This window comes from Aedes aegypti, chromosome 3, assembly GCF_002204515.2.
Source record: "Aedes aegypti strain LVP_AGWG chromosome 3, AaegL5.0 Primary Assembly, whole genome shotgun sequence".
NCBI lineage: Eukaryota > Metazoa > Arthropoda > Insecta > Diptera > Culicidae > Aedes > Aedes aegypti.
The window spans coordinates 109,997,540-110,278,442 of NC_035109.1; the positions used below are offsets into that span (position 1 = coordinate 109,997,540).

The 280,903-nt window shown below is 38.6% G+C and overlaps 5 protein-coding genes across 6 annotated transcripts; 3 read left to right on the top strand and 2 right to left on the bottom strand.

Annotated features, from left to right (window-relative positions):
• Positions 1 to 1,502: 1,502 nt before the first annotated feature.
• LOC5564860 (ATP-dependent RNA helicase bel) lies at positions 1,503 to 33,960 on the bottom strand. The gene is made up of 3 exons (XM_001649162.2): positions 33,316 to 33,960; positions 9,919 to 12,133; positions 1,503 to 2,672 (listed from the first exon to the last, which is right to left on the bottom strand). The coding sequence occupies exons 1-3, from the start codon at positions 33,358 to 33,360 to the stop codon at positions 2,542 to 2,544; spliced, it is 2,391 nt and encodes a 796-aa protein (XP_001649212.2). The 5' UTR covers positions 33,361 to 33,960; the 3' UTR covers positions 1,503 to 2,541.
• An 8,193-nt stretch (positions 33,961 to 42,153) lies between these two features.
• Positions 42,154 to 44,830, top strand: LOC5564879 (RAB6A-GEF complex partner protein 2). Its single transcript, XM_001649160.2, has 3 exons — positions 42,154 to 42,393; positions 42,456 to 42,688; positions 43,903 to 44,830. The coding sequence occupies exons 1-3, from the start codon at positions 42,266 to 42,268 to the stop codon at positions 44,760 to 44,762; spliced, it is 1,221 nt and encodes a 406-aa protein (XP_001649210.1). The 5' UTR covers positions 42,154 to 42,265; the 3' UTR covers positions 44,763 to 44,830.
• A 38,562-nt stretch (positions 44,831 to 83,392) lies between these two features.
• On the bottom strand, positions 83,393 to 84,489 carry LOC5564891 (RRP15-like protein). Of its 2 annotated transcripts, none has more exons than XM_001649159.2 (2): positions 84,328 to 84,489; positions 83,393 to 84,260 (listed from the first exon to the last, which is right to left on the bottom strand). In XM_001649159.2, the coding sequence occupies exons 1-2, from the start codon at positions 84,362 to 84,364 to the stop codon at positions 83,407 to 83,409; spliced, it is 891 nt and encodes a 296-aa protein (XP_001649209.1). In that variant the 5' UTR covers positions 84,365 to 84,489; the 3' UTR covers positions 83,393 to 83,406. The 2 variants fall into 2 exon arrangements, with proteins under 2 accessions (XP_001649209.1, XP_021707499.1); XM_021851807.1 differs by having other exon boundaries at positions 84,319 to 84,488.
• Positions 84,490 to 87,009: 2,520 nt separating this feature from the next.
• On the top strand, positions 87,010 to 107,753 carry LOC5564872 (ribosome production factor 2 homolog). The gene is made up of 3 exons (XM_001649158.2): positions 87,010 to 87,181; positions 87,243 to 87,458; positions 106,890 to 107,753. The coding sequence occupies exons 1-3, from the start codon at positions 87,162 to 87,164 to the stop codon at positions 107,656 to 107,658; spliced, it is 1,005 nt and encodes a 334-aa protein (XP_001649208.2). The 5' UTR covers positions 87,010 to 87,161; the 3' UTR covers positions 107,659 to 107,753.
• Positions 107,754 to 110,702: 2,949 nt separating this feature from the next.
• On the top strand, positions 110,703 to 241,784 carry LOC5564884 (ribosomal protein S6 kinase 2 beta). Its single transcript, XM_001649156.2, is given in 11 exon segments — positions 110,703 to 111,346; positions 116,039 to 116,344; positions 165,832 to 165,875; positions 223,050 to 223,466; positions 226,035 to 226,343; positions 226,543 to 226,599; positions 226,601 to 226,705; positions 226,769 to 227,091; positions 227,152 to 227,440; positions 238,517 to 239,092; positions 239,151 to 241,784. Coding segments are annotated over 10 exon segments (2,520 nt in total). The 5' UTR covers positions 110,703 to 111,346; positions 116,039 to 116,304; the 3' UTR covers positions 239,511 to 241,784.
• The last annotated feature ends 39,119 nt before the right edge of the window (positions 241,785 to 280,903 follow it).

The window sequence follows — 280,903 nt, forward strand, 5'->3', positions numbered from 1 at the left end:
CTGCGTTGAGCAGGCTTAGCGTGTAGCGCTTGTTAGTTGGGTTTATTCTACGAGTGGCGTGAGGTGACAATTTTCGGTGTCGTATAGCGAGGTGACAATTCTCGACTCGAGTGAAGTGACTCGCCGTGTAAATCAAATGGAGAGTCACTTCACTCGAGTCGAGAATTGTCACCTCGCTATACGACGCCGACAATTGTCACCTCACGCCAGTCGTAGAATAAGCCCAAGTATCTTATGGCTTGCTCAGCAAGGCCTACTTCTTCACCCCCTCTCGATTGTGGAGTCCAATGGTTCGGCGTAGATTTTTCAAATCTTGCAATGTCCAACGCTTTTGTAAAAATATCTACTAATTGCCTGTCTGTGCAAACCGGTTCCACCCGAATGCGTCCGGCAGCAAAGGCGGCCACAGTTTGTTTCTTGCTTGACCAGCAACGTAGTCAGTGCCGCCTCTGACCACAGGTTCTTCGGAGCTTTTGAATCGTTGAGCATTGATCTTACCTTTTCCACCAAAGTTCGGTTGAACCGTTCAGCTACTCCATTTTGTTGAGGGGAATAAGCTACTGTGGGTTGTACCTGAATGCCTCGCTTATATTAGTAGCTCCTTTGTTCGTTGGAAAAGAATTCACGGCCTTGGTCCACGGTAAACTTGCATATTCTTGTCTGCCATTGAGTTGGAGCCATTGCTTACTCCTTAAAACATTGTAGCCATTACTACTCCTTAAAACATCGGTATACCTCAGACCTGCGCTTGATTGGATAGATTACAGCGAAATGTGTCCAGTCATCCATGAACGACATGAAGTACCGCGATCCGTCCCGGGCCGGGGGATCAATAGGGCCACACAAGCAGGCTGTGCATAGAATGACGCACATCGGTGCCAATCGAACATGTTAGTTAGAGAGTTGGGTTTATTCTACGAGTGGCGTGAGGTGAGAATTGTCGGTGTCGTATAGCGAGGTGGCAATTCTCGACTCGAGTGAAGTGACTTGCCATGTAAATCAAATGCAGCGTCACTTCACTCGAGCCGAGAATTGTCACCTTGCTATACGACACCGACAATTCTCATTTCACGCCACTCGTAGAATAAACCCAAATGGCTTTGCAAGACGCTGTTGGGCTCAATTCAACTGGATCACGATCACCAATACCACTATCAGGATGAGCTAAAAAGGGCTCACCAGCAACGTTTCCGAAAAAAAGGTCCTCTTGTGCCCTTTTCAAATGTTTGTCCAGACATGATATATTTCTTTTCATCGATCCTTCCTTCCGTGAATAAAGAAAACAAGATGCAAATCATGTTTTACACTAGAACGCAAGATTGCATTGCTGTCTAGCGTTCTGAGTTAAAAATGTTCAACCACCTTTATTCATAAAAGCGAGGATCGATTGAGAGATCGATCATGCTACTAACGCCATTCATTCTAGAACTTATTATTGAGAAACATGGTAGGGGAAGGTGGGGTTTGTTTCGAAGAATTCTCCTGTAAATAAAACAGAACGATTTTTCTTGTTTACCTTCTGCATAGAATTGTCTATTTTTGACCTTTGTTGCTGCTATTTCTGTTGTGTTATCCTGTCAGCATAGTAGTTTTACTCTATTAATGAAAATAGTACTGGGAAAAGTGCAACAGTTGTGTGTTTTGTTTTATATCAAATGTTCATGGTTTCCAAATTTAGTTCTGTGCTTGACGATGTTATACCAATTCTACCTTTTTTTATACTTCCTAATTCTGATGTTTACAGACAGTCCTTTTCGTTCTGCACTATATCACTTCTTGTTCGTTTTAATAGTACTTTGTGTATTTATCACCGCGCGTCCCAAATTCACTTCACAGTTCTCTAGTTCGTGTGTGTGTTAGTTAACCCGTTCAGAATAGTGTCAACGGTTTGGAAGAAGCGATTGGCAGAATTTCCGCGAAGGTAACCCTTGTTTAGATTTTTTTTTGCCCAACGGATGTTTAACTTTTCTCAATGGTTCTGTTGATGTAAGATCTTGATTTTGTTTTCTCTGTATATATTTGTATTATGTTGGTGAATAATGTTTTCCTGATATTCCAATTGTAATGTTTGCTTGCAAGTATGTTCAGTTTTGTTTATCTTTTTCCAAGCGAGCCAGTTGTAAGATTTTTGTTGTTGTTGTTTTTAAAACGTGTCTGTTGGTTAATTAGATCAATATAAATAATATGCTTTACTAACTTTATATTTGCCCTTATGCAAATTGTTTAAAGGGCGAGTGCCTTTCTTCGTTTATCTTCTATTCCATTAAGCCGGCTGCATAGACTGAAAAGAAATATGTTTTTTTGTTTGTTTGACGGATGACATTTTCTCTACTCTCTGACTGGTTGTCTGATAATAAACTATTTCTTTTCTTTTTTTGCTTTTGCATTTTTGTAACGATAATTTAGTGTGGGTTCATTTGTATCTGCTGTGTACTATGTGTGTTATAGATGTTGTGTTTGTGTATTCTTTTATCTTTCAAGTTATTTCCATAAGCCTGTTGGAAATTGAATTCCCGGTTCTCCAACGCGGAAATTGTTGCTTTACTCGTTCCACCAATCGCTGGCGGCACCGCTGTTGCTGTTGCTGTAGCTGCCACCATAACTACCACCGCCTCCGCCGCCGCCGCCGCCACCACCGCCTCCATTGCGATAGTAGCTTCCTTCGTCACGACCTAAAATTGAAGAAACAATTTCGATACTTAGAATATGACTTCCATCTAAACTATTACTGTCGGCAAATACCTTATTCAGGTATATTGAGGGTAATTTGGCAAAAAGCTATTTGGCATAACATTGTTTCGTCAAAAACAGAACATATTCTAATCATATTAGATGACCATTATACCAAATGGCCATTTTCCAAATATTGACATTATATCCCCACTGGGAGAGGACTTGTTTGTCGGTTGAATATTCGCAAACACTTCCAAAATATTTAAGTAAGAGCTTTCTTCGCTTGTTATCTTTTTTTTTTTTTTTGTATGGTATTCAGTTGGAGCTGCCTGACAGCTTAACTTGTCAAGGCTGAACCCTCGGTCTGGCTTTTGCCAAGTTTCCCGTCTACCAGGACCAATACTCAGACGGACTAGGCAATGGCGCCCACATGAACACTGTTTTTTTATTAGTATTGTGACGTGGTAGTTTTTGAAAAGTAGGGGGACATGGGGCAAGAAGGACACCCGGGGCAAGAGTGCCACCTCTAATTTCACGTAGTTCAAATCAATTTTTTTTATGTTTAACGCAGGATAAGTATAAATTGAGTACTAATTGAGGGTTGTGTAAATATTACAGTTTAAAATGTTTAGTACAAAAATTAGAAAAATGTCTTTAACTCAGCAACGTAAAATATGCGAAATATTATAAGAATGTAAGACTGAAAAACAAGGTTTGACTCCCAATAAATACAAAACATATTGATTTTTCCGCACAGTATTGATGATTTTCAATTGTTTAATATAGCTGTGAGGAATTTTTTTCCGAAAAAGTCCTTTTGACATTAAATTTTACATATATAATAACAGTATGTCTTATGGGGCAAGAGGGACACCGCAATTTTCTCATATAAAATCAAATGACCTTTTATTTTTCTTGTTTAATATTGCATTCAATCAACGTTTTCTACTAAATAAAATCAAAATAAACCATCTTGGACATTCAAAATAGTTTCTGAAATTTTTACTATTATTGTTACAGTCAAAAAAGTTGAAAACTAAATTAATTTCGTAAAATTACTTTTTAACTATAAGTCAACTTTTATACCTCAGTTTTTAGCTTTACTTACTCTACAATTTATCCTTTAGGCGGGGAAATAATACTATACAAAATTTGTGGCATTTTGCTCTGGTGGTCTTCTTGCCCCATACGAGTGGCACTCTTGCCCCGTGCCTCGTTTAAAAACCTCATAAGAAGGGACATCTTCAAAAATCTCAAATCATCATGTGTTTCTTATATTTTTGAAATCTATCGATAACATCATTTAGAACAAGAGCTGAGCTTGCCCCTACACTGGAATAATCTTCAAAAATTGTGCTAATCAACCATGATTTGAACCTATATATCTTAAGGTGTCCTTCTTGCCCCCAGCCCCCCTACCCATATTCCCTTGCTTCTGAGAAAAGGAAGCATTATGAAAATCAGCAGCTCCATTAGAATTTGTTTGAAATAGTAGTGCATTACTAATACTGTCTAGTCGAAATGGTTTTGAATAATTTGTCATTCAAGTGCTATTCTGATTACTATTGTCTTTTACGTAAGATTAGAGTCTTAAATGTCAAGTGTCGTCAAGTCTTAACAAAATTAGGCTGTTTAGTAGTAGTTCTAGTTAATTTCATTTTTTGTTGTTAAAAATATTTATTGGTCATTACGTTCATATATCCTTAAAGAAAAAAGTCGCTTTCCTTGTCTGTTCAACAATTTTTCGAAACTAGCAAGTGTACCCTAATGATCGATCTCAGCGTCTTACTTTCCATAGTCATTTTTATAGTGAATATTGAAGAGTAAAGTTACCTTAGGCTTCTATTACAGTCTCCTACAAGATTCACTTTTCGGTGGCAAATGCAATGCTTCACAACGCCTACTTTCTACTTGTAAATTTTGCGAAAATGAAGCTGGAATTAGATTTATTTATACCGCTGTTACAAAAGAGGTATTTCTTATTATGGCAATGTAAAAACCATATTAAAATAAGATTGTCGCCACTCATTTCTACTCAGTGAATCTACTAGTCATTTTCCTAAGAGTTCTTAAGTATTCCCTACGTCGTATATGATAACGATGTATCTAGCTAGCTAATAGTAAGAGTGGCTACGGATCATTCTGGTTAGCAAAAGGCAAACTGAACGTCACCAATAGTATTAATGTCCACTTCGAATAAATTAATTATTTGAAATGGGCATCAATTCTATCAATGACGCAGAATGTCCGTTGGATCACATCCGAGATATTATTGCGTCTATGCCATATGAATTATGACGCGGCTTTAAGCAAAAAATGCCAAAATGTGATACCACCACTACAGGTTACGCCTTTGGTTTCCATCATATGGGCTAATGGATTATGCCCTCCCATCGCGGCAAGGTCGCATAACCAAGGGGAGGGCTTTCTTTGCTTGTTATCACTCCATAATTTATATTTTTAGGAAATATAAATTGGCAGTTTTAGAATAATTTTTGTAAAAGCAAAATGCCATTTTTGCAAAATCAGGCATTGCAGAATTCGTTCTCACTTGATTTTGAATAACGATTGAAGCAAGCGAAGATCCCATGTGTAGCGGTCCATGATCGGCAATGTATCGCAAGTTGTAACAACTTTGATAAATAAGAGCAGCGAACGAGAGCCCCGAAAGAGAGAGAGAGCGATTGTAAAATAATTTTATTGCAATAACAAGAGTGCTCCGCGCGTTTGGGGCTTCTTTAGAGGGGTTTTATCATGCACTAACAGGGTGTCTACTCATTTACAGAATTGTAATTCCTCAATATTTCCAGATTTATTTCAGATTAAAAAAAAATCCATTTTTAAGAAATGGCGAATGATTAAATTTTGGTGATTAAGAATTTATTTTCAAGCATAGGTAGTTTGGCTTCAAAACAATTAAAATATTTTAAAAATATTGTTTTATCTGTTTGTCCTAAATGTGTAAACAACATACGAAAAAATAGTGAAATTTGGCGATTTTGTTTATAAAATGATCTGAAAGTCTTTAATCGTCAAACTCAGACCTGAATAAATATTTTATTTGATCCTAAAGAAAAAAATAACATTTCACATAAAATGGGATTCAGATTTATGGACATTCAGAGAGGTACCCAAAATATTTGTATGGATGGCGCTTTTTTATTATTTTTCCTAAATAAGGGGTGCTGCCACTGATGTTCTTGGAAATAAAAACTTCAGAGAATCCTTCCCTGAAAAAGAAAAACAAAAATGAACCAAAAAGAGATCAAGGAACCACGACATGAGAGTTTGATTCCTTAAACAGACATTTCTCCAAGAATTTTTATAATACTTTTTTTTAATTCCTCGTGACATTGTAATACTTGTATTACTACTCCTTGTACTGTAAATTCATTTCACATATCACTCCAAAGACCTCGTCAAGAGTTTGTTTTGTGATTTTTACGAGCATTTTTATGTAATTCTTATAAGAATCATTTAGATACCATCAAAAAATCAACCTGGATTTTTCTAAGAGAAACCACCGTCCTGCAGCGACCACGGCTGTTTTTCCTAATGCTATTGGTTGGTTCTTTCTGCTGCGTGCACTAGACTAGCGAGCTCGATTTTGCGCACTGGGTCATCTACTCCTAATACCATTAGGGCGGTTGGGGGACCACTTAGCATCCATGTACGGACTTCAAATTATTACCTGATTTTTTTCTTAGCAAAACGAGCACTTTACAATGACGAACTTATAACATTTCGCATTTTCGAAAAATCAGGGACAGCCTACTGAACACTCTATAGTAGGTTTCAGGTGCCCTGGGGGAACTGGCCAATTAGGAACATATCTGGAGCCATATCAATATGGGCATCAAACTTCAATATTTTCAAAGGTTTATGCTTCTGGAAACATTTTCAGCACCACCGGCTGCCGTGACTACTCTATAGTAGGTTCCAGATGCCCCGGTGGATGTGTCCAATTTAAAACTTGGCCGGAAACACATCAATATGGGTATAAAACATCAAGATTTTTGAAGGTGATGTTTCTGGCAGTATTTACAGAGCACCTTATGTCTATGACCACTGTATAACATAGTATAGTAGGTTCCAGGTGCTCTGGTGGAAGTGGCCAATAAGGAACATACCTGGAACCATATCAGTAGGGGTATCACACTTCAAGATTTTCGTATATGATGCTCCCGGGAGCATGTGGCCAATTCGGAAGCATCACCTTCTAAAATCTTGATATTTGATACCCATATTGATGTAATTCAGGGCATGTTTTAAATTGGCCACATTTTTCGGGGCATCTAGAACCAACTATAGAGTGGCCATGGTAGCCGATGGCGCTGAAAATGCTTCCAGAAGCATCATCTTTGAAAATATTGATGTTTGATACCCATATTGATATGGTTCCAGATATGTTCCAAATTGGCCACTTCCCCCAGGGCACCTGGAACCTACTATAGAGTGTTCAATGCATCTAATGATTCTGAAAATGCTGCTGAAAGCATCATTTTGAAGATTGATGCCACATGCACATAGCTCCGAATAATATTTACATGATTGGTAATAATAACATGACCGACCATATTTTCCGGAACCAGTTTTACGGAGATTTTCAACGAATCTTAATGCGTCCGGCGACATTCAACATCCTATTAGTTCTAGTTTTGAGGAAAATTGTAAACATCTATACAACTTCACACCGAACAAAAATACCAGCGACATAAAAAATGCCATTTGGACATGACCTCGGAAAAACCGGAATATTGCCGGTGGTCAGTGGCCAATATCCATTGTCAAGCAAGTTCCTAAAACTAGACTAAATTTGACGTCGAAGTTATAAGCATTTGAATTTAGGCAATATTTTGCCTATCCCCTGTACATTGGAGGAATAGCTTCAGGGTATCTTCAGCAAAGTTGTAGATTTCGACGAGATGAACTACCGTGATGCTACCATATTTCGCGCATGCTCCTAATTTCGCTCACTGACATTTTACCCATATTTGTTGAAATTTATTGGGCTATATAATTGCATGTTATGTAACCATGGCTGAAGTAGGATTATTAAAATACTAACTAACAAAAATTTCTTACGCAGAACAAGTTCAAAATGTCAGTGAGCGAAATTAGGAGCGCGCGCAAAATATGGGTACCTTACGGTAGTTAGCTGAAGACAGTTTTTGTGTAGGGCTAGCATATTTTGAGATAAACAGTTTTGAATTTTTCGTCGAAAATGCAACTTTAGCTAAATCGTTATTACATTCCAACTCGGGATTGGAAAAATCATTTAAAAATATATGTCAAAATTCAAGTTATGTCTAATGTTCTGTGAAAATTTCATTCGAATCGGTCTATAAATAACTGAGATCTAGCTTATCAAAGTTGGTCATTTTATTTGGAAAATCGAAAAAGTTGCAAATGTTTTGTCAAATACTGTACATGTTGAGGAATAAAAAATCGCCAAAACTGACGAAAGCTCGTTATTAGAAACTGACTATGTCAATCCTATCATTTGCACCTCAAAGGTTCTCACCGACATCTCAAATCCACATTGAAATATTAGAATATGTATTAAAATCCTTGGAAAAACAAGATTTGTACAAAAAAAAGGATCTTAGTGGCATTAATTTCTAAAGATTCTAACCAAAACTTTTGGAATTAAACCAGATTTTTTTTTATAAAAAATATTTGTATGGCGAAATGCATCCAACGAATTATTTCTCAAAATTGAGATCTTCGTAGACGCGCGCTGAACGAATACAAAATGTTTACCGTAGCTACGCGTAGTTCGAGCAAAAATTTAAGTACAGTTTACTTTCGTTCGTAGCACTAAACCTGTAGCCCACTTAGTGAAAGACTTTCACTATCTTTCAAATATTGAATAAGAGAAAGCACACCTAAAGGTAGTGCAACGAACGAAATTTGACTGTATTCTACTGGAATCTAAGCCTAGGATTTTTTGAATCGCAATGGTTGCAATAATCTCAAGAAATTCTGAATAATTATTATTTATTTATCTTTATTAGAGAGATTGTCAGCCAGAGGCTGGTTCATCTTTGCAAGGTTCTGAATAAGGCTACATTGTAAATTGTACACTTCAGGATAATTATCAGAACTTCAAATCTGAAAGTCTTCATAGAAGAGCTGGTGTTCCTCAAGGGCGGAACGTCATTTGGCATAAATTAATTTGGCATAACGGCCGTTTGACATACAAGTCATTTGGCATAATTGAGGTTTGGATCTTTTGAACACAAGCTGTTTTTTTAAGAAGCACTATGTCGATCTTCTAATTTTCTTTATTTTATGCCAAACGTCCATTATGCCAAATGACAATAATGCGAAATAACCTTTAATGGCATAAATCTTGCCAAATAACTCCTCCTGAAGGCAGCATTTTGAGAACTGAATTACCTATGTCATCCGCAAACATCCCTGAGGAAACTCAGGTAAGTCAGATGTGATATCGTATAATATTGATCCTAAAGGCAGCATTGAGAACAACAGCTCTTTACACGTAGACTTTCAGATTTGGAGTTCTGATAATTAACCTGAAGTGTACGATTTGACAGATAGGTAAGTAGGTAAGTGAAGTATTCTAACAATGTATGTTGGAAAATTAAAGTTTTTAATTTTACAATCAAGCCTTCATGCTAAACACTTTTCTATGTCTAGAAGAGCAAAACCAGTAGAATAGCCTTCAGATTTGTTGTAACGAATCAAATTTGTTGCACGTAAAAGTTGGTGAGTGGTCAAATGTCCATGTCGGAATCCGAACTGTTCATTGGCAGACATTGAATTTTCGTGGATGTGGACCACCATTCTGTTCAAAATGTTTACTGATGGAGGAAAGCAAACTCATTGGACGATAGATAGAAGCTTCTGCAGAATTTTTGTCCGGTTTCAAAATTGAAACAGCCTTGGCATTTTTCCATTTGTCAGGAAAATATGTCAACTGAAAACATTTGTTAAAGTTGTTAACTAAGAATGATAAGTTATTTTTTCTTGATGAGGATGTGAAAACTTCCACCATCACCAGGGCTTTCATTATGTGTGTGTGTTTTTTTCCAAAACGTTCTCTTGATTGAGAATGCTTTCGAAATTCTGAGTAACCCCTGATTTTCTTAAAAAATCCTAAATTAAAATTGTGCGCGCTTTGGAACTGCACTGACACTATCGAAAAGTTGAAATCTATTGCGACTCAAACATATTCAGGTAATATTAAAACTGTTGACAATTAGCATGAATTTTACTCACCATAGCCGCCACCACCTCCGCCATAACCACCGCTTCGGCCGCCGCCACCTCCGCTTCGCTGATCGCGGGTATTGCCACGGCTACTTTGTTGACGGTAATCCCTGGAACCGAACGTAGAGCTGGATCCTCCATAACGCTGATTGCGGCCGCCACCTCCACGTCCACGGCTTCCCCACGAGCGATCACTGGTCATATCTTCCAGGAATGACGGAATCTCCTGCTGGGTTTCCTGTAGCAGTCTAACTAATCCATTGGCCACATTGCGGTTTTTATCGTTGAAGAAGCTGGTAGCAATACCCAGGTTACCCATACGTCCGGTACGACCAATACGGTGCACGTACTCTTCGATTTCGGCTGGCAAATCAAAGTTGATAACATGTTTGACGTTCGGTATATCCAAGCCACGGGCTGCCACTGCCGTTGCAACCAGAACCGGGCATCGTCCAGAGCGGAAACACTTGAGTGCGTCTTCTCGTTCCTTCTGGGTACGATCACCATGAATGCTGGTGACAGGGTGGTTGTAGTGATAAAGAAATTCTTCCAACGAATCAGCGGATTTCTTGGTTTCCACGAAGATAAGCGTTAGACAGTCTTTCTCGTCGCCTTCGTTCTGTGCTTTGATGTTCGATAGTAGATCTAGCAAGTGTGAGCGCTTGTCGTTTTCATCAACCCAGAAGATCGACTGAGTGATGTTGACAGAAGTGGATCCAACACGACCAACGGCCAAAAAGATGTAGTTGTGAAGGAAATCGCTAGCTAGCTCCTGGATCGCTTTCGGGAACGTGGCTGAGAACATCAAAGTTTGGCGTTCTCCGGTCGGTGGCATTTTGCTTTCTTCAACGATACGACGAATTTGTGGCTCGAATCCCATGTCCAGCATACGATCGGCCTCATCAAGAACAAGGAAACGAATATTGTCGAGTCCAACTTTACCACGCATGATCATATCTTCCAAGCGACCCGGCGTAGCAACGACCAGATGACAGCCACGATCAAGCTCACGCATTTGCTCCTGAGTATTGTTTCCACCATAGAGTACGCAAGGACGCATGCGGGAGCGATAGCAGAATTTCTTAGATTCTTCAAATATTTGGGTGGCCAACTCACGAGTTGGTGCCAACACCAAACCAAGTGGGAATTGCTTGCGTCGATTGGATGGACGAGTCGGTGCAGGAGCAACTCCATGCTTGTACATCTGATTCAAAATGGGAACCAAGAATGCGGCTGTCTTGCCAGATCCTGTCTGAGCACAAGCCATCAGATCGCGTCCAGACATAATAATAGGGATAGCGTACTTCTGGACCGGTGTCGGTACATCGTAGCGCGCTAATTTAACATTGTTGTCGATGATCTCTGTCAGCTCAATGTCATCGAAGGTGTTAATATGCTGTGGTACGGAATCACCCGTCGCCTCCACGGGAATATCTTCGTACTTGCTGAAATTGATACCGGTGTTACCGTGTTTGAAGAGCTCACTTTCCAAACGCTCATCACGCTCGGTAAGCTGCGTGTAGTCGATGTCTCCTCTGGGGCGGTCGTTCCAGCGTCCCCCCATACCCGGTCCGCGATCGTCTCTTCCACCGCGATAGCCTCCGTAGCCACCTCCACCGTATCCTCCTCTGTTTTCTCCATTGGATGGTGGTTCTTGCCATCTGTCGTTCTGCGGCGGACGATTATCCATTGGCCGATCGCGGAAATCTCCTGGGCGGCCACCACGTGCATTGTTATTCCAATTACCACCGCCTCTCGGTTGCTCGCCACGATCGACAAATTGATCATTAACTGGTTCAGCGCCATTTTGCTGAAATTCTGCAGTCGGTTGTTGTTGCTGTTGCAAATCTTGTTCTGGGGCACGGTCTGGTGGGGGTCCACGGTTGTAACCTCCACCACCACCGCCAAAACCTCGGTTATAGTTGTCCTGGTAGCGTCCACCGCCGCCACCACCACCACGACCACGGTTGAAGTCACGGTTACCGTAGTAATCTCCGCGGTCACGGTTGCCGTATCTTGATCCTCCGGAATAATCGTCGCCACCACGGCCGCCACGGTCGTAGCCACCACCTCCACGGCCGGATTGATTATCGTTCTCAGGACCGCCGCCGCCACCACCACCACGGCCACTTCTCAGCTGAGGTGGAACGTAACGAGCAGACGAAGATTTCAAATTACCCGAATCTTGCACGCACTGCGATTGCTGCAAGTCCAGACCAGCAAACTAGAGAGAGAAAGAGATACGAGAAAAACGATTAGTTATTGAACAAGCTAATTGAATATGATTCTGCATTTGTTTTTTCAGCTTATGGACGGATTCAATTATTTGTTAATTGTTAGTCAACCTGTTGCAAGTTTTTCCCCCGTGACACAATCTGTTTCAACTTTTTCATACATCCACTGAATTGTAGTAAAAAGGATCTAGGAGAATCATCAAATAAATTGTAGAAGAAAATAAAACTCTTAAAACAATCTTCCTTTACATTTCATAATATACCTTCTTCTCCTTCTTCAAGGGTGTCTACTCATTTACAAAACGGAATTCCCTGATATTTCCAGGTTTTCCCAGGGTTTAAACAATAATTCCTGGTTTAAGAAATTCTTCAAAATACATAAATGATTGACGAATATTTAATTTGAGGCTAAGTAGCCCGTCATTCATTTTGACTTTTCAGCTTGCATTTCAAAATGATAAAACTCAGTTTTGATAGTTTATATTGACTTGAAAATGTATCACTGTACGCACTAACATGCATAGAGTATGCTGATACTTTTTCAGCTGTATCAGTGCAAAATCAACTGATTTTCTTTGTTTAGAAATCGTGAGATGAATAAGCAACAATCATCAACGTCACGAACATATTTCAATGACGGCCTACTTCGCCTTAAGATGACTAAAATTAATTTCCAAAGATAGGCATATTTGAAAAAAAAAATTACCGCAAATTTCGAAGTATTTTTCAGTTCGAAACGTGTGAACAACATAGGAAAAAAATCCAATATATTGGTGATTTTTATTTAATTTCCACGAAAAAGGGAATGATTAACAAATTATTTGAAAGTACGTAGGACGGGTAGCGACTGATCGGCTTGAAAATAAGAATTAAAGAATTTTTTTCGCAGGAAAAAAAAACAATTATGAACCAGACCTTTTTATAAAATTATTTCTAAAACATTTTTTTGTGATTCCTCGTGACATTACAAGTATTACTGCTCGTTTTACTGTAGATTTCATACAGATATTACTCCAAAGATCTCTTTAGGAGTTTATTCTGATTTTTTTCACGAACTTTTTAAGTAATCCTTCAAAAAAATCGTTTTAAACACCTTGAATTCAATCTGGAATTTTTCACCAGAAATTACTACGGAGATTCCATCAAGAATTCCTCCAAAGGTCGTTTCAAACATTTTTCAATGAATGCTCAAAATAAATATTCCATTTATTTCCTTAGGACTTCCTCCAACATTCTCGTTTAGAACAACTTCAAAATATCAAAATTTCGTAAGAAATTCCTACATTTTTTTTAATAACTCAAGGAAAGAATTTATCTAGTAATTCATACAGGAATGTCTCTAGGGAAATTACAAGAAAAAAATTCAAATTGTTTTGGAGAAATTGTTAAAAAATATCGAAAGAATATCCTAGAGTAATCTCAGATGAAGCTTGTGTGAGTTAAAAGTATGCCTTGATGAATTTATACAAGGATCTCTAAAAGAACTTCTATATAGTTGATAAAATTCTTCCTAGATTTTTTTTTGATAAATTGCTTAGATAACTGGAATTAAATTACAATCTCTGAACAATGTCCTACAGGACGTTTTGAAGAAATTCTTTGATGAAATCCGGTATCATCGGAGTAATAACTGTAATAACTGATGTGGAACCTTGAATAAAGTATTGAAGAATACATATAGATTTGGACATCTTAGGAGTCATCCAAAAATGACGTCCATCATTTTGGGTTTGGGGGTCTACGCAAGTGTGACAGTTGGCATTATTCTACGAGTGGCGTGAGAGGAAAATTGTCGGTCTCGTATAGCGAGGTGACAATTCTCGACTCGAGTGAAGTGACTCGTTGTGCAAATCAAATGAAGGGTCACTTCACTCGAATCGAGTTTTGTCACCTCGCTATACGAGACCGACAATTTTCACCTCACGCCACTCGTAGAATAAACCCAAGTGTAGGGGGATTAGGGGCATAATGAACATACGGGGCGAAATGGACACCCCCTCAATATCTGAGAATATGTATTAGAGTAGTTCAAAAAATCGTTTTTGCTCCACACCGCTTATTCGATTCAATATCAAATTCTGCGTGTCCTCCCAAAATTTGAGCTCATTCGGATGAGAATTGAGACTGCACAAGCCCTTATAAGTTTATATGGGAATTACTATGGGAAAAGCAAGCAAATCATGCAATTACAGAGACGTACGATTTGAAAACGGTCTTCGGCAAAGTTGTAGCTAATAAATGTATCTTACATTATCAATGCAGCTCTAGTCCCCAAGAGCACATGGGCAAACGCTATGACCGATTGAATGATTTGCTTGCTTTTCCCATAGTAATTCCCATATAAACTTTGAAGGGCTTGTGCAGTCTCAATTTTCATCCGAATGAGCTCACGTAGAAATCTTTAAATAAATCGGTAGGAAAATCTCTAAAAGAAATCCTCAAATCAGGATATAACCACACTCTGAATATTTTTTTAGAGTAATCCCTGGGAAATTACAGGAAGTACCTAGTTGCGTTGAAAAAATCCCACTAAGCATCACTTGAAAAATTACTGGACAGTTTCCTGTATTAGAACTGGTGGGGAATCTCAAGCAGAATTTGTTGAGGGATGCCCGGAAGGGTTCATGAAAGTATTCCAAAAGTAATCTCTGGAGAAATAAAAAAAAATCCCGCAGCTTTTGCTTGAGAAATCTGAGAAAAAATTCCTGTAGTATCAGTGCTATTATCGGGTCTCTGAAAGTTTTTTCCTCCAGGATACTCTGCAAGGATAAAGAGGGAAATCTCGAAAACTTATTCATACAGATTCAAGTAAAAAAGTGTACAAACTTACTTTATCGATCCGACTTGTTCCGCAGACGAAAATCTACACATTTCGCTCTGAACCAACTCGACTTTTCACTTTTAGAACGTTTTATTTCCAGATTTACAAAACGACGAAAGTAAGATTTTCAACTTTCGCAACTCAACCACTACTTTCGCCGCCCCGATGTATGGAGAGACAAAGTGACTTAACCACGAATCAAAACAAAACACTACTTGAGTCGATTTTACACTGGTAGAAAAACTTCGCAAGTAACTGAATAAAACGGCTTATCATTTTGTCATAAAATTCTTGTGTAAAATAATAGGAACTCCATAGTTTTCGAACGGGAGCTCATTGTATGCAAAATTTAAGCAATGTATACGTCGAAAAATGTTAAAAAGGTGATTCATTTTAAAACAGTTTTAGAAGACAGGATGTGATTCTTCTGAATTAATTTTCTCAAAACCGTTTGGAAGTTACTTAAGTCGATTTGAAAAAGTAATCGAGAAACAGTGACTTTGAAGACCAGGAGACCTTTCCAGGGTGTCCATTCAAAATCAATTTTTCGGTTCCCGGATTTTTTTCGGATGACTGAATGATCCTTCGACTTGATATTTTCGTTTTTGTTTCATACAAAATGGTCAAAGATGGAAGACTTGATCTAATGTATTATTTTTAATTAAAATTATAAACACTGTGAGTTCAAAACGGTTTGAATTTCGAAAGAGTTTTGGAGAAAAATATGTGAGCTCTTTGTTGAAATATCTAAAAGACCGTCCACCCCTTTTATGGGATGTTCAGAGATTTTTTCTCTTTGTATCTTAATTTAGACTATATTTTCATAATTCAACCCATTATTATCTTACAATGCATTGCAATTATACGTTAGATATGGCCCATGGCCGATTCTTGGAAAAATTCTTGATCTGATGAAACTTTTATTGGATCCAAGGAGAGATCTATTTAACTGGAAACATTTCTCGCATACTCTGAGATAACGCCCTAAAAACCATTGGTAATCACGTGTGTAGCTCGTTGTTTCTGAGCAAATGAAAGAATAAGCATCCAAACCAACATCACGGGCAGGTAGATAATGACCCTTTCTTCCCCATAGCGTTGTTAAATAACATGAAAATCCATTCAAATGCTCAGAAACAACGAGCTACACACATGATTACCAATGGCTTTTAGGGCGAGATCAGAAGTTATGCGAGATTTTATTGATCTCTTACGAAGATGTCTACATGTTTGACATAAATCCAAAACCAAGCAATCTGTCAAAAATTTGACAAAGAATCTAATGAAGAACTGAACAAAAAGGACATCGCTTTTTATTTATCCACCAAAGATCTTGCCATGAATTCATAAATAATTTTTTAAGCAATTTGTTGGGATTGATTGGAAGAATTCACTGTAAATTTGCAGAAATCCATGTAAAATCTCGTTATGGACCTCATAAGAATTTTATCATACAGCTAAACTAGTACATATTGTAAGTTCAATCATTCATTAGAAAATTCAAGTCGTCGAAGTTGGATTTTTCTCGGTATCCATGCAAGATACCCCACTTCGGAAAAAGGGCGCATTAGTGCGCATCCAGATGCGAATCGATAGCACCACTTCCGCAGTAAGGTTTCTCGCATGGAATCTGAGAAAAATCCAAATTTGGTCATGAACTGTTTCTAACTGTTAAGCGCGTCGACTAGAGTCCACCTAGAATCAGAATCAACAATAACTTCAGAAATCCGCAAACGGGATTCTTAATGAATTTGAAGTCATCTTCAGCAGATCTCCCAAGAAATGTTACAAATATTTTTTAGGCTCAGCATTTTGTCAACCTTTACACATGTATTGAGATTTTCAAGCAAACTCAGCTAAGGAACTCTTCTAGAATATACTAAAAATCTAATCATAAAATTTTTAGTGTCAGAAAGAATTTTCAAAAAACTGGTCAATCATAGCCTCCATTTCCGTTAGGATTACCGTAATCCGGGGTATCATTGATCAGCGGGGTAACATTGATCGGAATGACTCATCTCGTTAAAAGTTCGTATCATCATTTATTGATGGAACATTTCCAAATTACGAATGGTGCTTCTCTTTCTTATATTCATAAGCAAATGTAAGTGAGGATTTTTGCAAAAATTGCTTTTACATTATGCGTAAATTTGTCAACTTTTCGAAACAATGATTTCAATGGGTAAGGATGACAATACCGGAAATTCATGTCTCACATAACTTCTGCAAACGATATGAGCAAGGAAAATGCGGTTCTTGCTAAAAATGGCATCGCCGAAAACGATTCCGTTGTCCAAACTTTCATAAGTATGCTCAATTAGGCAACATTAACGAATTACTGTAAAGAATATAGAATTCCCTTAGGAAATTGCCTACCTTTAGGCGTATTCCGTGGTTCGAAGTGTTTTTAATTTTAAAATAACTCAAAAAGTAAATGACTTGTAAGTGTTTGGCCTTCATATTCGGCTTCGGGAGCCATGATTTAAGTAAGTAACGATATTTTCAATATTACCGAACGTTGTTTACATAGGTGATCAATGTTACCCCATATCAGCTAAATCAAAAAATCACTTAAAACATTTTTTTAAACATGCTTAAATCTTTCATAAAACAAAATGCAGTATATAGTCACGAGCTATGAGTGACAGTACTTGTTTTAAAAATATAAAATTGGCAACATTTGCATTTTCAAACGAAATATTTAAGAAATATTCAAAAAAATGATCAATGTTACCCCGGATTACGGTACAGCAAAGATTCCATCAAAAGTTTGTCGTGAATCTGAATGGAAATTTAACAAGCGCATCACCAAGAATCCTGTCAAGAAGCACAAAACAAGCTATCTCTACCAACTCACCAAAAGATACGATCACCATCATGATACGAAGAACGAATTGACATACATGCACCTTTTGGAAAAAAAAATCTAGTTTCACTAAAGAGCTTGAAATTGAAACAAACCGCTATACATATGTTTGAAAATACATAATGTCCCGGTATGTTCTCCAAATTCCCAAGCCTGTTTGCAACTTGCTGAAGTTATCGACATTTTTGTTCAAATTGTATGATTTCCAACACCACACATCTTTGTTGAAGAAATTTTACGTTACATCGACATCGACAAGAGGGGACATCGAGTTATGGAAATTTGAAGGGACTCAAAAATCCATCGAGTTAAAACATATCGAGTTGTGAAAAATCGACTGTACTTCTAATATCGTTATTGATAGGAAAATCGTTTCTCCTTCATATGTCCCATGTCCCCAGTGCAGAGCGCCGTATAACCCAATCACCTCTACGAATACAAATATAACGCTCGACCGAGATAAAACCAACAGCACCTTAAAATTGGGTGAATAACCTTTGACTCATCTACTCATCCGCTTTCGTTCCCAGGCGTTCTTCTTGCAAACGAGCGACCCGTCTCGGATTTTTGGTCTCTCCCTCACAAAAAGCAATCTGATGCAACGGTGCACGGTAAGCAAACAAAAAACAACGGAAAGCTTGCACTCGTCTCGATACAGTCACAGTGGTTAGGAAATTTCCTTCGAGCATACCCTACCTGTGAAGTACATTCGAGCGAATCTAAATAGGGCTATTGACTGACTAGCTACACTGAAACGGAACCTATGAGGGACACACAGTTTTCTTATGGAATAGCGACATAAGAAGTGTATTGTCTTTCGATTCGAGAATCTTAGAAATATTCACAACAAACTTATAAATACCCAAAAGAGACTGACAATTTCATATGAACATAAATGAATTACAAGTATCGATCTTAATGACAACGTTAGCTAGCGATAGATTCAAAGGCGTGCTTATGACGAAGATTAGTAATACTTCTGAAAATGCGTCGCCCTTCTATATAAAACAATAATTACATACGAATAAAAGCCATAAGAAATAGCTAATTAGACATACAAGAAAAACTTCCATCGATCATTGTGTTCATAATTTGAATGGGTCTCATATCGTAAAATACTTCAATGAAGATTCAGAGATATCGATTATGGAATTCTTTAGGATTATTATGTATTTACAGAATTGTCCTTTTAATTTGAGAAGAAAGAAATAACTACCGAAAAGCTAAACATTACATATAATTTGCAATTGGATTAGATGGACAAATTGATGTGAAGATTTGCGAAAAAGTTACACGTCTTCTCAGTGAGAATCGAACTCACGACTCCCCGATCTCTAGTTGGGGCGCGTTAACCACTACGCCATGAGAGGACTCATGAACGCAGAAGTTAACCTGAATTCGATTTCAGCTCAATAATCACGTGGTCCTCTTTCGCGAAGTGCACCTCTTTCGGAAGAATTAGATGCCCATCCAAACACAACGCTTTCTATATATATCCAATGCCTAGCCCGAGAGCGCATTGTTTTTTAGATATAGGAATAGCACACTACACTAGCCAGCAACTGCGCTGGCTGAGGTTTCTATTGTGTGGGCTTCCAATGGGTCGCGACGTTCTCAAACGACCGGTTACGGAACATGAGTCCGTTGCTCGATAAATACTTGTTTTAATTATGAATCGTGGTTTACGGCCAACCAGCCGAGTGGAAGTTTAACAACTACCGAAAAGCTAAACATTACATATAATTTGCAATTGGATTAGATGGACAAATTGATGTGAAGATTTGCGAAAAAGTTACACGTCTTCTCAGTGAGAATCGAACTCACGACTCCCCGATCTCTAGTTGGGGCGCGTTAACCACTACGCCATGAGAGGACTCATGAACGCAGAAGTTAACCTGAATTCGATTTCAGCTCAATAATCACGTGGTCCTCTTTCGCGAAGTGCACCTCTTTCGGAAGAATTAGATGCCCATCCAAACACAACGCTTTCTATATATATCCAATGCCTAGCCCGAGAGCGCATTGTTTTTTAGATATAGGAATAGCACACTACACTAGCCAGCAACTGCGCTGGCTGAGGTTTCTATTGTGTGGGCTTCCAATGGGTCGCGACGTTCTCAAACGACCGGTTACGGAACATGAGTCCGTTGCTCGATAAATACTTGTTTTAATTATGAATCGTGGTTTACGGCCAACCAGCCGAGTGGAAGTTTAACAACTACCGAAAAGCTAAACATTACATATAATTTGCAATTGGATTAGATGGACAAATGGAGCAACGGACTCATGTTCCGTAACCGGTCGTTTGAGAACGTCGCGACCCATTGGAAGCCCACACAATAGAAACCTCAGCCAGCGCAGTTGCTGGCTAGTGTAGTGTGCTATTCCTATATCTAAAAAACAATGCGCTCTCGGGCTAGGCATTGGATATATATAGAAAGCGTTGTGTTTGGATGGGCATCTAATTCTTCCGAAAGAGGTGCACTTCGCGAAAGAGGACCACGTGATTATTGAGCTGAAATCGAATTCAGGTTAACTTCTGCGTTCATGAGTCCTCTCATGGCGTAGTGGTTAACGCGCCCCAACTAGAGATCGGGGAGTCGTGAGTTCGATTCTCACTGAGAAGACGTGTAACTTTTTCGCAAATCTTCACATCAATTTGTCCATCTAATCCAATTGCAAATTATATGTAATGTTTAGCTTTTCGGTAGTTGTTAAACTTCCACTCGGCTGGTTGGCCGTAAACCACGATTCATAATTAAAACAAGTAAGAAAGAAATGTTTCTAGTTTATAAGATCTCTAATGACAATAAAACACGCTACAATCGTGCTCCTATGGGATTCATACGTCATTTTCGACTCAGTGTAGTCCTCATGGTTGAAGCCTTGAGAGCGACGGAACGGAATTGTAAGCTACAGTCACGAGGAGCGAGTAAAACGATGACGATCGACAACGACGACATCAAACTGGCTGACCTAAGCATATTTCGCATCAGCTTGAAACGTGCAATCGCGCAGCGACCGTCCATCGAATACGACTTAAAGCTTGAAACCGGCTTGGCTTCATAACGTATGAACATCGAGTCAAGTCTAGTAGTCACCACCACCGGTCGATGAGTAAGACATTCGCTTTTTGCACTTGACCGCGAACGAACGCCTTCGTCTGAGAGCGATTCAATATATGCGTTTTAATTTTAAAGCGATACATGGTTATCGAATACTACTTGTAGAGGTTACTACAACGTAGTCATTCAGTTTGTGCCTCGGAGATAACGTTTCATGGCGAAACGACAAAATAATAAGAAATTTCTCCGAGAAAATTTGCGTGCAATGATCATTCATACGCCGTACGTGTCTATCTAGACTCGGTGTATCTGCCTACCTATTATCATTCATTATCATGTGTAATTCGTTCCTATTCCTTTTGTTGGATCGCGTTACAATTTTCGCGCGGAATCGCTCATACACATCATTACCAAGGGAAAGTTTATTCGTGGGTTTTCTTTGTTACGCTGGTTAAAAATTGCAAATTAAATTGATACCATATGGCAGAATATTAAACCTGTGTAGACCCGTAACACAATGGAGAATCATTTTTTTATGGGATTGATGGTTTTTGATAATGTTTCTACTACGTCGGTGGTATACATAGTTCTACTTCCTCTTGAATCACGCAATCAGATCGTGACGGAATGGTTTAAACTTGAGTTTTGTCGTTCTGCTTTTGCTTTGTTCATTGTTAGTAAGCTAGTAAGCTGCATCAACACCATCAGAAAGTCAATCTTTAATGTTCAGTGTTGCCAAGAGCTTAGTTTACTCACTCAGTAAAGGCTATGAATATACCAAGGCTGGACAGTGTTATAAGCACAAAGTATGATGATCTACCATTTACTACTCCGTTATTGATCTGTAAAATCAAAATTGCACAAGGAGCTAATAATATAGACAGAGCTTGGAAGTAGCTAACATTCTCAATGTAATGTTAGAAAGTTCCAAAACCTTCAAAAATTAAAATTTGACGACTTGTAGGGTTTCAAGGCTAGTAATGGACCCCTTAGTAGCTGAAATTCATTCTAGACGCTTTTCCGCAATGATATCTCAGACGCATATACGTTTTGTGGAGTCTAACAACAAATTCAATGTCTTTACTTCATAGTACGTCTATGAAACATACAAAATCATTCGATTTTTCCAGCGAAATATGCATTTGAAAAACTGTTGTCCGAATGCCTATTATGGACCCTCCCGGGGTTCATAATAGGATTGTTTACAAATTTGACGTTGCGTATTATGGACCCTCCATTTGATTTCTATGTAACCCAGCTCGCCTCCGACGAGCCTATTATGGACCCACCTGGAAATGCGTATTATGGACCCTCTTGTGTGGTGTCATTTACAAAACTGTTCAAATATCTGTATTTTTGCGTCTCAAACCAAATATTTTGCCTGAAACTTCTGACTAACAATGCAATCGAAGTTCCCCCGGTGGATTTTCATAGGAATGAAGTTATTTTGAGTGTTAATTTTATGTTTTTCTGTAGGGGATCCATAATACGCAAAGGGTCCATAACCGGCATCGACTCCCTACATCTTGTGAGAATTTACCGTCAAGTCAACAGTCACCGTGCACATAGGGTGCAGAACCACTTGGGCACTTCCATGATTCACTTTGGCATGGGGGATTTTTCTCGGCCGAATCGTCTGAAACTTTGCAATACGAAGCGCTTCAGTAAGACGCACATTGTGGCCCAATATGAGCTCTGTAGCTTTCAGGGGGATCACAGTAAGCTGTGCGCGTGAGAGGATGCGTTTTTGAATTCGCTCTACGTTTTGTTTCGGTTTTGTGTTTTTCTCGATTCGGCTGATGAAGCTACGAAAAGTCTGATGGTGCTATGCCACCCGGTAAGTGTTTTAAGTAAAATAACTGTGGAAAATTATAGTGGAGGATGTTGTAGTAAAATTTTTAAAATGTGAGTGTTGGAATTGCGATTACACCCGATATGCAGTGTTTTGTGTTGAGTGTTCCATTTTTTAAGGTCGAGTTTTCGCGATAGCGGCAGCAATTTGGCGGATAATGCGCCAATTGTATTAAAGTGTATTGGAAAAGTAAATCTTTGGAGACTATTTTGTTTAAAACGGTTGGCATTTAGTTAAAATGTGTGCGCATCTAACTTGTGGTCTTGCGATGACAATTAATATACAAGAAAAATGAAAATAAGAAAATCTCAATAAGCACCCGGGAGCTTTTTCCATGGTGAAAGCAACGCCAAAGCCGCCTTGGATAAGTTTGAACTGAAACAAAAAAGCGAATCTAGAAAACGGTAAAAGCCCAATGGACGGAACGAGTATATAGTTCGAAATTGAAGACCACAGAACTTTGGTGAGAAATTTCCATTTTTATATTGTCTATTATAAAATTATAAATATATATTGAATATGAAACTAAATACGTGCCAAAATCAAAGCTTCAACTTTGATTGAGGAAGTATTAACGCATTTCTGATATCCGTCTGATATCAGGAATGCCTTAATGCGCACACTTAATTCAGAATGCCGAATCTCGGCCAATTTTAACCGAGATCCGCACAGCCGAGCAGTGTTGTGAAAAACTCAATTTCTCACAACTCACGCTTAAGATTTTTCATGCGTGAGTTGTCAATCATGCAACTCAGCAGTCAAAAAATCATGGATGAGTTGGCTCACCTTTTTAACTCATTGTCTCGTATTTCCACAGTTTACTCACACACGGCAATAATTTCTTGTTAGTCTGATAAAATTATGCTAATCCTTTCTAACGTGAACAACAACATTCGGGTTTCACGAGTTTTTGCCGACTGAATCATATTTAACGGTTTGAGTTGATTGAGTTGATTTTGCATCAAAATCTCAAGCGTGAGATTTTCGAAGCAGATCTCTAATGAGTTTGCTCTCACGGGAGAACGTATTGATTGAGATTTTGAGTGTGAGTCTATCTACACTGCAATCGAGTAGAGATTCAGTTTCTTTCATAAAAGCACAGTGGGCGATGGATTGTACAAACACACACAATATGAGCTCTGTAGCTTTTTTTTCCTCATCTGTAGAGCCTTTTCACCACTGCTTCTATTATTTAGGAATATTGTGGTATGACCCATATTTTATTTGGTGCTCATCAAATATCCTTTCACAATTGAGATGTGATAGACATTGGTTGATGTGTCACACTGTCCCAACTGGGCACAACTCGTTTTATAAAGTCTATTACCCTATTAAGACCTGAGACGAGACTCGCGAAGACGGTCTTCTTTTTCTGTGATTGCTTAGTTTTTTTCTTATTCCACTTTGTGTTTATACCAATTATGCGCATGCTGTTCAAACCCTCACATGTACCTCTCAGCAAAAAAATGATTGAGTTTGCATCACATCGAATCATAAATAGCCGTTTGAGCGAAATTTCATGCCAGCAAACGTAGCAGACATTAGAAATAATTAATCTTCTGCTTAGATTCATCAGCAACTTTGGAAAAAACTGCTCCGCCGACTGAGGTTTTTAATAACAGTTTACTTTGAACACAATACTTTTCACTTTTTCAGCCATAAAAACGGTGGGCTGCATTTGACGTATCGTGAGAGGGGAATCTGGGCTGCATATGACGTTGATATTTTTCCTCTTCGCGAGTCTCTCTCAGATTAGGACTACCTTGCCAAATTTCAAAGGGCTCTAATAACCCTTTTCCAAATGTTAACACTCTTTGATTAAGCAATGCTCCGCAGTTGCAGAGTAAATGCTCAGCAGTTTCGTTTTCAGCTTGACAAAAACGACATTCAGAGGATTGTATTTTTCCTATATTTTTAAGATGATACCTACTTGGGCAGTGACCGGTCATCAGGCTAGTTATTACCCTAAGATTTCCTTTATTAAGATTCAGTATAGCCCGGGCTTTAGCTAGACTGGGTTTTATGAATCTTTTCGCTTGCTTGGATGTATCCGTAACGTTCCAATTGGATTCTACCATGGACATTTCCCAATTTTTCAGTTTCATCCTGAGAGTGCACTCAGGAACACCACAAAACGGTTCAGGGCCGACAAAGCTCGAAGCTGCACCCTGTCTTGCTAGATTGTCGGCGATTTCATTCCCTTCAATTCCGCAATGGCCGGGCACCCAGTACAATGTAACTTCGTTCCTACTGGCCAATTGCTTCAGAGAAAGAATGCATTCCCACACTAACTTTGATCTAGGGGTACCGGGGGCAGAATGGACACCCCCTGTATCTTTGCATATGCGAATAATTTTATACTAAGTAGATGAAAAAACCGAATTTAGTACTATACCATTTAATTCCACTAGAGTTTGTATCCTTTGACAGATACGCGTATTTCGACCTCAACTGTAAGGCCGTCTTCAGTGTCGTGTACTAGACTCGACTTGAAGAAAACCATCGTATGCACACATTATATATTAACACTAGGTATAACCGTATTTCCCTACCCATTATTATTTTTTAACTTAAAATTTATGAGCTTTAGGTACATTCCATCCCTCTTTTGTTGAAACTTTAAATGCTGAAAGGTACATCACGGGAACGATTAGTAGGTACCAAGTTGAATAGCCATGTATTGCCGTTGCCGTTGTCTCTGTTGAGTAGCGTCGTAGGTACCTGTTTGCAAATTTCCAGACTCTCCGCCACATCCAGTTTCCAAGGAGAAGAAACATTTCTCAAAATTTTGATATCGGCCGTCGTAATTGTATGTCCTTCTGAAAAGATATGTTCTGCCACCTTAGATTTGAAATCGTATGTCATCCCCTTGTCTATCGTCTTCTGAGCTTTTCCTATTTCCGCTAAGTGTTCCTTGAATCTAACCTCGAGAGACCGCTTTGTTTGACCAACGTAGACCTTATTGCAGTGGGAACAGCTGATTTTGTAAACACCAGCCTTGTTTAGTGTGTTTACCGGATCCTTGGTAGAGCCTAACGAAGTTCTAAGTTGGTTGTCTCTGCTGGAAAATACCAAATCGATTCCGAAATTCCTTAGCTTTGGGCGGAGCTGTCTGCTGATGTGTACGTCGTATGGGATGGAGACTCTCTTCATGGGTTCGGTGATAGGGGTTAGTGTCGTCAAAGCATTCCGAATTCGCTGTCTTTCCTTTTTGTCGATGATAGCTTTTATCGTCCTTTCCTTGTATCCGTTGATCCTTGCCGTCTCGTAGATATATTCCAGTTCCTTGGTCTTTCCGTGTTCGCTGAGGGGTAGAGTCTGCATCCTGTGGATCATGTGGTGAAACGCTGCCATCTTATGCTGGAACGAATATATCTACGAGACGGCAAGGATCAACGGATACAAGGAAAGGACGATAAAAGCTATCATCGACAAAAAGGAAAGACAGCGAATTCGGAATGCTTTGACGACACTAACCCCTATCACCGAACCCATGAAGAGAGTCTCCATCCCATACGACGTACACATCAGCAGACAGCTCCGCCCAAAGCTAAGGAATTTCGGAATCGATTTGGTATTTTCCAGCAGAGACAACCAACTTAGAACTTCGTTAGGCTCTACCAAGGATCCGGTAAACACACTAAACAAGGCTGGTGTTTACAAAATCAGCTGTTCCCACTGCAATAAGGTCTACGTTGGTCAAACAAAGCGGTCTCTCGAGGTTAGATTCAAGGAACACTTAGCGGAAATAGGAAAAGCTCAGAAGACGATAGACAAGGGGATGACATACGATTTCAAATCTAAGGTGGCAGAACATATCTTTTCAGAAGGACATACAATTACGACGGCCGATATCAAAATTTTGAGAAATGTTTCTTCTCCTTGGAAACTGGATGTGGCGGAGAGTCTGGAAATTTGCAAACAGGTACCTACGACGCTACTCAACAGAGCCAACGGCAACGGCAATACATGGCTATTCAACTTGGTACCTACTAATCGTTCCCGTGATGTACCTTTCAGCATTTAAAGTTTCAACAAAAGAGGGATGGAATGTACCTAAAGCTCATAAATTTTAAGTTAAAAAATAATAATGGGTAGGGAAATACGGTTATACCTAGTGTTAATATATAATGTGTGCATACGATGGTTTTCTTCAAGTCGAGTCTAGTACACGACACTGAAGACGGCCTTACAGTTGAGGTCGAAATACGCGTATCTGTCAAAGGATACAAACTCTAGTGGAATTAAATGGTATAGTACTAAATTCGGTTTTTCATCTACTTATAGGTATTCTACTAAACAGCTCGAAGATTTATTATCAATTTTATACTTTCGATGCAAACAATATTTCAGTTGCCTGTCGAAAGAGTAAGTTGTCCACTAAAATTTCAGGAAAATTATTTTAAACATTGATTTTTTTTTTATTTTTTTTTTTTGTATGGTATTCAGTTGGAGCTGCCTGACAGCTTAACTTGTCAAGGCTGAACCCTCGGTCTGGCTTTTGCCAAGTTTCCCCTCTACCATGACCAATACTCAGACGGACTAGGCAATGGCGCCCACATGAACACTGTTTTTTATTAGTATTGTGACGTGGTAGTTTTTGAGAAGTACCCATATTCCCTTGCTTCTGAGAAAAGGAAGCATTGTGAAAATCAGCAGCTGCATCAGAATTTGTTTGAAATAGTAGTGTAGTAGTGTCATTACTAATACTGTCTAGTTGAAATGGTTTTGAATAATTTGTCATTCAAGTGCTATTCTGATTACTCCTGTCTTTTACGTAAGATTAGAGTCTTAAATGTCAATTGTCGTCAAGTCTTAACAAAATTAGGCTGTTTAGTAAGAGTTCTAGGTAATTTAATTTTTTGTTGTTAAAAGTATTTATTGGTCATTACGTTCATATATCCTTAAAGAAAAATAGTCGCTTTCCTTGTCTGTTCAACAATTTTTCGAAACTAACAAGTGTACCCTAATGATCGATCTCAGCGTCTTACTTTCCATAGTCATTTTATAGTGAATATTTAAGAGTAAAGTTACCTTAGGCTTCTATTACAGTCTCCTACAAGATTCACTTTTCGGTGGCAAATGCAATGCTTCACAACGCCTACTTTCTACTTGTAAATTTCGCGAAAATGAAGCTGGAATTAGATTATTTATACCGCTGTAACAAAAGAGGTATTTCTTATTATGGCCATGTAAAAACCATAAAATAAGATTGTCGCCACTTATTTCTACTCAGTGAATCTATTAGTCATTTTCCTAAGAGTTCCTAAGTATTCTCTACGTCGTATATGATAACGATGTATCTAGCTAGCTAATAGTAAGAGTGGCTACGGATCATTCTGGTTAGCAAAAGGCAAACTGAACGTCACCAATAGTATTAATGTCCACTTCGAATAGATTAATTATTTGAAATGGGCATCAATTCTATCAATGACGCAGAATGTCCGTTGGATCACATCCGAGATATTATTGCGTCTATGCCATATGAATTATGACGCGGCTTTAAGCAAAAAATGCCAAAATGTGATACCCCCACTACAGGTTACGCCTTTGGTTTCCATCATATGGGCTAATGGATTATGCCCTCCCATCGCGACAAGGTCGCATAACCAAGGGGAGGGCATTATTTTAAACATTGATTTTAAACCAAAAAATGGAGCATGATTTTATTGGGTTTTAAAATTATAACATTCACACCTCACCAAATAAGGTTTCAGAGGCAAATGACTGCAAGCTGACCAAAAATGTAGCTCTTGACTGAATCTTCAATTATTTATGCTAGATTCAAAAATAAAGCAGATTTTTTCTGCTACTTTGAGACACTGAAAAACTTATATGAAAATTTCCTATACTGTTGGGGCAATATGGACACCGAGTGACAAAGTAGAGCTGACACTTTAAAGAAAAAGAAAAGTAACTTCATACACAAAACTATCCACAAATATTTAGCGTGCAATGCAATGATTATGATTCGAAACCACAAATCGGTTGAAAATCGTCAGTTCTGTATTAAAACTAATCTGAAGGCAATATTGAAAGCATCACTACGAAAAATGTCGTAAATTGGTTTTAATCCTGTTTTCAGTGGCACAGTGATCTATCACTATGGTTTCCTGAATGTTTCCTTCATTTTTCGAGGTTTGGGAATGATCGTGGGACAATTTTCCTATAAACGTTTAGGTGTTCATACTGCCCCATGGGGGTGTCCACTTTGCCCCGCTAGCTTGATGGTGACTACCAAATATAAGCTTTTTTTTAAACCATTTTTGCAAACAAAATATTTTTTTCAAAATTTTGCAACGATGTATAACAAATGCTTGAGAACTCTAAAAAGCATACTGAACATGAAAAACTGTATAATATTCGTGTCTTTACAGTCAAAATAGGAAAATTCCTTAGGGTGTCCATACTGCCCCGTGTTCCCCTACATGTGAATGCCTTTAGAGCATTCAAAGCTGCTTGACTGTCCGAGAAAATACAGATCTTTGCAAATCTACAGTTTCTTTTGAGACAAACATTTGTACAGTCGATGGCTTGTATTTCAGCTTGGAACACAGTGGGGCTGCGCCCCATAGCGATTACCTTGCTGATACCAGGGCCGAAAACTCCAGCTCCGGTATTGTCGCCCATCTTTGACCCGTCGGTATAAAATACAATAGAACCTGCACGTAAACTTGGCCCACCAGAATCCCAAGTATAGCGGCTTGGTTTAACCACTTTGAAGGGAACATCATAGTTGGTCTTCGTTATCATCCAATCTTCTATTGTTTTGTTATCTGTTAGTATTTTATCATAACGAATAAACTGCAAGGCATTTTTTGCAGCTTGCAGTTTAATGAATTGATGCAAAGGCAGTATATTAAGCTCTGTAGCTTTCAAAAAACCTCACTGCCGAGGTGAATCAAAAGTGCCAAGAATAGGATCCGGCTCTCTATGTATATGCCTACATAATATTCACATGATTTTTACAAATTATTGGTCTGTTATTAACATATGGTAAAACTGATTAAGGTGAAGATACATCGAAGCCAAACTCCGACTTTTCAAGAGCACAAATCTGGAGAACCAGATAACCGTTTGTGCTGAAAATTTAACGCACTGGGTCAATCGCAGGTCGTGAATAGTGAGAAACCATTAACGCCTAGAGATTCAGCAAGCATCGCATCTTCGGTAACGCCTTTTTTTTATCTGCGTGAATTATAACCAGCAAGGAAAATAGTAGCAAAGGCCATTACAACAGGACAACGCAGCAGGGCAGACCAGGACGAGACGAGGATCGTAATAGTACTTGAGGAGAAACCAGTGTTCTACATCAAGGAGGATAAGGACAATGTCATCACGGACAAGACGGAGCATAGAGATGAAAAAAAAGGGTAAACGTAGGCCCCTGCCGACATTTGAGAGTGGATCCACTACCCTTAAGGACAAAACTCTGAAGGACAAGACGCATTGGCTAGGCTCGTTTGAAAGAGGCTAACCCCATTCTTCCACGAATCAAAGGACTTTCGAAAATTCACAAACCAGGAAAAGATATGCGAGAAATCATTTCGGAAGACGGATCCCCCACACTAAACTGGCGAAATGGTTTGTCAAAGAATGCCAAAGTATGCGGAATCTTTTCCCCACTATATTAGTTTAAAATTCCCAGTTCTCTCAGAAACTATCAGAACCAGTAAACATCGAGAATGATGAGATGATGATTTCTTTCGAAGTAAGGGCCGTTTTCCCCAGCGTTAAAGAAAAGGATTCCCTAAATCTTCTCGACAACAAGGACGGATGCTATGACTGACAAAGACACCGCGACGAAACAAAGCCGTAAAAAGTCGACTAGGAGCTTGATTGACGGTAGTTGAGTGTCGTTAGTCGCGCTGAGCTGAGACAGCGACGAAAACTTTTTATTGTTCGTCATCGTCACTGATAGTCTGGCGACTAATAACATCTCTGGCCATCAATGCATCAATGTCGTCTACGTTGGTGAAACAAAGCGCTCCACGATAATAAAAAATCTCAAAAATAATTAAATTTCACACGAATATTGAACAACGTTTAGAACGGTCGATATTTGGAGGTTATCAAAATCAATCATTGTAATTTAGAATGAATTTTTTTAGAAATTGGCTGGAAAATTCGACAATGTATATTTTTTATTTTCAAAAATGGCTTGTTCTTCGAAAGCGTCATCAATCAGAAGCCTGATGGAAGAAATCAAGTTATTTTTGGAGCACCAATTTTACAGATAGGGAGACTTACGGCTTCAGCACCATTCGACTATTATCGGCAATCAAATTTCAAACGCCAAATACACAGTAATTTTCTATCAAAACACACTAATGAAAATATTCAGATGATAATTCGCTCTGTCAGCTTCCCGCTGACGAGATTTCCGAGACGGAATAAACAATATTACTAAAGATGTCCCCAATTCAAATGAACAAGCCTCAAAATGCGACTGATTTGGAGCTGCCGAACAGATTCGCCTGCAGCGCTTATGGGAAAGTTGTCGAAGAGAATGAAGCTGCCGACAATAGTCACACTGACAAGAGATGTTCGCAGCGTTGTAAAAGCGTTTCCAGAGAGATTTCAACAAGTCTGTCGGTGTGAATCGATAGATGATTGAGCAGCGCATGAATGTAAACAAACAAACACGTAATTTGGCTGCTGATGTCCGAGAAAATTACAAAAGAAGCGCGACATCGGCTTAGACTGCCGAGAATACGTAAGTTCCCTATAATAAAATTATTTTCCCCGATATTTTTAGATTTTTTTTTTTAATTTGAAGTTTACTGTAATGAGTAGAATTTTTTGGATTAAAGTACGTCCTGAAAGTACTAATATAGTATTAATATGAAAAACAAGTTACGCTTCCAAAGTGTCATTAACAAGGAGGGAATGTATACCGAAAGAGTTTCAGATTGATGTTAATAAAATGTAGGTTTGATTCCAAAATTACCTTTTTTACTTCAAATACTCCAAATAAAGCATAGTTTCAACACTTCGCATTGCAAAATACGGTTTTGGACACTGAAATTCGATTTAAATTGCAAAACCGTGCATAAGTCCTCCATAACACTGCGGAACACGTTTTTGTCTCTAGCATCAAAATACCGCTATTCACTTAATTAAGGGTTGCTGAGTCGATTGCCGTTTTCAGAAATATCATAGCACGTCCAGTTTTTGAGATATTGACTGTTGAAAATGCAAAAAATGACTATTTCAGCCAACTTGCATGCAAGTTTCCCAGCTTGTAAGGTAATATATTGGCTTAATTTGCCACTGAATTCAAACTTTATGTGTATAACAATACTTATCATTAAAGTTTGTATTATTTTCGATACGGAAAAGTTATTTTTTGATGGTTTAGAGAATTGTTGTATTTTGCCGTATAGAAGAAACGAAGAATTTTGTATGGAGACTGCAAGCATGTTGAAAAAATCGGTTTAATCGAAATTTAATCGCGCAATTTAAATCAAATTATGTCTGAAATGGAAGTTCAAGTTCTATTTTGCATGTGTGGTGGATTAGATTACAAAAAAGTATGATAAATTGTACTTTAAATTTCATGTAAACATTAATAAAAGCAGTGCTTTGTACAACTTTGGCGACCTGTAGCTAAAAATTGTGACGTGTTGGAACATTTCTAAGAACGGCAACAGATTCAGCAGCCCCAAATCTACTAGAGACACATAATTTGGTTCTTGAGACACGCAAACATGTCATTTTTGTTACGCTGTGTAATAGGACGGATACCTTACCACTGTTGCAAAATGATTTTCCGTACAACATATAAATCTGAACTGCACAAAGTACAACAGCCCGAAGGTTGAGATTTTAAATTTTTATTAAAATTTGAATGTTTCAATAGACTTTTCCTGAGAAGTAGTTCAAATTTATTACATTTTTTTTTTACATAATACGCAACATCGAGTGGAGAAAACCTCGACTCATAGATATGTTGACATATGAAGAGCGCGTTTTATGGAAATTTAAACTCTTAAGGGACCGAAAATTCCATCGAGCTATAAAAAGTGTTGTGGAGAGTCGACTGTGTGTTGAAATATATGTAATGTTTGAAATGCTGTGAAAATCACATTCAAATCGGTCTAAAAATAACTCAGATCTAACCCTCCAAAATTGTCTATGGAGAATCAAAACAGTTGTCAAAGTACTGTTCAATACTGTACATGCATACTTTTGATAAGAAAAGTAATCAACCAAAGACGAAATTTCACCTTTGTTTCAAGAGTAAATGTGTAGGACGTAGGTGTATTCGCCCTTCTATACAATACTGTCAAAATTTGTACCAAAGAGATGAAAACTAGAGCATGGCGAAGACAAGTGCATTCACCCTATAATATACAACAGTTACATCCGGAAGACAACCGCCGCTAAAAAGAACAGACTAGCAGCACTGGCCCGTATCCAGTTGGAAGAAGCGGAAGGCACAAAGGCGAAAAAATCGGGTTAGAATTGTGCAACTTTCTCCCACTACATTGAAACGCGCTGGCGTTACAGGAATACAAAGCATCTTACGAATGATTTAAAATTGCGATCATTGCAATGAAACTTACCTGCTGCTCTAGACCTGTACCATTTTGGTTAATAGCATTACTCATATTACTACCAGCGTTCGTATGGTTTTTTGTCTTCTGCGTTCCTGCGATGCTAAGATGAAACGTGCCAAAAAACCGATTGGGAACCACACTTAGGGAGTCTTTTATTCTAGTGTTCTACACTTTGTGAGTATCGCGCTCTGGCAAGGGGGCACAGGGGGACACTCCGCTTTACGGCGAATCTTCCTCCTATCGATTGTGACCGTAATGAACTTGCAGGGCTTGGGATTTCACCACTCGCACACAACGATAACTCTCTTTTTCGCTTCGCTTGTTCTTCTTCTTCTTATTCTCAGCTGTCCTGGTATTGCTCTTCTTCTTCTTTCTTCCAACACTCCACGCACTAGAAAAAAGGCGAACGAAGGTATAGTCTCTCAATTTCACGATCTTTAATCCCCAATTTTGGGCACTTTTAACCGCTTTCGGTTACTACAAATATCACACGCGCAATGCGCAGCACTTCCGCCACAAACTGCTGGCCTTCCTACTTCCAGGCAAAACGGTTTTAACGCGAATTTGTACCTCAAAAGAATTCAATGACGAATTCGTCCAACTTATGCACTGTTCGGAGTTTTCTCCAAAGGGAATGGGTTGCACAGGGTCGGCTGTAGGAAATTTGTTGGCCGCCCACCAAATCGTTGATGTTGGCAGCGCGTCACATTTCACACACGCAATTTCAGCCGCCGACCACGCCATGAAATATTTCACACCGGCGTAAGGGCATCTCCACAGCACGCTAAGATCAGTTCACCCAAAAGCAAATACGTTATTGTCGCACCGCCACCAAACCGGATCGCGACAGTGAGACTCGCGACGCGCCTCAACTCGCCGCATTTTGAAATCAGTTTTTTAGTATGGCGCTGCATTCTTACGATTTTTATGAACACAGCGCACTATTCGCATATTAGCTGCGACGCACGGGGCCCGAGAAAACAATAAATAATTATAAATAAATGTTGGTCTTGATTTCTACCGGATAATACTTATATTGCAGGTTATCTGTGTTGCAGGTTTCGTTCACAAATTTTATAATGCTAAAAAATAAATGTTAATTTTTCGTCACACGCTACCAATAAATGCATGAATAGATGCTCTCGAAATGTAGAATTTCGTTTTCTGGTCTACGTTGATTGCAAGGCAGTGACGATCCGGATCCATGACCTTTCGCCATCGATGAGTCGAATGAGTCACTTCACCATCGCTGATCAATACAGTACCAGCATAACGGTCTAACTGACAAATGTAAACAAACTGAGTTTTATTCACCTAACAGTTTATTTGATAATTTACAATTATGTATTGTGTATTCAGATTAACTTTAGACCGAAGTTCTTAATAATAGAAATGAAATATCACCAACAAAAGTTCGCCGAAGTGCGGCGTCGGCATTCTAACAAAGTGCTACGCCGACAACGGGTTTATTCACTAATTTCATAACACTGAAAAGTGCCATTTTTGATACCCACCCACCCCCTTGTAATACTTTTTATACCACACGCAGCGAACTGGACTATCGAATTTCATACATTTTATGTGTTGGAGCGATTATTGCAATATGAACGCTTTATGTATCGTTTTAGCATCACTGCACATCAAGGCGTCGATAGGCGCGTGGTGTACGCTCGGGCCTATCGATCGCAAGGTTCTTGGTTCGATTCCAGCTTGCCGCGTAAACGTTTTTTTGTTTTCAAATTCTGGTTTCATAAGGCAAATTTATGAATTTCAATCCAATTTCTTGTGGCGAATTTGCATAAGGGGTTCCTATGTTTATCGATAGTCCATTTGTCTGAGTGCACTATTTTACAAATAATGTATGAACTGTAACATCTGAATTTCACACACCCACCCCCTTCAGCATTATGAAAATTAATGAATGGGCCCAAAGGCTTTTCTTATGCGTGCGCGAAGCACAAAATTATAATTCCGACGCCGTACTTCACCGAAGTTTTAACTGCTGAACTTCTAATTGTCACCAGAATTGTCAATAATGCACAGCTGTTCCTTAAAAATAACGTTTTTAACAAGTTAGTGAGAAAAACCTAAAGGCGAATTTGATATTCTCTGTAGATACGAACTCTGATGTCAATTTCGTCCATCTTCCACCCCCCTCCCGGGCGCATTTGAGATTGAGTGTGGCAGCAGGGCGCATTTAAAACTGAGTGTGTAGAAGGGCGATAGTGATGAAGGTTCATGTGAAAGAGCGTAACAAAACAGCGAAGCTGATAAAAATCAAACCAGAAGGACGAGGTCAAAAGGCGCAATCGCTGCCGTTAAACTGGAGGAGACGAAAAACCGAGGGGCGCAAAAATTCTAAATTTTAATTAATGGCGCATGATGCATGTTTATTTATTTTAAAATGTTTTTCATAATATGAAAATAAATCAAATGGTTTGTTACAAAAGCAATATTGTAATGGATGGTACAAAAATGCGATATACTATTAAATCGATCGGAAACATAATGTAGAATTGAAATTATATCTGCTGAACTTCAAACCGATTTAACTGAGAATGCATTAGTGTTCACATTCGCCCTAATTCTGACTCTGTATTGAGGGTGTTTGGGACTAAGGCTTCTACATTCACCCTGAATTACAACCCTGAACGAATGGAATCGATACATTTTTCAAACCAACACTACAACCCCCTTCTACCATCCAAGACAGCCCCGAAGAAACATGAGAGAGTCGTTCATTTGAATGGGGAGAGAGAGATGGTGATCGATTACGTCATCACTTACGATGATAGGATGCTGGACAGCATATTTTAGATGTTAAGATTGTATCAAATTTAGTGTCTATCAAGACTCCATGACAAACGGTTGTGCTTAAATGTTAAATATTAGAATTGTATAAATATATGTAAATTGTTCTTCCAATAAAGTGTAATGAATAAGGTCAATAAATGTAGTTAAGTGTTATGTGTGTGCTACTGTTTACTATCTGGATGGATGAAGGAAGATTTCCTACAAGGAATTGGAAACCCCATGGTGGCCACTACACCAAACAACCTCCCCCCTCCCCTTTGGAAAGGATTCTTCCGTGGGCATGAACTCCAAAATACGTGTTGGGGCTCGGGCGAAGGGAGCTCCCCGACATAATGGTCCTTCGAACCGGATGCCTTCGGAAGAACGGACGGATTTGGATCCCGAGGCAGGACATGGAGATCTGCATTGTTCAAGGCAATCGAATGGGAATCAGTATGGCGCTTCTGTGGATGGGAACGCCATCGTACATCTTTGGAAGGAGGAACAATCAACGGCGATGCCATTGTCCCAAGGCAACAAAGGATCTTCAGATCAAGAAGTTGTTCTCTCGATCGACCATAGTGGAACCAGCTGTATGTAGAATCAATCGGAATCGAGATCTTCAATTCAAGGCTGGATGGTACATTGACAATACTGAGCCAGCGCGGAATCCCTTTGCCCAGGTAATTTATTTCATATGCTCAGTATATGTCTATGCCGAAGCACGACAGGCACGTTGCTAACACTTGATTTTCGATATTTTCAATGGTATTCCATACGGCATGGCAATCTATTGGTGCGGATCCATTACCATTCCAACTATGGTCTGTGGCACGGACTAAGCGGAGAGACTTCCCAATCAACATGCGACGTCATCGAGTTTAATCCATCGCGGTATTGCGGTAATCCAATGGACATGGCCTTGTATCGTTCAACCACATATTGTTCATGGAGGAAGGTCATCAACCTACAACAAGGAAGGAATTTATCAGCAATTTAAGGCACTACATCCCCGGAAAATCGGAACAACATCATCATATGCTATGACGATCCAACATCAGTCGACCCAACAAATGGAGAACAACCAATTCATATCTCAACTCTACAGTCCACAAGAAATGAGCTCGGTAAATAGCACTTCTAAAAGGTATCCATGAAGTAAACGTTCATCGCCGGAAAATCAACTGGTTCTGGAACGGAAGGTAACATCGGCTACGTTCTGTTACTTGTTTTTTTCGAGAACAGAATATTGGAGAACACGGAACACTGAACAGGCAACAAACCAGATTACCCAGGTAAATATACAAGTTCAGTGTATGTCCGCCAAAGCGAATAATATTCATCTCACTAACACCAAATTTCAAGGTTTTCAAACTGGACAACAATTTTCGTTGGAGCAACATATGATGGAGTATGTGTACAGCAGATCATCCTGGTATTGCTTGCCAAACCAAACACCCAACGTCGTCGATCCATGAACTACAATGATTATAAAAACCACACGATCGGATAACAACTATACCAATTGCAAAACGCACTATAGATGTCTTGGACATTGGATATGTAGAGGTTGCAGTGAGAACTGTTTTCTCAGGTCAGTAAGCACACAGGTATATGTCGATATGTCGGCCGAAGCATGGGCTTCGCTACTGCACACTTTAATCCCATTCAAACCTCTTCGTCACAACAACACATACCAAACTTATACCCCGATAACACGGATCGACATCTGGGTCGATACATACATGAGCTGAGAAGATCACTTTTGGCAAAACATCACTCCACTACTGGTTGGAATCGTATTTTGTTGTCTCGGTAAGTGCTGCAAGTATATGCCCTGCCGAAGCCATCTCCTCTGGATACTGCAAGAAAAATTCTCTTCCTCTTCATCCCCCACAATCTATTTTTAAAACTGGAGACACGCGATCACCTATGATGAGGAGTACACTACCGATTGCACGTGACACGGCTACACCTATTACACACGGGTCGAGAGCAGAACTACATCCAATATTCTGTCGGCAATAGTATTTGCATAACAACATTGGATTTCAGGGTATCCCAATTTGGATCGCTCAGTCTGTATGTATACAACTGGACGATGGTCAACACGGGGTCAACTGTTTGCGTAGGTCAGTACACATGAGTATGTGTCTGCCGAAGCTTGGGTCATGACGGTATACTACAACGAACTATTTCTCTTCTCTTACGCAATTGCTACAACGCATGGGTATGGAGCAACAACGCTGTGGGAGCCGAGGACCTGGGATCGAATCCCATCCCCGACATAGTCACTTATGACGTAAAAAGTTATAGAGACGACTTCCTTCGGAAGGGAAGTAAAGCCGTTGGTCCCGAGATGAACTAGCCCAGGGCTAAAAATCTCGTTAATAAAGTCAAACCAACCAACCAACGCTGTGGATCATCCACGTCACTACTAATAAGTTTGGCGATAATCAACACCAGGAAGGGTTTGTTGGCTAGGCATGTCAACAAGAAGCGATATGTGGAGCTACGGATGGTGAAAGCGAATGAATGGTCGTTGCGCTTATATTTGCCATCAGTATGGATGAAAGTTCGAGGTCATCATTTCTTTCGGAGTCCTTTCGTTGCATGGAGCAATGAAGATCGGCTTTCAACGGTGGTTGTTGTCATCACGGACGATACAGCAATCAACATCCAATTAGCGATTGCATTGACATGGGTCATCGATTGCTATCAAAGGTTTATGAGTGAAGGCACTCATAATTTTCCGGGACGGTGTTCCCAAATTTCCAAAGGCAGGTGTGATTTTCGAACGAAATCGAAAGGCGATAAGGAGTTCGAAATCACTTTTCCATCTTCTAACTGGATGAAGATCGGAACCTCAATTCCAATCCCAAGGCGCTGATAGGTCAGTTCCTGCCAACACCAAGATCAAATGGTTGGAACACTGTTTGATTACGGACGAGGACGTTTTTCCACAATTTCAGCACGGATAGCTGTACACGCTAAGAAAATAAAATACTGGATAAGTTAAATACCATTCTAAAACCATATTTGGTCTATTCACTCATTAGAATGAATATAAAAGCAATATGCATTGCTAGTATAAACGCTCATTATATTTGAGCATGCTTATATCAAGAATAATCCTTCTGGCTGATAAAGATGAAAAAAACTATGAATTTGATAAAAAACTGTTTTCATATCATTTTGGAAATATGAAAACAAAATAACAAACATGAAAGTGAAAGAAAACGATAATTTTATTCATAATTATGATGTAAAGCACCTCTTGCTGACACGAACATTTAATTATTACACATTGAACTATGCCAGTGAAGGCGTTAAGGACGACCCAACTTGTTCCACTCGTCTACTCTTGCTCAATAAAGTAGTTCGGTAGTTCCGCACCATTCTTATTATCTGCCTAATTCTGCCAGGCAAAATCCTGTCGAAACGTTTCCGCTGGTGGTGTCCATCGTTGCACTCCAGATCCAATGGCCGGAACTTTTGGGTAGAATTCTGAATGAACAAAAATGTTTCCTAATGATGCAATTACGGAGCCGCTGAATCAAAGAACTTACCTATAGCAACACATGCTAGTTCCATATGAACAATTTATTATACTTTTCACTTTTTTAAGGGAAACAATTATTAATTTAGTAACGCACGATCACCTGGCTTGAGGACAAGCGAAAACAAAATGTCTGAATCGAATTGGGTGATGTCGGTTATTTCATTAGGTCCCCAGACTAAAATTAGCCGCATAATACGCATTGAAAATAATATATTATCAAAATGTTTACAAATGCATAAAAGATATTACTGCAAAGCATATCCTTTATTCGTTACAATGAATAAAGATGTGTAAAGATTATAAAGTAATATATATTACACTAATTAGCATTTTCCATTTTATCCGTGTAGATCGGCGTCTTCCACGGAAAAGTAGATCGTCAAGGGGCGATTTACGGTATCGGCAACCCAACTGGTTCAAGGAAATGATCACTTGGATATCCAGCAACAACAACAAACCGACTGGCAAAGGAAGGCATAACGACTGAACTTAACATATGCAAACATCTGCAGATTATTTCGGATTCACAATGACTGGACTAGTATAGAAATCGGAGAGAAACAAACCACCACTTGCGTATCAATATCTCTCGATGGTGGGTGAAAAGATACGTGCTATGGAACGACGGTTACTTCTACGATCGTACTCAATAGATAGAGAGTCCTCTTAGTCGTTAACAAGGCATACACAATACACATTTACTCTCCCCTCCCCCACTTCCCATCCTACGAAGAGGGTTTTGTTTCATATTTTCAGAAACGCACGGCATTTCAGGGTAGGTGAGGATGTTTGGGACTAAGGCTTCTACACTCACCCTGAATTACAACCCTGCACTGAAATGAATTTTATTGTAGAAACAACTGAATCCATGGTAAAATTAAGAACTGCACCAACGATTTTCAACCGACTACATTAATCTGTTAACTCTACCATAACATAGTCAACAAGAAAATATATTCTGTTTATTTAACCAGAGTTGTAGCACAGACAAACAGACGTCACACTTAGAACAAATCTGGATCAAAATCATAGTCACGAGGACATGTACGCCCAATGCTAAAATCGGTGTTTTTGGCCGACACGCCAACAGATGGCGGTAGTGTGTAAACGTCAAACACGAACAAAAATGATGCGAGCGCTGCGGGTGGCGGATTGGCCACCTAACATATTTTTAAATTGACCGTTAAAAAGGTGGTCGATGGACAATGATGAGAGTGTGACGTCTGTTTGTCTGTGGTTGTAGTATTTATGACTAGAAACATTCTAGATTTGACAAGTTTGGCATTGTAATTTTCACCATACTGTGTTGTACGGTGGGTGTCACGGATTGAAATACAATGCTTTGTAGTCGCGGCTACTATGGACATAGTCACATTTACTACACGACTCTGTGATTTTTACCAGATTATAGTAAACTTAACAGATCTTTGTAGTCGGTTGAAAATCGTTGGTGCAGTTCTTAATTCTACCATGGATTCGGTAGATTATACAACAGAATTTATTTGCGTGTGAACGAATGGAATGGGTACATTTTTCAAACCAACACTACAACCCCCTTCTACCACCCAAGACAGCCCCGAAGCAACATAAGAGAGTCGTTCATTTGAATGGGGAGAGAGAGATGGTGATCGATTACGTCATCACTTACGATGATAGGATGCTGGACAGCATATTTTAGATGTTAAGATTGTATCAAATTTAGTGTCTATCAAGACTCCATGACAAACGGTTGTGCTTAAATGTTAAATATTAGAATTGTATAAATATATGTAAATTGTTCTTCCAACAAAGTGTAATGAATAAGGTCAATAAATGTAGTTAAGTGTTATGTGTGTGTTACTGTTTACTATCTGGATGGATGAAGGAAGATTTCCTACAAGGAATTGGAAACCCCATGGTGGCCACTACACCAAACAACCTCCCCCCCTCCCGTTTGGAAAGGATTCTTCCGTGGGCATGACCTCCAAAATACGTGTTGGGGCTCGGGCGAAGGGAGCTCCCCGACAGAGGGTTTATTCACAAATTTCATAACGCCAAAAATGGTTATTTTGGACACCCACCCACCCCCTCGTAACGCATTTTGCATGGATAATTTTCAAATTTTGTATGAGCTGTAACATTTTAAGGACATCCACCCACCCCCTTAAGCGTTATGAAATTTGTGAATGGGCCCTGATATGTTTGTAGTACATCCCACCGAGCTTTCTGGTACATTTGACAGACACCTTTTTCGTCAATCTGATTTCGCTTAAGTTAACCCCCAAAAATGGTAGCTTCTACCGCATAATTTTTCGCGTGTTCCAACCAGCGAATCCCCGCTGTACACCTCCTCTGTTGGATTCAACCACAACACGATTGAATCATTTCAACGCAAAATTATTTTGCGTTAAAACAGCTCCAGGTTTGAGTAGATCCCTGTTTCCGTGTAGGTAGTCATCAGTGATATCATCAGAGCTTGATGATGACATGTTTCAATCAGTAATAATCATTGAATCGACGCGTCATCATAACAAAACACTGTTTTCATACTTCCTAGCTAAAAATATGTAATTTTAGTAGATTTCTTCAAATTTAATTTTCTTTTGAATGCACCGGTAAATAATGATAGAAATTACTGCCCGGTTGATACGTGATCAAAGTGCAGTTTTCCTGTGCGGAGAAACCGTGGAATGTTTGATAACGTTCACCAATCCTTCGCTACCCGAGCATAGAATTAGCCAGAGTAACAGGTAAGTGACCATAATAGATTATCAAGATTGAGCAATAATCTAATCATGTCTACTTGTTTCAGTGATATCCTGGAAAATTTGGCATGGGCCACCGTACAGATCCATTGTTATTGCAATTCTACAGTCCAGGATCGTGGAGGCTCCGGAACGGAAGCGTCGAGTGCCATGAGCAAGAATGTCATCGGTTCCACATCGCTGAATGCTAGCAACCAGCTAAAAGGGGAAGTGCTCAAGTCCACGGATCCCAAGATTCTGTTTTGCGATCTGCGGTTGTCTCCGGGGGAATCCAGACAATGTAAGTGGTGGTTTCATACATACAAGGAACCACATCATTATCGAACTTGTATAAACCTATATTTTTTTTTTCACAGGGTTTTATTTTATGGAAACTCTTGGCCTAAAATATTCTATCGGTGGAAACTTGAAAAAATCGTGTTTGCAGGGCTGGTAGAAGGTCTTTTTTCGAGACTTGGTCTATATTTTAAGCAAGTCTCTAAAAAGTCTATTTTATTGGAAGATCTTTTCTTTTTTGAGCAAAATGGTCTCTAAAGTCTTTTTTTTACTTTTTATCGAATTTTGTATCAGATTCCGAGTATCAAGAATTTTTCTGGTGAGATATATCCTGGAATACTTTGAAATTCCTCTAGGGATTTCTCATAAACGCGTCTAGGAAATCGTTCAGAAACTTCTCCAGATTTTTTTTTAATATTCAAAAGTTTCTTTGAGGAACCCAATGCAAGTACCTACACTAGTTTCCACAGGAATTACTCTTATTTTTTCCCAGATACTATTCCAGGACTTCCACCAGTTATTCTAGCAGATCTTTCAAAGAATTCTCTAGTTCTTGCAAGAAAATCTTCTAGCTATTGGTCTCTAATGTCATTATTTCCGTCAAGTTGTTTCAAGAAAATTCTCAAGCTTATGTCTAGAGTTTTTGAAAAAAAAAAATCGGCTAGAAATTTTTCCCGGAAACCTTACAACAACTCCTCAACTCCAATTACGAATTCGCCAACAGTTTCTTTCAGAAATTGCTTCAAAATTCCTCTAGGTGTTATTTCAAGAAAAATATTAAGAGCTCTACCAGGAATTCCTCAATTATTTCGACCAGGATTCATCATTAGGTTCCTGACCATAACCATGACTTCCTCAGGAATTAGCAAGTTCCTTTGAAGAGTTCGTCAGGAACTTTTACAAAGATATCTGTAAAGATTGCTAACAAATTGTAAAAATCTTCAAAATTCTTAAGATAAATTCTAGCAGTACTTTGAGACATTTCGCAAAAAAATGGAAGACTTACTAAAGGAATCTTGAGTGGAGTCTCTGGAGTAATTTCTGATGGTATCCTTAGACAAATTTCTGTTTGAAATCTTTAAAAAATCCTGAACCATAAACTAAAACTCCGTGAAGAAAAATAGTACATATATGTATCCAAGTACGATAATGTGGAGGTTCCATGTACGCGTTAGCTTGTTGCACTGACCAACTGATGATATAACTCTGTCGTTTCAGTTATGTTCCGCGAAACATTATCCATGAATACCCCCCCAACGTATCGTGGAGTTATGGTAAAGTATTACTATAAAATAACGGTGGCCACACAACGTGTTGGGACCACTGTACAAGCTTTGCACATCCCGATTCGAGTGCTTCCCCTGCCACCGATCAATTGTAGCGACGAGACGATAACCTTAAACGATGAATCCAATGAGGACCTGGCGCCAAATAATCCTTTTATCGAAAAGAAAAAAGCTCCCTCGAAGATAGAATACGCATTGCACTATCTTCAGAACATCACCGCGCGGAGGAGACCCAACTTCTATTTGATTTCGAATAAAAGAGGTAAGGTGGGTCGGTTCTGTTTGTTTAAACCAATCTACAAACTCGGGGAAGACATTGTCGGAACGTTGGACTTTAGCTGTGGAACCGTGAAATGTGCGCAATTATCGGTTACTTTGCAATGCGAGGAAATCATCAAAACGAAAACTACAAAGGCACCAGAGCAGTCCGCCGCTCCGGGTCAAGAGAAGGACAATGCTTCCCTCTCGGTTGGGCGCATTACGAACTATACGAAGCACCACGAGGTATGCCTGGGACTGCTGCAAACGCAAATGATATTGCCCATTCCGCTGCACGTTACCCCGACTTTCGAGACGGACCTGGTGGATGTGAGGTGGCGTCTGCATTTTCAGTTCGTTACCAGCACCAACGACGAGCTGAACATGGAAGTCGACAAGGAAACTCTGGAGTGGCAAGCGCCAACGGATATTTCCATCGAAACTATGATATGGAACCTGCCGGTTACGCTGTATCCCACGGCTCCAGTGCAGATTCCGCAAGCCAGCGGAACATTTACGTTGAACATTAAATAGTTTCTGAAGTAAAATAATCGAATTGTATGTTACGTTGATCTTAATAAATTAAAAATATTAACAATATACGGAGAAAGATGTTTTGTATGTAATATGTATTCTTCGAGAATTTTATTCAGTTATGTAGAAGTCTCGCCTCGGAGAGAGGATTAGAAGCAGAATGTCAAAATGCCATAGCCTTACAGTAAAAGTTACATTGGAGTTTAATTTTTTTTTATTGTGAGGTCCAACAGTGTTAAGGTTCCTAGGGTATTTCAACATGGAAATTATAGGAGAAACGCAAGAAACCTCACTAAAAATAAAAAAAGGATGTAGCATTGATCTTTCTGACGGAATATATAATCTGTTCCTGATTAAACACTATTGTGATCATTGCGGGAACATGGTCTCCCGATATCGGTTACGGTAGATCCTCAACGCGATACTTCTAGAACACCATGCACTTATATAATTCAATGGCTCAAAATTTACGTTCCAACAAATCTGACGGTTATTCTATTGGTCTTGCTCTTCTAGACATAGAAAAAGCATTCGACAGTGTTTGGCATGAAGGTTTGGTCGTAAAATTTAAAAAACTTTAATTTGTTTTACCAAATTAGGATGATAGTGTTGTCAAATAACACAGAACACCTAAATATAAGAAATGAATGTAATGTTTAAAATTATTGTTGCTGCCAGCACTGTCCTGCAGTGTGACCGTGACTGAACCGCTACAGGAGATGAAAGGTAGTCAGAGACGTCAGTGGTCTGCGAATGTCTATCATTATCATTCCGTCCATTCTGTAGACAAAGAAGGCTTTATTGAATAGTGCGTGAGTCTTGAGATACCGCCATGCGGGGTGACATTGGGCCTAGGGGGTGACTTTGACCGCCCTTTTCGATGCATCTCATGGCTAATGTGGGTGTCAAAAAACCAACCCATGACCATTCAGTGGCTATTTATAACGTATTCTTGCAACATGCTACATTGTTTTTAATATTCGGGTTTTAGTTTGCTGTAAAAATCTTGGCCCAAAGTCACCCTTATGGACCAATGTCACCCCGCACGACGGTATTGAATTTGTTATATTTTATTGAATTTCTCTAAATACTTTTAGTTTGAACTAAATGTCATATCTATATTTGAACTTAAATTAACTTATCCTAAGTGTATCACAGTTAGAGATTATCACAGTTAGTTTGCTATCACAGTAAGTTGTACTTAATCTAAAAGGAAACAATTTCTAACCTAAAGCTAAATACAGATTGTACCGTGAACACGAGGGAAACGAACATTGAAAACACATATATTAGGCTCCAAGACCGATAATTGTGAGTATGACAATTTGTTGCAAAACCTAAACCTAATAAGAAATAAAATTTCAGCTTAAAGCTGTCGTCACACCCAAATTCCTGGAGTTTTGTGAGCTGCTATTAGAAATCGGCAAGAGTCCCTTTGTTCTCTGAACAAATCTTTAAGAATTATCGTTATGTCGAACCCGGATCATTCAGCCAACACCTCAAACCCAGCAACACCGGCCAATGAACAAACCACTAGCTGCGAGTGTTGTGATCGTCCGGAGACGATCGATGATTGCGTTCAATGCGATCAATGTAATGGATGGTGGCATATGACGTGTGCAGAAGTGACAGCATCGGTAGCAGATCGATCGTGGACCTGCAGTCACTGTTTACCGTTGAGTGTTTCTTCGCGAACGACAACATCTAGCGTTAAAGCGGCACGTTTGGCTTTGAAAAAGCAGCAGCTATAAGAACAACAAGCGATGGAGCAACGTCATCTGGCCGAAAAATACAAGCTTCTCCAGGAGGAGCTGAACGAGATGGATGAGACCGGTAGCAACAGAAGCAGGATCAGTCGGCGAACGAGTTTGGACAGGGTGAAACAGTGGCAGCAGAAATGTGCTGAGCAGTCTGAAGGCGCGCAGGGTCTACCGCCGGTGAACCAATCGGTGAACCTTGCAGCAGTTCCTCAGGCATCACTAAACGACTCGAGAGACGGCAGTTCGATGCAACAGGTTCCATCAAAATCCAACGTTTCAGCGGTACCTCCAGCGGATCCGAACCAAACACAGCAATCAGATGTTCACACATGCAAGCTAGTTTCGGTAGGCTTGACTCAGGGATACAGTGAGCATAAGCCTCCGTTGAGTTCGACGGTGAAGGCATGTAGTCTTCCGAAGTTCAACCACGCAAAGAGAGATCAACAGCAGTACACCGGCGCAATCTCTAAGGCTATTCCGAACCAACAACATTTAGCCAACGCTGTAGGTAAATCCCATTCCCAAGAACACCCCGTAGCACAACAAGGTAAGCCACTTCGTGATCCTTTTATCATTCCACCCCAATCATCAAAATATGATAACTCCCTCCAACAAATTGTAAAACAATTCGAAAGTCTGGCACCATCAGCTACGGCTTCCTCTTTCCATACAAACATGCTTCCATTTGGAACGAATACTCTTTCACTACCAGAAACGAGTGTTGGCATTGCGCCACCGGTAAATCCGAATCAGAGTTCCATATCAGCCTTTCCAGCAGTGGGACTATCGAATGTTGGCCCTTCGCCACATGCAAATCCAACCTTGTATTCTGGACCAGTCCCTTCAGTTCCGGGACTACAGAATGTTGGCTCTTTGCCTCAACCAAATCCGGTTACATCTTTCGGAATATTTCCCCCACCGTCGGGACTACCGATTATTGATCAGTTTACTCCCTCCCCCTCGCAGTTAGCCGCGCGTCAAGTTATGTCACGCGATTTACCGCCGTTTTCTGGCGATCCTGCTGATTGGCCTATATTCATCAGCAGCTTTATGAACAGTTCGCTAGCATGTGGCTACAACAGTGCTGAAAATTTAGCGCGACTTCAACGCTGTTTGAAAGGCCCCGCGTATGAATCAGTCAAAAGCCGGTTATTACTTCCCGATTCAGTGCCCCAAGTGATTGATACTCTTCGTTTGCTGTACGGTAGACCTGAATTGTTAATCAACGCCTTACTACAGAAAGTGCGCAGTGTTTCAGCACCGAAAGCAGAGAAGTTGGAGACCATCATCGACTTTGGCATGGCAGTACGTAGCTTGTGCGATCATCTGGAGGCTGCTGGTCAGCGTGAACATCTTTCCAACCCAACGTTGTTGATGGAGCTAGTGGAGAAACTGCCTGCACATACCAAAATGCAGTGGGCGGATTATATGCAGCAGCACCCGGTGGTCAATCTCCAGGTGTTCGGTGATTTCATGCTTGGAGTTATCACGGCAATTGAAGCAGAAAGCGGCAATTAACGCCCACACCAGTGAAACAGATCCCGTCCGTGAGCCAGTACGAGAAAAGGAGCGAGTGTGTGTTTGCTGCAAGAAGGTAGGTCACCGAGTAGCAGAATGTTCCATCTTCAAGTCATATCCTGTCGACAACCGTTGGAAGTTTGCGCAGAACAATGGACTGTGCCGGAGTTGCTTAAACGCGCATGGTAGAAGAAGTTGCAGGAATGCAACGCAGTGCGTCTTCGAAGGTTGCCAATACCGACATCATCCGTTGTTGCATTCGAATAGATCCGCTTCTGGTGCACGGTCGTCGCAACAATTGTCAACCGTGCAGAATCACATTCACCGACAGTACAAGCCGGTGCTTCTGTTCTGCATTGTACCGGTCATTATATTTGGGCCTCAAGCAACTGTCGAAACATTCGCCTTCTTGGACGACGGTTCAGACCTTTCGCTCATCGAGAACAGTTTGGTGGAGCAATTGGGAGTTGATGGATGGAGGAAGCCGTTATGTCTAAAATGGACAGGGAACGTCACCAGAGTTGAATCGGATTCAAAGCACGTACGGATACTGATCAAGGGAGCGAGCAGCCAGCAAGAATTCTCTCTGAACGACGTCCGTACCGTGGAAGAACTCACTTTACCAGAACAAAGTCTAGACTACGGTGAACTGTCGCAACGCTACCGTTATCTCAAAGGTTTGTCGGTAGTCAGTTATACCAAAGCAGTACCTCGTCTGTTGATAGGCGTCAACAACGCAAGTCTCACTGTCCCACTCCAAGTGAGAGAAGGCAAGAAAGATGAACCTATTGCAGTAAAAACTAGACTAGGATGGTGCATATTTGGCGGTCATGGTAAGAAGGCATCACATTCGCTGAACTACCACGCCTGCGAATGCTCAAGTGACCAGGAGCTGCATAACGCAGTAAAAGAATACTTCGCAATAGAAGATGCAGGAGTGAAGCCACCAGTTGTGCTGGAATCGGAAGAGGATAAGCGGGCTAGGAGAATCCTGGAACAGACGACTGTTCGCATTGGCGAGCGGTTTGAAACGGGTCTACTGTGGAAGTACGACGTCATCGAATTTCCGGACAGTTACATCATGGCGGTAAAAAAGCTGGAGTGCTTAGAACGCAAGATGGTACGAGATCCAGAGTTGGCGGCTAATCTGAAGAACCAAATATCAGAGTATCAGCTGAAAGAATATGCACATCGAGCGACACGGGAAGAGTTAGCGCAAGCAGATCCGAAGCGCGTGTGGTATCTGCCGTTGGGCGTAGTAACGAATCCACGGAAACCGGGCAAAGTGCGGCTCATATGGGACGCAGCTGCTAAAGTGGATGGAATATCCTTGAACTCCATGCTGCTCAAGGGTCCGGACCAACTAACTTCGCTTCCTGCAGTTCTATCACGTTTTCGTCAGTTCAAGGTGGGCGTATCTGCAGACATTAGAGAAATGTTCCACCAGCTACGGATCCGTGAGTCCGATCGACATTCTCAACGTTTCCTATTCCGTAGCGATCCGATGAAACCGATAGAAACCTATCTAATGGATGTGGCAACCTTTGGATCCACGTGTTCACCTGCATCGGCTCAATATGTGAAAAACAAAAAAGCCGAAGAATTTTCCGAGCTTTTTCCGCGAGCTGTCGAAGGAATCCTGGAAAACCACTACGTGGATGATTACCTTGATAGTTTTGTAAATGAAGAGGAGGCTGAACGGGTGTCAAGCGAAATCCGATCAATACACCAAAGCGGAGGGTTTCAACTCAGGAACTGGCTGTCGAAAAGTGCCGTAGTCCTGCGTGGGCTCAATGAGGTGGACCCTAGGGCCAGTAAAAATCTATGTTGGAACATAAACTATAGTAGTGATCGGGTTCTGGGCATGCTATGGCAGATTGCTGATGACGAGCTCAGATTTTCAATGAAGCTGAAAGAAGAGGTTCAACAAGTTATAGACAGCGGAAAACGGCCCACAAAGCGACAAATGTTAAGATGCTTAATGGGGATTTATGATCCCCTGGGTCTTCTAGGCGTTTTCATAGTCCACGGTAAAATACTTCTTCAGGATGTTTGGCGAACTGGTTTACAGTGGGACGAGACGGTGCCAGACGAAATTTTCGAGCGTTGGATAAGGTGGACCAGCCTGTTTCCCAAGATCGGAGACCTGCGGATCCCTCGATGCTATTTTAAAGCAGCAACTGATAAAATGTACGAGCGACTACAATTGCATGTCTTCGTTGATGCAAGTGAGGCCGCATTTTCCGCTGTGGCGTACTTCAGGGTTGTAGCCTACACGCTGCTCAGTGGAGGAATTTCGCCTAGATGCACTTATGCTAGGCTAGGATAATATTACTACCATTTACGGTAATTATGTTAACAGGGTCGCTTATGCTGTCAGTCGGTTACACTCACACTACCACAATTATGTTCACCGAGTGGGATCGCTGGGAGAAATAAAAAACGATGTTACGCTGGAAAGATGAACCACAGACTTCTCACGGAAGGGTTGCTCAAAAACCACACTATCTGCCCTTCAGAACGGTCCAATCAAGGCGAGGCCTGGGGGACTTATTAATGTACACGAAAAGCCGAAACTAACCAAAAGAGGTGCAAATTACCCAAATCAGGGATAACTAGGAAAGAACTATGCCACTGATTCAAATTTTAACAACATGCCTGATTTTATTCCTAACATTGGCTTAATATTGAAGTGACGTCACTCTCTTAACTCTAGCTAGCGGTACTTGCGGTTTAACACTTTTTGCAGTGGTTTATAAAGGTGGCGGCGGGTTGACATGCGGTGGAAGTGGCAGATGGCAATGGTGGTGGCGGCTGGACGATGGTGACAAATGGTGGTTCAACAATGGCGGTGGCTAATTCGTCCTGAACAGGACACGGTTCCCTTATGTAGAGCTTTGTCGTCTTCCAAGGCTGGGATACAATTTCTGTCCGTTTGTCGTAAATCGAGATTTCTTGGCGTTTCCCGATCCTTCAGTCCTCGGATGTCGCACAGGTGGCTCTGGGGAAAATATGGGCTTACCAGCAATCGTCCTGGATAAGTCACTTGAACAGAGAAACCAAAAAGGCCCGCTGGACGGACCTTTTTATAATGGTTGTTGGCACACGATTGTTTCCTATTCTTTTTTGGTTTTTACAATAGGTTTACAACGTACTAATAACTGGTGATACTAGATTTAAGGCGATTTTAACTACTTTTAGTTTTTTGCTTTTAAGTTTTATCTTTAAATTTTAAGGACACGTCGCGCACTTCTGACTCCTTGAAAGGTCACGGACAGAAAAGCAGAATTAGATTTAGGCCAAGCTCAGAAACGTTAAATATGTGAGAAATGGGCACGAAGTTTGCCGAACATTTGTTAAATTGCCCTCCGTGGGTTACCTTTCGTGCCGTTATACATTGTGTCTTGCATACAAGTTTAAGATTCAAACCGCTGCAAATGAACTAAATTGGGCAGGTGAGTGACTGTCAGACAACATGAGTGTTTGAGTTCTTTTAATTAGGACAGGGTCGAATGGTACTTTTGGTAAGAACTCATAAAGGACAAATTAGGAAAAGGAAAGCATACTTGTGGTGGAGCTACAAGCATACATTATGGGACCAACGGTTACATTACCCCACACTCCCTCTTCTTAAAATGGATGAAATTCATTTTAGAAGTTGGTATTGGGGACACTACAGAGATTACACGTCTTTTCCGTTTTCAATTTCGAAATATTTATCGTGAATAAATAATCGAATTGTGAGGAAATTAATCTGGCTACACTGCTGAGCCTCTGAGTTACTCTTTCCACTGAATGGAAGAAAGTGAGAGGTCATTTACCAACACACGTACATTACAACTGTCAAACTCATCATTTACAACATCAGCAACATAAAGTAAACAGAAACTTAAAGTGAAACATAATTCGGAATAGTTAAGTGATTAAATCTAATCTGTAGGTGAAATTGAATCGTGAAAGAATGCTGGCAGTTTCATCGTTTATCTTGGAGGTGGACCTACGCGCGCTAGTCTCGGCAGTTCCGTTTTCCTTGGCCGGTGTTATTTACATTGATCGGTGTTGGATACTGCCTTCCAAGTTTATTGACGAAGCTGTATACACTATGGAGAGGTAAGTTATTGAGCAAGAACGTGAGCTGACTAAATTTCGTGGTTGTTTGACCTAATTATGTTTGTTTACATTCGCAAGGTGCACCGAATTGCGAACGTCGCGACGGGTCAACATAACTTTATGCTGCGCAGCTGTTTTCGGGAATCGAAACGATAAGTATTCGTTTAAATTGAATCGGACAACGTTTTTTTTTTTGAAATTTTCTTTCGTTTTAGGAATCATCGGGCTTGATGTCGGCAGCTGAGAAAATTCCCAGGGATTTGCCTTGTTCGTTCGCCAGCTCGTAGGACGACGTTCCTATGCGAGCCATTACCGTGCATGGGAGGTACATCGGACCGAGTTTCGCGTTGTAGAAGTCGATCGCGGACGATTGTTGGAAATTCCGTTTCAGGACCTTCTGTCCAACCGCGTACGATTGCGTTGAAGCCTTATTCCTGAGATTGTAGATGTTCGCGTTCTTTTCGTAGTTTTTTCGAAGATTTTTGTAAACGATATTGTGGATTAAACGATCGATTTCTAATTTCCTGCCTACCCTTTCCTCATCCGAGACCTCATCCACATCCCTGTCCATTCTATGCTCATCCCCTTTTCCTATAATTTCGTGACCGAAAAGAATTCTATAAGGACTGAAGCCTGTGGAACCGTGTGGTGTACTATTAAGAGCGAATTCGATTTCAGAAACCCTCGAATCCCACATTTTCTGATCTGTACGAACGTACGTACGGATGCACGCGTTTATCGTTCGGTTAAGTCGTTCGACTGGATTCGACTGACTATGATGTCGCGAATTTCTCCAGTGCTTGATACCATATTTGTCGAGAAGTGCTTTAAAGTCCTTGGACAAGAAGGTAGTAGCGTTATCACTGATTAGGTATTCCGGAGTGGAGTATCGTCTGAACCAGTTTTGTTCTAATATCTGGCAGACTTGTGGAGCTGATATTTTGCGTAGCGGAAATAGAAGACAGAATTTTGAAAATATATCCATTATGACTAGTAGGTGTGCGTTGCCGGTCTTGCTTCGAGGCAAGGATTGGATGAAATCCAAGGCAATTAGTTGAAACGGTTTGGTGGTTATTCTTTGTCTACCCATTTCGGGGTGTTGTGCGCGATTTGATGGTTTGCTCTGCTTGCAAATCGTGCATTTTTGGATGTGAGAGCGTACATCTTTGGTCAACTGAGGCCAATAATATTTCCTTTTGACCTTGGCTATGGTTTTATCGACTCCTAAGTGGAGAGCATCGTCATGCTCTTCCACCAAAACTTTTTCTCGCATATCGGAGGGGAGGCATAACTTCCACTCGAAGCGATAATCGAGGAGGTCGTTTGAGGTGGCTACAAACTTCTTAAGTACTCCATTATCAATACGAAAGTCTTTAAATCTTTCGGGTTCAGTTTGAACCTTCTGCATCATGTTGCTATACCACTCTTGACTTGTCGGTGAAGCAGACAGCTCTTCAACAGACCTCGATAGAGCATCAGGCACCACGTTGTCAACGCCTCGGCGGTGCTTGATGATCATATCGTGTCTTTGTAGCTCTATGCTCCATCGACACAGTCGAGATGAAGTACGCCAAGTACTGCGAAGAATGTAGGTGAGGGCAGATGCGTCAGTATACACTGTAAATTTAGAACCTTCTATATAACACCGAAATTTTTCGATGGATTTTAGCACAGCAAGGGCCTCTTTTTCGGTGGCGAAATAGCGTTGTTGTGCCCCTGTTAATTTTTGAGAAAAGTACGAAATGGGTTTATCTACTCCATCATGTGATTGAGTTAATACGCCGGCGATCGCAGAGTCGCTCGCGTCGCAATGAATGCAGAAAGATTTGCTAAAATCTGGGTTCGTTAGGATTGGGGCACTGATCAGTAACTCCTTCACTTTGATGAACGCCTTTTCAGCTGGATCACTCCAGCGTACCGATTTTGGCTTATCTTTCAGGAGGTCAGTTAAGGGTCGTACTAAATCACTATAGCCGGATATAAACCGTCTATAGTAATTGCACATTCCTAAAAAACGTCGCAAGGCCTTGAGGGAGTTTGGACGTTCAAAATTGACAATCGCCTCCACTCGGTTAGGGTTCGGCCGGAGTCCTTGCGTACTCAGAATATATCCGAGGTACGGGACTTCCAAAACACAGAATCTGGATTTATCGATATTTATGGACAAGTTAGCTTGCCCTAGACGCCTTGCCACTTCTCGGAGTAACTTCATATGTTCTTCGAATGTGTCGCTGATGATGATGATATCATCTAAATAGATAAAAACTTTTGGTTCTAGTTCTCCTCCACCAAGGACACGGTCCATTAGTCTGGATAGGGTTGCCGGACTGTTAACCAGTCCGAAAGGCATCCTCGTGAAGTGGAAAAGCCCACGGCCGAGTACCGAAAATGCGGTGTATTTCTTTGATTTTGGGTGTAAAGGAACCTGTAGAAAGGCTTTTGAAAGATCGATGGTGGATATATATTTACACGGACCTAACCGGCTAAGAATCCGGTCGGCATGTGGCAACGGATATGAATCACGGACTGTCCGCTCATTAAGTAGCCGTGCATCGAGACATAATCGCACCGAATCATCTGGTTTGTCGACTGGCACTAATCGTAGTGCCCAGTCACTATACGAGCGTTCTATTATTCCTGCTTCTAGCATCTTATCGAGCTCCTTATTTATCTGTTCTTGTCTTTTAGGTGAAGTGGGGAATGGATTTATACGAACGGCTGATTTCTTCCTGGCCTCTTCAGATAACTCTATTCGGTGGCAAATGAGAGGAGTAGTATCTAGCTTTCCTTCTTCGGCCACTTTAAATTGAGCTTTCACAGACTCTAATTCTGAGAGTTGTTCTAGGGTCAAGTCTGGAGTTGGTGGTTGTACTTCAAGTTCTTCTACCGTATTTGAGGAAACTGAAGGCACAATTTGAAAGGCTTTCCAAAAATCAGTACCTAAGATAAGCTTTCTTTTTAACTCCGGTACTACCAAAGTCTCAATCAGTTTCGTTTCGCCATTGAACGTCATGGGGAGGTTTACACATCCCTGGACGCTGAGTTTTTGGCCACTAGCCGTCACAAGATCGACTTTAGTGGGTAAAAGCTTGAGTTTACTGGCGTCTATGATTTTATGCGATTCGGCTCCAAGTATACTACGGTGTGCACCGCTGTCGAGTAGGCCTGTGATTGGTATTTCGAAAATTTTTATTTGCACGAAGGGCCGCTCATCATTCTGTAATTGGATGAACAACTCTTCAAGCTCTTTAGGTTCATGGTCGTAATCATTATTCTCAAACGGGTGGAACCCATAATGAGGTAAAGCATTACTGAGGTCCTTCGTGTTAAGGGGATTTCTATGCCTTTCCTGACGAGCCCACCCCTGCTGGCCGTCTATTGTGCGTTTTTTGCACAAAAAGGACAATTATTAGTGTCGTAGTTTAAGAAACCACACTTTCGACAAAATTTGTGTTTTGGCCCCTCGCAATCAGCTGCGTGATGACCAGGTAATCTACAATTGAAGCAAGTGCCTGGGGCGGGTACTTTATACTTTTCAACCAGGACCTGCAAACCTTTGTCGCTCGTTTGGGGTTTTGATGTTGGCGGTTTCGCGGTTTCTTCGGTTTTCTTCTTAGTGGGTTCTTCATCTGAGCGTTCGGGTTTTGATCGGTAAAATTGACGAGATTTGAATTTTTTATTCGAATCTTCAGCCGGAGGGTTTTGCCTGGGTTTTTGGCCGAAGCTCACCTCGTTCACTTGCGCACGGTTTCGCGACCCATTCGTTTCTTGCGTATTCGCGTTAAATTTAAACCAAAACGTTGCGTCTAATTGACGACCGAATTTCTTGAGGTCCGCGAGGTTATCAATGTTCGACGCGATCGCGTGAGCCTTATAATCGGCGCGAAGATTCCTGAAGACAATTTCAAATTTCTTCTTTTCCGTCATGGGTCTAGTTAGGGAATTGAAGATTCGTTGCATTTCTGCAAGGAAATCAGAAAAACGTTCTTTTGGTCCTTGTTTGCGTGATATTGCGCGCGTTTCATTTACGTGATCGTGGTCAGGGCTGAGAAATTCGCGTTTCAATTCCGATAAGAGTTCTTTCCACGTGGAAAAATCCTCGTTCTCAATGCCCGACATGAACCAGACTTTAGCCTGATCCTTAAACAAATATATCGCGGAACGAAACAATTCTTTATCAGATACTTTTTCGGACTTCGCGTAGAATTGCACCTCTTTAATGAAGCGCATGAGGTTTTGTCCGTTATCTTTACCATCGTATTTCAGATTCCACTCAGATACCGGTCTGCGTTTTTGGGAATACCGGCTATGACGACGCGAACGCGCTGAGGGAACCACCGAGTTATTCGAACTATCTGATTCCACACTGGAAACAGAATCGGAGGTTTCGCGTTGTGGAACTTTGTTCCTACTCGAAATCGGTTCTAAGGAAAATTTACTGATAAGCCGTTCTGATCTGACCTGAGAGCTACCACCGGAATGTACCGGGGAGATCAGGAGACTTTTCGACCCGCGATTTAACGAGTTCAATCCCGACTGAACGTTAGTAGTTTTCCGTAAAGATTTTAGTGAACGACGACCGGAAGGATTTGCAGGTTCCCTTTGCTGACTACCTCCTATTGCTTCATCTAGCAAATTATCATTTTTATTAGCATTTGCTTCTTCGCGTAACTGATTTACGGATCCTACATTGGTGTTCGACGGAATGAGGTTCAAATCGGAAAGGGTCTGGACAATTTGTTGAATTACTTGCTCTTGAATTACTTCATTTGGACCTATGGATGGAAAGTGCGTGTTCATCGTTTCTCTAATAGTGCAAATTAGTTCATCGAGGTCTCGAAGATCTTCTTCTTTATCTGCAATTTGCTGTACTCTTCTTGTTCTCTCGAAATAGTGTACTAAGCGCGTTTTTAAACTCTCGCGAATTCCTTCGAACCGTGTTTTGTTTTCCAAAAAATTCCTAATTTGAGAAAGATTTTCATCTATCTCTTTGATTTCGGCCTCGACGGATTTGAAACATCTGATAAAGTCTAAATCTGCTAGACTTTTCTCTCTTTCTTCTTTTAACCGGTCGCGTAATCTTCTCTGAATCGCGGCACGTGTTTCGGTAGGTTCGAATTGTACTGCTCTAATAGTTAGTTCATGCTCAATCTCCGATCTCTCTAAGTGATGAATAAGTAAGTTTTTATACAGGTGACTAAATTCTAAATCCATGATTATAGTTTTTAAATTTGAATACTAGGTAATAACAATCGTTGTTTAACGACAAAATTTGAATAAACTAGTTGATTTGCTATCGTGGGTAAACGACAAATTGAATTTGAAAAACTAATTGATGTACTATCATTTGTTCACGACAAAATTTGAAAATCCTAAAGCAACTACTATCGTTTGGAGAACGATGTAAATTTGAAAAAAACTAGATTTTTTTTTCTCTCCCTCCACGGGATTGAAGTTGTGAATCACGTGTAACACACTGTAATGTAGAATTTGCTGGGCGCCAAAATGTAGCCTACACGCTGCTCAGTGGAGGAATTTCGCCTAGATGCACTTATGCTAGGCTAGGATAATATTACTACCATTTACGGTAATTATGTTAACAGGGTCGCTTATGCTGTCAGTCGGTTACACTCACACTACCACAATTATGTTCACCGAGTGGGATCGCTGGGAGAAATAAAAAACGATGTTACGCTGGAAAGATGAACCACAGACTTCTCACGGAAGGGTTGCTCAAAAACCACACTATCTGCCCTTCAGAACGGTCCAATCAAGGCGAGGCCTGGGGGACTTATTAATGTACACGAAAAGCCGAAACTAACCAAAAGAGGTGCAAATTACCCAAATCAGGGATAACTAGGAAAGAACTATGCCACTGATTCAAATTTTAACAACATGCCTGATTTTATTCCTAACATTGGCTTAATATTGAAGTGACGTCACTCTCTTAACTCTAGCTAGCGGTACTTGCGGTTTAACACTTTTTGCAGTGGTTTATAAAGGTGGCGGCGGGTTGACATGCGGTGGAAGTGGCAGATGGCAATGGTGGTGGCGGCTGGACGATGGTGACAAATGGTGGTTCAACAATGGCGGTGGCTAATTCGTCCTGAACAGGACACGGTTCCCTTATGTAGAGCTTTGTCGTCTTCCAAGGCTGGGATACAATTTCTGTCCGTTTGTCGTAAATCGAGATTTCTTGGCGTTTCCCGATCCTTCAGTCCTCGGATGTCGCACAGGTGGCTCTGGGGAAAATATGGGCTTACCAGCAATCGTCCTGGATAAGTCACTTGAACAGAGAAACCAAAAAGGCCCGCTGGACGGACCTTTTTATAATGGTTGTTGGCACACGATTGTTTCCTATTCTTTTTTGGTTTTTACAATAGGTTTACAACGTACTAATAACTGGTGATACTAGATTTAAGGCGATTTTAACTACTTTTAGTTTTTTGCTTTTAAGTTTTATCTTTAAATTTTAAGGACACGTCGCGCACTTCTGACTCCTTGAAAGGTCACGGACAGAAAAGCAGAATTAGATTTAGGCCAAGCTCAGAAACGTTAAATATGTGAGAAATGGGCACGAAGTTTGCCGAACATTTGTTAAATTGCCCTCCGTGGGTTACCTTTCGTGCCGTTATACATTGTGTCTTGCATACAAGTTTAAGATTCAAACCGCTGCAAATGAACTAAATTGGGCAGGTGAGTGACTGTCAGACAACATGAGTGTTTGAGTTCTTTTAATTAGGACAGGGTCGAATGGTACTTTTGGTAAGAACTCATAAAGGACAAATTAGGAAAAGGAAAGCATACTTGTGGTGGAGCTACAAGCATACATTATGGGACCAACGGTTACAGGGTAACTAATAAGGAAAGTTACTCGGAATGCACTTTAGTTGCCACAAAAACAAAAGTTGCACCACTTAAGCCACTTTCAATTCCTCGTTTAGAATTGCAAGCCGCAGTTCTAGGCAGCCGTTTGATGTCCTTCGTTCAGGAGAGTCACAGTATCGAAGTGAAGCAGCGATACCTATGGAGCGATTCAGCAACAGTATTAGCCTGGTTGCGAGTGGCTATTCTTGCTACAAACAGTATGTAGCTTGCCGGATAGGAGAGCTACTGTTCACGACAGAGGTAGCAGAATGGCGATGGGTGCCTAGCAAACTCAACCCAGCAGACGCAGCGACGAAGTGGGTTAAAAATGCTTGTCCTGATGTAACAGATGTATGGTTCAAGGGACCGAATTTCCTTAAAGAACCCGAGGAGAACTGGCCAAAGCAAGTACGACTTGCAAATCATCCAGAAGAGGAATTACGACCATGTTTTGTTATCCAAGAATCAGTTATTCCGGAGTGTGTGGTGGATTTTACGCGCTACTCAAAGTGGCGACGACTGCTAGGTACAGTAGCGTATGTGCATCGTTTCATCGATAACTGTAAGCGTAGACAGAAAAAGGAAAATTTGCAGCGCCTACATACAACTCAGGAGGAGCTGAAGAAAGCGAAAAATACTTTGATGCGAATCGTGCAGTGGCAGGAGTACCCAGATGAGATGACTCTATTTTCGAAAGGATTACGTGAGCTGCCCAAAACAAGTACCTTGTACCAGCTGACGCCAACAATGGACGAGTATGGAGTACTGCGCGTCGATGGAAGAATCGGGCGGCACCGCACGTTACGTTCGATGCTAAGTTTCCGGTGATCCTTTCTAGGAAACATCTGGTAACGAAACTTCTGGTGGACGATTTCCATAGAGCCTTCCGTCACGGGAACTCCGAGACAGTTGTGAACGAGATTCGCCAGTATTATCACATCTTTCAATTAAGAACGGTAGTGAAACAAACGCCACCGCATGCCAATGGTGCAAGATGCTGAAAGCGGCTTCTAAAGTTCCAAGAATGGCATCGCTACCGGTAACACGTTTGTCGGCGTTTGTTTGACCATTTACGTACACCGGAATTGATTTCTTCGGTCCGCTGCTGGTAAAAGTGGGAAGAAGTTCTGCCAAACGTTGGATCTGTCTATTTACATGTCTGACTACCCGGGTCGTTCATGTGGAGGTTGCCTATAGCTTATCCACGCCTTCCTGCGTCAAGTGCGTCCGCCGTTTTGTCTGCCGCCGAGGAGCACCGGCAGAGATCTATACCGATAACGGTACAAATTTCCTAGGTGCCGAGCGTCTATTGCGAGAACAACTTAAGACGCTACACAGTGATTTGGCAGCGACTTTCACCAACGCAGATACCAAGTGGAGCTTCATTCCACCAGGAGCGCCTCACATGGGTGGTGCTTGGGAAAGGATGGTGCGGTCAATTAAGTCGGCCATGGAAACGGCCTACAACAGCGATAGGAAACTCGACGATGAAGGACTGGAGACATTGGTGGTCGAAGCCGAAGGAATAGTTAATAGCAGACCGCTCACCTACCTGCCTGTGGACGCCGAAGAAGGAGAATCTCTCACACCAAATCACTTTCTTCTCGGAAGCTCTAGAGGTGTCCGCCAGCCTGCATTGCCGTTCAACGACCCTGCTACAGCGGTGAAGAACTCCTGGAACTTAATTCAACACCAGTTGGACATTTTCTGGAAGCGATGGATTCGAGAGTATCTCCCGATGTTAACGAAGCGTATGAAGTGATTCGTAGAAGTTAGGCCTGTAGCCGTTGGAGACCTGGTACTCATTGTGGACGAATCCCGGAGGAACGGATGGACTCGTGGACGAGTTCAGGAAGTTATGACTGCCGGAGACGGAAGAGTTCGACAAGCTATCATTCAGACTGCGAGGGGGATGTTACGTAGACCGGTATCGAAGCTGGCCGTGTTGGAGGTAGAGTCAGGTGGTAAAACTGGGACCGATGGCCAGTGTTACGGGGGGGAGGATGTTGCTGCCAGCACTGTCCTGCAGTGTGACCGTGACTGAACCACTACAGGAGATGAAAGGTAGTCAGAGACGTCAGTGGTCTGCGAAAGTCTATCATTATCATTCCGTCCATTCTGTAGACAAAGAAGGCTTTATTGAATAGACCGTGAGTCTTGAGATATTGAATTTGTTATATTTTATTGAATTTCTCTAAATACCATGCCCCACACAGTTACGGATCACCCACAGTGACGGATCACTTTGACGTTCAACAACGGATAACACGTTCAAAACATAAACTTTGACGTAAAACATATTTTTCCCATGTTATACTATTAGTCTTCTAGCATTTGTAAAGTTAAGCACAACATTCAACCGCTTAATAACGGTGTATTTGACAAATGTTTAGTTGGTACCACACAGCTATCATTATATGGTCGTTTTCTGTAAGAAGTGCCGTCAGCATTCATAAGCTCCCACAAGTGGTAAAATTCATATGTTATAGCATAAAACATGCTCGTTCGCTTCAATTTAGAGTGAATTCATCTTTAGAAAACAGTTTTCTTGATTGTTGATTCTATATACCGAATATTAGCACTCCTAACTAGTGATCCATAATATGGACCAAGAAATGATTGTTTACCACGGTCATGGATCACTACCAAAGAAATGTAGATTTCTACCATTTTAAGCATTGGATTCGACATTTTCAGACAATAGCACTAAGGATAAAACTAATACAACATCAAGGTTGGTAAATTTCATCCCAAGCAGCACATATTGTTACAAGTAGCTTACAGCAACGGCTACTTAACATATTCAAAAGTTACAATATGATACATTTGCAACATGGAAAAATACTGCTATGTAACCGAAAAAGCGCAAAAAGTCGAGCCTTATGTAACTTGTTTGTTCGTTACATAAGAAGTTTACGAGCAACTGCTATGTAATTTATTGATTACGCATGGGTTTTCCTGCGACAAAATAAATGAAACTGCGTTGAAGTTGTTGTTACTTTCTGACATTTTTGGAACCGAACAACCATTTTAGAATTGAATGTCAATAAAAGTAATACGTATGATTTTCGAACGCGTTATTATTCACAAGTACATATTAAATTTTACATGCCGATTGGAATTTGTGGTGAAATCAATCATTTAACTTGCTCAAAATTGACGCGCTCATAAAATAGGTGATAATTTTATATTGAATAACGCATGCTACCTGGATTGTTGAGATATTATTCCATTAGAACTGACACAAAAAATGGAAATTGGCACTGTTACCCAAATCAGCAGTGTTTTTGATTTTAATTTAATTGTTTGTGAAGATTGTGATTCCAAAATCACGTTGTTTCGTGTCCCGCAGTTGGATTTTCTGGGTTGCCTATCATAAATCGCCATATTATTTCATCTTGCTGCAGAAACACTTCCGAATAACTGTTTGAGGACAGCCAATCTAAAATGATGAAAACTATTGAAAAGCTGTTAGAGAGGCTGCAAATTGTAAATTCAACAATTTTAATTAATCACTGGAAAAATATCAATGAAAACAATAACTAGTCATAAAATAGTGAAGTTCTTATATTCAAAATTCCCAATACGTATGAAATTTTTTTACATGTAGTGTTGACCACTGTCAGCAAGTTACTCGTTAGTTACACATTAGTTACCCTGAAAGCTTATGTTATTTTGAAACTGATGTGTAACTATACTGAAACTGTCAATAAATTACACAGCTGTCAAAAGGGGAATGGGTATTAAAATGAACACCTAAACGACATCGTCTTGCTTATAATGGGAAAAAACGATGAATTTGCGATAAATCATCAAATAATGTGCAAAAATCCCCTATGCCAATTGTCTGGAACCTTACAAAAGTATGAACATTAAATGCTCCGTCCAATTCCGTCGATTTCTCTTCATAGGTCCTCTATTCTGTGAATAAAGGTGACAATATGCGGGTTTGTTAACAATTTTTCACTACAAGACGCTAGGAAGTAATGCAATCTGCGTCCTGAGGTGAAACAACGAATTGAATTTAGAAATTGATCAATTTATGCCAATATTAGAGACTGAAGGTAATATGCCCATGATAACAGTTCAGTTTATTTTTATCCGTGTTTCATTGCGTTTCGGCTTAAGTAATAAAGTGATTTAGTGAGGAAATCAGTTAAGTGTTTTTTAAAAAGCCCGAACCGCCAGCAAACCCAGCAAACCCAGGATCAGTTGAGTCAGTCGTCGGGTGTAGACGCATTTTTAAGCGCTCCGTAGTTATTTTAAATTAATTTTTTTTGCTGTTTACAAACATCGCGCGCGACCGGTAAAAATGCAGTGTAGTGTTAAATCATGCAACATCAGTGACGATCGCTTCCTATGGAAGTGCGAGTTCTGCTGTAAAAATTACCACGCGGCATGCATTGGTGTGCAACGCCATCAGGAGAGTTTTATTTTATCATTTATGGTACCTCTCTGCGGCGATTGCCAGCATCATTTGAAAAAACGGAATTGACACCCGCAAAGTGCTCCATCAACAGCAGCAGCTAATCGATTCAATTAGGGCACAAACTGACGCCAATCTTCGAGTAGCCGCCGATCTAAAAAAGCTCAGTGCAATGGAGGATTTATTTGACCAAATTGAGCTTCAACTAAAGGAATCGGTGCTGAGTATTAACAACAGCACATCGTCGATGCGTCTCAAATGCTGTGTCGGCATTTATCGCGTGTGGCTGAAAAAAAACTCAACAATAAAAACTGATACGCCCAACAGTGATTTACTCGCAATAAAAAATCATTTGACCGGCTTTTAGACATATCTATGAAATCTTCAAAACAGCACATTGAAGATTTTGTTGAAACGTTGACTACAGATCTAACCGGCGAACTAAAAAAGATCTGTTCTGAGTCCAGTCACTGAGCAGTCTAACCATTGAGATGGCTGCTCATTGCAACGATCATAATGCCAGTCAGCCACACATGACAACGGATGCGATAGTTGAAATGCAATCGATCGGCAATGAAATTTTGAGTGAAGTTAAAGTTTTAATCGATACTGTTAACTCACCACAACCAACATTGGCGCTGTTCGATTCGTGGAAGATGAGTCACCCCCTAGCCTTTTAGATGAGTTGGCTGATCAAGGAATCGAAAACTTTGAACCCAGGCAGAAATTCGAATGGCACTGCAGGTTGGCGTCTGCTAGGAACAAAAAAGGTTTGGCGCTCTGATTGGACAGAATATGACAATCGTCAGCAGTGTCGTGCATCACAGCAAAAACCTAAGGAAAAGGCCCAAAAACGGAAGAAAGCGAATAAACACAGAGGCCATAACAACAGTACCAATCGAAAAACAAACACCATTTTTTCAAAAACTCCCTCCAAGCACACCAGAAGTAAAAATGAACGCGAAATAATACCTCACAAAAATGGTTCAACTACAACGATAGCAACATGAAGCGCAGAAAGCAATGGAGCGGTTTCTACTGGTCTTCCCTCGGATAAGGATTTACTCGCAGCAGCAAAGCTGACTTTTTCCAAGCCTCCAGTTAAGCAATGTGGGATCAAATTTCAGAGAGGCGAAATTTTGATCCGTATCCTGTCGATGATGCATTCCCTTCGTGCTCAACCTCTAGTTCCAACTGGTTGTTTGGTCCTGCCTTAAGAAACTCCTTTTCGCAGCATTGTTCCTCGTGCTCCTGTGAAAAAACGTGTTTTCGATCAACTTGACGCAGTCTTCAGGACGTAGACCCTGACGATCCAATCGTGGCTGATGAACAACCAGTTGGTAATATTTTTAAATAATGACAATGTATCTAATGATAGATCTGAACTTTCAAATATTGTTATGCAAAGGGATGTGTTACCATCAACTTCTTCAGAAGCAAATGCTACCGAAATTTAGTATATTGCCAAAATTTTAATCGCATGAAGAGTGCATCTAAAATGAACGAAATTTATAAAAAGAATTCTAACTTCATCCTTCTCAGTTGTTATGGGCACTGAAACTAGTTGGAATGAAAAAATTAAAAGTGAAGAAGTTTTTGGTAATAGTTTTAATGTATCAGAGACGACCGAGATTTGGTCCTTACCCAAAGAATGTCTGGTGGTGGAGTTCTCATCGCAATATCTACTAAATTCAATTCAGAATTAATAATTTCATCAAACATAAAGAATTTGAACATGTGTGGGTGAAAGCACACATCGCCGGAGAAACACATATATTTGCTTCTGTGTATTTTCCGCCAGACCAAGCTTGCAAATCATCATATGAAATTTTTCTTTCAAACTGCTGAAGAAATCGTATCCCAGTTATCTCCAGAATTCAAAGTGCATATCTATGGCGACTTTAATCAGCGTAATGCTGATTTTATTCGTGATTCCGAAAAACGAAAAGCATTCTGCTTCCGGTTGTCGGTGAAAACGAATCATTACAATTTATTTTTTGAAAAAGCTGCATTTTTAGGTTTAAATCAAATAAATCATGTGAAAAACCGGCAAACTGTTATTTGGACTTCTTATTCTCAAACATTATGGAAGATTTCTGTGTGAATGAATCTGTTTCTCCACTATGGAAAAATGAAAGCATTTCACACAGCTATTGAGTACTCAATTTTTGTTCACAATAATCACAATTCTGGACAACTGTGACTTTGAGAATTTCTTTGATTATAAAAACGCCAATTATGACGGAATTAAACGAAAATTAAATAGAATAGATTGGCAATCCGTTTTGAAAAACCAAGGAGATTTAGAAAGTGCAGTGACGGATTTTTATTCAATTTTGTCGGAAATTATTCAGATGGAAGTTCCTCTATTGCGAAGACGTCGTAGAAATGGGTCGAAAAACCCTGTTTGGATTAATAAGCAAATAACTAATTTAAAAAATCGTAAGCAAAAGGCTCATAAAATTTACAGGCAACAAAAATCTCGAGAAAGTTTAGAAAATTATTTGTATATTGTCAACCAACTTAATCAAGCCATATCCGCTGCACTTGAAGAGTACAACACAAAAATAGAAAATGATTTAAAATCTTGCCCTAGGAATTTCTTCAATTATGCTAAATCGAAGATGAAGTCCAACAATTTTCCATCTAAAATGACATTGGATGATAGAGCAGCAGATAATCCAGATGGTATGTGCAATCTTTTGCTACTTTTTTCCAAGAGACTTTTACTAACTTTTCGGATAAAGATCGTGACTTTGAATATTTTACTAGTTTTCCTGATTTCACAAGCGATATCGGTGTAAGTCAAATACTGGTACAGGACATTTTAACAGGACTGAAGAATTTAGATTCCACAAAGGATCAGGGCCAGATGGAATCCCACCTATTTTACTGAAAAACTTAGCTAATGAATTTACAGCACCATTATTTTGGCTATTCAACATGTCACTTGAAATGAGCAGATTTCCAAAAGAATGGAAAAGATCGTATCTCATACCCATTTACAAGTCTGGTAGAAAATCTGATGTTCGAAATTATCGTGGAATTGCTATTATTTCATCCATTCCGAAACTATTTGAATCAATTATAAATAAAAAATGTGTTCAGCCAAATAAAACATAGAATAACGAATACACAACATGGTTTCTATAAAGGTCGTTCTACTACAACAAACCTTCTGGAATTTGTAAATTACACTTTGAATGCAATGGATAGAGTAACCACGTCGAATCACTTTACACCGATTTTAGTAAGGCATTTGACAGACTAGACATTCCTATGTTGATTTTCAAGCTCAATAAAATGGGAATTGCGATGAGACTCCTCAACTGGATTGAATCTTATTTAACAGATCGCCAACAAATAGTTAGATTTGAGGGAAAAATGTCTAAACCTGTTCACGTTACATCAGGAGTTCCCCAGGGTTCGCATTTAGGTCCATTGTTATTTATATTATTTGTTAACGATATTTCATATGTGCTTAAACATCTTAAAATTCTGATTTATGCCGACGATATGAAACTTTATATGGAAATCAATAGCAACAAAAGATAGCGACATATATCTGAATGAAATAAGTATATTTGATAAATGGTGTAGCAAAAGCTTACTTCAATTAAACGTCAAAAAATGTAATTTAATCACATATAGCAGAAAACGGAATACACCACAGATTACTGTCTCTTTAGGAAATCAAATTGTTCAAAAGTGCGATAAGATTAGAGATTTAGGTGTCATATTAGATTCTAAACTTACCTTTACTGATCATTATAATACGATTATCCATAAAGCAACCAATATGTTGAGCTTTATTAAGCGTTTTAGCTACAATTTTCGGGATCCATATACGATTAAAACCTTGTACATTGCTTATGTAAGATCAGTTCTAGAATATTGTAGTATTGTGTGGTCTCCGCATATAAAACACATGGTGATAGAATTGAATCAGTACAGAAGCAATTTCTTTTATATGCCTTACGCAAATTAGGCTGGACAACGTTTCCACTGCCATCATACGAGGCTCGATGCATGGCTTATCGATATTCAAACTTTAAATGAGCGTCGCGAAATAGCCATGATTTCATTTGTCAATGATATTGTATCGCAGCGTATTGATTCCACCCAATCTTTTTATCATGTTTGAATTTCTACACGCCCGCTAGACAGTTAAGAAATCGGAATTTGTTTGCATCAAATAATCAATCGAACTAAACTATGCAAAATTAGGCCCAATGAATCGAATGATGTCGCTTTATAATCAGCATTGCACAGGAAATTGATCTGACCATGTCGCGAACAAAGCTAAGACAATATTTTAATTCCTTAAGATATAATACAACATAGAATTAAGTAACGTGTTAGTCTACTATTGATTGACGAAAAAAAAAAAATAAATAGATAAGGAAATAGCGATTTAGATGAGAAAAACATGCTATTTCATTATAATCGGATATACAAATAAGTCCTCTATCAAATAGTAGAAACAACATCCATCCATTTGAGTATTTCTAGGTTAATAAATCAATCAAAAAAATGCGTGCTTATGGGTCATCCATAAACCACGTAGTCCATACAAATTGTATTTTTGTGTATAGACAAATGACTACTAGGGGGAAGGTGGGTCTAAAATTGGGAAAAAACCGCGTTTTTAATGGTAGCCCCTTGTGCATTTCTGTGCTGTCACTTCAATAGGGCCTAAGTAACATGAGTGATTTTTCTTTATCGATTCTTCATATATAATGCATACCTACAGGCGTTTGTTCTGATGTTATTGTTCAATAATAGATACATGCTGATGCGAAAAAAATACATTTGTAAGGTTCTAATTTAGAGGGTCTGTAGCCTTGAGGTTACGCTTCCGCTTCATAAGCGAAAGGTCATGGGTTCGATTCCCAGCCCCTCTACAAAAAACCCCGTCCAGCCACCAGAAGACGCCTCACGGAGCACATCCATCCTCCGTCAGTATCAGATGGTGACTGAGACAAAACTGACCCTCTTCGCAGGCAGCTAGCCTCACTAATAGCAGAGCTCTCTCCTACCTGCTCGGTGTTGAGAGTAAAAGAGTAGGAGAGAGTGAAATAAGATGTAAATATAGATAAGTTGAAAATAGATCTGTATCGATAAAGCAGCTACAGATCTAAAAAAAAAAAAAGAAAAAAGGTTCTAATTTGCGCGTTCTTAAGCGTGACATTACGTTTGGTAGAATTTGAATTCAACAGCTGTTTTGGTGTTATGAAATAGGGTTTGAGGGTTTTGCCCTACGAGTTTAGGTCCTTCGATAAGTTTTTCAAGGACAAATTTTACATATTTATTGCATGTAATACAAACTATGACAGTGAATAAGTGGACCCTGTCGGAGTTGGAATCCCAGAACAAATTTCAACAAAGAAGACAGCCACTGACTGCCGTCGTCTAAAAAGTAATTAAGCATAACAAACTCAATCATTTACGGGATTGACTGTTTAACGAGAAACTTGCGACGATCGACGCGCCACAATGATTCGTGGACGGAGGGTATTAGAACTAAGTTGGAGATGCTGATTTCGAAATTTTTGAAGTAAACATCACCTCCAAACACTAGCGATTATGCGGTGGAATGTTAACGTTTGATTGCGAATTGTCTAGAGGACCCAAACACTTTAACGTTTAAGAAATCCGATTTCGATGATTACGACATCGAAACTTCAACAGCCATTTTTCTGTTCAAAACTGAAAATGTGTTCACTGTGTTTCGGGGTGGAGAATAAAATACAGTGAACACATGAATATATTCATGATTTGAACGAAAAAACTGCTTTTGAAAAATATCGAGTTGATGACGGATCCCCTCAAACGAGTTCTCGTCATTTTGTGTCATCGGCTCAAAGTTTGGCGTTCCCCACAAAAGTAGAAAAGAGAACATTACAAATGTAACTCGATGTTCTGTGATATGTCTACTTGCATAAATTGTCCTTTATTTATTAATTTGTTTATTATTTATAACTAGTTCTATCGCACAACATCAGAGATGTTAATCATCGCAGCGACACGAATTAAGACTAAGACAGCTAAATTTTCACATACTTTCATCGTCATTAAAATATTAAGGAAATGTTCATTTCATGTTGGTGGTAATATACACAAGTAAAACAAACATTTTTGATTTTTTTTATCACAGTCCTAAAAATATATCTATGAATGATTATAATCCCTTCGAAACAGTTCTAAAGTTTCTGCTTTGACATCATATCATTACGATATTCACCTCATTGAAAAACCTCAACATCTCCGTGCCTAAAATTACATCAGTTTTAATTTCTGAACGTGGTTCTGACTTCAATTTATCTCCGTATTAACAAAACCACTCTTATTTATGCTCTAAATCATCCGTGTGTAATAAAAATTATTGAAATTTGTTGTTCATGCGTAACAAGTTCGGTGTTCATTTTACCATCCTGTTCATATTTTCACCCCTTCCCCTATGACAAATGGTAAACAAACTTCATGCTGTTACACACATGTGACTTAGCAATCTGTATGTAACCTAGCGTGTTATTTGTTTCTTTGCAACCACAGATTCAATTTCAATGTAACTTATTAATTTTTGACAGCTCTAGGTTAAGTTACATGCAAGTAAAAATGCAAACACCTATGTAATGTAAACAAAGCGTATGTTACAATGTAATAGTTTAGTAACCAATAATTAATAAGATATGCTACAAACTATCTGAAATGCAACGGCAATGTAATTTGTTTTATTTTTCTAAAATATTGCATTTGTTACCAGTGCTACTTGGGATTGTTTAGTAGACAAAAATGGTGGAATACTTGATGTGGAGCGAAAACAGTTCATGCCTCAGTTACTACAATGCAGTATATCACAAAAAAGGACATTTTACCCTTGTTTCCAGCTCTAACAATGCTATTTTTGGCAGTAATATGTGACACATTGTTAACTTTCACCAAATCATGCAATACAGATGCATTGAGTTTAAAATCTCTTGATTTTGCGCACTGATCCGTAATATGTCACAATTTGATCCATAATATGAAAATTGATCCATAATATGGTTTTCAGAAACCGATGCCATTTTTTAATTTTTATGCAATCCTATGTAAATATTACACTCAAAACAGTTTGCTAACCGAAATTCCAATTCGAAACTATTCAATTCGTGCTTTTCAATTACAATTTTACTTTTTTCCATGTCGTTTTATTGAATTTTATAGTTTGGACTCCACACTATTTGATCCATAACTGTGGGGTCATGGTACTTTAGTTTGAACTAAATGTCATATCTATATTTGAACTTAAATTAACTTATCCTAAGTGTATCACAGTTAGAGATTATCACAGTTAGTTTGCTATCACAGTAAGTTGTACTTAATCTAAAAGGAAACAATTTCTAACCTAAAGCTAAATACAGATTGTACCGTGAACACGAGGGAAACGAACATTGAAAACACATATATTAGGCTCCAAGACCGATAATTGTGAGTATGACAATTTGTTGCAAAAACCTAAACCTAATAAGAAATAAAATTTCAGCTTAAAGCTGTCGTCACACCCTAATTCCTGGAAGTTTTGTGAGCTGCTATTAGAAATCGGCAAGAGCCCCTTTGTTCTCTGAACAATGATACTTATGCAGAAATTAAAAAAAAAGCTTTAATTTCCCAAACATACATTGTTTAGTATAATTGAAAGTTATCTGTCAAATCATACACTTCAGGTTAATTATCAGAACTCCAGGTCTGAAAGACTTCCCGTAAGAGCTGGTGTTACTCAAGGTAGCATTTTGGGACCAATATTATACAATATTTTCACATCTGACTACCTGAGTTACCTCAGGTTGTCAAAAATCCTTGTTTGCGGATGACACAGACCTGTGCGACAAAGGACGAAGTCTGCGTGTCATCTGTTGTCGATTGCAAAAAAGTTTGGATATTTTTCTTCATACTTTGCAAAAATGGAAGATTTCTCCTAATGCTTCCAAAACTCAACTAATAATATTCCCACATAAACCAAAAGCTCTTTATTTGAAACTTTCAAGTAGACATGTTGTCACGATGAGAGGGGTTCTAATAAATTGGTCAGATGAAGTTAAGTATCTAGGGCTCATGCTAGAATCTAACTTTCAAAAATCACATTGAGGGCATTCAAGCCAAATGTAACAAATATGTCTCTATCCCTTATTAATAGAATATCAAAACTTTGTCTTAAGAACAAGCTTTTGATATTCAAACAAATTTTCGGGCCAGCCATGTTGTATGCTGTACCAATGGACTAGCTGTTGTAATACCGAGAAAGCTCTTCATTTTTTTCAGTTTTTTTTATTGGGTTTTCAGCTGCTTGACAGCTTCTTTATCTGTACTGGACCTCGTAGTGCAAATTTTTACCTCTTACGTTTGGCCAATATTTAGACGGAATAGTCTATGTTGCCCGCTTTAACACTATTTTGTTTCAATATTGTGCAGAAGTTGTTTTATGAAATTGTTTTTGCTTCAGTTTCTCTCCCGTTGTCATGTTTGTATAGTCAGCCTTTAGTCCCGAGCAATTTGGAATCTTGTTTACGCATGGAGCAGCGACATGACAATATATGTTGTTAATGAATGCACTTCTTGGAAATAACATACAGGGCTATGTTGTAGTCTATGTTGACAAATTGTAGCACAGATGTCATCTTCAAGCATCGTTTGACCATAATAGACAGAAAATGTTAATTATATATCAAACTAGTGGTTCCGGCCTGGGAGGGAGGCACAGATACTACACACAAAATATACAACAACGTATGTTTGAACTGCAAGATAACTCCAGCTTGCCAACAACAATCAAGGCAGGCTTGGGGAAAATCTCTAGTTTTCTTTTGTTGTGTACTTTCGATCTTTCCTGACAAACATGGAAAAAGGGCCACAGTTTTCTATGCACTAAATATTGTCGCACCACCACCAAACCGGATCGCGCCAGTGAGACTCGCGATGCGCCTCAACTCGCGCGATTTTGTAATCAGTTTTTTTGTGTGGCGCTGCATTCTTACGATTTTTATGAACACAGCGCACTATTCACATATTAGCTGCGACGCACGGGGCCCGAGAAAACAATAATTATAAATAAATGTTGGTCTTGATTTCTACCGGATACATAATATTCATTTTCATTGGAAAAAGTAAAACTATGCTTTTTTCAATGCTTTATATTCAATCAGATTTAAATGTGCTCACGTGACATTACTTGCATTATGTGCATCATTCGATTTTTGTCACTTAATCAAATGCGAAAATGTGTTTTAATCAGTTACGTGCTTTTTCCATGTTAGTCCAATGTTTCGAGATCTGGGCTCCACAGTGACATTTCGTGACAAGCGGAATCTTGGCTCACTATGACGTTACAGAAATTTTGTATTGGTTTCTCCCTCCCAGGTTCCGGCAAACTTCGTCTTGCCATCAAGTAGGCTGTTGAAAACCGCTATGAATCGTCCCAGACAAAATGACAGTTCCGTTCATTTATCGTTTTTTCCGACTTTCCCGGTGAATATCCTGGAACTTTTAAAACATTACAAACACGTCGAAACCCTTGACGAACAAAATGGAGAAAGAATCATCCAAATCCGTTGACCCATTTGTAAGCCATTTCGTGACATACAAACACCATTCCATTTTTTATTTAATATATAAGAAGAAGATAGAAGATAGATAATATCAAAACGATAGCCATTTGATGGAAGATCCATTTTCCCGAATGGACGTTATTGAAGTGAAATACATGAAATGTGCTTCCATCTATACGTGAAACAAGAACTATCTGAAGTGCCTTGTCATTTTTCGGGCCTTGTACGTCAACCATTCTCTAGTATTTTAGTCATTTATGCTCTGAATTAATCTGAAACGAGGTCAATGATATAACTATACGAATCAATTCCAAATTTTGAGTCAAGTGTTTGGTTTTAAAAAGTCTTATCTTCCGAAAGTCACGCTGGAATGCTAATGAGGAGAGATAACTGTCTATGTTGACAACTTGTAGTACCGAGTCCAAGTTTAAAGATAATAAATATGAGAAGAAGTACACTCAAAAAAATCCAAACGTCATTGCTACGCTGAAAAATCACGTAGATCATTCCAAATTTCATTTTGCCTCCACTTCACCTGACTAAGATAAAGATCACTAAGCCATTCATAACCATCAAATAGTGAATCGGTAATTGTTACTGAGGTTACCTATCGCACTTACGTGAAAATTCACGTAGGTGCCTAAGTTCATTTTGACATCTACATATTGTACGTACATTCGGTGTTGAGCGCAAATCCTAAGATGGCGCCCGCTTGATTTTTGCAGAACTTCAGAAGCTGCTGAACTGTAACCCTGTGTTAGATTGATTTTAAGGTAAATATGCTTTGAATACCAAAGAATCCCTGCATTACTTCATATTTTACACCTGATTTATAACCTCTATCAATTATAGCACGCGAAGGCTGCAACAAAACAGAACAAACTCACAACATTTGGGAAACAAGATTCACATTGCTCAGATTGAATATAAAAATATCACAATCTTTAAGTTTGTTTATATTTTCCAATTGGGAATTAGTTTTCTTTCAAAGCCTATTAGAAATAAGATTGGTCTTTATTACCGTTAAATTTAATACAAAACCATCTAGATCATATTGAAACGCTTCGTAAAGGCTACCGGAAAATCCACGTAGCTCTTACGTGTAGCGCCGGTGGAATGGACAAGTTTAAAAGTTCATGCGTTCATTCTGGCTACCTATGATTAACGTAAGAGCTACGTGAAAAGTGCGATGGAAAAAAACCACGTATGTTTTCACGTAACAATGACGTTTGGATTATTTTGAGTGTATGAAATCGAAATCTCGCGTTCAGTATCATAAGGGCGTAACTGCAGTGATCGATATCTCTTCGTCGATTTTCTCTTTAGCTAATCTCTCGGCCGAGCGACTGTTTTCAACTACTATTTTTGATTCAGTAGAAAGTACTCATCGCCCTTCGTCATGTTGCAGAGTGAAATATTACGAAAATCGATTGAATTTTGTGTACTGTTGCAAAGAGAAAATTGACGAAGAGATATCGATCACTGCAGATACGCCTGTATGATACTAAACGCGAGAAATGTACTGTAAAGGTTAACTTTCTAAGGGATTCCTTCAAGAATTTCGTTCAAGATATCTGCGAGTATACAAACCTGGATTGTTTTCTAAGAATAACTCCAGAGATTCCACCAGGAATTCCTTCGGAGACTCTTTCAGAAATTTCTTCAACAGCTCCTATGTACTCCAGTAATTTATTCAGTGATTCATCCATAGATTTCCCTTGAATTTCTTCCAAATTTTTGTTCGATTCGTCAAAAAATCAATGAGATCTAGAGCTACCGTGGAAAAGACAGGATTAAAGTAATCTCTGATGAAACTTCTGTAAATATTGCTAATGCACTCCTGGACCCGTAAGAAAGTCTTGGAGGATTTCTTAGCTAGGATAATTATTGAAAATATACAAACGATTTTCAAAAGGAGTTCCTAGAAAAACATCAGACGGTTTCCCTGAAATAATTTGTGCCAAATTCGGAGATATTACCGGAATAATTATTGAAGTATTTGCTTCACTTTACAAGTTGCTCGATATGTTATGAAGATGTGCAGAAATGTTACCGGGATTAAATTTTTGGAGGAACTTCATGAGGACTTCCTGGTCAAATTTACTGAGGAATGCTTGATATATTTTCTGGGATAATCACTGCAGGATTTTCTGGGAGAAACCGTAATTGAATTCTTAAAGCAATCAATACAAAAGTGGCTTGAAGAATTCTTGAAAATTTTCGTAGGAGCTCCTGAATAAATCCTGGCTTTGACTTTTCTTAGAAAACTCCTGCAAAAATCATAGGAAGATCTCCTATACACTATACGAATAGTTAAAAGATCAGTGGAGGAAATTCTGGGATAGTCCCTGTTAAAATTTGCAGAGTAGTCCCTGTGGAAATTACTGGTAGTAGCGTTCAATGCTGAAGGATTTACTAGATAAATTTCTCTGAGCATCCTTTAAAAAATCGCTGGATTCGCTGTTTGGAGCGATCGAAACATCCATCGAGATTCATAGTATTTTTTTTTCAATCCTAGTAATTTCTTCATAGATACCTCAAGGTAGTTCTTAGAAGTTCTACAAGGTGTCCCTATATTATCGGAACAACAAAATATGGGGAAAATTATCTTTCGTTGTTCATAAACCTTTTTCAATTTGTCTATACCTATGTTCACAAAAAATAGCACACTAAATAGTTTCAAAATGCTTCGTAAAATTTTTCAGGGACATTATTCCTGAATGTCGCTAGCCATTCTAGAGATATGTTTTCCCTCAATTCCAAAGCATATGAATCCAATGAAGGGCATTTGTCAAACGTCATCCAGCTCGAAAAACAATGTTCGTTAAGACTGCTTAACACATATGGCCTAGTTTTACAAATATTTTTTTTTATCTAGGAGTTAAAAAAATCTTCTAAAGACTGGCCTGTTGTGTGTATTGTTCATGCACATGCCAGTATACAGATTTGGCGCTGTGTGGGATTCACTTGAGTGCCTACCCACTAAAAAAAACTCTCCTAGGATCCCTTTCACCTGACTTCCCCTCCGGCACCACCTTGAAGTATTACTTCGAAGGAGAGATGTTATGTGCTGTTTGCACCGCTTCGTTACTTTTCGGCATATTTTTGCCATGCTGAGCCCTTTGGCTCCTGTTAGTAGTTAGTAACTCATTTTCGCCATTTAGCGACCCATATCAAGACATTTGCCCATCATGCTAAGCCCTTTGGCTCCTGTTTGTAGCTAGTTACGCTCTCATTACCGCCATTTAGCGACCCGTATTAAAACACCCGTGCCAGAAACTCCCTGACGAAGGAAGTTCTCTCGGTGCTGGACGCGTGCCATTTAGCACTCCAGGTTCTCGCGCACTACTCGGATAGTCCCCGGCGGTGAATCTACCCTACCCCGACGAAGAGTTCCCCGGAGGTGGAAGTTCTTCCGGTACCGATACTGCCCGGATAGGTGCCGAGGTCGGTCCTGCGATTCCGGTTGGCGGATGACTTCCGGTTCACAGATGCCCTGACGACCAATTTCCGGTGCTTTTCCACGATCTACTCGGTCTTGTCCCCGACGGTGGATCAAGCCTACCTACCGATTGGGTGCCGAGGTCGGTTCGGCGATTCCGGGTGGAGACTGACTTACGGTTCACCGGCGCCTCAACGACCCAGAACCAGTACTACGTCGCGTTCTACTCGGTCTAGTCCCCGGCGTGGATCTAGCCTACTCCGGTCGCGCCGCGTGCGCCATTTAGCGCTCCATCATCTCGCGCTCTACTCGAATGGTCCCCGACGGTGGATCCATCCTACTCCGACAGAAAGTTCCCCGACGTAGGAAGATCCCCCGAAACCGACCGGGAGCCATTTAGCTCTCCAACATTTGTGCGCGGCTCGGGCAGTATACGACCGGGCTACGAAACCCGACCCGAGTTGTTGCCGCGTGCACTTGCTTGTTCCTCCCTCCACTTCCGCTGAAGCAATGACATTATTTTCGTCACCGCCATGTTCACCGCGTTCCACAACACCTCATCGCTACACATTCTATCCACTATGTTGTCTACGGTTACGTCAGCACCACAGACCGCTGTCATTTCGCTACGTTCCGCAGCAAAACGTGGACACTCGAAAATGACGTGTTCCGGCGACTCCTCTACGACTGGGCACAAAGCGCAGAGCGGCGACTCTGCGTGGCCGAACCTGTGCAGATATTTCTTGAAGCAACTGTGACCTGACAAGAACTGCGTCAAGTGGAAGTTGACTTCTCCATGGGATCTGCTCACCCATTTCGCCAGATTTGGAATAAGGCGATAAGTCCACCTTCCCTTCTCAGCGGTATCCCACTCGCGTTGCCATTTCACCATCGTGTCGGCTCGGGCAATCTTCCGGGCTCCTCTGGTACTACTAGCTTCGTAGCACTCCATATCCTCTTCCAAAACGTAGCCGATAGGGGTCATTCCGGCAATCACGTATACTGCCTCCGAAGATATGGTTCGGTAGGCACTCGCTACCCGCATGGCCATCAGCCTATACGTGCTGCTAAGCTTGACTCGGTTTCTCTTCGTCTTCATTGCGGTTCCCCACGCTGGGCTAGCGTACCTCAGGATTGACGTAGCCACGCTAGACAATAGCCTCCGCTTACTGCTGCAAATCGCTGAGTTATTCGGCATGATCCTGGACAGCGCCGTGGCTGCCCTCGCTGCTTTCTCGCACGCGTAATCGACATGGCAGTTGAAGTTCAGCCGATCGTCGATCATTACGCCGAGGTGTTTTAGCTCCCGCTTTGAGGCTATGGTGTGTTCTCCCACTGTAATCTCAGCCTTCTGCACCACTTTTCGGTTGCTGATAAGCAACAGCTCCGTTTTTTGGTGGGATATCACCAGTTTCTTCTCGTACATCCAGTTTTCGACTGCGTCCACTGCTTCTGTAGCGAGAACCTCCACCCTTTCCAGTGAGTCACCAATGACCACAAGCGTGATGTCGTCTGCAAATCCAACGATTTTGACGCCTGTTGGCAGCCTAAGCGTCAGCACTCCGTCGTACATAGCATTCCACAACGTTGGACCCAGGATAGAGCCCTGTGGAACTCCCGCATTTACCGACCTCGTCTTCTGTCCTTCGCTAGTGCTGTAGCTCAAGACCCGGTTTTCGAAGTAGCTTCCTAGTATCTTGCACAGATAATCCGGAACCTTCATTTTATGTAACGCCACAGCAATGGCTTCCCAGCTTGCACTGTTAAAGGCGTTTCTCACATCTATCGTCACGACAGCACAGTAACGGTTACCTCTTCGTTTTTTTGTCCTTGCTTTGTCGGCTGTGTCAATCACTGTTTTGATGGCATCTACCGTTGACCTTCCTTTCCGGAATCCAAACTGCCACTCCGACAGTCCACGCTCTCCCCCAGTGAACGCCATCAGTCTATTGAGGATGATCCTCTCCATCAGCTTTCCGAGTGTGTCGAGCAAACATATCGGCCGAAACGAGCCTGGTTCACCGGGGGGCTTACCCGGTTTCGGTAGCAGAACCAGTTTTTACAAATATTTGTAATCAGAAATGTGTCACACTCACTGCTTAAGGGTATTATCAAGTAGTTATGATCAATTTGTTCAGTTCAATTACAATTTGGACACTCTTACTAAATTTGTCGTTCAGAAAATATTTTGAAGATTTCAACCAGAAATTTATGTTAATATACCTTCACGGCGAGATGGATCTACATAGGTCCGAACCGTGTCCAAATCGGACGACACAGCAAATAAAAAAAATACCTTCAGGAATAATGTTGATAAATTTCTCAGAGAAATCTCCAATGACCTCGAATCTAGGAATTCTTCCGAAGATGTCTCCAAAGAATCGTTAGATAAATTATTCACAAATTATTGGAGCAATTCCTAAAAATTAAAAATAAAGAAATTCCTGAAATAATAATAAAATAATCTCTGATGAATCCTCTGTAGAAATTCCTGATGAACTCTTGCAAGGATCTCTTGAGAAAGACTTGGGAGGATTTCCTAACTAAGACAACTATTAGGAAATAATCCATCGAATTCCTCCTGCAGTCCCTTAAGTAGTTTGCGTGGAAATGACAGGAGGTATTACTGACATAACTGTTGTAGTATTAGCTGATGTGAACAGTTAAACTACTTTTGTGGAATCTATGATGAATTGACTTCAGATATTACTAGATAAAGCCTGATTTGCTGCTGAAAAGGAATCGCTGAAGAAATATCTCGCCGATTCCTTGCAGAAATTTTGAACTGACATTTATTTTCAACTGCGTACTGCGATCAGAAAAAAGTGCTTTCTTCATCGTTTACTTGCAGGAATTACCCATGCATTAAGATAGGTCGAGAAATTACTTGCCAGCAGCGAATCAGGCTTAAATGTTTGAAAGAACTGCAAAAGTATTTCCTGAATGAAATGCTGGAAAAAAATCCCTGGTTAAATTTATTGAGAAATTCATGGAACACGGAGACTGGATTTAGCTTAAGTTTAAGTTGTTTCAACGCAATTCCGTAGTTGAGCCCAATTACTAAATTTTGGCTAAATTTCTAAGATCCCGGCTAGGTAGTTTGCCTTTAATTCCATTAGAAAAATATGAAAAATATACTCAATTTTGGGTTGCTTTAACACAAAATTGAGTTCTTTCAGTCCAAACATAAGAGAAATTGCATTCACCAAGTTCGGGCCAAAGTACCCAAATTGAGTAGCTGGTGCTCTCTCTATTTTTGACAACATTCGTGAGGAAGAAAGAGAATGCCGAGATATTTTGGGTTGAAAGTATAATTCGTATACTTAATTGTAGATAACAAATTTTATTCATAAAGAGTTCCTAACAGATGTCTTCCGTTTTTGTTCGGATTTGCCACTGTAGCTAACATGAAAAATGGATGATGCTAGGTTTCGGTTCGGTAGATTTTAGAGACCTGTAGGTGAATTCCGGCGAACAATTTCTTCAAAGAGAAGAAATTTTCTTCCATTACTCACCAGCTAGAAAATTTGCTTTTCTAGGGAGAAAATACGCGCCAGAATTCGCCCACTGGTCTCCTGCTATTGAAAATGAAGACTTGCACTGAGGTAAAAAAACTTAATAATTTCTTAAGGAATAATTATGATTTGGCGCCACAACGATTATTGTTGAAATTTTTAAGCTTTACTTATGATTTTGGTGAAGAATTTCAGTAATAAATTTCATAAGTCAATCAATGAAATTCGGTAATAAACGCAATGATAATATTTTAATTCGAATAATCAATCGGTAATATTGTTCGCCTTTTATTTCAGGCGTGTTCAAAAATTGACATGTTTTGATAACATGTGATCTACTTTCGAATAACTTGTAGTCAACATCGAAAGTGGAGCAGTTCTTTTTAGCGATTGCTATGATAATTATTTCAAGTAATTGTTGTTAAAGAACTCAAAGCTCTCACTTATGAAACTTATGATTCCATTTTCGAAATGTTTAAGCGTGCAATTAGGGGCCCAGATAGCCGTAGCGGTAAACGCGCAGCTATTCAGCAAGACCAAGCTGAGGGTCGTGGGTTCGAATCCCACCGGTCGAGGATCTTTTCGGGTTGGAAATTTTCTCGGCTTCCCAGGGCATAGAGTATCTTCGTACCTGCCACACGATATACGCATGCAAAAATGGTCATTGGCACAGTAAGCTCTCAGTTAATAACTGTGGAAGTGCTCATAAGAACACTAAGCTGAGAAGCAGGCTTTGTCCCAGTGGGGACGTAACGCCAGAAAGAAGAAGAAGAAGAAGAAGCGTGCAATGAAACCATAATTTGGTTGCTTCAAACCTAAGTATTTTTGCCTCAGTGTGCACTAGCATAGTGATCATTAGTGTGGGACAAAATTTAGATTCTCGCTCCAGTCCACTTTTTGGATTGCATTTAGGTCCCATAACAACTGTGCAAAATTTCAGCTCGATCGGAGAAACTATATTTTAGCGCCAGCCGTTCAAAGTTTGTATGGGATTTACAGGGATTTACTATGGGAAAACTTACCTTTACAAAGAAAAATCGCCAGAGATCGTCCATTGCCCTCTATAAAAATTCTGAACATAGATCTCGATAGTTATTTTTACGATAAGAATATTGCCGTAGACCGCGAAGCAATCCGACACTTGTGAAAAAAGTTATTCAATGAAAACCTATTGACAAAGCGACGTTGATTAACACGTAAAGGAATAATAAAATCGCGCGAAATTTCCATATAGTCTATGCTTAATAACTTTTTTCACAAGCATCGGATTGCTCTTCGGCAATGTTGTTCATCATAGAAATACCTATCGAAATCTGAGTTTATAATTTTTATAGAGGGCAATTTTAATATAGGGCGATCTCTGGCGATTTTTCTTTGTAAAAGTAAGTTTTCCCATAGTAAATCCCATACAAACTTTGAACGGCTGGCGCTAAAATATAGTTTCTCCGATCGAGCTGAAATATTGCACAGTTGTTATGGGACCTAAATGCAATCCAAAAAGTGGAATGGAACGAGAATCTAAATGTTTCATATATCCGTGTCCCAGGCTAGTGATCATGTCTCTGAAAAGAGACGCACACTCAAAAAAATTCAAACGTCATTGCTACGTGAAAAATCACGTAAACCATTCCAAATTCATTTTACCTCCACTTTCCCTGACTAAGATAAAGATCACTAAACCATTCATAACCACCAAACTCGGTAATGTATACTGAGGTTACCTATCGCACTTACGTGGAATTCTCGTAGGTGCCTAAGTTCATTTTGACATCTGCATAGTGTACGTACATTCGGTGTTGAGCTCAAATCCTAAGATGGCGCCCGCTTGATTTTTGAAGCACTTCAGAAGCTGCTGCTGCTTTAAACACGGTGTAAGATTGATTTCAAGGTGAATATGCTTTGAATACCGAAGAATCCCTGCATTACTTCATATTTTATACCTGATTTATAATCTCTATCAATTATAATTATAGCACGCGAAGGCAAGACAGACCAAACTAACAAAATTGGGGAAACAGGATTCAAAATGCTCAGATTGACAATAAAAATATCACAATATTTTAAGTTTGTTTACATTTTCCAATTGGGAATAAGTTTTCTTCCAAAGCCTATTGAAAATAAGATTGGTCTTTATTACAGATAAATTTAATGCAAAGCCATCTAGGTCCTATTGAAACGCTTCGTAAAGGCTACCGGAAAATCCACGTAGCTCTTACGTTTAGCGACGGTGGAATGGACGAACTTCCAAAGTTCATGCGTTCATTCTGGGCTACCTATGATTTACGTAAGAGCTACGTGAAAAGTGCGATGGAAAAAATCACGTATGTTTTCACGTAACAATGACGTTTGGATTATTTTGAGTGCACTAAATAGGATGCGGTTTGCTATAAACTACACTCAAAATAATCCACACGTCAGTGCTACTTGAAAACATACGTGGTTTTTCCATCGCACTTTCACGTAGCACTTACGTGGATCTAAGGTAGCACCGAATGAACACATGAACTGATGAACTTCATACGTTCCATCGAAGTTTCACGTAACAGCTACGAGCTTTTTGATGATTATAATATAAGTATGATTATAATATAAGTAATGATCACCACGGCATATATTATATGCCGTGGTGATCATTACTTTATTCAGGTAAAGTCAGGGTCAGGCGTTGCAGAATTCGCTCTCATTTGAGAATGAAGCACGATCAAAGCAAGCAAAGAAAAACATCCTATCTGTTGCGGTCCACGATCGTCATTGTATCGCAAGGTGTAACAAGTCTGATAAATGGAAGCAGCGAGCGAGAGCGCCAACGAGAGAGCGATGATAAAATCCATTTTTCTCGGTTGTTTACCGTTGGGGATAGGTGTTTTTCTTTACTGGCACGATAAACAATCCACGAACTTCCGATAACAACAGTGTCCCCCAGGCTTGGAGCATGTTTAGAGGGGTTTTATCATGCACTACTATCCCCCCAATCTGATCAAACTTGTAGCAGTATACGATAAACAGTCTCTCATAATGTGCAGCATGTTATGATAGTTACAGAGAGCGATACGTGAGAGATTCTCTCAATTTTCTCAGGATTCAATCCCTGGTCAGGGTAAAATGAATTTGGACTGGCCTACATGATTTTCCACGTAACAATGAAGTTTGGATTATTTTGAGTGTACTGTAGAATATGATATTATAATGCTAGATTAATAACCTTCCAGATGTCGAGCGACTGACCGTCACCAGAATCACCACGCTAATGATGTGTATGAATAGTGAGGTTTCTCCACCTGTGTTGTACAAAATACAACAGCGCGACCATTGAAGTGTTGAATTTGGTTGATTGCAATTCCTTAATAGAGAAATACATGCTGCATTTAGGTGAAAGTTCGGCATACACAGATAAGTCACGGCGAGCTCATTTATACAATTTAATCCGAATCAGAACTTTCGTCCATGGGATCCCCAACGTTTTCGTCCTTATCACTGTCCTCCTTATCCCACCCTGATTTCTTCCCAGTGAGAAAATCCGCTCTCAACGCTCCCCACGTCGACTTTGGCTCGTCATCGTCGGATTCGTCCTCGGATTTGATTTCATCCTTGACCTCTTCCTTCTTGACCAAATTGTCCACCAGTTCCGACTTTGCCCGGGGTCCACTCATCAGGACGTTCAAAAATTCCTTCTTACTCAGGTTCTTCAGCACTTTGTCCCGTTTGTACTCCAGTTTTCCGGCTTCGTCTAGCTTTTTGCTCACGTCCCGTTGCTGTTGTCGGACGGCGTTGAAAAGCTGCACAGTTCCCCGGGTGGCAATCTTCTTCAGCGCCCGTTCCCTTTCATACTGTCCAATCGAGGGTTTGATCCGCAAACCAAGGATGTCCTTTTGTCGTTCCTTTTTGAGCAGCGCTTTCTGGCGCAGCAACTCTTTAGCCATTTCCAGATCATCCGGCTTTTCATCCTTCTGATCTCCCGCTTCTGCCGGCTTCTTCTGTTCGCCTACCACTTCAAATTTGTAAGTTGGTTTTGCTTCCTGGCGCCTCTTTTCCAGATCGACTTCCTTTACCGCTTTGGACAGAATCTGTGCATCATCCGACTTCCTTATGTATTTTGCCAGCGTTAGTGCCCACTTTGATGGCCCCTTTTCCTCCTCTGCCTCTCCATCGGAATCCGCTTGCATCTGGTCATCGTCGGACATCGGAAACTCCTCGTCGGACATGTGCTGGTCATCTGCCACTTCATGATCCGACTGATCACTGGCACTGTCGGTGTCCGGTTCCGGATGTGATGCTGAAATGATGAATGTTGTAAGTTTTACTGCTTGTATCTTGGAAACCAAACATTTAACTAGTTTTACTTTGCATTTTTTTAGAGGTTTTCACTTTAGCAGTCATTTTTAAAACTTATTTAAATATTTTATACGAGAAATTTGTAAATCAAACGCACTTTTTATAGAAATTTCATGAACACACGTGCGAACAGCGCGAAATGTTTTGAAATGCTCTAATCAGCAAACAATAAACGTGCTTCGCTTCCTTCGTGCGATGATTGTTTTAATGATAGATGTGAAGTTAGCCTTCGTGACTTCCGTGAATTTAGCCAACTTTGAATCATTCTTTGCACAAAGAAAAATTTTGAGTTAAATTTTCCCAAAATTAAATATTTCTCGCTCAATAGCAAAACTGAAAAGGCAATAAGATGGCTCTTTTTCAGTGGTATATAAATATTGTGTATCCCTTCATAATCACTCAGATTTCTTATAGGAATAGACTCATAGCGAAAGCAATGCGCAAGTTCGATTTGGAATCACTAAACTCATACAGTCTGTACTAATCAAAGGGGCACTGCACAAAAATATTCATCTGTCTGTTACTATGACTAAACATTTATAAACAAGGCCAGTAAGAGTCAAAGTCTCATTTAAAATCGAAAAAATGCATCGCTCCATAATAAAAATGACCAAGATATCCTCATCATCACTGTCACACAATTTAGTGACTCCATTACATCGTTGTGCATCGTCTCGTCGGCCTCGTCGGCTCGCTTCGTTTTATTTTGTTTGCTCGTAAACAAAAACAATGATTTTTCCAGGATCAGTTTTAGATTTCAGTTTCGGGGGGTCCCAAAATGTTTAATGAAATCTGGTTTTTATTTAATAACAAGAGCATGTTACTGCAATTACTTTAGCAATTTTTTCTGCTCAAATAACGGTTATATCATGTTTAACTTTAATTTAAAAATTGGGTCCATAAATGAACCTTGTCACTTTTGATCATGTTTGACGTTCGCTTAGTCGACAAAAACACCACAGGGGTTTTAGTTTTAACACTGGGGTTGTTCCTATCCTATGACAAAATCTATAGAAACAGGAAAACAAGTTTTTTTTGGACTGAAACCAACGGTAAACATTGAAAAATTGAGTAAACATGTATTTTTGGCCTAAACTTATGCGCTTGACACTAAAAAGAGAGGGCTCTAGGACCCTATTGGGTCCTAATGAAATCTTGGTTTTATTTAATGACACGAAAGAGCATGTAACTGCAACTATTTTAGCAATTTTTCCTGCTCTTATAACGGTTACTTCATATTTAAACTTTAATTTAAAAATTTGGTCCATAAACGAACCTTGACACTTTTGATCATGTTTGACGTTCGCTTATTCGACAAAAACACCACAAGGCTTTTAGTTTTAACACCACAACGTGGAGACAAAATTCATAGGAGAAAAAGGGTTCGAATAAAAATCGGAGAAAAATAAATTGTAGGGTGCCGCGAGTTTTTCATTGTTTTTCAATAGTTAGGGGCTTCAAAACATATGGGTTCCTTGGGAAAGTTTATTCAGTAAATTGGCAGAAAGCATATAAGCCATTAAAAAAAATCACGGAAATGGTCTATTCCTTTTCTTGTCAGTAGCAAACTAGCCTTAACAAGAAATTATAGTCATGTGTGAGTAAACTGTGGAAATACGAGACAACGAGTCAAAAAGGTGAGCCATCCATGATTTTTTGACTGCTGAGTTGCGTGATTGACAACCCAGATAGCCGTAGCGGTAAACGCGCAGCTATTCAGCATGACCAAGCTGAGGGTCGTGGGTTCGAATCCCACCGGTCGAGGATCTTTTCGGGTTGGAAATTTTCTCGACTTCCCAGGGCATAGAGTATCTTCGTACCTGCCACACGATATACACATGCAAAAATGGTCATTGGCATAGTAAGCTCTCAGTGAATAACTGTGGAAGTGTTCTTATGAGCAGGCTCTGTCCCAGTGGGGACGTAACGCCAGAAAGAAGAAGAAGATTGACAACTCACGCATGAAAAATCTCAAGCGTGAGTTATGAGAAATTGAGTTTTTCACAACACTGATGTTGGGTCGGTGCATCTCTCCCTGTTTTTGACAACATTGTTGTGGCGACAGAGGCGAACAGCCCAAAACTGAACTAAATGCAGTTTACTCAAATAGGGTTCTAAAATGTTTAATGAAATCTTGTTTTTATTTAATAACACGAAAAACCATGTTACTGCAACTACTTTAGCAATTTTTCCCGCTCATATAACGGCTATATCATATTTAAACTTCAATTTGAATATTGGGTCCATACATGAACCTTGACTCTTAAGATCATGTTTGACGTTCGCTTATTCGACAAAAACACCATTTCGGAAGGGACACGGAAAACAAAATACACCCAAAAATTTGAGTTTAAGCCAAGGGGTGTGACAAAATCTAAAAAAAACATAAAAAAAATTGTGGGCTCAAATAAACGAAAAAACATAAAAAAAATTGAGTAAATATGTATTTTTGGCCTAAACTTAAGCGTTTGGCACTAATATTGGAACAGGTCTTTAGGACCCTATTTAACTTATTTTTAAGGTAATCTGATTTCTTCGTGTTTGAAAAATTTCATGTCGGTGTTAATTCGCGGAACGGTGTAATCTGTTTTTTTTTTCAACGGTTGGCAACTTCAAGGGTATGTGCCATGGCTAAACTAAAATCCCGTCTGTCATCGAATATGTTTCGAAGTTTTGACAGCTTCTCACAGCAGACCAATCCAGTGCGAGAGAAAACGTTCAAAACAACGTGTTTCGGTGTCGAGTGCGATTCGTGATTTTTTTTTGGTGATACAAATTTCATAAATTATTAAAATTACTGAGGGAGTTTTAGTACCTCTTCATTAGGAATATTTGCCCAACGATGGCATCTACAAGAATAAAGTGAGTGTAGTAAAATTTAAGTTTATATTAGCACCTTAAATGATTCATTTCTTACCTGTAGGAAACCAACCACGCGTCGTGGGAAACGATTCCTGGACGAACGGGAACCCAAAACGATAGAGAATCCCAAGAAAACCTTGATCATGGAAGGGCGAAAGTGTTCCAACGAAATTCGGCAGGCGCTGAAGGATTTCAATCTGCTGAAGAAGCCACTGGTGAGACTGATGAGAAGGAACAACGACGTCACTATGTTTGAGGATTCGACACCACTGGAACAGTAAGTACCTACACTAGGGTGTCCCAGGAAAGAATCAATGTCTGAAAAATCAAGGTGCTCAACTAGAGCATGAAAGATATGCTTATTTATAGCATTTATGTACACTGAGGAAACGGAACGTATGAGGTACATAAGATTTTCTTATGAAATAACGACATAAGAAGTATTTTTCGAGAATCTTATTAAATTCCATTGCAGACTTATGAAACAATACCAGGGTGTCGATTACCTGGAAAAACCTGGAAAGTCAGGTAATGTCAGGGAATTCAATTTTAGACCTGGAAAGTCAGGGAATTTCACTAGAGGTCAGGGAAAAATATAAATACTACAGCATCAAACAAGTTGATTGTCTGCAAAGTTACTGATTAGGCCAACTCAGCAATAATAATCATGATGTTTACCTTTAATACGATTAATGGAAACAAAATTGGTAATCACTCTTTCAAAATAGTAGTACACCATTGAGAAATCGCTTTCTTGAAAAAAAAATTTCTGGAATGAAAAGCATCAACAATGCCCTTCGAAGTTGGCGTAGATTGTTCCAAAGATATTTAGTTCTAAATTTTCCTAAATCCACTCATTGCCTAGTTCCGCTTATTTTGCTCGAAATCTTGAGGAAAAATTGAGTTCACTCCATCGTATCATGTCAAACATTACAAGTTTGCTCAAAATATCGTAGTAAAACTGGTAAAACGATAAATAGAGAAAAAAAATGAAGGTCCTTATTTTCAAAAGCACGAAGCTGCTGGACAGGATTTTTCCAGAATTTTAATCAGGTTATTTCTAAAAATAAAGTGCTCTTATACTGATATTTTTCCATTTTGAAATTTCTGAAAATTGCGTGAATTAGAGTTCGAGCGTTATTTCAGGATTTTTATCAGGAGCTTAATTACAAGTATGTCCAGTTTGTTTTTCATAGATTGTACTTGAAAAAATTCTCCTGAAATTTGGAAAATTTCTTTGGGAAGCTGAATTTTCTGGAATTTGGTTTGAAGTAATCTGCTCGATTATCCATTGGCAGTATGTGAGATTACTTGGAGATACTCATTGAAAAATCTTGAAAGAGTTCCTCCGAGCATTGCTAGAGGCTCGACAAATTCAAGGGGAACATCAGGGAACTTATTATTAGCGCGTTATTCAATATCAAAATGCATTCCATTGAAAATATATTGATGAATTCGAGAAAAAAAAAATCATATCGGAATACTTAAATATCAGCTGAAATAAATAACCTGTAACCAGGGATGGGGTGCGACTCAAATCTCTTTCGGTGCTACACGCGCTGCTGCGAGATAGCACCCAAAATTCGAAAGAGACGTGCAGGAGTATTTTTCTCTGGACTGCACCCTGGCTGTGCTGACACGCAATGTGCTTTGGGATGCATGGTATCGAGTTGTCTCATTTTCACTCTTTGCGTTTCGTACACGCGTAAACAAATTCACTTGAATTCATTTCATTAATATGTGACTGTCACAACTCTTAAACACGTTGAACATAATTCGTCACCACCTTATGTTTCTGACTTTACCAAATATGTCAAGATCCACAACAATAAGTTTTTGCAAAGCACTTATTAAGCTTATCCGCTTTCAAAGCATACTTTGTTGAAAATATTCTAGAGTGGATTATGTGCTATCACGAAAGAGACTGAAAGAGTAGAGATTGTGCTTTGCTTTGTCTCGCACAAAAACAAATAGTCTCCTGCGCCTTGCTCGCAAAGAATGGGAGACGCACAATCAATTTCTGAGTGGCACGCATGTTTTTGGCACTGCACTGAGTTTTCAGACATTCCCTGCCTGTAACGAATCATTTTGAAAAGTTATTGGAAGTATTCTATGAAAAAAATGAATACATTTTGCAAAAAAAAATCTTTGTGATTACTGAAAAAAAATCATAATGAACATATTGAGCGAATGCGTATTTTAAGTCCATAAAAAGGTAATAATTTTCGATTACTCTCGGCTAGTTTTCAAGTTTTATATAAGTACGACGTGTTGCATTCATTCATAGTGATGATAATCACATCAAATGTCAGAAAAAAAGAAATAGAAAATTAGGTCGGACAACATGAACACTTTCGTGAAATTTAGTGAATACAATATTCTTAATGACTGATAGTCGTTCTTTTATGTTAAAAGGCTCTTCCTTAATCACAATAGCAAGAAAAAGCTTCTCTGGATTCGTTACTTTGAACAAAAAATAGATTTTTCCACCGCCCTGTCTTAATTTACTCATTTGAAGCTGAGAAAAAGTTAAAGCCAACTTTAAATGGACAATTGAAGCAAAACATAAACTTGTATACCGGCAAAAAATTCATAAAGAATACGGATTGCATACACTGTAAACATTTTTGATGAAATATGTATATTTTCAAAGGATAAGGTCCATCTTGCCCCATAAGCTCATCATGGCCCTAATCCTCCTATATTTGAAGGAAAAAGTTAAGGAGTTTCTGAAAGAAATATTAGAAAAGTTCCTGAAGAAGTATTGAAGGAATACTTGAAAAAATACGATTGAGAATTAAAAACAGGAATTTCTGAGAAATATCTGTTGAATTCCTTGGAGCGATTCTCTAAGAAAGTTCTTTGTCAATGGCTGGAATTTTTCTGAAAACAGAAATAGTCAACATTCAGGTTGAATGTAATAGTCGTTTATGCCAGAAACTTGTGAAATCATATATGAGTTAGCTGAGTATCCGAGTACATCCTTTTTTACAACTTTAAATGCATATTTTGCGCTTGAAGGTTTCAAATGGGTATGGTCAATAGATGATAGTATTTTCTGAAGTTGTACTCAGCTCTTTCAGGTTTATTCATACGAATTATCAAGTTTGAAATGTAAATACACAAGTGCTCATTTTTTTCATATCATTTTGAATAAACGCTCAAGAAAGTTATCTGACAGGTGTATTTAAGTAAAGTAAAAGCTTTTGCTCAGTTTATTCATACGATATGAAACATACCAAACCAACAAATCAGCATGGTCTGGAATTTTTCTGGAAATTGACTGGAAGTTCAGGGAAAATCAGGGAAATTTATTTTCAAAATTGAGTCGACACCCTGAATACTCATTACATAGATAGATATAATTTCATACGAAACTCTTTGGTTATCATACGCATTGATCATTGGCTTTCATAAGACAATCTAATGGAGTACGATTTTCTTAACAATTTCATACAAAAATCTTATGAATTACGTGGAGCGATGATAGTAACATAATATTCACGATAGAGATTCATAAGCACGCGTATGACAATTATTATTAACACTTGTGACAAACAATCGACTTCCTATCGAAAAACACGTAAGAATTTCATACGATTTTCTTATGGAATAAAGACATAAGAAGCATCTAATGAGACTCATAAGAAAAACTTTTGAACTTCCATCGATCATTGCGTTCATAATATAAATGGGTATAATATCATAAGATACTCTTATGAAGGATCATAGATATCAATTATGGAATTCTTTTTGATCATTATGTATTTAGAGAATCGACAAGAATTTCTTGTGAATATCGGACGTTTTGTTTTTCATAAGACTCTTATGAAAGAGAGAAAACCAGTCAAGAAATCAAGAAATCAATTCACAAGCGTTCTCTTATGAAATTCGTACGTAATTTCTGGCACAGTGTATAACAACACAACTTTCTTAAAAATCCTTTCGAGGCTCTGCCGGATCGATTTATGAAAAATGATCATTTTTGATGAAATTTGTTATATTTTTAAGATATTTTTAAAGCCTACTAGGTACAGTTGACTCTCCACATCTCGATGTTCTTCACCTCGATGTTCACTCTTCCTATGTCTATAATTTGTACGGTCCCTTCATTCTGCATACATTTTCACTCTCAATATTTAAATATCCTCCTTATCTCGATATCTCCCTACGTCGATAGGTTTTTTATTCCCCATTTTCTCTCGATGCTTGTTACAACTTGCGAAACATTGCCGATCATGGAGCGATAGAGATGAAATGTGCATCTTCGCTTGTTTCGTGCTCCCAAATCAAATTCTGAAATGCCTTCCAGGGGTGGCTGGTTCGCTGGAAATTATTGTCTTTTTTCCGGGAAGTTTTATTATATTCATCCTCATTATTATTTACGGCGGATACAACTTTCTATCGAATCCTACGAGTCGGGTTCGGGCTTGGTGCGAATGGATCATTGAAGGTAGTTTTTGTCAGTGCTCATCGCATCAAAACAAAGGCGCCACTGTATATGGGATTTAACATTGTGACAGCATTGCTGTTCTGTCAAACACACAAGGCTACGGTGGCGCTATCTATGCTTTCCATTGCGGCCGTTTTGGTTATTTTGATGATCCATTGTGAAAAGAGTAACAACCTGAAAGCTTCCCTATGCATCAGAAACGATGAATTTATCATCGTTTAGAACACGGGGTTTTCCTGCAAATAATTTCGGGTTTCGGGTCGGGTTCGGGTTTGAACAGAGACATTTTTCGGGTTCGGGTCGGGTTCGGGTTTGGAAAAACTGAAACCCGACCATCTCTAGTATCTCGTGTATACAAAAACACGTTCCTATAATGAATGCTTAAACATTGTTAGACAATAATACTTAACCAATAGTTATATCAGTGGTTATTGCTTAACGTCAATTCCACCTATTCATGAATTTCAACAACAAATATGCAATTTCAATCATTTACTGTTTGCTGTATAGTCGGGGTTCTGCTGAACCGCATCAAGCGCAATTTTATTTCAATCAAGTTGTTTATATCAGAAGACTTAAAAAATAATCTGTCTTCCATAGAAATATCGAGTAATTTGATCAGTCCTTCGTTATCTTAGATCACAAAATATTCTCTGGCAGGACATGTACCGTAAAGTGCCCAAATTCAGCGCATTGCCTTATTCCGCGCATTTCATACAACATTATTTATATATGAAAAAACACATTAAAATTACCGCAACTACGATTTAGAATAAGTTTGAATCACAAATAAAAGCAAATAATGATTGTTTTTCTCAAATTTTGAAAAATTATTCATTCATTCGTGAACTGTAAAGGCCAATCGAAATCGAACGGATCTTGTAAATCATACAAAGATTCGCAAATTCCATAATAGTTTTGCACTTAAATCGACTTAAGGTGGCCAAACTGCCTCAAATTACCCTTTACGAAATTAACACGTGGGGGAACTGGAGGTAAAATGAACACAATAAACAATTTTTATGTTTTCTTGCTTATGAAGCTATCAGATTATTATTCAATTGCTCAGAATTGAAAAGGATGTTTATGCAATGTAACAAGTTGAAAAATTGTGATGAAAATAGAATTTTATTACCATTTTTATAATTTTGGAAATTCGAAACATGTGGGTAAAATGAACATGTAACGGGGGTAATATGAACATTTACTTGGGGGTAATATGAACATATAATGGGGGTGAAATGAAAACCACTTAAATTGAATTAATTGCGGCATGATTCTCAGCATGTGGTACATGATCAATGCATAGCTCACACATTCCGTAATCGATGGAACGTTTAGCCGCGACCATTTGGCTGTCAATGTCTGTCTTTATATTTCCTCCGAAAAACTCGCGGCATCTGAAAAAAAAAATCCGGTAGTAATCGTCCAGCCAATGTGTTCATATTACCCCCATCTCGAGTGGTTTATTTTACTCCCAAAAAAACAACATATTCAAATCACTTGTTCTAATAATTTAGAAGATAAAAATACTTGTAATTTCCATCTACTTATCATTAACACTTTAAAGATATGATGTACTACGCATTTCAATAGATTTTTCATGATTTTAATCATAAAAACCTCAAATTCCACGAGTGAAAATTTGCATAATATGAGAAAACTTATTTTTTTTATTATTATCTTTATTAAGGAGATTTTCAGCCCTATGGCTGGTTCATCTCCGTACGAGAGAGCGTCATAGTGAGTGGCTCCCCTGGGCTAACTATAAATCACATTAGTATTACATAGTTGGTTTTAATTTGAAGACAAAGCTTTAAAAGTTGATTAATTTAAATGTTCTAGTGTGATGTTGAAATACAATTTTCCTTTCTCATTGTCAGGTTTCGATGCGAGGTCCAGTTGATTGGAGAGAGATGATTATCAGATTTGGTGGTACAGATCGATGTGTTTTAGGTAATTCATCAGTCGAATTATGCAATCGGAGTCGTTATTGAGCGCGGAGCGAATGCTTTCAGCAATGTGATGCTCGTGCCGCTAGGTATTGCGGGCAGTTTATGAGAAAGTGTTCTACAGTGTTTGGAACATTACATGCAGAACAGATTTTTCTAAAGGGTCCGTCAGACCCCATGTTATGCGAAACTTTGGTGTGCCCAGTTCTCAATCTAGAGAGGATCCTCTGGTCGAGATGCTTTTTTGGGTCTTCCCAGCGTGATATATCGTTTTTAATTTTTCGCAGGAAAGGTGTTCGCATATTGTGCCAACTCACTGCCCAAGAACTTCTTAAAGATGAGGAGATCCATCGTCTTATATCATGTCCAGGAACCTTTCTTGTGTAAAACGTAGCGCTTCTACCAGATGCTGCAAGCCGGTCTGCTTCCACATTTCCACGTATTCCACAGTGGCCAGGAATCCATATAAATACCGTTTCAGGAGGTGCTTGCATTTGGATTGCCTGAATCCAAGGATGTCGTGCTACATCGGATGATAAGGCTGTGACGACACTGGCTGAATCAGTCAGTATGGCAATTGGATTTGGTGATGGGATAGTGCAAGCGATTAGGACAGCCGCGGCTTCCGCGGAGAAAATAGAACATGGATCAGGAAGACGATAGAAACGGCTGTTCTCATGGTCGGTAATACCCATGCCTACTTTGTCCTGTACTTTGGAACCGTCCGTGTAGCGGTGTGTATAGTTTTGATATTTACTACCAAGAAGCTCAGCTACACTAGTCGTCACCGCCTGGGAGTTTGCACCAGCTCTAAAACGAGTTTTTATTGACATTTCCACCTTGAGACGTGGCGAATTCCAACTCCTGGCTCCATTCCAATGAGTTTCCGCCACTGGAGGGAGCACTTTGTTGGCGTGTACTTGGAGGAGTCGGTTCGCCTCATCAAGGAGAAGAACTCCACCACTGCATGGTGTCGTCTTTTCTAGAAAACTTACTGCCCGTTTGCATACCGTCTCCGTAACTAAGCGTTCGAAAGGAAGCCTGCCGCTTTCTACGCACGCGGCATCAGCAGGTGTGGACGGCAACAACCCGGAAATGATACGGATTGATTGGTGATACACAGGGGCAAGCGTGGTTGTTAGTGCATCTGTTGATAAACATGTTAGTTCAATTCCGTAGAGGAGTCTGCTGTCTAGAATTGCACTGGCTACCCGAAGACGTACATCACGATTAGCCATTTTGTGGCGCTTGGATAAAATTCGTAGGAGGTTCAACCGAGTTTTACAGCTCTGTTTCACTTTCTTAAAGTGATCGTGGAAAGTCAGATGGCGATCTATGTTAATTCCTAGAACCCTCACTGATTTTTTCAAAGGGATTTTTTTTTTTTTTTTCTGATGGTCCCATTGGGCCGTATTTGGTCCCACCTCCACCCCATACGCTTCGTTTGTAGTTGGGAGGCTTATTGGACGAGTTATCATAGTGATATTTGGTTTTTAATTCATGTTTCTTCATTTTCTTTTTAACTTTCATTCTTGCTCCCGCGTATGTCCATCATCATGATTCATATCAATCCATCTTTGACAAATCTTATACACATTCTCTTGAATGAATAAATGCTGTTTGCCTGCTTTACTTCGGTAGGTAGTCGGTTGAAGAGTTGGAATCCTTTGAAAAAGAGACAGTTTTGAGTTCCAGTTTTCTTAAAGTTCGGTAGTCGTAGATCCGATGCTGCTCTTGTGTTATAATTATGTATATCCGTTCCATATTGAATATTTTCTGTCAAGTACGTTGGTAGTAATTGATTCTTAATTTTGAATACGAATTCTAATGTTCTTACAATGATCCTCTCCTCGACATTCATCCACTCACGCATCACTCATCGACACTCACGCATAGTAGCTGAAGAAGTTGTACGATGACACCCTAGTATAAGTCGCATAGACTTGTTCTGTATTTTCTGCATTCGACGTTTTTGTCTTCTGTTGGCAAGGAACAGCACAGACGGACAGTATTCAAAATGTGACGCCACGATTGCTTTATATAGCATGATTTTTGATCCGACATCTAAAAATGAATTAATTCTGCAAATAACACCTAGCTTTTGTGCAGCTTTTCTTATTGTGTAGTCCACGTGATCATTGAATGAAAGCTTATCGTCAAGAATTACTCCTAAGTATTTTAAGTTATCCACTCTTTCTATTTCTTGTCCATCGATATGTAGCGGTTGAATATTTCCTTCCTTAATTTTGTTAGTTATGACTAAATATTTTGTTTTCTTAACGTTGAGCAAAAGCTTTTTAGATTTCAGCCAATTGCTTACTCTGAGCAGTTCTGCTTCAAGTGCATTATACGCCTCAACAAAATCATTAGCGATGATGAATATTACTGTGTCATCAGCAAACATGTTTACTTCACCGTTCGTCATAATCTCCTTAATATCATTCATATAAATAATAAATAACAAGGGTCCTAATACACTTCCTTGAGGAACTCCCAACTCCACATCAATGGCTGCTGATTCTCTTCCATCATACAAGGTTGTTTGCTGTCTGCCGGTCAAATAGCTTTCGAACCATTTCAAGACTGAATCTCTCACGCCAATCTTGAACAATACCCCTAACAATTTAGTCCTATCAATAGTTTCAAATGCTCGCTTTAAGTCTATAAACACTGCTAGGATTACTTTTTTGCTTTCAATTGCTCGTTTCCACTTCAATAATAATAAATTGAGTGCTGTTTCACACGAGTGATTTCTTCTGAAACCAGATTGTTCATTAATCAAAATGTTTTTATTCTCTAGGAACTCGCATAGCTGTTCTTTTACGACTAACTCTAGCACTTTTTCGTATAGTGGCAACATGTTGATAGGCCTACGATCTTCTGGTCTCTTTGATTGAGCCACTTTTGGTAAAGGCACAACCAAAGATTTTTTCCAAGATGAAGGAAATTCTCCCCGCATCAACGACTTATTTATAACACATAAAATACATTCTTTATTGTTTGAAATCCATCCCAAAAGACTTTTGTGCTTAGATTATTAACACCTCCGCAAACCTTTAACCCATTTACTACTTTTTCCAAATTGGTCATGCTTATTTCATGAAATACGTTCCACTCTACAACTCCAATTTGGGGCAACTCAACGTTTCCTTCAACTATTGGTACATCTGGAATACTGTTATGGATATCTTTGATGCTCTCAACGAAAAATTCATTCAATTTGTTTGATTTCACTGTTACGTCGATTTCATCGCTGGCGTTTTCAAATTCTACTCCTGGATCACGATTTCTGATAGGTTTCATCATCTTTTTCAAAACTTTCCATACTTTTTTAGAGTCACCTTGACATTCCTGTAAGTCTTTGCTTATGTATTCAGCTTTCGTTTTACGGATTTCTATAACGTACTTATTTCTCAATCTTTGATACAATATCCAGTCTGTGGCGTCACCTGTCCTTCTAAATATGGCATATGCCCTGTCCCTTGATTCCTTCATTCTATGTAGCTTTCCATTGTACCAATTACAATTACATCATATATTTCAATCTCTTTATCTATTATCATTTCATTCACTGCAGACTCCAAAGAACATCCCAGAAGTGCTGCACTTTCGTCAGTTGAATCAAGCAAATTGAAATCACGCAATTTGTGTTGCAGTTTGCTACAAAATTTTTCCTTGGAATATTGTCTCCAGCTTTTAACGCTAATTTTTGTCGACTGTCTTAGCTGGTCCGTTATGTTGAATTTGAGTCCAATTGTTTCATGGTCAGATAATTTGTCATCTATCAATTCAATAGCAGTTATTCTATCATCATTCGTGAATGCCAGGTCAATCATAGTACTACTTCTAATACTTACTCTAGTGGGGAATTGTATAATTTGTCTCAATGACACAGAATCCATTACATTTTTTAGCTCACGTCTGTCACCTACCTTCATCCAGTTAATATTAAAATCTCCAATTATCAAGTTTGTTCTTTCGTCGTCAAATACGTTCGGCAGCCACGAGTCTTCAAGATGCTGTAGAAATGCGGCATCACTTGCATTCGGTGAGTGATATACTGCACCATAAATCCCAGAAAAATTTCCAGTCGATACATCAATCGCGAGAAACCAATTACCGGCAACTGACTCGTTTGAAATCACTTTTAGTTTGACTCCAGATCTCACAAACATAGTTACTCCCCCAGTGTGCCGTGATGTTGATAGACAATTTATCATAGAATATCCTTGCACTTCTAATTGATTAATATCATGATCACCTGTCAGATGCGTTTCTGTTAATATAGTCACTACGGGTCTTCGTCTTTTCAACAATAACCTTATCTCTTCAATGTGTTTGCATATCGCTACATTCGCATACAACACCTGTACCGATGATTGCTATACACTATAGTCAATCATTTGCCTTTTGCGCTCCTTCATTCTCATATACAGCGGACAACGCTCACTCCACGCACAATGATTAGAATCCGCATCTTTGTCACCATTCAATTTTGATCTCTCGCAGTTAATGCACTTCACCTCAGAAGAATTGCACTCTCTTATCAAATGTTCACCAGCACAACGTGGACAAGCTTCTTTTCTCGCCGTACATTTTACAGATTTATGATTAAATCCACAGCATTTGTAACATTGAACAACATCTAAGGCGTCTACCACTTGGCATCGCTCCCACCCACACATAATTTTCTTTTGTTTCAGGACCTTGTGAAAAGTGATCGCATCAACCTCAATAATTGCATCAAAGTTATCATTATTTTCTTTATCTTTTGCAACAATACTTTTTACCTTGAAATGCTTCACGTTTTCCATAACTTCATTATTTTCGATCAACGTTGTTTTGAGTCTTCGTTCATTTCTTCATTGATCCCCACTATCTTCAATGTTGGTTTTAAAGTATCGCTCATTTCGACTTCACAGTGATCACACAATTCTTTTTCTATCGTCTCCTTTAACTTCAACATCGTGGAGTGATCCTGTACATCTACAAGAATACTACCATCTTTCCGTGTATAAATATCTTTGACCCTAAAGTTTGATGGCTTGACTTTCTTGCTAAGCAACTTTTTTGTTTCACTCGCATTTTTACCAGTTTTCGGTTTGATTACTATTCTTGAGTTTGGTTTCTTTGGTGATACAGCATGAATAGCTTTATTATTATTTTCTTCATTTTTGGAATTCAACGTCTTGGGAGTATCTTTCGATAATACCACAGGCTTACTAGTTTTCACAACGTCAGCAAAAGAATAATTAATATTGTTATTCACCACAGTACCGTTTACTGGCGGATTATTTCTATTTTCCATCCTTCCATTTTCCCGCTTAGCCTTACTTGTCGACCGCAAATTATACCGGACAGGATCACAAGTAGGAGTTACAGGAATTTTCCCGCTTTCGACTAATTCTTCTCTAACAATTTTGCGCACCCTAACATCAAAGCCTTCAACAAAATCGAGTACTCTCTGTAGTTTCGCTACACCATGCAACACTTCATTCATTTTAGTTTGCATCTCTTCTGTATCATCAAACTCGTGCAACGCAATACACGTATCACATGCGTATACAGCATTCTTCATCTTCCGAAGTACGTCTAGCTCTAGGGATTGGCAGGCCATTTGCTGAAACTATTGAACGGATTGGACGGTGAGACGCTTTACACAGATGCATAATGGCACTTTTATCGGTCGATATTACAAAGCCCGACTTAGTTGCCCATTTGGCCACTGCGTTCACGGATGCCTGTAGTTTTCGGCGGAGGGCCTTTTCAGTTGATCCTACAGCGATGAGCATAATGTCGTCCGCATAGACGAAAATGTAAATTTCCTTTGGGAGGCTCGTGAATATATCATTCATCGCCACCAAGAAGATGGTGACGGCTATAACTGAGCCTTGTGGCACGCCAGTTTGTTCCGAAAAGTGTTTGGAACGATGATTTCCAATACAAACTTGAAAAGTTCTATTCTGGAGAAAATTTCGCAGGAAATGCAAAATGTGACCTGATAGACCCCATTTGTTGAGCTGTTGAATGACTCCAGGTGTCCAGGCGCGGTTGTATGCTTTCGCCAAATCTAATGCGGCGAGTTCGACGTGATGAGCTTTAGTTTTGGCGTCGCTTAGAACTTGCGCCAGAGTAGCAAAGTACGTACCTGTGCCGTGGCCGGAACGAAAGGCGTGCTGCCTGTGATCGAGGAGTTCATTGGATTCTAGGAAGTGGGTTAGTCGCCGGTTTACCATTCTCTCCATTACCTTGCTGATACAACATGTTAAGGAGATCGGACGAAAATCTTCAGGTGCAGAGGTAGAAGATCCATTTTTCGGAAGGGGGATCACCAAGCTACTCTTCCATTCTTGTGGTAGTGTGTTTCCTGACCACTCCTTATTTAGCAGTCGAAGGAGGGTAACTTTTCCTCTAGGTGTAAGGTTTTTTAGCATGGGGTAGCCTATCTCGTCCGCACCTGCGGATTTACCTTTACATTTGGCTAAAGCCATTTCGAGCTCAATTAAACGGAAAGGTTCGTTAATGGGTAGGCCTGCAGTGTCATCAGGAATTTGTATTCTATCGAGATCGTCTACGGTGGCTTGATTTTGTCGAATGCTGACAGGGATGCAAAATAATAGCCTAGTGCATCAGCGATGATACCAGGATCTCTGGTAATAACCCCCTCATGGCGGATAGCCATGCCGCGGGTTTTGCACTTTCCACTGAGAGCATTAACTTTTCCCCATATCTCAGATGAAGATTGATTGGAATTTATTCCATCTAAGAAATTTTCCCAACTCTGATCTTTCGCGTCTCGAATAACCTGTCGACATTCATTCCGTTTGATTTTATATAACGAAATGGCTGACTCTTTGTCAGGGTGATCTACAGGCAGACGCTTCGCAGCTCGTAACGCCTTTCTCCTTGCTTTTGTTGCTTGTTTTGTCTCCGGGGACCACCAGGGCAAAGCTTTGCGGCCGGGTTTTGCGCTAGTCCTTGGAATACATGTTGTGGCAGCCTAATAAATAGCTTGTATGAAGTCTTGAAGATTGTTATGTTCGGAGATGCAGAGATATTCGTCGATTGCTGTTTGGAAGGAGGTCCAATCCGCTTGATCGTATATCCATCGAGGGCGGCGCGTTGTCTCCGGAGGTAATTGGCAAAGTGAGATAGTGATTGGATGGTGATCGCTGCCGAGCGGGTCGTCGCCAATACTCCAGAGTAATCGACTGACTATGCTAGGGCTTGCTAGCGATACATCAACAGCGGACTCGTGTTGACCCTTAGTGAACGTGATGGAGCCATCGTTGAGTATTACCAGGTCCCTAGCTTCTGTGAGCTCAAGTAAGGTTTCCCCTCGCTTGTCTGATCTAGGGCTTCCCCATGCAGCATGATGACCGTTGATATCGCCGAGAATCAGTTTTGGGCCTTGTATAGATCCCAAAACTTGTGAAAAGGCATTTTTCAAATTTGGTATTTTGCCGCATGGCAGATAAACACTAACCACCGTTACTGGAAACGGATCATTAAGCGTAACGGCAACGATGGGAAGGATTGTATCTAATTGTATTGTAGAGAACTGAATGGATTCTAGTACTCCAATGGCAACTGAGTGGTAAACATTTGAATTCCTTTTGTATGTCCAACGGTAGCGACCGCCAAGCGATCGGTTCATTTTATCCACGGTGGTACGGTGAACTTCTTGGATAGCCAGGATAACTGGTGGGTTGCTTTGTATAAGGCATTCTAGGTCGCTGATGTTATTATGGAATCCGTTCATATTCCATTGTAAAACGAAAGAGGTCCGTTTGGAAGCGTTGATGGTGGCCATGCTGTTTGGAGATCCACTATTTGTCGAAGTTGTCGTTCTGTTCCTTCTTGGTGATGATGTAGTTGATGATGAGCTAATCATTTTGGCAGACGGAGTTTCGGAAGATGGGGAGGACACAGGGTTATCTTGGGTTACTGCTGCTCCAACGTTGTCCTTTAACGGGGACGAGTACGAATACCCTTGTGCGTCCCGTTGACAAAAGATGTTGAGGTTGATGTAGTCTTGACTCCCACGTTGTCCACAGGGGGATAGGCATTTCTGCCCTTGTGCGTCCCTCTTCCGGAACTTCCAGGATGACGAAGGTTGTCCGCCGGTTCCGGTGGTGGTGTGGCTTCCGCACCGACGGGGCCTCGACTGTCCTGAAAGATAACCGGGGAACACGTTGGCATGTCGCTGCATTTACGGTTATCGGCCTTGTTAACTTCGATACATCTTTGTTCGGGTTTGGTGGTATTTAGCGTTGAAATGGTACCAGTAGGCTCCTCTCTTGTGTTTAGCGCGCTATTATGGACAGAATTACAATCGATGATTGGGATTAGAGACTTGCTGTACTCAATTATACTGCATGTTGTATGAGGAGCACTGGTTGGTTGAAGCGTGTTTTAATCATTCTGACATGCCCTCGTCACCACCCAATGGGGAGACGTTGGCATAGAAATCGCTATCAGGAGTAGTTATTTTTGTTTTTGGCCGATCGAAGGAGTCATCGGAATCAGTCGTAGAGTGATCTCTCTTTGGTGTTCTCTCCGAAATTTGACGAGGTGGTATTGGGCTGGTGTCGCTTTCATACATCAGGGTCGGCTGCCATTCTTTTTCTTCTGCTTCTTTTCTTTTTTTTGGGAGAGTTGTTGCTTCGTTTTTTCTGCAGTCTGGATTCGATCTTGTGTTGACGGTATTTCGCTAGATGAAAGAGCATCCTTGGAATCAGCCAGTTGATTTTTCCGATTGAAAATGGTTCGGAGCACGTTCACTTCTCGCTCTTTGTGGCTGAGCTGCTCTTCCAAATGGGTAACCTTAGAAACTAGTTCCTCAATGGTGCCGTGTTTTCGAACCAATCCCATGCGCGAATTGTTCTGCAGATCCGATTCAAGTGCCTGGATGCGATCATCTTTTCTCTTCATTTCGCTGGTCAGCAAGTCTACCTTTTGCAGTAGATCCGCAATCATGCTACTGTTGTCGGTGCTTAGGCTAGATTCGAGAGTCACGATTCTTCTATCCTTCTTTTCCATCTCCTGCTGGAGCTGGTCCACCTTTGAGGATAACTCAGCGATTTGCTGATCCTTTCCGGCTGTAGTTACATTTGAAAAACTACTTTGCCCGTGTGCCTGTTCGTATCGTCTCCTCGCTTGCGGGTATGATATACCAAGATCAACTCGGATCCTTTGGATATCATTTTCTTTGCAGTATACCGGGCATTTACGGCTTGACAAAGAGTGGCTGTGCCTGTCACAACGTTTGCAAAAAACTTCAGCTGTGCAGCGGGTTTCTTTATCGATGACGTGGTCCTTAGAGCATGTTCCACAAGTTGGACGTGTTTGTTGGCAACGCTTACTGGTGTGCCCGAAATTCCAGCAATTATAGCACAACATTGGTGCTGGATAGTACGGTCGGGTTTTGCACCGTATCCAACCGAAATCCACGTTTGGGGGGATCACCGTTCCACTGATCGTAAGAACCATTGTTGACGTGTTTTCGACTTTGTCTCCGTTTCGTCTGGTGATACGGCGAATGTTGCGAACTCCCTGGTCAGCTAGGCCTTCTTCAATCGTTTTATCGTCAAGGCCGGCAACCAACTGGCAATTTACGACGCAACGGCAGACATTGAGGGTCGGGTGTTCAATAATTTTGATTCCGGTTCCGTCAGATAGCGAAGTCAGTCTCAGGAGCTTTGAGATCTGATTTTTGCTACGAATTTTCAAAGCGTAGGTTATGCCATCTTTCCCTTCCGGGAAAGCACCGTCAATTTTAGCACCCACACATTTCTCCACCGATGAGCGTAATAGAAAAGGGTCATTCGGTAATCTTCCGCTAGTTGCTTCCATGCGCAGAACCTGGATTGCTCCATATGTGCCTTCGGGATCCATGTAATTCGGCAGTCGTGCTCCAGCAAAGTCGCCATCGAAAAAATTGGATGAACCTCCTCCAGGGTCCCCGAAGGAGGGAAATTCATCCGGTGCCAACGCCATGGTTGGCCACCCGGGGGTTGTTTTTATGAAAACAGCCTCAGCTCTGAGCTTCTTGTTGGCACCGCAGGCAACAGATCAGTGTAGCTCCACTATACGGTATCGCGCACTCACTACGAAAACACTGTCAGATTTTGTGGGCGATGTCCCTTTAAAAATCGCTCGTGTCGCGTCCGAAAGACGCGGTTGTCTGACCACGGGGAAAAACTTTTAGTTCGGTATCCGGATGGTCGTGAAATTGGCTCCGAAATAGGCCGCGATAATGAAAAACTTGATAAAAATCGAAAACAATTGTTATTTGGATATAAACAATCCCGCGTGTTGCAAAAACGTCTGTTCGTCTCAACAACGAGCTGTCAACTGATATGAGAAAACGAAGAAGCGTACTTTGTTTTTTATTTAATTTTCCAGCTTTTGGCAGTTCAAGATCGCGCTAAAGTGGCCAAAATAGCTCCTTAGTCTGAAGATTACGGATGGTGCTATGTTTTCCTTAACTGCGCTGAATTACGGCACTTGACGGTACATTTCATCTCGGGTCACTAATTGGACACTGTTAGTCACATGTGAGATACAAGATTTTAAAATTAGTCGTCCGCGATCAACCAGTACCAGTTTAAGAATTTAAAGTAAAATATCTCGAAATAAAGTTTTTGGCGCTTGGTGCGACCCCGACCATATGACCTAAGTATACAAAATTAGGGTAATAGATCATATAAAACGTGAGGTTACGAGTCGCCACTGGGAGATATGATAATTCATTTATTGAAACGTTCTGTTGGAACGCATGGAATCATTTTCTGAGGCTTCGTCTACAAATTACGTAACGCTCTAAGGGGAGGGGGAAGCGTTATGGCTCATACAAAAAAATGAAATTTTCCATACAAAAAGCGATACGGATTGAAGGGGGAGGGGTTTGTTCACAAAATTCCAATAGAGGCGTTACGTAATAAATGGACGCTGCCGAATTGCTTATGAACAATATTCATCTAATTCGGTTAGTTTCAATTTCATCAATAATCAATTGTGTTCTGGAGTTATTGTTCATTTGAAAGGAAGGGTTTAATTTTACAGAAATGTTGGTACAAATTTAGTGCCAACAACCAAAAATCTCGATTTATTCCACAGATTTGTAAAGACATGCTTCAAGTAACTCGTTTTGTACCTCTACTTCAAAATATTCAATGCATTTTTGCCAGTAAGCTCCTAATAAACCGGAATTTAGCTAAAAATTCTATTGCGAGTTTTTTTTTCCAGAGTTCATGCATTTGATAAACTAGTATTTTTTCCACGACGGAAATCGGAAATGTGAAATAATAATCTATACCAAGCTAATAATCGTCTCTTAAAAAATGAGGAGTGAAATCGCTAAATTTCAAATTTAAGGCGATTGGTAAACGTTTTCAACCAGAATGTGTTATTCTGTGCAATCATTGTTCTCTATAACAGCTTACTTTTTTTCCTAATACACGTACACCCTCTTAATTAGACAATGATTTCTTAATTTTTCGACGATGTCCGGTACTGGGGGGGTCTCCTCCTAACATATAAGGTACAGTGGGGGAAGTGTATCAGTGGGGTAAGTGGATCATTTGTCAATATAAAACCTAAACACTTGGATATGTTGAATGTTTTCGCACCATTGCTACGTTTTAGGTTATATTCTTACGCCCACACTGATACTATTGCAAAACTGGTACTACACGTACACCAACACAAGCAAACTTGTTCGCTGTAAAAAGTAATTAATTTGAAAATTGTTTTCCATCAATCAAAAATCCATTGTATCTCTGTCTAAAATCAAATTCTATTATTTTTTTCGACACATGGTGAGCATTTCAGTTCTAATTGAATGAATCACAATGAAAAATATGTCATTTTTATGAATAAATACAAATATATTGGACATGGTACACTTACCCCTACTTTTTAGTGGGGTGGGGTAAGTGGATCAAGAATAATTATCATTTATTGGCAGACTGCTTAGAAGACTTTTAATAAGCTTCAATACCCGCAAATGTTGTTTTCCTTTATTTTGTTCCATTCCCAGCTTGAATTTGTTAAATTGGCCGTAGAAAATTTGAATTAATCCACCTAAAAGTTTTTTTAACCTTTCTGGTATAAAAAAATATAAAAAGAATAATAATTTCAAAATTCACACGAAACTTTTCGTGGTTTATCTAAGCTGAGTTGTAAAAGAGCAAAATATACTAATTTTCCAATCGAAAGCATAGTCTCATACATGATTTGACCATATAAATTGTTCTAGACAGATGATACACATATATTCATAAATAAAACAGAAGGATTTCAGTTTGTTATTCAAAAGTGACTGTAACTAATATTTTTAAACCAAGAGTGCTTTTTGAAAATATCGTTAGGAATAATCCTACAATACTTCTGTATAACTTATGCGTATAAATGGATGAATTTTCTCCAAACTTTTCTTTGTTTTTGTTTTGTTTTTTTTGTTCTAATTAGTATGAACTAGTATATACATACTTTTTATTATATTTTGATTAAATAAAGATACTTTTTAATTTTAAAGTAATAAAATGTAACATTACTAGCACTACTAACAAGTGCGAGGGTAATATCATTCTTAATAAACATAATCATACTACATTTGTTTCGAAAACAGATTTTTTTTAATGGTGATCCACTTACCCCACCATGGTGCAGCAAGTGGATAATTTGGCGCAAATTTTTAAGTCTCTCATTCTCAAAACATAACAATCAGAAAAATCAAAATAAATGACGATTTGAAGTATAATAGTCCCTTATTTGTTATCCACAGAAAAAAGTTTGAGTTAAACTATTCACGTTAGCTGTACATAACAATGAAGTTAACTATTGATTTTTCTGTATCCACTTACCCCACGGTACCTTATCTAAATTTTATCACTTTGAAATTGCAAGCTGCAGAGTCTTCAAAAACAAATGTCGGGCTACTTAGCCTTGAAAGAATTGAATATTTCTATGAACTAATATTGCAAAATTATCCAATAATGCACATAGAAAGATTTTTGATAAATATTATAAAATATAAATTTTGTAATATTAAGTTACTTCGAAATATCAGCACAAAACCGAGGCGAATGACTCAGTAGCTAAAATCTCTCTAATGAATAAGTTTAGGTTTTAAACGATTTTTTAGAAAGTTTTTTTGCTCTACCAAAATACTATACCTACATAAGCATATTTTTCATTCTAGGGTTGAGCTCCTTGATTTTATTTTCTAGGACACCATTAAGTACACATTCGGCAGGGTATGTTAACGAAGAAGCTAATTTCCTGTTTAAATTTCTAGATTGGCCAAATCGAACGATTGTCACCTTTTCATGTTTGGTTCGTCATCCAAGAAGCGCCCGAATAATCTCATTTTGGGACGAATCTACGACGAGCAGATACTGGATATGGTCGAACTTGGTATCTCTAACTTCAAAGGTCTGCAGGATTTCAAAACCGAGAAGATCTCTGCCTTCGTGAAACCGGTTATAGTGTTCAACGGCTATAAATGGAAACTGACGGAAGAGCTGCGACGTCTCCGGAGCCTATTGCTGGACATGTTCCACATCGACAATGTTTCCACTATGCGACTGCAAGGCATTGAACACGTGATCAGTTTCACGATCACCGAAGATTTGTCCATTCTGATGCGTTCGTACCGAATTCAGTTGAAAAAGAGCGGCCAGAGGACTCCCCGCATCGAGCTGCAAGAGATGGGACCGTCGATGGATTTCTCGATAAGGCGGACGAAGATCGCTTCGGAAGATCTGTTCAAAACGGCCATGAAGCAGCCGGCCATATTGAAGGTCGCCAAACGGAAGAACGTATCGCGGGATGAGTTCGGTAACGTGCACGGTCGGGTACACGTTGGCAAGCAGGATATCAACGCGATACAGACGAGAAAGATGAAGGGTCTGAAGAAGACGGCCGAGGAAAAGAAAGCAGGGCGTGCCAAAAAGAAGCGTCAATCGGCGGGAAGTTCGGCTGGAGAGGGCTCGGAACAGGAATACGACAACGAGGGTATGGATGAGACCGGAGAGGGCTCCGGAATGGACGTCGACAGCGATTAGTGGATCGAGATGTTGACAGAATGAAGTGAGCTTGCAGAGATAAGCTTCAATCTTAGCGTAAGTTAGGTAAGAAATATTAAAAATTTACTATTTCATTTAAATTTCTTTCAATCCTCGAAAGAAACATTCCTGTAGATATTTAGATCTGAATGTCTAATGCTACTGACGATGAAAAAAAAAATACTTAGGTCAGTGATATGTCCCACCTAGGAAAACTCCTTCAAGGTACCGTAATCCGGGGTCAACTTTATTCGTTTTATTTTATAAATTTGCTGACAAACATGCAGGCAATCAACTTGGATAATTTTGTTGGACAAATTACTCTCAAGCCGATTTCAGCTGAATAAACTGTTATTCAGCTACTAATGTTACTTGAGATTGTATGAAAGCTGTTCGAGAGGCGTTTCCATGCATTCAGATTGAAATGAATATCATCATCTAACGAATTGCTGAAATGCTCCAGCAATTACCGTGAATTGGGGTAACATCCTGATAGCAGTTTTCTTTCTAAAGACGTGGTCACATTGGTCCCAAAGCCATATCAATACAGTACCAGAACAACGGCCCAACTGACAAATGTGAACAAATCGAGTTTTATTCACCTAACAGTTTATTTGATAAACAACAATCATATAATGCACAACTGTTTCTTAAAAAAAAACGTTTTTCACGAAATAAGTGAGAAAAACATAAAGGCGCATTTGATATTCTCTTTCGATACGAACTATGATGTCAATTTCGCCTACCTTCCCCCCTGCGGTAACCGGGCGCATTTAAAACTGAGTGTGCAGAAGGTCGATAGTGAAGATGGTTCGTGTGAAAGAGCGTAGCAAAACGGCGAAGCTGATGATAGTCAAACCAGAAGGATGAGGTAGAAAGGCGCAATCGCTGCTGTCAAACTGAAGGAGACGAAAAACCGAGGGGCGCAACAATCCTCAATTTTGATGAATGGCGCATGATGCTTTTTTATTTATTTTAACATGTTGTTCATAATATGAAAATAAATCAAATGGTTTGTTACAAAAGTAATATTGTAATGCATCATACAAAAATGCATAATGCGATTAAATCGATCGGAAACATAATATAGAATTGAAATTATATCCGCTGAACTTCAAACCGATATTACTGACAACGTATTAGTGTTCACATTCGCCCTAATTCTGACTCTGTATTGATATCTAGGAAGACAAAAATGATTGCGCCTAAACCGTCAATTTTAGATATATGGTGTCTTCGGTAAAGTTTCTCCATATTTTTCAGACATTTTTTTCAGAGATGTGAAATTAGGGTGGCCCACATGGTTTACGAGATCAGCACATAAACTTTTTTGCTGATGCATTTAGGACTACACAATGTTCTACAATGTTTTAGAACAACCGATTTGGAGCAACTTTGCCGAAGAACCCAAATTTCTATCTCTTATGGTTCGCGAGTTATGATTTTTTTTTAACAAAAAAGTTAGGGTGGTACTGAAAAATGAGTTTTTTCTTGATAACTTTTTATACCATAATTTCTCGCAAAAACTTTGTTACGAGCACTTTTAGAACTTTTCATTGCGCAACTTTTTGCCGAAGAGCTATCTCGAATATTTTTCAAGTTATAGATAATTTTCGGTTAAAAACATATTTTTTTCAAAATTTTGTCAATCTTTTCAAACAAAAAACGTCCTCACAGTTTTTTTTTCACCATAAACAGATAAAGAAATAATCTTTCTAATGCCGACAAAAGATTGAAAATCCGTTTGCGCCTTTCGGAGATATCTGCATTTGAAAACAACAATTTTTTCGAAGAAAATTTCTGATAACTCTGTAACCATAAGAGATAGAATAGTAGTTTCTTCGGCAAAAAGTTGCGCAATGAAAAGTTCTAAAAGTGCTCGGAACAAAGTTGTTGGGAGAAATTATGGTATAAAAAGTTATCAAGAAAAACTTTTTTGTTAAAAAAAAATCATAACTCGCGAACCATAAGAGATAGAAATTTGGGTTCTTCGGCAAAGTTGCTCCAAATCGGTTGTTCTAAAACATTGTAGAACATTGTGTAGTCCTAAATGCGTCAGCAAAAACGTTTATGTGCTGATCTCGTAAACCATGTGGGCCACCCTAATTTCACATCTCTGAAAAAAATGTCTGAAAAATATGGAGAAACTTTGCCCAAGACACCATATATCTAAAATTGACGGTTTAGGCGCAATCATTTTTGTCTTTCTAGATATGGCTTTGGGACCAATGTGCATTGTAGTCTAAGCTAAGCTTAGCTAAATAAAGATTTCATACAGTGTATACAGTGTTGACCAGACTCATTTCCCCGAAATTCGAATTGTGAATCCATGAACTGTTATAACTGTGCGTTGTATTCCTGAGATGGAGGGGGAGGTGGTTGGGCTTGAGTGTTGCACATGGGATCCGACAGTTTCGATCTCGGTGGGCCGCAATTCAAGTTTCGGTGAAATGATTCGCACTCACTCACTCACTCATTTCATTTCACCGAAACTTGAATTGTGGCTCTCTGGGATCAAAATTGATCGATTTTGTGTGCAGTACTCAAGCTTAACCAACTGCTTTTCTATCTTAGGAGGATAGAGCATGGTTGTAGTAGTTCGTGGCTTCGTAGTTCGGAAAGTGTTATTTTCGGGGAAATGAGTCTGAACAACACTGAGTGTATAACATTGTAATGAAATATGCATATTCTCAGATAAAAAGGGGTTTGTCCATTTCGCCCCGTATGTCCATTATGCCTCTAATCTCCAACAGCGCGACAGCCCGAAGGTTAGAATCGTATCCTGGACCTCCAACGCGTGTCCCATCAGTTGAACAGACAACTTACCAGTGGATAACTCATGACCCATATCATCACCAATCATTCAATGATCGCAGTTTGACAACGTTGATCGATGATGACAGCGAACTTGACACTTGCAACTTGGAGCGAACACACGCACACCAATTCGACGAAAGCTGCGGAGAGGTTGGTTGTTGTTTTGTTGCGCAAAGGAAATTTGAGCGCGGGCGGGTGGCAAAGTGCAGTGGGGGACGTATATTCCGACGGGTGCGCGGACGAATGTATCTTTTATTGTACTCACGGACAGTGGCGACAGCGGCGGTGGTATCAGTTGCTTAGGGTGCGGTACGCGTTCGAGAGTCATCATCAGCAGCTTCTAGATATAATATATGCGAGGCCAGGCAAGCCAAGAAGAGTTTCGCTAGTCGAACAATCATCGGTGAACCACCAATCAGTCCAGCAGGACAAACAGGAAAGTGCTGTGCATTTTTTCGCATTTTTAGTGGAGGAACGAATCCGGGGACAAAGTCTAATCGCGTTTGTGTTTCTCTATTAGTTAAAGAAGGTGTTTTTTCCTGATGCGCTGAATATCGCCCAACGGAGCGGAAAAAGCTAATATTTTAATTACCAATTAGCACACGGTGTTGAACATTGCGCGGGGAGCGATTCCTCCTGTCGTCCGGTTTTCCGTGGAGTTAGTTTGGTTTAGTGAGTGGAAGAAGCTAACTAGAAGTTTGGTGAGGTGAAGTGCTGGAGCTGCCATGATTTAGCATCTGGTTTCAAGTGCACCGAGCAGCAGTGAAAATCCTTGGGTTGGCTGGGATTTGCAGAGGGAGGATAATATGGTCGCGCGATAGAGGAAACTGATTCATTGTGATACAGTGATTCAAATTCGTATTCGCACAGTGTAGGTATACTGTCTTCACAAAAAGTTGGTCAATACTTTCAAATGATGTGTCGAGTTTGTAATACTTTATGAATATTGAAGGTCATATGTTAAATCTATTGATCAACAATCATAAACTGTTTTCATTTACTTTTAAATTTGGCATAATAGGAACGTATGGAAATTGTGTCCAAAATTGATTCAATACAATACAATGAACACCTTTCGAAATTCAAACATACAACATCTAAAAGTAAACTTTAATACTCTCTATGATTGTTCAAATCCTCTATAACTTGGCTCAGATGTATTAGAGTACATTTGCAGGGCTGGTAGCTGTTTAGAGGCTTTGTGTCTATTTTATTACAAGTCTCCAAAAAATCTCTATTCCTAATGGCAGGACTCTAAAGTCTCTTTTTAACAACAACCGAAAAACTAAACATTACATATATTTTGCAATTAGATTAAATGGACAAGTTGATGTGAAATTTGCGAAAAAGTTACACGTCTCCTCGGTGAGAATCGAACTCACCACTCTCTGTGTAGTTCGATTCTCATAGAGTGTTTGTCCGTTCAATCCAATTGCAAAATATATGCAATGTTTAGTTTTTCGGTAGTTGTTAAACTTGCACTCGGCTGGTTAGCCTTAAAACCACGATCATAATTAATTAAACAAGTCTCTTTTTATCCAAAATCCTTTCTGAAGTCACTATTTGTCTTGTCCTTGCAGTGAAATCTGATTCGAAATTCCTAACGATTAATTGCGACTGACTTGAAAATTTTCCAAAATGCTATTCCCTTTTTTTGAAGAAAATCGGTCAAGGTTTTTTCAGGAACCCCTACAAGAATATCTCCAGAAGTTGGTACGCCGATTTTTCAGTTATTTTTACAGCCATTTTCATTTGAATTGTTTCGTGAATTAAGCTTCGGTTTATCTCAGGAATTGCTCAAAAATTCTTCCAGCTATCATTCCTGAAAATCTTCAAAGAACTCTTTAAACCAGTGATTTGTCTTTAACACGCTCCAGTGGCGCAACCAAGGGTCCAAAACCACCCCTCTAGACTCGAAAAAATATTTAAATATTTTATATTTTTGAATTTCAACACTACACATCGACATCATACAACTACAAAGTAGTAAAGTTTGATTCGTATGAACATTGTGAATGTCAGTGGTTTTAATTGGTATATTTTACTGAATACGTGAATTAACGTTTTAAACTCATGCGTAAACCTTTGAGGCCATTGAGAACATTACGATAGGTAATAGATTTCTGAGATTTTTCAGCCATTATTGCACAATAGAGCGAAAAATTGTTACCTTGTCAACTATCACTCCGTAACAAGTTGGCGGCGCGCAATCTTATTTTAGTATTTTCATCGGAAAAAAAGTTGTGCAAAATAATTTTCTGTACCACTTCTAAGTTGTTCCGTCTGACAGTTTTAAACTGCAATAAAAAAAGTTTTAGAATTAATTCGACATATACCTAAAAATAATTAATGTTAAACACCGTAAATTTTCTAATCACGTGGGGCAAGTGAAAAGTTTCCCATTAGAGATTGAATTTGTGTTTTCTCTTTTGATAGCTATAAGCACAGAGAAACAGACGTAACACTTAGAACAAATCGTGATAAAAAACATAGTCGCGAAAACATGTACGCCCAATGCTAAAACCACTGTAGTTGGCCGATTGACCAACAGGTGGCGGTAGTGTACAAACGTCAAACACGAACAAAAACGACGCGAGCGCTGCGGGTGGTCGATTGGCCACCTACCTATATTCGAATCGATCGTTAAAAAGTTGGTCGATGGACAGCGATGAGAGTGTGACGTCTGTTTGTCTGTGCTATAAGTATACAAGGTTCGCAGTTATAGGGTGCCGGTGCCATTAGTGGACTACTTAAGCTATAAAAAATCAAAACAAAATAACGAAAAGCCCTAACAAAGGTATTTTGGCGTCAGCAGAAAGATTTTAACCTATACTATATGAGAAAAATATGAAAAGAGTGATACAACTATTTTTTTAACATAAAATCGCTGGAGCCACTATTGGTACACGTGTTCCAGTAGTTGCGCTATTGCTCCAGTAGTAGACGTTCGGGAATGATACAAGGAATTTTAAACAAAATGGTATATTTTTGCACAGGTTTAACATTTTTCCCTCGGAACAGCAACTAATATCTTTCAAATGAACCATAAAGATTTAACATTTTTCCCTCGGAACAGCAACTAATATCTTTCGAATGAACCATAAAGATCATCATGGCCAAATCATGGAAATTCTCTAAGAAAAGGTTGCCAAATATTACGATATTAATATGTTTACTTTGGACAGCCGATCAAAAGGAAGACGTTGATTGAAAAGTTCCAATATAAGAGAACGCACGGAAATCTCGTAGAATGTCTATATAAAGCTAGTTCAAAACATAAAAAATGGGGTATATGTGTATCCACATAAAAAAGTTTTTATATACTTTATTGAAGGATTCTATTTGATTTCTCCTGAAGAATTATCCGACGTCATATCCATTTTTCTTAAAAACGGTGGTAATTCTACAGAGCAGAAATGCAATTGCTGTCCCATTATGTAAGAACTAACATTGGGAATGTTGCAGTTATAATGTTGTCGAATCGACAACAGAAAAAAATTCAAGTAATAAGAAGAAAATTTTCTTTGTTTACATGTTACTTATGTTATTGTTCATTGGGACGCCCTTACAAATGTTAAAGGTAATAGAAATAGTGAATATAACTGTTAGTTTTTGAATTTATTGTTCAAAACGATAAACTTTTCACTTGCTCCACCTGTGGAGCAAGTGAAAAGTAAGGAGACGTTTTTCAAAAACTTTTTCTGTACTTTTTTTTATCAATTTCAGCATACTGCTTATATTTGGTGGGAGTCAAGCTAAAAAATATACACGACCTCATTTGTTTTAATTTAAAGTATCTAGAATTTGAAGAATCCCAACTATGTGAAATCCATTACACACTTGCCCCACGGTACCTTATCTTTATTAAAGAGATGTTTAGCTCTGGGCTAATTCAATTCGGGACCAACGGCTTAACTTCCCTTCCCTTACTGAAATTTTCAGTAACTATCTCGGAGATCGGATTCGATCCCAGGTCCTCGGCGTGAGAGGCGTGTGTTTTTACCATTACACCAGGTCCGTCCCCTGTGTTTTTTATTCTTAAACTTTTTAGGCAGTCTGATAAAAACAAAATCATCTGGTAACTACCTGGGAGGGAGGCATCGATGCTACACACGAAATATAGAACAAAGTTTGTTTGAACTGCAAGATAACTCCAGCTTGCCAACAACAATCAAGGCAGGCTTGGGAAAAATCGCTAGTTTTCTTTTGTTGTGTACTTTCGATCGTTTTTGACAAACATGGAAAAAGGGCCACAGTTTTCTATGCACCAAATATTAATTTTCATTGGAAAAAGTAAAACTATGCGTTCTTCAATACTTTATATTCAATCAGTTGAAAGGTGCTCACGTGACATTACTTGCATTATGTGCATGAATTGATTTTCATTAAATTTTTGTCACTTATGAAAAAAATCCACGTGCTCGGCTGGGATTTGAACCCAGGACTCTTGTATGCTAGACGAGCGCTTTACCAACTAAGCTACCGAGCCACTTGGTGACCCAATAACTGAGTTGGTTACAAGTTTAGAATTCAAATCCCTACAGACCACGCGGACCCCTTTCACTTGAGTGAGAACGACACGTTGATAGCCTTCCTTAGTGGTCAGAGTCGATGTTAGCGCCACGATAGGTCCTGATGTCGATAATGCCGCAGAAGTGCCGTCCATCGATCAAAACGTGGTCGATTTGTGATTCCGTCTGCTGCGGTGATCACCAGGTGTACCGATAACGAGAGGCTGTGCTGAAAGTAGGTGCTACGAATGGCCATTAGCCTGGGACACGGTTATATGAAACATTTAGATTCTCGATCCAGTCCACTTTTTGGATTGCATTTAGGTCCCATAACCACTGTGCAAAATTTCAGCTCGATCGGTGAAACTATAGTTTTAGCGCCAGCCGTTGAAAGTGTGTATGGAATTTATTATGGGAAAACCTACTTTTGCAATGAAAAATCGCCAGAGGTCGCCCATTGTCCTCTATAAAAACTCTGAACACGGATCTCTATAGGTATTTCTACGATGAACAACATTGCCGAAGACCGCAAAGCAATCCGAAGCTTGTGAAAAAAGTTATTAAGCATAGACTATGGAAATTTTGCCTGATTTTGTTATTATTGTTATTCTTTTACGTGATAATCAACGTCGCCTTGCCAATAGGTTTTCATTGAATAATTTTGTGTTACTCTATGCCATTTCCATTACGAAAAGATCCTGGACCGATCGGGAATCGAACCCACATACCTTCAGCATGGCTTTGCTTGGTAGCCGAGGACTTTACCACTAGGCTAAGGAAGGCCCCTCATAGAGAGTATTAAAATGAAGTTTTGATTGTTGTATATTTGATTTTAATAGGTGTTCCAATATGGAATGGCGTCAATTAAAGACGAAAATTTTATACTTTTGTATTGTTATAAAGATTCACGTAAATGGAAACAATTCATGATTGTCGAACACGTAACACCTTTAATATTAAAGTATTTTAAAATCAATATATCATTTGATAGTTTTTTACCAGCTTGATCTGAAAACAGTGCCCTGTACGATTATTAATTTGAATCATTGTAGGTGTTATAGTTAAAAGTGCATAACTTGACGGAATACAAGGATTTGCTGAAGAAACGATCCCCTCAGTACCACCAATTTCCGGTCAATTTTGTGTGATTAAGTGTCTACATTTCCCGACGTGTGCCGTTCGTTCGATGAATTGCAGCGCTGGAGCAGATTGTGTCCGTGCAGCAGTGCTACCGTCAGTGTCCTCCTACCGCCAGCCGCTTCAGTAACATTAGAGTGTCCCAGCAGTCGAGAATGCCATTGGCCAACTCGGTGGACCCATGGAGAGAGAAAGTCCCACACAATATCGGCGGTATCGAGGTATGTATGTGTTTTGTTTTTCGTCTTCTGTGGGATGAATAATCTCTTTTGATTGTCCGATAGTTATCCAATAGACGTTTATCTTAATGTATTCCTATTTATTTTTCTGTTAAGTAACTATTTGCGTGTCAAAATTTAACAACTATTTTCTCGACATAATTATGCGTTTGCATTTGTGCTTTGGTTGTTTGCTGCCCCTTTTCGCCATACAAATAAAACTGATAACTATTCTTTTACTTGCCCATATGTAGTAGTTCTCTCTCGAAATAAATGTGTGAATTAGCCTTCTAAGTCAGTCAAACAAAATACAAACAAATTTGTTTAAACTTAAAAGCAAAAATGAAATTATTACTGTCAATTACTATTGACGAGCTATTACTCATGTAAAAACTATGATCATCGGATGCCTGACGAACCTGCAGTTTATAGAAGAAATCTGAGCCTGTCTACAACATATATTGTCAGTGGTCTTGTAAAAATTGTGACACGGACTCTACATTGTCAAAAATTGTCAATATTCCGTGAACTATGTGAATACCCCTCTAAGGCCGTTGCTAATGCATGTGAAAACCAATAAGAGGTTGCCACTGTCGTAAACATTGGTTTTCCGAACATATCATGAGTAAGACAGCATCTAGAATGCCGAACTAAGTAACGAAAAGAAAAAACGAAAGCAAATGCCCGTGAAATTAGTGTCGTTTAGGCTATTCCGAGCTGCACCAGAACGACGTAATGGTCTCTAATCATGGTGGAAAATAATCCTGTATGCTTCATAAAGCACATGAAAGAAGAGAAAACACACTAGGAACTGCCCAATCATTATGTAAGAACGCTGGAAACCTCAATGTCGTGCTACACTTGTTCCATACCCGCAGAGCCTAGTTATAGCCAGAGTTCGATAGAATGTCGTTCGCGCGCGCGATAGTAGAAGAGCTTGTCGTCAGCAGAATAGTTCCGTTATGTAACTGATTTGCACAGGCAGTAAATGTACTGCACGTGCTTCGCATTTATTTGTACGAAGGTTGTTTCAACTCTCGCAGTCCGATGTCCTGCTCGATTCCATAAAATCTGGAAATGAAAAGAAACGGTTAATCAGAACAAGTCGTTGCTGACCAAGTAGGACGCTTTTGATTGAAATCGCTTACAGTGGGTGGAAACTGATATACAGTCAACTGTGTATAATAAGACATTGAAGGAACTTCCGAGTTAGGGACATGTCGCGTTATATAACGCAAAATCAGTGCAACCATCGAGCAGTGCGCATCGTACCTTCGTGCTGTGCGTACACGAATTCTCTCTGCTCTTGGAAGTTTTCTTAAAAACTACCTAAAGCAATAAAACAGTACTTTTCAGTGCTACAAAAACAGTACTTTTCAGTGCTAAAATTAAAAACGGTACTTTTCAGTGCTACTAAAACAGTACTTTTCAGTACTATTTTTTCTACTATTGATCCCTTTACGATCCTTGTTTGGACCCGTGCCTTCGATTTTTCGTTGGACCCGTTGGCGAAAGCTAGCGGTGGTAATCCTTCTTGGACACCGTCTTGGGAAAAAAACCTTTCGAAGGTCACGTCTTCTTTCGTTTATTAATTAAACATGGTATCAACAACTAACAAAAGGAAGGGTGAATCTCTGAATTCACTACTTCCTTCCAAAAAAGTGGGTTTTAAAACTGTCACTACACGTGGCAAGAATGGAAGAAAGGACGTTTCCCCGGAATGCGAACTTTCTTCCAAGGGTGAAATGAATAATTGTATCGAAATGAGCAATCAGTTCGATGCTCTAGACAAATTTTCCGAACACCAAATCGAAGCAGCCTCTAGCCCAGGCTCTTTGATTCAAGTGAGGAAGCAAAGAGTGCCGCCTATCGTGGTCAGTTGTTCCGAATTTGGGGGATTTAGGCAGGAGATCTTGAACTCCATTAGGGGAATCAAGGTTTCCTTCCAAATCGCAAAGAAAGGAGACTGTCGCGTTTTGCCGGAAACTCTTAAAGATCGTGAGCTTCTTCTCAAACATCTTGAAGAGAAGAAGCACAAATTTTTTACTTATGACGACAAAACTGAACGTTTGTTCAAAGTTGTCTTGAAAGGTCTCTCAAGTGACTATAAATCACCTGAATAGATCAAAAATGGAATAAATGATTTACTTGGATTTTCCCCAGTCCAAGTAATCATTATGAAAAAGAGAACCCAATCTGGCATTGTTCGGAAAGGGCTTTCTCAAGAATTTTATTTAGTTCACTTTAACAAAAAAGAACTAAATAATATTAAAGCTTTAGAAAAAGCAAAACTTTTGTTTGATGACCGTGTGACATGGGAACATTTCCAGAAACCTGGAGGAAATTACCAGAACCCCACTCAGTGCCGTCGATGCCAAAAGTGGGGTCATGGTACAAAAAATTGTCGCATGGATGCTAAATGCATGATTTGCGGAGGTTCTTCTCACGCCAAAGACGTCTGTCCAGTGAAGGAAGATACCACCAAATTCATATGTTGTAATTGCGGGGCTAACCATAAGTCCAATTTTTGGAATTGTCCTTCACGCAAAAAGGTCATTGAGGCTCGTGCCAGGCAGATGAAAGATAATATCCGTTACGATAACGGTCGTTTCCGGAATTTGCCTGGTAGAGTATCGAACAATGCTCATTTTTCAGTTAACGATCGCTTGATCATGAATCATACCCATCAGGAAGATCATAATCATGCTCATTCACAAACTAATTTTATTCCGTCGGGTAGCCGTTCGAATCTTTCTATTTCGAATGTATCTACCCACGGAAAATCCTTTGCCGATATCGTAGCAGGAAATTCGAACTCCTCCCCTGTTCGATCCATGGGTACACATTCTACTTGTTTCAAATCAAATGGAAAAAACCCTACCACCATAGGTAACTCCGCTTCTTCGTCTACCGGAAATTCCAATGGGAAATCACATGACATGTCTGCCTCTGATTTTAATTTTCTAACTGAACAATTGAATCTAATGATTGATGCAATGTTCAAAGCCACCACTATGACTGAAGCAGTCCAAGTAGGTGTAAAATTTACAAATCAAATTGTTATTGGATTACGTTTTTCTAATGGATCCAAATAATAATTTAAATATTTTAAATTGGAATGCTCGTTCTCTGAATGGTAAAGAGGACGAGCTGTTTAATTTTCTTACGGCTAATAACGTGCATATAGCAGTTATTACCGAAACGTATTTAAAACCTGGATCTAAACTCAAAAGAGATCCTAACTTTTTTGTTTATCGTAATTGTGGGGGTGGGAATGCCAAATTCTTTAGAGCAAACACAGGGTTGTAGTGTACTGCTTAAAGCTACAAATAAATTTTATTGTAAGGTAGAATCTCTTTATGTAAATCTATTGTCACTTACATATTTTGGTGATAACCTCCGAAACGTTCGATTCGTTTCGTCGACTGCTGATGATACTTGCTTCCTACAAATGTTTATTACTTGTAATATTTCTTTTTAGGATCATTTTCTATTACTTACTGCGTGTAGCCAAACTCTAGCCAAAGATTAAACTGTGATCTAGTATTAAGTTGAATTTAGGTTCTAAGTAAACGATATCGAGATCAATAGAAATAGGAATTTAGTTAAGTATTATTTCACAATTCTGCATAAAGGTTTTACTCACTAGGTTTAAGAACACTAACTGCATGAATTCAACACTAGATTAACTTGATAATTTAAGATTTGCTTAAGAAATTTTAGTTCACACTGACTGAAAATAACTTGATTGTTCTATTCAATTTATTTAGCATGATATGCAAAATCACTTATCGATCTGACAGTCCACGTCATCGACCGTTGACATAACTCCTCTTCTTTCATCTACGGCGTCGCTGCAACGAGGGGTTTGCCGTCACATTCCCCCTTCCGTAAATCCTGGAACATCCGAGGATCCGTTACCAGGTTTTGCTTCATCTAAGACGTCCAAAACTGCTAGATTCACCGCCGCTCGTCGATGAACTCCTGAAGATGTTTTCACCATTGCTTGACGAACTCTGCCATCTTTGCCTTTCAAGACTTCTACAATTCTCCCGCGCACCCATTGACTTCTCGACGGACCTCCAATAACCATCACCAAATCTCCTACTTCAAGGTCCTTAACATTTTCAAACCACTTTGATCGTCTGGTGATGATTGGAATGTATTCCTTAATCCATCTCGTCCAAAAGCTGTCCGTAATGGATTGCGCTAATTTCCAGCTACTGCGAAGATTCCCAATAAACTTTAAAGGTTCCATCGGCATCATTTTTGATCCATTAGAACTGCCCAATAAAAAATGATTGGGCGTTAAAGATTCCTGATCTGCAGAGTCTAAAGGAATGTAGGTGAGAGGACGACAATTGATCATCGCTTCAACCTCGCACAGAATGGTCTCCAAAGTCTCGTCATCCGGTTTCCGTGGCGCTTCTAAAATTGTTCCAGCTGCTACTTTTACAGAACGCACCAGGCGTTCCCAAACACCGCCCATGTGTGGTGTTGCGGGAGGAATGAATCTCCACTTTGTATGCGCACTGGTAAATGTAGTAGAGAGTTTATTACCAATTTCTTCTTGCAATTCCCTGCTGGCACCCTGAAAACAGGTCGCGTTGTCTGTATAGAATTCTGCTGGTGAACCGCGTCTTGCCACAAATCGTCGTACTGCCATAACGCAAGACTCAGTTGAAAGACTATGCACGACCTCGAGGTGTATAGCCCTTATTGCCAGGCAGGTAAATAGAGCAACCCTTTAAGTTTGTGGGGTTGTCCACTTCGGTCATGTGGAAGTTTATCACTGCTTGGGAAGAGCCAGCATCTGGTTTGCTGCCATAAATACCCCAACCTAGTCGGCATTTTGCAGCAATCGGTTCTCCTTGCCGTCCTTGACGGATTTTTAATGGAACACCCAACTGCAGATTATCCAGTCCAATCAAAAGTTGGGGTTGGATCCGTGCATGATCTTCTATCGGAAGACCACGCAGATGAGGGAATTTTTTTGCCAATTCTTGGTATCTCATGGACTGAGAAGGTAGGGACAGACTACTTACGGTATGAGCACCGACCAACTGATGCTTTGTCTTCCCTTTTTTCCCGGAGATCTCCAAGTGCACCTTTTGAGATTTTGCTTCCCTTCGGGTCACGTTTCCAGTCCATTTCAATGTTAACGGTTCATTCTCGCCATTTACGCCCAATTGACTTGCAACGCTCGCATCGAGAAAGGTGAGCTCCGACCCCTCATCAATGAAAGCAAATACCATGACTGATTGCTCTTTATAATGCAGTACAACGGGTAGCACGCGGAAGAAAGTATACGTACCTTCAGAAGACATGGAGACATTAGAAGAAACATTGACTGAGTGCGATGGCGCAGATGGAACTGGACAGTGGAGCAATGTATGGTGCTTATTGCGACAATCTTGAACACCACATCCTTGCCAGGATTTACATGGCCATTTCCCATGATTATTCAAGCATGTTCTGCAAAGTCCTTTGTGTTGTATGGTTTTCCATCGCTCGTCCACATTCATCGCCTTGAACTTGAGACAGTCGCAGACTCTATGACCCTCACAGTCGCAAACTACACAAATCTTACCAGTTTTCCTACTGTTAGTCGAAAATTTGGAGGAAGAACTAGTTTGTATTGCAGACCCTATTGAATGTGCTTGAATATGGGCCTTTTCTCTAGGTTTATATCGTTCATTTTTAAAACCACCGCTAGCGACCGGTAAGTCGAACGTAACTTCACTTGCTGCGCTGACTAATTGGGACATAAATTTACCAAATGTCCGCAGTGTGGGCATGGGGTAATGTTTCTTGTATATTCCCCAGTCTAGCCTGAGAGGACCTGGTAGTTTTTCAACCAATTGTTGTATTAGAATAGGATTGGTTAAATGGCTTTCCTGATGCGCTGCCTCCAGGTGGTCTACTAAGTTTTGTACTGCTAATCCAAACTCCATTACCGATTCTAGACGGTCGTGCCTTGGAGCCGCAACTTGCTGAACCTTTCGTAGCAAAGATCGAATCAGTAACTCTGGACGACCATATAAAGTGCGTAGCGTTTCGATTACCGAGGGAACACTGGACGGTAGCAATAGGCGACTGCGTACTGCCTCTAGTGCAGGTCCTTTCAGGCACCTTTGTAATCGGATTAAATTTTCAGCATCAGAATACCCGCAGGTGATTGTTGTTTGTTCGAAGCAGCAGATAAATATGGGCCAATCTTCGGGATTGCCACAGAACGTAGGTAACTCTTTACCCATCACTTGACGAGCTGCTATGTGTTCGGCTCCAAGCACTGTCGGCGTGTTGTTTTCGACCATTCGTCCTATTGGTTCCTCTGTCGCCATGGCACGATACCTAGATGGAATCCAAGGATTGTCGTGCAATGCGTGTTGATAGTTGAGATCTCTCTGCACTGGATTTGGAGGCGAAAAACGAGTAGAACCGTTTGGATTCGTTTGATAAACATGGTGAACGACAGGATTTTTAACTCCCATTCGCGAGGTAACCTGAGGATTGACTGCATCTACGGGGCCAGTAGGAATGCCAGTAGGGCTTGGATTGACGACTTCCTTATGTCGCCCTTGATTGTCCTCGCCACATTCCAAGGGTCTTCCAGTAAGTTGCAGATCCGCAAGCCACGATGAGACATTATCCTGAACGTCGACCTCGGATGCACATTTGCTGCCAGCGTTGCTTTCTGCGATTTGCCGTAAGAGTGCTTTCCTTTTCGTCAAAGAATCCTGCCGAATCTGCTGCTGCTCTTCTTGAATCTTCCGTTCTTCCGCTAACTGCAGCTGTCGTAACTCGGCTTCTTCTTCCAACAACTTTCTCTTTTCCTCTAACTGACGCTTCCTTTCCTCAATCTCCTTCTTCTTCATTTTCTCCTTTTCCTTCATTTCCTCTTCTTTCGCCAGACGTTCCTCTTCTACTATTTTCAGCTCCGCCTCCAGAACAGCAACCCGTTCAGAAACACGAGAGCCAGCCTGGCTTCCAACCGGAGTTTTCAGCTTTGTTTTACTCCGCGTGGTCATTACGCTACGGGAATCCGAGTGTTTGGGTCGATTTTCGCGTCCTGCCGTTCCTTTATGTAGCTGACCTGATGTTTCTCCTGTACACTCCTTACAAACGTACGATTGATCTCTTACGTTTCCATCAACATTTGCGCAACCAAAATGCTCCCATTCGTGGCATTTGTCGCAAGCTACCATTTGGTCTTCCGCTGAATTCGGTCGGGTACATCGCTTGCAATTGTGGCCATCTATCGAGTCGCGAAGATCTTCCATTTCGGAACCCACGTACAAAATATCTTTAAGTTTGTGGGGGTGGGAATGCCAAATTCTTTAGAGCAAACACAGGGTTGTAGTGTACTGCTTAAAGCTACAAATAAATTTTATTGTAAGGTAGAATCTCTTTATGTAAATCTATTGTCACTTACATATTTTGGTGATAACCTCCGAAACGTTCGATTCGTTTCGTCGACTGCTGATGATACTTGCTTCCTACAAATGTTTATTACTTGTAATATTTCTTTTTAGGATCATTTTCTATTACTTACTGCGTGTAGCCAAACTCTAGCCAAAGATTAAACTGTGATCTAGTATTAAGTTGAATTTAGGTTCTAAGTAAACGATATCGAGATCAATAGAAATAGGAATTTAGTTAAGTATTATTTCACAATTCTGCATAAAGGTTTTACTCACTAGGTTTAAGAACACTAACTGCATGAATTCAACACTAGATTAACTTGATAATTTAAGATTTGCTTAAGAAATTTTAGTTCACACTGACTGAAAATAACTTGATTGTTCTATTCAATTTATTTAGCATGATATGCAAAATCACTTATCGATCTGACAGTCCACGTCATCGACCGTTGACATAACTCCTCTTCTTTCATCTACGGCGTCGCTGCAACGAGGGGTTTGCCGTCACAGTAATGATCGACTTGATGGGGCATGTGGGGGAGTTGCAATCATCATTCATAGGCGTATAAAACATCAACTGTTTTCATCATTTGAAACTAAAGTTTTTGAAACTTTAGGTGTTTCTGTTGAAACACAGTTTGGTAAATATACTTTCATAGCTGCCTATTTGCCTTTTCAATGCTCTGGGCAGCAAGTTAATTTGCTCCAAACTGACTTGCGTAAATTGACTCGCAATAAGTCAAAATTTTTTGTCATTGGTGACTTTAATGCCAAACATCGGTCATGGAATAATTCTCAAAGTAATTCCAACGGCAGAATTTTATTTGATGAGTGCTCTTCAGGATATTTCTCAATTCAATACCCTGATAGCCCTACATGTTTTTCCTCTTCTAGAAATCCATCTACGATTGATTTGGTCTTAACCGACTCTAGTCATCTTTGTAGCCAACTGATTACTCATGCTGATTTTGATTCTGATCATGTCCCTGTTACATTTCAAATATCCCAAGAAGCGATTCTCAATCCTATCAGCTCCACTTTCAATTATTTACGAGCCGACTGGAATATATATAAAACGTATGTTGACTCCAATCTTGATGTTAACATTTCTGGTGGTGTGTGGCGATCGTATAGCTTGTTTCGTTTTCGTAATGCTGTGATTTGTTTTTCGTGAATTCTATACTGTTATGCCAACGTTTTAATACCGCATTATGAAAATTTGATCGCGTCTTGTGATATTCCATCAGATGCAGCATAAAGCAGCCCAGTGAGACAACGAATCGAAATTTGCAATCAATTTCTATATACCTACGACGCCCTTAACAAGTCGGACAACAGGAGTCCATTGTTTATTGCTTCTTCAGTCGTATAGTCGAACCACACATCTCTGAAGTTGGATACTCGCAACGCGCTGCCAGGGTTTACCATACCGCATAATCATGGATTATTGCTACGCCTGCAAGAATGAAATTCGAGTCGAGGATATTGTTGTGTGCTGCGAAGGCTTCTGTGAAAATCAACACAATTTTCACGCCAAGTGTGTTGGTTTAACTTATGATGAGGGCTGCGCCTGTTTACACAGCAACATATTTTGGATGTGTGATTCGTGTCGGCATGCCATTGAAAACGGTCGTTTCAGGAAGCCTGCTAATGCTGTTGGAAACGAACCTGCAACTGCATTGGAAACGAGCAAGCTGGCAACGAAAGATGAAGTCGAATTTTTGAAAACGGAGGTACAAAAAATCAGCAAAATTGTATCACAATTGAATTCAATCTCACCTGTTTCGTTTACTACGTCGGATGGATCAAATTGTAATCTACATGCCACGAACTCTTCATCGGCTTCTTCTTCACCATTGACTTCAACAAAAATCAATGCAGTGCGTTCACTCAACGAGCAACCTCCCAATACCAAGGAAAATTTGCAACTTTACGTTTCAAACATAGCCAATGACGTCACCGAAAACGAAATAGATTCCATGGTGCGCGAGGTACTAGGAGCCGATAAAGTTTTGAATGTCAAACGCTTAGTATCTCCGTGGAAAAGCATTTCTCCAATGGATTACGTGTCTTTCAAAGTCGTTGTCCATGCACAATATCGTGAATCAGCCTTCATTGCATCGAACTGGCCCACTGGTGTACGTTGTCGTGAGTTTAGAGATCGTTGTAACTCAGTATGGAGACCAAACCGAACAATGCAGCAATGATTTTGAGTTCTACAATATGTGTTTATGTTATAATTTGTGAAATTCTTGTTATATGTACATTGTTCAATTTTAGTAAAAGTAGTCTGTGCGACCCAGTCGAAGACGGTATAAATAAATCAATATTTCTTTAGAAACTAAACTTGATATTGACAATGCTCTTGAAACTTTAACACATTCCATTGTTGAAGCCCGGAGCATTGCAATTCCAAAATGTGAAGTAAAATTTGAATCCGTTATTATAGACGATGATCTTAAACTCTTGATCCGTCTTAGAAACGTGAGGAGAAGGCAATTTCAACGCACTCGCGATCCTGTTATGAAAATTATATGGCAGGATTTGCAGAAAGAAATCAAGAAACGTTTTGCTCAATTAAGAAACAAAAATTTTGAAAATAAAATTTCTCAATTGGACCCTGGCTCTAAGCCCTTTTGGAAATTATCGAAAATCTTGAAAAAACCTCAGAAGCCAATACCGGCATTGAAAGAGGAAAACAAATTATTACTAACTAATTGCGAAAAAGCTCAAAAACTTGCTATGCAGTTTGAAAGTGCGCACAATTTTAATTTAGGACTTACTAGTCCAATTGAAAATGAAGTTTACTCAGGAGTTCGAAAATATTCTCAATCAAGAGAACGTTTTCGAAAATGCCTGGGAGACTGATTTGGAAGAAGTGAGAACTATTATTAAAAAAATCAAAAACATGAAAGCTCCTGGCGATGATGGAATTTTCTACATCCTCATCAAAAAACTTCCAGAAAGTAGCTTATCATTTTTAGTTGATATATTTAACAAATGTTTTCAATTAGCATATTTTCCTGACAAATGGAAAAATGCTAAGGTTGTTCCAATTTTAAAACCAGACAAAAATCCTGCAGAAGCTTCTAGCTATCGTCCAATCAGTTTGCTTTCCTCCATCAGTAAACTTTTTGAAAAGGTTATTTTGAACAGAATGATGGCCCACATCAACGAAAATTCAATTTTTGCCAATGAACAGTTCGGATTCCGCCATGGACATTCGACCACTCATCAACTTTTACGTGTAACAAATTTGATCCGTTCCAACAAATCTGAAGGCTATTCTACTGGTCTTGCTCTTCTAGACATAGAAAAAGCATTCGACAGTGTTTGGCATGAAGGTTTGATTGTAAAATTAAAAAACTTTAATTTTCCAACATACATTGTTAGAATAATTCAAAGTTATCTGTCAAATCGTACACTTCAGGTTAATTATCAAAACTCCAGATCTGAAAGACTTCCTGTAAGAGCTGGTGTTCCTCAAGGCAGCATTTTGGGACCAATATTATACAATATTTTCACATCTGACTTACCTGAGTTACCTCAGGGATGTCAAAAATCTTTATTTGCGGATGACACAGGCCTCTCCGCCAAAGGACGAAGCCTGCGTGTCATCTGTAGTCGATTGCAAAAAAGTTTGGATATTTTTTCTTCATACTTGCAAAAATGGAAGATTTCTCCTAATGCTTCCAAAACTCAACTAATAATATTCCCACATAAACCAAAAGCTCTTTATTTGAAACCTTCAAGTAGACATTTTGTCACGATGAGAGGGGTTCCAATAAATTGGTCAGATGAAGTTAAGTATCTAGGGCTCATGCTAGATAAGAATTTAACTTTCAAAAATCACATTGAGGGCATTCAAGCCAAATGTAATAAATATGTAAAATGTCTCTATCCCATTATTAATAGAAAATCAAAACTTTGTCTTAAGAACAAGCTGTTGATATTCAAACAAATTTTCAGGCCAGCCATGTTGTATGCTGTACCAATATGGACTAGCTGTTGTAATACCAGAAAGAAAGCTCTGCAGAGAATTCAAAATAAAATTTTGAAAATGATTCTGAGGCTTCCTCCCTGGTATAGTACCAATGAGTTACATAGAATATCCAATGTTGAAACATTGGAACAAATGTCAAATACAATCATTAACAATTTCAGGCAAAAATCGTTACAATCTTCTATTGCCACGATTAATGCGTTATATGTTTAGGTTAAGTATATTAAAAACTTTTTTTTTTCTCTTATAAGCAGGTGAAAAAAACTGAACTGCTACAGCAAATGAAATGTAATATGTTGTTAACAAAATGTTAATTAAATCTTAAATTTGTTTTACCAAATTAGGATGATAGTGTTGTCAAATAACACAGAACACCTAGATATAAGAAATGAATGTAATGTTTAGAATGATACTAATAAAGAAATTAAAAAAAAAAAAAAAAGTGCAACCATCGAAGTAGTTTTGAAAATCAACTGGATATTAAGATACGGAACAGCTAGTTATGAAGAGTTGACTGCACTTCCGATAAGATTCGTGTTATCTTGATACGGATGGCGAAACGATTGTGAGAGTAGTACTTATGTCAATTGCATACAATGAAGCTGCGAGAAATCGCCATGAGGTTCTTGAAAGCTAATCAATCAACAAACCTCGGATAAGTATTCAAATAGACTTATCTCTGAAAAGTAAACAAACTTGGTTTGTCGATTCGTCGTGTTCCGCAGACAAATTTCTACGCATTCCACTCTGACCGAAAAGCTTCCCTTCAAAGGTTTAATTTGTAGATATACATAATGACGTAAGTAAGATTTTCAATTTTCGAAACATAATCACTACTAACGCCGCTCCGTTCAATCAAAACACGAATCAAAACAAAAAACTACCTGCGTCGATCTTACACTACTGGTACAAAAACGTCGTAAGTAATTGAAGAAAACGGTGTATCTCCTTTTGTCATCAATTTTTCGTGGGAAAATAATAGAAAATCACAATGTTAGCTTTGAGTTAATGTATGCATAGCAATGCACACGATGGAAAACAATAATAGAGAGAATTTATTTTAAAACATTGTTAGAAGAATGGTTTCGATTCTTCACAATTAATTTTCTCAAACCGAAAGTTTTTTACGTCGGTTTGAAAAAGTAATCGAGAATTAACAAATTTCCAGAACAAAACCTTTCATTTTGTTTCATGTGATGGAAGTTAAACCGAAAATGACAATTTTCGCGTCAAAAACAACATAGCCACAGCTTTTGATTTTTTGGATTGTTGAAGTGAATACCTACTTCATTTAAAAGTGATTGAATGAACGTTTAAATGTTGTTCATTTGTGTTTGGAAATTTATTGAGGATTATAGTTCTCGAAATTGTTACTGTTATTTCTTCAGTAATTTATAAATATTTTTTTCAAGAGTTGTGGGGATTATTTCAGGAACTCCTCGTTATATTCCTCCATAAATGTTATCAACATACACACATTCTGACAGGTGTGATGAATCTTTGCAAATATTTCAGTAAAAAATATGTCAGGCTGTCTCGATTAGCTATTTCCGATTTTAGATAATAAAAAGCTCAAAATTTGGGCGTAAAATCTAACTAAAAATCGAACTTGTGACGCAGTCGATTTTTTGAACCACGCTCATACGTATAACATGATAAAATACAAAATTAGGAAATAAGGCGACTCATGCTTCAGTTGGATTAATATGGGAGCATACAACAACATTACAGAACAGAGGTCAATTTCATTCGTTAGACGTCATTAACATGCTCCACCTACACTTTCCAGCATGTTGGTTGGCATGACCAGTTACCTTAATTGTCTATCACGAACCCCGACCAAAAGAAGATGATGTTCATCCGTTAGTTTATTGCTATTTCGTGAGGAACACTTTCGTATTGTCACGGGAGGGCGATGATTCACTTTTGGAAACATTTGTTAGCGAGCCGCTACGATATTGCTCCGACTGACCAAAAGCAGACGCACATACATTACATTCTCGATATCGTGCGAGAGAGCGAATGGCACAAGCTGTAACTTTTTAATTAAAATCAAACATGCTTGTTTGGAATTACATTTGTTACAACCACATCATGTGTGTAATGATGTACAGTCAACCATGCAGTCAACTCTCTACAACTGCATGCCTCATAACTCACTATTGGGTAGTAAAACCATAGAAAAAGTTGGTTTACATACATGGCCAACTCAACGGTCCGTTAAACCGCAGTGGAACTGTTTTTTTTTTATTTCTTTATTAGTATAATTCCAAACATTACATTCATTATTTCTTATATTTAGGTGTTCTGTGTTATTAGACAACACTATCATCCTAATTTGATAAAACAAATCTAAGATTTTATTAACATTTTGTTAACAACATATTACATTTCATTTGCCGTACCAGTTCAGATTTTTTACAGGTGAGTTGATTTCACCTGCTTATAAGAGAAAAAAAATGACGTTTTTAATTTACTTAACCTAACTTAACCTAAACATATAACGCATTAATCGTGGCAATAGAAGATTGTAACGATTTTTGCCAGAAAATATTAATGATTTTGTTTGACATTTGTTCCATTGTTTCAACATTGGATATTCTATGTAACTACCACTATATACCATACCGATACTATACCAGGATGGAAGATTCAGAATCATTTTCAAAATTTTATTTTGAATTCTCTGCAGAGCTTTCTTTCTGGTATTACAACAGCTAGTCCATATTGGTACAGCATACAACATGGCTGGCCTGAAAATTTGTTTGAATATAAAAAGCTTGTTCTTAAGACAAAGTTTTGATATTCTATTAATAAGGGGATAGAGACATTTTACATATTTGTTACATTTGGCTTGAATGCCCTCAATGTGATTTTTGAAAGTTAAATTCTTATCTAGCATGAGCCCTAGATACTTAACTTCAACTGACCAATTTATTGGAACCCCTCTCATCCTGACAACATGCCTACTTGAAGGTTTCAAATAAAGAGCTTTTGGTTTATGTGGGAATATTATTAGTTGAGTTTTGGAAGCATTAGGAGAAATCTTCCATTTTTGCAAGTATGAAGAAAAAAAATCCAAACCTTTTTGCAATCGACTACAGATGACACGCAGACTTCGTCCTTTGGCGGAGAGGCCTGTGTCATCCGCAAACAAGGATTTTTGACATCCCTGATGTAACTCAGGTAAGTCAGATGTGAAAGTATTGTATAATATTGGTCCCAAAATGCTGCCTTGAGGAACACCAGCTCTTACAGCAGGGCTGCCCAACGTACGGCCCGCGACCTCATTTTGTGCGGCCCGCGGAGGGTTCCAAGATTCTTCTCATATTTGGCCCGTTGACTATTCTACAAACCTCAAGTTACAACATACTAGGACTATTTAGTTTTCAATTCAGTTTCAACCTAATATTTTAGCTAGGTAATTATTTAAATTGTTTTGTTTGATTTAGTTTATATATTTTATTTTATGCATGATTCAAACTCTAAATCTCAAATTCTGGGAATGTATTTACCATGATTTTCTTTGACATAAAAACATATGTAGGGGAAAAGCACCAATTTTCGACCTAGCACTAATTTTCGACCCATTCATACGATTTTGGCCTACTTTGTATGGAAATCCGAAAATTGGCACAGATTTCTTTTGAGTTGAAAATTAGTGCTTTTCCCCTAGCTTGTACAAAACTTATGGGCAAAAGGCTAAATTTTCATACATGATTGCACTGATTCATAGGCTAATATTCTCACAGAATCCTGGCGTAATTCACGCAGAATCCTTGAAAAGTATCATAAACAATACGGGCTTTTATCGAAACCTTGAACAGGATTTTAATAAGAATTCTGGATTCGACTTTGATGGAAAACATTGCCAAGATTCTCACAGAAATTCCACCAGGATTACAACAACATCTAGCCAGGATTTTCAAAGAATTCAATAAATAATTTTCTAAAATTCTGGGCTAGATTACTATATAACTCTATGTAACTTTTGTTTAAAAACTTAAGCGAATTTGTAATACAATTTTGAGCAGGTTTCTTTTGAATTACTGTTTACCACTCTCAAAGATTTCAAGCTTTCTAAATGATTATTGGTCATTTTCGGCGCTATGAAATTTGCGAATGAACCCTAGGTCGGATTCTGATAGAATTAAAAGTATGATTTTTATAAAATCCTGGGCATTTTCACACAAGATCCAAAATTCTAGATTATTCAAAATATTCTGAACTGGATTATTATTTAATTTTGAAAGGAATGCCTACAATATTCTGCAGAATTCTTAGCATAAATTATCTGTTTTTCGATTACTTAAAATAAAATTTACTTTATTCACAGATGTTTGTCAGATTGATTTTATGAATTTCATTTGATGACTTTTGTCAGATTTCATGCTAATATTTGGGCGTTTAAAAATGTGGCCCGCGACACGAAATTGTTGATTTGGCCCGCGGTTGGGCAGGTCTGTCTTACAGGAAGTCTTTCAGATCTGGAGTTCTGATAATTAACCTGAAGTGTACCATTTGACAGATAACTTTGAATTATTCTAACAATGTATGTTGGAAAATTAAAGTTTTTTAATTTTACAAACAAACCTTCATGCCAAACACTGTCGAATGCTTTTTCTATGTCTAGAAGAGCAAGACCAGTAGAATAGCCTTCAGATTTGTTGGAACGGATCAAATTTGTTACACGTAAAAGTTGATGAGTGGTCGGATGTCCATGGCGGAATCCGAACTATTCATTGGCAAAAATTGAATTTTCGTTGCTGTGGGCCATCATTCTGTTCAAAATAACCTTTTCAAAAAGTTTACTGATGGAGGAAAGCAAACTGATTGGACGATAGCTAGAAGCTTCTGCAGGATTTTTGTCTGGTTTTAAAATTGGAACAACCTTAGCATTTTTCCATTTGTCAGCAAAATATGCTAATTGAAAACATTTGAATTTTGAATATATCAACTAAAAATGATAAGCTACTGATTGAGAATATTTTCGAAGTCCTGAGTAACTTGATTTTCAATTGGACTAGTAAGTCCTAAATTAAAATTGTGCGCGCTTTCAAACTGCATAGCAAGTTTTTGAGCTTTTTCGCAATTAGTTAGTAATAATTTGTTTTCCTCTTTCAATGCCAGTATTGGCTTCTGAGGTTTTTTCAAAATTTTAGATAATTTCCAAAGGGCTTAGAGCCAGGGTCCAATGCAGAACTCTTATTTTCAAATTTTTTGTTTCTTAATTGTGCAAAACATTTCATGATTTCTTTCTGCAAATCCTGCCATATAATTTTCATAGCAGGATCGCGAGTGCGTTGAAATTGCCTTCTCCTCACGTTTTTAAGAGGGATCAAGAGCTTAAGATCATCGTCTATAATCACGGATTCAAATTTTACTTCACATTTTGGAATTGCAATGCCCTGGCTTCAACAATGGAATTTGTTAAAGTTTCAAAAGCATTGTCAATATCAAGTTTTGTTTCTAAAGAAATGTTAACATCGAGATGACTATCAGTATATGTTTCATATATATATTCCAGTCCGCTCGAAAATAATTGAAAGTGGAGCTGATAAGATTGAGAATCACTTCATGGGATATTTTAAATGTAACAGCGACATGATCAGAATCAAAATCTGCATGAGTAATTGATTGACTACAAAGATGACTATATAGAGTCAGTTAAGACCAAATCAATCGTAGATGGATTTCTAGAAGAGGAAAAACATGTAGGACTATCAGGGAATTGAATTGAGAAATATCCTGAAGAGCACTCTTCAAATAAAATTCTGCCGTTGGAATTACTTTGAGAATTATTCCATGACCGATGTTTGTTATTAAAGTCGCCAATGACAAAAAAATTTGACTTATTGCGAGTCAATTTTCGCAAATCAGTTTGGAGCAAATTAGCTTGCTGTCCAGAGCATTGAAAAGGCACATAGGCAGCTATGAAAGTACCAAGCTGGGTTTCAACAGAAACACTTAAAGTTTCAAAAACTTTAGTTTCAAATGACGAAAATAGTTTATGTTTTATACGCCTATGAATGATGATTGCAACTCCACCACATGCCCGATCAAGTCGATCATTACGATAAACAAAAAAGTTAGGATCTCTTTTGAGTTTAGTTCCAGGTTTCAAATACGTTTCAGTAATAACTGCTATATGCACGTTATTAGCTGTAAGAAAATTAAACAGCTCGTCCTCTTTACCATTCAGAGAACGAGAATTCCAATTAAAAATATTCAAATTAATATTTGGATCCATTAGAAAAACGTAATCCATTGTTATTGGATGATTTGTAAATTTTACATCAACTTGGACTGCTTCAGTCATAGTGGTAGCTTTGAACATTGCATCAATCATTAGATTCAATTGTTCAGTTAGAAAATTAAAATAAGAGGCAGACTTATCACTTGAAGTGGGTACATCTGATGATTTCCCATTAGAATTTTCGGTAGACGAAGAAGCGGAGTAGAAGTTACCTGTGGCGGTAGGGTTTTTTCCATTTGATTTGAAACAAGTAGAATGGGTAGTACCCATTGGGTACTCATAGTACGAACAGGGGAGGAGTTCAAATTACCTGCTACGATATCGGCAAAGGATTTACCGTGGATAGATACATTCGAATTCGAAAGATTCGAACGGCTACCCGACGGATTGAAATTAGTTTGTGAATGAGCATGATTATGATCTTCCTGATGGGTATGATTCCTAATCAAGCGATCGTTAACTGAAAAATGAGCATTGTTCAATACTATAGCAGGCAAATTCCGGAAACGACCGTTACGTAACGGATATTATCTTTCATCTGCCTGGCACGAGCCTCAACGATTCTCTTGCGTGAAGGGCAATTCCAAAAAATTGACTTATGATTAGCTCCGCAATTAGAGCATATAAAATTGGTGGTATCTTCCTTCACTGGACAGACGTCCTTGGCGTGAGAAGAACCTCCGCAAATCATGCATTTAGCATCCATGCGACAATTTGTTGTACCATGACCCCACTTTTGGCACCGACGGCACTGAGTGGGGTTCTGGTAATTTCCTCCAAGTTTCTGGAAATGTTCCCATGTCACACGGACATCGAACAAGCTAAAGCTTTAATATTATTTAGTTCTTTTTTGTTAAAGTGAACTAAATAATATTCTTGAGAAAGCCCTTTCCGAACAATGCCAGATTGGGTTCTATTTTTCATAATTATTACTTGGACTGGGGAAAATCCAAGTAAATAATTAATTCCATTTTTGATCTCATCAGGTGACTTATAGTCACTTGAGAGACCTTTCAAGACAACTTTGAACAAACGTTCAGTTTTGTCGTCATAAGTAAAACATTTGTGCTTCTTCTCTTCAAGATGTTTGAGAAGAAGTTCGTGATCTTTAAGAGTTTCCGGCAAAACGCAACAGTTTTCTTTCTTTGCGATTTGGAAGGACACCTTGCTTCCCCTAATGGAGTTCAAGATCTCCTGCCTAAATCCCCCAAATTCGGAACAACTGACCACGATAGGCGGCACTCTTTGCTTCCTCACTTGAATCAAAGAGCCTGGGCTAGAGGCTGCTTCGATTTGGTGTTCGGATAATTTGTCTAGAGCATCGAACTGATTGCTCATTTCGATACAATTATTCATTTCACCCTTGGAAGAAAGTTCGCATTCCGGAGACACGTCCTTTCTTCCATTCTTGTCACGTTTAGTGACAGTTTTAAATCCCACTCTTTTGGAAGGAAGTTGTGAATTCAGAGATTCACCCTTACTTTTGTTTGTTGTTGCAACCATGTTTAGTGAATAAGAAGACGACCTTCGAGAGGTTTTTTTCCCAAGACGGTGTCCAAGAAGGATTACCAACGGGTCAACGAAAAATTGAAGGCACGGGTCCAAACAAGGATCGTAAAGGCATCAATAGTAGAAAAAATAGTACTGAAAAGTACTGTTTATGTAGCACTGAAAAGTACTGTTCTATTGCTTTAGGTAGTTTTTAAGAAAACTTCCAAGAGCAGAGAGAATTCGTGTACGCACAGCACGAAGGTACGATGCGCACTAAACCGCAGTAGAACTGATTTTATGATCTGTAACACGATATCTTCCTAACTTTTTGACGACTTCGATATTGAGTTTTCTTTAGTATACATTATTCGGTGCTGAATCAAAAGTGAAGGGCCGTGCATAAACCACATCGTTGGTTTTTCGCTCATTTTATACCTATTTCCCCCCATGTCGTAACCCTTTTACTAAAACTAACTATAAACTGGTCGTGGTTCTAGATTTCACATCACTTCTTTTTTTCTTATCATACTTACCATAGCAAACACTATTCAGAAGCGCGATGTCTTTTTCACGCTCCAGTTCCGGTCATTCGCTAAGCCAGTGGTTCCTAACCTTTGATGTTGCTGCACCTTTGAGAATCCACACACGTTCCACTGCCCATTAGAGGGATGCAAAATTCGAAGTTTTGGCTCCACTATGCGATGCCAATTATGGTAAATATCATCCTCCCAAAGTTATTTGATTTGATTTGAAAGAAATTTGACTGTGCACACGCCACTTAAGGTGACGATGAATCGAAGCCAAACTTCAAGTTTTCAAGAGCACAAATCTGTAGAACCAAACACCCATTTGAGCTGAAAACTTAATCGATTGGTCACCACCAAATAGTGACCAATCGATTAAGTTTTCAGTTTAAACGGATGTTTGGTTCTCCACATTTGTGCTCTTGAAATTTTGAGTTTCATCTTCACCGTAAAGTTTATATGGAAATTACTATGGGAAAGGCTAACCCTTTAACTTCAGCCAGACAACTCTTCATTATACACTAAAAAAATTGCATGAACTTAAGTAAAATGTTACCAGCTACAACTTTGCTGAAGACCACATTTTGTTAGAACCTCTGAAATTAATTTTGATAGAACCTAGAAAAAGATTTCGCTTTAGAAGAGTTTGTTTGCTTCTTCGTATTACAAAAGATTGGCCTTTTCCACAGTAATTTCCATATAATGTAAATTTTCAAACCACATAAAGAAAAATAATTGAAATTACATAACTCTACGATTGCTCGGGCACGGAACAAAATTAAAAATCTTCAAAACTATGTAACTTTGTTACTATACATGAACAAATATCAATTGGCTCAGGAAAACTTTAGGAAAATCAAATCTTGCAGTACTGATTTATGAAAATTTTATTGAAACACAGGTATTGGGTTTTTCTTGAGATTTAATTTTTATTTCTGGGACTAACAAATGATCTGTTTTATTGTCATAGGAGGCAAGCACCATATCCCTCCTTGGGTTGTGCTACTTTTACCCGAATGTCAGTTCTCCGAATGTCGTTCCCCAAATGCCAGTTCCCCGAATGCCAGTTCCTCGAATACTCCGTTTACTTACCCGGTTCTTTCGAGTTACACCGTCTTCAGCATTTTTGGCAATATTTGTTGAGTCAAGAATGATCAAATATCTCCTTCTTTTGATTGCTGATTGTTCTTTCTAGTTCTACATCCTGTTACTGAAGACTATTCGTAAACCGTTTCGAACTGCATACCTTTTTGGGGAAACGGGTCATTCGGGGGAATGGCTTTCGGGGAAACGGGTCATTCGAAGAACTGTTATTCGGGGAAACGACATTCGGGGAAACGATATTCGGGAAAACGACACTAGGGAAAAAGAACTACTAAACAGCTCGTCCTCTTTACCATTCAAAGAACGAACATTCAAATTCAAAGTATTTAAAAAAAAATTGGAATAGAGAAACATAATCCAATAACAATTTTATTAGTACATATTACACCAGCATGGACTGCTTCAACCATAGTGGTGGTTTTGAACATTTCATCAATCATTTGATTCAGTTGTTCAGTTAAAAAAAATAAAATCAGAAGGAGACATGCTACTAAAAGTAGGTACATTTTCTGATTGGGATTTTCCGTTGATGAAGAGACGGAATAGAAGCTACCTGCGGCGGCAGAGGTATTACCATTTGATTTGAAACAATTAAAACGGTTACCCGTAGAAAAAACAATTTCAAGTGGAGGAACTGAAATTTTCTGCGACAATATTAGCATAGAAGTTTCATGAAGTAAATCCATTCAAAATTGATGAAAGAAAAATAGCTTGTGAATAAGCATTATTACTTGATATGTATGATTATTAAGTATGCGATCTTTAAATGAAAAATAAGAATTGTTGGAGATTCTACCTGGGGAAGTCCGGCTACGAAAAAAAATGACGATCATCTGCCGGTTACGAGCCTCAACGATTCTTTGCGTGAAGGGCATTCCCAAAAGTTAGTTAGTTTGCGCATACAAACTTTTTGGTATCTTCCTTCATATGATAGACGTCTTTAGTGTGAGAAAAACCTCCGCAAATTATGCATTTAGTATCCAAATCCATAATGCAACTAATTAGAACTATACCAGGGAGGGAGCTTCAGAATCATTTTCAAAATTTTATGTTGAATCCTGTTTATGTTGAATGCAGAGTTTTTCCAGATAGTCCATATTGGCACAGCATACAACATGACTGGCCTGAAAATTTGCTTGAATATCAAAAGCTTGTTCTTCAGACAAAGTTTTGGTTTTTTATTAATAAGATGTCTCTTTACATATTTGTTACATTTTGCTTGAATGCCCTCAATGTGATTTTTAAAAGTTAAATTCTTATTTAGCATGAGCCCTAGATATTTAACTTCATCTGACCAATTTATCGGAACCCCGCTCATCGTGACAACATGTCTATCTGAAGGTTCCAAATAAAGCGCTCTTGGTTTATGTGGGAATATTAGAAGTTGAGTTTTGTAAGCATTAGCAAATTTTTTTTATTTTAACAAGTATGAAGAAAAAATATCCAAACTATTTTGCATTCTACAACAGATGACATGTAGGCTTCGTCCTTTGGCGAAGAGGCCTGTGTCATCTGCAAACATTTTTGACATCCCTGAGGTAACTCAACTTTGTAGAGATATTACAATTAAAAAAGTATTTACTAGGTGACGTTAAACTTTTTGGGTCTGTGGACCACCAGTTGGAAAACGCTGCACTAGACGATATGCTCCTATCCAACCACAACCATAATCGTCATTTTTTTCGCGCGAAAAACTTCCAGCTTTCCGCCATCTACCTATAGCGATGCAGACCATCGAGTTGGTGACATTTGCCTGCCTGGACAAACCATATGTTGATTGCTGAAAGCGTCTGTTATTGGCATGTTGTGCTGCTGCTGCTAAGCACAGTCACTGTGCCGTTGTAATGGCCGAGCCGTTTTTTTCCATAACGCCGTTCCGACAAAATGAACAAAACCGCGAAAATCTGGAGACACACAGCGTTCACCGCGTTGAGCTCCGTGGAAGCAGAGAGGAGGCGTAGATATCATCGATTTTCCCACCCCTTTGGAGCTCTTCTGTGCGGTACCCATCTACCCATCTAGTTCCGTCTGTGTAGGGTGAAGTGGTTCAGAATGCCACTTTAGGAGATTTGTGTCGCTTTCTGCAATCAAATTCACATCTTCTTTGCCTCTCCGCTTAGTATTCTATGGACACTTCCACAATTATTAACTGAGAACTTTCTTCGCCTAAGATTTCATTTTCGCATTTGTATATTGTGTGACAGGTACAATGATACTCTCCGCCCAGGGAAGTCGTGGAAATTTCCATTACGAAAAAAGGGAAAAGTTCATTTCTTTGGGAATCATAGGAAAATCTATGAGTTCATTTCCAAGGCATGTAGCAGAAACTTTTAGGTAAACATTGTTTGGCAAAGAAGGGCCTATTCACAAATTTCATAACGCTGAAGGGGGTGGGTAGGTGTCCCCTTGATGTTACGGTGCATACACAATTTGTGGAATGTTCATACAAAAAGCGTTACGAGGGGGTGGGTGGGTGTCAAAAATGGACATTTTCAGCGTTATGAAATATGTGAATGAACCCAAATACAAATTGAATTCATCTAAGATTTCATCAATCAGTCGCGCATTTTACCCCATCGATGCATATTGGGCCACGTTCCCCTAGGTAGACCTGTGTTTTAGTCGTTTCCCAAGCGTGAGCGAGAAAAACTTCGACCCACGCGAGACTGACGATGACGAGGAAGGCTGTCCGGAAAAAAGTTGGCTGACTGTTGCACTCGTATACCGAACAAGAGTACACAGCAGCCGTAATAAGATAACATATTCCTTGACCCCGTGGTAGATGATGTGGTTGGTGCACATCAGTTCGCCCTGTGGAAAGTTTTTGATTTAAAGTTTGTATATTGAATTTTGCCGCTCGTTATTTGCATGTGATTAGAAATAAACAAGAATGTGACTTTTTCATTATGCTACGTTACCCTAGGGGACTTTTGGGGTTTTCTTTTCCTGGTTTTTCTCAACGGGAGCCGAGGCTGGTTTTCAGTTGTACAATGAGCACAAGAATATTCATAACCGAGATTTTCCTTTGAATGATAAATTGGAATTCTTTTCCTCTCGAAAATATATGCGATTCTAGCAGTCGAACGCTGTAACCATATTGTATTCTAACTGAGATGACGAAACTTGCCATTTGTTTTCTGGGGTTTGTTGTTGGAATTTAACTTGTACGAATATCAAATAACTTTTGTATTTGTATTTCATTGTCATCAATCATGTTTGTAGACCGTTAAGTTACAGATAATGTCTTATGCGCAATTTTCACTAACATATTCAATTACCTATTTTTCCTTCTTAAGATAATGTGCGGAAGCATTGTTTTAGCTTCGCCTTGGACCAAGTTAAGTCAATCGTAATGTTTATTATGAACAGTCATCATTCGAATTTTTAATAACTACTCAAGTAACCGTACAGCTGTATATAGTTGCATCAATATCATTTTATATGCTTCTATAAAATATGGCATATAAAGTCATACTGCATTACATGTCTCATTAATGCAGTATTAAAGTGGAAAAGGGCGCTATTAAAGCTTAAAAACGGCTACAATTCCTAGCTCTATGTTGGCAATTACTAAAGTATAGTTACAGTCTGTACCGTATAAAAGCTTTAGCCAAAGTGAATATTTAATGCATGAAGGAAAGGATGAAAATAAAAATACAAACAAAATTTTGTATGTTTTTGTTCGTTAGATGTCAGGTCAGCGTTGCTTTTTTGGTATGATTCATATGTATATTTAGTTTACTTCCTTTTGCTGGGATTTGAACCCAAATTAATTGTGTGATGTTTTCGATGACTCGCCGCGCCTATCCTCCGGACTATGAATGCTGCATGTCTTGGCCGGGAAAATTGTGCAACTTCAAGCAGCGTCCTTTCGTTGCCAGTGATAAATATTGTCGATTTCACTCCAAGTTGGATCTTCCCAAGTGTGTAAGTTCCTTTAAAGTGTGTAAGCAGCTCAGGGTTACGTCGAATCATGATGATGTTTTTAGTGCACTTATTCCTTGTGGTTCAAGGACCAAGTGTACCGAATACGTTTTGATGGTCCGATGCAAGCGTGCACATTTATCCCACTTTTGTTTGCATTCTACAAATTTTGTGTGGGGCTAAATCTTCACGTTTTATGTATCGTTTTAGCATCTCGGCACATTGAATCGTCGATGGCCGTGTGGTGTACGTACGGGCCTATCAATCGTAAGGTTTTTGGTTCAATTCCAAGTTGTTGCTTAATTTTTGTTTTCAAATTCTGGTTTCTCGTAAGACAAATCTACGAATTTCAACAATATTTTTTGCGAATTTTCATAAGGGATATATAAGTATTTCTATAATCTATTTGTCTGAGTGAGGGAAGGATTGACGATAAATAGAGCAATGAAATCTTGTCATTTTTGTTGCGATGAAGCATTGAGTAAGATGATGCAATGAAACATTGAATGGTGACCGTATATCACCCATTAATGCATATCTCATTGCTACAATAGAACAATGCTACATTGCATTCATAAAATGGAATTAAAGCATTACTGCACGCATATTGCAGAATAAGAGCAATGATGCATTGCACTCGTTGAATTAAAGTTTAAATACGGTAATACCGTAATGCTTGTGGTTACTTGGGTAGTACGGTGATAGTTAATTGCAAATAGTTCTCGATGGTGTACACGCCGAGATGGTACATAAAAATTTTATTTAGATAACAATTCTGGTGAATCAATACTATGGGAAACAATATCGTTTATAAATGAAATCATTGCACTGAAAATATATTCTTTTATATAACGTAATCGTTCGTTTGAGCTAAGAAATTATTCGTTGTTTCTGCAACGAAGCAGATTCGTAGCATGTATGAAACCAGTTTCGTGATGAATATCAAGTTTCAAATCAAAACAAACAATTATTGTTATATTGTACCAATCATTTTGTAATCGAAATTCGATTATTTCGTATTGAGAACGAACAGTAACATACAATGTTCGAATCATTCGTAAATGCAATACTTTCAAAGCATTCGACGAAATGGGTTCGTACATTTAACAGGATAGATGATTTACTATACGAAATTCGATTATTTCGTATTGAGAACGAACAGTAACATACAATGTTCGAATCATTCGTAAATGCAGTACTTTCAAAGCATTCGACGAAATGGGTTCGTACATTTAACAGGATAGATGATTTACTAGGAATTTTATGTACGAATATGAGTTTGTGTCACTATACAATCCTTTTTGTAAATTCTACTTGCATGAAACATAAGAATAATCTAAAACACCAGTCCGCTCTACTTCAGAAGAATGAAACGGAAGCTGTTGGTGGCACCGATACCAGGCCTTTCGTACTTGTCTGGGTCTTGCGACTCCTCCAGGTAGTGGCCGATTATTGCCGGAATGATGTCAATATCTTACGCAAATGGGTCTTTATGATGGCTTGTTTCTCATTTCGTGGGGCGTTTCTTGGCCATACCAGCTTCTCCAAATACACTCCGCGGTAAGTGAACTTGCGGAACACGCACTTTATACGATGTGTCTACGAAACCTTTCGTTGCAGAAAACAATGAATGATTTCGTAGATTGAACGATCAGTTTCGTAATACAACACAATTTTCGATTACTTTTTCAAATCGACGTAAGTAACTTTCACACGGTTTGGAAAAAAATTGCCTACTTTTTCTAAATCTATTTCAACATAAATCTACATTTTGATTTTTTTCCATTTGTAACCCAAAAACGTTACATGCAAGCACATTCATTCATTCCTCACGAAAACTTAATGAAAACATGATACACCATTTTTCCTGAAAATTTCATCAAGATCGATCGAACGATTGCGAAGTTACAGAATTTTGAAATTGAATTTCTGGCTCCAGTGGAACAACTACATTCACCTACGTATAAAATTTATTCAACAGTTGCGGAATGGTTGAAAAAGCGCCTTCCGAAAATGTTTTACAGCTACTTGTCCGATAATAGTCGAGACAAAGCAGTAATCGGTATGCATAATAGCTGCCAACATAGCTTACACATAGTTGGGGATTCACCAGATTTATTGGTAAAAGGATCGCATAGATGCTTTTGTTTGTGTGTAAAGCACATTAGCTCAGCATAAAGTCGTATAAACAAAGCATCTTGAATGTTTACACCTGCATTGAATGTTAGTTGGGAAAGGGCTTTACTAATACAAACAACTTTATATAAAACATTTTAAACCTCTATACCTCTAAATGTATCTTTCCGCGTAAATTTACTTTCTGGAGCACTGTGCAGTGTACGATTGAATCAAATATTGTTTTGTGTTAACTCGTGGCTACGCCGTGATTCCGAAAATTGAACGTTATAAAGGTGAACATCGAGTTGATTCAGAGCAGAAACAATTTTTTTACTCTTTTGACATACGACTGTTTGAAAAAGTGTTCGAGAATTTTCATCCAGTGCGATGAGCGTAGGTGAAAGACAAGCGCAGAAAATACAAAAACGTTCATCTACGAAATGTGAATCCTACATCTTACGAATATTTCATAAAGCTACTGAAACGTGAATTTCTGTCAATTACCAATAGTTCGTATGATGTGTTATATGTACGAAATATTGTTTTACGAAATCGATTTTGGATAAAATACAAAGAGCTGTTTTCATTGTGCATATTCACAACGCTCTCTATGAAGCAATATTCAAGTACTGATTTAACATACAGTCAGTGACAAAAGTCAGTAACCAAATGCTGTTTTTTCATACAAAATGCCAAAGTTTGAGGCTTTATATCTCAGTTCCTGGTAGTCAGAAGTGGCTGAAATTTGGATGACGAACTACACATAACCTGAAGTTTAATGTACGCTAAGTTTATTACATTCGGTCATTTTCTAAAGAGTTTCAGAGGATTGTACAAAGACAAAAATAAGTACTCGATTTTTCGATTTAATTCAAAAACGATATGTTGTAAGTGGTTAGTGTGTTCTGCAAGTTTGTGTAACTTCCAAAAATGAACAACTTTGCTGAACAAACTAACCAACCACAACACATCGTTTTAAAATTATTTAAATTTATTTTTTCATTGTTTATGTATAGTGAAAGTAATATCAGAAGCATTTAATGAAGCCTGACATGTTATATTGTTATTAGCTTTGTTTATCATAGTATTATAGTGATCAATAAAAGTCAGTTTTGAATCTAAAATAATATCTAAGTCATGGATAATTATTTTTCAACAATTTGATAGCCTAATGTGATTCTTATATTAAGAATGTTTGTTTTCCTGTTAATATATTTTACTTTTTACATTTTTTTACATTCAGTTGTAGTAGTAAAGTATATATTTCCTGTGCATTTTTTATTTCCAAACAAAGTATCATATTGTCAGCATAAATTAATTGCATATTAATGAAACCAACATCATTATTCAGGATGGAAATCGAAGTATTCATAATAACGGCCAGTATGTTGGGTAAACTTCTTGAAAAAAATCTGAAAATAAGTTGCATATTTCTTGAGATCTATGACAAGCCTTATCGTTAAAATACATTGTAAAGGCTAAATTATTTGATTTTAGTTAGGATTTAACATAGTTGAAGACATGTTTTCGGCAACTTTTGATTTCTTGCTCGGATTTGGTGTTGTATTTTTCATATGCCAATCGCATTGCTCAATTGAGCTGGTCGCAAATGTTCAAATATAATACTAAGTTCTTTTGGTTTTTATGATTTTTGTAAATTTTATGTGCTTTCTGCTTACGATTCTTCAACATTTAACCACCATATCTTTTTTATAACAATTGTTAACTCTTCTAGTATTATTTTGAACAAAATGTTGTGGAAAACTTCAGTTGAACTATTAACATAATCTTATCAATATCGATTGTTAGTCAATATTATTTACCCCTCATAAGCCCGAGACGGATTTTCAAATGGCCTCCATTTGGAGACCAGTATATCAATTGTTTTGAAATAAATTCTAAAGTAAATGCGGTTAGTTTGCCTTACAATCCTTAGGTGAGTCATCCCCCTGACCCTTCTACCTTTTCTGGGTAGCGGAAAAATCGTGAATACGAGGGGTCTAAAATTACTACTATCAACAATTCAACGCATATATAAAGGTCCGAATGAGCTAGAAGGTTGATGTCTTCGGTAAAGTTGTTCAGCAAATCAAGGGCATACTAGCAATAGAACATTTATTTGAGAATTCATAGCAATTAATTTGATTCAATCTTCTGTATCTGAAGATCTTGCTTCAGCTAGAAGGTTTCTTTGGCAAAGCAGGTGAAGGGCTATCTGGCGGCGAAGAGTCTGATTGAGAATTCATTCGCTAGGTGGCGCTAGTAACAAATTCTCTTCAATCGTCTGTGTCTCAAGATCCTTAACAGCTAGAAGCAGCTTTGGCAGGTGCAGGGCTATATGGCGGTGAAGAGTCTGATTGCGAATTCATTCGCTTGATATTCTGTATTTCAAGATACTTAACTTTGTCTTCGGCAAATCTGTTCAGCAGATCAAGGACTAGCTTGTGGTAATAAATGTGAATGAAAACATATCCGCTAGGTGGCGGAGTAGTTTTTTCTTAATTCTTCTCTATATCAAGAACCTTTTCAGCTAGAAGATTGGTGTATTCGGTAAATAAGTATGTTCAGCAGATCAAGGACTATCTGGTTGTAAAACACAAAATTAAGAATTCATCACCTAGCGACGCTAGTAACTTTTTTTAACCCCTGAATTTCCGGGAAAAGTTTGAGTTTTCTAATGGTCATAATTTGGAGACTGGTAGATCAATTAATTTGAAATAAATTTTGAAGTAAATGCAGTTAGTTGGTCTTACCATCCTTGACCCCTCCCTCTTTTCAGTGTAACGAAAAAAGCGTGACTACTATGGGTTCAAAATCGTGCTTATTATCCACACCAGGAATATCTCAAAAGCCCGATAAGGATAGTGTATTCGGCAAAGTTGTCTGGCAATGAAAAAATCTGATTGAGAATTCAGTCGCTAGGTGGCGCCAATAACATATTTTATTTAATCATGTGTACCATGCCCACACAGTTACGGATCACCCACAGTGACGGATCGCTTTGGCGTACAACATCGGATAACTCGCTTAAAACATAAACGTTGACCTAAAACATAGGTTTCCCATATTATACTATTTGTCTTCTACCAATTGTAATCTTAAGCACAACATTCAACCGCTAAATAACGGTGTATTTGACAAATGTTAAGTTGATACCACACAGCTATCCTTATATGGTCGTTTTCTGTAAGAAGTGCCATCAGCATTCATAAGCTCCCACAGGTGGTAAAATTCAAATGTTATACTATTATAAAACATGCTCGTTCGTTTCGGTTTAGTATGAATTCATCTTTGGAAAACATTTTTCTCGATTGTTGATTCTTAATACCGAATATTAGCACTTCTAACTAGTGATCCATAATATGGACTAAGATATGATTGGTTATGGATCACTTCCAAATAATGTAGATTTCTGCCGTTTTAAGCATTGGATTCGACATTTTCAGACAATAGCAGTAAGGATAAAACTAATAAAACATCAAGGTTTGTCAATTTAATTTTTAGCAGACAAAAATTGGTGAAAGACTTGGTGTGGAGCGAAAACAGTACATGTCTCACTTACTACAATGCAGTATCACAACAAAAATGGCATTTTATCCTTGTTCCCAGCTCTTACACTGCTATTTTTCTCAGTAATATGTGACATATTGATAACTTTCGCCAAATCATGCAATACAGATACATTGAGTTAAAAATCTCTTGATTTTGCGCACTGATCCGTAATATGTCACAATTTGATCCATAATATGAAAATTGATCCATAATATGGTTTTCAGAAACCGATACCATTTTTAATTTTAATGCAATTCTTTGTAAATATTGCACTCAAAACAGTTTACTAACCGAAGTTCCAATTTGAAACGATTCAATTCGTGCTTTTAAATTACAATTTTACGTTTTTCATGTCGTTTTATTGAATTTTATAGGTTGGACTCCACACTATTTGATCCATACTGTGGGGTCATGGTATCTCAAGATCCTGATCAGCTACAGAATACAGATCATCTATTTTTCGGCAAATCTGTTCAGCAGAAGAAGGGCTATCTCGTTTCAAAGAATGTAACAATTTTTCTTCGATCTTCTGTATCTCAAGATACTCATCAGCTGGAGGTTCTGTGTCTTCGGCAAAGCAGTTCAGCAGGTCAAGGCCTATCTAGCGATGAAAAACTTGATCGGGAGTTCAGATGCTAGGTGACGTTAGCAAATAATCAATCTTTTCGAGCTCTAGATCTTGATAAGCTAAAAAGTTAAAGTTTTCGGCAAAGCTGTGCAGCAGTAGAAGGGCTGATGAAGCAGATCTGATGGTGAAAAATCTGATTGGAAATCCATTTGCTTGGTGCCACTAGTATTAAATTTCCTATAATATTCTGTATCTTCATATCCTGATCAACTAGAAGGTTGATGTTGTCGAGATCAAATCCTATATGATGGTGATACTCTTCAGAGAATTCATCCACTAGGTGACGATAGTAACAATTTTTGTTCAACTCCAGTATCTCAAGATACTGTAAAGCTAGAAGGTTCGTGTCTTCGGCAAAGTTTTTCAGTAATCTGGGGAAGGATGGATGCCATGGTTCGATTCCCACTTCACCTTGTGAAACTTGTGGAGATAAAGGTTTCTCTGTGGTGTCATTGGAGCGTAACTGTCCATTGTCTAATCGCAGAAAAATGGACCTACCACTGACAAAATTTCCATCGACCACTCATTTAACGATCAGCTCTAATTCGCTATGTTACAAAAATCTCACAACTAGAGGCTTGTTCATCGTTTTTCTGCCCGTCTTGTTGCACGAAAGAGTGTGCACACCAGATGATAATAATATAGAGTGGACGATGAATTTGAAAAAAAAAATGTTCTAAGCGTTACGTCTGTTTGTCTGTGGTCACTGCTGATTGACGTATAAGTCAGTAGCTCTCTAGGTGATGTAAAAACTATTTCTTTTCGGTGAATTACAATCGGTTGTGAACGGGCAAGCCTCATTAGGATCTGCGTGGTCTTAGCGGACAAGCTCTCAATATTTCTGATTAGAAGTGGGTCCATAAGTGATAACAAATTTTGTTACTGATGGCAACACTGGTAAAAAATATTTGAATTAAGAGTTATGAAAATATTTTTACAATATCAAACATCAACATTAAGTTAATAAAATTGTGTAAATAGATTTTACTCGTGTTTAATAAACCGAAACGCAATAGGATATTATGCATAACCTTATTCGCCACTCATCACATGGTGCTTCAATATACTGTCAACTGTACCTTGCTCAATATTTAAGGGGTCATCGAGTGAGGAAGCTTACAAGATTATTTATTTTATTTAGTTGGTGTTACATCAATTAATTTTATTAAACCTCGTTAACGATATTACGCAAATATACTCGGTCCAGGGCTGTGTCTTTCCATCTTCAATTTTGGCCCACGTTCTCCAGATCTTGTTGCACCTGATCAAGTCACCTCGCTCGCTGTGCTCCCCGCCTTCTTGTGCCAACCGGAATCGACGCGAACACCACTTTGCAGGATTGTTGTCCGGTAGTCTTGCAACATGCCCTGCCTAGCGCACCCTTCCGGCTTTCGCAACCTTCTGGATACTGGGTTCGCCGTAGAGCCTAGCGAGCTCGTGGTTCATTCTCCGCCACCACACACCGTTCTCCTGCACTCCGCCAAAGATCGTCCTAAGCACCCTTCGTTCGAACACTCCAAGAGCTTGCAGGTCCTCTTCCAGCATGTACAAGCTATCGGATGAATTTCCAATTAGAACCATCCGATAGTTCTTCATCTGCTGTACATGCTTGCCGAAAACACCAACCTCCTAGCGGATGTGTTTCAAATCTCATTTTCTACCAAAAGATTGCTACACAAGAATATACTAATTTACTACTGTAAATTGAAGCTAAATTATGTATGCTTTTTATTCTTGCTGGTATATTATTCCAATTTAAAAGCTTGTCTTTGCCGAATGCGTAGTTTTCTATGAACGCTTTCACTGTGATTTCATTGCTGGAGGGCATTCCTCGTCGTTTTTACCAGTTTTGTATTCGTTTATTGTTCAATAGACACGAAAACATTGTAATGCCTCGAAAATTTCCTAGAATACTGCTGTATGCAAACCCGGTTATTACAATCTGACACAATTTTGACACATACTAACATACCATTGTGGGGACTTCTTTAGCCTAGTGGTAACGTCCGTGGCCAAGAAATCAAAGCCATGTTGAAGATGACTGGGCTCGATTCCTGGTCGATCCAGGATCTTTTCGCAATGGATATTCCCAAACATTCCTGAGCGTAGAGCATTATTGTACCTGCCAAAGTTACATGGCAACGAAAGCTTTTGGCAATAATAACTGTGGAAGTCCTCATTAAACACAGCTGAGAAGCAGGCTCCGTTCCAGTGAGGACGTAATGTCAATAAGAAGAACAGCCATTCAGGTCCTTGACGTCAACCCGTATCGCAGAGATTTCCTTATTTTATCACGTTTCTAGTTGTGCCTCACAATTTCTTCCCGTCAGGTTATACCTTGGTATGTACGTTCCCATTGTTGAACTCAATCAAACAGTTCAAACATCTCTAGATTACATTTTCCATTGCAGCACCCACAACAGGTGGATGGATGGGTTTTTCTCCGGTATGCATATGCCTGTGTGTATTTGGGTTCTCCTTTGCGCCACGATGTACCCACATATAGCTCATATAGTGGAAAGTGGGGCAAAAGTTTCTTTACAAGATTTCTAACTCAATTCAGATCACATGTTACAAATGTCATGATGGTTCCAATGCTATTAATGTATGAGACAAATATTACATATCGAATGAGATTTGGGAAAGTTATGGCTATTTGTTGTTTTTAGACGTGTAAATTGAAATTTTCGGTTTACTTAATCTCATTCAATTTCTATGTACGGGCGTTGCTGAGCCTATCATAAGGATGATTTGAGTCGTATTAGTTTTTGCATAAATGTTTGCAAACCAAATTTGGCCCATGGAGGAGCAAAAGTACAGCGATGCTTCGAGCCATATATTATTTCGCGAAAATACATTACCTAAACTAAACATATCATCTTAAAATTTTGCGAAACATGCGTGTTCGTGCCAAAAGTCATCAAAATTTCACGTTTTATCAACATTTTTGCGAAAAACGGACATTTTGGGTACATTTAAAAAACAATGTTTTTCGTTTAAAATAATTAATTTTAAAACTGTTATAATTAAAAATAGGGAAATATTTGAACACAAGTTATTTCAGCAAAATTCTAGTAAATATGAAAAAAGTATAACTGTGTTGTAGAACCTTCTTTTCAACAGTTTTTTTTTCAAGGATATGGCGGAGGAACCCAATGCTACCAGCAGCCGTCAGCGAAAAGCGCCTCGTTGACGGCGCTCTTTATAATCAATTAATGAACAGAGTGTGCTACAATAGGCAAGCCTTCCGTGGCACATACATATAAGTATGTATAGTTCACAACTGTCTGCTTTAGCTATTTAAGTTTACTGGGACTTCCTTTTCAGCAGAAAGGGTGTGGGTCTTTAGACTCGCGCAGACAGCATCGGGGGCGGGCGTCTTTCTACTTGCCAAGAATAACAACTAAGGAAATTGAATTGTGGTGAACAGGAGGTGGAGTGGTTTCGATTAGATATGCGTACATATATCTCACAAGAACCATATTTGGCTTTACCATGATACGACACGGAGAAATGTAACGCATCATCACGAGAAACAGTGATACCGTTTGACGCTATTCAGTTCAGATGTTCTCAACTATGTGTGAACAAACCGTTTAGATAAACATTATCAAATTTAATCTGGAGTTACACCTGGGATCAGGGATGGGATTACCACCTCGACATTCACATTTTTCTACACGACCATCAAAATCCAAAGCAAACCATGACCGTTCAAAACAAAAAAATGTCATGGCTCTTCAAAACTGTAATCTTCTTCTTCGCAACGTTTTTTCAAACCCGAATGCGAAATGACTCGAGCACAGTGGTGACACGATTTTTCCGGTTTTCGGGGTTTTGCATTTTTGCTCGATAAAGGCAGCATGAAATTGAACTTGTTTATATGTATCGAAACGGAATCATTGTGCTCTTGCTGTTAGATATTAGAATTAATTGAAAACACAAGCGAAATATTAGCGATTGAATGATTTAACATTTTTTTCAATCATTCACCTCGAGATGGCTGCCCGAAAACGGTCATAGTGGAGAGACAAAAACAGTCAAGCAGTGTGTGAACCGTTGGCAGCGCAACGCCTGATGGTATCCGCTCTAACGAAGGTACGAAAATTTAACCCGGCAAGGTTTAGGAAGTGAAATTTTAAATGCTTATATAAAATTAATTATGAGAGCTATTTAAATTCTTCTCAGTACTTGTTGATAGGCTATTGATGGGCTACATTATGGACACATTATTTTGATTTTTATATTTTATCCTCAATATTCTGCGGATTCTATAGCTTATCATAAATCTAACCCCGTACACTTAACAGAATTTAATTAAATTTAGTTTTGAATTTTTAGAAGCATTTGAAAATTGACTTCCTATGCTTTGCCATGTAAAGAAATCGGAGCTTCACGCATACGGTCAACTGTGGTAATTGTCCTGTCATCGCGAATTGATGCTGCTGCTGCTACTTTGTGTTTTGGTTGACTGGCAGAATCGATGAACTGTGCCAAATTGTGATCACAGTTCTCAAGCCTGCCCGGGCCACTTAAGGAATTATATATATATTTTAGTGCGCATCGTACCTTCGTGATGTGCGTACACAAATTCTCTCTGCTCTTGGAAGCTTTTTTTAAACTACTTAAAGCAATAGAACAGTGCTTCTCAGTGCTAAAAAACGGTACTTTTCAATACTACTTTGCTACTATTGATTCCTTTGCGATCCTTGTGAGGACCCGTGCCTTTGATTTTTCGTTGGACCCGTGAGTGAAAGCTAGTGGTGATAATTCTTCTTGGACACCGTCTTGGGAAAAAACCTCTTAGAAGGTCCCTCCTTTTTTCCCTCGTTTATTCACAAAGCATGGTTGCAACTACTATCAAAAGGAAGGGTGAATCTCTGAATTCACAACTTCTTTCCAAAAGAGTGGGATTTAAAACTGAGACTAAACGTGGCAAGAATGGAAGAAAGGACGTTTCTCCGGAACGCGAACTTTCTTCCAAGGTTGAAATGGATAATGTTGATAATTGCATCGAAATGGGCAATCAGTTCGATGCTTTAGACAAATTTTCCGAACACCAAATCGAAGCAGCCTGTAGCCCAGGCTCTTTGATTCAAGTGAGGAAGCAAAGAGTGCCGCCTATTGTGTTCAGTTGTTCCGAATTTGGGGGATTTAGGCAGGAGATCTTGAACTCCATTAGGGGAATCAAGGTCTCCTTCCAAATCGCAAAGAAAGGAGACTGTCGTGTTTTGCCGGAAACTCTTAAAGATCGCGAAACAACTTTAAGAGAAGAAGCACTTTTTTTTACTTATGACGACAAAACTGAACGTTTGTTCAAAGTCGTCTTGAAAGGTCTTTTATGTGACTATAAGTCACATGAAGAGATCAAAACTGGAATAAATGATTTACTTGGATTTTCGCCAGTCCAAGTAATCATTATGAAAAAGTGAACCCAATCTGGCATTGTACGGAAAGGGCTTTATCAAGAATATTATTTGATTCATTTTTGAAAAGTGATCTAAATAGTATTAAAGCTTTAGAAAAAGCAAAACTTATGCTCGATGTTCGTGTGACATGGGAACTATTCCAGAATTCTTACGGAAAATCATCAGATAATGTACCCACTTCAAGTGATATGTCTCTCTCTGATTTTATTTTTCTAACCGAACAATTGAATCAAATGATTGATGCAATGTTCAAAGCCACCACTATGACTGAAGCAGTCCAAGTTAGTGTAAAATTTATCAATAAAATTGTTATTGGATTAGGTTTTTCTAATAGATCCAATAAATAATAATTTAAATATTTTAAACTGGAATGCTCGTTCTTTGAATAGTAAAGAGGACGAGCTGTTTAATTTTCTTACAGCTCATAACGTACTGAAACTTATTTTACTTATTTGAAACCTGGATCCAAACTCAAAAGAGATCTGAACTATTTTGTTTACCGCAATGATCGACTTGATGGGGCCTGTGGGGGAGTTGCAATCACCATTCATAGATGTATAACTGTTTTCGTCATTTGAAACTAAAGTTTTTGAAACTTTTGGTGTTTCTGTTGAAACACAGTTTGGTAAATATACTTCCATAGCTGCCTATTTGTCTTTTCAATGCTCTGGAGAGCAAGTTAATTTGCTCAAACTGACTTGCGAAAATTGACTCGCAATAAGTCAAAAATTTTTTGTCATTGGTGACTTTAATGCCAAACATAGGTCATGGAATAATTCTCAAAGTAATTCCAACGGCAGAATTTTATTTGATGAGCGCTCTTAAGGATATTTCTCAATTCAATACCCTGATAGTCCTACATGTTTTTCCTCTTCTAGAAATCCATCTACGATTGATTTGGTCTTAACCGACTCTAGTCATCTTTGTAGCCAACTGATTACTCATGCAGATTTTGATTCCTGTTACGTTTCAAATATCCCATGAAGCGATTCTCAATCCTATCAGCTCCACTTTCAATTATTTACGAGCCGACTAGAATATATATATGAAACGTATATTGACTCTAATCTTGTTAACATTTCTTTACAAATAAAACTTGATATTGACAATGCTCTTGAAACTTTAACAAATTCCATTGTTGAAGCCAGGAGCATTGAAATTCCAAAATGTGAAGTAAAATTTGAATCCGTGATTATAGACGATGATCTTAAACTCTTGATCCGTCTTAAAAACGTGGGGAGAAAGCAATTTCAACGCACTCGCGATCCTGTCATGAAAATTATATGACAGAATTTGCAGAAAGAAATCAAGAAACGTTTTTCACAATTAAGTAACAAAAATTTTGAAAATAAAATTTCTCAATTGGACCCTGACTCTAAACCTTTTTGGAAATTATCTAAAATTATGAAAAAACCTCAAAAGCCAATACCGGCATTGAAAGAGGAAAACAAATTATTACTAACCAATTGCGAAAAAGCTCAAAAACTTGCTATTCAGTTTGAAAGGGCGCACAATTTGAATTTAGGACTTACTAGTACAATAAAAAATCAAGGTATTCAGGACTTCGAAAATATTCTCAATCAAGAGAACGTTTTCAAAAATTCCTGGGAGACTGATTTGGAAGAAGTGAGAACTATTATTAAAAAATTCAAAAATATGAAAGCTCCTGGCGATGATGGAATTTTCTACATCCTCATCAAAAAACTTCCAGAAAGTAGCTTACCATTCTTAGTTGATATATTTAACAAATGTTTTCAATTAGCATATTTTCCTGACAAATGGAAAAATGCTAAGGTTGTTCCAATTTTGAAACTAGTCAAAAATCCTGCAGAAGCATTTAGCTATCGTCCAATTAGTTTGCTTTCCTCCATCAGTAAACTTTTTGAAAAGGTTATTTTGAACAGAATGATGGTCCACATCAACGAAAATTCAATTTTTGCCAATGAACAGTTCGGATTCCGCCAGGGACATTCGACCACTCATCATCTTTTACGTGTAACAAATTTGATCTGTTCCAACAAATCTGAAGGCTATTCTACTGGTCTTGCTCTTCTAGACATAGAAAAAGCATTCGACAGTGTTTGGCATGAAGGCTTGATCGTAAAATTAAAAACACTTTAATTTTACAACATACATTGTCAGAATAATTCAAAATTATCTGTCAGATCGTACACTTCAGGTTAATTATCAGAACTCCAGGTCTGAATGACTTCCTGTAAGAGTTGGTGTTCCTCAAGGCAGCATTTTGGGACCAATATTATACAATATTTTTACATCTAACTTACCTGATTTACCTCAGGGATGTCAAAAATCCTTGTTTGCTGATGACACAGGCCTCTTCGTAAACGGACGAAGTCTGCGTGTCATCTGTAGTAGATTGCAAAAAAGTAATATCCAAACTTTTTGCAATCTTCCTACTTACAAAAATGGAAGATTTCTCCTAATGCTTCCAAAACTCAACTAATAATATTCCCACATAAACCAAAAGCTCTTTATTTGAAACCTTCAAGTAGACATGTTGTTACGATGAGAGGGATTCCAATAAATTGGTCTGATGAAGTTAAGTGTCTAGGGCTCATGCTAGATAAAAATTTAACTTTCAAATATTGCATTGAAGACATTCAAGCTAAATGTAACAAATATGTAAAATGTCTTTATCCCCTTATTAATAGAAAATCAAAACTTTGTGTTAAGAACAAGCTTTTGATCTTCAAACAAATTTTCAGGCCAGCCATGTTGTATGCTCTATCAATATGGGCTGGCTGTTGTAATACCAGAAAGAAAGCTCTGCAGAGAATTAAAAATAAAATTTTGAAAATGATTCTGAAGCTCCCTCCCTGGTATAGTACCAATGAGTTACCAATAATATCCAATGTTGAAACATTGGCACAAGTGTCAAATAAAATAATTTATAATTTCAGGCAAAAATCGTTACAATCTTCTATTGCTACGATTAATGCGTTATATATTAAGGTTAAGTTAGGGTAAGCAAATTGAAAGCGTTTTTTCTCTTATAAGCAGGTGAAATCAACTCACACATGTAAAACATTTGAACTGCTACGGCAAATGAAATGTAATATGTTGTTGGCAAAATGTTCACAAAATCTGAAATTTGTTTTACCAAATTAGGATGATAGTATTGTCTAACACAGAACCCCTTGATATAAGAAATGAATGTAATGTTTGGAATGATACTAATAAAGAAATAAAAACAAAAAATCAGATCATTGTTCATCAGTAACTGTTGATGAGTTGTCATCCTAAGAATGAGTTGAAACCTACTGGTCTATTCAATTATCAGGCGATTTTTTCTCCTACATCACAACAAACTGAGTGTGTCGTGCTGTTTCCTATTATGCTATTATGTGCTATTAACGTATTTATAAAGAGCAAGTGTGCGATGCTGCTGGTTTGCATCCGCTGTTGCTCTTCTCCTTATTCGTGAAGAAACGCGTGGAACGCGTGAGGAAGTCACCCGCGGGTTAGAACCGATGGTGACTGTCGAAGTCGAACGAGTGTGTTGGAAGCTTGATCGGCAAACCGAGAGTTAATGAAGCAATATGAACTCCTCGACGCCGCGCGACGACTGGTGAGTGGCAATCACAAGACCGGAGAGCTGTCAACAGAAGCCCTTTGATCTGTGCACTAAACACGCTCCGTCAATTGGTTACAACTAGGTTCACTCCGAAGAGTGCCACATGTCAGACTTCATGCTAGGAAAATTGATTTGGCCAATTTATTGGGGTGATAGCAAGGGTTTGACGGTGGGAATGTGTTGTGGGCTAAATGAAGCCATTTTAGATTATATCCATTTCAGTTAAGAAGCATGGGAAATGTCTCGCGATAACCGAGGGGAAAGGTGAAAAGTTTAGTGTGTGTTTGCCACCGACATATTGCGTCACACCCGTCACGGGCTTTTGATAAGATAAGCCCGCTTCGGCTTATTGGCTTTCGTCTGGCTGTTTCGCAGAACTCTCCAATTTATGGCCCTCCAAGCCCTGTGAGAGTTTTCCGTATGAATCACGTACTTCAATTTTTCTTTTATTCTTCTGTTTCGAATTAGGAAGTTAACGCTGGAAATTGTCCTGTGTTTAACACAGAGAACACTGAACATTTCCTCAGTTAAATTGTAATTATTTCTACTTCTATTAGTCTATGAGTCCAGATAGCCGTAGCGGTAAACGTGTAGATATTTTGCAAGACTAAGCTGAGGGTTGTGGGTTCGAATCCCACCGGTCGAGGATCTTTTCGGATTGAAAATTGAACGAAGGAGGAATCTGTAGATAATTTGTATTTAACTACAAAAATACCGTACAAAACATCCTCTTTCTATAAACGAAAACGAATTATTTGTTAAATAACTGATATACATTTGGGATTGCATAAATTCCCAAAACTATCGTTCGTAATCGTTTCACAATAACTTTTTGGTAATAATTTTGCATTAAACTTATTCATATTTATTAACGAAAAATTGTCTAAATGTAAATACTATGTGAAATCCACGTTTATGCAATTCACGTTTGATGCTTGATTGCAGGATTTGATGTTTTACATAGAACTTCCAAAACACATCTGTTTATGAATCACCACAACCAGTCTTGCCAGAAATGCTAGGTGTCTGCCACTTTCTATGTGGCACTCCTTTGGCTTCCGTAGCCGGCTACAATTTTCCCACAATGTGGTGATGTGCCCTTGCTGAAAGCTCATAAATATTACAACGCGGTATAAAAGTGTTTGTGTGTATGTGCACACTGTCTGTGGGCGAAACGAATTATTGCCAAATCAGAAACCGTATATTGTAGAGGAGGAAAATTGAGGTTACATTATTACATAACATCTTGTAAGGGTTCGTCTGTAAGTTATGCAGAACGAGTTTGTAAACAGATCTTCTAAAATATTGACTCTGTAACACCTATGTTTCTAATTACGTCGTTTTAAAAGCAATACAGTTGGCTTGCAGGTTGTCTTGATGCATATGTAGCATATGTAGCCTGGATTCTTCACACAATTTTGCACACCTTCCTTTTTTGTTCTTATCAGTCTTGTGAGCTTCCCAGGAAAGCTGTTCTCGTCCATGATTTTCCATAGCTCCACACGGCCGACACTATCGTATGATTCCACACGAATAAAAATCTGATTTTTAAATTAAGATTCACAAGTCATGAATTCATAGAAAATTGAGAATATCTTTCATCTATCGCTCTTTGTAATAATCATGATCCGCAAAACATCATGAGAGTCTATTTATCGTCTACTGCTAAAATTCTGATTTCGGGGGGATAACAGTGCATGATAAAACCCATCTAAAAAAGCTCCAAACCTGGGAGGCACTATTACTATAGGATGTTCGGATGTTGTTTATCATGTCAGTAAAGTAAAACACCTACCCCCAACGGTAAATAAGCGTGAGAAATGGGTTTTATCATCGCACTCTCTTTGATGCTCTCCTTCGCTGCTGCTATTCATCAGACTTGTTACAACTTGTGAAACATTGCCGATCATGGACCGATACAGAACGAATTATGCAATGCCTGATCATGAAAAATAATCTTGTTTTTTAATTCTGGTTTCTATCCGTGCATCAAATCAAATCAAATTAGGACCTGGTATTCCCGGCATTTTTGAAGAATTTTCTGTACAGTAAAAATCTGAACCGTTGTCGATCGACCGTTAACGAATCCGGCTCGATAATTTGCCACGAACTTGTTTGCTATAGGTAAAGCTTTTCCGAGCCCATCTTTATGAGTTCAGCTCAACTACTATCCTTACCAGCTGCTTTATTGTTCTTGACATCCTTAATGTTCCTCAAAGTGGGGGCTAGTTGATAGCTAGCGCCCGCAGTACTGACTTTCCACCGTTCACCATTACTTGCGGTTTCTGAACCATTCAACTGTCCATAGAAGTACTGCTTCCACCTTTCGATCACATCGTTCATCGGCCAAGATGCCTCGGCCAATGACGTCTTTTCGGCATGCACTGAGCTTTTAATTAGATTTTCACGTTTCTTCAGTATCATTCAGATGTTCATCGAAGTGCAGCTTCCACCTTTCGATTACATCGCTCATCGGACAAGATGCCTCGGCCAGGAAGGCTTTTCGGCATGCATTGAGATTTTGATTAAACTTCCACGTTTCTTTAACACTAGAGGCCCCGGATCAAATATCAGTTGTACCTTAAAATTCAATCAGCCATATCTCAGCAACGGTTCAACCGATTTTCAAAATATTTCCTCGTATCTCATGTCCATATTCCAAAGTTTAGAACGGTAGTTCTTAGGGGTGCTCAATTTTTACCTAGAGCAATTAAACTGATACAAATTTGTTTTGCACATTGACGCGACATGAGTGTGTCAAATTTACCCGCAAATGTTATAATTTAAGGTTTTTCAAATCCGAATGACCCTAGATAACTATATAAATAATGTATGTAAAGTAAACAGATATTTTGAGCATCCTTAAGGAGGCAGATTTGGGTAAGTCGCGAATTTCGCATGCCAAAACCTTTAGTGTTCCTGATGTACATGCTAGAGGTTTGGAATCTTCGACAAAGTATTTTCGAATAAGTTGTACTACATGTTGATCCCTTTGGATTTGATCTAGATAATTTATAACTCATCTAGATGGGTTTTTCCTCCCGAAAGAAAAGTTCTAGTTTAAATTTCCTTCTGTAATGTTGTTCAATAAGACATTTTTGATGTTTTTAGATACAAATTTTCCTGCAGAATTGCAGAGAATATGTTTGAATTGAAACATACATTTTTGATTACACTCAAAATTCAAATTACTGAAAAAACATCGGAAATACTTTTTTCTCAACTGTTTGTCTGTGAACCAAAATTGAAAGCACTGACCTATAGTTTTTCGTTATTAATTTCATTGCAGTAGTCTAGAAAATGCTTCGTGGTGCCCAAGCGGGACGGTTCATTTTTGCATCGTCGGAGATGTTTGGATCTCGGTTTCGCGCGTGTTTTCGTCGCCGGAGAAACTTTTCTTCCTGTTTTCGTGCGTCTTGCTGGGCAGTGCTTCGTGGAGCCCAAGCAGGACGGTTCATTTTTGCGTCGCCAGAGATGTTTTTTCCTTTTTTCTCGCGTCTTGCTGAACTGTTTCGCGAAGCCCCAGCAAGCTTGCTCGTATGCTTCAAGCTTGTTGGTGACGGAATTTAAGTATTTTGGAGTTTCCCTGTCAGTGGTAGGTCATCAATTGGTGAGCTCGTTTCATGCTTATATTTATATAGTGAAATAAATTTACACATAGTATATAACTCGGACATGCATATAATTTGGACAGGCTAGTTGTTGTTTGCTCATTTCCATTGAGATGGTGAGGGATTTATTAACGAGAAATCATGTATTGCATTACTGATACACTGTGCTACTTATCAATGATGACCATTTGGACAATTACAAAATTGCTTCGAAAATATCAAAAATTTAAATTGTACCAACAGAATATCTGTGAAACCTACGAATGCAAAAGGATGTGCATTTCAAGAGCATACATTAAATGCAATAATAGCGCTCAAAATTAACATTCATAAAAAGACTAAAAGTAGCAACATGATAAAATATGTCTAAAGTTTTAGCTTAGTTCATCTAAAATCTTAACATGAGTATATAAGGCATAAATCAGATGATGTTTAAAATAGATTATGGTTTTTGTTCAGTTGATATAATTTGGCCATCTGATGAAACACACTGAAATGTCGTATGCATGCATACTTGCAGGCGTTTTCGTGGATCGGATGATATTTGCTTGCATTAAATGAAATTATTGATTATCACTAATATATACATCCAATAAACGATAAAAATGCATAAGTCTCATGTAAACTCTTAAAATTTTATGATATGATCGTCTTTTTAAGAAAGCATTGTATGGATTTTGAGATAACGGCCCTGTCCAAATTATATTCACATGAGGGTGTCCAAAATGTTTACTAATACTACAGATTGTAAGCTTTTTCTCCACAGAAACTCAAAGTACAATGGGACATTAAGCATATAAGAAGTAACATTAAGTAATGAAATATTAGTATCTAATGCAGTTTATCGATCGCCCTACCCAGACATATCCTTAGCCTATCCTAAATACATGATTTACCCTATATTTATCTTGAAAACGGAATGAATGTTGCATTTTTGTATTTATATAAAAAAACACTGATTGGTTCGACACTCTGTGTTTGCGTACTATAATTTATAGTTTACCTAATAAATATGTATTATATGACACATACCTTTACTTCTGCTTGTAATTACATAAAAACTTGGAATAGTTCGACATAATAAGTGTCGACAGATGATTATTTCGGTGCATGTTCCACGAATTGAATCACTTACCAAGCGCAACAAACTCTTTGAATGGTTCGTCACTAGTGGTGTCGACATATTTTTGTACAGCATAATAGAATAAAATAAGACTATTTAAATAGATAAGTTTTTAAATTGAAGTTACATGAATCGCATCACTTACCAAGGTGAATTCAGGTTGTGTAGCTTCTGAAGTCTTCCCACCAACAAAAACTCCTTCCCGTAACAACCGTGAAGATGCAGAGGTATACTTGGTCCGCACCTCAGTAACAATGGATGTCACGCTAACATCTCTTCCCTTCCCCGATGACCGTAATGACGTGACCGGCGCCTTTATTGACTTCATAATATTTGGAATTCTCGAAATTATACACTGAAGAATCATCTTCAGTGAAGATGGTAAGCCACTCCCAAGCTCCATCTGTTGGTTCCTTGTGCAATTTCGATTAATCTGGTAGCAACTACGAATTGTACGGTCAACAATGTTATGCTCATTAATTTCATTGCAGTGGTCTACAAAACATTTTCAAGAAAAAATAAAATTCGAGATTACACTAAAAATTTGTCTCTAAATCAATTTTTAAAGTAATGACATGTATTTTTTGCGCTATGAATTCGCCATTAGTAGCTCAGTGAATATGTGTGAGCATCAATAGTAATTGTTGGATACACTAAAAATTTATTTTGCTGAACATCTACGGAAATACTTATTTTATTATAACTATTTGCCTTCAAATCGAGTTTCAGAGCGATGACATGTAGTTTCTCTTCATGATTGGATTGTGCAGAAGCAGTGCGTATATTTGAGTAGATAGATAAATGTTGAATTACACTCGAAACTGGTAAAGCAGTGATAGATTTTTACACTTTAAATTTTGTTTAACTTGCTTGAAAATAAACATCCAAAGCAATCTCTAAGATGTCCATCATCATAAATAGTAATTTTAGATTACACTAAAAATGTCTAGTACGTAAAATCTAAGAATTTTTTTTTTTTTATGCAAGCCTGTTTGCCTGTGAATCAAAACACAAAGCAATGACATATGTTTTTTCTGAATAAAAATTTTCACGCGTCATCGCATTAAATTAAAATTTACAGAAAATGGACAGTTGTTACAAGTAAGGCTTTCGTAATTTGTAGCAAAAAATTGAGTGTAATTAAAATGTTTGGTGTGGAAATGATTAAATTGTGTTCAATTAATTTCAACAAGCACAATAACAACAAAACAACAAGACTTAATGTAGAAAAATTACAAGTCTTCGCTATTAATTTTGATTTATCTGTAAAAAGTTTTTAAAATAGGAGTTTCCGTAGTTTCTTAAGTAAAATAAGTTTTAGGTGTAATTAATTAACAGGCAAACAAGTTTAACATTAGACATTTCGATGATTTTTAAGGAAAAACAGTTAACAGTCTGAATTAGAAATCCTCTTTCTTCTCAAACGTATTTTCTGTTCTTGTATCATAAAATGTATGTCGTAAAACTACATGTCGTCGCTTCGATACTTGTTTTAAAGGCACACAATTGAAACAGATAAGTTTTTTCGTAGTTTTTTAGTAAAACAAATTTTGAATGTATCCAAAAATTACTATTTTCTGCCTATATATTAACTTGATTTTACAAAAGAATTTATGCCACAATAATTACATGTCATTGCTTTGAATATTGTTTTACATGCAAACAGGATTCAAATTTAAGATTTCTCGTGAGTCTTTCAATAGAAACAATTTTGAGTTTAATCCAAAACCAATATTTTTGCTCAAACATGTTCACTGAACTCATTAAGTATATTTTATGCAGAAAAACTACATGCTATCACTTTAAAATTTTATCTTTATTAAAACAGGGTAAAAACCTAGGAATTCTTGAAGTTTTTAAGTAAAATAAGTTTTAAGTGTAATTTCCAATTTCTATTACTTATTAAAAATGTTCTCTGGACTGCTGCAATCAAATCAATGTCGAAAAAACTACATGTTATTGCTTTATATTTCGGTTCATAGGCAAACAGTTAAGAAAAAAGGTATTTCTTAGTTCTTTTCAGTGAGTGTAATCAATAATTTATATTCATGCTCAAACATGTTTACTGCACTTATACAAGCAATTTAATATCGAAAACATGTAAAAAATGTATCACTGAACAACATTGCAGAAGGAAGTTTTGAAGTAGGACGTTCATAATAAAATATAAAAATGATCTAGATCAGTTATAAGTAATGCCATTACCCCGAATGTGCCATTACCCCGAATTCCTTCACCTCGAATGCTATTTCCCCGAATTTACAATTATATTGACATGGTGACCCGATTAAGGGTACATAACAAAATTATATCAGCATATGTTATTATGTTATAAGTTTTTTCAAACATAGGTTGTTATAAACTTGATGCAGGATGTTGTTAAAATAACTAAAATTATAACAAAAAGTGTATGAAAAGTAACATAAACATAACAAAATGTGTTTTAATTATATCAAAAACATATCGAACCAAGTTATAATGTTTGATACAAAGTATCAAAATTATAATACTGTTCGTTATACGATAATATTGTATATTATTGAAATGCATAACTATCTATTTATTTTGTTATAAAGTAGTTAAAAATGAACAAAAAAAATCTTAAAGGGAAATATAACACATTATGTTATATTTCTGTTTTATTATGTTCTGTGGATAACGGAGCCTAACAAAATTATATCATAATATGATATGCATATCATATTCCGATAAAATTTTATTATATTTTTGTTACTAGTCGGGGACATTGATGACATTTCCCCAAGATATCTGAATTCGGGGTTATGGGTCGTTCGGGGATATGGAATTCGGGGTAATGGTATTCGGGGTGATGGGGTAGAATCGATCAAAATAAAGTGCAGCTGATTTCAAAATACTTTGTCGAAGATACCAAACCTCTAGCATACATATTCAAAGCACGAGAGGCTTAGCTGTTGAAATTGGCGATCTACCCAAATTTGTCTCGTTAGGGATGCTCGAAATATTTATTTTCAAATACATGTGTCATTCTTCTTATTATATACGATTATTCGAATCTGTTAAACTTAAAGTAGTCACTTTTTCGGTAAAATTTGACACGATTCTCATGCACTTTCAGTGTTTTTCAGTATCATTCAGATGTTCATCGAAGTGCTGCTTCCACCTAACTATCGCATTGTTCATCGGTCAAGATGCCTCGGCCAATGAAGCCTTTCCGGCATGCATTGAGCTTCTGATTAAACTTCCACGTTGCTTCAGGTTTTCTTCAGTACACACTTCTTTCAGAAATAAGTAAGTAAGGGAATTATTGCCGTTGGTCCTGAGATGAACTAGCAAAGGGCTGAAATTTCATAATAAAGATACATAAAAAGGGTTTGTTGTACTCACAAAATAATTCAATACATTATAGCACAAAACATGACTCATATTCAGAAGAACCCTTCAATATCTTATAAAGTTAATGTAAGGTTCATGTACACAAAAGTGTGAGTCGCAATACAGTTTTGTATTGAAACCTCAAAGTACAGTATATGAAAGGATCTACTATTACATTTATTTTTAATCTTGTTTGAACCTTACATGGTTGATTATTTGGTTTGAGCTATTCGAATAAATCTTCTTAAGTTTATAAAGTGCAGCTCTCATGCAAGAGTCAAATCCCGTCTTCCTCCACTTCTGCCATCCAGAATCTAGCAAAGAAAGCCAAATGAGTGGTTTGGAGTGCATCGATTTTCGTACCACGTTTGTGTGCGCCCATGTCAAAATTCAATTTCCTTTTCTATAATGGCTCTTGATGACGGCTCTGACTGATGTGATGGACAGAAAAGGTTAAATAATAATTAAGTTATTGGCCAGCCTTTCACTGGTGGAATTCTTTCATCTTGTATGTTGACCGAGAGTGTGTTTTCATAATTACAAAAGTATCGTTGGGCCTATCACACGATGTACGAATTCAAAAATGGTAAATTTAGCAAAGGAAGCTCTTAATTAAAAACTGTTAAAGGGCTCTTAGAACACTTAAGCTTTGTCCACCTTCAGGTAGTCGTATATGAATATCGAACCTATGACAAATAATCGAAAGAAACAACTTTAAAAGGACAGAAAGACGAAAGACAAAAGGTCGAAGAGGAAAAAAGGAAATCATTTTCGATCTTTTGTCCTTTCGACGTTTTATCTTTCGACCTTCCGTCCATATCTATATTCATGGTATATATCATGTTTTGACGCTAAAGATTGACTCAATAACAACTGTAATCGATATCGTCGTGTTTACTTTTGGAACCGAGCGTGACAAATGAAATCAAACAAGAAAAAAAAATCGTGGCTTAGTAGATAGCGTTAACAGACATCTCAGCTAATAACACAACACTTCTGTTATCATATTGCCAAACTGACATCAAGTAGTATAAGAGTTCATCCGGATGAAACCGACATATTGCATGATATCGCCGAATTTTCAGTTTCATATAGCTAAGTTCGCATACCACTACCCAGCAGCAACGCACCACAGTAGATAATAAGCAAAATATGTCCAATTGGCATTCTTTTCCTATATTGCATTATCATTGCGTTCGTTTCAGACTTGATTTTTCTATCATACATTATTTTGGACTTGTAAATTCTCATATAGCATAACTTCCCGTGCTGCCCTCCGATCATTACCACGAACAGAACAATATAAATTTCCATCCGAGTATCGCTCTCATTCACTTATATTGTGTTTTTTCAGCGCACGGCGTATCTAACTCGATTTCAGGTCTCCGGATAGTTTCTGTACGTAAAAGTCATCTCATTGAAGTGTCCTTTTTTCACTTTATATCTCGTTTGATATCGTTCCCTTATCTATCTTTTTGCTTGTTCAATACACGTACTCACTGCTTGCACATCTATTTAGACAGACATACTCTCACAAATAATTTCGCTGTATCTTGCATTTGGTTTTTGATCACTTGATGTGACGACATCTTTCCTTTTACTTGCTGTCTGATCAAATGTCATGATGATGTCAGTTTTTCCCCCTTTGAAGTCAAGTGCATCCCATTCCAGTCTCTGAGTTTTCTTTCATGTATTTCATTTGTTTTAGATTGTCTTTTCTCCGTGTTTAGTCAGGTTGCTCTGCATTATCAAAATCGGAGTACTGTGTTAGGGATCAGTGTTGTTAGATTAAAAGAATACATTGAAGTGTCATGTGTTAAGCGATTTAATTGGACTTACAACACTATAAATTAAGATCTTACAACACCAACCACTTTTAAATTTGCACGTTCATCCAAACAGATCTACAATATTACAGTATATTATATTCTTATTCAGATAACTAGATTATTATTATAACATTATCAATGTCTTGCATGTTATACGATGACACACTTCTTTATTGTATAGTTATGAATTTCTCTTTACCTGAGCTAATTGCAACAATTTTTTCGTGACCTCAAAGCGATACCTATTTGTAACCATTACCACACCGCTGCCCATAACTGCATATTTGTAACATTCAACAAAAGTAGGCATTCAGTAAATGGAGTACCAAGCGTGCATTTTATGGTAGTATGGGAGGAAACTAAAATTTTTAAAAATTACCAGGAACTCAAAAGTGCTTATTTGAGGCTGATATTTTGTACAACTCATATCGCATACTAGGTAAAGAGCCAGAAAATAATTCTGATAGAAATTTCATTGTTATTACATTACGAGGCTCATTTATAATCTCAATGTGACTTTTATGCGGTTATATTTACCAATGTGACAAAACAACTTGGTATTTTTTTTTCGAATTTTCTAGAACAATCTCACAGATTTCAGTAAGTTGATCGAAAGTGTGTGAGCTTCGTAGCCGTGCGGTTAGTGTCACCAGGCATTTAGCCGCATTGTGCAAGGGAGTGTGGGTTCGATTCCCGCCTCAGGCCGGTAAACTTTTCGTGAGGACTGTTTTCCGACTGTGCCACTGGGCGTTGCATCCGTCCACACTAGACGGTGCTTCCTTCAAAGGGCATAAATGCCCACTAGAAGCATTAACGTGTCAGTGTCTTTTTTAAAGTATTTATCATTTGATGACTCTCCATGGTATTAACTCCAATTTGTCAAAAATGTCAAATGTGACTGTTATGCAGTTATGGGCAGACCGGTTGCGTGTTTATTTCAGATTGCCGCTAGTGAATTCCCCAAACTGGGGAGCAACCATTATACAAATAAAAATCCATTTTTATAAACGATTGTGACGGAAACACTTGATGAAAAATGATGTGTTTCAAATGACAACGATGATTTTTTATTTGTTTTGACATGATTATCGAGATTTATTCGCTTCGAATGATTTAAATTAGGAGATTTCACCAAGTCTAGGGCAGGTAAGGTTTATAAGAACATCGCGTTTTAAATGTTGCAATAACTACGAAAAATAACAAAAAATATCGTTGTTAGGACTGATCATGATAGCTTTAAGTTGAGAAATGATTTTCGTTATTTGGTTGCGTTATTAGTTCAAAAGGTATTGAGCATTAAAAAAACATGTCTTTTGAGTGCCGACTCTAAACAGCTCTACACAATTTTTCCATCGTATTTTATAGTCGCGATATAAAATATCCAAAATCTTCAATTGTGGTTGCTGAATTTGAGCCTGAAAACACGAATTTCTTAAGATGACATTCGTTTTTACGTTTCTATTGAATCTTTTTGATGACATCAGGCTTATTGTGGAGTAAATTGATACAAATGTGCTCTTGAATAAACTAAAGCATATTAGGAAAGGTATTGCCAATAGTATTTTATTATTTATCCAGAAGTTACCCTTCTTTCAAATATTAATTCTTCTTTTGAGTTTTGCTATTGGAATAAAATTTTGCACAGAAAAATTTGATATATTTAGTACAAATTTACCCTTCTTTCGAACATTTTTTTTTCTAAATATCTTCTTCTTCTTTCTGGCGGAGTCGTTTTTCGTTTCGCAAGTTTTGCTGGGCAGTGTTTTGGAGAGCGCAAGCAAGACGCTTTGTTTTCGGGACGCCGGGAGTTGTTTTTCGTTTCGCGAGTTTTGCTGGGCAGTGTTTCGGAGGGCCCAAGCAAGACGCTTTGTTTTCGAGACGCCGGGAGTCGTTTTTCGTTTCGCGAGTTTTGCTGGGCAGTGTTTTGGAGAGCGCCCGCAAGACGCTTTGTTTTCGGGACGCCGGGAGTTGTTTTTCGTTTCGCGAGTTTTGCTGGGCAGTGTTTCGGAGGGCCCAAGCAAGACGCTTTTTTTTCGAGACGCCGGGAATCGTTTTTCGTTTCGCGAGTTTTGCTGGGCAGTGTTTTGGAGAGCGCAAGCAAGACGCTTTGTTTTCGGGACGCCGGGAGTTGTTTTTCGTTTCGCGAGTTTTGCTGGGCAGTGTTTCGGAGGGCCCAAGCAAGACGCTTTGTTTTCGAGACGCCGGGAGTCGTTTTTCGTTTCGCGAGTTTTGCTGGGCAGTGTTTTGGAGAGCGCAAGCAAGACGCTTTGTTTTCGGGACGCCGGGAGTTGTTTTTCGTTTCGCGAGTTTTGCTGGGCAGTGTTTCGGAGGGCCCAAGCAAGACGCTTTGTTTTCGAGACGCCGGGAGTCGTTTTTCGTTTCGCGAGTTTTGCTGGGCAGTGTTTTGGAGAGCGCAAGCAAGACGCTTTGTTTTCGGGACGCCGGGAGTTGTTTTTCGTTTCGCGAGTTTTGCTGGGCAGTGTTTCGGAGGGCCCAAGCAGGACGCTTTGTTTTTGGGACGCCGGGAGTTGTTTTTCGTTTCGCGAGTTTTGCTGGGCAGTGTTTCGGAGGGCCCAAGCAAGACGCTTTGTTTTCGAGACGCCGGGAATCGTTTTTCGTTTCGCGAGTTTTGCTGGGCAGTGTTTTGGAGAGCGCAAGCAAGACGCTTTGTTTTCGGGACGCCGGGAGTTGTTTTTCGTTTCGCGAGTTTTGCTGGGCAGTGTTTCGGAGGGCCCAAGCAAGACGCTTTGTTTTCGAGACGCCGGGAGTCGTTTTTCGTTTCGCGAGTTTTGCTGGGCAGTGTTTTGGAGAGCGCAAGCAAGACGCTTTGTTTTCGGGACGCCGGGAGTTGTTTTTCGTTTCGCGAGTTTTGCTGGGCAGTGTTTCGGAGGGCCCAAGCAAGACGCTTTGTTTTCGAGACGCCGGGAGTCGTTTTTCGTTTCGCGAGTTTTGCTGGGCAGTGTTTTGGAGAGCGCAAGCAAGACGCTTTGTTTTCGGGACGCCGGGAGTCGTTTTTCGTTTCGCTAGTTTTGCTGGGCAGTGTTTCGGAGGGCCCAAGCAGTACGCTTTGTTTTCGAGACGCCGGGAGTCGTTTTTCGTTTCGCGAGTTTTGCTGAGCAGTGTTTCGGAGAGCCCAAACAAGACGGTTCGTTTTCGGGACGCCGAGAAGCTTTACGGTTCGCGTTGTGTGAGTGCGAAAAGATATCCGTGTTAAGTCGAGGATGGATTACCAACTGGTAAGCTCGTTTCATGCTTATAATGACACATATTTTCATGAAAACGTTATTTTATTTAATGTTCAAATAAACTTTGAATGGTTCGTCACTACAAGTGTCGGCATTACGCCTGTTTTATATGATTTCAATATACATATATTTTCTCTCTTTAACATTACTAAAAACTTCTTTTGAATGGTTCGACATTATGGATGTTGACGTATATTTTAAAACTCCTATCAAAAACTTTTCATCTCGAGACAATAATGTACAGCGTTACTCTTCTGTAATTTTCAAACAAACTATGTTTGGTTCGTCACTAAAAGTGTCGGCATCGTTCCTTTTTCATATTATTTAAAATATATACATATATATTTTTCTTTTTGCCATTACTTAAAACATTTTTTGAATGGTTCGACATAATGGATGTTGACGTATATTTTATATCTTCTACCGAAAACTTCTCGAGACAAAATGCAAAACTAGCTTTAAGTTTAAGTTGTATTTTCCCTCCTTATCCATGGATCGCATCACTGACCAATGGTGACTCCCAGATCTTTTCCTCCCTCACTAATAAACACCCTCCCCGTGGTGATTGTGGAGATGCAGAGGTATTCTCGGTCTCTAGAAGCAACAATCATCACACCCTAACATTCCTTCCCCATCCCAACTGACTGTAAGGACTTGGCCGGCGCCGTTATTGATCAATAATATTAGATCTGCTAAAGTTGTACTTCGAAAATAAGCGGAAACTCCCATCCCTTATTCATTTGGATCGTAGTGCAATTCTTACCAGTTCCGATCAATCACGGAGTAGCAACCATTGACATGTACAGTCAGTCTATGCTATGCTATGCTATGCTAAATATCTTCTTCTTCTTTCTGGCGTTACGTCCCCACTGGGACAGAGCCTGCTTCTCAGCTTAGTGTTCTTATGAGCACTTCCACAGTTATTAACTGAGAGCTTACTATGCCAATGACCATTTTTGCATGCGTATATCGTGTGGCAGATACGATGATACTTTATGCCCTAGGAAGTCGAGAAAATTTCCAACCCGAAAAGATCCTCGACCGGTGGGATTCGAACCCACGACCCTCAGCTTGGTCTTGCTGAATAGCTGCGCGTTTACCGCTACGGCTATCTGGGCCCCACCTAAATATGATGTAACCATAATTATAGGTATAAAAACTGTTGATTTTAAATTTAAATAAATTTCACCTTCTATTATACATAGGCTGGTATTTGGAGCTATATATTTAGATATGTTTTTGTTTCCAACTGACGAAAGGGCGACAATCGATAACATTGATCTGCTCAAGTTATCAGCGAAAAGAGAAATCGATTACTTCAGTTACTTCGATGGGTTGTGTTACTTTTCCCCAAATGTCGGTTCTCCGAATGCCAGTTCCCCGAATATCCAGCTTCCCCGAATAGCCCACTTCGACGTAAAGCACCATTTTTAGGGAAACTGATCATTCGGGGAACTGACATCTTAGAAACGACATTCGGGGCAAAGTAGCACAATCACTACGATGATTCTGAACGCATTGTTTTATATTTTTTCGTTCTATTATGCCGCAATAATTTTTGGCGCCCAATTGTATTGGTTTAATCATAAATTTTGCCTTTTTTTAAAATAGGCTGTTCATTATTTTTATACTGTTTTAAATTTTATTATTTAGTTAAGCTAAATGTTAACCTTTTTTTTGATTTTTGCTATTTTTTCTTTTTTTCGATAACAGACAGTGTTTTTGATGTACACTTTCAAAATTAAAATTTATATTGAATCGTTCAAAAGTTTTGCCACAAATATTTTCTTTCAAAAATGTGTTGTTCATTTGAGTTATGTTGTGAGAAAATATTTTGCTTTGAAGCCCTAAACATTTTAAACGAAAAATAATCTGCTCTCGTATATAGGCTATTTTTGCATTATAATGCAATAATAGATCTTAGAATAAGAGTTTTTAATATTTTGCAAATAATTTTTCGCTTGTTTTACCAAGTAATTTTCATCAAGTGTTACGTCCAAACTGGGACAATGCTTGATCTGCGGTGAAATATTCTATGAGCGTTCCCTTTATTGAAAACTGCGAACTTTCTTTGCCAATTTACTATTTTCAAATATGAATATCGCATCAAATTCAACGATACTCTATGTTCTTGGATGTGGAGAAAATTTTTATTCCGAAAAGATCTTCCGCCAGACCAGTCACAAGTTTTATTTAGTTATGCTCTCTATTGTCCCTTCAATTTTTGATATCTTGGAATATCTCTGAACGACCACCACGCTTTTTAAGAACCCACGAATTTTTTTTGCTTTGGGCACGGTGGTGTTGTAAAAAACTTCGAAAATGTCGATATTCATTATAAGTCAACCATTATGCCAAACGACTTTATGCTCAACGGCATTATGCCAAACGACCTTATGCCAAACGACTTCATGCCAAACGGGTGGTTAATTTGCTTTAAATTGAAATGATTGTCATCTGCCCTATCAACCATGAAGTTTCAATTAGTGAGCTCATTCCATGCTTCTAATTCAAAAATGTTTTATATGTATGCGCAGATCTTTTTGTGACATCGGTTTCAATGTTACGTTTTTGCATTTAAAAAAAAAACGATGATTATTTCGTTACTCCAAGTGTCGACATGTTCTATTTCATATTTTACATAACATATTGAAATAAACAAACCTAGGCTTTTGTTTTTGTAAGTATAAAAAATACTACGAAAGGTTCGATACAAAGAGTGCCAATGTTTTATTAGGATAGGCTATCTATTAAAACTATATGATGTAACTTGTGAATCCTCCCTATTAAATAAAAGCCTTTTCCTGTGATAATTGTGGGGATGCAGAGGTATAGTCGGCCCCTAATAACAATGGATATTACAAACATTCCTTTCTTCATATAACGACTGTAACATGTATTTACAAAATCTTTGAATGGTTCGTCACCATAGGTGTCGACTTATTTTATATTTAGTCTTCATTTTTGTCAATAGATGCCTTTTTCAATTGAGGTTACATGAATTCAATCACTTACCAAGGTGAATCCCAGATTGTGTAGCTTCTGAATCCTTTCCACTACCAATTCTCCTTTTTGCGACAACCATGAAGATGCAGAGGTATACTCGTTCTTTAGTAACAATGGATGTCACACTTGCATTCCTGCCCTTCTTCAATGACCGCAAGGACGTGGCCGGCGCCGTTATTGACTTTGAAATGTTTTGAATTCTTTTCACTGATAATAGTAAGCCACTCCCAAGCTCCGTCTGTTGGTTCCTTTTGATTGTTTTGGTCAATCACGGAGTAGCAACTACGAATTGTACGGTCATCTATGCTTATGCTCAGTACCCAAAAATCTCTTCTACAGTATGGTCTATAAAAAAATCGAAAAAAAACTCTGTGTGTTAGGATAGTTTTTATAAGGAAAATAAAAACGAAACATAAATTTAATATACTTTTTCATTTGTTAACTCTGTCTAGATACTGTTTTACTATTAAAACCTTGTCTCGAATATTCGCCTATGTCAAAAGATAGAGGAAATTTATATCTTGAGCGCTGAAGATCATAATATATCGTAGTTTAAACTGCCTATTTTGTAGACCTTCGATTTAGGTTTCATTGAAGTGTGATTGGTTATTTTGCTGTATAACTATAAGCCAGTGTTTTACTAAATTTTCTCTGATCAAAAGAACAGATTGCCTTTTTTAGAAATTCGTATAGTACTTGGTATTTGCTCTTTATTGAAGTTTGACGAATAATGAAAGTACATTAAATCCACAATATGCAACTGCTTCCAAAACTATGACTGATGCAGAATAGTTTTTTGCAATTTCTCATCGTAATAGGCTGTTTTTCATCACGTCAATCTGCCATGAAACGGCCTACTTTCTTGCACTGAAGTATGCAGTGCGGGAATAGTCATTACGCAACTGAAATCAGTGCTGTAATGGACTTTCTTGCACTGAAGTATGCAGTGCGGGAATAGTCATTACGCAACTGAAATCAGTGCTGTAATGGTTCATTACGCAACTGTTTTGAGTTGCCTAATTAATCATTACACTACAATTTTTCAGAAATTGTAAAATGTTGGTGAATGCATTGCGATATAATTTGTGATATCCTCAAGTGGTCTTCTACAAAATTGTAAGCTGCAAGCCTCTTAGGATAAATTTACGACTCGTGCTGTGAAAATCAACTAACTTGTTTCGTAAATTACTATTATGTTGAATATGAAAAACACGTTTACTATGATATTCTACATGCCTTGAGAATGAACAAACTTATATACAGACGTATATTCTATAGAGGTCACTAGCACCAAGAAATTAGCACAAAGAAAAACAACCGATCGGTATCTATTGAAAGACGCCAAAGGCGAAAAAGCTCAGAATACACTGTGAACGACGCATGATGCGAAACCATACATACACCATTTGTACCTTGCACCTTGATGACCACAGCCAGTGGTTGAAAGCTTCATGCCGTTTACGCAAAATGAATTAATATTAAGCAGGATCCACGCTCACACGCTCACAAACCAATGGCGAACGATTTGCTCACAATTTCTTGCATTGGAGAACCAGAACAAAACAAATGTAAAAAGAGCGTGATTGCTGGATGAGCAGAGTTTGCTCGCAACCGTTCTTTTCCCGTTCATAACTATTTTTGTAGATAATCGGGTGGATTATGATTATAATAGATAGATTACAATCGAATGTACGACAGTGTACGTTGCGGCAGCATTTTTCTGTAGTGCATGAACAGACTTTGTTCGCCGTTTTGCACCACTGACCACAGCGTAGCGTCATGCCATTGCCGAGCGTATTGTAGAGCTACGAAGTCGCGACACCTGGTTTCCTGCTAAATATTTCTTTCGACATTCGCAGTAAGTGATCAGCCGCTCAATAATATTCCCATCTTCATACACTTGATACAACTCGTGATTCATTTTCTAGTTTCCCACCAAGTATTGTCCGTGGCACTTTACGCTCGAAAACATCGAAGTATTTCTGGTCTGCCTCTTTCAATGCCCACGCTTCGAGCCCGTAGAAAGCCACCGGAAAGCCTTCGATGTTTTAAACAGGACGAATTTTGTTTCCGTTTGTAAGTTGCGGCACCTATTTGCAGCCGCAACATATCTTTGCATTTCGCGTGAAACGTCGTTGCCACATGTCCCAAGCGTTCCAAGGTAAACAAATTCTTCAATAACTTCAAACCCATACCCATCAAACACTACCTCAGCACCTACTTTACCAAACCTGCCTCTCTCTTTACCTGCATCGTTTCTGTAGAATTAATGGTCAGGCCTATCCTCGCTGTCTCCCTCTTCAGACGCACGAAGGCTTCTCTACTGACCTACGATCGATTCCAATAAGGTCGTCCGTAAAGCCGAGGAGTATGTACGACCGTGTGATGATAGTGCCGTTTATCTGCACACTAGATATCTTAATAGCACCCTCGAGTGCAATGTTGACCAGAAAATTCGAAATTGCGTCTCCCTGATTCAATCCGTCTAACATCACATACGAGGTCGACACCTCATCTGCAATCCGTACACTTGATTTCGAGTCATTTAACATTGCACGTATCAGCCTAATCAGTTTCGCCGGAAAACCATGTTCATACATTATCTGTCATAGCACATTTGTTTTCTTCCGTGCTTGAGAAGCTTGACCGAGATCTCGTGCTTCCTAGCAGCCTTACTGTTCTTCAGCTCACTGACAGCCTTTTTAATCTCTTCTTTGGTCGATGCGTCCACAGCTTGAACGTCTTCATGAATATTTACCATATTTCTCGCTACATTTTCATTTTCGTCGTTCAACAATTGCTGAAAGTGCTCCTTCCACTTGGCAGCCATCGCCGTTTTATTGGTTTGCAAACTCCACTTAAGATCATCCCACATGGCGGGCACTGGTACGGTATTGCGCCGCGCGCTATTGATCGTTGCGTAAAATCTCCGCATATCGTTCTGGTTCATGCTATTTTGAATTTCATCTACCACACTTTCTTCGTACTGGCTTTTCTTTATGTTGTGGATTCTCTTTCCTTCAGCTTTCGCTGCCCTGTCTAGCTGGAACTCGTGACGCAGGATAGTCGCACTCGAATTTTAGCAACTACGAGATAATGATCGGAGTCGGTATTAGTGCCCCGAAAGGTCCTGACACCTACGACATCTGAGAAATGTCGCCCATCTACCAGCACGTGGATTATTTGGGGGTCGCCAGGTTAGTTTGCCAGTTCTATTTGCGTGCAAAGTAGGTACTGCTGATTTATATCCCTATAGCAGCAGCGAAGGTTACGAGCCGCAGTTCATTATCATTGGTAACGGAATGAAGGCATTCCGTTCCAATGACGTGTCGGAAATAAACTTCTTCTCCGCATTTGCATCGCCGATGACTATCTTGACATCTCGGGCACTCTTCGTAGGCCTCCGTAGGTCTCTCATAGAATTTATCCTTCATGTCATCGGCCTTATCGCTCGTTAGCGCATATGCTGATTACGCTGTAGTTAAAGAACTTGCCTTCCATTCTCAATATACAGATACGGTCGCTTACCAGTTTCAACCGAATAACTCGCTTCATCTGCTCCCCAATCACTATGACGCCAACTCCACGTTCTGCTCTGCCGCCGCTGTAATTCACGTTCTCTGGTTTTCGGCCAGCGTATTTCCTGGACAGCTGCCACGTTCACGCCGACATTCCGCAGTTCACGAGCCAGGAGCTCAACGTGCGGGTTAATTAAAAGTTCTCACGTTCCAAGGTCCACTTTCCAATCGTTGTTCTTTATTCGGTGCCGGGTCTGTTGCCGTAAAATCAATCCGTACTTGGTTGGTAAATAGTTTTCGATAGGCCACCTAACCAGAGTTGCGCTCCCTACATCGTGCCAGAGAAGCTGTGTCAACCACCCACCTTTATCAGGGCTTTGAACTCGTTGCCTTGGTTCGCTATAGTTTCAAGTTCTTTCGGACATGCAAACTATGGTCATTCAGCACCCATAAAGTGTTGAAAACTCCTTCGTCTGAAAAAGTAAAGTAACCATAATGATTTTCGTAATTTGGATATCCTTGGATTTTGTTTAACCTACTGACTTCACTAAATCCGTAAGTATTTATATTGCCGGATTGTTCAGCGATTGAAGAGCGTTCCTGTAATCGACTTAAACAACTCTTATCCAGTGATCGGTCTTTTCTACATTGTGTCCTGAGTTTAGTCGGATCGGAATTTAACTATGTGGTTTTCACAGACAGCTGACAACAAGTTTCTTCAAAAGCTTTTTATCGCCATGATCAACTCCCTACATGTCAAAAGAACTGACAAAAGTCCTTAAGCTACCCTACTAAATATTTCAAACAATTTAATTAGCTCTAGCTGAAAGTCCTAGCTTGGATGCCATAAATAAAAATTGAAAGTGAAACATAACCATTAAAAGCTGCATCCAAACAAACCTGGATCCGACCAAAATTGGATTAATGTCACCCACGTCAGTCAGTGTCACAACGCTTTCGCCGCGATCTAATCTATAATTATCACTCAGCACTTCACAGGTTGGCTCTTCCCGCCGCTAACTTCAGTTGTCCAACGCAAACATCCTAATTGGTGTGTTGATGACAAGCTTCGATGAGAACTGCCGAAATGGTTGTCAGTCAACCAGTTTGGTAAAGCGAGAAGATTAGTTCGTGGAAAGCCCCAACCCACACCCCAATTCGCGTCGACAACCCTTATGGATTGGGTGGTGAACTTCATCGGTACCGAATCATTGAAACCTAAAAATATTCAATTTTGCTTCCGTTTCTGTGATGTTTTCCATCTTTTGGAGGAATTTCCGGCTCTGTGTGTTCCATTGACTGAATCGAACCGTTTCGATGAAATAGGTATTAAGAATTGAATTGACACTGATTGATCTGTTGACAGAGGTCTGCACGACCGCCGTGACTTTCCCGGTGACAAAAACGCGGTTTTTGATGTTTCAATTTGAAACGGTTGCCACGCTTTCAAATACAGTGGGATTCCGTTTTTGGCATGCTCCGTTTTTGGCATGCCCCATTTTTGGCACCCCCCGATTTTGGCAACAAAATGGATCCGTTTTTGGCAACATTTTTTAATACCATTAAAATTTGTAAATTTTTGTAAATATTATCGTGTCTGTTGCTTTGTTTATCTGAACAGTAGGTCAACTATGCACTTATTACGTTCCAGAGCTCAATTTTCGTCGATATACCCGCAAATCTCAATAACTACTAAGGGCTCCCGTACGCGCTCATTTACTTCAGGATGGTCGTTGGTGTTGCGTTCGCAACATTTCATGAGGTCATCAATCTCCACCAGAACTCAACAATCTCTTTGGCATTCATACTGAGTGACCAGCCCACTTTAGTCTGCCAGTAGGTGATACACTAAAAAGAGTGTATATTTTACTATATTGTATGATGTTGTAGAATTCCAATGTGCCATTCAATACCGGCATCATGAAAAATGCGAACACAGTCCAAACTACACTTTATTCTCAATAATATCAATGCGGCATACGTTAAAAACGGTTAAGTGTATTTTAACTTTTGTTTGTGATATTAGAGTGTATATTGATCTTTCTGCGTCAACTTTTAAGAGCTACGTTCCCGCTTTGTTGGAGGTTCTTCAAGACGTTAGGTTTGTTAAGAGACGATCCAGAATTTTGTACAAGATTTTTAATCTAGGATACGGGTCTCAAAATAATCAAAAGGTTCCTTACGAGCTGGGTCTATGAATTTCCTAGCTAAACTCTGGAGAATCCTTAGGAGACTCTTGGTTCTTAATGGACTTCTCTGACATTTTACCGGACTCTTGAAGATGTCTGCAGATTTCTAGCGGACACTGACGGTTTCTTGCGGGATCCTGAGAATTTATAATTGATTATTAGGGATTAAGTTAAAAGTTTGGTGATTCCTAAGAAACTCTTAAGCAGGATCCTGTAAATATCCGTTGGTTCCATAAAGTAGGTGTAAAACATATATCAAGCTCAATTAGAACTTAAATGATAAAAGCATGGTTGTGTTTTCTACAAAATTGTGAGCCGCATTTATGGATCATGAGATGTAGTTGTTCATGTTTGCCCTTTTGACTGCAGTTGCATTATTGAAATGCTCTCTTCTTCTTTCTGGCGTTACGTCCCAACTGAGACAAAGCCTGCTTCTCAGATTAGTGTTCTTATGAGCACTTCCACAGTTATTAACTGAGAGCTTTCTTTGCCAATTGACCATTTTTGCATGTGTATATCGTGTGGCAGGTACGAAGATACTCTTATGCCCTGGGGATCGAGAAAATTTCCTTTACGAAAAGATCCTCGATCAGCGGGATTCGAAACCACGACCCTCAGCATGGCCATGCTGAATAGCTACGCATTTACCGCTACGGCTATCTGGGCCCCGATGGAATTCTAAACTTACCGAGTTTTTTAAAATTTAATTTAAATGCCTAAAAGTTAAACTGATGTATAATGTTCATTAAATAAAAAAAACTTATGCCGTTTTGCAATATCCAGCGATTTTGTTTTGTAAATACGTATTGATATGAATACAGTAATATATTTTATTTCTTTCGTATTCTAACACAGTTCCAGGAAAATGTTAAGTTCTTGTATAAAGGTCACTTTTGCGAATATTGATTTTACATGGCCCACTCATACAAATAGTGCGTATGAAGCTTCTTAAAATCATTAAAGACGTTCAGGCGTAAAAAGTTTGTATGTAAAACGTTTGCTACAATTAGCATTACGGCGCTATAGATTCATATCATAGTACAACCCTACGGAAAACTGCTTCGAAGTGAGCCGTTTTGAAGTCTAGATGCCATATAGTTCCATAAGGATGATGTAATAACATTCTAATGATGTTTTCAAAACCAATAGTTGAAAAATAAAATTTAAAATAAGGGTTCCGATTTTGGCACGGTTCCGTTTTTGGCAACTGAAAATTTAGATTTTGTTGCCAAAAACGGAATCCCACTGTACCTGTTCAGCAGAATCTTACCAGTTCGTTGAGTTCGGTTTACAATTACGCCTGAATAATTGCAATAAGTCTTCTTAGCCTTGTGGTACACAATCTTCTTAGCCTTGTGGTAATATCCGCGGCTACGCTGAAGGTGCCTGGGTTCGATTTCCGGAGGGTCTAGGATCTTTTCGTAATGGAAATTTCCTTGACTTTCTTGGGTATGGAGTATCGTACCTGCCACACGATATACGAATGCGGAAATGGCAACTTTGGCAAAGAAAGCTCTCAGTTAATAATTGTGAAAGTGTTCATAAGAACACTAAGCTGAGAAGCAGGCTCTATCCCAGTAAGGATGTTAATGCCAAGAAGAAGAAGCAGAACAAGCAGAATAAGCAGAACAAGCAAAACAAGGAGAAGTTGATGCTAATATGCAGGATACATGCTTCCTCAAAATACTTTGTCACTGTATAAAATAACCGTTGAGATGAAAAAAAATAATACCTTGTGAGACAAAATTTCTCTAATTGAAACACACAAAAAAAATGATATTTCAGTGCCAGGAATATCTTTTTTTCTTCTTCTCATTCTTGGCATCATGTCCATCTGGGATTCTCAGATCTTCTCAGTTTAGCTTCGAGCTTCTTAGCTTAGTTTCCGCACAAATATTAAAAAAAATCAGGGGATTGAAACATCTTTCACAATTTGCTTTTCATTCCAATAACTTCTAGAGAAAAACATAAAAATGATTAAAACATGGTTCATTTTTGTGTTACACGATGCCGAAATCTGTAGTGATATGCAGTTACTTTTCATAATCGGGCAATTCGACTTGGTGTTTTTCCCTAATTTTACTGAACAAATCTAGTGGTCTTGCTAGTGCAATTGAAAGAATAATCAAAGGTATGTTGAAAAATGATATCAACTTAACATTGACCAAACTGTAGATGGGACTGACTAACGATTCACGGCAGTATAACCAAAGGAAGAAGGGCGATGAAAAGTTTTAAACGTTATAAAAATCTGGTTGGACGATTGGCAAAGAAAGCTTTCAGTGAATAACTTTGAAAGTGCTCATAAGAAATTTAGCTGAGAAGCAGACTCTGTCCCAGTTTGGACGTAATGCTAGAAAAAAAAGAATGGTAAATTTGTTGAAGTGCAGTTTATCAATATGACGACGGAATAAAATTCGTCTGAAGTATTTGTTTTATTTTATAAACAAAACGAAATTTTTGAGACAATATCCAACAATCAATGCGAAATTTGAGGCATGATTATTCGTTTATTTATTAAAACTCACAAAATTTTCTCACAATTCTAAATGTATAAAATACCCGTAACGCTGGTAGATCACCTTTTCGTGGTGCGTTACGGGGTAAGATCTACCATATTGTACTCTAGTTGTATCTGTTCTTGTGAATACTTATAAATTACGGTCGGAAGAGTATAACAGAGTAACAAGCCACTAAGACCCACCTATTTGTCCTAGATGATGAGGAGGTCGAAGTGGAAAAATGGCTCAATCAGCATCGGAGGTTGGTTTCAACTCATGGCACAAGTACTTTCCGAGTTCAAGAATTTATCTTTCGATATCTAGGAGGGAAACGATTCCGAATCAGTGGAGTAGTAGACCTCCTAACTAGTAAAATAAGCTTCTTGTTTCAAGGAATCTAAATGTCTCATGCGATGAAACCTGTTCACAGTTTCAAAAAACGACTTTGAACCTCATAAGTAGAAGCAATAATTTGATACGCTAGAGTACCGATGCATGGTCAAAATCAGTATCATTCAACCAGCTTAGTGGCCGAACCTGATTAAGGGGCGCGCTTTTGAAAGTTTAATGATGATAAACTGTTTTCTCCAAAAGGTATAAATAGCGGTATCTTTTTCTAAAGAGGCTCTATGCAAAATAGTAAAGAATGATATTTGTATAAAAAACGACTACTTCATTATTTCTCAATAGTAATGGAGTAGAACGACATGCACTAGACAAAGGACACGGGTATACCACAAAAAATCAAAGAAAACTGGTTGCAGTGGTGCATCCCGAACAGAAACAGAAAAAAATGTATAAAAAATCTACTTTATACAGTTTTCTAAACGGCATTATCTTCCTAAACCAACCTCCATGAGTTGATATTCCATGAGTTGAAATCGACTCCTGAAACCATACAAAACAAAATTGATGATTACTTTACTAAGGATTTTTGTTCCATGACTCGATATTTTCTTGAGTCGATGACTTCTACAGAAATCATGGAGCATTGACTGTATATATGTTTGCTCAAATGCCGTTTTTTTGCGATTTACACGAAGAAGGTGATATTGTGGTCGGAAGAAATCAAATGCCAACTGAAAATAAGCTCCACTTCTAAAATAGAACTCAAAACTTTTCTTATCAGCGTTATTTATAGCTTTTTATCAACACTCCGTTCATATCTGAACCTGGTTTTATGTATTTTATGATTCAGTGCAAATCGCTACTTGGTTCGAGTTCGATTTAGCAGAGGCCTCCTGCCATATTTTCTCTTGTCACGTCTGACTGCTGCAGTGAAGAATGAATAAAGATTCCACGAAGCAACTTTCGACAGCTGTTATAATATACAGTCACCGCCAAAATGAAGTGTTCACTTTTTTATTCTTTCGAAAAATGATGTAAAATTAATAGTTTAAATGAAAAGTTAATGTTAAGCTAATGTTTTTGTGCTTATAATTTCATACTTGTTTATATCATTAGGTCATTTTTCAAATGAATTGCTTTGAGAAAAGGTTACAAAATTACGTAAATAGCGTCTATTTCTATTCAGAAAACTAATATATTTGGATATACATTTTTAAAATATATCTCGACATGTAATAGTAGTTATTGCAATTTTTCATCTTAATAGGCTGTTTTTCATTACGCCAATCTGTCATGAAATGGCCTACTTCCCTGCACTGAATTACGCAGAGTGGTAATAGTCATTACGTAACAAGTTGTAGAATAAGTGCTGTAAAAATCGAGTTCTGCAACGAGTTACGTACAACGCTTTTTGCAATTTCGTAGAAGACCACTTGATGGTATCAGAAATCATATTGGGGTGCGCTCCTCATTATTTTGCACATTTTGAGAATTGTTGCGTTACTGATTAATTACGGTACTCAAAACAGTTGCGTAATGAAAAAGCGTTGCGTAATAAACCATTTCGCAACTGAAAATAGTTTGCACTTGCATAGTTCAGTGCAGGACAGTAGGGCGTTTCATGGCAGATTGGCGTAAGGAAAACCGGCCTATTACGATGAGAAATTGCAAAAAAGATATTAGCATTAAGGCTAAGTAGCCCGTCATTCGTTTTGGCAGCCATGTTGGCATAGCAGCTCGCAATTTCAAAGTCATACACCTAAGTCCTTATAGATCATATGGATACGGAAAAGTATCACTATATGCGTTGACATGCAGAAAGTGTACTGATACTGACATGCAGATAGTGTGCTGATACTTTTTTACATGCATTAGTGCAACACCAACTGGTTTTCTTTAATTCGAAATTGTGGCATGATTTAGCAACAATTATCAACGGCACGTACACATTTAGGTAGAGTTTTTCGCAAGCCATTTTTCCCAAAAATTGAAATCAAAGATCGATTATGCATTGGCTGGGTACCCTTATATACCCAAAAAAGCTGTTTAGTAGGGGAAACTAGGAGTACTTGACCCCTTAGTGCGACGATAAATCTATTGTGAAATGGGAGTTCAAGGATTTTTTGGAAAGGAAACTTGTTCATGAATTATGAGATCTTCTAAAATACTGTTAAAATCTTCGAAACTTCGTTTTTTCCAATGATATGTTCATACAAATGTTTCCCCTTTTGAACGCATGTACCAGATTAAGGGTTATTGAATTCGGATAAAAAATGTAATATAATTTCGTTTCATAATTATTCAAACTTCAACGCTCAATTATACCTACATTTTCTAGAAAATACAGTTTTTATTTCATGTTTTGCAGTACTTGTACATGAAATCCAGCGAAGCCTTCATTTTAAGACGACTATGAAGAGCTTAATTCCAAAAATTCAATTCCCCTTTTTCAATAGCTCTATTTGCATTCTTCAAATGGCATCGAACAAAATGCAATTCAAAATTATTATAGTAAAGGTAGTTTACGTTATTCGCACTTACTATCTTTTTTTTGTCTAAACAAACCTCTGTCATGAGTTCGCAACATGATTTCCTGACACCACTTTACTGATGAAATTATGTTTGCATCGTAATTTTGTCGCAAACTGTCGTTATATTTTCATTGATTTTTCTTTGTAGGGGGAGATCCCCCAGTACCGGACACTTAAGCCACTAAATTCATAATTAAAAAATATTGATTTTATGGGCTCGTGTTACCCATTTATGATAAATATTATCATTTTTATAGTGTACAAAAATAAATTTGAAAATATAAATATGAATTTTGACATTGCGTTTTGATGATGTATTTCAGTACCGAATTGATCGATCTTGAAAGGTGGCACCCAATACCGGACACGATCTGGAAATGCCTCGAATTCTGTAAATTTGAACATCATTGAATGTGTACACTATAGGAATAGTTTATAATTGCCAATTCAATGCAATTGCAACATTTACAAAAATAATTTGAGTTTTTCTTAATTTGCAAGATGCCTATCAAAAACCTCTTTCATATATGATGAAAAATAGCACATTTTACGATGTTGTTATGAATGTCCATTCTTCTTAATTTTATTGCATGTTTGATACCATGGTCGACGGGACCCATGAAAAATGAAAGTATTTTGAGACACTGATGCAATAATTACAAAAATATCATATAACAAATCAAGCTGTCCGAAACTGAGGGACAGGAGGTGCTTAACCAAAATTGTAATTTGTCCATATTCACTTCAATTATGGTACAAAATACATTCATACTATCAAATTAGGATTATGTTCGATCATACTTGCGGGATCCAAAGTATTTTTTCATATTCGAAATAATTACTAAATAGCCTCAAAATTAAGAAGATACGTTAATTTTTTAAAGATTTTCAAACTTTTATACTTTTTTAAAAAGGCATGCATATTTCAAGGATGTGTTATTCTACGTAAACATTAGTCTACATAATAGCTTTCTTTTCTACTAATACACCATCTTGATTGGACCATGTTTTTTCAATGTTTCGACTTTGTCCGGTATTGGGTGCTGTCCGGCACTGGGGGATCTCCCCCTACAATCTATGTCAATTTGCCGGAAATGTGGAACAATAGAGAGATTCATAAAAGATTCATACTTTCTAGGAACGTGATATCTTTCAAAAAATTACAAACTTTCTCTGAATAAATTGTGATTTTTACTACTATCATTGGGTATATGGGCTTTTTAAATCATCGATTTAATGATTCTGTTTCTTTTCATCACATTTCATAGAGATTTCTAGATTCGGGCGATATAAAATTCAAACACGTTCAAAATATCATATGGAGCAAAATAAGAGCAAACGAATTCAAAAACATCCCTTCTTCCATCTGTCAGATTTAAGTTCTCTTTTCAGCAACTTCTCTTATTATGCTTTGAAGAATGATTTTTCACTACGAGTTGATAAGTTTGTACTTACATTACAGTACTAGCGTGTTTGAAGCATATTTCATTGTATTTCCATAGTAATGTTTTGCCGAATTTGGCATTTCACAACTACCACTTCAAAACTGAAGTTAGCACAAATACTAATTTATGCTTCGACTGCACCTCTTAATACCCCACATCACCCACAGGCGTTTGTTCAGATGTTATTGCCCAATAATAGTACACAAGCTGATGCAAAAATGCCCTTTTTTAAGGTTTAAAATTGCGCGTAACTTCAGTGTAGTTTTTTTTACGTTTTTCTTGAGTTAACATATACAAATATATAAACAGAAGCATTTTTATCCATTTTCTATAATCTAGGGTGGAAAAAGCATTCAAAAACACATCGTTCGTCCTAATCAAGGATGGCGCGCTTTGTAACTTATGGGCAAATTACCCCCAGTTTCCCTACTTGTTTTTGAGATAACTGCTAATGGAGTAATTTAACGGAACAAGTGGCTTAGATAAAAGTGGCTCATTTAAATATGAAAAAATAAAATTAAATAAAACGAATGATCGGAAAGCTTCTTCAAATAATTCTAAAGCCATAACCCACAAAAAAAAAATATTCACCGCGAAGAAAATATTCAAATCGCTATATTTTTTTTTGTTTCTGGATATTTTTGCCTCATTTTTTCACAAGTTCTCAGAAAACTTTTCTATTTTTGGAATCTGTGTCTATATTGCCCATTAGTCATCCGATTTTGAAGATATTCTAGTATTCCTTGGGGGACCTACACTTCTTATATACATGTTCTTTGGCCGCCATTTTGTTTTTACCAAATTCATAAAAAAATGTGTGCTATACAATATCAGGTAATGAAGAGTTTCTCTGAAAAACTCATACAAATCGGTTGAGTTGTCTCCGAGAAATCCCAAAATTACTATATCAGGTTTTTTGAAGGTTTCAAGAATTGATTACGGTTACTGTTTTATTATTCTATTTTTAGGCAACATTGTAGACCGGATATACCCCTGCATCTACCCCAACTCATGCGATAAGGTGTTGGGATGGTAATTTTATGGCAGAGAGGTTTGCTGTTTGGTTAGCAGACTGCCTATGTATCATATCGTATCGTAAGGGAAGGCGTGCTAATGATGGAAGAATGGAAGCGAAGGGAAACGGTTTTTTGTCCGTCTCTGGTTCTATCAAATGCTATGAACAGTGATAGATTAACAGTAGAAGATAGAAGTAAGTGAAAGATACATTTACAAAGTACGAGGAAAGGGACGGGCCTGACATTGAACCCATGACCTTTTGGTTATAAAGCAGAAGCGATAGCCATTAGACTAGCAACCCGACTCAATACATTATGGGCCACCATTGCATTTCGCTTCAAAGTTATAATTATTTGAATTTAACTTATAAGGTTTGTCACAGTCCTCAATATATTTTATCGCTACATATATCATAATTCAAGGAATTATAATTTTCCGAATATATAACCTGTAGAGTCCATATTAGTCGTGGGATCTAGCATTTCCATCATATTTCTTAAAAATGGATGCGAATATTGAATCATGCATTTGATTTTACATATTTTAATCTTCAAATTGTAAAAATTTGAGATGTTGTGATAGAATACACGCAAATGTATTAGGAATTTTCCTGAACATAAATACGAACAAACTATTCTTAAAGTTATGAATTTCCAGCTCTAACATTGCCTTTCGTCTATACGGCTTTCTTCAATGTCACAGAATAACTCAAAACAAAAAACTGTTACAAGAGAATTTGATTTTTTTTTCTATTTATTACAACAAATTTTATTGAATAACTGAATTCTATACGAAAAATAGAGCAAACGGAACACTGCAAAATAGAACCACATATTTTTTAAAAATTAAAACAAATCAAACACAACACCAAAATTAACTTTGGTTGCGACTGTATAGCCTGAAATATCCTGTACAGCCAGGTTATTGATCGTTGAGTTCGGGGAATCCACGGTCATGTTGTTTGAACTGTTCAGCGTATCCGTGTAGCGTAGAAATTTACATGGAACTGGTTAGTTTATTTTGCTTGGCATAGCATAGCCTGCTGTTATCGTGGGAAGTCAAACATTTCAATCGAAATCATCTGCTCTGTATCCTGGGTAATAATTCAGACTGCTTCAATAAGTAGCTTAAAATAACTCGTGAACGTCCAGCTTGTAATCTGATTTTTAGTAATATTTCGTTTCAATTATTTGCAAATTGAATTTATCAATCAAAATGGTTTTTGGAAGTCTCTTGTTTCCAATATATATTGAAGTATAAAATCAGAATAGTGCGAATGTTGGGGCCTTCCTTAGCCGAGTGATTAGAGTCCTCGGCTACTAAGCAAAGCCATGCTGAAGATGGCTGGGTTCAAATCCCAGTCAGTCCAGGATCTTTTCCTAATGGAAATATTCCTGACTTCCCTGGGCACAGAGTATAATCGTACCTGCCTTACGATATACGAATGCAAAAATGGCAACTTTGGCAAAGAAAGCTCTCAGTTAAGAACACTATGCTGAGAAACCGGTTCTGTCCCAGTGGGGACGTTAATGCTAAGAAGAAGAAGAAGAAGATGATGATGATGAAAAAGCGAATGTAATTCTGTACAAAGATAGACCGTTACGTATATTCGACATTTAAAGCTCTTGTTTTACTTCTAATGAAAGCTTTACTGACTTGATAATTTGTTCATCATTATTCGAAATAATGCCACCAAGCAGATTATTAACTTTTTAGAGAATTGTAAATTATTTCAGTATAAGATCGAACGCAAAATACGAAAAAGTTCTTACAAAATTTCTTCAATTTTCATATTGATAGATGCTATCATGAATACATTTACTGGTTGGTATGACTAAGGTATTGAAAATTTGCCAGCTGCAATTATTGCTCCTGCATAATGTACAGCCGTAAACTTGCACGATAAAGCTTCGGTTCGAAGTTTGATAGATAGCTAGCCATCAAACAAACCGATGACAACAGTCTTGCGTGAGCAAGTTTTAATTGCTCCTTGGAACCCATCCAGAAAACAAGTGACACTCGTAGCAAGTTTATTACACTTTTCCAACGAACCGGATGGATGCTGTTCTGGAAACTGCGCTACTAAGTCGGTCCGTCGGTCGATAGGGATGAACACCTTCTTCTTCTTCCCGAGCAGCGTATTGCAGCAGAATTATAATAGATTTTTAACGATTTTTCTGGCTGGACAGTAGTTAAAAAAGTGAAAAATTATAATAAATTTTCTTCAACATGATTATCTGTCAATAAATGTATAATGGCCCTACGTGAACAGGAAATCCAGCAAATCTGGGATAGACATGGGTTTACAAGCAGTTCTTTAGTTCCCCATAACTGAATTATGGCAAAACTTGTTATATTCTTTAACTGCCCATAAAGTATAGCCGTCCTAAGTAGGTCACTAACGGGAAGGAAACGACCCTCATATAATGGTTAAGGACTGCACCACCTACGAATTTGTGCGAATTGCTTAGTGCTAATGCTAATAAAAGCATAACCGTCCCATATAGATTTCCGAACTTGCAATTCTGGTAGCAGGTGTCTTTTTAGAGGCTTGATGTACAGGGTGATTACTAATTCCTGTCAGTAAAGTAAATGATCGTAGAGAAAAGATGTATGTATGAATTTTGATTTCCAGTGTACATCCTGTTTTGTACATCTATAAAGTTTGTTTTGACAATGTAAAGATTAAATCTTTTTTTCATTTACCTTAGTTTTTAGTCATATATGTTGTATAAAGGCATTGCATCTGGCACGCATGTTTTCCACAGATATGTATTTTTTACTAAACTCCACTGAAAAGTTTGCCTGATTGAAACAGCATGTTACAACAATCTTTTAGACTTACTAGGGAATAACATAAGAGTGATTATTGAAAATTTTAGCGAAAAAAATATATCTTTTTTGGTTAAAATATATGCTTCTGGATAACGTGTGTGTTAACTGTAATGCTTCTGAAACAACGCATGTGGCTGGAAATTAAGGTGAAAAAATAAATATGTTATCTATGTATAGTGAAGGCAAATGTTATAGATGTCCAAAACTGGATATGCACTGGTAATAAAAATTCATACAACCATCTTTTTTCTATGATTACTTATTTTACTGACAGGAAATAGTAATCACCCTGTATATATTAATGCATGTCTCTAAAAGAATAAAAGGTATTCATAGTCTCTAATTCAATCCAAATGGTCTCTAAAGTCACTTTTTTTTCCTTATTTTACTTGCAGTGAATCTTGCTACCGAATTCTCGAGATTCCAGAGAATCTTTAAGAGACTATTGTACAGGTTCTTCAGGAATTTCTTCTCAGATCTTTCGTAAAAAAACCTGAGGAATTCTCGCCCCAATACTTCCAGCACCGTTTCAAGTAGTGCTTAAAGGAATTTCTTCAGAATTCGCTGCAAGAAATATTTGAGCACTCAAGCGCTTTTACCTCCAATAATTTTCACAAAGATTTCTGTCAACAATTCCCCAAAGATTATTTCAGGTTTTCCTCCTGATACTTTTTTACTAATTCTTCCACCAATTTCCCCAGGTTTTACGATAAGTGATCTTCTCAATATTCCTTCAGGAGTCCTCCCATGAAAATCACCAAAGGCTCATTCCAGAGCAGGGTTTGATTGCTGACAAAATTGGGTGTATCTCTCCCTTATCGCTCTCTGTACCAATCACGATCCGCATCACATCATGAGAGTCTGTTTATCATCTTCTGCTACAACTCTGATTAGATCGGAGCGAAAACAGTGCATGATAAAATTCATCAAACATCAAATCATATAATACATTTTCCCTCAAAGTTAAATAAGTGAGAGGAATGGGTTTTATCATCGTTCTCTTTTGGGGGCTCTCGTTCGCTGCCGTTATTTATCAAGCTTGTTACAACTTGCGATACATTACCGATCACGGACCGAAACAGATGTGATGCTTTTCTTCGATTGCTTTGATCGAACTTCAAAATCAAATGATAGTGAATTCTGCAATGACTGTTCCAGAGTTTTTGAATTCATTTTTCCAGTTATCCTTTCGGCCTAAAGACATGCACCCGTTGAATTTCGAGGCTGATTTTGTTTTCATTGTGTTATGATTCCCTCCACCAATTAAGTGCTTTTAACAAAGATGAATCAATATTAGTTATTCGTAACGGTTTTTGATAGAATTGTGATAATGTTTTAATCCACTGCTCGGGCTTCGTTGCTGTTCATTTGTTTCCAGGAAGATTCTGACAGCGAATGGGTAGCAGCGTGGGCGAAGGAGCCTCACTCTACAGGTGGTGCTTCCGCCTTTCGCAAGCGCCCACGCTTACGCCATCATCGTCATCTTCTCTGCAGAGGCAGCCAGCCAGCCAGCCACTCTTTGTTTCTTGAAAAACAAGACGAAAACTTCCTAGAACCACGTTAATCTCCTAATTTGCTGTTACTAGGATAGGCATCCAGGTTTATTTGTGTCGGACAAATTCCGACGTAGTTCAAAGTTATTTTGTAGGAGTCTGATGGGTGTTACTGGAAACATGATTTGTTCTGTAGTGGGCTGTGTAAAAGTTTAAGAATTTGAATATTGAAAAAAATATTCTCAACTTAAAGTTCTTATGTTGTAACTTAAGCATATGCACAGTTATTAACTGAACGCTAAGAAAATATTTAACCCCTGAAGATAATGCTAATTATAGTGACATTCAAATTCACCTTATAATCTAAAATCATATTTAATTTGTACAGCTGAATATTTGACCTTTTCAACACTTCTCCGAAAACTCTTTCGCAATTATTTTATTTTTCGAAATATTTAGCTCATTTACTTCCACAATACCAACATACAACAATGCGCTCAGATTGCAACAGAAACTTTTCCTTGTGTTGTCGCTTCTAACACCACGCTCAAACGCTACATCATCCCAAGAGCAGTTTTCCAATTAAGCTCGCATTCGGTTTCAGTTGATGGGTCACGACAGGACTTGCTGCACGAGCCAGCTGCTTTTACGCTTGCCTTACCAGTGGAGTGAGATACTGTCGTCAGGGAAAATCCTCCGGATATTCTGCGAAATCAATTGGCCAATAGCAGTGAATTCAACTTGGCAACAGAAGGTACCGTTTGGATTCATAATATGGACAGATATGGTCTCTATGGTATACTTTTTGTGGAAAAGTTTACATGTGCCTACAAATATATTAGTTCAAATTGCATAAAAGTTTTAAAATCTCGATCCTCATACGATTTTTTAATCTCTAAAACTCAATAAGAGTACTGTTATGACGTTAACCTGATACATTCAGAAGAAGAATACGAAGAGTAAGAATAATAATACTAAGAAGAAGATCGACATTCGCTCGGTCTCTTCAATCGAAATATTTCAGAGCTACAAAACAAAGAATACAAACGATATTCAGGATATTTATGATCCAATTTAGGATTTACTTCACATTTCCGATCAAATTTCTAAAAGTAATCAAAATGCACAAACCTTTCGATTTCCTTTCTTATTTGTGTCACAAGATAATTGTTTTTTAAAAATATAAATTCCGGAAACAATACTGAACTAAATCTGAAATTGCTTCTATATGACCAGAATTCCCTAATTTTACCACCAATAGTGTTACTTTTTTGAAATTGTTTTATTGATCTTCTGGAACCGCAAAGAAACGTTCAGTTTTTTTTTAGTAGCACAATTTTTTATTTGAAATTAAATATGGAACATTCCTAGCAGTACGGAGTATGGTTCACAACGGTTTTAGAGAGAAAGCTGTTTGGATGCTGAAATAGTTTGGTGCAGTTCTCTGAATCGCGAATTTGCAACACAGTTCTCTGTTAAAAGCAGTTAATTAATTGGCGACGCCGGGGTGTTTGATAGCTGTGTTTCGATTTCCTGCAGGTAAGACTTTAGCCAGTACATAATCGTTATTTCACTTGGGTAGATGTACCGGCTTAAGCTATGCAGTGAAGTACATGATTGCCATGAAGTATATATATATTTTTTTGTATTCACGGAGCGAATCATCATGAATAAATTTGTGTTGATAAGATTATTCAACTAATCAATTCTCATGATACAGCCGCCTTTATTAAGAGGAAAATAACCATCATTTCACTTCATATTTCTATCAATTTTAACGTCCATTTTTAGAAGTCAAAGACGGTATTGGCGAGTTTGGAAGTAAAAACCTGGAGTCAAAATGCGTCATACGTTATGGTTGCTCAAAAACCATAGATTGAAAATGATTCTGAGGCTTCCTCCCTGGTATAGTACCAATGAGTTACATAGAATATCCAATGTTGAAACATTGGAACAAATGTCAAATACAATCATTAATAATTTCAGGCAAAAATCGTTACAATCTTCTATTGCCATTCTATTCTAATGCGTTATATGTTTAGCTTAAGTTAGGTTAAGTATATTAAAAACTTTTTTTTTTCTCTTATAAGCAGGTGAAATCAACTCACCTGTAAAAAAACTGAACTGCTACGGCAAATGAAATGTAATATGTTATTAACAAAATGTTTATTAAATCTTAAATTTGTTTTACTAAATTAGGATGATAGTGTTGTCTAATAACACAGAACACCTAGATATAAGAAATGAATGTAATGTTTGGAATGATACTAATAAAGAAATAAAAAAAATAAAAATAAAAAAAAAAACCATAGATGCAATGAAACTTGTGCCACAGAACCAAGAACTGCATAGTATTTGGTGCATGCATTATAAATCGGAAAATAGCTGGATGTTGCAGGCGTTTTACCCCACACGTTTGAAAATCGTTGTTGTTAGTTTCATTGCTGGGATTTGATTGTCTAAATAGTGTGTTCTATGAGCGACAACAAAATTTTTAACGGAGAACATTTCTATGTCGTGTGGCAAGCATAAAAATACCCTAACTCTGGCAGGTCGCGAAAATTTGTATGTTACTTCATAAAATTTTTGAACGGATCGCAAATCAATTCAATAATAATATGTGCAAAGCTTGTTCCGCCCTTTTTCCATATTAGTCTAGAGTTGATAACGAATCTTGTTAATCCCAGGAAATGTTTGATGTCAGAAAAAAATTGACAATTGACTCGAAAAGTTTTGGCATGACATAATAGCAATACCGCGATAATTTCAAATGTCCGATTTCTTACCTGATTTATATATTGGTATGAGGAATGATTTTTTCCATACCTTTGGAAATTGACCAGTTTGAAGAGACATATTGAATAACCAAAATAATGGAGTTGTGAGATCAGTTGCTAAGCTTTTTATGAATCCGGGTGGAATTTCACCTGGCCCTGATTCTTTAGTGGCGTCCAAATTTTTGAGACCAAACAAAATGTCTTGAACATTTATAGAATTAACGTCAACATCACTCGAAAAGTCAGCAAAATGTGAAAAGTAAGAATAATCTCGATCGTTTTCCGAAAATGTTGAATAATTTTCTTGAAAAAAAAATTGCGAAGAGATTGCAAATATCTTCAGAATTATTTCCTACTTTTCCATCCAAAGTCATTTTTGATGAAAAGTTGCAAATTCTTTGGACATGACTTTATATCATTTTCAGTTTTTATGTTGTACTCGGTAAGTGCTATAGAAATGGCTAAATTGAGTTGGTCGCAAATAACCAAATATTTTTTCTAAATCGTCTGGTTTTTTATATCTTCTGTAAACTTTGTGAGCTTTTGTTTTCGATTTTTCAAATTTATGATTTGGATTTTTTGAGTTGTGATTCCTTCGTCTCTTCTTAACATACTTCCTCCCTAATGGTTTCCCACAATAAATTGTAAAAGATTTCTATTGCACATTCAATATTATTTTGATTTCTCAAAACAGATTGCCAATTTGCGTTATCTAATTTTAGTCTAATATTAGTATAATTGGCTCTACTATAATAGAAAATATTCTCATACACATATTCGTGAGGAGTATGATAAACATGCATAAACATAGAATATTCTATTGCCGTGTGAAACGCTTCATTTTTCCATAATGGTGAAATTGACTCACTTACACAGAAATCTTCATGCATATTTGTCAATAAATAAAAAAAATCTAGGTAACAGTTTTGTTTATTTTTAACGTGATTTATTTGATTAAGGCCTAAGGATGCAGTTTTGTCAAAAATAAATTGCAAAGTTTCATTATCGCCAACAGCAGGGAGTAGAATACTCTCGTTTTCAAAATCAGGAATGAAATCTGCATTACGTTGATCGAAATCGCTATAAATATGCACCTTGTTTTCGGGAGGAAGTTAAGTTATGATTTCTTCTGCTATCAGGAAAAAAATCTCGTATGTTGACTTATGTATAAGCCTGATCTGGGGGAAAGTAAACTGATACAAAAATATGAGTTTCATTATTACGCTTTGCAAGAAAAATTTTGAATCCTGGAAAATCTGGTTGCTTTGAAGTGAAAATTTTCCTTGCTTCCAATCTAAGTCAACTATGCTCGTTGTTAGGTGCTTTTGCCTGTTTGCAACGGTTTGACGTTTCCTAATTTTCTCAACATCAATGAAGCGTTTTTTTTTTCTAATATTCATAGCTTTTTTACTACAATCAACTAGTAAAAGGGAACATTCGGTTCAAAAAGCGTTACATATTATATGTTCATCTAACAAAAGCAGTTCGAAGTGGTTAACTTTTTTTTTCTACTCAAACAACTTGTTTCGAACGATGCCTTTGAGCTTTGCAAAGGGAAGATTTCAACAAAATGATGTTCTTGATTTTTTGGCATTTTTTTGACCCCGCCCCATATGTTACGCTTTTTCTATTTCAAATACATGAACCGTCACACTTTCGTAGACTGCCCCCTTATGATGGATGTAGTTATCACATGTTCCCAAAAAGAAACAGCTTCTGAAGCCGTTTTGAAATGATTGAGTCTGAGTTTTCTTAAAATAGTCTCCATGCACGCAGCTCGTATCTTTACAGTTCCAATCATGGCGTCTAAAATGAACACAATTACCCAATGATTTTTGGAAATATCCAGTCAAAACCTTTTGCTAGCAGCATTACCGTGATGCATCATTACCCGGACACTTAAGCAACGTCGAAAGTTCAAATGCGGTTTTAAATATGTTTCTGTCACATTTAGTATGAGTGTTATTGCTATTCACAAAGGTACATGCCAAAGCTTTGAATTATGGACACAAATTATAGTAAAATATACAAATATAACATGTAAAACATTAATTTAATTAGGCATGTCCTGATCTTAAATCCGGACACATGCACCGAAATGCCGGACGCGTTTGAATCGAAAACCGGACACGTGCATTTGGGTTGAAAACATACATAAAAAACTAATAAAAGATGCGTCATACTTATTGAAAATCTCCAATATAATAGAATTAGAAGCATAAATATGCTTAGAAATATGTAGAGGAACAAAATGTAGTAATATTACTATTGTTTTACCTGCACTCCTTTTCATCAACCTGCATTTGCGGTTCATAGAAAAGATCCTCAGTATTAACATTTTTCTTGCGTACACCCACTTTCTTCTGTCTTTTTACACTTTTTGTTATAAAATTATACAGTTTTTCATCTTTTCACATCAAAATATTTTTCAAACGCACTAAATATTTGGTTTCCACGATATGTCCGGGTTTATGATCAATAGCCTATAAATCCGGACAGCGTTTGGGACAGCCTGTTTTCACACTAAAAATGCTTATATGCATCAATTTTTCTCTCTCTTCGATATACACAGTTGAAAACTATTATTCTATACACTTCACAGATACGCACAGCACTAAAATTGTATAATTTAGTAACTTCATCGTAGCTCAAAAGTGGCTGACGTTCTTATCGAGAATTTCACTGTGCGATTAGGTTCTTTGGAGGAATGATGTTCAACTGGTGCCACCTATTTGTTTTTGTTTTTAATATATCTTTGCAAAGGCCTACTAGATAAAACTATGATTTAAAATTAACAGAAATATTGAAAGTTATGAGAATAAATTAAAACCTCTATTTACTGTAGGATTTCATATTTAATTTATTAATTACAATCAAAGAGTCCGGATATTGGTACCGTCCGGATTTTGATTCACCACGGTATCAAGCTTACATGTGACATACAGTGAACAAGTTGATGATTTTTCATGAGCCAACGTTCAACGCACACTATGTGACTTTTGTTCTGTGCGGGGATAACTCACTGCGCGTTATTTCCGCGAGGCTATCCAAATTTTTAAATTTCTCGGCAATACCAATATTTGATTTAACCCACATATTCTCAAATTCTTTAAATTTAGGTGAAGCAATGATCGCGATATCGTAAGATAGAAGCATTGTGGAGGTATTTTTTGGTACTATTTCAGGAGCACTTTCACACAATTGACCTGAGAACTTTCTTTTTGTATATGTATGCATCAGTCTCCAAACTGCAACAGGTAGTACATTATTTCAAATAGATCTATTTATAATTGTTTTTCATACATTTGATAAGCATTTTTGTATTTCCCCACAATAATACCCTTGGTAGCCCATAAAATTTGCACTGAAATCTGAAACTCTCACCGAATTCATAATTTTCAATGCGTATATCAAATAACCTTTTTGTGATTTTTCTTAAAAAAATCATCAGAATCGAGAGAACGATGGTGAAGTTACAGAATTTTGAAACTTTGATGTCGGTACCCAGTACTGTAAACGTTAAGCCAATAACTTCTATCTATATCTAATACTTTGAGAAATTCCTAGACCAGTGGCATGTACCTGGAGGAGTGCCTGAAAAATGTAGAATATGAAACAGTCGACCATATTCCTATCGCCACATTCATAAACACCCTTAGTACCCTAATCAAAACACAGATCGTTTTAATACATAGTCAGTTAGAATCTCGTTTCAAAATTTTCAAAAACCCTCTATTTCTTTTACCTAACCTGAATTGGTACACCTATCCTAGTAGAAAAAAGCCCACTCTATTCCCATGATGGCATATGCGATGCCGTACGGATGTCTATCAGTACCTATATCATGCGGTCAAACAGTTCGGTTTCTCCTGTTTGAGCTTTGCATTTGGGGGAAATCGGCAAACTTTAGTAATTACGTTTGGTTATCCTTTTCCCGTCGCCATCCTAGCATATCCGTATTTTCCTCCTTCTTAGTAGCCGTCAGAACGTATACGTGTTTTAATCATCGTATCCATTTTGGCATCCAGAGGATCGCAGAAGGATGGGCTTTAATTTGATATGCTAATGTAGAGGAGATTGTGATTTCTGAAGTGATTAGTTGGTATGTGGCATATGAGAAAATTTTTTGAGTAGGCGCCTACCTTCAGCTCAGCATGTGTTGAAGTGGAGTTTGAAAGAGGTGTGTTGTAATAATGGAGGAGATTTCTCATTTTAATTTTCTTTTTTTCTGACATCAAACATTTCCTCGGATTAACAAGAGTCGTTATCAACTCTAGACTAATATGGAAAAAGGGCGGAACAAGCTTTTCACATATTATTATTGAATTAATTTGCGATCCGTTCAAACATTTTGTGAAGTAACACACAAATTTTCGCGACCTGCCAGAGTTTGGAGTATTTTTATGCCACACGACATAGAAATGCTCTCCGTTAAAAACGTTGTTGTCGCTCATAGAACACATAGCTGAAAAGCAGACTCTGTCCCAATAGCAGTGTAACGCTATAGAGAAGAAGCAGTGGGCTTAAAAATTAGCAGTTGTTCTACGCTGATATGCCCAAACGGCTCCGTAAAGGAAAAAAGCGTACGTTTCAATCCTAGAGATGATACCAATTACCATATATGTACACATGTCTCTCAGACTAAGTTGGAAGGCAGACAATAAAACCGCAAAAACAAAATCGGAAAAATTCTCGCCGACTTCTCCACATATCAGGTTATAAAAAATCACTAGGGTGACTGATGTGCACATATCCGCATAGTTTTCAATTAGATAGAAGCATTAATTCAATGCAATAAACATACACGACATGGCATCGTTCCACAATACTTTCCACATATGTATCCATCCATGTGCCCAGATTGTATGGATGGATACACAGCTCTCTGCAGAACCAGAATACACACATCTGGCTTTCTACGGTATGGAGTTTTTCCACTGCCGGTTGAGTGGAAACCAGTGTTGGGAAACTCGTGAGTACTCACTGAAAACTGCAAACTCACTCGCGAGTATGAGTTGTACAGCTTGAACTCTCGTGTGAGTATACTCAGGCGTGAGTTTCAGTTGTACAGCTCATACTCGCGAGTGAGTTTTCGACTAACACTTACTCACTCGTGAGTAATTTTACTCACTTGAAATATTGTAAATATACTAAAAGCTTGCGAATGGCCCAAATAAATAATAAGTAATAAGTAAGGCTATTCTTGGGGTTACCTTATTCAAATGATAGCATGAAAATTTTATTCTGAAAACCATTTGATGCACGCAAAACGTTACTATGATATGAATTCATAACACAAGCTGTAATTTATTTTTGGTATTTCGCTGCGCATGTTGCCTCGTAAATTCCCTTTTCTTCTGACGTTACACCTCTACTGGGTCAGATTCTGCTTTCGTCCTTGACGTTTCATGCAAATATAAGGTTTTGGCGGAAAAAAATGTATGGAAACTTTTTTTGCACGGCCGTATAAAAAAATCCGTGCAAAAACAGAATTGGGTGTATTGTGCTCTGCAAGATAAATCCACGTAATGCGATTATCTGAAAATGTCGATAAACCGTCGCAGTGATAATGAAAATCACCAAATGATTCAGATTTAGAAAATTTGCAGAAATTGCATCCTTGAAGAACGAAAAAATCAAAGCCTACTTGAATTTTGACGTTGCGTTTGAATTGCGCACATACCTTCTGTGCGTTACCGCCACCGCTGGATGTGGATTTAATATAAGCGCCGCAATACTGCAATAATAAAAACCTGAGACAGAGACTCGACTAAACGTATCTGAGTTTCGTGCAAAAACTAATGAGCCGCTGATTGGTCTGCCAAACAGCGTTGCCAGCAATATTTTGTGCGACAACTTCAGCACCAGCTTTTTTCGCTCTTCTTTTCAATTTTCATTATTTTTTCCCGGTTTTCTGATAAGACATAGATCATAAAAGAGGAGCAGAAATCTAACAATAAGTGAGGTGCTACATGTCTTAGATAGAAGCGAACAAAAGAAGTTAAAAAAATATTTCAGAAAATTATTTTTTTTTATCCATTTTGGGACTAGATCAAATTATTCCTAAAATTCAACCATGTCATGGCCCATGACTCTTGAGAAGTCGATAAACTTTCATACCCAAAAAGATCCTCACTGAACAGCTCAAGAAGCGTTTTGAGAGCAGGGCAGCCGAAATATGTTGGCTTTGACGCGAAAATCCTTTGTCATGAACATATTCAACCAGTAAAATACTGCCTCGCAAAATTTTCCTCATCTCCTGAGAATTCCACGTTTTATTTTTGCTATCAACTCTACAAATGTCCGTTATGCCAAATGAGCTAGACTTGATTTGAATTCAATAACTGTGGACCACAAAAAAAATCCCTACTTACCATCGTTCAGCGCTTCCAAACTGGGAAGTAAATTAACCTACTCGCCGTCATCCGTCTAATCCACACTCTCCTCGTCATGACCGTTTTCATCAACCGGAATTCGGTTCCCTTCCGGCTGACGGACAATTAGCTTCTGGTCTTGCACCTTGTTAATGTCCAAAGCCACCCTCGGCGGCGACTCTTCTCTCTGAGTTCCGGTATTCCTACCCGAATGGTTTTGAGACTTATCCGTCGTTTCTTGGCATTTTGCGCTCTAGATTTGGCGAGATTGGCATACTTATACCATGCCCACACAGTTACGGATCACCCACAGTGACGGATCACTTTGGCGTTTAACATCGGATAACTCGCTCAAAACATAAACGTTGACGTAAAACATATTTTTCCCATGTTATACTATTTGTCTTTTAGCATTTGTAAAGTTAAGCACAACATTCAACCGCTTAATAACGGTGTAATTGACAAATGTTTAGTTGGTACCACACAGCTATCATTATATGGTCGTTTTCTGTAAGAAGTGCCGTCAGCATTCGTAAGCTCCCACAAGTGGTAAAATTCATATGTTATAGCATAAAACATGCTCGTTCGCTTTGATTTAGTGTGAATTCATCTTTAGAAAACAGTTTTCTTGATTGTTGATTCTAAATACCGAATATTAGCACTTCTAACTAGTGATCCATAATATGGACCAGGAAATGATTGTTTACCACGGTTATGGATCACTACCAAAGAATGTAGATTTCTACCATTTTAAGCATTGGATTCGACATTTTCAGACAATAGCACTAAGGATAAAACTAATACAACATCAAGGTTGGTAAATTTCATTTTTTAGCAGACAAAAATGGGTGGAAAACTTGGTGTGGAGCGAAAACAGTCCATGCCTCAGTTACTACAATGCAGTATATCACAAAAAAGGACATTTTACCATTGTTTCCAGCTCTAACAATGCTATTTTTTGCAGTAATACGTGACTCATTGTTAACTTTCATCAAATCATGCAATACAGATGCATTGAGTTTAAAATCTCTTGATTTTGCGCACTGATCCGTAATATGCCACAATTTGATCCATAATATGAAAATTGATCCATAATATAGTTTTCAGAAACCGATGCAATTTTTAATTTTTATGTAATTCTATGTAAATATTACACTCAAAACAGTTTACTAACCGAAGTTCCAATTTGAAACGATTCAATTCGTGCTTTTCAATTACAATTTTAAGTTTTCCATGTCGTTTCATTGAATTTTATAGGTTGGACTCCACACTATTTGATCCATAACTGTGGGGTCATGGTATTTGGGAAAATTGTCCAGCTTAAATCTATTGGGATCGACTTCAAACCTAGCTTTCAGTCCCTCGCCTCGCTTGAGGAAGGGCTTCGTCGGAACATTCTTGGGGGGGTGAATCGGGTAACTTACCCCTCCGTTTTACTGGTTCCCTCTCAATCTCCTCGTCACTTTCAACCGGAGGTTGTTCCCTAGCGCTTCGCCTCCATTCCCCTGCATTCGCTGCATGTTGGTCTGTTCAAATTCCGAATCGTCCTCGTCACTAACATGCGGTATAGGGTCATTTTCCCCTCCCCCGTGATTCAGCCCCAGAATGACGTACATTTTCTGCTGTTCCTGGCTCAGCAATTCCCGCTGGGCCATTTGGTTCTGCAACAAAAAGCGCTGCCTTTCCTGTTGCCATTGCTTGAGCTGTTCCAACCGGGCCAGGATACTTCGCGGCGTGTTGGACTCGCACATAGCACAGATGTCCCCCGCGGACGAAAATCCGGCTTTTTAAACACGAAAATCAAGAAAATACAGACGAACACTTCACGAACTGCAGCGGTTTAAAAAACGGTTGTTCGTTTACTCGCGGTTGTGATCGTTGCGATCCACCGCGCGAGTTGTGCCTCGCTAGGGGTGCTCAGATAGAATTCAGTCATTCGATTAAAATAGAGTCGGCACAAAAACCCCGGACTAACATTCAAAGAGAGCCCTTTTAACATCGGTAAACACTGGGAGGGAGAAACCGATACGAAATTTATTGTACGTCATTATATTTAATTATATGTACGTCAAGGTGAGCCGAGATTCTGCTGTCACGAACTGTCTCTGTGAGCCGAGATCTTGAATAATGGACAAACATTTTATGTCACTAAACGAAATAAATTGGTCTGGAAAGTATTTGAACACAATCGGACTTCTTCAAATATAACTTGTTTATCCATTTTGAAAAACTGACTCTGAAATCGGTAAAGTTTAAACAACCATACTAAATAACTGCATATCACAATACACACTGAAGTCGACAGCAGCTGTAAACACTTTGAATTATTTAAATTTACAGTCTTCCACCTAGTATAGAACATACTAATGTACAATTTTATTTTGCTTTGGAAATTGGTTACTCACCATACTCACAAAGAGTAACTTGCTCACTCACCCGAGAGTAATGACGTCATACTCACTGCGAGTATTACTCTTTACGTGAGTAATACTCGCAGTGAGTTATGACGTCATACTCTCGCGTGAGTTAGAGTAAGGAATGAGTGACTCACAGCGTGAGTATTACTCGCAATTGAGTACGAGAGTGAGTATTTCTTTACTCGCGAGCACGAGTTTCCCAACACTGGTGGAAACAGAACGACACTTTCCCATATGGTCGATCATCACCTATCTGCCTCTGCGAACTAACTTGGTATCGTTGTAGTTGGCAATTGTGACACATTTCCAGCTAGGAGCTAATATGGTCATCGTCCACGGTCGGGTTATGGCCATATCACCGCATTCGTACTCGTCGATGTCTGTAGACCCAGTTCTGCTTTTCCTACATGGATAGGCGGGGAAAATTGTCCCTTCATTTCGAACGCATGTCGGTAGAAGACCTTGTTGGAGACCTTCACCGCAAACTTTCTATCGCTACGTGAATTTGGACCGAAAGGTCCAAACCACCTGCACAGCAGCAGTGGTCCATATTGATCATATTGATGATGATGTGTGATGAATTTCACCATCGAGGCGTGAAATGCCTATGGGTTAATGCCAAATCAATTTGTGTTCTAGAGTTTGTGTCAATAACTGTGGAAGTGCTAAGAAGCAAGCTCTGCTCGTGACAGAGCAAGCTCTGCTCGTGACAGACAAAAGAAAAAAAAACATGTTCTGAATTGTTTCGTGAAATTTTATTCTCTTAAAAAACGTCCAACATGGTGCCTGTAGTACGTTTAGTGCACTAATGTACTGTTCGGTTCATGTGAGTAAACAAGGGTGCCGTCAGTCTTGGTCAGTATTTCCGAATTTAATGAATTCAGCCTGGAGATCTTGAACTATTTTAGAAACTAGATGTGTGTACGAGTACACTGACCAAAAACATTGGAATCTGTTAAGTATTCGTTGAGCAGTAAGAGTTTTAGTATTTTTACCAAGACGCTATTTGAGATGTTCAGTCCTTTTTTTTAGTGATTTTTATTTCGTCAACATAAAACATGATTAGACAAAAATGAAAAATTTAACCTTCCAGTCGTCGCGCGGTTTGCCTCCGTCAGAGCCACCTCGCTGCAGTTGAGAACGAAAAGCGAGATTTTTTCAGCAGTATTGTACAAAATACAACAGCGTGACGACTGAAGTGTTAAGATTGACAAGTTAGTTAAGGCAAGTGCAGTTCCCAGTTACAGATGGGTGTCGTTCATGAGCATATGAAACTTGGTTGAGAACATTTTTAATTGGTTTACAAAAATGTTTTTCGACTATTCCACAAATTCTTGATGATATTTTTCTCAGTTCCCAAGAAATGCTTCAGGTATTCTGGTGATTTCTCCTTCTGAAATACCGTTATGAACTGCCCCAGAGCTACTACCAGTAATATTTCAAGGGATGCTTAATTGATATTTTTCTCAAATCTTGCAAAGAAAATCGTTAGAGCACGGTATTACCTCCAGGAATATCCACTTCCTCGAAGTTTGATTTCCAGAATTAGTTTACTTTTCTGAATAATCCAAATAATGCTGTTCCAGCATAAAAAAAGCATAATAACAGCATTCTGAATTCTCATGTTTTAAGAGGATACCCTGCTCGAGTTGTCCGGTGATGATAATTTACCTTATGAGCATTCACTAAAGAAATCCACTTCAACTGGTGTAATGTCCGAAATAAATAATTGAAAAAAAAATAGACTAAATTAGTGCGATTTTTTGTCCAAATAAGGCTTAACTTGCTAAGAATCTCGGCATGGTTTTCTTCCGATGAGAACTTGAGAAAAATTTAAACTGGTGTGAAAAAATGTAACAAAATTGATCATAGTGTTTTATTTCAGCAATAAATTCTGCCTTTGATTCTGATTCAATTTTTGAAGTATTTTCGCATAAATTAATTTTTTCTTAAACTATATTTTCCCAAGCGAACTTATTGTTTCATAAATTATTTGATCAATTTCCAACAGATTTGTAGCAAAATTGTTCAAAAAACTTTTCGATATTCTTTGTGGAATTTTAGTATAATCAAATTCCTCAAGGGCTATTGAGGGGTGGCTTCAGAACTTCTACCAATCTCTTGGAAAATAATAATGATAATCAAATGATATTGTGGGACATGTTTATCGTTCAAAGCGAATTCCTCCTGGTGGACATCCATTCTTTCTATGTCTACCTTTATATTAGCAAATTTATTCCGGAAAATGTTCCAGAAGTTACCTAAAAAATGTTACTTAATCTTTCAAATGTTCAGTTTTCCCTCGCAATTCCTCCAAAAAATCATTGATTCTTTCAAATTTAATAATGAGATATTTCACTGAAAATTGTATTAGAAATCGTCTGTGAATTTCTTTAAATAGTTCTCCCAAAAATTTTATTATCCGTCCTGCATCTCCACAAAGGTTACTGGGAGGGATGTTTGTTAATGGGAAGGATCGTTGGGTCACAGGATTCACTTTGATAAGCGATTAGACCATGATAAATAATGATTTGTGAGATATATACATGCTTATTTGTAAATTTGTTCATGAATCAGAGTTTGTGTCGACACTCACAGTGAAGAACAATTCATAGTTTGTTGAAAATTCATATTTACGTCCCACAATTGTAACGATTAAATGTGCAGTCATACATATTTTATAGATTAGAAATAGTAGCATGAAACGAGCTCACCAATTGATCCTTTATCCTTCACTGTGCAGCCACAATCCACTCTCAGCCTCACTCGTTTGCTCGGCTATATAAAAGCACTCAGAAAAAAAGGCGCGCGACCTGAAAAGGAAAAAAAACTTAGCTTTCTTGACGCACTGCCCAGCAGCAAGCGTCAAGGTCAAAGGATCAAAAAGAACTAACCGATCACGCCACTTTTTCACTTACTAGACCGACGCGCGACATGTTTGATCCTGCCCTCGTCGCTGGCCCCCATAGGAGCAAGCGTCAAGGTCGAAAGATCAAACAGAACTAACCGATCGCGGCACTTTTCACTTACTCTAACCGAACTAACCGATCACTTTTTCACTTACTAGACCGACGCGCGACATGTTTGATCCTGCCTCCGTCGCTCGCCCCCGTAGGAGCAAGCGTCAAGGTCGATAGATCAAACAGAACTAACCGATCGCGACACTTTTCACTTACTCTCTTAGAATAGCGGTAAAGAAATCTATAGACAAACATGTTTAAAAATAACTGGGAAAAGATTTAATTATATATTCATAAAGAAATTTATATTGCTCTTCCTTATAACACTTCTTTAGAAATAATTTTGCCAATTATTGGTAAAATTCATATTCTTGATTTGAATTTTTGTGCGATACGAGGGCGGAATTTCTTGAAGGTTTTGGCAGAATTCTAGAAAACCAGAAGTCAAGAAAGGATAGCTTTCAAGGATAATTTCTAAAGAAGATTCTGATGGACTTCTTCTTCTTTCTGGCGTTACGTCCCAACTGGGACAAAGCCTGCTTCTCAGCTTAGTGTTCTTATGAGCTCTTCCACAGTTATTAACTGAGAGCTTTCTATGCCAATTGACCATTTTTGCATGTGTATATCGTGTGGCAGGTACGAAGATACTCTATGCCCTTGGAAGTCGAGAAAATTTCCAACCCGAAAAGATCCTCGACCGGTGGGATTCGAACCCACGACCCTCAGCTTGGTCTTGCTGAATAGCTGCGCGTTTACCGCTACGGCTATCTGGGCCGGATTCTGATAGACCTTCTTGATAAATTAGTTTTATTTGTAAATTCATTAGAGAGGTTTAAAAAAAATATCTTTCATTTCACCATTGCCCAGCTATTGTTCTTCCTGCATCAAAATTTTGTTGTTTCTCTTTCCTTCGCATAACGCTTTGAGAAACTTCGTACAAAAATCTATCTATACTCTAAAGAGCAACATTTTAAAGAATCTAAAAAAGGTAAATTGTAGAAGTTTTGAAAAATTTCTGAATTTTTGAACGTATGGCTCCTGATTCCTGAAAGTCCATCAGGAATTCCTCAACAAAATTTTGAAAATAGTGCAAAACTTTCCCCTAACATTTAAATTCATTAAAATCTTAAATTCGGTAATGTTCTCAAAAAATACCGGTATTATATTTTCGCGTTAAACTTCTACTGTACTACAACATTATTATCGATTATTACCCTTCAAATAAGTTTTTTTTTTTAATTTTTAAAGGTAGGAAAAAATGGGTTCTACATCAATATGATTCCGATATGAAACTTCGGAGTTCATACAAAATATTATCTAATATTTTAGTTACAAACACTTTCAGTAAAAATTCAATCCGTTTCAACACCAATTATTTTCTATTATAAAAGACGTAGAAAAAATAACAAGAATTTTTGTAGTAAATCCTACAAGAATCACTTCAACTTTTCTGTGAGGAACATTGTCAACAAGATTCCAAAATTCTAAGGTTCAATTCTTGAATTTTACTACAGGAATTTGACAACAGTTTCCAAATTATATTTAAGCTGCAATTATTCAAAAAATTACCAACGAAGTTCTTTCAAACCTTTTTTGTATGTGTTTCTCTAGAAATCTGATATGGAGTGATTTGTAGAGGAATTCGTAAAGCAAACCCTAAAAATATAGAGATATTCCTGGAGTAGTTTTGAACAAAAACAATGGAGAGTGGATAAATTTTCAAATGTTATTTATGGAAGAATCCTGATATTACCATTTTGCAAAAAATGGAGTTATTTCTAGAACCTGAAAGAATACTTGATAGAACTTCTTTTTTTTTTAGAAGTTCAAGAATAAATTGCAAAATCTTAAAAGAATCGTTAGTAAAGTTTAAAGAAAAAAAAAAGACTCTGGAAAATACTTAGATGAATCTCTGGTAATTTTTTAGGAAGAATCTTAGGGAAACAATAATATAATTCTCTATGTAATCCCTGAACAAATTACTTGGGAAATCTTTGAGTGTTTTCGCGCAAGAGTTTTTGAAAGAATAGTTGAACGTATTCCGCTAGGAACTTTATAGGAATGTTAGAATTCGTTAAGGTGAAACAGTTTGGAATCAATTTCTAAGATTGGACTAAAACTTCAAAGGCACAAATCTAGCGAAGAAAGCATCCAACAACAGTGCACTTATTATTTTGGCCTTGTGCACTAGCAGAAAGCTTAAAAAAAGAAGATCAGAAACATTTGCCAACTATTTCTCCAGTTTAGTGCCTTTGAAAACGTGAGTAGGGCACAAGTCGGCCATTGTGCTGGCCATCTTTGGATTCCGAGATGTTTCACCTTAAATATTTCGAAGTTAGGCATTTTTGAATTGCTCATGAAATTCTTGTGGAATATTACGAGGAATCCTTACAGTAACACTTGGAAAAGTTTTTTTTTGCAACAAGTCTGGATAATTTTTGCTGCAATTTTTTTAAACGTTCATGTAGAAAAACTTTATGAAGAACTTCAAAAGCAAAGTTGGAAAAACTGTTGGCGAACTTTCTGAAGAATTCGTGGAATGAATCCTTGCTTGATGATCTTGTAGATATTTTTGACGAGTCTCCTAGAATTTGTTGTACTATTTTCTGGAGAAATCCGCAGTAATTTCTGAAAATCCTAAACAAATTATTAATGAATAAATGGAGGATACTTTAAACTAACAATTGGAATTTATATGTAATAAGTACGTAGAAGACCTTTCAGGGGAAATTATTAAAAGAATTTCTAATGCATTCTCTGGCAGAAGAGATTTTTTAAGTAATTCGATAGAGATTCTTCGAGAAATTTTCTGGTGAGATCAGAAAGTCTGGGAATGATTTTCCATGCCAATCCCAGCACGAACTCAGTGAAAATTGGTAAGAGAAATCTTGGAGAAAGCACTGAAAGCACGAAAATAATTCATGAAGAAATTCCCGTAGGAATTCTCAGAAAAATCTCTTCAAAGCACATGGTTAAATACCTGAACAGTTCGTGGAAAAATCACAAAGGACATTCCTTATAAGTTTTTTGCTAAAATATTTGAAGGATTTTTAACTGGATTACAAAAAGAATGAATCGAAAATTGAAATTTACAAATATCTCTGATGTGCCGCAATAAATGAAATCAATACAAATCTGTTACAGCTACGAAATTTGTGAAAATCGTGATTATTGCGACCGACATTACTTCTGTAAAACAAGTATTTGCTAGGCCCCCTAGGTCCCTTCAGAAAAAAATCCTAGCTACGCCAATGAGAAATCCTCAATGAGTTCCCCCAGAAATTTCTCTCGGAGTTTCTCAGTCATTCCATCAACATATTATTGCTGTGGTTCAAGCATTTGTTTAATATTTTTTCAAATCTCCATGGATTCTTCAACACTTCATTCAATTTTCCTAGCTTTATTCCAGTTATTACTACAACAATTCTCACAGGTATTTTTCAATTATTCATACTTAAATTTCTTCACGGAGTTTTTTTAAAAGAATTACGTCGAAAAAGCTTGTTATCCTTGTATTTTATCAAGAAAATCTTAGGAAGACTTTCATCAAAAGTTTAGAAGTTCTTTCAGAGGTTCTCGTAGGAATTCATCAAGGCATACTCAGAAACTCACACAAAAATTTTCTTTACAAATTTACCGCGGATTTTTTCAAAATTTTTCCATAATAAATCTGAAAAAGATCCTTGATATCTGAATAATTTTTTTCTCAAAAAAACAAAAGGAATTTCTGAATGAATTTTCAATTCTTGAAGTTGCTCTAAACGGGAATGTTGGAGAAAGTCCTAGGGAAATCAATGGTTACATTTCTTAACAACTCGGGACTTCCTTTGAAAATGTCTCTAACGGTCTTCGAAGGGATTTCACTTGCACTATCTTTCACTTGCCTCTATCTTCCACTCTTAATATATCGCAGTTCGTAGAATTTGCTACAACCAGAGACGGGTTAAGAAAAACTGTTCTCCTACGTTTTTATTCTTTCATCATTATAGCACGCCTTTCCTTACGCCTGATACATAGGCAGTCTTCTAACCAAACAGGAAGCTTCTCTGCCATACCTTCCCGCATAAACTGGCGTAGATGCAGGGGTATATCCGGTCTACTGTGAGAGCCAGTTCAATGCATCATCAATTTCCCCTCTTCTCCTTATTGGTCAGCATTCTGACGCGTCAGCATTCTGACTGCCACAGGCGCCATTATCGCCTAAAATAGAAGATCACCAGGACTTATACACTGAGGGTGTCTGTTAGTCCCAAGCTGTCCCAAGCAGTCATCTGGTTGGTTCCTTGTGTAATGTAACCCGCCAACCCGTCGCGCTTCCCGTTCGTAAGTGGATGGCTTTAGCGCCACTCCTAAAAGGAGACCACCCAGCAGTTTGCAGGTTTGCCCAGGCCTTCTGTTCCCTTTCCTCTACTCTAACGTGCATTTACTCTCTCCTACTTCATTCCTTCTCTTCGACGGCGCTTGCCGTGCACGGACTCTTCTCCTGCGTGTGTGTTTGGTGGCTACGGGTGTGGGTTTCGGTGTATTGGGTCTAGCAAATACGGCTCAACGAATCATTGATAAATAACGTTCGAGACGGCTACGGGCTATCGATTTGTGCCGTTCTGTCTCATGCGCATGGACGATACAACAAAAACATGCATGCCTGGTACTTACTCTACCATGGATTTACGAGTAGCGGGCGAATTACGGATGGTGGGGGTGGACACGGAGCTGCATTGGCATCTGCTCCGGCCTGAACACGATCGCGGATGCGATCAACGGTCCATTCCGTTGGTCCTTACTGGATCCGCGGACTTACGCGCAAACGCGGCACGTGCGTTCGTTCGTCTCCCTCCTTCTTGGCGGTTGGGTTGATGTCACGGATGAACTTGCTGACGCTGACGATAATGCGATGGCGGCTTGCCTGTCTAGGGCGCGCAGAATGGCGCGGCGCAACCCTCTTCCGGTCACGTGTGCCCCGGGAATCCTCCGAAGTCGAACGGTGGGGTCAAGAGTAAGGTTTCTGGTGGATGGTGGTGTGCCGGCAATGGCCACTGCTGCCACGAATCCTATCACACAAAAGGGTCACAACGCACATTTTAGACTACAAACCCACAATATAGCAAAGTAGCCTCTTACCCGGAATATTGGTTTAAACACACGCACTATTCACCAATCTAGAAATCTCCTACTAGTCTTAAGCAGTTGAACTAGCGCTACTGGAAAGGGAAACTAATTAGTATTCCTACTTAGAACTTCCATGTAGTTAGACTTCACCTAATAAAGCACACCACGACGCGAAACAAGTACTTTAACCACTCTTGCCTCTTCCACAGTTCGAAACGAAGTGGACGATCAAGGCTGGGAATTGTCCTCAGATACCCGCTAAATTGTGACCTTCGGCTTCGAGGTCGCGAAATGGGACGAAGTCCAATTTCGCGAGTGCAAAAATTCTCAAAATTTGGACCCGAAACTTCAATGGCATTGCGACCTCTCTTTCCAACGGCCGCATTAGCACGTTAAGGCAAATTCTCTCCCCAAGTTCGGTAGGAGTGTGCCAAGCCGAACGGGAAAGGTCATTGGATCCTGAAAGGATTTTGGGCAGGTCGATGTCCGCCGAGAGACATCGCAAATATGCGCGCGTTGACAATTTGGGCTGGCTTGGGTTCTTTTCTTAGGCGCGTGTAACAGCTGTAGGGAACTCATTTGTGCAAGCGTATGCCATTTGCAACTCTACAGAAGGGACGATCTAATGCGGTGAATTTATATATGAATAAATGATAAAAACGAATGGACATGCGATAACTATTTAATGGAAAACATTTAACGAATACATGGATAAATATTAAATTAGAAAGCGTACTTGTTACAGTAAGTGAAGCTGATCTGGCGATACTGGAGTAGCGACTACGGGCGGCCAATCAAGCTCAAGCCAAAAAAAAAATAAAAATAAAATGAAGTTTCCAAGACTTTATTCAAATTTTATATTTTAAACCGAAAAATATTGAAAAAAATCGCATTAAGGCATATAAGTCACTTTTGTAGCTACGACTGACAAGTGACATATTTGCAAATAACTTCTTACATCATTATGAGTAATTTAAGTACAACTTGTAAAGTTTTTCATGAAATATAATGAATTTGGGATAGTTTTGAGATTATGCGTGTCATTTTTGCAAATTACAGCTCTTCTGACTAAGAACATTTTTTTATGAATATTAAATCCAACTGATTTTTACAGTTTATACAAACGGAAGCTAAGATGAGTAGTTTGATAATTATGCCAAAAATTTAGTTTAGTAATGCTTTTTTAATTTTAATTCTAATCAGAATCGTGGAACGATTCTAATGTGAATCTTCGAAAGTTTCAGATATTTATTTTATAATTCTCATTCAAATCCTCTCTGGAGTCACATCAGAATCGTTTCTGGATTCTCATCAGAATCCTCTCAAAATTCGCATCAGAACCTTTCTCATTACATGATTCTCATCGAATCCTTCCAGGATGCTCATTGCGATTCTTCCAGGATTCTTCATTTTCCAGAATTCCATCAGTTACCAAGATTTTCATCATAATTCTTTCTGGATTTTTATCATAATTGTACCAGAATTCTCATCATAACTGCTCCAGAATACTCATCACGATTCTACCATGATTATCATCAGAATACCTCCAGTATTCTCTTAAGAATCCTCCCAGGTATTCTCCAGGATCATTCTAGGGCTCTCATCCGAATATTTCTAGTATTGCTGCAAGAGACCTTCAATGATTTTTATCAGAAACTTTTCAGGATCCCCAACAGAAACATTTCAGAGATTTCATTAGAAATCTTCTAGGATTCTCATTAGAATCATTCCAGGGTTGTCGCAAAAATCTTTCCAGTATAATATCAATGTCAAGATTGATCTTTCGCAATCAAAAAGTGGAATTTTATTACTAAACCAAAATTTAGGCATAATTTTTGACCTATCAATAAAATTCAATTTAACTTGCATTTATACAAGATTGTTAATCCTTCTCCTTCTTCTTGGCATTACGCCCTCACTGAGACAGAGCCTGCTTCTCAGCTCAGCGTGTTCAACGAGCACTTCCACAATTATGAACTGAGAGCTTTATTCGCCAAAGTTGCCATTTTCGCATGCGTATATCGTGTGCCAGGTACAATGATACTCTATGCCCAGGGACGTCAAGGAAGTTTTCATTACGAAATGATTCCGGACCGTAATTGTAATTTAACAAGTTTTAAATACCACGATACGAAACGAATATATAAATAATATTACATGAAACTGGGCAAATGTGTATCTTGATTTGAATCATATTGAACTTCATTAAATATACTTGATTTCTGATGAATTATAACTCAATTAGAAATTGTCACTAACTAAACCATATTTTCCTAACTGTGGATATAAGTTAGGAAAATATGGTTTAGTTCGTGACAATTTGTAATTGAGTTATAACTCATCAGAAATCAAGTATATTTAATGAAGTTCAATATGTTTCAAATCAAGATAAACATTTGCCCAGTTTCATGTAATATTTTTTATATATTCGTTTCGTGCAACCCATCAAGTGAGATGTAGGAAAAAAGAATTCTGTTGATTGCAAAAAGGTCATCAACAGTTGCTTATAAACGAGTGCAGAGTTCTATGTAATTACCACTCCTCGTCGCGTCGTTCTTATTCTATTGAGCAATCATACATCCACACTTTCTAATCATGCAGAATGTTCTTCCGTGCAGTAACAGGTTGTCTGTTGGGAGCAACAGTATCGCTGTTATCTATCGTAATCTACAGACACATTAACACTGCATAGGGCACTCCCAGTTAACATCCACAGTCCGCTTTATGGCCAATAAAGTATCGGATCGTTAATTACATGACACGACGACCGAAGGTGATATCCACCTTTCTTGCGCTCGTTCCGTGCTATGTCCGTTATGTTTCCTTTTTTGGTAGGCAGCTAGCTAAATGGCACTCGCAAAAACAAATCACGCGTATCACTTCAGGCGCGCGGTAATTCGAGAGTATCATGTTGCTTGGTTTCCTTCGGCAAAATTCGCGCAGAGTGGATACCTACCAACATAATCTCGCTTCATCCAAGTGAATTTAAGGAAAATAACCTCAATTTCCCGTCGTCTCAAGCGCTTCGTCATATAGGGGAAGATCCCCTAGCATCGAACAGCATCAAATACCAGACATCATCAAAAAATGCAGAAATCATGGTCCAAACAAAATGGAATACCTAGAAGAAAGGATTAGTTAGACAGCCTGATTTAGTCGAAACAAATTAGGATAAGAGTATTGCCTAACATAGAACACTTAGATATCAGCAAGGCTGGTAGCGAGTCACTTTTTAGTGACTTGGTCACTTTTTTTAGGCTAGTCACTTTAAAGTCTCTTTTTAAAAGCCATTTCAACTAAAGTCACTTTTTTCGTCAAAAAGTCACTTTTTTTAACTATTTGGAGCTACATTTTCGGGAGAAAATTATGAATCGAGCTTTTTTTTTTAATTTAGTTTGTTTTAAGTTAGATCACCACCTGAATAACTTCATGTCAGTTTCAAAATATTGGTTCATGATTTTCTTGTGAAAAAAGCTTGAAAAAAAGACAATATTTTTGTAATTTGTAATAGTATTTAAGTTTTTATTAGTATGGTGCAAGTTCATTGTTATATATGAATATGAATTTTTCAAACCTTGTGGTGTATAACTAGATGTTAATCTTCTATTGCCGAACAACATGTTTTTAAAATATGCATCCTAATTATTCTCTTTGTCTTCGAAAATCGTTTTATTAACCAAGCCATCCTGGTATAAAGCATATTAGGTCTTAAAAATTTCAGCACTAGAACTCAAAACAAAAGATAATTACTTAATGTTCTATTTGAGAGTAAAATCTTTTCATACTTCTTAGCACAGACTTTGACTGCAAACCAAACCTTTAAAAATGGCCGGAGAGATCTTAGGTAGACTATACAATAATTTTTTTTAAACGTCGGTCGAAGTACCGCGTAAAAAAACACGTCATTTCGAAAAATAACGTAAAAAGTCCTCGTGTTTTGAGATATCATGACCATACGAATCGAAACAAAACATTGTTTTGCACGGAAAAAATTTACTTAAATTTTTCTACGTCGTTTTTCTGATAACGTGGGTTTATATGCGGTACCGTGTAAAAACATTACTGTGTATTTCCTTTTTTATTATGCATGTTATTTATTATACATGTTATACTATGCATCCATTTAGGGACGTATTTTATCAATTGTTTCAAAACATAATTTTTTAAAGAACTTAAACATAAATTTCCAAAGAAATGTTAGGCGTTGGATCCTTTTCTTAGCTTTTTTTTATTCAATTCGGCAAAAGGTTTTTGAAAGCCACATATATTAGATTTTACAATAATATGCCGGTATTAAAGTATTTTGTATTGAATAGTTTATTACAATTCGACCGTCATGTCAAGTGAATCATCAAAGTGTCCAAGTCGTTTTGATTGAAATATTAGAAGGTTAGTGCTAATAACTATTTTAATAGAATAACTCAGAAAAAACAGCCTATTAAATTATTTTTTCCATAATCTTGATCTTGAGCGTTGAAGTAGAATCTAATGAATCCAAACAGAAAGTATTCTTCTGTGAATATTGCATTTGATGTAACTCCATCTAAACGCTCATAATTCTACAAAATTGAATCTTAAATTCTTATCGACTTGAAGTCATGGAAAAATTTTGGGAAACACACAGTTTTTAATGAATAAATTTTAACGGTTTTTAAGATATATATTTTTTTCAGAGTTCGAATGGAAATGTGGAATTAAAAAAAATAATTGCACAAAGAAAATTTACAAAATAAAATACTTGGATGGTATAAAAAACACAAAATTTAGAAAGAATTGGAAATTTGTTAGATAAAAGATTATTTACGTTAATGTTATTTTTCTGGAAAATTACTGGATGTTGGAAATATCTTGAAATTTTGGAAGTACGATAAAAATTTCCAGATATGATACTCAATTAGACCTACTACCTGTAGATCATATTGAGTACATGGCATATTTATCGTAAAACAGAATAGTAGAATTGAAATAAAATTGATTACGGTTTGATTTTCAAGTCACTTTTAGTCACTTTTTTCGAGAATCAAAAGTCACTTTTTAGTCACTTATTTCTCAAATCTGATCACTAAAATAACTTTTTTCGGGTAACACTTTTTGCTACCAGCCCTGATATCAGGAATGAATGTAATGTTAAAATTACACTAACAAAGGAATTTGAAAAAAGTCAATCAAAAATCAATATCAAAATTCCTATTTATATTTATTAATTGATTTTCTCACGTTACAAAAATGAAAACATTTATCATGAAAGGGTAACCAGATGGCATAAAACCAAAATTTTGGAATTATGAATTAATCGGCATAGGTATTCGGTACTGGGGGATCTTGCCCTATACATCTATCGATACAGTTCCATTCTTCAATCATCATCGATAAAGAAAGCCAACCGCGAGGGCGAGGGCAGAAATGCTGCCAGCGCTTGGAGAAGTTACAAATCAAATTTGGCGGCGACGACGACAACGACGATGACATGGGAAGTGAACTCCCCGCAGCTGGCGGGCCCACTCTTGGCAAACAGATATCGTGTCATGTCAGACAAATTGTTCCGGCTGATTTCCTCGAAGCGGGGTGCCTCTCAAAGTGGTGGTGTTAGCGCATATCGTACGATTATGAGCTCTGACAAGGTTTCGGCATTTCCGATTAAAATGATGGGTATCCAGGGAAACGATTTATATTTTTTATCATTTTCTCAAATGTGGACAACACGCCAGGACTAGTGTTGGGCAAGATATTTGAATGATATTTCACTTACAAAAGCCTGGTAAGTAGGTCTGACAGGATGGACATTTTTATGTACAAAAATACCTGTATACGGCAGTCAAAGGATTGCTCTACTTATGATTCAACAAGAACAGCAGAATCCGTTATGAAAAATCAAATAAACTATTGATTTTCTGTTTTATACACATATGGTCGGCGCTAAGTCAGAGGGACAAGTACAAAACTTGGGAAAAATTGCATTATTCTCTCATTAGATGCTTAATTATCTTACCTCCATTTCACTTTGATCAGATTTGATGAATGATGTATACTGCGATGATGTATTACTTTGAATGATCAATAAAAATCGATAAAAGAAGGCAATCAGAGTGGACCAAGTACTTATTACCATAACAGCGAAAATGATCAGCGCTCTGAGGAATGCGAGGAAAAAAAAACATTGCAAGAGATTTGCCCGATTTTCGACATTAAATGATTCTTCTACTCATCCATCAAAAGAAATTCATAAATATTACTTAATTCGATGCATTTGCTTTTGATTTTTGACCATTTACCATATTTGGATGGATGGTCAGAAATTGCAACAATTTCTGTGCAGACAGAGCGGACCAAGTGTTGAAAAGCAATAAACTGATTGATTATTGCATTTTTTTGTTTGAGTACATTTCAGAGCCCGAGAGAAGTTTATGGTAGTTCTATTGTGTATGTATGGAATGTCCTAGAACCCCGTTTATTGGACCAGTATTTTTTGGTCGGTACTCAAGATTTTGACTTGGGCCACCCTGATTGAACGCATATTTGAATATTTCTGGTCTTCAATGCTTTGTCCCTGCAAAACTTTAATTTTCAAGCTATCGTAATGCCACTGATTTTGGTATTGAAGATATAAATTGCATAAAATATTTTTTTCAACAACTTTTTGTAATAAAAACTGCGCAGACGAGAATCACATTTCATTAAAATATACATTCTTTATTAGCTCATCCCTGAAACAATTTCAAGAGGAAACCATTTGAGTTTTCCTGGCGCAATCCTTGGATGAGTTCCCGAAGAAAAAGATGGAGAAAGTTCTGCAGGAATCCCTGCAGAGATTTTCCTTGAGTAATCCCTGGAGGAGTTTCTGGAGAAACTCTTGTAGGAAAGATTATCTAAGTCAATTACTGAAGGGATCCTAGACGCATCTCTGGAGAATCCTTCGAAGTATCCCAGAAAGGAGCACTGTAGAGATTTCGCCGGTGGAATCCCTAGAGAATTCTCTGGAAAACACATTGTAGAATATAAGTGTCAATTTATATTAGAGTGTTACTGCCTCTCTGTAGTAGTCATGTCGCCACTTGAGTGAGAACGACACGTTGATAGCCTTCCCACATCTTTACTCTTCCACAATACAGATGTTGTGAAAGCGATGTAGGTACGATAGGCAAACAGTTTCAACACTAAATAAATCGCACTCGCTCTCTCCGCGTGTGTAGGAACATGAGATGGATGGATATGGGTTATGAAAGGTGTCCGCGTGGTCTGTAGGGATTTGAATTCTAAACTTGTAACCAACTCAGTTATTGCGTCACCAAGTGGCTCGGTAGCTTAGTTGGTAAAGCGCTCGTCTAGCATACAAGAGTCCTGGGTTCAAATCCCAGCCGAGCACGTGGATTTTTTTTAATAATTTCACCCATAATTTGTCCATCTTTACCACACGTAATGAGTTAATTAATTTAATAACCATGCAGATTGGATTACCGTACAGCTCAATATAAGTGTCAATTTACATTGTAGAAATTTTTGTGATGAATTCCCTGGAATTATCCTTGGAGGAATCCAAGGAGAAATTTCTGTAGGAAACCCAGGTGAAATCTTTGGAGGAATTCATGGAAAGATTTTCCGAAAGGAACTAATGTTGAGATTTTACTGAAGGAATTTTCGTAGACATTTTCGTAATGGAATGCCTAGAGAAATTCTTAGGATAATTTCTGATGAAATTCCTGCCGAAATTCATGGGAGATTCTCTGAAAGAATTCTAAAAAGAACTCTTGGAGCAATCCCTGGATGATTTTTTGGAGGCCAAGACCGAATCTGTTGAGAGATCCCTAGAGTAAATCTTGCAGCGATTTTGCTGGTGGTAACTTTAAGAAAATTCTTGGATGAAATTATTGAGGAATTTGTGCGTGGTAGAACACCTGGAGGATGAAATCTCTGAAGCGAGTCGTGGATGGAACCCGGAAAAAATCTTCGGAATAATTCCTGGATGAATGCCTTGAAGATATCTTTGCAAGTATCTTTGTAGAGATTTTTCTAGAGGAATCCTTGGAGAAGAAAAAAATCGCTTCAAAAATTCCGGAGATTCACTGGAAGAATTCCTGAAACAGATCCAAAAATTCAAGTAAAGATTTTACTATCTATAAAAAAAATCACTGGAGACATTCCTGTAGAAACTCCTTGCGAAATCTCTAAATAAAGGAATCATTGTACAAATATCTCTGAAAAAAATTCCCTGAATAATCCTTAGAGGAATTCCTGGCGAAACTAAACTGAGGGGTATGGGTTCGAATCCCACCGGTCCAGGATCTTTTTGGATTGAAAATTTCCTCGACTTACCAGAGCATAGAGTATCTTCGTACCTGTATATCATGTGGCAAAAGTGCAAAAGTGTTTAATTGACGAAGAAAACTCTCAGAAAATAAATGTAAAACTTCTCATAAGGAAACAAAGCTGAGAAGGGGGCTCTATCCCGGTTGGGGCTTAACGCCAGAAATAAGAAAGTTTTTTGTTTGATTTTTGTCATGGCGTCTCATGATATTTTTGGTGTGTATTTGGTGAGACTCATTTGATCGCTGACACCACTTCTATTTTAACAGAATACCGTAAAATGGGGTGAAGTTGATCACTTTTGAGCGATTCTGTTCTACAGTTCCTAGTAGGATACATGTATTATCATTCAAATATTTTTAAAACCTGTACTGGTTGGATGTTTATCGAATTATAAAAAACGAAATTTTGACAAAATGTTCCATAATAATAAAAAACATTTCTTAGAAATCAAAATGTGGTGTTTTTGATTCCGGGGTAAAGTTGATCAGTTACTGCAGTCAATTTCCTAAAGTAAAGAGTTACGCTATATACTCAATTTGGGGTCACTGAATCTGAATCAAGTCTCAAAAATCTTACAACTTGTTGATAAATCGGTCAATTTTCGAATTGAATGTTGCGAATTACAGAATACACCCACAGTAAACGCCTAAAGGTATGCAATTTTTTTTGAAATTAGCGACTCGCTCACATTAAGAACATTATTTTCTCTGAAAATGATTTTTCATCATCAATGCAAATTCAAAATTCACAGAACATATCTGGAATGTATGTAATAGTTTATTTAAATGATATCTTTATATAGCCTTGGCAACAGCCGATTGTTTGGAGGAGAAACCCTTCAACAGTCCATCAAACATTTCCTAAAAAATATGTTTTTCCATGGTATAATTATCTTAAATGTCAAACCAAATATAGGAACACCAAGAACAGCTATCAGGTAATGCGACATCATATAAATTGTGATAATTGAAATTGTATCATAGCTCTCTTAACAGTTTATACATGTGGATACATGACTGATCAACTTCTCCCCACTGATCAACTACACCCCGAATTACGGTACCAATTTTCAGAAGGAATTTATTTAAATTAGCATAAGCATAAGTATTGATGACCGTACAATTCGTAGTTGCTACTCTGTGATTGACCGGAATAATAAAAAAAAGTACAGGGAACCAACAGATGAACCTTGGGAGTAGCATACCATCATCAATGTACAATTTCGAGGACTCCAAACTCTGTTATGTCAATAACAGCGCCGGCCATGTCCTTACGGTCACCGGGGAAGGGAAGGAATGTTTGTGTGATGTCCATTGCTACTAGCGACCGAGATAACCTCTGCATCTCCATGGTTTTCACAGGAAGGAGTTTCGTTAGTGGGAAGGATAAAAGATTACATGATCAGGATGTAATGTAATGTATTCATGTACCCTCAAATTAAAATAAAATATCTATAAAGCCGTCGAAAGTTTTATTGTCTAACTATTCAAAGGTTATTTTTTAGTATTTGCGACAAATAAATAAAAGAATATGTACGTGTAGCTCATTTTTTTTTATGAAACACTAATAAAAAACACTTACAGTGACGAACCATCCATAGTTTGTTTAACAAAGCAATGAAACATTGCCACGATACAAATTTATATTTTCCACAAGCATCAAATGAACTCACCAGTTGGTATCCTCGACGGAAGTCACAATTTCGGCGTCAAGCTTGCACAGCCACTTTCCAACGAACAATAAACGATCCAAATTCGACGATTCGACGAAATCCTCCAAAATTTTCTCTCTGAAGCCTGATTCGCTGCTGACAAGTACTGTATTGTCTCAAATTCCGAACAGACTCATATTCCGAACACTAGGTTTTTGTATGGCGATTTGGTTGAAATGTTTCGCTGAAATATGTCACCAAATAACAAGGAAATGGCAGTCAATTGCAATTCAACTTTAACGTCTCCAATATCATTTATACCGCAGGAGTAGTAATGATTCTCTAGTTTGGGAGCAGTAGAACAAGCTCAGATACATTTATTTGCGATATTATTCATTTGAATACGATTTATTCGTGCTGTTCGGAATTTGAATCAAGGTGTTCGGAATATGAGACAGAATGAACACAGTGTTCGGCATTTGAATCAAAACGTTGTTCCATACTTTAACGTAAAAACAATACTAAAACTAATTAAATCAACATTATTATCGGGACACCCAACAGCTAACAGTTAGACTTCGCGAGGAAATTAAAATTTACACAAATATCTTCCAATTTATGCCAATCAGATGCATTTGAAGTCACTGTTGGCCTTAAGTGTTCGGAATATGAGTCAAAACGGTAATTGGCCTATCTTGATGCATGGGAAAATTCTGTAAGGAATCGATCAAGGAAGCGCTTTTTCTGATCGCAGTACGCAGTTGAAAAGACCTGTCAGTCAAACGGGAGACGCTGAAAAAATATCTGCAAGGAATCGGCGAGAAAATTCTTTAGCGATTCCTTTTTCAGCAGCAAGCCAGGCTTGAAACGAGAAAAAACTGTCAGACGCAGAAAAAATAGCTTCTTTGGGGTGGTCCATTAATTACGTAAGGGTTTATGGGGGGAGGGGGTTGAAGATTTCTTACGCGCCATACAAATTATTTTTGGTTTTCATACAAAAAATCTTACCATGGGGGAGGGGGGGGGGTTGAAAAACCGCTAAAATTGTCTTACGTAATTAATGGACAGCCCCTTTCCTTGTCAAGGCCTACTACAGCTCCTCTTTAAAAGGAATTCAACGAAATTAAACAAAAAGTTAGAAGTTGATCAGTTCAACAAATTGCACAAATTGTCAAGTAACGAATTAATTCTTCTTTTTTTGACATTACATCCCTACTGGAGCAGAGCATGCTTCACAGCTAAGTGTTCTAATGAGCTCTTCCACAGTTATCAAATATGAGCTTGACCATTTTGCATGTGTATATCGTGTGTCAGGCACAAAGATATCCTTCTTCTTCTTCTTCTTCTTCTTCTTGGCAGTACGTTCTTACCGGGACAGAGCCTACTTCTCAGCTTAGTGTTCAATGAGCACTTCCACAGTTATTAACTGAGATCTTTTTGTCAAAGTTGCCATTTTCGCATTCATATATTGTGTGGCAGGTACGATGATACTCTTTTCACAGAGAAGTCAAGGAAATATTCATTACGAAAAGATCCTGGGGCCGACCAAGAATCGAACCCAGACACCTTCAGCATAGCTTTGCTTTGTAGCCGCGGGACTATATTCACTCGTCTTAGGCCCCTAGGAGATATCCTATGCCCTAGAAATACGAGGAAATTTCCAATCCGAAAAGATCCTGGACCGGTGGGATTCGAACCCCCGGCCCTTTAGCCAGGACTTTCATTTCAGCTTATTCTACCAAAGCTTTTTCCTCACTGATTCAATATTAGGAATTGAAATTTTGCTTCTAGGACAGTCATGATCATAATTAATTTGTTGCTCTGAGAAACAGAAAAGTTAACTTATTCAACTCTTGAACTCTTGAATGCCTACGGTAGAGTTGTAACACAGACAAACAGATGTAACACTTAGAATGCATCGTTTTGAAAACTTGTACCGTTTTGTCTCAAATTCCGAACAGACTCATATTCCGAACACTCGGTTTTTGTATGGCGATTTGGTTGAAATGTTTCGTTGAAATATGTCACCAAATATCAAGGAAACGGTAGTCAATTGCAATTAAATTTTAACGTCTCCAATATCATTTATAAACGCGGGAATAGTGATGATTCTCAAGTTTGAGACTAGTTAGAACAAGCTCAGATATATTTATTTGCGAAATTATTCATTTGAATACGATTTATTTCGTGCTGTTCGTAATTTGAATCAAGGTGTTCGGAATATGAGACACAATGAACACAGTGTTCGGCATTTGAATCAAAATGTTGCTCCGTATTTTAACGTAAAAATAATACTAAAACTAATTTAAATTAACATTATTATCGGTACACTCAACAGCTAACAGTTAGACTTTGCGAAGAAATGAAAATTTACACAATATCCGTCAATTGTTGTCAATCTGTTGACCTTAAGTGTTCGGAATATGAGTCAAAACGGTACGCCCAACGATTAAATCACGATGTTTAATGGGTTAATGGTTAAAATCACGATGTTAATGGGTCAATGGTGGTAGTGTATAAACGCACTGCGGGTGGCAGATTTGCCTCCTACCGAACCGAACGTTAAAAGGTGGTCGATGAACAGAGAGAGAGTGTAAAGTCTATTTGTCTGTGGTCTTCTTCGCCGTTAGCAATTACGTCGGGGGTTTCAATACACTTTTTGACTTGCTCTGTGTTCGCCACATTCTATCCTAGCATAAAATTAATTTCATTCGTAGGCCAAATTTACATTTTCCTTGTTATCCGAAGAAAAACCTGAATATATGTCTTTAAAAGCACGGAATGAAACAAGATCTGTCTTTTAGATAAACCTTAATTTGTTTTCTCTATTGTGCCCTGAAGCCCCTCTTCAAGTGTCGATTTCATCTGCAGCTCTGCAAATGCAAATCATCATCCTCCGTCAATGTATCATCTGTTTCCATCTGACTCCCCCACAAAGACAATGTTCTCTGAGCCACTTTCACTAACCGAACTGTTTCTGTTTTCTTTTCCCATTTTTTCCGTTTCGATTTATTCCTTCACAGTCACTGTCCCAGGACAATGTCGAGATGGTCGTCGATGAAGGTTACGAACCTCTGCACGGCCTGCAGGCGCCACAGCTCGATCCTGGCGGACAGCAACAGCTCCATCACATCCACCATCACCACCCCCAGCCTTATGGGGAACCAACCGGTGGAAGTAACATCATAGGCAATGATGGAACCGCAGGCATGATTGACGATACTACCGAAGCGATGGACCTTGATCCGATGGCCGATGGCACACTGAAGGCAGGCGACGAGCAGGAGTTCGATATCCGGGATGTGGTCCGGGAAGGTCACGACAAGGCTGACCCGTCGCAGTTCGAGTTGCTCAAGGTCCTGGGCGAGGGCTCGTTCGGAAAAGTATTTCTAGTTAGGAAAATTGTCGGCAAGGATGCCGGCACGCTGTATGCAATGAAAGTGAGTTAATTTATTCCGCTTGTTACGACGCACGGTGTTTCATTTACCGTTATTATATAAAAATAGCCACCTAAATTTAAAACGACTGTTTGTTTATATAGTTATTTTACACCTTCACACCATTTTAACCACTTTGTCTGTGTTCTGGGGTCAATATGACCCCAGAGCACTTGCCCTGTAACTTTTTATTAGTGAATCAATTTGTTTTTTTTTTACACATTAATGCTTTTCTGTGAGTTTAGTGAATGGATAATTGATTTTTTGAGTATCCTGAAAAAAACTGTTATGTCGAGCGTTTTTTGTTTGGAAAATAGTACGTTGTCTAAGCTTTGGGGTCGTAGGACCCCAGATTCAAATCGGGACAACTTCGAGAAATCTGGACGAATTTTTGATTTAACAACTGTTTTGGAAAAGAAATGAAGTTTTGAAGAATGAAGGTTTTTCTCAGAGCTTGTCCATTTGGCATCACGTTAAATGAAAAATTCCAGTCTTTCAAATTGCTCGCAGTTTCCTCTATCCCGGAAATTTGGCTTGTAAGGCTCAAATGAAACTTCACAATGAGGTTGTCTCATGAGACGGTGCACGGGCCATTGCAAATGTGATCGTTTGAGCAAGCACATTTCTACCGGAGATGTGAACTACAGAGCTGGTAGTGAGTCACTTTTTAGTGACTTGGTCACTTTTTTCGACCTGGTTACTAAAAAGTCACTATTTGCAACAAAAAAGTCACTAAAGTCACTTTTTTCAGCAAATAGTCACTAAAATCACTATTTTCGTGATCAGACGATAAAAAAAAAACAAAATCTGGGTCAACTTTTCAAAGTCAAACAGCAAGAAACACATATGAGTCTACAGACAAGCGCAGTGTGATTTGGAAATCAAAGTGTCAAGAAAGATCCCAACGGAAAATGTGTAATATTTCTTGGTAAATTTTGTTTGATGAAAAGTTTCCACCGAGTGGAGCGGGAATCGAACCCACGCTTCGTGGCAAAATACGCCTAAACGACTGACGCCACTATCCGCACGGCCACGAAGCCCACAAATTTTGGGTCAAAATCTGGGCAGATATTCGAATAAATTTTGACGACCAATATCTGATACACTTGAGCAATGAAATGCTTGTAAACTTTCTACAGTAATCTTCGACGTACAGGAATCAACTATGATGGAGGCTATGTTTCTATGGATTTTCGGCTTTCATGGTCTATAAAGATCATAATGATGTAGAACGGTAATCCGTTTATGATCTGTATAGACTGGAAGCCGAAAACACATCGAAACGTAAACTTCGACTAAAGTAGGAATCAGGAACCTATCTTCTGAAAGAACCTCAACATAACTCTTGCGGAAGGTAAGCTAGAAGTTCAGATTAGTAAATTTTAGGTTTGAAGAACAGGTAAAACATGAGGTAACATGTCGTCACTGAGTGCTATTTTAAGTGCGCAAGGCATAATTTTCTATTAACTAATGCACAATACTCAATTTATTCAGTTTACCTCGATTTCGTCAAAATTTAATGGCGTTCTAGATTTATTTTTTAGGGGAAAGGAAAGGTTTATTCTCAGAAATTGTGTCAAAGATTTATCCTGAGATTTACTTTGTTGTTTTCCAATTTTGGATTCTACCAAAATAATCTTCTGAAAATTTTTTCATTTTTTTAAAGACTTTTATAGTATTTCTCCTCGAATCATTGCACAATTTTTTTCAATATGATTCAAATGATTTGTTTTGCACCTCGAAGATATTTGAAAAATCTTCCACGAATTTCAGCTAGTATGTTCTTCATGAACAGTGTATAAATCTTGATTGTGGATTTCATAAAGCACGAGTTGTCTACCGACTAATATCAGAGATTCGAAATAGAAGTCTCTGTCAAGCATATTCGTCTCGTAAAAAATAGGTGTGAAATCTTCAATGCACCACGTTTTATATACATATTTCATAAATTAATTTCATACAATTTTACATGCAGAACGTATTTTCATTATAAGTCATTCTTGTTTTGACAAATTCTCTCAGTTTTGAAGTCACTTTCTAGTCACTATTTGGTCACTTTTTTTAATCATTATAGACACTAAAGTCACTATTATTTTGCTGTCTCCTGACAAATGGAAAAATGCTAAGGTTGTTCCAATTTTAAAACCAGACAAAAATCCTGCAGAAGCTTCTAGCTATCGTCCAATCAGTTAGCTTTCCTCCATCAGTAAACTTTTTGAAAAGGTAATTTTGAACAGAATGATGGCCCACATCAACGAAAATTCAATTTTTGCCAATGAACAGTTCGGATTCAGCCATGGACATTCGACCACTCATCAATCAGGAATTTAGATTTTAAGATGACGTTTAGATCATGGTTTTGATTGATTGAAGTTGAAAAGTGTTGCAAGTCACCCCGTTTGACGGTATAGAATAATTATCTGGCTATAAAAAATGACGTTTTAATGGTTATTTTTTTTTTGATAATAACGGTAAATGAAGCACCGTGGACGACGTCTTGTAACTTACAAGAGCACCCACGCGCTGTCGCCCACACCACTGACTATCTCTTGACTCGTCTGTCGTTTGCAGGTATTAAAAAAGGCCACGCTGAAGGTGAAGGATCGGGTTCGCAGCACCAACGAGCGCAACATCCTCGCCGACGTGGGCCACGCATTTATCGTTAAGCTTCACTATGCCTTCCAGACGCCGGGAAAGCTCTACCTGATATTGGACTTCTTGAGGGGAGGAGATCTGTTCACCCGGCTCAGCAAAGAGGTGATGTTCACCGAGGAGGACGTCAAGTTTTATCTTGCGGAGCTGGCACTGGCACTCAATCACCTGCACAGCTTGGGTATCATCTATCGAGATTTGAAACCGGAGAACATTCTGTTGGATCAGGTGAGGATTCTACTAAACTTATCTACAATTATTTAAATTGAAATCCAAATCTAATCCAAAACCAATTCAAAGCCAATGTAAAACTAATCCAAAGTCAATCCAAATCTAATCCAAATCCAATCCAAATTCAATCCAAATCCTTATTCAAGTTTATTACCTAGCAGACGCATTAACAAGTTTACTTTGCCTCTATTTTCAGGATGGTCACATAGCTTTAACCGACTTCGGATTGTCAAAGCAGCCGTTGGACGGTTCCAAAAACGTACAGTTTTTGTGGCACAGTCGAATATATGGCTCCGGAAGTGGTGAACCGCAAGGGACACACATTCGCCGCCGATTGGTGGTCATTTGGAGTCCTGATGGTAATGAATAGTAAAGACGTTCTTGGAAATAATATTATAATTGTATAAATATCCTTGTTTCAGTTTGAGATGCTGACAGGAAATTTACCCTTCCACGGCAGCAACCGAAACGACACCATGAATCAAATTCTGAAAACGAAACTGGGCATGCCGGAGAACCTGAGTCCGGAGGCACAGAGCTTGCTGCGTGCGCTGTTCAAACGGAATCCCCAGAACCGGTTAGGAGTGGGCCCCAACGGAATCGAGGACATCAAGCGGCACGAATTTTTCGCCAATGTCGACTGGGTCGCGTTCGAGCGTAAGGAAGTTCGGCCACCGTTCATTCCGGCCGTATCGCGGGACGATGCGTTCTATTTCGACTCGGAGTACACCAACAAATCACCAAAGTGAGTTTGGGTGATATTTGCTATTAGTATTCAAGTAAGATGAAGTTTGAGTTGTTTCAGAGATTCACCGGGCGGTCCGGTCAGTGCCAGTGCTCATGAGATTTTCCGCGGGTTCAGCTTCATCGCACCGGGATTATTGAACGAAGACACGCCAAACTTTGCCAATGGAACCGGTAGTTTGATGAATCAGCAGCCGAGCTCGAGGTCACCGTTTTCCAACGAAATTCCTGGAGTGAAACCGCAAGCTTTCGGAGACGAGTATTCACTGATGCAGGAGCTAGGCCGGGGAACGTTTTCGATATGTCGGTTGTGTGAAAATCGAGCTACAAAGAAGCACTACGCAGTTAAGGTAAGTATAGCTAAACGATGTGGATTTTGGTCTTCAGAAAGGCTGATTCACATAAGGTTTAACGATCGAACGGCTGAATATATAAAGGGCTGAAAGGTATTGAAGGTTTGGCATATCTAGTTTCTAAATCATCTAATCATCTTGCGCTTCAGTCCGAATCACACTAGCTAGTAACTTTCCCGAAATTAATATTAGCCTAAGGTATGGAAATATTGCGTGAAATCTAGCGGAATTTGGGGCAAGTGTGCCATAGGGGCAAGTGTGCCACCCCTGATTTTTGTAAAAACTACAAACTATATTTTTTATTTGAGCTTAACAATATGTTCCCTTCTAGTCCATAATACAATGGTCAAAATATGATGCAAATTGCTCTATTTTTCACGTATTTACATCGGCTTTTGTGAAAACTATAAAATTTCAGTGATTTTTTATAAGATTTCGTTGTTTCTAAATAGCATGGTGAAAGATAAATTAATAACGAATTTTAAATGTACTGTACATTGTGAAGCTATACAAATGAGTAAGTATTTGTGGAATTTGAACGAAAAAAATATTTAGTTTTACATACAAAATCCATTATGATTGAAATCTATACTTTTTGGGGCAAATGTGCCACCTATTTGGTAAACAAAAATGGTTGGGGAGAAATTCATAAAAATGTAAACATCATCAACAAAATCATGATAATGAACCAAAATGAGGCATCAGTAGTGGTTTTTGAAGTGTAGAAGAGGAATAGCGAACATTTTTGCTCTCACAATGATTTTTTTTCTCAAAATATTCGATAATAACATGGTTTTAGGCGTTTTAAGAACTATTTTACTTATTTTCATCAATATTTTACCTTTATTTAGTGCAGATCTAGTGTATATTATACAGATCCTTCATAATGAAAGAGTAATTCATATATCGCTTTGAATGGAAACAAAAAAAAAACGATTTTAGTTATTCGAATTGACTAGTAGAGAGTTCCGCATGTGATGAACCTTGTTATAAAGCATCCCCTCATGACGGTAAACCTAAAAATATTTTTAAAATTGTCAATTAGGCTCTGCTTTGTTAGCAATATTAACAGGAAATAACGAAAATTTCATTACAAGTAGAATTACATGAATGTTCATTCGATGGCCGTCTTGCCCCATAAGGGTGGCACACTTGCCCCATTGTGTTGAAAATCAGGGTATTTTGGATGATATTTGAGGAGCTCCAAAACTAATACTTTTTGAAATTATTTTCTTTTTAAATGGCACAGTGCTTATGAAAAGATGTGAAACTAACATCGTGAGGCTGAATTGGCGGGTTTTTTAAGCTTTAGACAAAGTTAGAGAACAATTTGCTTAAGGTGGCACACTTGCCCCAAATCCCGCTAATTAAGCGTTAGACACTGATTGTTTTTTAAGGTGATTATAAAACGAAGCTAAACTTCGAAGTTTCAAGTTCACAGATCTAGAGAACCGTTCATGTTGAAAATTTGATCAATTGGGTTGTATGCTGGTGATGATCAATCGTCGTAACTATTGTTAAATTGTGTGTTGTGAAGTTTTTTGAGTTGAAGAATGTTTATTACTATGAAAATAATGTAAAATTTTAAAATCATGCACGGTGCAGTATTGACAAACACCTATAAACTTCTATTTCTAAGCAAGGATTTGAACATGGTATAAACCTGAAAGTTTGTGAGGATGCTTGAGATATATCCCTAAACCAGATTTCATCACCAAAACTCGTACCAATTTGTTCAAATGGTTGAAATAATTGAATTTCTGTTAGATATCATTGAATTCCTTAGAAAATTGCATACATTTAGGCGTTTCCGCGAAATTCTGTAAATTTAACTATTCGTTATTTATTTAAATATTGCATTGTTAAGAATTTGACAAGCATATTCGGATTCAGGGAGCTCAATTTTATCATGTAGAGTTGTTTTGAAAACAAACAATAATGGCATTGACAAGTGATCAATTTCACCCCGAAATGAGATCCCCTGATTTTTTATTTTAGTGATATTTGATAACACTAAAATGACATTTGTTAGAAGATTTCGGTACATCAGTCGATGAGGCTTACCTTCGTACTTGTTTTCCTGCATTTAGTTGTTTGGCATTGTTAACATTTTAGAAAACAGACTAGAAAAACCATGAAAAATGATCAATTTTACCCGAAATTACGGTACCTTAAATACTTTTGGAAACATAATTAATTATGAGGTTAACTGAGGTTTTTGGGTTTTGAAACATCATATACTATTATTTTGTGTTATGTAGATGCAATAATACTGAAATTATTGCCATTTTTAATGTCTAATATTATTTTAACAGTATTTAAATAATATTTAAAAACAGTAAGTACATATTTACGATAAAGAAAACAGTATTTACTATTCTATAAAATAGGATTCTCAATAAAACAGCAGCTATAGAAAAATATTTCAATTATCGATCTGTATTACAATCTTTAAAAACTGAAATAGGGGAATCTAAGGCAAGTTGGGTTACAGGGTAAGATAGGTCAGCGCTATTTTTGAGAATAATATGCAACTTTTGATGATGTGAATAATTTTGTCAGATGACCGTCATGATTTTTAGTTATGAAAAAAAAATTAGGAACTTCATGGCCGTTATACGCATAGGGTAGGTGTACCAGCTATGGACATAGTGGTTCCTTATTTCGCCATACACGAATATTTGATAATCTTCAAATTTTTCATCATTCTGTGTGTTTAAGTTGTTTGATATTAAATATATCTTAATGTTGAAACATTCATAAATATTCAAAATGTGAAACTTTTCGAGAAAACGCATATGACCAAATAGGGAACGACTATAGCCATAACTGGTGCACTTTCCCTTTTTGTCTCGCGGTCCATAAGGTTTACATAAAACATGGGACAAGTAGGCGTAGAAGGGCAGTTTAGATGTGATTCACATCTATGCGATTGCATCAAATTCTCACATGAAGGGGTTTTACTACATTCAAGTCATTTACTATGGATTGAATAATTGCCTTAAAATTTTCGCCAAACTTTCAAGCGAAAGCCGTTTCGAATTTATCGTGACAGGAGATTCATAGAACAAAAAATTCCAATATTTTGTCAGCGGCGACTGAGATGATTTGGATGGAAAATTTACCGATCAACAACTTAGGATTTTCCTGCAATCAAAATTTTTCTTGCAACGCGTAATAATGTGTCTGTCAATCTATATAATGAATTTTCTTCTTTTTTTTTTGCTCATTATTGGATATAAGGGATGGTACACAAATTATGTCACGCTAAATTTCACCTTTTTTTTACACCCTCGCTCCCCATTTGTCACGTTTTTTGTATGAGTCCTGCGAAAATTGTGTAGGGCTTGTCACGCTTGACTTGACTCCCCCCCCTTGGAGCGTGACGTAATTTGTGCATGATCCCCAACAAGGAAACCCAAAAACGTTCATTAATATGATTTGTCTGATCAATATACTCCATTGAAGCCGCCCGTGTAAAGTATGCGTCTGGGTTATGGATTGAATATGAAGTAATCATACTTTCAATGAAAATAAAGATTGGCGACAATTCATTGATTTCGCACATACCTTCCATATGCCAGCTCTCTTTGCAAAAATTCATATGGGTTGGTACATCTATCAAATGAGGACATTATCTTGAGTATAGGAATCCACAGGATCCCACCTATAACACAGTTCGACAAAAAAAAGCCGATCTGAATGCACAGAGACCGGACACCCCGGGATTGAAAATATAAAAATAAACAAAAATAATGGCGTTTTCGGAATAACCCGACACAGTGTTTTATTTTCAGGACAGCAGAATTTATGTGCCATATTATGTTTTAAACTTGAAATTCAATATGAAAAGTTGTACTAAGATTTGCAGGCAGCCCTCTTTCTCCCATTATGTACCTCCCCATTTTTAAAGTATTGCAAATAATTGAATATTTGATATAGGGAGACTTACGGCTTCGGCACCATTCGACTATTTTTTTTTTTTTTTTTTTTTATAGGCACTCCGTGCTCGTGGCCACTACTGTGCCGGACTCAGTTGATCTGTAGCTTCTTTATCGATACAGATCTATTTTCAACTTATCTATATTTACATCTACCTTCACTCTCTTCTACTCTTTTACTCTCACACCGAGCAGGTAGGAGAGAGCTCTGCTATTAGTGAGGCTAGCTGCCTGCGAAGAGGGTCAGTTTGTCTCAGTCACCTTCTGATACTGACGGAGGATGGATGTGCTCCCCAAAGCACGGTCCTCCGTGAGGCGTCTTCTGGTGGCTGGACGGGTTTGTGGAGGGGCTGGGAATCGAATCCATGACCTTCCGCTTATGAAGCGAAAGCGTAACCTCAAGGCTACAGACCCCCCTAACCATTTGACTATTATCGGCAACCAAATTTCAGACGCCAAATACACAGTATTTTTCTATCGAAACACATCAGTGGAAACATTCAGATGATTCTTTCTGCCCGCTTCCCGCTGGCAAGATTTCCAAAACTAAACAAACGATATCGCCGGAGATGTCATCAATTCAAATGAGCACGCCTCAAAATGCGACTGATTTGGAGCTGCCGAAGAGATTCACCAGCAGTTGTTATGGGAAAGTTGCCCAAGAGAGTGAGGCTGCCGACAATAGTCACACTGACAAGGGATGTTCGCAGCGTTGTAAAAATGATTCTAAAAGCATTTTGACAAGTCTGTCGGTGTGAATCGATAGAGGATTGAGCAACGCATAAATGTAAATAGACAAACACGGAATTTGTCTGCTGATGTCCGAGAAAATTACAAAAGAAGCACGGCATCGGCTTAAGCTGCCGAGAATACGTAAGTTCCCCTAAATGAAAAGCGATTCTAGTGATGCTACTATCCACCAGCTATCTCTCCAGAAATATCGTGGTTTATGAACAACCCCTTTACTATACTGTGGAACCGTCCATAAATTGCGTGTTCAAAGGTTACGGTTCATGTAAATAAAAATAAAAATTTGAAGAGTTGACCCCAAGGGGAAGGGGGATGAAAAATACCAAAAATATAAGCACGTGGTTTATGGAGGATCCCTTGCAGGTTATTTTGTTTCTTGTTTACTGTAATGAATTTAAAATCTAACAGGCTAACGAACTCTTCACTTATTTCTATTAGTTTATATGCTAGTGTGATGGCTATATCATCTTTGCTTCATTTCTCATATATGAACAGCACAATGACAATTTGGTCACAAAAATGCCTTTTAATTGTTACCGGGCATTTAAGCAGTTTAACAAATATCAAAAAAATATACATTTTCAAAACGATTTTATTTATTATTCACGGAGATCTACAATTCCTTGGGGTAACAGTAGTGCAACTACATTATCTACATGATTGGCTATGTAAAAAGATATATATTGCACTATGGCTACAACTTGCGTATGGCCAAAACCGGTGCTTCTATCCTACCCACTCAAAAAAACAAGTTTGACAACAACAAAAATTCAAAAGTTTTTCATGTTCATTACAAATTGATCTTACTTGTACATCGTTAGCCAGGAGGCACAAGTATTGTTTGTTTTACAATTAATCAATGTGAAATGTACCGATTTCCAATAGCTTCAATTTAAGCATTGTATATACCCAGAATAAGGCAGTTTACGGGCACCATATCGATAGGATATTCATAAGAAGGTATAGCTATCACACAAGCATAGGATTAATTAAAAATTAGTTCTAAGTCCGTTGATCTGTCAGGGAACATTCATAAACCACGTGAACTTTTTTGGAAAAACCAAGATCCATTTTCCCCGTCGTGGCCTTTTGTCCATATTCAAATTTAAAAAGGCCACGTGGTTTATGAAGAGACCCTTGATCTAATTCGATATTGTAAACCCTCCCTCCTAAAATGAACAATCAAATTTATGGACGGCTGCATTGTATGGTCAAGGGGTTATGCATAACCCACGATATTTCTGGAGAGATGTGGATAGTAGTATCACTAGAATCGCTTATTTCAATCATTTATATCAAATATTACATCATTTGCAATACTTTAAAAATTGGGAGGCTACTAAAAGGGGGGAAGTGTGTCCATGCAAATCTTAGTACAACTCTTCATATTGAATTACAGGCTTAAAACACAATATGGCACATGAATTCTGCTGCCCTGAAAATAAAACACTGTGTCGGGTTATTCATTAGATTCGATATTTAAATAAAAATGCAACATGTTCAAGTATAGACGGATTTCACGCCAACTCGACAAAGGGATTGGCAGCTCCCCTTCAGAATTTAATGAAACTTTCTGGGTGTCAAGACTATGTGAAACTAAGATACTTTACATACTTTGTTTTTTTCAAAATCGATCTAGACTAACATTTGGAAAGGGTCAAAGTTTTTTTTTACTTTTTTTATGAACCCGTATAACTCGAAAACGGTAAGACCTACAAAAAAGTGTTGTATGGGGGACTGTCGTAAAATTCCCTGACGTTTTAGAGAAAAATATTGAAAAAAATAAAAACACATTTTCTACACTGAAAAAAAAAATATTCAAAACTTTAAAGTCGATTAAAAAAAACGGTTATTTCAGATTTTGATCATCCTTAAGCAAAAAGTTTCGTAATTAAATTTACTAAAAGTCGTCCATACATTGCAAATTGGGCATATTTTAGGGAAAAAAGTTTTTCTAACATCGATTTTTTTAAGTCCTAAAGTTTTTTTTTTACTTTTTTTATAAACCCGTATAACTCGAAACCCGTATAACTCGAAAACGGTAAAAAAGTGTTGTATGGGGGGCTGTCGTGAAATTTCCTGACGTTTTAGAAAAAAAATGTTGAAAAAATAAAAACACATTTTCTACACTGAAAAAAAAAATGATTCAAAACTTAAGAGTCGATTTAAAAAAAATGGCCATTTCAGATTTTGATCATCCTTAAGCAAAAAGTTTCGTAATTAAATTTACTAAAAGTCGTCCATACATTGCAAATTGGGTATATCTAAGGGAAAAAAGTTTTTCTAACAACGAATTTTTCAAGTCCAAAACTGAATTTTTTTTCAAAGATGTTGTTCTAAACCGTCAAATATGATCGTGTTTTCAAGTGATAAATGAGTTTGAATCAGAAATAAATTGTATTTCTTATTGAGAATAGTTAAAAAACGGAATTATGCAGTGATTATGTTTTTTTTAAATGAAGGCAATCTATGGATTTCCCCTATGCCTATGAGAAAATCAACTCCGTCTAACAATCCGACGGATTTTTATGGTTCGAAAGATTGCAAACATTGAAAAGGAACAACCTGATCCATACCCCATTAAATTTTCTTCTAGAAAATACTACTAAACGTACCTGCGTTACAAGCCAGATGAATAAGAAATAATGTTTGTATTGTTATCTACCTAAAATGTCCGTTAACGACCTGAGTTACTCAACAATCACCGCGTGAGTGTATAGAAAGATAGGTATTTAACTTATAATTGTCGTTCTACCTATGCATATAACTATTTAAGCTTGATGTCAATAAAACTCTTTTCATTTTATCTAAGTCATTTGTGAAAAGAAGTTAAAGATGGATCAACAAGATTTATCGCGCATTAAAATTTCGAGATGTTGCGCCGGTATAAACAATCCTAAGTGCAGGCGTATCCAGTTGCGAAACTTGTCACCATCAATGATCGAACACATACGTGCTATGGGATATAGTCATCAGCTTGATGAAACTATGCATATTTGTGAGTCATGACGCTTAATGATCAGGCTCCACAGAAGTCCGCCTAAGAAAAAACGACGGCAAAGGCCCCTGTGACGCTAGAGCAAGTCTTGCAAAAGACTATGGAAACACAATCGCAACTCCGCGAGAGCTATTCGACTGGGCAGTGAAACAAACTGATACATGTATCACCAAATTAAATTTCTATTATATATCTAATGAACAGTATGTTAAAATGTCAGAGGAATTGATGGAATTGTTTGATAAGGTTAAAACTGTCCCTGGTACCCAAAAATATCATTGTTTTATGCCTATTAGTGTTACACAAATTGCAGCCAAACGGTATACCAATTCAGAGGATGAACCAAAAATATTCAATTTATTCAGTAAAGCCCAAAAATAATGTAAATATTCATGTGCAGATACTACGTTTTAGGATATATAGCAATAATAAATATAATGATGCATGATAAAAAAAAACACGACTTTTTTATAAGCATAATATTGACCCTTTCCAGACACCTGTTAAGATTGGCTTTGACCAAATAAGAAATGAAATATTATTGTGATATCTTTCCAACCATTAAAAACCCATCGGATTGTTAGACGGAGTTCATTTTCTCATAAGCGGTTTGGTGCGAGATCAATTGTATTTAATCAAAAAAAAAACTCTGTATAATTCCGTTTTATTTCTTTTAACTACTCCCAATAAAACAAATATAATCTATTTTGTGATTAAAACTCATTTATAACTTCAAAATATGAGGAAAAAATTTTGGACTTAAAAAAATCGTTGTTAGAAAAACTTTTTTCCCTAAAATATGCCCAATTTGCAATGTATGGACGACTTTTAGTAAATTTAATTACGAAACTTTTTGCTTAAGGATGATCGAAATCTGAAATGGCCGTTTTTTTTAAATCGACTTTAAAGTTTTGAATCATTGTTTTTTTCGGTGTAGAAAATGTGTTTTTATTTTTTCAATATTTTTCTCTAAAACGTCAGGAAATTTCACGACAGTCCCCCATACCAGTGAACCGTATAATACATTTTTGATGCTATTGTCGCATTGCTGTTACGTTCACATGCAAGAGGTTTCAAAACATTCATTTGTGACATTCAGGTTGCTACTGATACATTCTTACTGCAGCCATGAATGTATTACCTGACATGGATAAGAGTAGCGTGCAATTCTTTTCAGCCTCCCATGAACGTTATGCTGTTGTGGATGACGGGAATGCGAAATGAATATAAAAAACAATCACGACGCAGCTGCTCTTCATTCGTTTGCTGCTGATCCAAATCGCCACTTCATCACAGTTGCGTTTTCACTGCTGCACAATGGACCGATGCACGAGTACACTATTTGACGTATGAGCGGTCCCGTGTTGTTTACGTGACCATGGTAACGAGTGAATTCGGCACCGCTCAAACGTCAAATTAGTGAACTCGTGCATTGGTTCATGGTCCTTTGCACGAGTTCACTAATTTGACATTTGAGCGGTGTCGTATTCACTAGCTACCATGGTAACGTAAATAACATGGCACCGCACAAACGTCAACGACTGAACTCGTGCATTGGTCCATTGGAGGAGAGGGCGTTCATTGGAAGCAACAAAAAAGTGGCACAAACGGAGCACCAGGGTTTTTTTTTAGGTTTGCTTCTACCCTCTTTATTCGTAGGTTTCTGCTTCGAGCCGTTCTCGCACAAGGTGCTGTCCATAAACAACGTGGTCATCCATGGGGGGAGAAGGACGGGGGTAGTTTGTTTGACCAAAGATCACGATCGGCACATTTTTTTTTGTATAGACGAAAAACCGATCGACGAAGGAAAAGGAGTCTAAAAATAGAAAAATAACCCGTGAGTTATGGACAGCCCTCAAGCTGGTGCGGCTGGTTGATACAAGAATGAAAAGAAAAACATATTTCAATCGGTGCACATTGTGAGTGGCACATTATGATAATACAGATTAATGTCTACTACAGTAATTCATTACAACCATGATACATTTATTGCTGACCAAAAAATAGTCACAGTCGCGCATGACTTTTATTTTCAGTAGCACATGAAAGTTTTTGTTGCATGAAAGTCATGGTAGTCTATGTGTGATTGTCACGCTCACTACAGTTTTTGACGGTACATTTTGGTTCACTGCCCCATACAACACTTTTTTGTAGGCCTTACCGTTTTCGAGTTATACGGGTTTATAAAAAAAGTAAAAAAAAAACTTTGACCCTTTTCAAATGTTAGTCTAGATCGATTTTGAAAATACAAAGTATGTAAAGTATCTTAGTTTCACATAGTCTTCACACCCAGAAAGTTTCATTGAATTCTGAAGGGGTGCTACCAATCGCGTGTCGAGTTGGCGTGAAATCCGTCTATATTTTAAAAATGACAATTATTTTTATTATTTTTATACTTTCAAGCCCGGGTTGTCCCGTTTCTGTGCATTCAGACCGATTTTTTTTTTATCGAACTGTGATATTCATTACCTACGTTACAGTATCGAACAGAATTATTTTTTGCTAGATTCAAAAGTGTTAAAGGGTTAAGTAATTTTATCTGGCTTACAACTGTCAATGGACAGAATTACATTTAAGGTATTTTTTTTTTAAATGCAACTCGGTAGGGTGGCTGAACCAGTGGTAGTGTGTGTCCCGATAATAGTGGTAGTGTGGTTTTAACCGTGTTATAGGCAATTTAAATTTTATGTGTATTTTTCTAACATGGCCCTTGTTAAAATAATATGAATGTATATAAACAATCTTGGATATCAGTAAAAAAGTAGTGGAAAACAATTAAAAACCTTAACTTTTTTGCTCCCTTGCACCAGTAATAGTGGGTCGTTCCTATAATAGTGAGTCTCAATGGGAAATCAATGTAAACCACTATTATAGGAACACAAGTTAGCAAATAACACTATTACTGGAACATGTTCCAGTAATGGAGATGTAAAAAACGACCTTCCGTTATTTTTTGGCGATTTTTTATTCCTCAGCCCGCTACTATTGCCTCTATCACTGGTACAGACTCCCTAATAATGTTCTCTTGAGATCAATTTAGGTAACAGGTTCTTCACAATTATTCATCGATCAATAGAACCGATACTTATTCTCAATGGCTTCGCGGACCCACTGAGTGAGAACTCGTCACGGCCGTCCACGGACGACCGGAAGCTCTGAAATAAAGCTTAATAGCAGTGAGAACAAGTTAATTTTAAACGTTTACTTCCCTTCACAATCTAATTTTTAACGATTTTTAGTTTTCCATCATATTGAAAGTTTTCAGCCTTTTGTTATTTTAACCTTCTATAATGATGTCCGGGTTTCAGCTTTTCGTGTTCAGCCTGTTGTGTTTTAGCTTTATGTTGGTACTATATTGTATACCTTTGTTATTTTTTTCCGTAGATAATCGACAAATCCAGCCATGACTGTAGGGAAGAAGTGGAGATTCTTTTGCGGTATGGAAACCATCCAAACATAGTATCTTTGTACGGAGTGCATGAAGATACCTCGTTCGTCTATTTGGTGATGGAACTTTTGAAGGGAGGTGAACTTTTGGATCGGATCCTTGCCATCCAGTACATGAACGAGGTGGAAGCGAGTGCGGTTCTTAAAACGGTAGTATCCGCCGTAGCATACCTGCACGAGCATGGTGTAGTTCATCGAGACCTTAAACCTTCGAATTTGCTGTACGCTACAGTTAATCATACACCGGAGTCGTTGAAGCTGTGCGATTTAGGTTTTGCCAAACAGTTGCGGGCTGATAACGGACTGCTGATGACCCCTTGTTATACGGCAAACTTCGTAGCGCCGGAAGTGCTGAAAAAGCAGGGCTACGATTTGGCGTGCGATATCTGGTCGCTCGGAGTTCTGTTGTACATTATGCTGGACGGAAAGACGCCGTTTGCCAGCACTCCAAATGATTCACCGGATATGATTCTGGCTAGGATTGGTTCTGGTCGGGTGGACTTGGAGACAGGGGTATGTATTTCAAAAGATATGTTGCGTGAACTTAATGTTTCATTCTTTCCACTTACAGAAATGGCCAGGAATCTCGCAAGAAGTGAAAGACCTGCTACGAGAGATGCTTCATATTGTACCGCATCGGAGACCAACGGCGGCGCAGATTTTGCGACATCCCTGGCTTTCCCGCTCTCGACTATTCTACAGTCAAGCCGGACTCCAAAATCAAGCACAGCAGAACGTACTGGGAGCGACATTGACAGCGGTTGTCCCTTCGGGAGACCTCACAGGTGGAACGCCCGAAAACACGGAAGCAATCAAGGGAGCCGTGCATGCAACATTCCGGGCGATTTCTTCTCCACAAGCAGCCAATCTGGGTCCGGTGGGAATGTCCGATCTCGCGCGACGGAGAAAGGACAAGATGAATCATTCGTAATTGTGTGTCAAATTTGGGGGGGTCGTCATTTATGTTTGAATGTTCGTGTGGTAGTCGTATTTTCCGATCAACGGATGTGTGTTTGTTCGATGTGTTGATTAAGTGGCGTGGAATGGAGGCGCCTGGTAAGATATTCGGAGCTCTTTTGGGGTTGTTTCAATCATGCCACCACATGCTGATATGTATATTGCTTCCAGATTGGGCAGGACGTTAGGTTCGTTCGATAACGAAAAATGCGTCTCGGTTAAGATGTTTTATCAATCTAACAAACAATTGTGTGCATGTACTATGAATCGGTTAACAGTTTTATAGATGGATCCATATATTTTTGTTCATTCAATAGTTAGCTTTATTTATTGCAGATTGCGTAGAATAAAATATAGGCTTCGTTTAAAACACAAGCATGCCTCTCATAAATACTTCTGTATGATATAGTGTTGCAAAAGCACTATACAAATATCATGCGTTATCTTTCGTTTTTGTTTCTTATTGCTTTCTATTTCTAAGAAAGTGGGGAACAACAAATTTCTGTGGTTTATTTCAAAGTAATACTGTGCCACCCCTCGCTATTTCTCTGTGATCCTATTTTGGTAAAGCAGATATTATTTTGTTGAAAAATCCTGTTAAATCTGTAGGTAAACTACTTGAAATGATGATAGTTTCATCATCACGAGAGCTAGCTGTATACAGCTAATACAGTTTGCATGTTTCAGGGGCCTTCTTTAGCCGAGTGGTTAGAGTCCGTGGCTACAAAGCAAAGCCATGCTTAAGGTGTCTGGGTTCGATTCTTGGTCGGTCCAGGATCTTTTTGTAATGGAAATTTCCTTGACTTCCCTAGGCATAGAGTATCATCGTACCTGCCACATGATATACGAATGCGAAAATGACAACTTAGGCAAAAAGAGCTCTCAGTTAATAACTGTGGAAATGCTCATAAGAACACTAAGCTGAGTAGCCGGCTCTGCCCCAGTGGGGACGTTAATGCCAAAAAGTAGAAGATGTCTCATGCTACGCCTACTCTACGGTCAACACATCTGGATCAATGTAACTTAACAGCGTTCTACCATGTCGCTAGTAAATAGCAGGACAGTTCAGTAACACACAATGAATTTGAAGCATAATCTGTCGAAAATTTTGTATCAAAAAACTCTACGCCCACGCAAACTGTTACATTATTATTGAAAAAGCTTTTGAATGTACAACCGCGCTGTTGCTTAATTTAGGCATACATACATAAAGATGAAGAAGATATAAACTATAACACACAAAGTGATGTGAGCTCAATCACGTCTGATGGTAAACTATCACATATTTCATTAATAAAAAAAATAATACGAAAAGTTCAATTAGTTTTTTGTAAGCATAGAAAAATTTCAAATTAGCTTATACTTTATACATACAACGTTAGTGCTGGCGGGTACAATTCACACATGCAACTTTCTACAAAACACAAGTTTATCATCAATCTCTAATGCAAACTTTTTGGGAATTCTGATAATTCCAATCAAACACAAACGATACAGAAAAATACTGAACAAAATTGACTAAAAAAATGTATAGACAAAAGAATTCAATATATTTACAATAATAACTGTGCCATACACCGCGTGAAAGACACTCACAGATAAAAAAGTAAACCGATTCTGGCAAAGCCACACACAAAAAGCGGGGGAAACAGTCAATGAAGAGGGTGGGTGAACTATTTCCTGTAACTAAACATTTTCTTGTGTCTTTGGATAACTACTACTATTGGATTTGAACGTGAGTGTGATGACAACTTTGGAGGTAACGTACGAAGATGACATGTGATAAACGTAGCGGTTATGTTAGATGCCCGTTGATGATTATTTTCCGCCGAACTGGAAGAGATACAAATATGGTTTTATTTAATCTTTGCCCATTGTGCCGTAGTCAAGATACTTGATTTGACATTTTCTAATATGTAAGCTTTATTACGTTACTGTGGCTTATTTTTTAGCGTGTTTTGGTTATAAACATATACGAATTACAATGAGTTGATTTAAGTGATATGTCCAATGAATTTTAATCAATTTACAAACAAGCAACCCTTTATCATATTGTTATCTAGTAACGTTCAAATTTGTACTTTTTATTATATAATATTATCTTTGATAGAGATGAAGTAAGGCGAACTATTTCTGATTGTAGTACGGGAACTTTGCGAATCACAGGCAGACTACTAACATTCTATGAAAATAAGTTATTTGATTATTGATGAAAAATGAAAGAATAACAAAATTATACATTAATCCACGAACATTTGTTCTCATTCGAAAGAAATATTTATCTTAATCGATCCTGATTATGTCATACTGGTCGCGATACAAACGGTCAAGGCATGGAACTACGAGTAGGAGTGCTTCGAGCACATTGGGACCAACGCCAGTACGACCTCAATTATGTATACTGGCAGCGAACGACTAAGGATAATTAACGGTTTATGTACTGAATAATATCACAGAACAGATAGAGTTATGTTTGATCCTTCGACCTTGACGCTTGCTCCTACGGGGGCCGGCGATGAGGGCAGGATCAAACATGTCGCGCGTCGGTCGAGTGAAAGTGAAAAAGTGGCGTGATCGTTTAGTTATGTTTGATCCTTCGACCTTGACGCTTGCTCCTACGGGGGCCGGCGATGAGGGCAGGATCAAACATGTCGCGCGTCGGTCGAGTGAAAGTGAAAAAGTGGCGTGATCGTTTAGTTATGTTTGATCCTTCGACCTTGACGCTTGCTCCTACGGGGGCCGGCGATGAGGGCAGGATCAAACATGTCGCGCGTCGGTCGAGTGAAAGTGAAAAAGTGGCGTGATCGTTTAGTTATGTTTGATCCTTCAACCTTGACGCTTGCTCCTACGGGGGCCGGCGATGAGAGCAGGATCAAACATGTCGCGCGATCGGTCGGGTAAAGTGAAAAAGTGGCGCGTTCGATTAGTTCTTTTTGATCTTTCGAAGTTGACACTTGCTCCTGGGCAGTGCAGCAAGAAAGCCCGAGCAGTCGTCAGTTGTTTTCCCTCTCGGGTCGTGCGCCTATTTTCTCTGAGTGCTTTTATATAGCCGATCAAATGAGTGAAGCTGAAAGTGGATTGTTGCTGCTCAAAAATGACGGATCAATTGGTGAGCTCGTTTCATGCTACTATTTCTAATCTATAAAATATGTATGACTGCACCTTTAATCGTTACAACGGTGAGACGTAAATATGATTTTTCAACAAACTATGAAAGGTTCGTCACTGTGAGTGTCGACATAAACTCTGATTCATACATTATTAATGTCTAATTTTTTTTTTCAAAACACCTTTTCCCTTTTACCTTTATTTTTGTAATTAAAAAAAAACTTTGAATGGTTCGACACTACGAGTGTAGACTTGCGAAAGGTTCACTTTATTCAACAAACTTTGAAAGGTTCGTCACGTCAAGTGTCGGCATAATTTTTCTCTACATAGATATTGTTCATATCAAATGAAAAAATAATATTTGTTTATATCTCACCAATAATTATTTATCATGGTCTAATCGCTTATCAAAGTGAATCCTGTGACCCAACGATCCTCCCCATTAACAAACATCCCTCCCAGTAACCTTTGTGGAGATGCAGAGGCAAACACGGTCTCCAAATAGCAAAGGTTACACACTAACATTCCTTCCCCCAATCCCACCTGACTGCAAGGACGTGGCCGGCGCCGTTATTGACCATGTATAAATAGAGGCACTGAATTATGCACACTGAAGAAGATTATGGCCAATCCCAGCCGATCTTCTAGTTGATTCTTTGTGCATTTTCACTGACTCCGGTCAATCACGGAATAGCAACCATTGATATGTGTAGTCAGTCTAAGCTAAGCTAAGCTAAGCTGAATAATATCACAGAACAGATAGCAAAGATGACAACAAAAACAGCTTCCAATATTAACGCGAAAACTAGCGCACCTGGTGGCGGTGGGCAAGCTTTTTACACAGTAAATTTTTCGAAAAATGTACTGAATTAGACAAGAAAACTCGTATAATTTTTTTTTAGATTTTTACTCCAAGGTTGTTGGAAAAAAGGTAGTCTCTAGAAAGAGTGGAACATTTTCATTGAACCCATGATGACCATGAAATTTCAATCGCAATTCAGACATAACTTAAATTTTACTTATCTAAAAATTCACAATTTTTACACACATTTTTTTTAATTATCGCAAATATCAAATTTTGCAAAAAAAATCAATTTTTCACTTTTAAAATATTTTGAAAAGAAGCAGTTTTACTGAAAAAAGTTATACTACAACCCAAATTTATGATATTTGTTATATTGCTCTTAATCAGTTCATTTAAGAATGATTGTTTATTCAAAATATTGTAATTTTTGCCTAAAGCCTGATTTGCTACTGAAAAGGAATCGCTAAAGAAATTTCTCGCCGATTCCTTAAAGAAATTTTCTACAGCAACTCCCATTTGAACTGACAGTACTTTTCAACTGCGTACTGCGATCAGAAAAAAGCGCCTTCTTGATCGATTCCTTGCAGAAATTTCCCATGCATCAAGATAGGCCGATAAATTACTTGTCAGCAGCGAATCAGGCTTAAATCTGAGTTTTGTTATATGTAACTCAAAATTTTGACTACACAATGTTGGTAATATCCAACTGAGCTAGTTCAAAGTTGCGGTTAAAATTTCAGGTCAAACGAAGCACTAAAATCCTGGATCCAATTGATTATTTTGTAAGTAAAATTGGCCAATGCGTAAATGTTGATGCAGTACAACAGTATAACAGTACAATGTGTAAGAAAATAATATCATGCAATTTTCTTACAATATTCCAGACTTTCATTTATTTATTTTTAAGCAACGATAACATTCCCTCAAGTTTTTTGCTTCTTTTTTTTCTACGATAAGCATATAAAGAAGTGGGTAAACCATCTAGAGTAAAGAACGATTTCTTAACACCTTACGTTTTTAAAATTAAAAATAAATGGTAGGTGGCTTAAACGCTTGATGTTTTTTGTAATTCATGAGTTTTCTAGATGCTTTTTTCTGAGATTCATAGGATTTTGAAAAAAAAACACTATATTAGATATTTTTATTTCTTATTCACTGTTTTGAACTATTATGCGGCTGTTACAGTGAAAATATTCTTTAAGTGTTCAAATTTCAAGGAAATAATTTTACAAATTGAGATGATTAGTTTAATATTGTATTGTCGATTCAAAATTTAGAGCAAGACAAACAAGCCAGAATGCAATGCAACTTTGACTAAAATTAAATAAACAATTTTCTAAACCAAAAGTCAGAAATTTACTGAGTTTGCCATATAAGATCTACTAATTTGATAAAATCCGTGTAATTTCTTGGAATTTTCTAAATTTCATGTTGTAGGAAAAATTTCGCGTATTTGGTGGGTTCCGTGAATTAAAATTGTCCTTATTTTTCTCTTGTTGTCTCTTGATCTGGTTCATGTTCATCCATGTAATTTCAGTTAATTCACGTGAAGTTTTTTTTTCTGGAATATTTATAACATACAAACATGAATTTTTCCGTTTATAATGATAAAAAATCAAGAGGAGATGGTTTTATAGTTTGCGACCATTATTATAATCACAGATCATATTTCAGTAAACACCTTGATTGAGCCATTTGTCTCATTTATGTCATCTTCAAAACCGAAAATTTCGAAGTTTGCAAACAACCAGAAATAATATAAGAGTTCATGTAAAAAATCGTACCTGATTCCCAAGTAACCAGTAAGCACGATAATGCGGCACGGTAACAGCATCATATGCGCATATAGGGTAATCATTTGATGCATGTCAGTTTTATATACGCATATAATGCTATTATAATGGCAGAAAAGGCGTAATAGCGTGCCATTATAATGCCAAGATATAACCGTGCTTCTCTGCACCACTAATGCTGATATAAGACCACGTGAGAAACGTCAGTTGTTTTCGCCAGGTTTTTAGGGCGAATATTTTGTGCTTTCGAGTACGCAGCCTCTTTCTCGAATAATATCATCAGATATATTTGCGTAGCCTGTGTAATACAACACTTCAGTCTGACAAAATTTAGTGTCTCTTTTGCCTAATCCTGCTTTGCAGCTATCACTGATCTTCCGAGGATGAATACGTGGCGAAAAGCATATGGTTGATAAGGAAAAAGTGGTCGTCTCCCAGAGCGGAAAACCTGTCACGAACCAAGCTCCGCAATCAAGAAGACATGGCAACAGAGGAGAGGCCATCACCAAGCCTAAGGCCAAGAAAGCTAAGAAAAAAGAGCCACAGGATAGCCTGAATCAGACATGCATCCACAGGAACCACGGGCGCAAGGCAACAGCAACCCGTGGATACGAGTTGGAAATAAGAAACAGAGGAAACCGAACGGAGCCCAAGGAGAATGCTAAACCGAAACAGCGAAACGCAGGAATTTAGGCGAAGCACTCGTTATCAAAACGGAGGAAGCGAAATATGCCGAGGTTCTGAAGGCGATGCGAAGCACGGAGAAATGACTCTCCTGTGTAAAAATCTGAATGAGGTCTCGGCTGCCCTCAAAGAGCAGTGTGACATCGACGTAGCCAGTAAGGCCATCCACCTAAGAAAGGGCCCGCAGGGCACCCAGGTGGTGGTGATCAGGCTGGCGGTTGCAGAAGCCAACAAAGCAAAGATGGTTAAAAGGAAAAAGATGATCGACTCTTTATTTTGCCATACATTTTGCCCACGACACGCTATTCAAGTAACACTACTGCGATCTGTTGAGTCAATAGCGCGTAAACATTATATTCAGCTAAATTTAAATCATCGTGCAATCAAAAAAAGAAAAGTAGAAGAAATCAAAACAAACACGCTTGAAAAATGTTACACAGAAGTGAGTACGACTCACATAACATCTGGCTCTTCTGAACCAACCCAAAATTAGAGTAATTTTTATACATACTAAAAAATGTTCATGTGCTGTTATTTTTCTTTTCCCACATTTTATGCCATTTAGAGATAATTGGCAATATCGGACATCCTCGTCTGAGTTGTGTACCTTTTTTCAAGCGTGAATATCATAAACGAACACTTCAACATCTGGTGGTCACTAGTAGAACGTTGCATATTAGTTGGCTTTTGACTCACCAGGGCGGCACTATTCATGACGCCTAGAAAAAATGGGAGTCGGTTATCTTTTTCCTTCTAACCATCTTTGCAACAAAGCGATGAAATTGGGCATACTCAACGTTGGCTGGTCGGTTTGCCGGATGAGCATACAACAGCCTCCTGAAGTTTGCTTCAAGTGTTTCGGGAAGGGCCATAAGTCGTGGAATTGCAATGGACTCGACAGAAGTAAGATTTTCAGAAAATGCGGTACCGAACGCCTTAAGCAAATCGCTAAGTGCCTAATATGTGTCGACAGAGCAGACAACGGACACTTAACGGGCGGACCCAAAGTTTTCGGGCCCAAGCGGAGTACCAAAGCATCCAAAACGGATATAACATAGTTGAATTTAAACCACTGTGATGCAACTCAGCAGCTGCTTTGGCAGTCAGTCTCGGAAACGAAGACCATGGTGTGAAGACGTGGTGTTACTGTCGGACTCATACCGCATACTAGCCAACAACGGGAACTGGGTGGCGGATAGGCCTCAACAGCTAGCAGCTATAAGGACGACAGGACCAAAGACAAATTAAAGACCTCCATGTCCTTTGCAGTTGCACAAAATTGTATGGCTCATAAGGTAATCTAGAATGTCGTGAAAAGTGTACTGCGATCTGTCAAACTTGGGTACCTTTCGCACTACCGAGGGATCAAATGCAGTACTAGAAGTGGTACCCAATCTGAGCCCGAGTGGAACGGACCTGACAGGACGATGCCCAAACCAAGAAATAGTCTCTAACTCAAATGATGGTTTTGCGGTAGCAAAAATCAACGGCGTGTTCTACTGCAGTTGTGACGCGCCCCCAAGGGTGTCGATTGAGGAATTTTCTCATATGGTTGACCAGGATGATAGCCGAACTAGCTAATCGGCAGCCAGTAGTGATAGCTGGTGACTTTAATGCATGGGCAGTGGAGTGGGGTAGCCGCTGCACCAATCAAAGAGGCCAGCTATTGTTGGAATCCCTGGCCGCATTAAATGTAGAGCTGGCATATGTGGGTACAGTGAGTACCTTCCGCAGAAATGGTGTAGAATCGATTATCGACGTGACGTTTTGTAGTCCTAACCTTTTAGGTACCATGAACTGGCGCGTTGATGACGGTTATACTCATAGCGATTATCAATCGATTCGCTATAGTATAATACCGGGGGGGCGGATGGCAGCGCGATGTAACTCTACCCAAGCCCGAGGTTGGAAAACAGCGCGCTTCGACGGCTAAGTATCCACTGAAGCCCTGAGGCGCGAACGGAACACTCTGGACCTAAACGGTGAAGAGCTAGTAGCTGTGATATCACGAGCGTGTGATGCTTCTATGCTGAGAAAAGCCGCTCCTAGAGAGAAAATGCCGCCGTTGTATTGGTGGTGCGAATCAATTGCAAATCTTCGAGGAATCTGCCTTCGGGCTAGACGAAGAATGCAACGCGCACACACAGAAGCGCAAAGAGAAGAACGCGGTGCAGCATTCAGAGAGGCAAAGTTGGCTCTCAAAAAGGAAAAATGTCAAAAAATTCTATGCGAGAGTGCCAATTCTAGTCTATGGGGTGACGCCTACAGAGTGGTAATGGCTAAGACCAAAGGTGCCATAGCGCCCCAAGAGAAGTCGTCCGAGTTGCTGCGATCGCTAATGAATGTTCTCTGCATGGCTCCCAGCGCCATATGCGTCAGATGAAGAAGAAGATGTGACGAGGGTGACGAACGAAGAGCTGATGGAAGTCGTGAAATCATTCCCGTCAAACAAGGCACCGGGACCTGATGGTATACCGAATGTTACCTTAAAAGCGGCAGTGAACGCGGGTCCGGACATGTTCAGAACCTCGATGCAACGCTGCACACATTAAAGAATCTTCCCGGATGTATGGAAGCGACAGAAATTGATGCTAGTACCAAAGGCGGAAAAACCACCAGGTTGGCGTATATGTCTACTAGATACGACGGGCAAGTTGTTGGAGAGGTTGATCCTCAACAGGCTAGTACCGTACACGGAAGGTGCGTATGGCCTGTCTGACACCAGTTTGGATTCAGGAAAGCTAAACCTATTCTGGTTGCTATCCAGTCGGTCGTTCAGACTACTGAGGTGCCAATCAAGCATGAAAGGAGCGGCATCCGTTACTGCGTGGTTTTCACTCTGAATGTGAAAAATGCGTTCAACAGCGCATGCTGGAAAGCGATAGCCCACGCACTTCACCTTCTCAAGGTAAAGGCGGAAGATGCGTAAGCTTCTAGAAAGCTATTTTGATGGATGGATTCTACTGTATGACACAGAGGAGGGGCAGAAAAGTATTCGAATTACCGCGTGACCCCATGGGCCCGATGTTATGGAATACAAGGTACGATGACGTACTGAGGCAGCCCCTTCCGACGGGTGTTAAAATTGTTGGCTTCGCCGACGACATTACCCTAATGGTCTATGGCGAATCGATGTAGGAAGTAGAGTTGTCAGTAACGCAGTCTATCTCCATATTTGAAAAATGGACACAACAGTTGTTCGACCAATATTGGCATATGGATGTCTTGTGTGGTGGCAAAAGGGCGAAGTGAGAACAATCCAATCAAAATTGGGCCATCTCCAAAGGATGTGCTTGATGGCGATGTCTGGTGCGTTCTCTACAACTCCCACAGCAGCGCTCGAGGCTCTTTTCGACGTTGCGCCACTACACATATATCTTAAACAAGAAGCACTTTCTTGCTCTTACCGTTTATGGGTACTGGATCTACTGGAGAAAAATCCAGTGAATCGTAGATCTACACACACTTCGTTGTTTCCACTTTTGGTGAATTGGGACAAAATTGTCCTTGCTCCAAGTGATCTCACAATTGCTTGTCACTTTCCTTACAGGACATTTATCACACAATTCCCTTCACGGGAAGAGTGGACGTCTGGCTATTTGGAAAGAAGTATATCAAACAATATAGTATGTTACACTGATGGCTCCCTTCTTGAAGGTAGAGCTGGTGCAGGAGTATATTCTCGTGAGCTAAGGCTGAATCAGTTTTACTCACTTGGTAGAAACTGCACCGTTTTTCAGGCGGAAATATTTGCCCTTATGTGTGGAGTGCAATCAGCACTTCAACAGCGCGTAATGGGTAAAGTCATATACTTCTGTTCAGATAGTCAAGCTGCTATAAAAGCTCTCGCTTCGGCCAACTCAAGGTCGAAGCTTGTTATCGCATGTCGAACTCAAATTGAGGAACTGAATTCAGTCAACTCTGTAAACCTTGTATGGGTACCTGGCCATTCTTCCATCGTTGGAAATGAATTGGCTGATGAGCTAGCTCGCGATGGAGCATCGCATGACTTCATTGGCCCTGAGCCGTCTATTCCAATTTCGAAGTGCTGGGTGAAGCTTCAGATAAATTCTTGGGCGGCAACTCAGCACAAGCAATATTGGAATAGTTTGGAGTCATGTCGTCAAACAAAATTGTACATTACTGAGCCATCTCCAAGGGTGGCGAAGTATTTAACAAATCTGTCAAAGCAGAATTGCAGTCTCTTGGTCAGAGCGTTGACAGGCCACTGCCGACTCAACTATCACATGGCAAATATTCAGCGTGCTGACTCATTTGTGTGTGATAGTTGTGACTCCGATTATGGAACTTCGTATCACCTGATATGAAACTGTCCAGTTTTTGCGCAAATGCGATTCCAATTACTTGGTAAACACTTATTAAGTGAAACTGAATACAGAAGCCTGAATCTTCAGGACATTCTGTTATTCTTAACCCGCTGTGGTAATGAGCTATAGGCTCTCTTTACGCTCATGCGTTTTGCAGTGCCCTTTTTAGGGCGCTGTTCGAACCCATTGTGGTATGGAGCTACATGCCCTCATTTCGCTTATGCGATCTTCCCTCTTCAAGGGACCCTACTCCTATTTCCTCCCATCTTTCCCTTCCCTTTCCTCTCCCATCGGGTAGATGATGAAATAGGCTCAAATATGGCGATGGCACAAATCTCCCAACTGGTGGGGAACGTGCCTTTGGAGCCGGCCTTCTGATACCAATAGGCTAGTACCGTACACGGAAGGTGCGGATGGCCTGTCTGATAACCAGTTTGGATTCAGGAAAGCTAAACCTATTCTAGTTGCTATCCAGTCGGTCGATCAGACTACTGAGGTGCCAATCAAGCATGAAAGGAGCGGCATCCGTTACTGCGTGGTTTTCACTCTGAATGTGAAAAATGCGTTCAACAGCGCATGCTGGAAAGCGATAGCCCACGCACTTCACCTTCTCAAGGTAAAGGCGGAAGATGCGTAAGCTTCTAGAAAGCTATTTTGATGGATGGATTCTACTGTATGACACAGAGGAGGGGCAGAAAAGTATTCGAATTACCGCGTGACCCCATGGGCCCGATGTTATGGAATACAAGGTACGATGACGTACTGAGGCAGCCCCTTCCGACGGGTGTTAAAATTGTTGGCTTCGCCGACGACATTACCCTAATGGTCTATGGCGAATCGATGTAGGAAGTAGAGTTGTCAGTAACGCAGTCTATCTCCATATTTGAAAAATGGATGAAGTCTATGAAGCTAGTCTATGCAGAAACTAGACTGAGGTGGTGGTGATCAACGACCAAGGCCGAGCAACGGGCGCTTATCTCGGTAGGCGATTGTACTATAGAGTCCAAGCGATCGATTAGGCATCTTGGGGTAATGATCGGTGACACGCTCAGTTTCGCTAGTCACGTTGAATATGCCTGAAATATACGGCTATACCGTGGTGAATCAAAATCCGGACAGTACCAATATCCGGACACCCCAGCAGCACCCCAGACCATGAAAATCTTATAAATGTGATAATCAATTCGATGAAGGATATAATCCAGTTTTTCTACGAATATTTCACAATGTAAAACACGCCCTGAAAGTAGTCAGGATGAGATTACTAAAAAGAAACATGAATGTTGCTAGTATCCAATCTACGAAACTACGTAACTACGCTAACGCTAATATTTCACAATGTAAAACACGGACTGATTCCAAAGTGTCCGGGTTTAAAAATAAAGATTGCTTCAGGTGTCCGGATTTAAGGACAAGACGTGCCTTTGTATTTTAATAATTTTCATATTATAATTGTGATTTTTTAGTGGTAATTTATTGAAACAATTATCTGGTTCAAAACGGTTGGTAACATAAGGTGACTACATTTAAATCCAAAGCAAACATCTTAAAATTGAAGTTTAAACAATTTTCTCTGCTTAAGCGTCCCGGTATTGATGCAGCACGGTATCAGCGCTTTCAAGGATGAGCTCTGATGTAATTGCCAGCAAACGCAAGCTAGTAGCAGGCATGACGCATCTATACCCGAACAGGAACAAATAACTCCCCAATAACTTATGCATACCATATTTTGGTATCATACCAAAATTAGGTATTGTTCAGTTGTCAATACCTCAATTTGGTATTATAATGGTATTGGAAAAAATCATTAAAACAATTAAAAATACTTCATTGAGGTATTAAACAGCTATTGAGGTCTGCTGGAGGTATTGAACTACTATTGAAAAATTTCACTTTTATATGAAAATCCATCAAGTATTATTGAGGTATTACAATACCTGATCTAATTATCAGTTTGGTGTTCGTAGAATATGCTTGAGATATTATTTTAGGTATTTTACCTCTTATGCAGGGCTCATTCATACCTCATTCAGGTTGTAAGTATTGGAAATTATCTGGTATGGAATACCTTAGTTTGGTATTCAGAAGTTATTTTCTTCTGCTCGGGTACTTGGATAAGGAGGAATAATCTTATCAAAAGCGTTTGGAACTAGCATAATCCTAAAGTGGTTGAAAAGCAAGTGTAGGGGTTATCTACTCTGTCACTACTCGCATAACAGTCCCATTTATATAGGACATTCCATAGAAAATGGAACTGTTATGCGAGTAGGAACAGTACTTAAGAGTAGCAAATGCATACCGAACGTACCAAGAAGTCATGTGCATCATAGCCATGATGACGTCCATCGGTTTCATCATCAAGAAAGATGTTCTATGCTTCAACCAAAGAGGCAGCAGAGAAGTCCGTAACGTGTGTAAAGAGACAACGCTTAGGGGTTGACAGCTGGAATGGGATATCTCTACCAAAGGCAGATGGACCCATCGGTTAATACCAAATGTATCAGATTGGTAGAAAATAAACCACGGGATATAAAACAAACATCTGTGGTGAGGGATCCTCCGCTCCCTGAGTTACCTTCTCAGGGGTCTGATTGCAGATTTCCCTTCCGCAAAAAAAACCCCATATAAACTTAAAACAGCATGTCAAATGAATTCCAAAAAAAAACAATCCAATTCTTACTTCAAAGCATAACAATAAAAAACAGTTGAAGTTCAAAAGAAGGAAACAATCTGTTGGAAATGTAGAAGCTGAAATTATCACTACTAAAGATTGCTCATTACACTATCATAATTCATATGATTACATTTATTGAGTTATTTATGTGTATATTTTCGAAAGGATAAGTTATATTTCATGTACCAAATGACTGAAGTCTGGAAAATTTTATTTGCCAAGCTGAAGTCTCCAATGTCGATGTGGAACTTGACGAGCGCTCTGAAATAACGTTTGGCCCAATTTAGCGATATCTTATTTATCAATTGTTGCTACCCATATCCCAAGAATAAAATGGCGATTACTGAAATTGACCTGAAGCAGAAGATCTAACGCTCACACAGCATGAACACGACGAAAGAAAGAGATTGCGAATAAGACTTCCTTTTGTTCGTTAGCCAAACGTAAGAATAAATTCATTCTATTAGAGGTTCTTTAAGTAGGCAACCGCCATAACCCTGTATTTTTGGGTTGCCTCAATCAGATTGATATCCACAGAAGGATAATCTGTAGCACTCTTTGGTTTAGATTTCCACCATACAATCGATACAAAATTGCACGTGTCTACCTTTATAAAAGTAAAGGATGGCAACATTTTTTTGAAAGATCAAACATTAATATGGCTTCATACCTCGTCATTGACTTCCCTAACGTTCGCTCAATCCTAGATCCAACTAGGTATATCGAGAACAGACGACGGAATAGTCCGATATCAGGATGTTACTGGCTTCTATCCAGCAATCAACACCATTTTTATTCTGTTTGTCCATAGAAATCCCGAATAATGTGTCTTTCAATTTTTGACCCCTGTTTAGCAACAGCCGCAGTTTATGCGGGAGTCAAATTGAATAAAATTTCTCGCATGCTTGACGGCAGCAGCAGCGGCGGTAATCAACCGCGCAAATCCAAAAATAAAGAAAAAATCATCGAGTATAGGTGCGCATCACAGGCTTAGTGACCGGAGTTAAGCTTCGAGAGTTAGTGTTTGCCTCCGGGATTGTTACACTTTGTTGTGAGCCGTTGAAAAGCAGAGTGGCATAAACGACATGCGCATGGGCAATGAAGATCGTACAATTGATAGTAGCTGCGCTTGAAATTGTACGTTGATCCAATGAATGAGCTTGGGATTAGTTCAAAATTATCACGGTGCGCAAATCGATAGCTCCAAATTTGCAATAACACTGTTCGACAAAAAAAGTCGATCTGAATGCACAGAGACCGGACACCCCAGGCTTGAAAGTATAAAAATAAACAAAAATAACGGCGTTTTCAGAATGTTCGTGTCTGCCCCAGGTCATTTTTAAAATATACTTGAACTTTTAGCATTTTTTATTTAAAAATCTAATCTAATCAATAAACCGACACAGTGTTTTATATTCAGGACAATGGAATTCATGTGCCATTTAATGTTTTCAACTTCAAATACAATATGAAGAGTTGTAATAAGATTTTCAGGGAGCTCTCCCCCCTTATTTTGTACCCTCCCCATTTTTAAAGTATCACAAATGATGGAATATTTGATATACAGGGGGTTGTCAAAATAACTGGAACAGGAAAAATTGGGCGAAATTTGGAATGCTGTAACTTTGACAAAAATTGATATCCGGGATATCCGGTGGTCACAAAAGTGGCCACTGTAGTCAATTATCCACTTAAGGTCTACAATAGCTTTATTTAGTACGAGACATGAAAAATGAACTGTCGCACGATATGTATTAGAGTTCAATTTCAATTGTCCCTAATTACAGGTTCCCTCTGGAACATCCGGTGGTCCCGGAAGTAGTCACTGTAGTCAACTATCCATTTTGAGTCTACAGTTGCCCTATTTACGACAAGACATGAAGAATGAGCCGTCGCATGATATGCTTTGGTGTCAAAATCGAAATGTACCCTATACAAGGTTCCCCCGGGGCACTTGGCGGCGCCATGAGTGGCCAAATCTGTACAAGACTCATTTTCAATTTATAATAGGGTATTTAATGATAAGCTAAGGAGAATACAATATTGCGCGACATATTTTGAGTGAATAAATTGTTTGATCTTAATTCGGATTCACTACCGGCACCGATTCCGGGGAAATGGCCATATATTGGTGGTTTCTGGACCGATATTAATACTTGGCGCACCAATCGCTTCAGAATTTGATCTTCTATCTTCATGTGTAGTAAAATTATGATTTTTTAGCCGAGACATTTGCTAAAAACACATCATAATTTAACTACATAAGACATGCTTCCGGAAATCCAGATTATCACCGATATCCGGTGGTCATAGTTCATCTCCGTGGATGCACCTCAAAACTAGATTAGTTGACCCGTCCATTACTTCTTAAAGAATTGAAATCGGTCATTTTTTGTCAAAGTTACAGCATTCCAAAGTTGGCCCAATTTTTGCCTGTCCCAGTTATTTTGACAACCCCCTGTATATCAAATATTCAATCATTTGCGATACTTTTAAAATGGGGAGGGTACAAAAAAAGGGGAGAGGGCTCCCTGCAAATCTTATTACAACTCTTCATATTGTATTTGAAGTTGAAAACATTAAATGGCACATGAATTCCATTGTCCTGAATATAAAACACTGTGTCGGTTTATTGATTAGATTAGATTTTTAAATAAAAAATGCTAAAAGTTCAAGTATATTTTAAAAATGACCTGGGGCAGACACGAAAATTCTGAATACGCCATTATTTTTGTTTATTTTTATACTTTCAAGCCCGGGGTGTCCGGTCTCTGTGCATTCAGATCGACTTTTTTTGTCGAACAGTGTAATATGACACGGAACCGGAACCGGTGAAGAGTCTGATTGGGAATCATCATCTAGGTGGCGCAAGTAAAAAGAAATCTTGAATCTTTTCTATCTCAAGATCCTTATCCACTATAAGAATGGTGTCTTCGGCCAAGCCGTTCAACAGATTAAGGGCTATCTTGTGATGGAAAATATGATTAGAAAAAACATCCACTGTGTGGTGCTAGTAACACATTTTCTTCAATCTTCTGTATCCAGCCTTGTCGTCGTAAAATTTGAGCTTCTTAGTCGTCCATTTTGAGGGGGGCGTTGCTATAGCTCAGAGGGCGCTTCTACTCCCTTTAACTACTATATCAAAAACACTTAAATTTACATTCCAAACAAACAGAAGCGAACAACTTTAATTGAAACCTGTATAAACCCTTATACATTTGCACGTATTTAGTTTGTGCTCCATTTCAATTGAAATATAAAACAATATATAGGGCCAACCTCAGTCAGTTGAAAATTTGGGTCTATAAATTTCCCACAACTTGTACTAATACATGTACGTCTTTTTACAAATGTAAATGTTATATATTTAGAAGGCGCTCGAGTTCAGAAAAAGTGTTCTAATTTTGTCAATTAATAGAATTTATTATAAATTATCGAATTAATCCCCAGATAAGAGGTTCAATAAATAACATGGAGTTGCAACGTTTTGTTTACTGAACTGAGGGCAGGACAAGCACCGTCTTGGGAGCTCACTGTTTACTACAGTATTAACGTGCTTCATTAGAACATTATTAGTAACAAACTATATATATGAAAATATAAAACTTTTTAAGATCCCACAGACAAAATAAAAAAAAAACTTGCCCCATATTTTTTTTCTTTTGGCGTAATGTTTCTTCAAAGGAAGAACCATGTTTATATCTTATAATTCCATATGAACAATTATGCGTCATAACTTTTTAACGTTTCAAAAGGCTGATACGTGACCAGTGTTAGCTGATATTACTGTGGCTGCTTTAATTTGTTGAACATAACTTGAACTGAATAGAACATCATTCTGTATTTTAAAACTTTCTCTGATATTCAGGAATCTATTTATATGAATAAATCTACCAATACCTGGCATTTCTCTATATGACAAACAAAATATGGTGGGCTAATTCACATTTCTAAACATTTTAAATTCAAATATCTTTATGATATCTTGTCATTTATTTTTTTATGACTTCATTATTTACCAGCATGATTCAAATATTAATCCAGTCACTATTTTATTTTTTTCAGGATTTGTGCAGAGATTTATTTTAAAATTAAACTCATTTGAAACTAATCTACATGCAACATCATTTTTTTACTACAAAAATTTGTTTAAACTGCGATTACATTTAATATTTTTCGACATTTTGTTTCAAGTTCTCAAAAATCTCGTCGATGTTTAGAATATGTGGCGATTTTAATCATTGGTCTTCTTGTTCTGAAGGTATTTCAAAATTCCATTGATTTTTTTTTTAACCCACTTAACATCTCAAATAGCGTATGTACGACGTTTCCCTTTTAAAACAATACAATCATGAAAGTTTAGCAACAGTTTACAAGTAATGACTAATTATGTTTCTGATACCATTTCGCCCATATGAAGCTTTTAAAAGGTTAAAAGTGTAATTTTGTATTATTTTTACTTGTTTTGGAGACAACACAATTGAATTTTTTATTACATGATGTTTTATTTTTTGTTGATATATTGACTAAGAGCAAAATGGCGGTGAAATAAACTTTATATGGGAAGCGTAGGCCCTCCTAGGAACAAAGAAATATTTTCAAAACCAGGAAACTAATGATCAAAAGCCGCGCAGATTGTCAGAATAAAAGAGTACTTGTTTCAAATCAATTCCAATTTCTATTAAACATGATGAATACTATCTTGGTAATTGTTTTTCTATTCAAGCCTCAGAATTCAAACGAGCACGTGAAATCACGTTTTTTTTTATTAAATTCAAGATGGAAGGCAAATTCAAAATGGCCGCTTAAGTTATTTTAATTGAAACTACATCTTTCCTCTATACGATGCCACTAAATTTGCTATGTTCCTGGAGATACATGAGGAGATATATGAGATACGTGAAGAAATACATAACATTTATCGAACAAAAATGCAAAAATAATGGCAATCGTACGAGGGGACCACCAATTTGAATAAACAAAAACGCTTCTCCTCTAGTTATGAAAAATTGAAACGACAAAAAAAAATACTAATGATATGTGCCGATGGTTGCCTGGTTTCAGCGATAATTATTCTACCATAATAAACGAAACATTTACTGACGATGTATAATGTGTGTTCTCAGCCCTTTCGACTAAGAAAATTTGTAGACTATAGTGCAAAGAAAAGTTACAAAATTAGACAATATTTTTTTTTAAGATTCGATGTTTAAAACGTTTGGTTGTGTTTGAATGTGATGTAATTTATGAAGCATACTTGCAGAAATATATGATATTTTAACTTCAGTAATATAATTGAATCAAAAATTTAGTTAACAACGATTTCTAAAAGCAGGACATCTAGAACGTTTTAACTTTTATTTGGCTTTAGAAAAAGTGTTCAAACTTCAGTTTAATTTAAAAATAAAATGCCCCTCTTGAGGTGATATCAAAATAAAAAAATAGTTTACAATTGCTCTGGGTTTCAATATATTTCGCTATGGTTTTATCTACTGTAGTTTTGCTTCAGATGTATGAATGAATCTAGGAATTGCCTACTATGTATTACAAAAGGTTTTTCAACTAATTAAATCAAATTTTAAAAAACAAAAGTTCTGCTCTTTGTGCTTATTTGATAATGAATGTTTATCACTATCACATGAAAATTATTGGTCCAAAATGATCAAGGGTTTGAATTGACTATCATAAGAACACACTAGTTGAAGATTGTTTAAGCTTTAAACTTTAACATATTAATATAATAACTTCAACATCAAACTTCTAGAGTTGCTTGAGATATTTCGATCGGTAAGATGTACATCATTATTTGAACCTAATTTTGCTTTCCACACGAAAAAGGTAATTTATATATCAGGGAGGGATTTCAAAATTTATTGGTGACAATGGAACGATAATCCGAAAAAAAAAGAAACACTGGTCTGCATTCTTGTGCAAGTTTGAGCAATTATGTTTAAAAATTCATTGGATTTGCCTTGCATACTTTCAAATAATTCTTCAACAATGGCCCTAAGATTGAAAATTTTGCCAGAATTTCATCCATGATTTTTCTTTTAACAATTCGTTTATTGACTTTGAAGTGGATCATGAATGATGCTTGAGTTTCATCAAAACAATTAGGGGCTATGCATAAACCATGTTATTTAATTTTTGAGTTTAACGAACTCTTTCCCATCCCCATAGTCGTGGATTTTTATCCATAAATTTAAGTGAAAGGATCAGGTACATACTGTTAAATTCTTTTATATTGTAATATACATTTACTTAAGGGATTGTTCTGCTCTCCCCCGAATTTCGGTTCTCCAAATGTTTCCTCGAACTCCAGCCATCTGAATCCCAGTTCTCCGAATACCCTGTTTCTCCGACAATTCCATACAATTCAGAGTAATGAACGAATCAGTTTTCTGATATGCACTTTTATTTATTTGATTGGCAATTCTTTCGAGTTTCGCCATCCAGTTTTCTCAGTACGAAATTCAACGAAAAGTACCACAAATATTTGGTATGTAATATGGTAAATTAATATGCAACAAAATGTAGATATAATAAGACAAAATATAAAATACATTTCAACCGGAACAAATTCATCATTATAATAAATAAAATGATCGGCATAAGCAATGCGTTTATCACCATTGATCCTGATTGCATCGCACGATCCCACAACAAAAGGTGACGTTTTTGATGGACAAACACTACTATTCACTTAATTTACATACACTAATTAATAAAGAAAAAAAAATGTATTGTATAGGGCGTTAAGTTGCATCTGATCTACGGGAAACAAGGTTAATTTATTCCGGGGCGTTAACACAGATTGAAAATTTTGATGGATTCTTTACAGGGTGTTAAAATCCACTTCATCTATTTTGACGAAGGTTCAATTACTGCAGGGTGTTGATAAAGCCTTAGCAACATGACAACATGGAATTTTCGATTAATATTCTACAGGGCGTTGAGATGTACCTGATCTACATAGGATAAAGTCATTATACTTCAGAGCGTTGATATTGCTCAGCATGAGCAATTAATGTCCTACGAGGCGTTTAGATAATTTACATTAAATACGGACAATTACTTCAGGGCATTGATATATCTTGACAATTTTAATTGAGGTCATACAGGTCGTGAATATGCAGCTGATCTACATAGAATACCCAAGTAACCAGATATTTAGCACTTTAATTCGCCTTACGTGCCAATACAGTGCTATAATGCAGCTGACATGCCCTGTATTAGCCGATTGATAACGCTATAAGGCCAAAAAGTTGAATTAGCAGGCTAGTGGTTACTTGGTTAAGGTCAAATTACTCCAGGGCGTAGATACAGCTTGGAAAATTCCATTGATGTCCAACAGGACTTTAGGATGCAGCTGATCGACGTTTGACTATCTCCAACTACTCTAGGAAATTCATACATCTTGACAATTTCTTATGTTGTCATACAGGGCGTTACGATGCACCTGATCTAGGATGAAGTCAAATTACTCTAGGGCGTCGGTACTGCTTGAAAATTTCAATTAATTTTCAACAGGGCGTTAATATGCTCCAGATCTCAAAATGATCAATGTGGAAAAAAAAATCAAATAACTCCAGTACATGGATAGCTTGTTCGATTTATGTAAAAAAAAAACATGTATCTGAACTACGTGAAATAAGGCCAAATTACTCATCGGAGGCCGAATTTTCCTACAGGGCGTTGATATGTACCTAATCTACATGGAAGAAGGTTAACTACTTCAGAGTGTTGATACGGCTTGACATTTACAATTGATTTACTGCAGAGCGTTAAAATGCACCTGGTCTACGTAAGGCAATCTCTCCAGGGCGTTGATACAATTTGGAATACTCAATTGATGTCATACAGGGCGCTAAGATGCACCTGATGTATGTAGGATCAAGTCAAATCAACCCAGGGCGTTTATACTGCTTGAAATTTCGATGTTGTTCTGGATGGGCGTCAAGATGCAGCTGATCTATATGAGACAAGTTAAAATTACTCCGGGGCGTTGATACAGTTTGTTATTTTTAAACTGTGTTCTATAGGGCATAAATATGCACTTGGTCTCCATGTGATGAGACCAAATAACTAATGCTTGAATAAACTTCCATTAGAGTGTTACAGGACGTTTAGATGCAATTGATCTACATGGGAAAAGGTAAAATTACTTCCGGGTGTTGATACATCTTGGAATTTACAATTGATGTCCTACAGGACGTTAAGATGCAACTGGTCGGCATAGGACTATGTCAAAAATCTCCAGGGCGTTGATAGAGCTTGCAACTTCTATTGATATGATAGAAGGCGCTAGATGCACCTGATTTACATGGAACATGGTCAAATCACTCCAGGGCGTTGATTCAGCTTAGAATTTTCAATTGATGTCCTACATGGCATTAAATTGCAGCTGATGTTCATGAATCAAGGTCAACTTACTCCAGGGCGTTTATATAGCACAACAATTCCGATTTATATCTTACAGGGCGTTGATATGCGCTGATCTACGTGGCATAAGGTCAAATTACTTCAGGGCGATGTTCTACAGGGCGTCAAGATACACTTTGCTCTGAATAAGATAAAGTCAAATTACTCTTGGGTGTTGATGCGTAAATTTTGATTGATGTCCTACAGGGCGGTAATATGTTCCTGATCTCGCAAAGTTCTATGTGAGATAAGGCAAAATTACTCCAAAGTGATGGTACAGGTTGGAAATTCCGATTGATGTCTTATGGGGCGTTAGATTGTTCGCAAAGCTTTGGGTGTAATTTTCTAAAACAATCTGAGTAGAGCTTCTTAGTCGTCGACTAAGCGCGACTAAGCAGGACGACAGGGCTGTCTGTATCTCAAGATCCTAATCAGCTGCTCAAGTATTGGATTAGATGACTATAAAGTTGGTGGAAGTTGTATAAATTTTATGTAAACATTACTAAACCCAGAATTTTATTCAACTTTGGTGACCTGTAGCTCCAAACTGTGACGTTATGGATAATTTCTGAGAGTGGCATCAGATTCAGCATTCCCAAATTTACTAGAGACACAATAATCTCAGGAATTTCAGCTGGAAATCGTTCAACGATTCCACCAGCAATTTTACTATGGATTTCACTAGGAATTCCTTTCAGTAATTTGACCAAGACATTTTATCAGGAATTTCTATTGAAATTCCAGCATGAATTTTATCAGGGATGAAGAATTTCCTTCAGCGATTTCACCAGGAAGCTTTCCAAAGATTCCACCAGAATTAAAAAAAAACCTTTCATGTTTTTTTTTCCAACATTTCCTCTGGGGATATTTGAAGATTTCCATGGTAGAAACCCTGGAATTATTTCTAGCGGAAGCTCTTAAGGAATAGATTCTACATGAGAACAACTCGGGATTCCAGCGGGAAACTACAAATATTACCCAAGATTTCTTTTAAAAGTTTCGATAATATTTCCCCTCAAATACGTTATTAAAATGTTTGTTGGATGTTTGTCTAAAGGAATTCCTTGTAAAATTCCTGGGAAAAATCATGGCTGAATCCCGGTCGGAAATCTTGACGAAATCTCCTCAAGAATTCCCGAAAAACTCACTAGAGAAAATACTTTGTAGGAGGTTTGGTGGAATCATTGAAAGATTACCTGGTGTAATCGCTGAGAATATTCCTACTCGAACCTATTGAGTAATTCCCAGTAGAATTGCAAAGAAAATACAATCCCTGAAAGTGGTGTTTGTGAAACATTAGACTAAATTTTCGACTAAAAATTCTTTCAACAAAGTATATTATGCTTCTTAACTACACTGCGGAACACGTTTTTGTCTCAAGCACCAAAATACCACTATTTACTAATTTAAAGGTTGCTGAGTCCATTGCCGTGTTCAGGAATATCATGGCAAGTCTAGTTTTCGAGATATTGACTGTTGAAAATGCAAAATTTGACTGTTTCAGCCAACTTGCATGCAAGTTTGACAGCTTGTACGGCAATTTATTTGCTTAATTTGTCACAGAATTCAAACTGCATGTATAAAACAATCATTATTAACAAAGTTCAGAATATTTTCGATGGTAAAATGTTATTTTTTGGTCGTTAAGAAAGGTATTGTATTTTGCCATATAAGAGAAACGAAGAATTTTATATGAAGACAGCAGGCATGTTGGAAAAAATCGATTTAAACCAAATTTTATCGTGAAATTTCAACTGAATTGTATCTAATTTGAAAGTTCAAGTCCTATTTAGCATGTTTGATAGAGTATATTGTAAAGTCGCGTCAATCTCGGATCTACAGTAAATAATACGCTCGTGTACTCTCAACGATAGTCAGAATTCAACTGCCTTTATTTCCGTTCTCTCTCAACGTTACTCTACAACATCAGGTATGGTATAACAAGGTTGCATTTATAAAGGTATATCTGATTTCAAGATTGTTAATAATCAAGGTTTATAAAACATTTGTGAACCGATACTACATTCCTCCCTTACTTTTATTTATTCCACATTGCTTATTTCGAAATCTTTCAAATATAACGGTTTCTTCGATTCTCTTCGTGGCCGCAGTTTGTCAGCATCTGATCCAGGCTTAGAATTCAAAACTAGCTCGTTGTCCCCAGTATCACTAATGTTGGGTTCTTCCTGTTGCTCCATACTATTATTCGTTGCTGAGAATAGCTTCTTTACATGTGACACGTTTCGGTGGATGATTCTTGTAGATTCTTTAGACTGTAGTGTACAGTCTGAGCCCCTGCGATCAATGACCATATATTCCTCTGGATCAAACGTTGTTGAGAATTTGTTGTCTTTCTGGACTCGTTTCAAAACAACTGTATCTCCCACGGTTAGTTCATCAGGCTTTGCCATACGCCGCTTATCTGCATACTCCGCCTCCTTCGTTTTCTTAATGTGATCTCCTCGAGTACCGAATTCCCTTCGAGCATGAGACCGGGTAACTTGTCCTTTAGTCGTCTTCCAAACATTAACGACGATGGTGCAACGCCAGTTGTTGAATGGGGTGTCGAATTATGCATCAAGACAAAATTTCTCAGGTCCCACTGCCAATCAGAATCAGCCGTCTCTTGGCTGATCTTTAAACGCTTGCCAATTGATCGATTTATTCTCTCGACTTCTCCGTTTGCTTGTGGCCAGTACGGGGTTGTTCTTCTATGATCAATACCATATTGGTTGCAAAAATCTCGAAGTTCGTTGCTTATGAACTGAGGGCCGTTGTCAGTTTTGATGGACGCCGGCATTCCGAAACGGCAGAAAGTTTCATGCAACGCCTTTACCGTCAAACTTGCGGTGATCTGTTTCATAATGATAATCTCTGTAAACCGACTGATCACTAGAAGATTATGTCCGGATGGGAGAGGTCCAACAAAATCAATTGCCAGATCAGTCCAAGCATCCTCAGGCATCTTGGTTCGAATTAGCGGCTCAGGATGATTAGGAGTTGATACTAATGTACAAGCTTTGCATTTTTAACGAAGTCTTCAACCTGTTTATCTAGCTGAGGCCACCAGACTTTTTGTCTCAGTCTCCTTTTCATTGCAACCATTCCTGGATGCGACTCATGGGCAATTTCAAGAGTCTGGTTCCTCAAAGATCTTGGAATTACAAGTCTATCGCCCCGGAGTAATAAATCCTGTACGACACATAGCTCGGATGCAAATACTTTGAACTCCTTAACTGATTCGCTCCATATTCCTGTTGCTAGACTCTCGATAACCTTCTGTAACACCTCATATTTTAATGTTTCCTGCGATACTTCTTGAACCGTAATGGCATTGGGGATATCAGCTAGGGCCAGTTGATAGATACAACTATCGTCAGTAACGCTAAGCTCTGTTGGTTCCGACACGGACAATCGTGACAAAACATCTGCCAAGTTACTTGATCCTGGTTCGTATATTACTTCATAATCGTATGTCTGGAGCCTCAACACCCATCTCTCAATTCGTGCACACGGTTTGGTTCTTTCCTTAAACAGGAAATGTAGTGGTTTGCAATCAGTTACCAACTTGAACGCTTTACCGAGTAAATACAGCTGGAATTTTTCGACCGCCCAAACTAGAGCCAAGGCTTCTCTTTCCGTTTGGAAGTATTTTCGTTCAGTGTCTGACAAAGCTTTGCTCGCAAACGAAATGATACGTTTTTGACCTGCTTTATTTTGCTGTAGAAGTACGGCTCCCAATCCGACCGGACTTGCTTCTGCTATAACAATGCATTGATCTTTCGGGTCATAGTAACCAAGACATTTTGAGTTGCAGATGGCTGTTTTGATCTCTTCAAAGGCTTTTGAATGCTCATCTCGCCAATTGAACTTTTCCCCGATACGCAACAAATTTCGTAAGACTTCAGTTTTATCCGCCAGAAATGGAATAAACCGTCCGACATATGTAATCAAGCCTAAAAAACTTCGCATCTCTGATACATTTGCCGGAGTTCTAAAAGAAGCAATAGCGGCTACTTTACTTTCCATGGGACGAATACCTTCACTAGACAATTCGTGTCCTACGAACTCCATTCGAGACGCATTGAAAACACATTTTTCCTCATTTAAAAGAATACCATACTCCTGAATACGCTCCATTAGAAGAGCCAGCCTGCTATCGTGCTCTTTTTGCGTTCGACCTGAAACCATCAAATCATCTAGGTAGACGACAACTCCATCCAATCCAGCAATTATAGACTCCATCACTTTCTGGAATAACTCTGGAGCACAGCTTATTCCGAACATTAGTCGTTTAAATCTGAACAGACCCTGTTTAGAAATGAAAGTAGTGACTTTCCGCGAACGTTCGGCGATTTCTACTTGGTGATACGCTTCCTTGACATCAAGCTTTGAAAATCGAATAGCTCCGTTTATTCCACCAAACAGTTCCTCGATAATCGGCAATGGATGCGTTTCTCGTAGCACAGCTCTGTTCACTCGGCGCATGTCTACGCACAGCCGAATCTCTCCATTGTCCTTGAGAACTGGAACAATGGGAGACACCCATGCGGAAGGTTGATCAACTTTCTCGATGATATCTCGATCCAACAAGCTTTGTAGTTTCTCAGCAATTTTTGATTCCAGAGCAAACGGTGCACGTCTGTATGGTTGTTGAACTGGCCTCACATTGGGATCAACCGGAATTTCCACCAATACCCCTTTGATTTTCGGAAACATTTCCGAATGTTGTACGGAACCCACATTGTATCCTATTTTCAGAACTTTTAGCTTCTTGGCTGTTTCATCTCCTAGAAGACTCTGGCCACCGTTTTTCGCCACATAGAATACAGCATCCACTTTGCTTTCATCCGCCTCAATTACCGCCGAAAACATACCGACAATGTTGAGGGGTACAGAGGAACCATATGCCTTAAACGAGCGATCTGCATGGGTACTGAATGACAATGTCGCACCCTTAGCACATAGTTTTTCCCAAGTATTGAAGTCTATGAGATTAGCTGGAGCTCCTGAGTCAATAGTCATTTCAATTCCAACTCCACCCACCTTGAATCTGAACACGTTGGCACCCATAACATAGCAGATATCTTCATCGACTTTATTTGCAGTTTTACTGTCGATGGATCTGTCTTGAGTGCTTTCCTCGTACACTGCTTTGATCCGCTTAGTAGGTGGAACTGTTTCATTCGAGGCATCGTTCAATCTCTTTGTACACCATTTAGCAAAATGTCCAAAACTTCGACATTTTAGGCACTGTGCGCCTTTTGCAATGCAAGCAGGGCTTCCTCGCAGGTGTCCTCGACGTCCGCATCCAAAACAGATTCTATTATCAATAGCGAATCGTCGATCACTCGGAAGTTGATCGGAAGGACGTGAATTTGATTGCACATTCCAATTAGCTTTGTCATCTGAACGGAATCGAGATTGTGGATATGCGTACTGCCGACGTAAATCTCCACTGAACCCAGGAGTACGATAACCAGGTGGTTGATGTGAAATCTTCCGAGCAAAATAATTTTGAGCGTTGACTTTATGTACGGTTTCCATAAGTTGCCGGTTTTTCCTTTAGACTCATCTCTTTGCATTGTAGCTCCACGTACTCCATTGTCTTCCCAATAACCACAACCTCTTCCAAAGAACGGTCCCTTTCCAAAATTTTCTTCCGGAGTGCAGATGAAACGCATTTCTCTGCAATTTGGTCGATGATCATGCTTTCCGCGACTGAAGTCCCCTCAAGGTCAAAATCACAACGATTTGCTTGAACCCGTAATTTCATTACGAAATCCCCAAATCGTTCCCCGGGCTGTTGTGCGATCTGCCTAAAGACATGTCTTTCGTATGTACGCCTACGACATGGTTGAAAATGCGCTTCGAGTTTCGTAATTGCAACGTCGTAGAATGGTGGATCCGGGGCAACATGTGGAATGTCATGAACTCCAGGTAGATTATCGAAAATATCTTGAAGGTCGGGACCTCCAAGATGAAGAAGTTGATTCCGTTTTTCACGTTGACCAGTGATGCCACTTGCAGCCAAGTAATACTCCAAACTGCGTTTCCACTTTCTCCATTCAGTCGCGAGTTGCGACTGGTCAGTTTTTGTATCGAACGGTCTGATCGGTCTGAATGAATCCATCTGCTTCAAAATTTTTTATTTGAGTATGTATTTATTTTTTTTTAATATTATTTAAATATTTTTAAAATATCTTCTGGGTGCATTTTATAACCAATAAAATAAATGTTAAAGCGAAAAGGCAATTGCAAAAGAATAACATGAATACATAAAAAACAGCAAAAGAGGGCACCCTACTCAGCAGATATTTCAGAAGAGACTAAAAAAAACAATCTCTGTTCTGTTTCATTGTATTTCACTGTTAAAACACATTTATTCCAAATCATCCATCGCTTTTCAATGAACACATTTCTTGATTCAACCTCTTCTAATGCATTTGATATATATGAAGTGAATCCAGTTCTCGACTCATTTCACTTCTTGTTCGATGTACTCCATTCCACTTATTTCAACATTCTGTATAATACTTACAACAATATTTCATTTTGAAGGATGTGGGTCCAGTTCTCGACTCATTCCACATCAGATTAAAACCTGAAAATATCCTAAGTGAATCCAGTTCTCGACTCATTTCACTTTAGATCATATCAATCCAACACTCAATTAAACTGAGAAGTGAATCCAGTTCGCGACTCATTTCTCCTCAAATCTCACAAATCAATAAGTTAACCTTAAAATTGCAGTAACCGTCGTCTATTGTTTTTATTATTTTACTCACTTTATGTCAATAATCGTAGACAATCATGTGCATCCTTAGACATGGAAAGAGAAAAAAAAATAAAGACTTACCAGGGAAACTCTGTAGTTCATTACAATGTATGCACGTAAACATACACGTAAACATGCTCTATGCCACAGTTCATAAATTTGTTCCTCTCAGCCAGCAATCACATTAATGCCACATAAAATCTGCCCCGAGATCTACCGATCATGTATCATGGCCATTTAACACTTCTCGGAAAAACATAACCACAGTTTCTTTTACTTGTCACCGTTCTTTGACCACGTTCTCAATAAAATAAATTTCATCGGTAAAACATAAATTCCTTTCGAACGTTTTCTTATTGACCATCTGCGATTTCCCATTTGAAGATGATGTTAACCTTTCTCATTCTTTCATAATTGCTTTTCTTTTTCATCCGTTCATCTCCTTCACTAAAACTCACCAAACGAAATGACTACTCAGCACAAAACGATCTACGCACTAATTATACCCGTTGGGCCAAATGCATTTCTTTAAACACAGCTCCATTTATCTGCCACCATTTTCTTTTTTCTCTGTGACCACGTTCTTCGATAGAATTAATATCTGCGTTCAAAATAACACCAAGTTCTTCTCAACAACGCCATTTTGTTTGACATCTGCACATCGACAAAAAGCTTCACTTTTTCTTTCTATCGTCCATATACTTCCATCACTAAAATTGATCCAAAAACAATCACTCCCCAGCATTCGTACAAATTATTCAATGCACCTTTTCATTTTCTCCGTTCTTGTTCACCAGGTTTGCGTTCACCTCAACTCAAAATCATCCACAACATAACCAAAAACATTGTGACACCGTTACCGGTGCTATGCCCTCACCACTCTTATTGCCTCTCTTTCGCCATTTTGAAACCTTTTCCACACAAAAATGCACCTCAGAAGATTTTTCAATTTCCAACACTTACTTCAGCAAACGACCACAGATTCACTTACAAATCTCCGAAAAATTATATCGGATAACAAAAACCTTGCGCGGGCAGTACTTCACTGAAATTGAACGAGAAAAATCTCGTTTCCACCTCGTCAGCCAATGTAAAGTCGCGTCAATCTCGGATCTACAGTAAATAATACGCTCGTGTACTCTCAACGATAGTCAGAATTCAACTGCCTTTATTTCCGTTCTCTCTCAACGTTACTCTACAACATCAGGTATGATACTCTACAACATCAGGTATGGTATAACAAGGTTGCATTTATAAAGGTATATCTGATTTCAAGATTGTTAATAATCAAGGTTTATAAAACATTTGTGAACCGATACTACATATATCACAAAAAAGTTTGATAAATCATACTTTAAATTTCATGTAAACATCAATAAAACCACACACTTAAATTATTTTACGGATTCCTGTAAAATCTCAACAGCTGAACAGTTCGGTGAAATAAATTAACGGAGTACGGTAAATTTTTACAGTATTCGGTGAAAAATCACCGGAATCCGTAAAATTTCGACGGAATTACGGTGTTTTATTTCACCGAAGGGTTTACCAGTGCCAATCACTCCCTCCGATGTTGTTGTCACAACTTCATGGATAGGATCCCACAACTGCCGGCGGTACTGTGCAGCTACCTCATCCGTCGATAAGCGTTGGATGTTGCAGCGCAGCGTTCTGTTAGTTCTGGAACTTGTGACGCTGGATAACCGCGCTCGAATTTTCACTACAACAATATCCGAGTCGATATTAGGGTCCGAAAGGTCTTGACATCCATGACATTTGAGAAATGTTATCCATCAACCAGCACGTAGTCTATTTAGGAACAGACATCGCCATTCGGGTGTCGCCAGGTGTGTTTGCAGATATTCTTCCTTGCAAAGTAGGTACTGCTGATTGTCATCCCTATAGCAGCAGTGAAGGTTACGAGCCACATTCCATTATCATTGGTAATGGAATGAAGGCTTTCCGTTCCAATAACGGGTCGGAAAAAGTCCTCTTTCCCGATCTGCGCATTTGCGTCGCTGAATACTATGTATTTTGACATTTTGCTCTGAGCACTCTTCGTAGGCCTTATCTAGGCACTCATAGAACTCATCCTTCATGCCATCGGACTTATCGTTCGTTGGTGCATATGTGCCGATCAGGTTGTAATTGAAGAACTTGCCCTTCATTCTCAATACACAGATTCGGTCGCTTTCCGGTTTTTCACCGAATTGTTTGGCGATGGGATCCACCGCTAGGAATTCACGTTCTCCGGTGTGCGGCCAGCGTATTTCCTGGATAGCTGCCACGTTCACGCCGACTTTCCGCAGTTCACGAGCCGGGAGACCAACAGGCGCGGGTTCATTCAAAGTTCTCACGTTCCAAGATCCGACTTTCCAATCGTTGTCCTTTATTCATTGTCGGGTATGTAGCCGTAAAATCAATCTGTTCTCTCTACTTTTATCTTTGTTGGTAAAGAGGTTTCGATAGGCTAGCTAACCAGGGTTGCGCTAGCTACATAGTGCTAGAGGGCTGCCTCCCCGGTACTGACACGATACAGCATTGTCCATTTGTTATTTACATTATGGCCTCGGTCATAGCCAGGACAATCATCCACCTTTATCAGGGCTTTGGACCTGTAGCTCTGGTCCTCTATAGTTTCAAGTTCTTTCGGACATACTACTATGGTGAGCCGTCATGCGCTAGCGGTTCTCATCTCCCCAAAAATCTTGAGAAATTCTACCAATATTTTCAACTTGGATTTTCCTTAGATTTTCAAGAATCACCAGAAATTTCACCATTTTTGTTCTAATATTTGAGTGAAAATCTTTTCTACGAGCTTCAGAACAAATGTCTCTAAGATTCAAGGCAAAAAAAGACTTCAGGATGTTTATTTCAACAGACAAAGATATTTTGATATTCATACTGGAATATTTTAAAGTATTTTGCCATAAAATCGTCATCAAGCTTGACATGATCACAATTCTGTAGATGTGCGCTAAACCTTTGCATTTTTGCATCAGTTGCTTACTGAATTCCGCTAGCTATTGCCTAAGTCTCCTATAACACCAGTAATGCTTTTGGAAATTCCGTAAAATCGATCATTCCGAAATGAATTTTTCCTAAGATGAAAATCTTTTCCGTAGGAATATCTTAAGCAAGTCTACCTCAAATTTAAGTTGATTTTTCTCTAGGAATTCTATTATACATTTCTCTCTGGTACAAATTCAGGAATAGCATTACGCAATAAAAATCCATACAATGTTCTCCTGAATTTTCTGCACTATTTTAGTAGAATACTTTTTCAGACTCAAACAAGCGTTAGTCTTCAAAGCATGTCAAATGCAAAACAAACTTAATTTCTCAGCTAAATCTCTTTAATAATTTATAATAACATCCTAGAGAATGTTTATCCTTTCCTCCGGAAAAAATTTAATATTTAGAGAGTGATTTCTAGGACATTTTCCCAAGAAAGAATCCGTGAAGGAACTGCAGGATCGACTAAGGAAACATAGAATGCCAAAAAGATTCACTAAGGCAATACAAAAAGTATTTCATGAATAAGTTTTGAATATTTTTAAATGTTTATTTTCTGAAGAAATTCTTTATTTTTGAAAGCTATTTCAAGAAAACTCTCTAGAAAAGTTTTGGAAAAAGTTCTGAATGAACGTTGTCTCGGATAAAAACGTTGCATGGAATAAACCATTGAAGTACAATATAAACTATTGGATACAATACAGCGTATTGTAATTGAATGTCGAAGCAATATTATTCTTGTGTACAGGGTATCTGCAAATTATCCGAACAACAAAATATGGGCAACATGATCTCACATTGAAGACAGCAGAAAATCAATGGCCTTGTACCTTTTTTGATACATATATATGTTAACGCAAAACAGAATTTTAAATAATTTCAAAATAATTGCTTCTTACTGAGATAGGTAGATTTAAATTTTTCGGAAACGTTTTTCTTGAGGGCCGCTAGTCATACTAGAGATGTTTTCTCGCTCAAATTCAAAATAACTGAATCCAAATGTCATATTATAATTTGAAGTAACCTACAGGTCCTTGGCTTGAAGTTCATGGAAATGGAAAATTATGCGGTTCAAATTCAGTGAGTTGTATGCACATTTCTCTTCCGTCATAAAGCTCGAAATACGGCTCTCTAAAAGACCACTCCACACGTTTGGCTTGGTTATAGAAATATTTGAAATCGGAAATGTGTGAAACTTAATGCTTAAGAAGGACAATATGTTAAACCATGCTAGAATATTGATTTAATTCCACTTGATTGCATAGCGCCATGCCTTCAAAATTTGTACGAATAATTTGTGGACACCCTGTATAAAACAAAACACAGTGGTCCAGGAATCAGTTTTACGCGGAAAGATGCATTTTGAGCTTTTGAATGAAACATTAGACGAAAACGGTCTTCTACAAAGTTATTTGTATTAGTTAAGCCTTTTGTAGTATTATTGAAAATTAGGGTGGACCACATTTTCATAGAAATTGTGTAACTAACTTTCTTATTTGTAGAAATGCTATTATACATGCTTCAGAAACGTTGTAGACCATGTAATTTCAAGCAACTTTGCAAAAAAAAGTTTTTTTGTGTCTCTTAAATTGATCGATTTAGAGCTTTTTTTTTACGATGACATAGGGTGGTCCGAACAAAACTGGTTTTCTGGATCTAGCGTGTTCAATTAAAATATCTCATCAAAGTAGTGTATGAATTATTTCAAAGCTTTAAAAAATGCGTAATTTGGTGAGTGAAGAAACTCGCTATCTCCTTCCGTTTGGGAGTTATTGTTGTTTTTCTCACAAAAACATGCCTACTTTGATTGTGAATATCTCTGATTGGGGAAAACAAAATAAATATCTTTTGACTGCATTCAAAAGATAAAATAAAATTGTATATTATAAAAAAAATATTACAGATGTGTTATTGTTGTAACTTTAATGAAATGTCCTGAAAAACAATTGATTTTTAACAGAAAAACTTCAATAACCACTTAAAGGGCTTAACTAATACAAACAACTTTGTAGAAGACCGTTTTCGTCTAATGTTCCATTCTAAAGCTAATAATGCATCTTTCCGCGTAAAACTGCTTTCTGGACTATAGTGCTTTGTATTGATTTCGTACCTTACAATTTAATTTAAAATTTAATTTTCGTGTTAAGCAACTGTTGTTTTTTTCTGTGTAGCTCGACTGACAGAAGTGAACAAAACAAGTTCATAAAGCAAGAAATATTGGGTGAAAATGTTTAAAAATAGTCTGTGGCATATTTAAACCTAAATAATGGACCTAACGTGATTGGTATGAGATTGCACTGAATTTCCGTGTTTTAAGTTAAGGTGACTTGAATGACTATTTTTTAACTGAAGATAACTAGCCGTGGGTAGAAAATCTCCCTCATGAAGATAATTGAAGAAGCTCAACTCAGTAGCAGTTGATACAAAGCTTACATCGTAGTAGCAGTTGATTTGTTCTGACAACTTATATAAGCTCAGTTCAATTGTAAAATGTTCATTCCTCAATAAACCTTCCTAGAAGCTAGACATAACTTTAGGTTATGGGCCCAGTCTCACTTTAACCCCTGAAGACCGAATATAGGAAAATGGTTGGTATCTGAAGCCCTCTTGGAAATCGGAATCGTTATTTAGAAGCAGCCGTTTACTTTGTGAAGAATCTGGGAATGATGGCAAGCAGCGCGAAGAAAGCTGGCTTTGTGCAGTTCGCTGGTGATGGGTTCGATACTTGGAAGTTCCGGGTCGAGACCCAGCTTTCGGCCCATAGAGTACGGGATGTTCCCCGGCAGAAACGGCTACTGAAGCGGTCAAGAAGGCGTTCAAAGAGAAGGACGAAAAAGCAAAGGCCTTATTGGTGGCATTCATAGCGGACAGCCACCTGGAATATGTACGGGACAAGGCCACGGCCAAGGCCATGTGGAAGTCTTTAGAGTCGACGTTTACGAAGAAGGGATTTGCGGCCCAAACATACATCTGGAGGTCGCTTGCCATGCTGCGGATGTGTCCTGCAGGACCACTTCCGGGACTTCGACGAATTGGTGAGGCAGTTCAAAGATGCCGGCACAAATCTGACGGAGTTGGACCAGGTGAGCCAACTGTTTATCTCGTTGCCAGCCTCGTACGACGTCGTCACCACGGCAATTCAAAATTTGGAAGAAAAACAGCTCACCCTGGCTGTTGCGACGCGGTTTGAACTGGCCTAATAAGTGAACAGGTCTAGTCGCGAGCATAACCGCAACATGACAGTTCGCATAGTAGTAGTGGTATGCGAAAAAGAGAGATGCAAAATAAACCTGTCGATGTGTAGATGGTAAAGGGTGAGGTAAATAAAAACCATTGGTAAATAGTAGAATTTCGCCATTTGGAAACTAGAGGAAAAGTCGATAGATTAGTAAGTGAACTTTATTTGCTTATATTAAATAATTTCCGGTGATAAAGTGTTCGAGCAGGATAAATCGTCGGTTACAGTTGTAAAGGGACCCGTGAGTACGACCTGGAAAGGATAGATAAGAAATATGTGAGAAATCAAGTGTAAACATTATATACTTACCTCTAGGCTCTGTGGAAACCCAACTCCTTCCGCCAAGGAAAACTGTGGTCGTTCCGGTGATCTAGACTGTAGACGTGTCTTTTCGGTGATTAAGACTGTAAGTAGACACTAGGATAAGTTGAAGGAAGAGAGTTTTCATTAGTTGTGATTGCATCTAGATTCCAAAATAACAACGAAACGCACTAGAAGTACTAGGGTACATGAGCGAAAATTGATTCCAAGGTGAATTGAATTGGAAAGTATTTGTAAACGGCAAGAGGAAACCACTTTATTGTAAGTAAAATTAGAGTGAATGAGTAGTTGATGAGTGAAATGATTAATTGATTTCAATAAAATTTTAGTTTGAGCGTTGCTGAAAACCAGTCAGCTGCTTTTGGAAAATTTGGTTTCCCTTCGGGAACATTCTCAAAAATAAAGTGACATACGATTGTGTCCTTGTGAGAAGCCAATCTTGCCCCAAATATGGCTTCCGATTCCGATTCCGTCAACCAACGCGTCCTTGATTTCACGGAAACTCCGTGCGGTATCTGCGGTCCGTCGACTCAGGACGAAGAAATGATTGGTTGTGATGGTTGTTCCGCGTGGTTTCATTCCCGTTGTGTCAATGTGGTGTCCGGAAAGTTGCCGAAAAAGTGGTTCTGCCAAAACGCAGACTGCCAGGTGAAAGCTGAGGAGTACCGGAAGCAACGAGAAGCCAGGAAGCAGCAGCGCAGCCGCAAGGAAGTCGACGAGTCGGACAAATCCAGCGTCAACTCCCGCTTAGGCGCATCTAGCGTCGAAGCAAAGGTCCGAGCGCTAGAGGAACGTCAAAAGCGGCAGTATGAGGAGATGGAAGCGGAGCTGCAGCTGCGGAAAAGAGAAAGGGAGATGCAGCGTGCCTTCGAGCGAAAGAAGATGGAGTTGGAGCTGCAGATGCGTGCCGAAGAAGAAGAGGAGCAAAGGGCTTGGCAAGCGGAAATGCTCCGAAAGAAGGCGGAACAGATCGAGCGGATGAAGGCGAACCAGGAGTCGTTCGAGAAGAAGATGGCGGCCATGGATAAACAGTTGGCGGAGTTTTCGATCCAAAAGGGGCCAACATCGGCGTCAAAACTCGGTGGCGACGGTCGGGCCAGCAAAGTCAACGAAAAGGTGTTGAAGCTGAGCAAGGAGAACGTCAAGAAGCTAGCGGCAGACGACGATGACTTGGACGAGGATAGCGAGGACGACGAAGAATCCGAAGTGTCGAGCCAATCTTCCGAATCGTCGGACGAGGAATGTCCCATTCCGCCATCTAGGCACCTCAAGCGGAAAGGCATGGAGAAGGTGGATGAAATGAGCCAAAACGGGCAGGAGCAACAGCGGACTGGACCGACCAAGGCGCAGCTAGCCGCGAGGAAGGGACTAACCTACAAACTCCCAAAATTCTCGGGCAAACCAGCGCAGTGGCCTCTGTTCTACGCCGCCTACAAAGCTTCTAACGAGGCCTGTGGTTACATGAACCACGAAAACCTTATGCGACTGCATGAAGCGCTGGAAGGCGATGCCCTCGAGCTAGTTTCCGGGCAATTACTGCTCCCTCAATCAATCCCGAGGGTCATCGAGAAGCTGCGTCGGCATTTCGGCCGCCCAGAACAACTACTCGAGAGTCTGCTGGATAAGGTGAATCGTCTGCAATCTCCGAAGGCGGATAATCTCCGGAGCTTCGTTCCATTCGGAAACACGGTGGAGCAACTCTGTAGTCATCTGGAGGCCGCGGAACTTCATCAACACCTTGTCAACCCACTGCTGATCAAGTCACTGGTCGATAAGCTGCCGGATCGCGAGAAGCGTGAGTGGATCCACTTCCGAAGAGGCCGTGGCGAAACGACGTTGCGGACGCTGACGGACTTTTTGATGGACATCGTGGCAGATGCTTGCGAGGCCAACGTTGACGTCGAATTCAAGCCGCTGCAGCAGCCGAAGGCAGTTCCCCAATCCGGGAAGAAGCTGCACAAGGAGAAGGGTGGACTATACCTCCACAACGAAGCCAGTAATCCAGCCGCTACGTCCAGCGAAGTGAAAAAGCTCAAACCGTGCAAAATGTGTCAGGGAACCAATCACCGACTGCGACACTGTGCGGACTTCAAGAAGCTGCGATACGTTAACCGGTTGAGACTGGTGACTCGAGAGAAGCTGTGCCATGTTTGCCTCAACGAGCACGATGGGCAGTGCAAATTTAGAATTCGCTGTAATGTCGGCGAATGCAGAGAACCGCACAACCCGCTGATGCACCCGGTCGAAAACACGGTCGGATTAAGTGCACACATCAGGACCAACTGCACGGTTCTATTCCGAATCGTACCGGTACAACTCCACTGCGGTGGAAAAACCGCTACGGTGCTCGCATTTCTCGACGAAGGTGCCTCCGTCACGCTGGTGGAGAAAAAGCTCGCCGATCGCCTGGGTGCTTTCGGAATACAAGAGCGACTCACCATCAGATGGACGGGAAACGTATCGAGAGTGGAGGAAACCCGCAGAACCAGCTTGTGGATATCGAGCACAAACGCCGGTGCCAACGACAAGATGCTCCTGCACACGGTTCATACGGTTGGTAAATTGATGCTACCACGTCAGAAGCTGGACAGCGAGGAGCTCGCCGCTGAATACGGGCACATGCGAGGCTTGCCTATCGAGTCTTACGACGGACAGCCGCAATTGCTCATCGGTGCGAATAACATCCATTCGTTTGCTCCGATGGAGGCAAAGATAGGCACTACAATGGAGCCAATCGCAGTCCGAACTAACCTCGGATGGACGGTGTACGGGCCGAGGCAAAGCACCACGGTTGCATCGGGCAACTTTCTTGGCTACCACCAGAGAATCACCAACGATGATCTGCACGAGCTGCTGAAAAGCCACTACGCGTTGGAAGAGTCCGTCGTGGCGATTCCGCAGGAAACAGCGGAGGAGAAACGTGCCCGGGAAATATTGGAGCGCACCACCAAACGCGTTGGCGATCGCTTTGAGACTGGATTGCTGTGGAAAACGGATGACCCACGATTCCCGGACAGTTACCCAATGGCCCTGCGGAGGATGATGCAGCTAGAGAAGCGACTCGAGAAAAACGACAAGTTGCGGGAAAACGTCTGCAGACAGATCGATGAGTACCAGCAAAAGGGGTATGCACACCTCGCCACCGCGGAAGAGTTGAACGGTACTGCCTCCGATCAGGTCTGGTACCTCCCGCTCAACGTCGTCCAAAATCCAAAGAAACCGGAAAAGGTTCGCCTCGTATGGGACGCCGCGGCTACGGTACAAGGAATTTCCCTGAACTCGCAACTGCTAGCAGGACCGGACATGCTAGTTCCGCTGGTAAAAGTTCTTGCTGGTTTCCGCGAATGGAGCATCGCTTTCGGTGGCGACTTGAAGGAAATGTTCCACCAGCTGAAGATTCGCGCCGAAGACAAACAAAAGCAGCGGTTCATTTTCCGGAAACATTCGGAGGACCCACCGAGTATCTACGTCATGGACGTAGCGACGTTCGGGTCGACGAGCTCTCCTTGCTCGGCTCAATTCGTGAAGAATAGAAACGCTGAAGAATTCGCCTCACAATACCCAGAAGCATCGGCGGCGATCATTCACCGACACTACGTCGACGACTACTTCGATAGCGTGGATACGGAGGAAGAAGCTGTCAAGCGAGCTCAGGAGGTACGACTGGTCCACCAAAAAGGAGGATTCGAGATCCGGAACTGGGTGTCGAATTCACCAGAAGTGCTGCGGAGTCTGGGAGAGGAGAAACCGGCGGCGCCGGTGCATTTCGGCCGTGACAAGCAAACGTCGAATGAGAGAGTGTTGGGAGTCATCTGGGATCCGGACATGGACCAGTTTGCCTTTTCAACGACCCACCGCGAGGAGTTATTGCCGTACCTCTATGAAGGCAAACGGCCGACGAAACGACTTGTCGCCAGCTGCGTGATGGGATTTTTCGATCCGCTTGGACTGCTGTCGCCGTTTACCATCCACGGAAAAATCGTCATACAGTATCTGTGGCGATCCGGCTGCGATTGGGACCAGGAGATCGATCCCGACTCCTGGCAGCTGTGGAAGCGGTGGACAGCCCTGTTACCGGTAGTTGAAGCTATCCGGATTCCCCGCTGTTACATCGGTGGCGCTAAATCTGCCGAAGTTGATTCGCTGGAAGTCCACATCTTCACTGATGCCAGCGAACATGGATACGGATGTGTGGCATATTTGCGAGCGGTTATCAACGGAGCGGTCCATTGTAGTTTGATGATGTCTCGGGCGAAGGTGGCGCCAATAAAACGACAGTCGATTCCCCGGTTGGAACTGATGGGCGCAGTCCTGGGAGCGCGAATAAGCCAAACTGTACTCGACATGCATTCGTACCGGATTTGCCGTACTGTCTTCTGGACGGATTCCCGCACTGTTTATAGTTGGCTGCACTCCGATCAACACCGCTACAAGCAATTTGTTGCCTTCCGCGTCGGCGAGATCCAAGAGCTGACAAACGTAACGGATTGGCGGTGGATACCAACGAAGCTCAACGTTGCGGACGTGCTGACGAAGTGGGGACAAGGCCCTCCACTGCAAAATGACGGCGAGTGGTTCAACGGACCATCGTTCCTGTACCGGCCGGAAGAGCAGTGGCCAACACAAGAAGCGACGATCGAAGAGACCAACGAAGAAGCGAGAGGCATGGTATTGTTCCACGGAGTGATTGACGTCGAACCGATATCACGCTGGACGAAGTTGTTGCGGGTCACAGCCAGCGTAGTGCGCTTTATCGCCAACTGCCGGCGGAAGAAAAGAGGAGAGCCGATCATTGCTACACGTGCTACGGCAAAGCAGCGGCAGATGATCGAGGCGACAGCTGCGAATTACGCGGCGCTGCAAGCACCACTGCAGCGAGAAGAGCTTCAGCGAGCAGAAACCTTGCTCTGGCGTCAGGCACAGTGGGACAGCTTTCCCGACGAGATGAGCGCGCTCACCAACAACCTGAAGCGCCAGCCGGGCAAACCGGTGGAGAACATCAAGAAGAGTAGCCCGATCTACAAAAGTTCTCCGGTACTGGACGACGACGGAGTGCTGCGCATGGATGGCAGACTCGCCAATTCGGAGGAGAGCTCCTTCGACAAGAAGCATCCAATTATTCTGTCGCGGGCTCACGAAATCACGCAAATGTTGATACAGCACTACCACGAAGAGTTCGGACACGCCAATTCGGAAACCGTGTTCAACGAGATGAGGCAGCGGTTTCAAATTTCGAAAATGCGTCCGGCAATACAGCAGGTGGTGAAAAACTGCGTCTGGTGCAAAGTCAACAAGTGTCGACCGAGATCACCGAGAATGGCTCCCCTTCCCGTCGAACGAGTCACCAATCAACATCGGCCCTTTAGTTCCGTCGGCCTGGATTACCTTGGACCAGTGGAAGTCACGATGGGGCGTCGAAAGGAGAAGCGATGGGTGGCAGTTTTTACCTGTTTGGCGGTGCGCGCGGTACACCTCGAGGTCGTGCACAGTCTTACCACGGAATCGTGCCGGATGGCGATCACGCGCTTTAGTAGCAAATATGGAAAGCCACAGCAAATCTTTTCCGATAACGCCACATGCTTTCGGGGAGCGAACAACGAGATGGTCAAACTGGAGAAAATCAACCAGGAGTGTGCGGAAACCGTATGCAGCTCGACTACCGCCTGGCACTTTATTCCGCCTGGAACCCCACATATGGGTGGTGTCTGGGAGCGGATGGTACGGTCGGTGAAAGAAGCGATGCGGGCACTCGACGACGGACGAAAATTGACCGACGAGATCCTGGTGACAACTCTGGCTGAAGCGGAAGACATGATCAACACGCGCCCGTTGACCTACTTGCCACAGGATTCGAGCGAATGCGAAGCACTGACGCCGAACCACTTCCTTCGAGGAACGGTGTCCGGTGCAGACCAGAAGGTGGACGGAGGATCGACGGCTTCCGCAGAGGCACTGCGGAACGTATACAAGCGGTCGCAGTTCCTAGCAGACCGAATGTGGGAGAGATGGACGAAGGAGTACCTTCCGACGATCAACCAACGGTCGAAATGGTTCGACGATCAGAAACCGCTCGAAGTGGGCGATTTGGTCTTCGTAGTCGACGGAAAGAATCGGAAGTCCTGGAGACGGGGCATCGTCGAAGCGGTGATCAAGGGCTCGGATGGCCGAGTCCGGCAAGCGGACGTGAGGACGGCTGATGGTA

Coding starts and splice junctions, on each gene's coding strand:
- LOC5564860 (XM_001649162.2), bottom strand. CDS start 33,360: ATGAGTAATGCTATTAACCAAAATGGTACAGGTCTAGAGCAGCAG. Junction 12,134..33,315: donor GTACAGGTCTAGAGCAGCAG/GTAAGTTTCATT, acceptor TTCTCTCTCTAG/TTTGCTGGTCTGGACTTGCA. Junction 2,673..9,918: donor CGGAGGTGGTGGCGGCTATG/GTGAGTAAAATT, acceptor CTTCAATTTTAG/GTCGTGACGAAGGAAGCTAC.
- LOC5564879 (XM_001649160.2), top strand. CDS start 42,266: ATGATAGAAATTACTGCCCGGTTGATACGTGATCAAAGTGCAGTTTTC. Junction 42,394..42,455: donor AGAATTAGCCAGAGTAACAG/GTAAGTGACCAT, acceptor TACTTGTTTCAG/TGATATCCTGGAAAATTTGG. Junction 42,689..43,902: donor TCCGGGGGAATCCAGACAAT/GTAAGTGGTGGT, acceptor CTGTCGTTTCAG/TTATGTTCCGCGAAACATTA.
- LOC5564891 (XM_021851807.1), bottom strand. CDS start 84,364: ATGACTGCTAAAGTGAAAACCTCTAAAAAAATGCAAAGTAAAACTA. Junction 84,261..84,318: donor AAAAATGCAAAGTAAAACTA/GTTAAATGTTTG, acceptor TCATCATTTCAG/CATCACATCCGGAACCGGAC.
- LOC5564872 (XM_001649158.2), top strand. CDS start 87,162: ATGGCATCTACAAGAATAAA. Junction 87,182..87,242: donor ATGGCATCTACAAGAATAAA/GTGAGTGTAGTA, acceptor TCTTACCTGTAG/GAAACCAACCACGCGTCGTG. Junction 87,459..106,889: donor GATTCGACACCACTGGAACA/GTAAGTACCTAC, acceptor TTAAATTTCTAG/ATTGGCCAAATCGAACGATT.